Here is a 288358-nt window from a genome sequence, read left to right as displayed (position 1 = left end):
AGGTTAGATTTCGGTCGACTTCTTTTATTTCTTTATTGAGGCTTCGCCGCCATGAGCCTCTGGGTCTGCCTCTGCTGCGATGTCCCGCTGGGTTCCAGTCTAATGATTGTTTACAGATTTTGTTTGCGCCCCTACGTAGAGTGTGGCCGACCCAGCCCCACTTCCGATCCCGAATTTCTGTTGCTATCGGCCTCTGGTAACAACTACGATGGAGCTCGTTGTTTGAGATCCAGTTGTGAGGCCACCAGGCCCGAATTATATACCGCAGGCATCTGTTAATGAACACCTGCAGCCGTTGAGTGTTCTCCACTGATACACACCAGGTTTCGCTAGCATATAACATCACAGATTTCACTTTAGAGTTGAAAATTCGTATTTTGGTGCGTTCACTTATCTGCCTGTTTTTCTAGATATTTCTTAAACTCGCAAAGGCAGCCCTTGCTTTCTTGATCCGTGCGCCTATGTCGATCTTGGTACCGCTGTCTGACGCCATTTGGCTACCAAGATATTGGAAGCTTTCAACATTCTCCACTGGTTGCCCGGCTACTGTGAAACTGGAAGGAGTCACCGTGTTTACATCCAACGGTTTTGGTTTTGTTGACGTTGATGACTAAACCTGCCGAAGAGGAGCGCTCGGCAAGGTCGTTGAGCTTACTCTGCATATCAGAGCGCCGTTGCGCGAGGAGTGCAACGTCATCAGCCAATTCGAATTCGTTTGGGTGCTCCATGGTTTTAGGCTGCCATAACAGCCCGCGGTTTGGTTCACGGTCAATCGCAGCTACCAGAATCTCGTCGATTACGATGAGAAACAGTAACGGTGATAGAATACATCCCAAGTAACAATTTTCATGCTTGTTAGATTTATTTAATTCTTATAGCGGATTTATGACAGCAGTCACCATGGCTAGTTGCTCAGATTTATTGGCGATCTTATTGCTATCAATAAACCTCTAATAAATCTGCTCGAAAAGCTTCAAACGTCAAATGCCGACTGGTCTTGTTAGCAGCTCTACGGTTGTAACGAAGAGCATAATAAGTCCAATTTTCAAAGCTTGATCAAAGCCATAATTTTGGGTCGTAATGTGGTCAAATGAATAACCTCAATAAGAATATTTACATTGCAAAGGGTTTATAACGGTGTTTCATAAGAGTAACATTTTTCTGATCGAAATTTATGATGGCCATATTGGAAATGGAGAACCTTCTTTAAGTCAGTGAAATTTATCACTGGAATTTATGATTAAACGGTGGTTTCGCCGCAAAAGACACGTTTTGGTAAAAGATATAAAAAACAAACATATTTGGGTTTAATATCAATTAATTTAGTGAAGATTTACGTTATTGATGTTAAATAAAATTTAAATTCATTGCCCAAAACTATATTATTTTGCGGGCGCGTAGTGCTTAATCTCATTTTTGCACTAGCTTTCACGATGAAATCGAGCGCGCACCTCATTTCCATGAAAGTACATTGAAAAAAAAACTTGAAAAAGTATTACTTTGTAGTCATCCTCATCATGATTTTCATCAACACTTTAGTTTGTTATTATTTGTTTGCAAGATTTTGTTTCTCTTTTTTTCAAAGCAACATTTTTGACAGCTGCCGCAGCCAAATTCCCTTTTATTGCGGGCGGCTTGAAACGGATTTTTAAAAACTCTTATAAAAGGTTTATAGCGGTAATCTAGAGAGGGCTGTGATAGTAGCGGATTGTGTTAAAATAATAATCGAAGCATATGAAAGCATGAATTATTTGAATGAGATTTGAATTTCTAAATCGAAGCAATCGGCGTTCGAATAGTAGGCACCCATTAGCACACGACTATGAGCTCGATTGACAGAATGAAACAAAGAAAGAGACGATACTAATCCGAATATTAGGTACATCGTCTATGTATCACTAGAGCTACTCGTTCTGTCAGAACATACTTGTGAGTACACAGCCATGATAATTCAGATATTCGACGGATGTCTTAAGGATATTCGCTCGGCCACGACATGGCGCAGTCGGTAGGACCACAGATAACAGATATTGAGGCTGGCATCCGATACGTGTGTAAACATCCGCAACCGTTAATTCAAATGTATTTTAGATTGGGACTGCGTTTGGAAATCGATTGGAGATGGCGCAAGGATCATTGTTATTGAAAACGCAGCCTGAATGCGGCTGTCAAATGCATTGGCTGCGTTCGACGATTGTTAATCAGCTGCATCCTTATGTACTGCCGCAATCAGTTGAGTAGATGACAGTAGTGGGCCAACGTATATCGATTCAAAAGTTTACACAGGATTTTCAATAAAATTTGTTCTAGCTTCAATATCTGTTATCTGTGGTAGAACGCTCGGCCACGACAAGGGCCATTTGGACATATCTTACTCTTATAGTGGTCATCAGAAGGTAATCCTGTAGTATTGGGTTTTATTGACAGCTCTTGTGATTCGATCTTGAAAACCACTTCTAGAATAAAACTTGAAATGTTACTTGGGATCCTTGCCTGACACCAGCTACGACCCGGACAAGACCCCATTGTGCAGCACTCTACACGAAAAGGCCTCGTACTGTGCCTCGATGAGGCCGATGATTTTCTCAGGAACCCCCTTGCGTCTCAGGGCGCCCCACATATTCTCGTGATTGAGACGGTCAAAAGCTTTTTCGTAGTCAATGAATACCAAGTAAAGGGACTCTTGGAATTCGTTGACCTGCTCCAGAATGATGCGGAGCGTGACAATATGGTTCACACAGGATCTTCCGGCACGGAATCCGGCCTGCTGCCGCCGGAGAGTCGCATCGATCTTCTCCTGAATCCGGGCTAGGATAATTTTGCACAGAACTTTGAGAATGGTACACAGCAACATAATGCCTCGCCAGTTATCGCATACAGTCAGGTCACCCTTTTTGGGCACCTTCACTAAGATACCTTGCATCCAGTCGACTGGGAAAGTTGCGGTGTCCCAGATATTACGAAATAAACGATGCAGTAGTTGATCGGATGTCATGGGGTCAGCTTTGAGCATCTCGGCTGATATGCGATCAACCTCTGGGGCTTTATTCTATTTCATGCTTTGGATGGCTGTTTGAATCTCTAGCAGTGATTGAGCTTCGGTATTGACGCGTGTAATACGTCGGATCCTAGGCAGATCATGCCGAGGTGGTGATGGCCTGGCTGGCACTTGAAAAAGTTGTTCGAAGTGCTCGAACCAGCGTTTCAGCTGGTCAGTTGTTTCGGTCAATAACTGATCATTCGTGTCTTTCACGGGGTATCGTTGCATTCATCTTCGCCCCTCTTAAGCGTCGTGAGATATTGTAGAGGAGGCGAATGTCCCCGGTTGCGGTGGCTCTCTCTCCTTCGTCGGCCAGAGAGTCTGCCCACGCTCGCTTGTCCCGTCGACATGAGCGTTTTACTTACTTCTCAAGAGCCGAGTATCGTTGACGGGCTAAGAGTTTGGCTCCTCTGGTTTTTGATCGCTCTATCGCGGCTTTGGCTTCTCTTCGCTCCTCTATCTTCCTCCAGGCCTCATCGGTGATCCATTGTTTTCTCTGGGTACGCAGTTCGCCCAGATTGTTCTCGCTGGTGACGATGAAGGCATTCTTGATGGCGGTCCATTGGTCTTCCACGCTGCCACCTTTCGGAATATCTGCAGCACGGGTCTCCAGTTCTTCAACGAAGGACCGTTTCACCGTGGCATCTTCCAGTCGGCGTGTGTTCAATCGTCGTCCAACTCTTTCCTCCTGCCGACGAATTCGCGCAATGCGCAGGCGTATTTCGCCGATGAGGAGGTGATGATCAGACGCGATATCGGCACTACGTTTATTCCGTACATCAAGAAGGCTCCGTTTCCATTTTCGGCTGATGCAGATGTGGTCGATTTGATTTTCTGTAAAGCCGTCACGGGAGACCAACGTGACCTTGTGAACCGGTCGAGTGATAGATTATACACATTCAAACGTTTCTTCAACTATAGCGTCATCAACGTGCACTATCCACACGAAGGGAGACCCGACGACGAGAAAGAAGCGTTTTATGCACAGCTGGAGCAGACATACGCCCACTGCGGGACGTCAAAATCGTCATCGGCGACATGAACGCTCCGGTAGGAAGGGAGGAAATGTATAAACTGGTAATCGGTCCGGATAGTCTGCATATCGCATCGAACGACAACGGCCAACGATGCATAAACTTTGCAGTCTCCCGCGAAATGGTAGTCCGAATCACTTTCTTACCCCGCAAGAATATCCACAAGGCCACATAGAAATCACTTAATCGAAAAACGGAAGTCCAAATGGATCCAGTTCTAATTAATGATCAATTCTTCTCCAACATTACGAACGTACGCACTTACTGCAGTGCGAATATTGAATCCGACCACTACCTCGTTGCAGTATGTCTGCGCTCGAAACTTTCGACGGTGTACAACATGCGTCGTCCGCCGCGGCCTAACATTGAGCGGCCATAAGACATTAGAATAGCCCAAGACTTCACGCAGCAGTTGAAAGTGGCACTCCCAACGGAAGAGCCTAGGCGCAGCGTCTCTTGAAGATGACTGGAGAGTTATTCGATCCGCCATTGGAAGCACCGCAACCGCTGCACTTGGCACGGTGCCCCCGGATCAGAGAAACGACTGGTATGACGGCGAATGTGAGCAGCTGGTTGAGGAGAAGAATGCAGCATGGGCGAGATTGCCACCGCACGAGGGCGAACGAGGCACGATACAAACGGGCGCGGAACAGACAAAACTCGATTTTTCGGAGGAAAAAGCGCCAGCAGGAAGATCGAAACCGTCAAGAGACGGAGCAACTGTATCGCGCTAATAACGCACGTAAGTTCTATGAGAAGTTAAACCGTTTACGTAAGGGCCACGTGACACAGCCCGATTTGCGTAAGGACATAAACGGGAACCTTCTTACGAATGAGCGTGAGGTGATGCAAAGGTGGCGGCAGCACTACGAAGAGCACGCGAATGGCGATATGGCAGACAACGGTGGCGGTATGGTAATGAACTTAGGAGCACGCGCGCAGGTCATACGATTCCAGGCTCCGAATCTCCAGGAAATCCAGGAGGAGATCGGCCGGCTGAAAACATCAAAGCCCCTGGAGTCTTGCCGAAATACGCGAATACAACGTGCCCACACACTATCTATTTATCGACAAAGCCGCATATGATACAATCGATCGGGACTAGCTATGGCTGCTAATGCAAGAGAACGGATTTCCGGATAAACTGATAAGGTTGATCAAGGCGACGATGGATCGGGTGATGTGCGTAGTTCGAGTTTCAGGGGCATTCTCGAGTCCCTTCGAAACGCGCAGAGAGTTACGGCAAAGTGATGGTCTTTCGTGTCTGCTATTCAACATCGCTCTGGAAGGAGTAATACGAAGGGCAGAAATTGACTCGTGTGGTACGATTATATCAACAAAAACAGAGTACCCCATTAATGGGTACTTAATGGGTTTAGTCATCTAACCGTGTAAGTGTGAGTTTTTTTGGAGCCCTTCAGGAACGTCGTACAAAGTAGGTTAACGTTCTGGAACATAGTTTTCCACGAAATAGGAAAAGTTAAGAAGTTTCAGATATTCACTTTATTGCGTTGCAAAGTTATAACAATTTGAAAGTGGGGTTGTTTTCCAGATTTCTCTCTCTCGGTGGTCTCTCGGAACACACGCTTAATATCAATAACACAGAGATATGTTTGCTTCACACAAAACGGACCTAATGCAGAACAGCACCTAGATGAGCGACAGTTACACAGCCACAAAAATAGCTCGTGTGGTTTTATTGAAGCTTGGATCTCAATATTTTCAACAGCATTTGGTTCCCCATGAAACAGGGAATCTGTACAAACGTTTACATGTTGAAAAGGACCATTATCACGACCGTACGAGGCATTATTGTGTCTGTGTAACTGTCGCTCATCTAGGTGATGTTCTACATTAGGTCCGTTTTGTGTGAAGCAGACACATCTCTGTGTTATTGATTTTAAGCGTGCAAGCGGCAGCAGAAGTTTTGTGATGAGTCTATCTCTTCATTTGTATTCCATCGATAGATCGAATGACAGGGTACGAGAAAGCGTCACAGAGAAGATATGGCTGATTTGTCGTCTTCGGAGTCCGAGCTTGATTTTTATGGATTTGCCGCGGATGCTTTTATTTACGGCGAAGAGGATTAAATGAAAATCAAGTGCTTGAGAGTGAGGCGATACAAGACATCAGGAGATCGAAAATTACGAATATTACTGAGAAAGGATACAAGTTTCTCTTGAGTTCTGAATTCTGAATCGATGTAAGTTAGCTTAAGGAGGAAGGAGTTGTTTAGGTTGCACTACACTACAGTATAGGCACTCACGGCACTCGAGTACGACAACTAATGATCAGATTGTTTGAGATGAATGTTGCATGGGAAAGAAATAAAGATCAATAATAAGACTGTTAAGCCAAGAACACAACACATATTATATGTAACTATGATTGTTTCGATTTTTTTAGTCACCAGCGCATGATTTCAAAACTCATGTAAAAAGTGAAGTAAACTTTCTGCATGAGTTTTGAAACGTTTTTTTTTGCGTATACTCGCTACTGTGTGCAACTAAGATTGCACCTCATTTAAACGAATAAATGTTTAAGATTCGGATGCAATCGCTTGCGGTATGGCTTCTTCACAAACTCTTCTGCCTAATGTACCTACTCTGCCAAGTAGTTTTGGCAATCAGTCAAGCCAAGAAGAACCACCAAAACCAACCAGCTATGCGATAGTAAGTAGGTGTATGTCTAATGACTATGATGAGGCGCGAATGTGATACGCGCGCGGTCGATGAATGCTTTCGTACAGTTGCAAATTATTACCACGAACTGATAGACGATTATTTGCATACATTGTGATGGTACATTGATCCAAATCTACGCGGCAAGGGCGAAGAAGGTGCAGCTCGCGTACCGCCTACCAATTGTGGCGAACGAAGGTATAGGAAGGCCGACAGACACACTACCTCCTACTGGTCGTGAGTCATTGGGCTCTGGCGGTTGTTGGCTTGCCTTCTTCGCTGGTCTTCCCATTGCATTACCTTGGCATTGTTTTGACACCTACTGAATGGATTTTACGGCCGACTGGTTGTGCAGCTTCAGGATGGAGCATTTTGACTCAGGATGGCGTTTACTAATTTCATTAATGTTTCCTTCTGTTGCTAATCTACTTCGTGTGCGTTCATGCGATTCATCACACTTTACGAGGAATCCACCCCACATTTTTGAAAATCCGTACATGTCTAACCGTTTACAGCTGTTTGTTATTGATTCCACAAACCAACACTGCTCTCTCTCTTCCTATATTTTGGTTTTGACCTCCTCCTTTTTATTTTCAATAGTTTCCTATTTTTAGTAATTATCTTTTAAAGTTTGTTTTTTGACCATTGGAATAGGATTTTATGTTTCTACTAGTTTGTTACTAGGAGGAATAATATGTATTTTTCAAATGAATAACTATTAATTGATCACATCATGAAAACCGAACGACAATTAACATGTAGGACTAATCAGGTTGGAGGAAGCTCTTGGACTCTCCGTAGACCGAATGCAACGGTTTTAAACAATTTCTATCTCTATTTGATGACAAATTAATATGTTCACCATATTTAGCTTACTAGCGTATGTTTTGCCACATCAATACAGTCCCACTCTTCCATCGACCTTCGGCAGTATAATCATTCATCATTGAAATTCAGACAAATTCATATTTAAATCGCAGTCAATGTGTATAATGATGAAACGATTTTAGCTGAAATTACTGAGCCGCATTAAATCGAAACTGTAATAACAGGGCTTGGAGTACTCCCAAATTGCTAGCAGCACTCCTTGAATGAACTTAAAAGCTGCTCAGATCACCATACAATATCGCACCTAAATGCATTAATTTGAACAACAATTCCAAAACAATCAACTTCATTCAAAGGAGGCTCCACTTGATGATGGGGTACTACTGAAAAATTGTCTTCCATGCTCGATGCCAAAATCGTGTCGAAGAATCTTCTTTGGGGGTCGTTCTTCATGCGGATCCCCTCGAGAGGATGATTATCGTGTGCATTGATTTTCACTTTCCTGCGCCGAAGTTTCATCTCGAACGTAAACGGCGGTCTTGCTAACAATGTTTATTCAAAAGTATGCGCAGAAATGGGCGTGGGTGGTGTCATTAGTCGGGTCAGATAGCTGAATAGAATGGGCGTACGGTCGCTTGAACAAACTCAAGAAGCATGAAGTCTAATGCTCTGTGCAACTGCAATCTTCAATGCCATCGCACTACTATTTTCGGTAGTGGATCCTGCTCAACAGATTGGCTCTAACGATGACGCTACCCAAACAGCGGTACACGGGTAGCATGAGTGGGTACTTAGAAGGTGTGTTGAATTAGGCTTTGAATGCAGTGTTAACAAATAACACCTAATATGAAGAGGTATTTTTTTATTGTTGGCATAATTTGAATACACAAAACTAAGGTTAGAGCTAGGTTAGATACTAGATAGCCACTAAATAGAAGGTACAGCCAAGAATCAGGTTTCAATCTATTATTGTAAAGAATTATTATGGCTTTTGTTTATTAGGTATCACTTATAGGACGAACAATCATTGCTCAAAGGGGGTACAACGCTGCATGTGAAGAAATCAATTGACAGAAGATCGAAACATGCATCAAATAAGTTGGGATTGCTTTTATGTATTTATTTCAGATATTGGATTTCTTGGTTTGACAAAATATGAAAAGCTAGTGAGATACACTGATGATTGTATTTGAATAGATCCTTAGATTTTTTCAATAGCTTCATTGTTTTTTTCTAGAGATTTATTTTCTCAATAAAGAATTCATGCCTTTCATATTTGAATAATTTATACATATACGATTATGAGCAATATACATTATGGAATAGATCATTATGGAATAGATCCATTACGACCTCATTGAATGAAATTAGCAAATTGTTGCTGCAAAAAATACAACTAGTAGTGCAAACTGTGTTTTTTGTGGTTAACAATTAAAGTTACGTCTGTTCGAACCAAATCTTTAATCTTTTATATCGAAACCTCCAATTATAAATTGCAAATAAACAATGGGCTCGGCCTGGCTAATTGAGATTTGCGTGTTTTGAAAGCGCGTTGCAAACCGAATTATAAATCGCGAAAATCTCGTAACCACATTTGGCTTAGTTAGCACGGTGCAAATCGAATTAAACCATCTGCCTGCCATCGCATCGCTCGGAAGATGAAACCTAGCGCTGCCTCAAATGCCTCTAATCGCATTTTCGCACGATGGATTTTGCCTTTCGATATTGACTTGCGTGTGTTTGCACTTATTGGGAAGCGTTTTTGTGCACACTCCCTGTTGAAATTGGGTTATGACAGTCGAATACAAGTGAAGTGACGCCCTCTGCACGTTTAAAAATCTGCAAGCCGGTTTTGGAGATCTTATTTTTTCGGCATCACTTTCACTTTCGACTGTGACGATCGTAATATCCATATAGCGTCATTTTTCTTCCCTTGAGCGACTGTTTGTCCTCTACCTCAAGCCAAGGTTGATAGCTATCTCTCAATAGGTGGTATGACCGACCATTCACCGATTTTGGATAAGGTGGGTGCGGTATGCAGATGCTGTATTGGCGATGCGATAACGAGGTATGCAGATGTGTGTGGATACCTTCGATATCGGAAATTGCTTTGATGACAAGGTGAAATTGAATCTTTGACCCCCAAGGTATTATGTAATATGTGTTGAATACGGATCGGTTTATTTTTATCACACGACCGTCAATGGGAGGAATATTGACCAATCGTGAGCACAGATTTTTATTTAAATCTTGGATGATGTTCCGCGTCATTGATTGGATTTACTACAGAAGCTTGAACTTAACTTCGGAGCTGATTCTTGCTTAACAAATGGACCGCGTCACATCCGGATGTTAGAAGGAATAAATATTCCCTCCTTGATGATATTTTAGCAACATAGTGTCTTCAGCAAGGTTTTGATTTGTTTAAGTTGTATATTGGTGTTTGTTGCAATGGGGTGTTCCCAGTACACTTCGACATGCACTTTTCAACTTCTGTATTTCTTATTTTAGCATTGTATACGATGTTCTAGAAAGTTATTAAATTTTTAAACACTTTGCTGACAAAACCATTGTTGTATATTGTTTATATCATTTGTTATGATAATTTGTAATAATGATGTCAGGGTGTCTTCAAGAACCAATACAGTGTACTCTCCCTAACTCGATGATCTGAAGTCGAAGTAATTTTCCAATGCATTTTCACCTCGCTAAGTCGATGTTGGCAGAAACGGTTCAGATCCGTAATATAAACTTAGATTGTAAGTAGTGAAAAGTGAGTAATGGGAAGTGGGAAGTTGGAGGGAAAAATTCAAAGTGGAGAGTGAGTAATGAGAAGTGGAAAGTGAGAAGTATGAAGTAACAGGAGATAATTGAATAGTGGGAAGTGAGAATAGAGCAATGGGAAATGAGGAGTGAAAAATGAAAAATAATTAATGAGAAATTTGAAGCGAGAGGTAGAAAGTGAGAATGAGAATTAAGTAGTAAGAAGTGAGAAGTAAGATGTGAAAAGTAAGAATTTAAAAGTGAGAAGTGCTAAGTGAGCATTATTCTCATTACCCCTTCTTTTTACTTCCTTTCTTTTTCATTAACCTTTTCACTTATTTCTTTCTTTCTTCCTTTCTTCTCCTTTCTTGCTTCTTTCTTCTTTTTCCTTCCTTAGAAAGAAGTGATAAGCAGAGATGCATCTGAACACGAGAACGCGTGTTCATGTTCAAAACGTTCTGAACACAGCACACTGTTCAAGAGCACTGACCTAACTTAGCAACTTGTATCCTAGGAAAACAAATTCAAGCGACGGCATGCTACACATTTTTCGGCTAGTAATGGAACACGTGGGCATCTAACGGATAGAAATCAAGCATGCTCGTATGTTTTTGCATAGTTCCAAATCTAAGGAATCTTAGTTACCATGATCGTTTTGCTTGCGTACCAACCCAGTGCACACTGAACTGTGTTCAGAGTTCAAAACTAAGAACACCAAGGCACGCTCTTGGCTCATGTTCTGTTCAGGATGCATCTCTGGTGATAAGTGAAAAGTAAGAAGTAAGAAGTGAAAAGTAAAAATCGAGAATTGAAAAGTGAGAAGTAAGTAATGAACAGTGAGAAAAGAGAAGTGCTGTAACCCGCTAATTTGGTTCCATTGTAGTTTAGCTTTTGTAAATATTATGATTAGCTCCTAGAGTAATTTAAAATAGTAATGAAATGATTCTACCAACTTTGAAACCCAATAACTGAACTGATACCTATAAAGTAATTAGGAAAGCTAAAGCAAAAACAAAGAAAAATCGAATTTGAATTCACCCTGCCCATCCCTACTTTCCCGACAAGACCCGTTACGCATGTGAGCCACAGCTCATTACGGACATCATCATTGTCCATGATGTCTGTCATCATCAAACGTCATCCTCGGAGAGTGAGTGACGACCCGCCGAAGCCCGAAGCGGATAAAACGCCTGTCATCCTGAGATCGGGCGGCTAGAAGGTGAACGTTAGTGATTAGACGCCATAGTGCCGGTTCCTGCTGCTGGTACCAAGGTGACGCGTATTTCCACGTTGCGACGGAAATCTTGAGTGCTATATTCGCCGTTTCGCATCTCGTCAACCGACCGCAGCCGGACAGCCACGATCGTATTGGCCCGGCCGGCAAAAAGAGGAAAAGTGCTAAATTTCGCCATCTTGCGCCTTACTGGTGGATTGCCGAAGAAGGTTCCAACGTGTTTCGGCGGCAACGAGAAGGAAGTTATTACCGGTGCAGTTACCCATCCCGAAGTGCCAGAAGACCGTCATTAAGTTCACCATCTCCACACGTAGACCGGTCATAGTAGGCGTACCGTATACCTTCGCCCTAGCTGCTGAAGAAATCGCCATTTTGTTACCCGATCGTCGGTTGGTGCCGAGTGGGGGAAAAAGCGGTGTCATCCATCTCAGAGGTACGGGAAGCCAAGGTGAGACGAAACCGGTTCTGGCTGACCGACGAATTTCCCGTCGGTATCCGAAGCATCCTTCCGCATGTCTGGCCTCACCGAATCTCGGCCGGCCATCCCACTGCAGAGCGGCGGGACAGGATTTAACATGACGCCACAGAGGGGATCAACGTTGTGGTAAAGTACTCCTTTTTCCTATTCTCCTTTGTATCCATGAAAATTTAACCAGAAGCTGATTAAAATGTAACGGATTTATTAAGAAATGTAATTAACTATTTTATCATTTAAAAAAAAGCAATTCCGAGCTAGCAACTTACTTGTTGGTGAAAAATAACAATTGCTCTTATTCTCTAACAAACCATTACGAAATACAGACGTTATTTTAATTGTTATTACTTCGCGTAACTTATTTAACCAAGAGGTTATGAGCCCAGGATTCCTGTAAGCGCATGAAAGTTAAAGTTGCTTGATCCTTGAAATGGCTGAAACGAAGGTGACTGTGGATAAGCTAGATGGGACGAACTATGCTGTCTGGAAATTCCGTATGGAGCTACTTCTAACGAAGGAGGATTTGTTCTCGATTGTAACGGATGAACCGCCGAAAGAACCTAGTGCAGCTTGGAAAACCAAAGACGGAAAGGCACGAGCATTTATCGGACTCACTCTAGACAATTGCCAATTGGTACATGTTATGCAGTCCACCACGGCCAAGGATATGTGGGATTCATTGAAGAAATACCATGAACGAACAACTTTTGCAACGAAAGTGCATGTTTTACGGAAGTTGATAACTACGAGGTTGACTGAAGGTGGAAACGTTCCGGAGCACCTGGCCAACATGACATCATTGATTCACAAGTTGAGTGCAATGGGTGAGAAGTTCAAAGATCACTGGATTGCTGCTATGATACTGGCAAGTCTACCGAAGTCCTATGATGTACTGGTCACCACACTGGAGGGTCGTCCTGAAGAAGAGTTAACACTTGATTATGTAACTGGTAAGCTTTTGGACGACTGGCGTCGGAGGACAGACGGGGAAGAAGATGTTGAAAAGGTATTTAGAATTGCAGCTGGTCGTAGAGCGAAGTTGTATGAATCGAAGAAAAAAGTTTGTCATTATTGTCACAAAGAGGGCCATTTTAGAAGGGATTGTAAAATGTTTTTTCAAGGAAAGAAGTTTGATCTAAAGGAGAAAAGCAATCACCGGGCAAATATCGCTACAACATCAAGAGAAGCTTGTTTTGGAGTTGAAGTAGCTGAAAATTGTACAGAAGAGAAGCTCTGGTATCTTGATTCTGGTGCAACTTCGCACATGACGCATGACGCCAAGATTCTCGGTCGTCTGGATACAAGGCGCAAGCATAGTATCAGTTTGGCTGATGGAAATCAAATTGAAGCTTGTGGTGTCGGAAACGGACAGTTTTATGCCAAAGATGGAAATGGAAATGCAACGAAAGTTACTTTGAAGGAAGTTTATCATGTTCCAAAGCTGAAGTCAAACCTACTCTCGATTAGCAAGATCACCGACGACAATTATGTTGTGATGTTTGAGAAACACGGCTGTAAGATAATGAAAAACGAAGAAATAATTGTAACTGGCACTCGCAATGGAAATTTGTATCATTTGGATCCGATGACTGTACACCAAACGATGATGTCGAAGGAAGTCCATTCGAAACAATGTCTACACCTTTGGCATAAGAGGCTTGGGCATCGCGATTCGGAGATCATCAAGATGATTGTGCGTGAAAATATTGGTACAGGAATTCAGATGAACGAGTGTGATGATCGAAGTACGTGTGGAGTTTGCTATGAAGGAAAAATGAGCAGATTGAAATTTCCCAAACATTCCGATACCAAAACTCATTCTGTTGGAGACCTAATTCACACTGATCTAGTTGGACCAATGGAAACTGCAACTCCGAGTGGAAATCGTTACTACATGGTTTTGATGGATGACTTCAGCCGTTACTGCACCGTGTATTTGCTGAAACATAAGGAAGAAGCTAAAGGAAGGCTAGAACAATACATCAACTTAATGAAGAATCAACATAACTGCAAGCCAAAAGTAGTTCGTTCGGACGGTGGAGGAGAATTCTGCAATAATAAAATGAAGGAGATGTTTGCTGCAAACGGTATAATTCATCAGATAACTGCGCCATACAGTCCTCAACAGAACGGTAAAGCTGAAAGGAAGAATAGATACCTGAATGAGATGCTAAGATGTTTGCTGGTTGACTCCGGGCTGTCGAAACGATATTGGGGTGAGGCAGTGATGACCGCGAATTATCTGCAGAATTTATTGCCATCGTCAACACTGGATAGGACACCATTTGAAATTTGGACCGGGAACAAGCCAAACTATTCTCATTTGCGCGTTTTTGGGAGTGAAGCCTATGTACATATTCCCAAGGAGAAAAGAAAGAAATTGGACAAAAAGGCAGAGAAACTAATCTTCGTTGGTTATGCTGAAGGAAGAAAGGCTTATCGTTTTCTGGATCTGAATGATAACACCGTACGAATCAGTCGTGATGCCAAGTTTTTGGAGAAGTTAAATGATGGCCAATCAACCTGCGAAAAGCATTTTTTGGAAGAATTCACTGTTAATTTGGAATGTAATGATAAGGAAACAAATCAAATTGAATTAATTTCTGACGACGATGATGATACTGATCAAGGCAACGATAGCTTCAAGAGTTTACCCGAAGTTGTAGAACTAGATGAAATAGACAATCAAGAAGATGGGCAACAAATTCCTAGAAGATCAACACGAGCTACTAAAGGTAAATTACCGTCGAAATTGACACAGGAAGCACTAATTGCAAAAAGTTTTACCGAAATGGACGATCCGTTAAATTTGAAAGAAGCCCTGGAATCGCCTGACGAACCCCAATGGCAGGCCGCTATGAAGGATGAGCTTGAATCCCATAAAGAGAATGGAACGTGGGAATTGACACCGTTACCAAAAGGAAGCAAATGTATTGGATGCAAATGGGTATTTCGGAAGAAATTCAATGCAGCTGGTGAGGTGACCAAATACAAAGCACGTTTGGTTGCACAAGGATTTACTCAGCGATATGGTGAAGATTACCAAGAAATATTTGCCCCTGTCATGAACAATTCCACGTTGAGAACATTTCTGGCTGTGGCAAGCAAACGCAAGCTGATACTTAAACAATTGGATGTCAAGACAGCTTATTTATATGGTGAATTGCAAGAAGAAATGTATATGCGGCAGCCACCAGGACATATTATGAAGGGACAAGAAGAACTGGTATGCAGATTGAGGAGGAGTATATATGGGCTCAAGCAATCTGCAAGATGCTGGAATAAGCGACTTCGAGATGTTCTGTTCAAAATCGGTTTCCAACAAAGTAAAACTGATTCCTGTTTATACAAGAAAGGAACCGGCAAGCAAATTATCTACCTCGTAGTATACGTTGATGACATCTTAGTTGGAGCAGAAACTGAAGATGAAATCCAAGCTGTCCATTCGCATCTAAGAAAGTATTTCAAGCTTACTGATCTTGGAGACCTGACATATTTCCTTGGACTAGAAGTGAAACGACATGAAGGTAACTATAGTTTATCACTCAAGGGATATATCGAGCGGTTAGCAGAAAGATTTGGAATGATAAATGCCAAAGGAGCAAATACCCCTATGGAAAGCGGTTTTATTAAGAATTCAGACGAAACTAAAACTTTGGGAAATAACGTTAGCTTCCGGAGTTTAGTAGGAGCTCTTCTATACGTAGCAACAAGTGCACGACCGGACATCGCTGTATGCGCATCGATCCTTGGAAGAAAGGTTACATCACCTACAGAAGCAGACTGGATTGCCGCTAAGCGAGTTGTGCGATACCTTTTGAAAACGAAAGAATTCAAACTTCATTATGGTGATTCAACGGAATTAGTGATGTATTCAGATGCGGATTTTGCAGGAGACATTCAAACACGCAAATCTACCACTGGTTTTGTTGGCTTGTACGAAGGAGGAGCTATTTTATGGGCAAGCAGATTACAAAATAATATTACTCTTTCATCTATGGAATCTGAATACGTCGCTTTAAGTGAAACTTGTCAAGAAATTATTTGGCTACGAAATTTATTAGAAGATTTTGGAGAAGGTCAAAAATTGCCAACAAAAGTTTTAGAAGATAACCAAAGCTGCTTAAGTTTTATCAACTCGGAGCGAACAAATAGAAGATCAAAACACATTGAAACAAGACAGCATTATGTAAAGGAGTTGTCAGAGCGCAATGTAATCAAGTTGGAATATTGTCCATCCGAAGAAATGGTCGCAGATGCTTTAACAAAGCCTCTAGATGCTGTAAAGTTACGAAAATTCACCACTATGATGGGATTATACTAATTTGAAGATCATTTCGTTGAGGAGGAGTATTGAGCTATAGGAAACAACGATACGATCGAAGATAGCGGCGAACACCCTAGCAACTTACTTGTTGGTGAAAAATAACAATTGCTCTTATTCTCTAACAAACCATTACGAAATACAGACGTTATTTTAATTGTTATTACTTCGCGTAACTTATTTAACCAAGAAAAGTGACATCGTTTCACTTCGTCTGCCACCCATAATGAATGAGAGCATGCGAAATGATCAAGTGGGCTTCGTTGACTGCAGCTTGACTAGAACTTCGCTGTACGGCAAATTCTTCAAAAGTTCCGTGAATATCAGGTCTCAACGCACCATCTGTTAATCGATTTCAAAGCCGCGTAGAACTATGGAAAATTATGGACGATAAAGGAGTCTCTGGTATATTGCTGTTACTGGACTTCTCCAAGGGCTTTGATACCATCCCTCACAACAAACTAGTGGATATACTTCAAACTCAGTTCAACTTCTTCCCTGACGCCGTAAACCTTAATATGGGGTCGTATCTGTATGCCAGAACACGAACGATTTTCTGTGGCCATTGTTGTTCTAGCTGCGTTGAAGTGGCGTCTGGTGTACCGCATGACATGGCCCTTGATCCACTACACTTCAGCTGTCACATCAACGATTTACCAACGGTACTGAAGTATTGCTCAATTCAAATTCTTGCTGATGATATTGAGCTTTACATTACTTGCGCACGAGAATTTGACAGAATGGTGAATGAGGACCATGAACATGTGGCAGATTGGTCACGACGAAACAATCTTGGAGTAAATCGAGCTAAAAGCAAAGCCTTGATCGTCACAAGCCTGTATTGTTGGTGATGGATGGTCAGATCATCAATTGGTCAGAAAGCGAAAAACCTCGGATTTGTTTTTAAAGCGATTTGCAATGGGATGGACTGATCAGCAATGTGGCAATATCTATGCCAGCCTTCGCTTCCCTAGTAGCACACATGTTCTACATAGGTTACTGCAACTCATATGTGACCAGATCCAGTCACAATCAAGTTACTGCAACCATTTGTGTCTGACATGTGCTGCTCGGGTTGCTGTACTGCCTCGTCGTCTATCAAGTGATCCTGCCGCATTTCATGTTAGGCGATAAATTGCATCCATCCATCCGAGTGCAAACTATTTGAACGACTTCGAGGGGCGCTGAACTGTTGTGTACGCTACGTCTATGTATTAAACCGCTACGGGCATGTTAGTCACTTGCAACGTAACCTTATTGGATGCCCTTTAAAATACTTCTATGCGTATCGCTCCTGCATTTTTCTGAGACACCTGGTGACAACCAGGTCTCCTGCGATACTTCATGGGAGGCTTATTAAGTTCCGTGGTCAACGTTTACAGAATCTTGTGGTCCGCTATGCTAATTCGCTGTTCGTTCATGGTCTGGTAAACTGGAATTTATAACCACCCGTTGTAAAACGTTCTTCGTCGGCAACAAGTTTCAAGAGTGGCTACATCGATTTTTGGAACCGCCTTAACTAAACTTATTTGATAATTAATGGCAATAATTTTATAAAGATTTGTATCTCTTTCAAATTGGAGGTAGTAATTAAAAAAAAAAAGATATGCACTACTGGACAATAATAAACAAATAAACAAACAAAACAGCTTTACAGGGAAGCATATAAAACTATTGAATGGACGGTGTGCAAAACTGTGTGAAATTCTCGGGCGATCACTTCAGCTCGTTCGAATCGCGCCAAGGAGTACGATGAGGTGACAAAATTAGGAGAAGGGCCACCACTGAGGCAAAACGCCTATCCGGTATTCCCTCATATTTACCGTGTTTGAAATGTCCGTAACAAAACTAGAGCTGAAGTTATGTAGGTTAGGCGGAAAAAGTGTCAAAGTAATAGATAGGAAGATTTTATGAAACATCTAACATTTCGGCGAGGCAAAACGCCCTAGCGAGACTAACTCATAATGTACACCGCGTCTCCACGCACGGCCCATGCCAGAATGTTGAATCGCCGACGCGAGGTGCGTTGTTCCCAAAGAGAGCTGCCAGTTAGAAGGCGTTTTGCCTCATGAGTTTAGGGGCCGTACACTTATTACGTAAGCAATTTTCCTGGGTTTTTCGACCCCCTCTCCCCCCCATGTAAGATTTTTTCCATACAAAACATTTTTTATTTATATGGCGCGTAAGATATTGACAGACCCCCTCTCTCCCCATAAATGCTTACGTAATATGTGTACGGCCCCTTACCGGCAGCGAAATATCACCGATTTTTTTAAATGTGAATATTACCAATGTAAAGATTTTCTTAAATTTTATGATGGAATCGGCTAGCCATATTGTTTAACTGTTGCATGAGGTAAAAATACCCATACAAATCGTTACAGCTAAGACATTAGAGCAGTCTTTGCTTAGGTAGGGCATATTGATATCCTTTCTTTCCTTACGTGTCCATTGCCACCGGAGGCGTCATACTGAGTAGTAGCCCCCCAGCAGAAGCAGCGACCTCGACGACAGCTGTTGGTAAATATTAATTTGGTAAAGAGGGAAAAGGTAATGAGGTAAAAAATAATACCAAAAACTATAATAAAAATAGCAGTAGTAAAATCCAAGTAGCAGCACCAGGTTTAAAAGGCGGTCTGTAATTTGACCTTCAAATCAATTATTCTGCCGATCTCGGATATATACATGAATAGGGACTCAATATCCGAGCAACACTTAACAGTATACTCTTTGTCGTCAACAAATTTTGTTACTGGCAAACGCGCCTCGCATCAAGCCTTTATCGGCGTGTAGATGCAAGGTGATTAGGGTTCCTTGTCAGTGTTTGAAGACAATGAGCTTTTTTCAAGTTATTTTTATATCTTTTTTTTCTTTGAAAGTATTGGAATACTCAAATTATGCTGGTGATTTTTTATGAGTTTCCTTTAATTCAACCAAAATAATGGTTATTCAATCAAAATTGTAAAAAAAATGTATTAAATATTGTAGATTTTGATTCTATGTACATTTACTTTACTGACAACCCTACTTCTCTAAATACGCGGCAGGCTATCATTGTCCTATTTGGACAAAGTTTTTTGCGATTTGAGTTGGTTCCAATATTTACAAGAGAGGACAATGTTGTTGTCATTGGAAATGTTGTTGTTTTACATTCCTTGATTTGCAGACAAGACAAACGTTGCACCATTTTGACTCAAATTTCGAACATGACTTATATTCCGAACGATCATTTAAACGATCGTTTGAACCATATTCGATTAATTTTCTCTATAGAATCTTGAATTCTTTTGCGATTCTAATCGTCCGTTCGAAAAACCGATGAAATTCTTAGGAAGCTAAAACGCCAGTGTTCGGGATTTGAGTCAAAAACGGTATGTTATGGAGCGTACACACTGGTCAAGAAGTTTGACCGACATTGACTCCACCTCTCGTTTAGTCAAGCATCCACCATGTTCTACCAACAGCGGCACGAACACTCATTTTTTCGACCAACAATATCACACACGAACGACCTAAGCGCCAACTTAAACACCAACCATCAAAAAAATATATGGGGGTTTGTGTGACTTCACTTCGAACGCTCAAACATGTGAACCTTGACTCCGCCTCCGATAGCTCTAACCAAAATCAAAGCGCTTTGTTTTTTTTTTCAATAGAGCCACCAACTGTCAAATGGTTGTTTGAACAACTTCACACACGGTTATGCAACGTACACACCAGTCAAGCAGTTTGACGAACATTGACTCCGCCCCCAAGATAACGCTTCGGTTGCTGCTTTGTTTGAACGTGTGTGAAGTTGTTCGAACAACCATTTGACAGTTGGCGGCTCGGTTGGAAAAAATTAAAACGGTTTGATTTTGGTTTGAGTTGTCGGGGGTGGAGTCAAAGTTCGCCGAACATGTTTGAGCATTTGTAGTGAAGTTGCACAAACCCCCATATATTTTGTGATGGTTGGTGCTCAAGTTGGCGCTTCGGTCGTTCGTGTGTGATATTGTTGGTCGAATAAATTGATTGTTCGTGTCGCTGTTGGTGAAACTTGATGGATGTTTGAATAAACGAGAGGTGGAGTCAATGTTGGTCAAACTGCTTGACCGTGTGTACGTTCCATTAGACAAAGCAGCAACCGAAGCGTTTTCTTGGGGGCAGAGTCAATGATGGTCCATCGTGTTTGAACGTGTGTACGCTACATTATGCATGCTCGTGGCTACTTGATAAGTATACTGAAGATTTTTTTCATGAATTCTTGCTGACCTTTTCATAGTAGTCTGTTGATCGCAACATTCAACTTAAGTAATTAAAGGACGTTTCTTAGGGCCTTTTGAAAAGTTAAGTTGTATTTTGGTCAACGAAAGCAACGTGTGGCAGAAGTGGTTCGAGATTATGGGGGGTTGTGGTGCTTAGAGCAAAGCACTGAAACAAATTTTGTAATGGAATACATATGCTGAGGTTGGCCAAAGTTGTCATTATTACAGGCTTCGTGAATGGCATTGTTTTAATTATGAGTAAAGATACACTGGAAGAAGTTGAAATGATGACAGCGGAAATAATTAGCGTACACTGGGGTCACTTTCTACGCGGTTTTTCATGCTGGTCGCATTTACGCGACGTTTTTCACGCAGATTTTGAGATTGTTGTGGTTTTCAACGCAGGTTCCCCAAAACATTTTTACGCAGTTTTTCAAAAAGGTCGGAAAACACGTGAAAAATTTGATTTTTGAAAAACCCCTTTTTACGCGGATTTTGTTGGCTGACCAGATCATTTCGGTGAAAAAACGGGACAAACGAAAAACGGGACATTTAGTAGGGTTTTGGTCACCGTGAATTTTTATATCTTTGGGTTGTTGATTTTTTTCGGTGAAATTCACCGAAAAAAATCAACAACCCAAAGATATAGAAAAACGGGACATGTCAAAAAACCTTGTGCCAAAATTCAAAAGCTGGGGAAACTTCTAAATGTATGAGCTTAACTTTCATTTTCTGTAAGAAAATTTAGAGAAATTTGTTTGACTGAATCACACACCACAATAAACTTTAATTCTGAATAATTGAAAATAACAAAAAATAGTCAAAGTGAAGGCTGGTTTACAGTTCGGAAAACGTATCAGGAGGTTAGGTCCCCCATGCATTTTTGAAGAGGCGGGATTTAAGGGATTTGTGCATGGAAAACGAATTTCCCGCCCGTTTGAAAATACATGGGAGAACAAATCCCGTGACACGTTTTCCGAACTGTAAACCAGCCTTAAAGGCCGAAATTATCGCTCACACGTATGGAAGCGAAATTTGCAGACAAAATCCGAGCAAATTTACAATCGGTTTGAAACTGTCTTAAACTCGATATTATTCATCTGATATATAAATTATTTTTCAATATCGTCGTTTTTTTACAGTGGACGAATTCGAAATATTAAAAAAAATCAGAAGGACTTTGAATGATTCTTGATGTTTCGAAAAAATCAAACGATTGAAAAATGTGGTAAAGCAGATTTGAAAAAAAAATAGAATTACCTACTTCACAAAATTTAATTCAACTTAATCTGGAAATTAGAATGTCTATCCCTGCGCTTCATTTTGATGACGTTGAAGCTTGACCTGATTTTCAGGATATACTTGCCTACCAAGTTACCGGTTCCGGTCAATCCACTGATGAAATTGGCCAAATTTTAATGCCTTCGGAATAAGCAGAAAATAGTCATTGAAATAAAATTGTATGAAAATATTTCACGGAGAAAAACCTGTTGTCATTAACTGTTAAAAAATCTTAAGAAAGGTTGATCCATGGAAAATACATAACGGCATAGACAGCATTCTTTTAAAAGCAACACTAATAACATCTCACACTTGATTGATGAATTTCGTCCACTTTCTTTGTATTTGGTTTTCGGTTACTGCCTAAAATACTGATTTTTTTTAATATTTTGAAGGATCAATGAAAAAACGGGACAAATCGAGGATTTTTTAGATTACGACAGGACAACACAATAAGGTCTAAAAAACGGGACTGTTCCGTTAAATACGGTACGTATGGTCAGCCTAATTCTTATTGGCTCTATCGGAGCACAATCCCACTCTGCTGAGGTGGTGTGAATGGGAAGGATGCGCGTCGCTATAGAAGCTGACCATGAGAAATTAGGTAATAAATACCTATGGGTCCTAATTCGGGGAATTGGGAAAGAGGATGATGTTTAGGCTAACCGGTTCATTAATGAATTTAATACTCGATTCTTGTTTATTCCCTATGCAAGCAGACTTTCACCACTAGCCTGTTTAGAGCACTATAACACGGATTCACTTGAAATAATAGTTTATGTTGATAACCACTCACCACGAGTTAATATTGGTGTGGACAAAATCGATGTGGGTAAAAAATCATGTACTTGGGCTTACTGGTGACCTCCGAGCAGCGAGCAAGGTGGATCGATCAAACTGCGTGGCTGGCAACGTGCAGACATGGACCGAAGACTTTTATCTACTGCACAAGCCTCTCCGGCCTTCGATTTAGTAAATAATTATAATGTTGGAATTGCGAAGATATTTGAGCAAACTAACGGGACCCTCCTTAGCCGTGCGGTAAGACGCGCGGCTACAAAGCAAGACCATGCTGAGGGTGGCTGGGTTCGATTCCCGGTGCCGGTCTAGGCAATTTTCGGATTGGAAATTGTCTCGACTTCCCTGGGCATAAAAGTATCATCGTGTTAGCCTCATGATATACGAATGCAAAAATGGTAACTTGGCTTAGAAACCTCGCAGTTAATAACTGTGGAAGTGCTTAATGAACACTAAGCTGCGGGGCGGTTCTGTCCCAGTGTGGGGATGTAATGCCAATAAAGAAGAAGAAGAAGAAGAACGTTGTCAACTTAAGCTTGATGCTGAAAACAAAAGGCGAGATGTGGTGTAAGGTGGAGAATTCCTGATAATAAAATGTAAGAGTTTTGCGGTTTAGAGAGCCTGCAAAGAAATTGCAAAACTGTAAGAAATGCACACGGCATGTACCTGATAGGATAATCTTTTCTTCATTAGATTAACCTATCTATATAAAAATAGCTCTGTTGCTTCGTAATAAATAACACGTATTTTTGGTCCAATCGGAATGTTTGACACAACATTTATGCAATTCCACAGATGTAATGAATGTAGTAAGAAGTAAGACTTCCTTAATAGGTAACGATCAATGACGTGATATTCGCGAAATGGGAACAGCAGATCGGCGAAGCTGCACCATAACCACACGCAAACAAGTTACGTTCGGGACCGGTTCTGGGACTTCTCAGCCGGTTACGTAACCCACATTTCGTTCCGAATTACGTCGCCCTACGGCCCGCACACACGCACGCACGCTTTCTCTGAAATGCGGCTCAGATACACCTTACCCATCAAGTGCCTACAAACTATTCCACTTTCATTTCTTAAGTACATGCAACTGGCATGCTGGGCGATTGCTTGCATCATGCCGACGACGACGTAGTGAAACTGCATTTCGCGCACCCCAAAAGAAAAGATAAACAGATTAAACTGGATGCTGCAATACCAATCTCACTCTCTCTCGTGAGCAGTACCTATTTACATTTTTGCCTGTGGCACGAGCAGTGCTTCGAAGTAGCTTACGGCTGAAGTAATAAAGGAGGTTCCAATGAATGAATATCGAAATTCTGGCTACCTCATATTTATTGGAATTTACTAATTTGGCACACTTGGGTAAATAGATGAAAAACGTATGATCAATTCTCGGGTACTTATTCAAAAGGACGTATGTGATTTTGTAAACAAAGATTCAAACGTAATTTTGTCCAATCTGATGGCACTGCCACGCAAACCAAGACCACCAACAGGTAGCCGAAGCCTTCCTCTACCTATCTGTGGTGATGGTTTGCGGCGGAGTACTATCAGATTGGACAAATCGACGTTTGAATCTTTGTTTACAAAATCACATACGTCCTTTTGAATAAGTACCCGAGAATTGTTGGTAATTTGTAATAACTATCCAATTGAAATCAATTAAGCGTAGCTTGGCATAGCAGTAAGGTCATTTTGAACGTCTCGTACTTGACCCGAATCAAGTACGATTCAATCAAGATGGAATTAACTACTAACGCGTTTGCTAATAGGATAAGATATTTCACTAAACAAAATCAAAACCATCGTACCATTTAGTCATAGCTGATGGGCTATGCAATACGAAATGATGCGATTGTGGAAATCACTTTGGGGGACAATGCCGATCTACAAGCTCGATGCCACGCCACTGATGTTTTCAGTTGTCTAAACATGTCCATAAGTAATCTCCTCCAGGCATGATGACGGATTAACTGATGTAACCATCATCATTAGAAAAAACGAATATTCGACTTAAAATAAGATCATTATCAAGTGCCGCGGGTTTAGTTGATGATGTCGGTATTCCACCTGTCTAATGGTTTTATTGGCACGGGCACATTAAATCGAGATTTGAACGTGCGGATACCGTTTTTTACTTTCTTCTGGTACTACATCAGCTGTGTCGGTGTTTTTTTTGTTTATTTACTTAAGATTGAACGCAGGGGAAAAGTGAAACGACTTTATCGTGAATTTAATTAAATTGATTTGATAGTTACACGAAGTGATAGTAGACAGAAACGAGAAACACTCTTCAACTGATCATTAGATATTATGTGACCGTAAACATAGGTTTGCTCAAAATTTGGAAACGGATCTATGGGGAATAAAGTGAGTCTGAAAAATGCATTTGCTTTTGTTGGTTACATTGATAGATAAAGAGGAACGTATTTCTTATTTCATGATAAAAATAATGAAATAAACTAAAATATTTAATAATATGTCAATTAACAGAAAAAATGATAACGAATTTGAAATTCAATCGTAGTAGGCATTTAAAATGCCAGCATACTAAGAAGCTAATGAGAAGAAATATGAAATTAAATCTCAGTAGGGTGAGGAATTCTAGAGGATTCGAACGGTGAAAATTAACGATCATTCAGTGTTTTGTTTTTGATGCGTAAATATGCGAATTATCCTTCGGTGTTCCACGCTTGTTTTCGTTGGTAGAAGGCAAATCGAGAGACGGATTTGCTTGGCTACGACAGGATATAACTAAATTTGAACAAGTTATGTAAAGCGAAGTTTACTCGAACGAAGTATGTACATTGTTCTTGTATCGATATTATGGTCCTGATTTCAGCGATCCGGACCGAAACTTTTGAGCAGGAACTGTGTAGTTAGCTCGAGTTTTTAATAGGGCTGCTAAACTAAGAATATAACATTGAAAAATTAGAATCCAGTCGAATCTCATATCTCATCACATAGGGTAAATATAAAAACCAAATTTGAAATCAATTTAATTCCAATGTCTCACATCGAATGTACAAATAGAAGATGAATCGATAACATTCCAAACTATCATGTGAATTTTTTTTTTTTCAAAGTGACATTTGTTCACCAAATCCAATTGTGACACCATCAACAAATAGATAGCCTTCACATTTCTCAGGAATGCGTACCTATTGTTATGGTACATTCATGTCAAAATTTTAACCAGACTTAGGAATTATTGGCACCGCTTTGAAGTCGCAACTCGTCTCGGTACCCAGCAAACGCAGAAACGTATACGTGATATTCGAAAAACTGTTTGTCCACTCACCGCTTCCTAGCCGGCGCAATGGATTAACTGTAGATCGTGGTTATGAGATTTACGAACCCGTCAACCTTGAGTCTATTGCTAATGACCAATACTTAGCACATGAATCATACCTCGGTGATGCACAACTGCTACCACCTAGTGATTTTTTTTGGTATGTCAAAAATAGGAAGCAAAAGGCCAACCGAACTAGTCACCCGTGTATCCACCACATCGATTGGTATCTTTTGTCACAGGATTCGTCACCGCGAGCCTTGTAATTATTTTAATCTAGTGATGGCCCTGACGGTCCTAGCTACCGCATGTAAAGTAGACCATTCACCAACTTACCTTTTGAATCCAGTTGCCCACAAATAATTTCTCGTAGCACCTGAACGGTTGACTGAATTTCTCGTGCCACAAGCATATTTGCGTCTCACGACAAGGCCGTGGAACCGGCGAGAAAAAGGTGACGATGGTCGGATGTGATTTCTTCGCGAATCCAATCAACCGACAGCGAACAAACCGCAAACCGATCTGCGGGCCCGGGTTCCGCAGTTGCATAATTTTGGTGGAACGAAAAGAGGTGTAAATGTAACACAACATGTGCGTCCATGCGGCATTTTGTCGTCACCGTCCGTATCTCCGCCACACACTGACCGGGAAGTTGTATATGGGGTGAACTGGCTGTAAGGGTCGGCAAATGGTTTTATATTGCATCACACCTAATGACCGAGTTTGAAGATTGAGGTGATTTGAGTGTGCGGTTCGGAAATGGGTTTCTCCGATTTAATCAGTCAATCATGAGGAAAGTGGTGGTATTGCAAAAGATTATGTGAAAAGGCTTACATGGTGCAATATGTAGTGGAAAAGCCTACAATTGATCACAAGTGACAATTATTGATCTCCATGCTTCATTCTAGAGTTATATGCTAGGCAAGGCAGCTATATACTGTATAGGGCGCTGCATGCGCGCGTTGAGAGGGATAATTCTTCCAAGTCTTGACGATCTTGTTGTTTACATGTTACGCGTCCATTTAGCACAATGCATAACGAAGTGCTCGTAGATCCGAGGTCTTGATTGAGGCCTCTCATTAACACTTACGTACATGGCCCCCAATTTAATGGAAAACTAATTTTTCAAAATTATGGTTTATAGCAGTCTTGCATCGGAATGGAGTTATAGAGTAACCTTCCTTATAGGAATGTGCTCTGGGGGTATTTAGTCCATGTGGTCACATTCCGGAACACCCTGGAATCCTGGTTTCCTAGGGTTAGTGGTAGAGGTGTGCGGCATTTTGGCGTCGCGCCGAAAGCCATTTTAGCCGGCGGCGTGAATCGGCGTGGAGGTTTTTACGTTCGTTTCTTAAAGAGTTTTTTTTGTCAAGACTTCAACGCAAGAATCTTCTGAATTTCGACGAAAAAATCTGATGAACTTCTCCTGGAAATTCTTCGCCAAAATATTCATTTAAATATTATTTTCCATGGCTACTACTTTGAAGTTTTGAGAATTCTTTGGAAATTCCAAGGAAGCACTTTGGAATTTCTAAGGAAAATTGTTTTAAGTTTCCACAGGGAAATGTTCGGAAAATCCACGGAAAGTTTCTGTTAAGTGTTCTTCAAAATTTACACAGAAAATTCCTCAAATTGTCCGTGAGAGATTGGTCAAAATGTGGACATTAAATTGAAAATTGGATGTCAACGGCAAATTGGTCGTAATTTTCATAGGAAATTCATTGGAATTTGCATGGGATTTTTTTATATTTTCTATAAAAAAAATCTTTGGAAACGGTTATACAACGGAAAATAGTTTGGCCAAAAATTTCATTTGACCAAAGCGACTGGCGAATACTGGCGAATTGGTTACTTACTTGATACCTGATGGGCTACAGCTCTTTGATGAACCTACGCCTAATGGAGTATCCTTCTCCACTGTACTCGATCCTGGGCCAATCGCTTCCAGTCGCCCTGAACATTGAGCGCCCTCAGGTCCTCTTCAACTGCAAAAAGCCATCGTGTACGCGGCCTTCCACGAAGCCTCGGCCTCTTTCGGGTCCTCTACTAAATATTATCTTCGCTTGACGTTCTTCCGGCATACGAACAACGTGACCAGCCCACCGTAGTCTGCCGTGTTGTATAAGCTTAATAATATCCAGCCCTTTATACACCTGGTACAATTCGTGATTCATGCGACGCCGCCAGATACCGTTCTCCTGTTTACCGCCGAGTATTGTCCGCAGCACCTTACGCTCAAATACTCCGAGAGCTCTCCGATCAGCCTCCTTTAACGTCCATGTCTCATGGCCGTATAAAGCCACCGGAAGAATCAGAGTAGTATACAGCGCGAGTTTTGTTTTCGTTTGCAGACTACGGGACTTAAGCTGGTTACGAAGTCCGTAATAAGCCCTATTTGCAGCTGAAATACGCCTTTTCACCTCGCGGGTAACATCATTATTACACGTCACTAATGTTCCAAGATACACAAATTCTTCAACCACTTCAAATTTTTCACCATCCAGCACCATTTCACTACCACCACCACTACTGAACTCACGTTGATATCCAGCGACCATGTACTTCGTTTTTCTGGTATTGATCTTGAGTCCAATCCTCGCTGTCTCCCTCTTAAAAGGTGCAAAAGCCTCTTCCACGGCACGGCGGTCAATTCCGATAATATCGATATCGTCCGCAAATCCCAGGAGCATATGCGATTTTGTGATAATGGTACCGCTTCTTTGCACACCAGCTCTCCTAATCGCTCCCTCGAGCGCTATATTGAACAGTAGGTTCGAGAGTGCATCACCCTGCTTTAATCCATCTAAGGTAACAAATGACGTCGATATTTCATCCGCAACCCTTACACTTGATTTCGATCCGTCCAACGTTATACGAATCAGCCGTATCAGTTTCGCCGGAAAACCATGTTCAAGCATAATTTGCCATAATTCATTCCGTTTCACTGAATCGTACGCCGCCTTGAAATCAATAAACAGATGATGTGTCTGCTAGTTGTACTCCCGGAATTTATCAAGGATTTGTCTCAGGGTATACATGTGATCCGTCGTTGATCGGCCCTTACGAAAACCTGCTTGGTATTCGCCGACGAAGGACTCTTCAAGCGGTCTCAATCTGTTGAACAGAATACAGGACATAATTTTGTACGCCGAATTAAGGAGGGTTATTCCTCGGTAATTGGAGCACTCCAGTCTGTGCCCTTTCTTAAAGAGAGGGCAAATGAGGCCGTCCAACCAGCTAGCAGGCATTTCCTCGTCTTCCCATATTTTCGACATAATATGATGCAGAACTTCATAAAGCTGCTCACTGCCATGTTTGAAAAGTTCAGCCGGGAGCTGGTCCTTCCCCGCAGCCTTATTGTTTTTCAGCTCTTTGACAGCTTTTTTAACCTCATCTAGTGTAGGTGACTCCACAGCTTGTCCATCGTCGCTAATATTTATTCTGTTCACCGATGCACCGTCACTTCCTCCATTCAACAAAGTCTCGAAGTGTTGCTTCTTCAGTTTTATCTGTCAGCAAATTCCCTTGTTGGTCATTGCACATGACGCGAGATGGTACTGTCTTTCTCCGCGCGCCATTGACAGACTCATAAAACCTCCGCATATCGTTCTGCTCCATTTTTCCCTGCGCCTCACTAATAACTTGTTCTTCGTACTCTTTTTTCTTCCTGCGGTGGATTCGTTTTTCGGCTGATCTTGCTTTCTTGTACCGATCTCTATTCGATCGGGTACCTGACACCAACATCCGGCTTTTGGCAACGTTCTTCTCGTCTGTCACTCTCTGACACTCCACATCGAACCAACCCGTCCTGGGTCGCCTCTGTGCAGTGCCTACCACTTCTCGTGCTGTTGTGCCGCATCACTCGCTTCATCTGCTTGCCCATCACTACGAAACCAACTCCATGCTCTGCTTTTTCACCGCCGCTGTGATAGATGTTATACTTGAATGCAGTATTTGTCGTGGGGTCCACGGCTCGGAATTCACGTTCTCCGGATCTAGGCCATCGGACTTCTTGAATAGCAGCCACGTTCACTCCAACCTTCTGAAGTTCACGAGCCAGAAGGCTCACTCGTCCAGGTTCATTTAGGGTCCTGACATTCCAGGTACCGAGTTTCCAATCATAGTCCTTATTTCGTTGCCGGGTCGGTTGCCAAAAATAACGTTCTCTTTTTCTTCTATCTCCCTTTTCGTGGTATATGAGAGGCTTCAGTAAGCTACCTTACCGGGGTCGCGTTACCTACATCGCGATGATGGGGCTGCCACCTTAGGTATAGCTGACGCGATACAGCATTTCGTTAATCAGCCGCTGGGTACCAGGCAGACGCTGTTTGAGCCGCACCTCCTGGTGAACAGACGCTCGAGGCGTACCTTCTCACTCTAGCTGATGTCAGAAGGACTCCATTGACTCCACCCAAAAGGTGCAAGAGATGGGTAATGTAAAAGCAAATTATAATCGTTCCATACTCTTCCGACCATCACTCATAAGTATTAACCAGAATAGTAAGAACTAGAGCACACTGTGGTAAATCTTACTCTGTTATGTACAACCAAAAAGGTGTCAGCATTACAGGCTCTGTTAACTGCCTGGCTAATTGTTTCACCCCCAGGCCATTCATCCCCTCGGAACGGGTCGCCTGACACCTTGGGGTTCGGTGTTAGGGAGGTCATATTGGACTTTATTGTGTTTGTCAAAACTTTGGGTACACATGCTCTGTTTGGAACTTTGTTTTCAATTTTCGTCTAGATTTCCTCCAAAATTTCTTAAGGAACTTGCTTCTGACGTTGCTCAAGAACTTCCCTCAGGAATTGTCAGGAAAAATCAAATATTCTTCCAAGAATTTCATCTGAAATTTTTCCTAAAACTCTTTCAAAAATTCCTCCATAAGATCCACCGGAAATTCCTTCTGCAATTGCTTCCGAAATTCTAGTCAGAATTTCTTCGAAAGTTTTTCCAGAAATTTCATTGGAAACTCCTCTCGAAATTCCTTGGGAAATACTCCAGGATTTCCATCGGGTGTTCAATTTTGGAATTCTTTCGGAAGTTCATTAAGGAGTTACTTCGAAAATTCCTGTAAAATTTCCTTTTAAATTTATTTCTGGAATTCCTTCGCTAAATTCCGTCAAAAGTCCCTTGGCAAATTTTCAATGGATTCTCTTCAGGAATCCCTCTTATTGGTAATTCTCCTTTTTGGAAATTTCTACATGAATTTGTTTCCATAATTTTTTCAGGAATTGCTTCGTAGATTCCTCTAGGAATTTCTTTGAAAATTGTTCCAGTAATTCCTTTGGGAATTTTTCAAACAATTCGTAAAAATATTTCTCAAATAAATTCATCTGGGATCTGGGAATTCTTTTAAATTTTCCTTCTGCGGATTTTTCAAAGAAATTCTCAGGATTTATTACGAAAATTCGTCTGCATATTCCTTCGGAAAATGGAGTTTCTAGAGGAACATCCGAATCAGTTCATTCATTGTTCGAGTAATTATCAAGTCAAGGCATCGTCAAAACTTATTGAATCCCGGGAAATATTCTAATGCAGCGGTTCTCAACCTGGGGTACATGTACCCCTGGGGGTACCTTTGCTGGCCCCAGGGGGTACCTCGGACAAAAATACGTAATGGCGGATGTATTACAATTCCAATTAAAATATTTTGATAAAGTTTTGATAATTGTGTAATGTTTAGTTTCAAAACTTTGTATTGTACATAATATGCAAGGCGATCATTATATCGAATCCTATTAAATCCTGCCATGATAATCAGCGCAGTGTGAAACAAAACGTTGAGTGACTAAATTATAGAACTAAAGGCTCGGCCGTTACGAAAAAAAATGGAAGCTCGGAAGCCTCCTTTCAAGAGGTTTGGAAGCCTCCTTTCAAGAGGCTCGGAAGCCTCCTTTCAAGAGGCTCGGAAGCCTCCTTTCAAGAGGCTCGGAAGCCTCCTTTCAAGAGGCTCGGAAGCCTCCTTTCAAGAGGCTCGGAAGCCTTCTTTCAAGAGGCTCAAAAGCCTCCTTTCAAGAGGCTCGAAAGCCTCCTTTCAAGAGGCTCGGAAGCCTCCTTTCAAGAGGCTCGGAAGCCTCCTTTCCAAGAGGCTCGGAAGCCTCCTTTCAAGAGGGTCGGAAGCCCCCTCGCCAGAGGCTCGATAGCCTCCTTTCAAGAGGCTCGGAAGCCCCCTCTCAAGAGGCTCGGAAGCCTCCTTTCAAGAGGCTCGGAAGCCTCCTTTCAAGAGGCTCGGAAGCCTCCTTTCAAGAGGCTCAGGAAGCCTCCTTTCAAGAGGCTCAGAAGCCTCCTTTCAAGAGGCTCAGAGCCTCCTTTCAAGAGGCTCAGAGCCTCCTTTCAAGAGGCTCAGAAGCCTCCTTTCAAGAGGCTCAGAAGCCTCCTTTCAAGAGGCTCAGGAAGCCTCCTTTCAAGAGCTCAGGAAGCCTCCTTTCAAGAGGCTCAGAGCCTCCTTTCAAGAGGCTCAGAAGCCTCCTTTCAAGAGGCTCAGAAGCCTCCTTTCAAGAGGCTCAAGCCTCCTTTCAAGAGGCTCAGGAAGCCTCCTTTCAAGAGGCTCAGAAGCCTCCTTTCAAGAGGCTCAGAAGCCTCCTTTCAAGAGGCTCAGGCCTCCTTTCAAGAGGCTCAGAAGCCTCCTTTCAAGAGCTCAGAAGCCTCCTTTCAAGAGGCTCAGAAGCCTCCTTTCAAGAGGCTCAGAAGCCTCCTTTCAAGAGGCTCGGAAGCCTCCTTTCAAGAGGCCTCAGAAGCCTCCTTTCAAGAGGCTCAGAAGCCTCCTTTCAAGAGGCTCAGGAAGCCTCCTTTCAAGAGGCTCAAGCCTCCTTTCAAGAGGCTCAGAAGCCTCCTTTCAAGAGGCTCAAGCCTCCTTTCAAGAGGCTCAGAAGCCTCCTTTCAAGAGGCCTGGAAGCCTCCTTTCAAGAGGCCTCAAGAGCCTCCTTTCAAGAGGCTCAGGCCTCCTTTCCAAGAGGCCTCAGAAGCCTCCTTTCAAGAGGCTCAGAGCCTCCTTTCAAGAGCTCAGAAGCCTCCTTTCAAGAGCTCAGAGCCTCCTTTCAAGAGGCTCAGAAGCCTCCTTTCAAGAGGCTCAGAGCCTCCTTTCAAGAGGCTCAGAAGCCTCCTTTCAAGAGGCCTGGAAGCCTCCTTTCAAGAGGCTCAGAGCCTCCTTTCAAGAGGCCTCAGAAGCCTCCTTTCAAGAGGCCTCAAGCCTCCTTTCAAGAGGCTCGGAAGCCTCCTTTCAAGAGGCTCAGAAGCCTCCTTTCAAGAGGCTCAAAGCCTCCTTTCAAGAGGCCTGGAAGCCTCCTTCAAGAGGCTCAGGCCTCCTTTCAAGAGGCCTCAAGCCTCCTTTCAAGAGGCCTCAGAAGCCTCCTTTCAAGAGGCTCAGAAGCCTCCTTTCAAGAGGCCTCAGAAGCCTCCTTTCAAGAGGCCTGGAAGCCTCCTTCAAGAGGCTCAAGCCTCCTTTCAAGAGGATCAGAAGCCTCCTTTCAAGAGGCTCAGCCTCCTTTCAAGAGGCTCAGAAGCCTCCTTTCAAGAGGCCTCAGAAGCCTCCTTTCAAGAGGCTCAGAGCCTCCTTTCAAGAGGCTCCAGCCTCCTTCAAGAGGCCTGGAAGCCTCCTTTCAAGAGGCTGGAAGCCTCCTTCAAGAGGCTCCGGAAGCCTCCTTTCAAGAGGCTCAGAAGCCTCCTTTCAAGAGGCTCAAGCCTCCTTTCAAGAGGCCTGGAAGCCTCCTTTCAAGAGGCTCAGAGCCTCCTTTCAAGAGGCCTCAAGCCTCCTTTCAAGAGGCTCCAGCCTCCTTTCAAGAGGCTCAGAAGCCTCCTTTCAAGAGGCCTGGAAGCCTCCTTCAAGAGGCTCAAGCCTCCTTTCAAGAGGCCTGGAAGCCTCCTTTCAAGAGGCTCAGAAGCCTCCTTTCAAGAGGCCTGGAAGCCTCCTTTCAAGAGGCTCCAGCCTCCTTTCAAGAGGCTCAAGCCTCCTTTCAAGAGGCTCAGAAGCCTCCTTTCAAGAGGCTCAGCCTCCTTCAAGAGGCCTGGAAGCCTCCTTTCAAGAGGCTCAGAGCCTCCTTTCAAGAGGCTCAGAAGCCTCCCTTCAAGAGGCTCAGGAAGCCTCCTTTCAAGAGCTCAGAAGCCTCCTTTCAAGAGGCTCAGGCCTCCTTTCAAGAGGCTCAGAAGCCTCCTTTCAAGAGGCTCAGAAGCCTCCTTTCAAGAGGCTCAGAAGCCTCCTTTCAAGAGGCTCGGAGAGCCTCCTTTCAAGAGGCTCAGGAAGCCTCCTTTCAAGAGGCTCAAGCCTCCTTTCAAGAGGCTCAAGCCTCCTTTCAAGAGGCTCAGAAGCCTCCTTCAAGAGGCCTCAGAAGCCTCCTTTCAAGAGGCTCAGGCCTCCTTTCAAGAGGCTCAGGCCTCCTTTCAAGAGGCTCAGAAGCCTCCTTTCAAGAGGCTCAGAAGCCTCCTTTCAAGAGGCTCAGAGCCTCCTTTCAAGAGGCTCAGAAGCCTCCTTTCAAGAGGCTCAGAGCCTCCTTTCAAGAGGCTCAGAAGCCTCCTTTCAAGAGGCTCAGGCCTCCTTTCAAGAGGCTCAGAAGCCTCCTTTCAAGAGGCTCAGAAGCCTCCTTTCAAGAGGCTCAAGCCTCCTTTCAAGAGGCTCGGAGAGCCTCCTTTCAAGAGGCTCAGAAGCCTCCTTTCAAGAGGCCTGGAAGCCTCCTTTCAAGAGGCTCTGGAAGCCTCCTTTCAAGAGGCCTGGAAGCCTCCTTTCAAGAGGCTCAGAAGCCTCCTTTCAAGAGGCTCAGAGCCTCCTTTCAAGAGGCTCAAGCCTCCTTTCAAGAGGCTCAGAAGCCTCCTTTCAAGAGGCTCAGGAAGCCTCCTTTCAAGAGGCCTGGAAGCCTCCTTTCAAGAGGCTCAGCCTCCTTTCAAGAGGCTCAGAAGCCTCCTTTCAAGAGGCTCAAGCCTCCTTTCAAGAGCTCAGAGCCTCCTTTCAAGAGGCTCAGAAGCCTCCTTTCAAGAGGCTCAGAAGCCTCCTTTCAAGAGGCCTGGAAGCCTCCTTTCAAGAGGCTCAGAAGCCTCCTTTCAAGAGGCTCAGAAGCCTCCTTTCAAGAGGCTCAGAAGCCTCCTTTCAAGAGGCTCCAGCCTCCTTCAAGAGGCTCAGAAGCCTCCTTTCAAGAGGCTCAGAGCCTCCTTTCAAGAGGCTCGGAAGCCTCCTTTCAAGAGGCTCAGAAGCCTCCTTTCAAGAGGCTCAGGAAGCCTCCTTTCAAGAGGCTCGGAAGCCTCCTTTCAAGAGGCTCAGAAGCCTCCTTTCAAGAGGCTCAGAAGCCTCCTTTCAAGAGGCTCAGAGCCTCCTTTCAAGAGGCTCAGAAGCCTCCTTCAAGAGGCTCCAGCCTCCTTTCAAGAGGCTCAGAAGCCTCCTTTCAAGAGGCTCAGGAAGCCTCCTTTCAAGAGGCCTGGAAGCCTCCTTTCAAGAGGCTCAAGCCTCCTTTCAAGAGGCCTGGAAGCCTCCTTTCAAGAGGCTCAGGAAGCCTCCTTTCAAGAGGCTCGGAAGCCTCCTTTCAAGAGGCTCAAGCCTCCTTTCAAGAGCTCAGAAGCCTCCTTTCAAGAGGCTCAGAAGCCTCCTTTCAAGAGGCTCAGAAGCCTCCTTTCAAGAGGCTCAGAAGCCTCCTTTCAAGAGGCTCGGAAGCCTCCTTTCAAGAGGCTCAAGCCTCCTTTCAAGACTCAGAAGCCTCCTTTCAAGAGGCCTGGAAGCCTCCTTTCAAGAGGCTCAAGCCTCCTTTCAAGAGGCTCAGAGCCTCCTTCAAGAGGCTCAGGAAGCCTCCTTTAAAGAGGCTCGGAAGCCTCCTTTCAAGAGGCTCGGAAGCCTCCTTTCAAGAGGCTCGGAAGCCTCCTTTCAAGAGGCTCGGAAGCCTCCTTTCAAGAGGCTCTGAAGCCTCCTTTCAAGAGGCTTGGAAGCCTCCTTTCAAGAGGCTCGGAAGCCTCCTTTCAAGAGGCTCGGAAGCCTCCTTTCAAAAGGCTTAGAAGCCTTCTTTAAAGTGGCTCGGAAGGCTCCTTTCAAGAGGCTCGGAAGGCTCCTTTCAAGAGCTTTGGAAGAAGGTTGGAAGCCTCCATTCCAGAGGCTTTAAAACAAAATCCCAAGAGGTTCGGAACTTTCCCTTTAAGCTTAAATTATCCAGAATCCAAATAATTTTCGAAGAAGTAACGAATAACTGTAATCTTTTTATTTTAGCTTTGCTAGCGCAGCATATAAAGATGACTACTGACCGTTGCTTCATTATAAAAAGTAGTGTCCTTGAAAACGCGATTGGATCCAGAAAAGTTCGTTCCTAAGAGTCTCGGCAGTTTCCTTTTAAAAGGCGTGGAAGCTTTCAAGAGGTTAGTATGCCTCCTTTTAAAGGCTCGGAAGCCTTCAAAAGTCTTCAAAGACTTATAGGAAGCTTGACGTAAAAAAATAATTTAAATCGAAAGCTTCACGGAATAGCGAAGACTTCAGATTACTTTTTAGTGAGCCATATACCCAGTTGGTTTTCTGGTCATATGCCTTAAGTGATGTTTATTTTCATTTACAGCAAAAATAGGGGTACTTCAATAAAGGTCTATGCTCGAAGGGTACCTCTCAAGGAAAAGGTTGAGAAGCGCTGTTCTAATGAATTGTTTGAAAAATTCTCGGCTAGAGTATTAATTTCCAGCAAATAAATAATTCTTTAGGAGTACCACAAGCAATGCCAGAGTCTGAAGGGGTACCTCTTATCAAAATGGCCTAGAACTGCTGATATAGAGTATGCTTGATAATACTATTCAATAAGTAGGTTAAAATTTAAAGTTTCGATGTAACAGAATGTCGTTTAAGACCAATAAAAAATCATGCTGCAATCTACGCGGTCTACAGTGCACAAACAATAGTTTTGCAATCTATATAAAGTTATAGAGAAAACGCTTATGAAGTTAGTTAAAAAACTTATCGTAACACAGTGTATTCATTGTTAGTCCACTGCCTGCGGTTTACAACGAGCAACATAAATAACAAGCAACAATAAATGTAACCGACAGGGTAAGGTTTAGGCTAGGCCAGCTGAGTAAACGGTTCAACAAAACGAAGTCAGTCGAACACGATCCCTCACTTAGAGCACAATTCATCAATCGCTTCAAATTTACGACTACGAACCACCTTATTTTTTATCTGCGGTTGCCTGTTTGAAACGCATAATCGCGCATCTAAAAGCTATGATCGGCGAAAGCACAGGCCCACAAATCACTGAAATCGCTAATTAAATTGATGTCCATTACGAAAACAATTTGTCCGATACTCGGCGATCAACGCTGTCGGGCTCGCGCCTCCACGGATCGGATCGAATGTGGAAAGTGAAGGAGTTGGGCCGCATAATTGGTAATTTTCAGCGTTCACTTTTACGATGCCCGGCGATGATGTGGGCAGGTACTTCGATCTACCTATTCAAATATACACGACATCTCTAAGAGTCGGAGCTACGCGCGCAGCTGCTGCACGCGAGGACTGAGGAGGCTCATGAAATCGAAACCCATTTCACCCATAGACAGCGTTTGGACGGTGGAAAATATATTTAGCTTAATAAACAGAATCCAATAACGGCAGAGCTGGGTTGATTAATCTATGGCTCAGTCAAACATTCATCTCACGGTTGTCTATTTTTTTTTATTTCGGGGTCTTTTAGAGCCGTATGATCGGCTTTAGGGAAACGACAGGGACGGTGTTACAGTTTTCGCATTCCAGGAAGTAGAAGTTATATAATATGGGGCATGTATGGAGCTGAGGTCGTTGGTGCTGTACAACATCACCAAGCCTTGGGGGTAAGTGGAGATACGTAATTACGAGTGGACAGACAAATGGAAAGTAGTGCGACTTCTTTTGGACACTGCACTGGGTCGCTGGGGTGACAGAAACAATACAAATAGTGGTAGTGGGCTTTCGGTTGCATGTGGGTAAAGCAGTTATCAAAATTTCAACGGTCATGGAAACATTTTAATTGCACAATAGCGTGTTGGTCCAGGGGTCAGAGTTGCCAAGATATCCGGCATGACAACGTCGTTGATCTGTCAGGATGCTCTAGACTCGGGCGTGTGCATCAACGTAGTCATTATTTATTTAACCATTTGATCTATAAGTTATAGTGTGGTAACATCATTACACTCAATTTATCATCAGTAGTCAAGATACTTGAGGGAGTTCGTATATGCATTTTGCTGGTTTATCCTCCAGGGTTTGTTACTTATTTCACATCACTGTTCTACACGCTGTGCACCAACAATATCAGCATGTTAAATTAATCAAAACTGAACCCTGGAAGTTTAATTTTATAACTCTAATAATAATTCACGTAGAGCTTTATTATAATAACACGTCTATCCTAAACATTAAGTGAAATGGTAAATGATAGAAAAATAATTGATTAAAAAATTATTTTGAGCTTTTTAGTGGAATGTTTTCACCTGTCATAAGACGAGTTTAAACAATCCCATTGAATTCCACCACTTAATTGTATCCTGACAGATACGTATTTCGACCTCAACAGTAAGGCCGTCTTCAGTGTCTTGTACTTGACTCGACTTGAAGAAAATGATCGCAGCTTACACTATTTATACTATGCGTAGGTATAATAATTTATCTAGGTACTTATCTTACTACGGTGCTTATTTCTACTCGCTTGATGCGCCTAATGCTTAGGTATAAACTTGAAGAGCCAGGAGCTACCATTTCCTTGATCTTTATTCAACAACCGCGTTTGTACCTGTCGGTAGATTTCCAAGCTCTCAGCAACATCAAGTTTCCACGGAGAAGAGACATTTCTTAAAATTTTAATGTTTGATGTCGTAATTGAATGATTTTCCTGATATACATGTTCAGCTACCTTAGACCTAAACTCATAATTTAATCCCTTATCAGTTTCCCTCTTAGCCTTACTTACTTCTGCAATATGTTCTTTGAACCTTACATCTAACGATCTTTTTTTTTGACCTACATATACTTTATCACACTGTGAACAATTAATTTGATAAACCCCGGCCTTATTTAACATTTCTACTCTATCCTTTGTGGAGCCCAACAGTGTCTTCAGTTGATTGCTTCTGCTGGAGAATACTAAATCGATGCCGAATTTCCTCAGTCGATGGCGTAGCTGGTGGGTGATGTGTCGATCATAGGGGACCGATACCCTCTTCAGCGGTTCATCGATCGGTGTTAGTGTTATTAGTTCGTTTTTCCGTAGGTTCCTCTGCTTCTAGTTGATGATTGTTTGTATTGTTCTTTCCTTGTTCTCCATTGATCCTCGCTGTTTCCAAGATGTGTTGTAGCTCCTTCGTTTTTCCTTCTTCGCTCAGGGGAATCGTCTGCATCCTGTGGATCATGTGATGAAAAGCTGCCATTTTGTGCTGATACGAATGATTTGATGTGTATGGGATGACTCTCATGGTGTTGGTGGGCTTCCTGTAGATTTCGAAGTCTAATGTTGCATTTGTTCCCTTGATAACCAGTAGATCCAAGAAAGGTAATTTACCTTCCTTTTCCTCCTCGTGGGTGAATTTGATGTCTTTATGCACGTTGTTTATCGCTTCCAAAATCCTGGGTAGATCTTTCCGGTTGATGATGCTGAAAATGTCGTCCACGTATCTCCACCACTTCTCAGGTAGTACTCCTTGTTCCTCTAGGTTGTCCTCCAAATTCGCCATGAATAATTCGCACAAAAACGGTGATAGCGGATTTCATAGGTGCACCCTTCGTTTGTTTGTAGCAGCTTCCACGGAATGTAAAGTAGTTCTCATTCATGCATAATCTTGCAAGCTTGAGATACATCTTTACCTTTCCTCGCCATGTTGTATCCGTCCGTTGTCCTAGTAGCCAATCCTCCAAAAGGTTCAGAGCATCCTTCACTGGAACGCTTGGGAACAATGCCGCTACGTCGACACAACAGTTTACGGAGGAACAATTAGCACACCTCAACAAGGGGTTAGGGTATGCGACAACCCAGAAAGCGGATCTAGAGCAGATAATCGTGGATACTGAGACAGCGATTTCACGAAATGTGGATCAACGGGACCAGAATAGTGTGAGAAACATCGTAGCAGACGCCATCAAAGCAGGACATCATGGGACATCGAACAAAGACGAGAGGAGGATTTTAAAGGAGTTAAAGGAGAAACCAGTTTACTACATGAAAGCGGACAAAGGAAACGCAGTGGTGATAATGGACAAAGAGGACTACGATGAACAGATGACGACAAAAATCAACGGAGGACCATACAGGCATTTGAGAGTGGACCCACTACCCGGACTAATCCGACTTACGGATAAAACGATAAAGGAATGCAAGACGATCATCGGAGAAGCCCGGGTTAAAATTACGAACCCTGTGTTACCAAGGATCAAAGGACTACCAAAAATACATAAGCCAGGTACAGAGATGCTAGAAATAGTTTCATCAGTGAGATCCGCTACACAAAACTTGACCAAGTGGTTAGTCAAGGAGTTTCAGGGTATGCCGAAGCCGTTCCCCAGCAGATCAGTTGTCAACACCCAGGAGTTCACCAAGAGGATATTGGAATCAGGAAACATCTGAGAAGAAGACATCATGGTATCATTCGACGTAGCGGCATTGTTCCCAAGCGTTCCAGTGAAGGATGCTCTGAACCTTTTGGAGGATTGGCTACTAGGACAACGGACGGATACAACATGGCGAGGAAAGGTAAAGATGTATCTCAAGCTTGCAAGATTATGCATGAATGAGAACTACTTTACATTCCGTGGAAGCTGCTACAAACAAACGAAGGGTGCACCTATGGGAAATCCGCTATCACCGTTGTTGTGCGAATTATTCATGGCGAATTTGGAGGACAACCTAGAGGAACAAGGAGTACTACCCGAGAAGTGGTGGAGATACGTGGACGACATTTTCAGCATCATCAACCGGAAAGATCTACCCAGGATTTTGGAAGCGATAAACAACGTGCATAAAGACATCAAATTCACCCACGAGGAGGAAAAGGAAGGTAAATTACCTTTCTTGGATCTACTAGTCATCAGGGAAGCAAATACAACATTAGAATTAAAAATCTACAGGAAGCCCACCAACACCATGAGAGTCATCCCATACACATCAAATCATTCGTATCAGCACAAAATGGCAGCTTTTCATCACATGATCCACAGGATGCAGACGATTCCCCTGAGCGAAGAAGGAAAAACGAAGGAGCTACAACACATCTTGGAAACAGCGAGGATCAATGGAGAACAAGGAAAGAACAATACAAACAATCATCAACTAGAAGCAGAGGAACCTACGGAAAAACGAACTAATAACACTAACACCGATCGATGAACCGCTGAAGAGGGTATCGGTCCCCTATGATCGACACATCACCCACCAGCTACGCCATCGACTGAGGAAATTCGGCATCGATTTAGTATTCTCCAGCAGAAGCAATCAACTGAAGACACTGTTGGGCTCCACAAAGGATAGAGTAGAAATGTTAAATAAGGCCGGGGTTTATCAAATTAATTGTTCACAGTGTGATAAAGTATATGTAGGTCAAACAAAAAGATCGTTAGATGTAAGGTTCAAAGAACATATTGCAGAAGTAAGTAAGGCTAAGAGGGAAACTGATAAGGGATTAAATTATGAGTTTAGGTCTAAGGTAGCTGAACATGTATATCAGGAAAATCATTCAATTACGACATCAAACATTAAAATTTTAAGAAATGTCTCTTCTCCGTGGAAACTTGATGTTGCTGAGAGCTTGGAAATCTACCGACAGGTACAAACGCGGTTGTTGAATAAAGATCAAGGAAATGGTAGCTCCTGGCTCTTCAAGTTTATACCTAAGCATTAGGCGCATCAAGCGAGTAGAAATAAGCACCGTAGTAAGATAAGTACCTAGATAAATTATTATACCTACGCATAGTATAAATAGTGTAAGCTGCGATCATTTTCTTCAAGTCGAGTCAAGTACAAGACACTGAAGACGGCCTTACTGTTGAGGTCGAAATACGTATCTGTCAGGATACAATTAAGTGGTGGAATTCAATGGGATTGTTTAAACTCGTCTTATGACAGGAGAAAAATAATTCTTTAGAGCGTGTATTTACACAAGTTTTTTCGATATCTTGGATTTACTACCAATTAGCGCAAATAAATTGATCAAGGCCGATCTGTTTTTAAGTCAAGGACTTAGGGTAAGCTACTTTCATCTATACTTCCTATTGAATAATATTGTTCAACGAACTAATTGTAATCATTTTTTCATACAGAGCAGGATCCGAAACCAGTTTGAAGGTCACATTACTTCATCATTTCATCGGAATTCAGCAAATATTCCACACTGACTGTTTTGAGCCGGCTTCGATCATGTAATATTAGATTCTGGTCGTAAAATTCATATAATTTTATTCAAACATATGATTATCACCATCGGCTCATTTGCATACTGATTCCACAATGAGCAACGACCGAATGATCGCTGAATGCGAGAGAAGCCGGCGACATGGACTTTCTCCGTATTTAATAATAACAACATAAGCCTAGACCAGGCTCCGGAGGGACAGGTTTTTTCTTCCATCCTCGGGTTTTGCAACCAGCAGCAGCAAGAAATCTCATCATCGCAGTCAAAGACGCCGATGACGTCGCTGTCGATGGCTTAGGAGTTTCCAAACATGTCGGAAGCGCGTTCCATTAAGGCTGCATCCATTCATTGCGGCAACGTTATGTCACGAAAAATCAAATCCATGTGAATTTTCCAAGAGTTGTGTTCCTTGATTTGGGAACCTTGCAACCAGTAAGTAGCGAGCGATAATGCCAGCATAATACACATTCAGATGCAGCGACCCCAGCGAGCACGGGCTCTCAGCTCACTCATGGAGCGGATCGGATGCATCGAGTTATTGGTCTTTTATAGGCGGTGGAGTGCTCTACTCTGCTGTCGATAGTTAATTTTGTGCATTGCACTCTATTATCTATTTGCATGGTTCAGCTGTGGCTGGTTTTTATCGCTGCATGCCTTCATACATTTTGTCCCAATAAGATGTTATGCGATAATCGCCGTTCGTTATGGACGCAGTTGGATCATAATCCATTTCGATGCTTCCTGCTGGCTTTAGACAAGTGCTAATACTTCGTTTAATGTGTTTTTTAAACACTTATGCCGAGTGCATCTCAATAATAATGTTATTTAAAAGTGCGAATCTAGAAAAAAATGTATTAGTTATGAATACATCAAGATAAAAATCGGTGATATACTTTATGATGCTATTTCATGGAATCGTAGCTTCGTCTGGCTGGTTGGATAAGTTTCTTGTTTTGTAATGCCCACGTACCTAAGCAGCTCCAAACAGCCGTTATCGACTCTTAATAACAATAATAAGAATTTGATTTTCTTCCCCGGGGACGACAAAGCTAGCCATTGAGATTATTCCAGATTTTCTTCGGGCTCAGAAGCCAAAAGGAACATTGTTAAGCTTAAAATTAAAAACGAAACCAAAAATAATAGAGGATGCTAATGAGACATCCATAGATTATCTAACGCTTAGGGGGGCAAGGTTGGGTTGTCTCATCACACTTGATAATTCTCAGATGGTTCATACAGGATGGTGATGGCTAGGACTAATACCACGCCACCTGAGAAATCTCCGGGAATGTTGGCCAAAATAGTCGATGGGTTGTTTCCGAGGCATGAATCATCGAACTGGCCCGCTACTCCATACGAGTCAGTTGACGTGGTACCGTTAGTGACTAACGAAGAGCTTACCGTAGCAGCAAGAAAACTTAAGCTCAATAAGGCGCCAGGCCCGGATGGTATTCCAAACCTGGCCCTTAAACACGCCATTCTTGCCAATCCAGATATGTTCAGGAGCTGCCTCCAGAGATGCATGGACGAAGGAAACTTCCCAGATCGATGGAAACGGCAGAAATTGGTGCTATTACCGAAGCCTGGCAAACAGCCGGGGATCCTTCGGCATACAGACCAATTGCCTACTCGACACAGCTGGAAAGCTGCTAGAGAGGGTCATTCTGAATAGATTGTCGGCCTATACAGAGTGTGCTGGTGGCTTATCTAGCAACCAGTATGGCTTCCGTAAGGGCCGTTCTACCATCGAAGCAATTCGAGCGGTAACGGATACGGCCAAGATAGCGAGAGGTCTAAACAGAAGAGGTATTAGGTACTGCGCGTTGATTACACTCGATGTAAAAAACGCGTTCAACAATGCTAGCTGGGCAGCAATTGCTGACTCCCTCCACCGATTGAGAGTTCCGGATTACCTGTGCAGGATACTGAAAAGCTATTTTCAGAATAGGGTGCTGTTATACGACACTGATGCCGGTCAAAAGTCGATCGTAGTGTCCGCGGGTGTTCCACAGGGATCGATCCTCGGACCGGTTCTGTGGAATATTATGTACGATGGAGTATTACGACTAAGTCTTCCGGCCGGCGTGAAGATAGAAGGCTTCGCGGATGACGTAATGCTAGAAGTAGCAGGTGACACTCTCGACGAAGTCGAACTGAAGGCTTCATACGCGATTGGCAGAGTGGAGGAATGGCTCAACTCGAGGCGGTTGTCCCTTGCACATCACAAGACAGAAGTCGTGGTAGTGCATAACCGTCATGGGCTGCAACAGGCGAGGATAAGAGTAGGGACCTGCACAGTTAACTCCGTGAGGTCTCTCAAGCATCTGGGCGTGATGATCGATGATAAGCTCAATTTTACGAGCCACGTCGATTATGCATGTCAGCGGGCTTCATTGGCGATAAAATCTTTATCACGAATGATGTCCAACAGATCGGCGGTGCATAGTCAAGTGCGTAGGCTGGTAGCTGGCGTAGCATTGTCTATCATCCGTTATGGCGTGCCGGCATGGGCCGTAGCACTTAAAGCCGAGTACAATGTAAAGAAATTGATCAGAGTACACCGACTGATGTGCTTACGTGTCGCGAGCGCATATCGCACCATATCATATGAGGCGGTGTGCGTTATAGCTGGAATGATGCCGATCGACACACTCCTAGAGGAGGATGTGGAGTGCTACAACGAAAGGGACTCGGTGCAAGTGCGACGTGTCAAGAGAGCAGCTTCGTTGCTCAAATGGCAAAGAGCATGGGACACCGCAGTCAAAGGTCGTTGGACCCACAGACTGATTCCAGATGTGTCCAACTGGGTTGATAGGAAGCATGGTCAAGTCAACTTCCACCTAACACAGGTGTTGTCTGAACATGGGTGCTTTAAGAAATTCCTACACAGGTTTGGCTTCGCAGATTCTGCGGAGTGTCCTGAATGTGTAGGTGAGGTAGAATCGGCAGAGCATGTGATGTTCGCATGCCCGCGATTCGAGGTAGAACGCAATACCATGCTGCTTATTAGTGGTATGGATACAACCCCGGACAACCTCGTCGAGAGGATGTGCCGGGAAGAAGCTATATGGAATGCGGTGAACACAGCATCTCAACAGATTATGTCGAAACTGCAGCGGTGGTGGCGTCTTGAACAAAACCAACGAGTGCAGTAAGGGCACCTGTGATGCAGTGAACACTTTGCTCACCCGACAACCAACATGTCGCGGGTGGGCTGCGGGGACCTCAGTATGTAGATATAGAGGTCATTGCGGTGCGCGCGCGGTGGTTGTTGTCGGGGTGCTCGTCTCCAACGTGAGATTATGATACGGACCGCTAGGTTACTATCATAGCTTGCGATCGACGGGTGGTGAGGTAGCCACCCATGAAGTCGATGTTGTGTGTATTGACGTCAAGTGCGTTAGCATAAGTGTGAGCGTTCTCAATAGTCCCCCTGATGTACTGTTTGGTTGCGGGCCGGGGGATACGGACTGGCGAAAGGGTTTTGGTTTTAGTGGGTCGGGTAAGAGTTACATGACATACCCATCCCCACACTACCTGAGTACCTCCTCAGGTGTCTGGTTGCAGATTTCCGTTTACCCTTGCTCAGGAAAAAAAAAAAAAAAAAAAGATGGTTCATACAAAAAGTGTGAAATTTTTTTGTTGCAAATGGCCAATTTTAGATTTAATGAATTTTTTCCGCAGGATGTCCTTCAGATGCAACAAAAGAAGTCTTGGGGATACTTTCGGTGGTTTTCCTGGGGGGATTTCTTCGGGAATATCTGAGAAAATCTTCGAAAGATTTTTAGGGGAATGTCAGGAGCAATTCCTGAGGTAATTTCCGGAGAAATTCCCGGAGGATCTCCAAGAGGAATATGGACTTTTAGAGAGGGGGAAGCCTCCAGAATGATATGTGGAGAAATTACTGGAAGAGTTCCTGATAGTATTTCCAATGGAATCTACGGAACATCCTGGAGGAATTTCCGGCAGAACTCCCTGATGATCTTTCGGAAAAATCTTGGAGAAATTTCCAGAGGAATTCGTGGGTGAGTTTCTGGAGGAACTAATGAAGAAACCTCCGGAGGAACACATGAGGATTTTTTGAAGAAACATTTGCGAGAATATTCGGGAATTCTTGTATAAGTTTCCGAAGAGTTTTTTTAGGATCTTACAAAGAAATTCCTGTAAAATTTCGAAAAAAATCCTGGAACTTCAGATATTTTTTCTGGTGAACTTCCGAAATAAAAAACCTCGGGGAAATCCAGCGAAAATTTCTGGTAATATTCGAGAGAAAACTCCTGTAGAAATTGTCGAGGTAACTACTAGCGTATCTCATGAATAATTTTCAAACGAGTTGTGGAAGAATTTTTTGAAACATTAACCTACAGAACGTTCTTGGGAAGTTTCAGAGGAAGTTTTAGGGGAATCTCTGGTGGTAGTTATTGTTTATCCTTTTGTCTTCCGAAATATCTGGAGGAATTCTTGGAGGATTCTTTGGAGAAACTTTTGAGGGACTTTTCTGAGAATTCTCTAGAATATAGAGATCTTCAGCCCTTGACAGGTGCGCCTCTGGTAAAAAGATCACCTTTCCAGAGGAATTTCTGCATTTGTTTCTCTTTTTGCAAATATTACCAGAGGGCATTCCAGAGAAAATATATCTACGGCAAATTATCAAAGAAATTCCTGGGAAATTTTTCAGAGAAATTTCTGGGGTACTTCAGGACGAATCCTCATTTTAGTTTCTGGGGAAACTCCTGGTAAATATCCGGAGGAATTCCTAGGGATATCTCCAAAGGAACTTCGGAGGGAGGGGGGATTACCGGAGAGATTCCTTGAAAAATATGGGAGGGATTCCTCAAGGAGTTTCCAGAGTTTGTGAATTTCCAAGGAGATTCCTGTAGAAATTTCGGAGGAGCTCCTGGAGAAATATCATGATTTTTTTGGGTGAATCTCCGAAGCGATTCCTGGGTAATTTCCAAAGGAATTCCCGGGGGAACCTCCACTGCAATCTCTAGGGTAATCTTTGGAGGAATTCCTTGGGAAACCCACTGAGGACTCTTGGGTGAGTCTCTAAAGGAATTTTCAAGGAAATTTTCAGAGGAACACCCGGGGAAAACATCGTAGGTAAACCGGAAAGAACTTTTGGAGGTAATAATTCAAAGCAAACCTCTAGAGGAATTCCTGAGGGAAAAGGTTTGCAGAAATCGCTCTCAATAGAAGAACGATAAATAAAAGCAAAAACTGTTCCGAATCATAACAAGCCATGATAACAAATTTATCAAACTTGTATACAAGTGCGGAGAAACATAATCGGATAGGCAGCACCTATAATCATCACTTCGATGATTCCCGAATCAGTTTTATATCATGACAGATAGCGAAAAAAAGTCTCTCACGGTATTCTACTACTAATCTCTGAAGGAATCCCTGGCGAAACTCCAGCGGAACTTTAGGAGGACTTCTAGAAAATATTAGGAGAAGTTTCCTCAGGAGTTCCCGGAGATTTTTTATTAATGAGCTTCCAGATATATTCCAGAAGCAACCTTGGAGGAGTTTTGGGTGAACTACGAAGATATTTCTGATTGCTGGGGGAATCTTCGGAGGAAGTCCCGAAAGAATTCCTGAACGATGTTTCAGAGGCATTCCTTTAAGACGCGAAGAGTATCGTTTTTTTTTCACTCCGGATAATCGAATCACTAGAAGAAAAAAAACAAATCTGCAATTAAATGACGAAAAATTTATGTTTTATTGTATTTCCAGTGGTGTAGTCAGAAATTATTTTGAAAAACCAAGGGAAAACCCTGATTAATCCGCCTAACGGTATCGGTGACTTTCTGGTGTATAATAGAAAATAGTATTTAGCCATAGCTTTTTAGTCCATATTGCGATCCAGCCAATTTTCAATATGAAGGCAATGTTTCAGTTACTCTTCCACTCCAACGGCGACAGAATCGCATTCGACAAGCGTTAGAATCGCGTCGCGATTGTTCGGTCACGTGTGTTAGGGGGATCCTAAATTGGATTTTCCATTAAATGCAACCAGTCGCAAGCAAATTGGATAAGGAAAAGTGCCAACAAATGGGTTAGATTTTGTCAGGTATCTGGCACCCAAAATCCTACCCACTACGTTTGACAAGAGCCAACATCTTTGAGTTTCCCATTGTTCGGTTGAAATTGGGTAACCCACTGACAATTCTGTTTTGTAAACAGCTAGTCCGAATTGGTTTTTCCCAAATAGACGTAATTATTTTTCATCATTTTTCGAGAACTTGTGCTAAAATATGAATGCGAGATGTATTTCAACATGAACATTGATTCCTTTAAAAAAATTTCTTATTTCAATCTACACCAAGCGCTCTACTTCGCCAAAATATCATGACATTTAAGGCTCTATAAACCGTAATCAATCCAATAATGACGATGATTTTATTCGAATACGCACTAATACTAATAAAGTTTAGAACTAAATTCAATATTTTTGCGCTATTTGCCGACTTACCTCCATCATAATATATTCATGGCATTTCCATATTAGTTTTTCACTTATCCAAATTAACAATTACTGAGGAATTGCAGGAAAAACGATGAAAACTGCCTTTTTTCCTGAGCCGGCATTCGTATTTTTTCGAACGCATACTAACTCCGAACGTTCGGAGCAAACACATACACACGCACTTGATTTTTCACTTGATCTTTTCCCACTGTTTTCTTGATTTAATCACTCCTAAAACATATTCACTAACTGAGTTTCACATTTTTCTTCAATATTGACTACCAATTAATTCACTTGCTTTCCAAAAATCGAAGTGAGAGACAAATTTGACGACCATATTGTGAATGCAATAAAATGCGGAAGACTCAAATTCACTAGCGCAATAAGTGAAATGGTGAGTTCAAAATCTACGCGATGCAACTTCATTCAATCCGAACAATACAACGTATACGCCAGCCAACACGCAAACAAAGATGTGCATACACAAGGAAATAATCATCTCTTCTCCGTTGCCAGATTTGTTTATTGGAAAAAACTCAAAGGTGCAGCCCAATCGGGTTGTACGCAAAGGTGACGTAGGACCACGTAGCTATTCGAAATTGATAGTCTTCTTCTTCTTCTTCATTGGCATTACATCTCCCACTGAGACATTGCCGCCTCGCAGCTGTTCATTAAGCACTTCCACAGTTATTAACAGCGTGGTTTCTAAGCCAAGTTACCATTTTTGCATTCGTATATCATGAGGCTAACACGATGATACTTTTATGCCCAGGGAAGTCGAGACAGTTTCCAATCCGAAAATTGTCTAGACCGGCACCGGGAATCGAACCCAGCCACCCTCAGCATGGTCTTGCTTTATAGCCGCGCATCTTACCGCTAAGGGGGCCCCATCAAAATGATAGTATTTGCCATAATAATTTGTGTCGTTTTATTAACATTGAGCAAACTGCTCGGAGGCCAACTGAATCAAGAAGTCGAATAGTTGTTCCCAGTTGGATGGACTTTGAGTCTCTTACTGTGGAATTAACATGACTCATTGGCCGCTGAAACCACTCTACTGGCTTTCAGTCGGGGACATCACAATCCTTACTTTGCCACGAACGCTTACATCGCGGACGAAAACCAAACGTTACATATAAATATATTTGCGTTTGGTTTCACGCCACTTCTGATTCTGCTTATTTCTCCTTTATTTCGGCCACCATCTCCAGGATGGTGTCCTCCAAAAAGGTCTTTATGCATACAAAAGAAGGTTGATCCGACAATCCGATATGAACTTTCTTTAAAGTGCAAAACTCAATCGTAGCTAGCAAATTTGATAGCGCGGCGGAGGGAGATGATGCAATTAATTTGAACGGGTGGAATCACTAACAGCAACCAAGCTACCACACTAAACCCGATGCCGCCGAAACAATCCATTTTCGCAATTAACTCTTTCTTTCCATAAAATGCTGGTCCTGAGAAGAACCAATTTTCTTTTCCCAATGCGTCTTTCCAATAACTAACTGCATCCAAACGCTTGACATCACCTTGCGTTGAAATTGTCCGACTGCCAACCGCCTTCGTGCTGCTGTGTCCGCTCCGCTGCATCGAATGTCGAACCGCTCTCTGTGGAATCCCGATCAAAATGGCTCGCGCGTGCGCTTTCCGGCTTTCTTGTATTTAATAAATTAAGCTCGTTACCCGGATAAAAATTTACAGTACCTTGTATGGTATGTTCCATTGGAATACAATTGGTTATGTGGTAAATAATACAATCAATTGTACTTTTATTGTAGATTTTCAACGTTTGTAAAAATCTTGTATTGTACTTACTTTAAAAGTACAATACATTTAAATGTGACCGATACATTCTATAATATTTTAGTTGTTCGCTTATGTTTTATATTGCTCATCCAAAAATTAAACAAACTATAAAGGTATTCCATTTCGGTGATCAGATAATCCGTTTTAAAGAAAATGAAAATAAAATTTTAGAATTTTTCATCGATCCATTATGTTGATGAAATAACAATTGAAAACAATAAAATAACAATAACTTTCATTATTACATGAAAAAACGTTCTACCGATTTTCAAATATATATTTTAATTGCAGGTCTTAAAATATTCATGTTCTGATCAATTTAAATTTAAAAAATTCAAAGGAACAAAATCTTTCACTTATAATTTTACTTGGAGAATGACTTGATTTAGATGAGCGTGTACATTTTTTTGTGATATGTGGAAAGACGAATTCGAAAACTTAAGTAAACGAAGTGTTCCTTTTATTTATTTAAATACTGATTCTGCGAGCAAGCGACAGCGGATCATTGGCCGCTGTACCGTGGTGAGTATTTATAGTGTTATTATCATGATACTGGACCACTTTGATGTGGGAGAAATCTTTCAACACTTAAAGAAAAAAAAACTTATAAATTAAAACATTATAAGCAATAACAACATATTCGAAAATATCAATACATTTCATTATGTCATCTAATGAATGATCCCATACCAAAAAGCTAATAACATTCATAAGTTAATGAAAAGTATAAGTTTGGAAAGTTTTTTCTTATACATATCATTAAGCACAAAAAAAGTATTAGAAATCTAAATAACATTAATTTATTTACGTGAAAGACCTTTAGGAAGGGGTCCCTTGATTTACACCGCCGAAGCAATTCGCAAAATTTTTGTTAGCATGTATCCTTGTTCCTTTTCAGAAATTGAGTTAATGATAAAACACTGCAGCTTGCCACCATCACTGATGATTCAATATCGTTCGGCGACTATCATCGAGCTATATCACCAACAGGGATACAATAAAAATTAAACAGGTAACTTTTCTTTTCTACTCGGCTTATACTTTTTGTAAAAACCTGTCATGATTTTATAATTTCCGTCTTCCACAGAAAAACAAATGCGAGCAGCATCAGTTACAGCGTCTTCAGTGAGTATAGCCGGTTGCATCGTCGGCTACCCGAAATCTACGTTTATGCATCCCGGTCTGAATAGCAGTAACGCACTGAACAATACCACTAATAATTCAAATTTAAATTAAATGGAATCTAATTTCAATTCGAACTAAAATCAAATTGAAATCATTTTGAAACAAAAATCAAATTGTATTAAAATTAAATTGAAACTAAATTAAAGTTAAATTGAACTTAATCAAAATTGAAGTAGACTTATCTTAAAAATTAATATATTTTAATATATTAAATGAAACGAAATTTAAATTGACTGATTACAAATAAAGTTTAAAACTTAATTAAAACTATATAAAATAGTACCATTAAAACAAATTGAACAACATTAAATTGAATTGTATTTTTCTTGTAATATTGAAGTCGAGATTGAAGTAAAATGTATTTAAAATCCCATTTTATTTTTACTGTAAAACAATAGAAAAAAATGCGAGAAAAACATTTGAAACACATTGTTTTCTATTGTTTTGGCCTTCGAAATCATCCCATTAAAGAACCGTTAAATCAATTGTTTTGCTCTGAATTTTGCTCGGAATTTTGTATGAAAATTTTTCGATTTTTTTATTGTAAAGATACATAACAACCCCCCTTTTTTATTGTAAAAGTCCCATTTACCATTCACTTTATCGTGGAACACCATTGTCTCTGATGTGATTTAGTTGTTAAAATTTCATTACATTCAATGGTAATTATTATGTTTTAATTGGTGATGTAACAGTAAAATTTATGATATTTTAATCATATTTTTTATCCGGGTAGCCCCGCCCCTTTTTGATCTGATATGGGTGTAAATATAATGTGCACTCATAAAGATTAATGAAGAGGCGGGGCTAATGGAATTATTTCATTAGATATAAGAAAGCTGCTTTTCGGCGCGCGCGAGCTATTTTGATCGAGATTCCGCAGACAACGGACCGTTCGAAGAATGACAAATTCTAAGAATCCTATAAAATTTTCTCGGTTCTGAATTTGGTTATGAGATGTAGTTTATCATAGATGCGTATTGTTGCGAGGAACGACAACAGAAATTTGACTCGAGACGAAGTTTCTTCATATTGCAAAACATTAGCTTTCGGCATCTGTCTGTCCAAGCGACGTTCACCGATGGGTGGTTGCTGTAGATAGTTTCCACTGAGGTGGCGTCTTCATTGATTTTATACAAAAGAAGGTTGATCCGACCCAGGGCTGGCATACTCCTCAGAGTAGTCGAAATGTGCGTGTCTTTCGCACTCCTCAAAAAGACCGGAGAGAGTGTGTTTCGATTATCGCTCATTTTTTCTCTTCCTCAACGCAGTGAGGCCTCTTTGTGTTTTTACTCTGCAGCGAATGCATTTGTCAGACACGAAGAGTTGAGGATAAATGATAAAATAAACACACCGTGTTCCTCAATGAGTTTTGATATAACGGTGAATCGAACAGAATGAAAGTAAACATTGCTAAGTTTAACGTAGCTGTTGATACTTTTTATGCGTAATAAGATATTTTTGTTTTTGCTTGCTTTTGAGATGTCTGTGGGCAAAATATTCCGAAGCTTTTGTGTTACCAACATTATTACGTCACACCTGTCGCTTTAAAATGTGTTACTGATAATTTCTAAATACAATTTCCGTCAGGTAGTCTCAGGTGATGAAATCGAATCAAAAACAGAAAGCATGGAACTTATATAAAGTTCCATTATTTCATTTCAGTGCTCTATTTTTTCTTGATTCATTATGCCCAAAATACTCCTTCTCTAATAACGGGTTTTTGTGTGTTTGCCGTCGAAATATTGATTCACCCTTGTTATTTGAACGTCACCTTAGGTGAACGACCCTAACCGCTTTTATCTAAATTGCTTCTAGAATTATTGAGAAGCGTTTTTAAAATTTCACCGTTTGCTTTCCCGTGCCATTCCTTTCATATATCATATTTTGGCTTCTTCTTCTTCTTCAAGCAACCCTTATTTGCCAATGTTTTAGCATGGAGCGCCAAACTTCATTGAAATCCCGCCGAAATATGTTTGTGTTCCAAATATTTCTGCGAGAATCATGGAAAACAATATCATTTTAAAGAATATTGCACCAAGTGGCAAAACTTTGTGTTGGCCCAACTCTCACCAGAATAATTCTCTCACTCTTCATCTTCGTCCTCACTCATCGTGCTGGCTTTGTTACACGATGAAGATCAGCGGCAATCTCTGAGGTGTGTATTAAAATCTTCTAATTGTGCACAGTGTGTGAGGAAATGCCAGCTCTGGATCCGACAATCCGAAATAAACTTTCTTCAAAGTGCAAAACTCAATCGTAAATAGCGAATTTGATAGCGCGTCGGAGGGAGATGATGTAGTGAATTTTAATGGATGGAATCACTAACAGCAACCAAACTACCACGCCAAACCCGATGCCACCGAAACAGTCCATTTTCGCAATTAACTCTTTTTTTTCGTAAAATTTTGGTCCTGAGAAGAACCAATTTTCTTTTCCCAATGTTCCTTTTCAACTAACTGACACCACAATTTAAAATAAATTTTCAGAATCGGCACTGGCGGTGCGGGATCGCCACACTGCTATTTTTATGGTCAACCTTTTCTTCATATGAAATTCTGGTTCGTTGAGGTTGAATGATCTGCAGCAACACATCGAGCACTACCACCAATGCGATGAATTTCCTTTGAAAATGTTATTAGCGCCTCCGTGATGCTGTATCCGCTCCGCTGCGATCGCTTTGATGCGTCTGCTCTGCGTAAAATCTTGTTCAAACTGAGGATTAGATCCAAACCCGCAAGTGATTGATTTTTGATGTCTGTGATAGTGATGCATGTACGTGATTGGTTGGTTGACCTATTTCGAAACTTTTTATCAATTATCGATAATAAATATTTAAAAATCAGTATTTTCATATAAATACAAAGAAGCGTTGACTCATCCTTGATCGAATGGTCCAAAAAAATTGAAAATCCATCGAGAAACGGCTAAGATATTAAAGTTCAAAGTCTATCATATTTTCGTGACGGTCCCCGATTTTCGCAATCGTAAAGTGTACCCCAATATAGAAAACACAGACGTAGTCCTACATCAAAATCATTGCTGTTTGTCGGATTGAACAAATATACCAGAAATAAATATTTAAACATGTTATGTAAGCTGCTGTTAAATTCCAAGTGGTGAATAAAAAAATTTAAACCGATAAATACCCATATATTTGATACACCGTGAACATGTGTTGTGATATAGAATAAACATTTCGTCAAGTCTGGCAACATTATGCATCAGCTGGCATATTTTTAACACCCTATTTCCACCCACCCCAGTTGTAAACAAAATTTATCTATCGCTGCTGCACTTTTTCGTACCAATTGCCTCACTATTACAGACAAGCGATACAGTCATTAATTCTCAAAACATTGTGATGGAGTCTTGAGCCTTAAGACATCATCGAACGTCCGCACTTACCGCAGTGCGAATATTGAATCCGACCACTACCTCGTTGCAGTATGCATGCGCTCAAAACTCTCGACGGTGTACAACACGCGTCGAAGTCGGACGCCGCGGCTTCACATTGGGCGGGTACAAGATGGTAGACTAGCCCAAAGGTACGCGCAACAGCTGGAAGTGGCACTTCCAACGGAAGAGCAGCTAGGCGCAGCATCTCTTGAAGATGGCTGGAGAGATATTCGATCCGCCATTGGAGACACCGCAACCGCTGCACTTGGCACGGTGCCCTCGGATCAAAGAAACGACTGGTATTACGGCGAATGTGAGCAGTTAGTAGAAGAGAAGAATGCAGCATGGGCGAGATTGCTGCAACACCGCACGAGGGCAAACGAGGCACGATATAAACAGGCGCGGAACAGACAAAACTCGATTTTCCGGAGGAAAAAGCGTCAGCAGGAAGATCGAGACCGTGAAGATACGGAGCAACTGTATCGCGCTAATAACACACGAAAGTTCTATGAGAAGTTGAACCGTTCACGTAAGGGCCATATGCCACAGCCTGATATGTGTAAGGATATAAACGGGAACCTTCTTACGAACGAGCGTGAGGTGATCCAAAGGTGGCGGCAGAACTACGAAGAGCACCTGAATGATGATGTGGCAGACGAAGATGGCGGTATGGTGATGGACCCGGGGGAACGCGCGCAGGACATAATTCTACCGGCTCCGGATATCCAGGAAATCCAGGAGGAGATTGGCCGGCTGAAGAACAACAAAGCCCCTGGGGTTGACCAACTACCAGGAGAGCTATTTCAACACGGTGGTCAGGCACTTGCTAGACCCCTGACTGGGTCATTACCAAGATTTGGGAGGAGGAAGTTTTGCCGCAGGAGTGGATGGAAGGTGTCGTGTGTCCCATCTACAAAAAGAGTGATAAGCTGGATTGTAGCAACTACCGCGCAATCACATTGCTGAACGCCGCCTACAGGGTACTCTCCCAAATTTTATGCCGTCGACTAGCACCAATTGCAAGGGAGTTCGTGGGGCAGTACCAGGCGGGTTTTATGGACGAACGCTCCTCCACGGACCAGGTGTTCGCCATTCGCCAAGTACTGCAGAAATGCCGCGAATACAACGTGCCCACACATCATCTATTCATCGCAGCTAATGCACTAATGCACGAACACGGATTTCCGGATAAACTGACACGGTTGATCTAAGCGACGATGGATCGGGTGATGTACGTAGTTCGAGTTTCAGGGGCATTCTCGAGTCCCTCCGAAACACGCAGAGGGTTACGGCAAGGTGATGGTCTTTCGTGTCTGCTATTCAACATCGCTTTGGAAGGGGTAATACGAAGAGCAGGGATTAACACGAGTGGTACAATTTTCAATAAGTCCGTCCAGCTATTTGGCTTCGCCGACGACATAGATATTATGGCATGTAACTTTGAGAAGATGGAGGAAGCCTACATCAGACTGAAGAGGGAAGCCAAGCGGATCGGACTAGTCATCAACACGTCGAAGACGAAGTACATGATAGGAAGAGGTTCAAGAGAAGACAATGTGAGCCACCCATCGCGAGTTTGCATCGGTGATGACGAAATCGAGGTGGTAGAAGAATTTGTGTACTTGGGCTCACTGGTGACTGCCGAACCTGATACCAGCAGAGAAATTCGGAGACGCATAGTGGCTGGAAATCGTACATACTTTGGACTCCGCTCCGATCGAATAGAGTTCGCCGCCGTGCCAAACTGACAATCTACAAAACGCTTATTAGACCGGTAGTCCTCTACGGACACGAGACCTGGACGATGCTCGTGGAGGACCAACGCGCACTTGGAGTTTTTGAAAGGAAAGTGCTGCGTACCATCTATGGTGGGGTGCAGATGGCGGACGGTACGTGGAGGAGGCGAATGAACCACGAGTTGCATGAGCTGCTGGGAGAACCATCCATCGTTCACACCGCGAAAATCGGACGACTGCGGTGGGGCGGGCACGTAGCCAGAATGTCGGACAGTAACCCGGTGAAAAAGGTTCTCGACAACGATCCGACGGGTACAAGAAGACGAGGTGCGCAGCGGGCAAGGTGGATCGATCAGGTGGAAGATGACTTGCGGACCCTCCGTAGACTGCGTGGTTGGCAACGTGTAGCCATGGATCGAGCCGAATGGAGAAGACTCTTATATACCGCACAGGCCACTTCGGCCTTAGTCTGAATAATTAATAAATAAATAAATAATATTAAATAATAACCTTTAGATTTTAGATTCTGATTGACATCTAGTACCTTCGGGTAAGACGTTATACAACGTCAAAACGAATGTTTTATGCAAGTGAATGTTGCTCCGGGAAGGTTTTAGTATGATTATGATAATATATATGTTCTATATTAGAATCCTCGCACTAAAACCTTCCAGAAGCAACATTTACTTGCATAAAACATTCGTTTTGACGGTGGACAACGTCTTACCCGAAGGAACTGGATGACTGGATGCAAATTAGAATTTAAAATATCACCATCATCACCAAAACATCACCATCAGACCATCACAAAATTTATGATTTAACCCGACTTAGACGTTAATTTACAATGTTATGAAAACTCATATGTGAATATGTACGTTATGTGGAAGATATCGATTGGGAAAATGTTTGGAGGTAACCACTTTCCCTTCGATGGGGATTCGAACCCATGACCCTACAGTACGCTAGACTGGTGCTTTAACCAACTAAACTACGAAGGACCTCCGTCGGCCTTCGCAACCTAGCGGCTACTGAACGAGCTCGAAATGGGTCGGGTGGTTTAATCCCCGGAAATAGGCAATTAACTTTGATTGAACTGAACTTGAGCTGCGTGCTCTTGCCTACGCAATGCGGTCGGGTCTGAGCTTGACGACCGACTGGCAAATAGCTTACACAACCTCACTTGATCAGTACAGTTGTTGATGAAGAATGTGTACAGCCGCCAGACATTCTAAATACTCACGCTACATACACATGTGGAAGTGATGGCTTGAGAAATGGATTGCGAGTGATTTGACTATGCGTCCAATTTGGGAATCTCGAGCTCGTTCAGTAGCCGCTAGGTTGCGAAGGCCGACGGAGGTCCTTCGTAGCTTAGTTGGTTAAAGCACCAGTCTAGCGTACTGTAGGGTCATGGGTTCGAGTCCCATCGAAGGGAAAGTGGTTACCTCCAATACATTTTCCAAATCAATATCTTCCACATAACGTACATATCCACATATGAGTTTTCATAACATTGTAACTATGACTGTTTTTTCAAAATTCTTTATTGCCAATATTTAGCTTCCATTCTATGGTCTGTCGAGCTGTGCAATTTGGCGATAATGTATAAATTGTTTTTTCCGAAACAACGAGTTCAGTGCGTGATCTTTCTTGTTTCGGACAGCAGAACGATCGCGCGGCGGCCGAATTACTGTGTTCTGCATTGCGCGGCCGGTAATAAGAGCAGCCATCGAACAAGTAAGTGCAGTGCGTGTTTTATTCGTCGGGAAAGAAATAAAAAAAAAATACACCCAATATTTTTTTACACGGTTGGTATTCTTTAATTTCCCGGATAACCTGATTTTTCACAGCTTTCTAAATACCACCTGAATTTTCTTTGATTTTTTGTGAATTTTTTCATGGGGTTAACTCATAGTTTCATCAACGCATAAGGTTGTAATCAACTAAAACACACCCGTGTAAAAAAAGAACCGGGTGTATCTATCTTGTGTTCGGTGGCTCATGCGCATGTCGCACGCGGTCGAAAAAAGCGCACTCTTCAATAGTTTGCTGTAGCCATCGAGCAAGTGAGTACAGACCCGAGCAAAAATGAATAACTAATTGATAACAAATTCTATTATCCGGTTATCGAACATATTGATAACTGAACTTGTTATCATTTTGGCTGAATTAAGAGCCAACATAACAAAAATGATACCAGAATTTTGTTCCTGAAATAACTACATGAAAACAAATTAGGTTATCACTGATACCAAATTGATAACACATTTTGTTATACATGTTATTTACTCAAATAACTGATTTAGTTATTATTTAGTTATCAACCATCACTGTTTTATCGACCAAAATAGTTAAATCTTTGCCGACTTCGTTACGCATTGAAAAAAATGTTGGCATTCACTTGGAATCGAACTCGAATCGAGTGATTGTACGGCGTTGTCTCTAGGCATTCACCCAATCGCGCTTTCTTGAGGAGCAGAAGAGAAGAGCGCTACGCTTTCTACAATCTTGCATTTACTGAAGACTATTTATAATCAAATCATGATGCCATGACCAAGGCTTGACACGAGCTGGGTGCAAAGCAGAATAACTTATTAATAACAAACTTAATTATCCAGTTATATTGATAACTAGAATTGTTATCATTTTGGTCGAACTACCAAAATTTAATTCAAAATAGCGAATAGACAATCAATTAGGATAAATACGGTTCATCATCCTTTCATTGAATACATTTTTTTAGTTGTGGCCGATTAAATAATAGGCTTAGGTCAGTTTCTCTCTCTTATTGTCAATCATTAGGTTGCTAGCAATGCCATGCTGTGTAATCGATTTCGGTAATAGGTTTTATTCAAACTAAACCACAACCTTGAATTTCACAGTGGAACGTTTCATGTTTTCATATGCACATATAAACACTGCCGACTAGTTAAAATAATTTTTGGGCTACTCTGTGATGGTCCATTCAAACAGCTTCCAAAGGATTTTCTATTTCACAACTCGATATTCCCATGAGTCGACCGTACTTTCAACATCGACTATTGGAGGTTCGACTCCAGATGGTCTTGCCCGGGTTTATATTTTGCCTTCAAACCTAGGTTTAAATTGTCAATAGTGAATGTTTTCTCCACAACACACTACATCGTTGTAATTTCCTGATTATACGACACTTCCAGTTCCAGTTCCTGAATGAGCTCATGCCCTTGGATCATATGTTCCTGAAGCTGCAGGGCCATTTTAAGTACTACTACAACGCTTGGTGCTCACATACATGTTTCATTATTCAACGACACCTGAAATGAAAGTTATGTCAATAAGCATTGTATAAAACAAATAAGAAAATTTCAACTTTCGTGCAAATTGCTTTGTTGACAGAGAAATAAACAAATCGTTGGTAACGGGGAAAATCACCGTCTGCTTAGACGAAAATTTCATAGCATAGGTCGGGAACATTTAGCAGAAGTTAGTATAGTGCCTTGGAACAAAATGACAACTTTCATAATCATTTTTCAAGGCTTCCGCAGATCTGGAAAATTTATCCGGAGCACGTGCTATCAAAGCATTCATCGCTACAAACCACGACGTGGCGGTAAAATTTTCAAAATTATCAAAGTAGCTTTTTTGCTACAGGTATGTTTTTCTTAGGCGACTATATGGCGCTTATTTTTTATTGCGTCGAAAAATAGGCGGATGAGTAGATTTTTTTATGCGCGGTACAATATGTTTGAAAGAATAGCTTAGCCCGATATCTGAACGATGTGAAATTTATAAGAAAATACCAAATTTGTATTGATAACAAATTTTGTTATTATTCAGTTATCAGTTAATCACATTATTGATAACTAAATATCAAGATGATAATAAGGATAACTAATCGTGTTATCAGTTTGATTTCATTTCAGTTATCTGCCTTTGCTCGGGGAGTGCTGCGCTTCCGTGCGGTCGTCCAAAACGCGAATCTCCTCAGTTTTCATATGCCACCGGGCGTGCATGTTTTAACTTTTAACTCGTATTAATGTTATTTCCCATCCCATAGATCGCATCGCTTACCAAAGTGAATCCAGATAAATTATCCTTTGTAACTAAAACTATATCCTATCCCAAGACAATCGTGGAGATGCAGAGGTATACTCGGTCTCTAGTAGCAACGAGAGTCGGACTAACAATCCTTCCATTCCTATATGACCGTAAGGACGTGGCCGGCGCCGTTATTGACTTTAAATATTTGAGCTCCCGAAACGTGTACATTGAGAATGGGTAGCTAGTCTCAAGCCCCATTTATTGTGTTCTCTGTAAAATTTCGCAAGTTCCAGTCAATCACGGAGTAGCAACTACGAATTGTGCGGTCATAATGCTCATGCTCAAATTGTTTTTTTCCGAAACAACTCTATTTTGTTTTTGGCATAAACGAGCATGTTCCATTTTGGCACTGATTTTTTGCATTTTTTATTATTTCAGAAAAGTGATGTTTACAACACGAGATGTATGTTCATTGTTCATCCAACGAGGCTTGGTGGTTGCAGAAATAACCATGAATAACCATGAAATAACTGTCCTTTTGACGGATATAATCTAATCCAAAAATAAAGCGAAAGTTTTTCGCCATTGTCACTTGAACGATTTTTTTTTCATTTCATAGCACTAGTAGCGATGCAATGGCTCCAGTCATGCAATGGTGGCAATTTTCTTATTGCGCTGACAATGACCTTCACGGTCTGTTTTTCCACTTTCGATCCAAGAGCCAAACAAATAAACCTGGAATGGCGCGCGAGCGCGGACGGATTGCGGCAAACGAAAGGAAAATCAAAACTCATGTTGCTTGCTACACATTAAACGCTTTAATCGCACTTGTTCCAAGTCATGTACTTATATCCGCTTTCTTGTTTATTAGTTTTTTTTCCTCTGAGTTGCTCACATTCATTGGCATATCGTTGGGTTTTTTTTCTGTTGTTGAACCATTGAAACTTCTGTGTCGTTGCCGCTACCATCGTTAAAGTCATCGCAACAGCTTTGCAGCTCATAGTTATAAGAACGGTCAGTGGTGACGAATTTAATCGGTCGTTAAAAGCGGAGCGGAGTTTAATTACTGCCGTCTATGAATTCACCATTTTATGTCTGTGGATCTGGGAAAGATAGATAGATTACGCAGTCGACCGAAACGAGATGTATAAAATTAATATGTATAATTGTTCGCAATATAAACCATAACCGTAAGAAGCAGAGCAAGCATCAACGCCGATTGAGACGTGAGATATGGATCCGCTTATTTTCTGCAGATTTGGCTTATGGATATTTGAATTCATCGTGGATGGTTACTCAAGGCGAGTTTGAGCCAATTTTGCAAAATGTTTGTCCCATAAATTTATTTTTTGAGGTAATACTGCTCAGAATTCAAACTAATAATCACAATATAATTTACATCTCATTAAAGAAGTAATGAATAACAACACACAACGGGTATGGATTTTAAAAAGATATTGAATAAAATCTGTATTGAGTAAAATCCAATTTCTTTGAACTTTTTGCATATTGGTAATTAATGATCTAAAGTGAGGTTAGCTTAAAAAAATTAAACGGTTTTTACGATCTCCTATAATTACTACTGCGTGATAGGGATATAAGGAGTTTCGGAATACATAAAGTTACAGACTGTCTATCGATTTTTTTTTTCGATTGAGTCTTTATTCCGAAAAGAATAAAAACTGAATATGATAACCATGATACTCTTGAAGATTTACGTAGTTTACCAACAACAGTACAATTGCGAAGAAATGATGACAAAATCTTTGACTTGTGTAACTTTGATGATAGTTTAAACGGCTGTCTCGAGTGTTTTTTATGCTGATGAATGTGAATTTACAATAATGACCTTATTAGGCTTTTACAACTCTTTTGAATGACAAAATGATTTATGATCGCAGCGATTGATTGAATGCAATAAGCGAAGGGTGTTGAAATCTAGTCGTCTACTATCACTTGTACCAAATTATGGTACTTTAGTATGTTCCAACGATCGCGGCCCGCTCTCCTCCAGGGCGAAGTATCACTTTCACTGCTTGTGGGCCTGTTACGATCATTGTACATAAACACATAGTAAACTCACTTTGCCCAGCTGTTTCGTCTTTCCCAATTTTATGATTTACCGATGACGATCTAAAACCCCGATCAAGCAGCTTTATATTTTACGATTCTGTTATTCCGATGGTTTGCGTATACAGCATTGCGATCTGTTTTTTTATGAATGGAATGTTTGCGTTACGAACACCCAATGCAGCTTGTATCAGAGATCGAGTCTTTCTTTCTTATGAGCTTGCAATCGTACATAGCTCCTTCTGTCGACCTACCTATTTCAAGAGCAGGTTAGCCATCAATATGAAAAACAAACTCAACGATTTACTTGTTATGAAGATCGGTTTCGATGTCAATGACTGTCATATGGTTTGTTTTTCATGCGCTCGCGGGTTTTTATTATTCTAGCTACTGCCTATCACTTTGTAATTATTGATCAACAGTTACGACCTATCTTGTGATTGACGATGGAACTATATGAGACTCAATGTCGATCTATGGTGGTTAGAAGATATTTACTTGATTGTTGTTGAGAAGAAGGACATTGTACTTCTGTTTCTGTTTTATGAATTAAATCGCACACGATGGAAAATTTTATTTAAATTTAGTTTTTACTGCAATGTACTTGATCAATATTGCGCTAGAAGGTGGCATGCGGAGAGTCAGGACTCGCACTGTAAAAAATACAACACCAGCGAAAAATGCACTCACAACGGAGGCGAGACTGCATAAGTGATTCAGAACAAAGCGAGTACCAGAAGGTTATTTGTTCCGCTGATGATATGGACATTGTCGGCCAAACATTCTAAAGAGTTGCAGACCTGTACACCCGTCTGAAACTAGGGCAACAAAAGTTGGGCTGGTGGTGAATGCGTCGAAGATCGGAGCGTGACAGGCTCCGCCAGGAAGCAGTGTTATGATAGGCGGGGATACCTTCGAGGTGGTCGAAAAATTCTTCTACCTTGAATCCTTGCTAACGGCTGATAATAATGTTAGTCATAAAATACGAAGGCGCATCATTTATGAGAGTTGGACCGCTCCAGAAAAAAACTGCGGTCGAAAAATATTCACACCAAATGCTCATAACACCGTGGTGGTCCTCTACGGAGATGAGACTTGGACCATGCTCGAGGAGGACTTTCAAGCACTCGGAGTATTTGAGAGATGGGTGTTTTGGAGCATCTTTAAGGGTGGTAGAGAACGGTGTGTGACCACAAAGGAGTTTGCCCAACTTAATGGTGAGCAGAGTATCCAGAAGGTAGCTAAAGTTGGAAGAGTACGGTGCGCAGAGCATGATGCAAGAATGGTCAGCTACTGACCAACTCAACTGATCAGCTGAAACGCTGATTCAAGCACTTCGAACAACTGTTTCAAGTGTCAGCTCGACCACCACCACCTTGACATGATCTGCCTAGAATCCGAGGTATAACATGCATCAATACCGAAGCTCCATCACTGCTGGAGATTCAAATGACCAACCAAAGCATGAAATCGAACCAAGTCCCAGGGGTCGATAGCATATCAGCCGAGATGCTTAAAGCTAACATCCGATCAGCTATGCATCGTTTACTTCGTAATATTTGGGACAACGCAAATTTCCCAGTGGAGAACCCTCAACGGCTACACGTGTTCATCAACAGATGCCTACGGTACATAATTCGTTGTCTCCATCGTCATTGTCACCAGGCCAATTGCAACTGAAATTCGAGAACAAATGTGGGCTGGTTCAGCCACACCTTACGTAGGGGCGGAAAGGAAATCTGTAAATAAGCATTAGACTGGAACCCTGCTGGACTTCGCCGTAGAGGCTGGTCCAGAGACTTATGGCGGCCAGCTTCAATAAAGAAATAACAAAAAGTCGACAAAAATCTAACTTGACAACAGGTTAAGACGGTAGCTGGACATCGCCCATCAAGTCGGATCTTTGCACCACTAAGGGTGTACAGGATAAGTTTAGTTATAAAAATACCCGATTAATCCACCTAGCGGCGATGATGCCTTTCTCGTGCATCATAAAATGTTTTGAAAAAATCACATTAGAAAGGTCAAAAAACCACTTTAGAGGTCCAGATCGCATTTTTTCTTTAATTTTGCATTTATTATTATGCATTGCCATATACTTGGAAATGTTTGCCTTTCTCGTTCAACAAAGTTGTACCGAAAGGCTATAGGATCACTTCAAAAATGAACTTTTGATAGAAGGCCCGGAGACCCATTGTGATATATATCGATCGACTCAGCTCGACGAACCGAGGCGATGTCTGGTGGTCCCTAACCCCGCACAGAAGCAAGCTCTTCCGACGCTGCGGATTGGAGGGACATAAGGCACAATGCTGCACGAACCCTCCCAACTGTTTGATTTGTTCCAGCAAAGCTGTGAACAGCAAGCATCCCATGGGGGGTTCGAAGTGCCCGGCGCTTAAGTGTGTTACAAAATCACAGTGCGGGTAATAATATGCAAAAACTTAAACGATTGAAGTTATTCAAGTCAGGCGATTTAGTGGGCCACTTGAATATGTCACAACATTTTCAATATGGGCCAGTGATGAATATGAATGGAGACTGGATGAAACCTGTGGAGAACTATGACATTCCTTACAACATAAAAGAACCATCACTTTTGGTTTGCGATGTCAGAGATCCCACTGTTCAGGACGGTTTCATGAAATTCTACACAGATGGCTCAAAAAAGGAACAAAAACGGGAGCAGGAATATTCTGTCCTGGGATAGCGATCTCAGCAATGGGAAACTATCCAACGGTGTTCCAAGCGGAGATTTTTGCTATTATGAAATGTGCCAATATCTGTGTAGAGAGGAAATATAGATATGCAAATATTTTTATTTTTACAGACAGTCAAGCGGGACTCAAAGAATTGAGTAGCTTTAAATGTACGTCAAAACTTGTCTGGGACTGCATTCTTCAATTGCGAAAGGTGTGCCAACAGAGCTCCGTAAATCTGTACTGGGTTCCAGGACACTGTGTGACATTGGAGGTATTGAAAAGGCAGAGGAGTTTATGAAACGAGGTTCAAACACACAGTTTATTGCGGTATATCATACTGTACCATAAAAATGGAATTGAAATCCTGCGAAGCACAAAGGTTGATGACCAACTGATTGGTTGCCGAAAAGTGTGCTCAATCAAAGAGATTTATAATTCCCAATGTTAAAGTAACCGAAAAGCTCTTGGAACTCAGCAAGAAAGCTCTTTGCATTTTTACTGGCCTAATAACCGGACAGTGCCCGAGCAGATATCACTTGAAAAATATTGGCCAGATTCACGATATCTGTCGTTTCTGTAACATGGAACGAATCCTCGGAACATCTGCTTTGCAGGTTGTGATGCATTGTACAAGGGTAGATCTAAATTTCTAAATAGTGGCTTTATGCAACCAGGAGATATTTGGACTGCAAATCCTGGAAAGGTAGTGGGTTTTATTAACTCAATTATACCGGACTGGGAAAATACGCGTCTTAGGTTGTTTACTTGACAAATGGTGATCAACCCATAAGATGCGAGCACATACTTAGTTAATACCCGGGTAGACGAAAATAGCTCAATAATATCAGATGTTGATAAGATAGCAAAATGAGATATGGACATGATTGATATAAGAGATAAAAGATCAGACGATAATATCAAAATTTTGCACTAAAATATCATCAGGAGATCAAGTTTTGCTATTTGTAATAAGTGATCAATATCATGTGCCATTAGTTTGTTCTTATCCATAGCATATCTTGCCCTCCTTAGCCGTGCGGTAAGACGCGCGGCTACAAAGCAAGACCATGCTGAGGGTGGCTGGGTTCGATTCCCGGTGCCGGGCTAGGCAATTTTCGGATTGGAAATTGTCTCGACTTCCCTGGGCATAAAAGTATCATCGTGTTAGCCTCATGATATACGAATGCAAAAAAATGGTAACCTGGCTTAGAAACCTCGCAGTTAATAATTGTGGAAGTGCTTAATGAACACTAAGCTGCGAGGCGGCTCTGTCCCAGTGTGGGGATGTAATGCCCATAAGAAGAAGAAGAAGCATATCTTGCTATTTAAATGATATTTGGGTGCAAATTTGTGATATTGTTGCCTGTTCTTTTATCTCTTATATCAATCAAGTCCATATCATGTTTTGTTATTCTGTTCATGCAGTGGCGTAGCCAGAAAATTGGTCTGGGGGTAGTTTTCTGAACATTTTTTTAATTTCGAGAAGGTTCGAAAAAAATTTTTCTTCCAAAAACTTTGTCTCTGGGGGGGGGGGTTTATGTCCAAAACCACCCCCGTGGCTACGCCACTGTGTTCATGGCTTCTGCCCGGGTAGTAATCGGGGGTATACCACAAAAGTTCAACTCAATGGACGCAGTGGTTCTACGCCACAACAAAAAAAAGGTCGATCTTAGGTTACGACCTAAAAGATGATGAAATTATCTTTCGAAACAGCCCAAAAAATCCAAAATTGGCCAAAAAGTAAAAAAGTGATAGCAAGTTCAATTTGGGATCAATATGACCCCAGAGCACAGAGATCGTAAGTTTTTTTTAATACAGACAGAAGCTTAAGTAAAACGGTGTCAGGCCATTAGGCCGAAGGTCTATAGGTTGAATGGTCATTAGGCCAAATGGCCATTAGGCTGAATTTGCAAAAAGTGAAAATGAGAAGTTCTTTCTTCACCTTACCACTTCTTCCTTCTCCCTTCTTGCATTTTCCTTCTTCTATCTGCCTATTTTTTTCTACTTCTTCCATCCTTTCCGTTTGCGCTCTTCCTTCTTCTTTCTTCCTTCTTCTTTCTGCATTCTTCTTCCTTCTTTCTACTTTCATTCTTCTTCTTTCTTTTTCCTTCCTTCTTCCTCTTCCTTCTTTCTTTTTTCTTCTTTTCTCTACCCTTGTTTTTTCTTCTTCTTTTTTCCTTCTTCTTTCTCCTTCCTCCCTTATTCTTTCTTCCTTTTTCTTTTATCCTTCTTTCTTTTTCTTTCTTTCTTGTTGCTTCTTTCGTTCTGTTGTTTCTTTCTTTCTTCTTGTTTCTTCCTTTTTTCTTCTTCCTTCTCAATTATTCCTTCTTTCTTCCTTATTCTTCATTCCTTCTTCCTTCTTTCTCCTTCCTTCTTCTTTCTTCCTTCTTCTTACTTATTTCTTCCTTCTTGTTTCTTCCCTCTTCCTCCTTCCCTCAGCCTTCTTCCTTCCACCTTCTTCATTTTTCCTTCTGCCTTCTTTCTTCTTCTTTATTCCTTCCTTTTTCCTTTTTCCATCTTCTTTCTTTTTTATTCCTTCTTCTTTCTTCTTTCTTGCTCCTTCCCTCAGCATTCTTTCTTCTTCCTTTTTCCTTTTTTCTTATTCCTCCTTTTTTTTTCCTTCTTCCTTTTTCATTCTTCCTTCTTCTTTCTTCCTTCTTCCTTCTTCTTTCTTCCTTCTTCCTTCTTCTTTCTTCTTTTTTCTTTCTTTTTCTTCCCTCTTCTTTTATTCTTCTTCCTTCTTCCTTATTCGTCTGTTCTTCTTCCTTCTTCCCCCTTCCCTCATCCTTCTTCCTTCTTTCTTCTTCCTTCTTCTTTCTTGCTTCATTCTTCTTCCTTCTCTCTCTACCTTCTTCCTTGTTCCTTATTTCTTCTTCCTTCTCCCTTCTTCCTTCTTCCTTTTTCCTTCTCTCTTCTTCCTTCTTCCTTTTTCCTGTACCCTTCTTCCGTTTTCTTTCTTCCTTCTTACTTCTTTCTTCTTCCCTCTACCTTCTTCCTTCTTTCTTCTTTTTTCTTTCTCCTTTCTTTGATATCATCCTTTTTTCTCTCGTCTTTCTTCATTCCTCTTCTTTCTCCTTTCTTCCTTCTTCGTTTTTCCTTCTGCCTTCTCCCTTCTTCCTTCTTCTTTCTTCCTTCTTCCTACTTTCTTCTTCCTGTTTCCTTCTTCCCACTTCTTTCTTTTTCCTTCTTCCTTCTACCTTCTTTCTTTTTCCTTATTTCTTCTTTCCTTTCCCTTCTACTTTCTTTCTTTCTACTTATTCCTTCGTCTTCGTTATTTCTTCGACGATTTAAAAAAAAATGTCTTCCATTTACTTCCACTAATTCGACAGTCGATAAACAACACACTGGAGATATCCACAAGGGGTGGATGAAATACGTATCTGTGTAGATACCAAAAAAACGAATTAGTGGAAGACAATTTTTTTTAAACCGTGTAACAATTTCCCCTAAGTCGCTCGCAAATAATTATTAATTACTTATTTCTTCCGTTTTCTTCTTTCTTTCTCCCGTCTTCCTTTTTTCTTCCTGCTTCTTTTTTTCTTCTTCTTGTTTCTTCTTAATCCTTCTTCTTCACTTCGCATTACTCACTTCTCACTCTCCAGTTCTCATTCGGCCTAATGATCATTCGGCCTAATGACCCAGCATCAAGTAAAACACATTATAGAAACATCATGGTAATTTATTATTGAGCCTTGCTTTAGCTTCAAATTTTTATTTTAAAAATAAACCTCGAAAAATTGAATAAATATTTTTTTGTCGTAGCAGTATCTTAATGGACCAATCAAAGTAACTCATTTTGGACTCACCGTATCAAAACAACAGCGGCACTGTATACGCACATTTATATTCATGTGGTTTTGACAGAACATGTCTACGGTGGCGCAATCTACTCATTTCATAGTTTTTGATAATTGATTAATCCATTGAAAAGATGTTAGCAGAAGATGATGAAAATCGGTCGCAACTGCTCAATGAAAACCATTGCTTTTTTAGTCATAGAACATGAATTTTCTTGAGCATCCATTAATTGCCAAACCATGCGCTGAAGGATGCCTTTCAAACAGGCAGCATTCTTCACGCAGATAAAATTATCTCTCGTTCTCTCTGTTTGCTTATAACATGTAAACGTTTGTACAGATTCCTTGTTTCATGAGGAACCAAATACTGTTGAAAATATTGAAATCCAAGCTTCAATAAAACCACACGAGCTATTTTTGTGGCTGAGTAACTGTCGCTCATCTAGGTGCTGTTCTGCATTAGGTCCGTTTTGTGTGAAGCAAACATATCTCTGTGTTATTGATTTTAAGCGTGATACATCGTGTATGCGCTCAAGATGGTCTCACGAGCGGCAGCATATGAAACACGAAGACAGTTATCTCTTATGGGCTTATGGTTTTCCCATGGAAAAACTGTCAAAACGTACGCAAACGTACCAATTGTGTTTGGCCCATTATTCTCTCTGTTTACATCCTGTTTGACAGAACATACTCGATGAGCTAGTACGGCACCATTCGAAATCGTGTACTGCGCATGGATAAAGACGAACGATCGTTTTTGTGGATCGAAAGCGAAAACGTACGAATCGAGAGATTCGATTCGAGATGCGCAATGCCACCCAAGGTTTTCAAATTTTGTATTGTATATAGGGGAACGTTTCGGCACTTCATCTCATAGCTCCCATTTCCATCCCATCAAAAACAAAGCAGGGAAAAGGAATTTGATTTGTTTTTTATTTTTGTGATTTTTTTCAGTAGTGAGCACGCATGTTAGCAAAAAGAAGCGACAATATTGGTGCTGTATTTCTCTATTTTGCGATGAGATGAATATATGTTCAGTGAGATGGAAAATGGAACAGTTCCCCTAGTAGCTAGGTTACCAAATTATTAGTTTTAAGTTAAAATTATGCCTAACAAGGCTAAACAAGGGCCTCCTTAGCCGTGCGGTGAGACGCGCGGCTACAAAGCAAGACCATGCTGAGGGTGGCTAGGTTCGATTCCCGGTACCGGTCTAGGCAATTTTCGGATTGAAAATTGTCTCGACTTCCCTGGGCATAAAAGTATCATCGTGCTAGCCTCATGATATACGAATGCAAAAATGGTAACCTGGCTTAGAAACCTCGCAGTTAATAACTGTGGAAGTGCTCAATGAACACTAAGCTGCGAGGCGACTCTGTCCCAGTGTGGGGATGTAATGCCAATAAGAAGAAGAAGAAGAAGAAGAAGAAGAAGGCTAAACTGTAGGATTTTGCAATACAGTTGTTCCCACCTAGAATATTGTTATTTTGAATTGATACAAAGATGAAAGGCCTAAGAGTGAAAGACTTGACATGAATGGAAAATATGTAAGAACACAAAAATAATGACATGAAGTAGAAGTTTTTTACTACTACTCGTCATTTTCAAGCAAAATACCTTCGAATTTTTGATGGAAGATGCTTTATATTTTACGAAGGAAATTTTCCGAAACTGTCACTAAACGCAAAAAAAGCGTTTGTGAACTAGCAAAAATACACCGTGATTTAATTCATGGATTCGGGAACACCAGTCACGTTTTTCAGAACGTTCCAGAAAACGTGACTTTGTTCCCGAATCCGTGGCTGTTGTTCACGAAAAAATACACCGTGAACTTGTTAGTTCACGAATTGATGAACGCTTTTTTTGCGTGTAGAATTCTATTGAATTCAAAAAAAATTTGGAATTTCCACTGAAATTAAAAATATTGAATATTTGAAAAAACTTAGTAAAGAAACAACAGAGCCTGTATCGAATAGAAATCAAGCGTTTATGGATAGTTCCGAATATAGGAATCATTAGCAACCATGATCGTTATTGCATTGCTTACCAACTTTTTTTCAACTGTATTCAGAGCTCACGATGCGCATCTCTGATCATCAGTGTTTTAAAATTATACCCAAATTCCAATCATCGACCTCAAACGCGTGTATAAACACGTGTGCAATTTCTAACCGAAGCATCACGCCAACCTGTGGGAAAATCTAAAGGTCTGTTCCAAAAATGTCAATTTCCTAAAACAAAATTGGTTTAAATTTAGCATGATATATTGATATAAGGCTGCAGAAAAGCAAAACATGTAGAGGTTGTTGTTTGATTTCTCGCGATACTGCAAATGTGTTGGATTTAGTAGAACAGAATTGCCATACCATGCGCCTCCATCTGTTACTCAATTTTAGAATTTATTTTGTTCCTCAATTATTCTATGATTAGTAATCCCTAGTATCCATAATTCACTTTTTTTCAGAAAATTTCATGCCGAGATCAACCGAAAATTCTACTAAAATGTATTGGTTTTCTGCATCATTTGCTTGTCTACAATAGTGAGGGGAAAATGCAAGCGACGAACCCCAGGTCGCAGATTCCGTATCTCGAAGTTCCTAAAGTGCCGTTAAACGCATAACTGTCCCATGTGCATAGCAACATGGAACAAATATTCGTATGACGGCAGTGAACCATTAGAAAAACGACAGGCACCATTCGAATTCAGCGGTCCTGATAACGATAATCTGGATATATTTAAAACTGTCAAACAGAGTTTTACCTTTTGTTTTCAATAATTTACTAATGTCTGTGAATATAAATACCTGGTTCTCAACAACAATCAACTTTAAACCTATTCTCGACCTACGTAAGCTACAACAACGCTAATGCTCTACCGCGTCATTATTGTATGGTTTCTTAAAGATCTAGATTGGCGTAATTTCGAATCACCCTGAACTTCTTTCTTTCCTATTCTTCTTGGTTTACTATTATGATAGTCAAATGTTTACATAATTTAACACATCTTTATACTCGAACATCAAAACTTAAATAAATATAGTTACCAAGTTGAATACATGATGATGTGATAATGATCCTATCTACTGGTTATGGATGTGCGAGTGAGTGTTTTTATTCTCAATGAACTTACTGATCGTGTACTTTAAAAAAACTCACCGAAAATCAGTTCATTAGTTTTCGATAACAAGTAACCTAGCGTTACGTGATGTTAACAAGAAAGGCAACGCAACCACAAGGTCAACGAGAATGTAGGAATGTGTTTTGATTACCTGTTGCGGTGGTGGTTCGAAGAAAACATTTGCGAAATATGAATAAATATGAAAAGAACTAATATGACTTGCCCTACATTCTTTTTGCTATTTCCGATGCATTCGCTATTTATATTCAGTTTTGCCACGTGCTGATTTCAATCACATATTGTTCGATTCCGTCTTTCGTTTTACCCCTATTACTAATACTCGTACCTCGAATTCGCATACCTAGACAATAAGAAGATTTTTATAAAAAATAGAACCTTTGAGTAATGGTTTCCTTGCATGCGTTTCTAAAAAGTGACAAATACGAAATTGGCTGTGAACGAGTGAATCAAGCTCAAATACTGAATGTTGCACATTAAGCAAAGTGTCTAATCTTATAAAAGCAGTTGTTGATTCGTCGTATGATGCATAAGTCAATATACAGTGCGATGTTTTACAATTAATGCTCATTACAAAATTGAATGTGATGGAGTTTCTGTTCATTGGACGGAATTTGGGGGTGAATTATGAATGAATTGCACCGTTAGGTTAGCTTTTAGTGAAGGAAGCAGAATGTATCGTTTCTAGATTATGCTTTTCAACAAATTCTCAACTGTATACTATATTACTAACTAGTGGAAACATAGTTGTGTATCGTTGCTATGAAGCATACTCAAATAAAAGTGACTTGATTCTAACACTTCTAATTGTTTGCTTGAAAGTTAAATGCGCTCAAACTACAACAGTGATAAAACGATAATTATTAGTATGAATTGAATCGGTTGGTAAAAGTGAATTGACAACTTATAAATGACACTTCAATTTTGATTTATTCTTAAATTAATGTCAAATTTATTAATCACAATTTATTCAATCAATTATAGCTCTTATCTACGCTACGACTACCCTACACTTTGTTGTAAAAGTTTGGAGAGACTGGATTGTTAAAGGTTCAGATGCGAAAAATCGTGTTTTGAACGCGAAGTCACTCACCCTGCCGCTTACCCTAGCTATGATTGGAAAAATTTAATATTACGAGGAAAAACCCGATAAAATAAAAAAACCTAACAATTGATAGTTCAATAACACCACCAGTAAAGGACTAGAATTGTTAAACGTGTTGTAAAAGCATTCCTCTCATCACTATATTTACGATTTAGTTTGTTTGAGTGCGTGATTTAGTTACTTCTACAGAACTGACATGATTTGAAGATGGAAGTACATATTTGAAACAATGTTATGAGTTCAGCTAAGATCAAGGAATTTACAAACAATGAATTTGTCGAGACAGAGAGAGCTCTCATTCGCTCAGAGAGCAGAGCACCTAGTTGTCCTTCTTGCTGATATTCAGAGCCCTCCGCAGGTTTGCCCTAAAGTATCGCTTCAGGGTGATTTGGTAGCATTACGAAGCTTTGTGTTTCTTCCTCGGATCCCGCCGAGCCATTTCGGGTGTCGAATGGAGGGGCAGCTCTCGCCACATTATCTAAAAGAAGGGTTTTTAATCGAAGTTTTGGTGTAGACATGCGTAGTCGAAAGTAACTTACGATTTCCTCATCGTCTGGAACACGAGACAGTAGGTCGAGCACTTCGTTGTTAGGAACACTGTGCGGTCGTACGAGCCGGCGGCTGAACTTCACCAGGCCCCACAATAGGAGCAGCACCCGGATGGGAACGTAGTGTAGCACTACGCAGACAATCAGTAGCAGAAATGCCGTTAGCCAGCTTAATTCCGGGACTGAGAAGTTAAAGGTGCTGTAATGGGAATGTGGATTAGGTTCGTTAGTTTCCAATAAATTCATCTGTATCGAATAAAGAATTATTCAGTGTCTTTAAAAGAATGTCAACAAAAATGGTCAAGCAAATATGGTACTGATATGCAATCATAGGCAATATACTATCCCATTAACTTCTACATCCAACCAGCAGATGGCAGATTTTAATACAGTTCTGCATAAGAACCCTACAGAAACTGTATAATAATTTAGAAAAAGTTGGTGAATTTACCGGGGAAAGGTGAAAAAATCATACAATTATGAGTTGTTGTTGACTCAGTCAACTCGCGTAGGCAAAATATTACGCACGAACTTCATTTGGCTCCACCCTACTACCCCGAATGCCATTGGATCGAAGTGTGCCGTGCTCACGGGTCCGCCCTGCCCCTAAAATAATGCAATTTGGTGCAAATAAATTCGATTCTCCGGATTTTCTTCAATTTTTCTAATCCGCAACACCACCATCAGTGGCACCGAGAGTGATTTAACCACAGGTCGCGTTGCTGACTGACGATCGCAGTGGGAAATAAATTCTCGCGTTGGAGCATCTTCTATACTGCCCATGATCGCATATTTGTAACATTTGCATTTTTTTGCGATTTTGAGTTAAGCTTATCATTTTTCTACAAATTGTTGGTTCTTTCAGTTGGACAGATGAAATCAGAAGGTTTGTTCTGAAAATCTTGAAAAAACTATTAAGTAACATTGAGCAAAGTGACCGCATAACAGTAACACCGGATAATGTTGTCGGCTGTATGGCTTATGTATCGAGCAAAAACTTACGCTATTAATTTCTGCTCAAGTACCAAGTCATGTAAATGTTGCTACCAAAGAAATCAACTGGAAAAGGTTTTTATGTAATTCCGTCGTCGGGGGTGACAATGGGTCAAATGGGGGTGAGAATGGGTCACTGTTACAAGTACTTAGATTGCTTGTAGAATAGATTGAATGTATCTGAGGGCAAGAAGACTAAAATATAAGAGACCTTTTTGAACCATTTTGCTATCCGACCTCCAGGCTGCCGGTGAGAGCGATGACCCATTCTCACCCCCCAGACCCATTGTCACCCCCGATGGCGGTTTTTAACAGTTTTTAGAAAATCGTTTGGATTTCCATACTCATGCGATCTCAAACATTATCCTTCCATTTCTCCCAAGCCTACTTTTGTCGATTGTTACAAATATGCAATCGTGGCGCTACGAAGCCGATTTCCAAAATATAGTTACTGATGCTACAGATTTGGTGAGATCGTTTCAATCTGCACTCTTATTTCATTGAACAAAATACTAAATACACGCCAACCATAGGCGTAACTAGAGTCTCGGTCTAGGGGGGGCCATGGCACCAGCTGGTGGGATGTAATTTTCAAAGGCGATTTAAAGCACTGTGCGCATGGATTGCAATAGAAATTGTTTGACTAAGTTTATCGCTCATTCGTCCTAGAACTAACATAAAAAAAATCGCGAATAATACAATTGATTTCCAATGATGCTGTGATTGCTTCAAAACGCTGTGTCTGTGTCAACTTGTCTTCTCCATGTTACTAAATGTGGATAAGTGTGTAATCTAAGATTCAAGAATCTTCTTCGAATTATCTATAAATGAAATTCGATATGAGTATATTTCTGAAAGTTTTCAAGCATTTCCATGATTACTTAATGCATAAAGATCTCGATTTTTTTGAAACTTGAAATTTTTGTAACTCTTTAGATGTGGAATAAATTCCACGAAATTTTGTCATAATCAATATAAGTATTCATGCAATTCCAAAATGTATGCTATGTGCTGAAATAGTTAAGTACCGATGAACACACATTTGGAATCCTAAAGTGTTTTTTATGAGTCATAAATTCCATGAGTCATAAAATTATGAGTCATAAATCAAATTCCAGAATAACATAGGGTTTTTGTAGTTACTGACGTTAGGAAGAGGCTTTATCATGGTTTTCTGAATAGGTGAGAGATTTCTCTGCAAAAATCAAAGAGACTTGAGAAGCAACCGAATCGATCTGAATTGTGCTCCAAAAGAAATGTTTTCTGATACGAACTGGCTTCTAAATCTTTTTTTTTTTATCCTTAAAGAGCGATTCCAAGCAACAGCATCAAAATTTAAGAAAATTTTTAATTCATGATTTTCTATTGAGTTGAAACTTTGCACAGTTTTTCAATTTCATCTAAATCGTCATTTTCGATATCAAATCTTCATATTGAGTCACGACTAACTTTTCAAAAGGGTGTATGTGAAAATGGTTCAAAAATATTTAAAAGCTGCACAGCAAAAACGGAATGTTCGATTGTTATGATTTTTCAGCAAAGTTAGACAACTAAATGGTGATTCTTAAGAAAATGTGCACAGTAAAAAAAATTTTTTGCCTTTAAAAATATCATTTTGTCACAAAAACTCAAATATCTCAAAACCCTATCTTTTTTCGAACGTAATTTTTAGGGAAAACGGTCCATTATATTAGCTATCTACCATAAAAATTTGGTGATGGTAAACTAATAAACAAAAAGTTATGACATTTCAAACATTTCACAATTTTCACATATAGTAAACAAAAAAAATTTCCGTGTATTTTTTTTTCAAGAATCGCAGTTTGATGCTGATTTTATTGTTAAGGGCCTTGCGTGAGTTAAACAAGTTGTTTGTATGACATTCCATATTTATGTATTCATCGATATTATGTATATTATATGTATAAATAAATAAAATGAATTAATATTATCCTAAGTATTAAATTAAATGTGGCAGTTACACAATGTTGTTATAGAAACTCTAAGAGTTTTGGGTTTGAATTTTGGTATGGGTTATGATATCATGAAAACAGTTTATTAATACTTATTTTTTATTTATTTTTATTCAAATTTTTAAAATATCGAACACTTTTGAATTATTATCAGCACAGTTTGAGTATAGTTTTGCTTAAATTTTATTTTCCGACAATGGAATGAAACAGTGAAATTTTGGGTTCCTTGAATCGTTTTCGCGTTATTAAATTGCTCGCTGAGCTCTGAAGCCTTTATTTCGTACTCTTCAGTAGTAGTAAAACAAAATGATAATTTGGTTAAATCTTTTTCTTTTCTACGATTTGCCCAATCAAAAGTTCTTTCGCAGTTTTAATTGGATGCTCACGTTCTTTGGCTAAACTTGCTCTTGTGGCCATGCGCTTTATTGTTCCTCCAATAGCATCACAAGGACCTTTGCCATGTGATGTAGCAAAAATGCCATTCTGCATCAATTCCGTACATTGATTTAAATTGACATAGGCTCGAAAAATTCTTACGATTTTTGTACTGCGACGCTGCTCCATCAGACATGAAATATATCTTTTGACTTCTTTATGCTTATCAACGCGTAAAAAGTTAATCATTTTTTCAATGAACAAGTTTACGGATACTGAATCGTGTCTTAAATCTTCGGAAATTATAATAAAACTTAAGTGTTCAATTTGCGTACTTCCATTAAAATAAATAACGAATGGATGAATTGTAGCTTGTTGTACGTTCCAGTGATGGGACTGCACTTCATCTTGCAATACAAAGCTGTAATTTTCAGAAAATCACAAATGACTAAAAATTCACCATTTTGTAATGTATTTTTCGTATTTTTTAAAAAGCTGGATTGTTCTGTTTTAATGAAATCGTGAGGATTAAACTTTCTAATTTCAAGCAAAATATGACACAAACTCATCTACAGGTTTTACAATAGTTTCTATGTCACACCTATCCGTGGTCACCCATTGCTCAAATGATAACTGATCAATATATTTTTCTTCAAACTCAGCGAATAAAGTATTTTCCAATGATGAAGAATCTGGACAATCCGAACAAGATCGTAGATAGCAATTTGATGTTGTATTTTCACACAAAAGACTACCAGTTAACATTTTAATATCCTTTGTTAAATTGATTCTTTTCAAACTATGTAAAATAAGATTAATATTCTCATGGGTTGTGCACACACACATTATGTGTTCCTGAATTGGAAAGAAGCTTACATTGCCTTGGCCGAAGGCTTGCAAATGAGGAAAAACTATTTTAATATTATCGTGAATTTCCTTGAAGCGTGTGTACGCTTCTTTCAAAGTCGTCATCATTAATCGTTTTTGGATTGCTTGACGCTTTCCATCTTTTTTTACTGATACATAATCTTTTGACCAGGCATAGCTCGACTTACTTCATCATCTTCAAAATATTGAACTACTATTTCTTTTGTCTCATCTGTTAATGCAGTACTAGACCTGGGATTTTGGTTGAAAGACAGTTAGTCTTCAATTGTTTTGCCTCTGTTACTGTATTTCTATTGGTTTTGAACTCATCAATGGCATCCTGAATAGACCACGAACTTGGCAGCATCGACAAAATCAATAATTTTTCTTTCCTTGTCGTGGCTGCATTCGAGAACCTTTCCTTCATATTTATAATTACCTCATCGTAGTCTGTATTTTCCACATCATCATCACCACCTAATTTGAAGAGGTTTCTTCGTACAGCTTCGTTTATTTCACGGTATTTTTTCTCCGGGTAATAAACGTAGTCCATCTTACTCCATTTAATCGGAGTCACTTTTATCCCAGCTATGCCCTCGTTAAAGCGTTCGATGTTGACCTTTTGGATACACTCATCTTCCGATTGATTTGTTGAAACAGATTTCGCTGATGGTACGGTGGCAAGACTCTCAGCACTTAATACTTCTGGTAATTCCTCAGTTGTTGTCGATACATCTGGCAATTCCTCAGTTGCTGTCGTTTTCGAACTTCCTGCGCTCTGCTCAACCGATGATATACAGATTGCTCTTTTGTCAACGTTTAGACGGCAGGACGTGCAAATGCGTAAATTTGTATTCAATGTGGACATTGGAGCATAACCAGTCGCTTTCAGTTTATCTATGGTGCTTTCGGTGAGATTTCGTAACTCTTTGAACACTTTTTTCCATCAAACGGCCTACAACAGTTGAGAAAGCGGCTACTCATGTTGTTCGTAATATTTCAATAAACAAAATCACTTTTAAGTTTTACTGACTAGTTTGGTGTCATTTGCTTGACTGAAGAAAAAATTACTATAAGATCTTTTAACAACCTTAGTAGTAGTAATTTTTTGCTTTTTCGTGAGCATTGTCATGGTATGTACCTATCATGCATTTGTTGTTGTTGAAGATACCCGTTTCCTTCCGATCATAAAGTCTATTCTCTAAGAGGTATATTTTTTGCAGGTAAACTATAGACGTACACGTGTATATAAATCTATGATTTTGCAGCTTTTGTCTTAAAAATAAAATTTCTGATATGTTTCTATCAACGTTATTATCAACAGGTTTCAACACTATTAAAAGAATTTTTCGCCTGTCACGTGCAATGAAAATTATGACACTATCAATACTTTTGATCACAACACTGGATCGTGTCTAAGTTTCTTATAGATGCTATGAATAATTAAATCAAAATATCATGAAAACAACTTGTTTAAATCACGTCCCTTAACAATAAAATCTGCATCAAACTGCAATTCTCGAAATAACTTACACAGAAAAAAATTTTTTTTACTAAATGTGAAAATTGTGAAATGTTTGAAATGTCATAACTTTTTTGTTTATTAGTTTATCATCACCAAATTTTTATGGTAGATAGCTAATATAATGGACCGTTTTTCCTAAAAAAAATACGTTCGAAAAAAGATAGGGTTTTGAGATATTTGAGTTTTTGTGACAAAAATGATATTTTTAAAGGCAAGAAAAATATTTTTTTTACTGTGCACATTTTCTTAAGAATCACCATTTAGTTGTCTAACTTTGCTGAAAAAATCATAACAATCGAACATTCCGTTTTTGCTGTGCAGCTTTTTAAATATTTTTGAACCATTTTCACATACACCCTTTTGAAAAGTTAGTCGTGACTCAATATGAAGATTTGATATCGAAAAATGACGATTTAGATGAAATTGAAAAACTGTGCAGAGTTTCAAATATTTTCGAAATGGTCGCTCAGGATCGACTGACATGCCCCCGTGGAATGCCTCTAAAACCAAATTCTAACTAAAGCAAGCACAAAAGAGTTTTCCGATGATCCTTATGAAATCGCCAAAAAATTAAATGGAACAAGATCTTTTGAGGATTATAAAAATATTTTTTTAATGCAATCTCTGTTGTGAGTGCGAAGGTTGCCTAAGTTTTGTCCTCATACTTTCAATGGAATGCGTTGTTGATTTTTCTGTCATTGTAACAAAGATTCTTAAGTTTTATAATGTTATATCGTTCTGTGCCAGAATTATATAGCGAGAGTAAAAAGCTCCATAGGAATTTGATCAACTGTTTTGCGGCATACCTTGCGATTAACTCGAAGATTTTCGAAAGAATGGTCGTTCGAAATTTCATTGACCGGATTTGTGTACATGTGCTCATTATGATGTAGTTGCTTCAGTCTTTTTTAAAGCGGATGGTAGTTTAATAGAACAGAAATATTTATATCTTAATACAATTATGTTTTTATGTTTCTGCGACCAGGATACTAGTCAAACAAATGCAGAACAAATTTATTATTTAAGGCTAGCAACTGAATTGATTTTAGCTTAAAAATCGAGAAAATGTTCCCGGGGGCTCAACTTAAATATGTCGATGCTTTGCTGAACAAATGGTCATAGATGTGATAACGCAACAAAAAATATGTTTATAGAATTCTTAATCAAAATTATAAAATATGTAGGAAATATGTAAATGAAATAAAAACTGACTAAGTTGGAATTACTTTTCAAAATTTTCTGGGGGGGCCACAAGTAGTTCTGGAGGGGGCCAGGCCCCCCCCGGCCCCCCCTTATTTACGCCAATGTGGATTTGATAATCCGGAAGTTTGTTTATGGGTCCATTGTCCATTTGATAATGGTAGCATAAACAGTCGGGGCTTATTGCACGCAAAGAGACCTCGGTCCTTGTCATGAAATACCAGGCAGTCTGAAATGGGTCACTGCCAGAAAGTGGGGGTTAGTTTGTACACACACACCCCACTACCCCGAATGCCATACAGTACCACGAAAACCATTACCCCAAATGGGACATTAACCCGAAATCCATTACCACACAAGGCCATAACCTCGAAAACATTTCGAAACTTTAGTATCCCATTATTATGTTCAACAGATATCGATGAATCGCAAAATGACAATCTTTACAAAGAATAAGAAATGGAGATACTTAAAGAAATGCATTAAAGATTCTATTTAACCAATAGCTTTGATTTTCCGTCTGTCATTCTACCCCAACCCGGGAAAGTGCACAGAAAAGAAAGTCACAGAAAGCACGTCAGTCCTTGGTAGGGGAGGAGGTTCGGTTGTGGGCACCGTTCGGTTATGGGCACCGTTCGGTTATGGGCACCGTTCGGTTATGGGCACCCCTATGTATCTTTTGACAGATAAGAGATGCTGTCATTCTGACAACCGTCATTTGTTTGCTATAATAGCATGATGTTTTGTGCTCAATATCAAACCGGACGGGCATCTCTACTTTGAACTAGAAACAAATAAATTTTTCGTACAAGAAAAACAACACGAAAGTCCTTTTTCAAAGTGTCATAAATTAATAGATTTAATTCAAAAAGTGAGTTCTAATGCGTATTTACACAGTAAATTTAATCTATTTTGAGGCCCAATGTCGATTGCCATCAAAATTTTAGAGCGATTTTTTTTCTTCTCGTTCCAAAAAGCCTGTGAACTTCGGTTGTGGGAACCTTTATTGGTTCGGTTATAAGCACCACCATTTTCTTGATAAATCATTCAATATCGTTTTACTTGTCCCTTAACTTATTTTTAATAACGTTTTAAGGCAGTTTTTATAATTAGTTTGACATAATTGTTCGAAGTAATGATTTTATTTAATATTTTTGTTCTTTGGGCATGTCTAGTCATTATACACACACTTTTTGAAACAAAGCGTTGGCCGATTTGCTTGCAACAAGTTGCATTCGACGGGGAATACTTTCCCATTGTTTCCTATTGAAAATTGGTCAGATCGGACTATGGGATCAAAATTTATGGCCAAAAAATGTATTTTTGGAAATGAACGAGAAAGGCACTATTGCCGCTAGGGTGATTAATCAGGATTTTTTTGACTGTGATGCATACCAATAAAACGTAAATCAATGAAAAATTAAAACCCATTTACCTAAAGTGCTATTTTAGACCTTTCTAATGTGATTTTTTTCAACATCCTCCTTAATGCACCGAAGGAGCCATCATCACTGCTAGGTGAATTGATTTGAGTTTTTTTTAGCGTCTCCTGGCTTTTAGAATGAATAAACTACTCCTTGTCTTTAAATCTCGGTGGTTCTTATTCATGCTTCTTTATTTTTAGCTAAGTTTTCAAGGGTGCCCACAACCGAACCACGAAATGAAAAGGTCCAAAAATGTCAAATTTTCTAAATTGTCAATATTTTTTTTCTAAATCGATGAAATCATATTAATTTCTTTGCTAGTAGTAAGGTTATAAGTTTAGCTTTCGATTGCTATGCAAATGTCGACATAAGATCAACCAGGGCCAAAGTTATGGACCAAACACAAAAGGGTGCCCACAACCGAACCTCCTCCCCTACAGTTTATTTTTGAAAACAAGTTTTATTACAACTAAAATTACTGTAAAATTGTCATTGTCACCAATCGGGTGTTTTGTTGATAGTTGGATGGCAACATTTTGTTTCAAATTTGGTAATTTTTTCCTTTTAATTTTTCCAAAAAATCAAAAATCTAAAGTAGCCTCCTGATTCAAAAGAAGCCCCGCACGACGGTACCTATTGTTGTGTTATAAGCAATCTTATTTTCTTGATTAATCCATAGTTTAGAGAAAAAGTTGAATCATTGAAATTTCACACGATGCAGTATAGGAAATGAAGTTTATTTTTGTTATAAAACAAAAATTAAGGACGTTTCTCAAAAAAATCTTGATTTACGGGGTTAGAATTTCAAAAGCACACAAAATAGAAATGATATCTCGATTTTTATATTTTTTTTTTCGAATAAGCAGTTAATGCTTAAGATTGTTGAATTTCTTACCCCACAAACTAAAAATTGTTTGACAAAAAATTTCTATAACGTTCTAGAGACATTTTTATTCTCATTTTCTATATCATGCCATGTCAAATTTCCATGGTTCTACTTTTTCTCTAAACTTTTCCAGGTGGCAGCACTGATGAAGGAACCTCCCCCATAGATAAATGATTGACCAAAGTTACCCCAAATTGAAAAATCAAAAAAACTCGACAAAAAACATTTTCAAAATAGGGACACTAACAAAAGGCGGAAACACGAATGGCGGAATCACAAAAGGCAGAATCTCGAAAGGCAGACGTTCTTATACTTGTAACAAAAGGCGGAAATACGAAAGGCGGAATTTTAAAAGGCAGAATTAAGTAATTTCTTTGTTTTACACAGGCGCCTGCTTGTGGTAAAGGAGGACATATTTTATTCTTTGAACGCTCGCATCTGCCCGGTCTTAGTTGAAGGAGGATATGATTCCTTCTTTAAAAGCACGCCCTCCGTATATTTTTCTACTTTCTGAAGGGGTACGCGGTTTGGCATAAAATAATTTGGCCTAATAGTTTTTGGCATAATTGATTAAAAATAATATATACTCAGAAAAATTACAATTCTTTCAGAATAGTTATTATTGGCATTTATATAAATTATAATTACAATATGGGAAGATCCATTAATTACGTTACGCTTTTTGTATGGATCGTCACACTTCGCTCAACCCCCGTTACGTAATTTACACCCATAATAATTGACTACACTTTAGTAATTGATATTCTTATCAACGATTTAGGTTCTTTTCCATTTCCCAGAAAACTGTCTGCCGAAAAACGTATTCCATTTGAATCTTTTTCCCAGAATATATCTAGGAGACCATTCCAAAGAACGTAAAAAAAGTAAAAGTAATTCTATTTTATTGAATTTTCGTTCGTATTACTTTTTCAAATCAAACGGTCACTCGGGATAAGGCGAAACGCATGACTTGGACTTTCTTTTAAAGCACGCGTTTGCTCGGTGCAATGCAAAAGGGGAGATCATTCCTTCTTTTAATTTACTTGATTGTTCAAGATAATGCAACAGAGTTGATGATGCCTCCTTTTATATTACGCTATTGCTCGGAATAATGCAAAAGAATTGATGCTGCCTTCTTTTAACGCAGGCATTTCTTGCGCTTAGTTTCATAGGGGCGTAACTGTATTGATCGATTTCTCTTAATCGATTTTATATTTTGTTAATAACTCAATTGTTTCAAAAGCTACAACCGTGCTTATTGATTCTGGTGCAAGATACAATAATCCTTTATCACACCAAACCATTAAATCATCGACAAACTAGCGCAATTCGGTACAATAATAGAAAGAAAACATCGACGAAGAGAAATCGATCTATACAGTTACGCCCCTATGAAACTAAGCGCAAGATTTGTTCGGTGGAATGCAAAAAGGGAGGAGATCATTCCTTCTTTAAATATACGCGATAGCTCTGGATAATGGAAAAGAGTTGATTATGCCTTTTTTGAAAGCATGCATCTTGCCTTCTTCATTGTAAATATCATGTTAAAATCCAGTTTAAAGTTGCGTAAAAAAAATGATTATTGAAAATAAGATCATTTTCATTGCGTTATGCCAAATGACCATTATGACAAACGGCTTAATATCAAATGATTTTATGCCAAACGGGGTAGCCCCTTTCTATCTATTGAAATCTCATCTCACAACTGAAACACTAACAGTCTCTTAGTTTAGTATCTATTGACCACATCCAGCGTTATTAAGTGTACGATTTGCATGCTTCGGAAAGAAAAAAATTGCAACCCAAAAACAGACCGTATAGAGATTCGATTTCATTCACCTTCAGCATGGTATGCTTCGTACAAAGCCATATGCCTTATCGATGAGCTACGGAAGGTCTCCAAACTAAACAACACGAAAACATGCATCTGGCCGATCAACGGCCAAAGTATATCCCAAGTAACACACGCAACATCTTCCAAAAAGCACCTTGTTTCTATTCAGTTTCGTTAAAGGCATTGGAAGAACATCAAATCACGAAAAAGTTGCATCAAGATGTCAAAAACGTTCGAGTTGTGATCAATGTTTCATTGATATTACAATGCAGTACGTGTTTGACATTTGCAAACAAACAACTAAAGAATACTGCACTTTATGTTACAAACACGAAACAAAGTCATCAAGTTGCCTATTTTTTGCCATGTAACTTCAATGCGTCTTTCAAAATTTATTTGTTTGTTTAAATTAAGTTACAGATAAGTTGAGTGTGTCTTCATGTTTAATTTAGCATCGTTCAACGTTTTGACAACTCACATTTTTTTTCGGTGATGATGCAATCCAGTAACAGAAAACCCGAATACAACTTCATAATCGTATGGTTTTTATGGTGAGTCAACAAGCAGTCCCTTCGAAGTGTTGAATGGTGCTGTGGTAGAGTGAAGAACTATCAATCACAAGATCCATAAATCGAATCCCGTTTTATATTTTTGTTTATTTTTTTCACTGTAGTGTTTTGCAACATTATTGCAATTTCACTACAATCGAAGGATGTTTCCGTAGGCTCCACATCTTGCGCTTTTTAGATTGCAAGAGTGTTATATTTCATGGCACATACGCAAAGATTGTTTTTCCTAATAGTTGCAACACAGTGCAATGTTCAGTAGTGAAACAAGTTGTGCTGCTTGGGATATTTTTAAAGCGAAGGTAGAATCACGGCATTTGATCTGTTAGTTCAAAATGTCCGCATAAGTTAAAACAGCCTAATGTAATTCTGCCTTTTGTGATTCCGCCTTTCGTGTTTCTGCCTTTTGTATCGTTCCGCCTTTTGTTCATTCTGCCTTTCGTATTCCGCCTTATGTGCTTTCCGCCTTTCGTAGGGCACCCGAAGGAACCTCCCCCATAGATAAATGATTGACCAAAGTTACCCCAAATTGAAAAATCAAAAAAAATCGACAAAAAACATTTTTAAAATAAGTTTAAAATTATCAAATGATCAAGAACAACAACCTTATACGTCCTATACTCGTTTTAAAAATATGAAACAAGCTATAATTTTACTTACGGGGGAAATATTTACAAAACAATAAAAAAAATGATCAATGTTCCCCCGAATTACGGTACTTCAAATTGCTTTAGAGTTATGGACATGACATTGCACTTAAAAAGCATGACTATCGAGCAAGTTACCAATAGATCTTTCATTACGCGTATTGACCTTAAGGCCCGTTCTCTAAATCTTGAAATTCTTGGATGGTCTGGAGCCGAACATGCATTCAGATCATATCCAATTTGGTTCAAATAATCTTTAAGAGTATGTTGCATTTCGAAAAGAAACAAGCAGATCTTTCAATACACGTATTGACCTCGAGACCTGTACTCAAGTTATTCAGGGTGTCTACTCATTTGTAAAAACAAAATTCCCTGATTTTTCCAGATTTTTTCCAGCGCTTTCCGGAGTTCCTATAAGTGTCAAAGCGACTAAATATGCACAACATGATGGACGCTGATTGTTTATCGGCGAACAAAGCCTGTTTGCCACGGAGAAAGTGACACATCGTTTGGCTACGTACGAAACGAGATTTTTTTTATTTCCTTGGGATTTTTTTAGGAATTCATTCGGAAATTTCTTTAGTCAAACTTTTGAAAACATATCAAGAATTTGTTCCGGGTGTTCCTACGAAAGTTCCTTTAGAGATTCCTTCGGGAATTCCTTGATGATTTATTTTAGGAAATTTTAATCAATTCCTTCAGGAATTTCTTTGTAAATTTATCTGGAATTATTAAAGGAAATTAATCCAGGCAGATTCCTCTAGTAACTCCCTCAGAAATTCTTTCGAACATTCCCAGAGAATTTTTTTTAGAAAATTCCTTTCAGAAATTTTGAACCTTCGGAAATTCCTTCGCAAATTCCTTTAAAATTTGCATAGCCCTTGCTTTCGAAATTGCTTCGGGAATCTATTCAAAAAATAAGTCGGGAATTTGGTTTGCAATCCTTTTGAGCAATTCTCCGAAGAATTCTTCTAGAAATTTGTTCGAGAATATCTTGAATGAATATTTTAAAAATTCTTCTTGGATTTCGTTTCAAAAATCCGTTCATCCGAGATATTTTTTTAATTCCTTTGGATTTCTTTCCCGGTGATTGTTTTTAGAAAATCACTTCAGGTACTTCTTCGGAAATCCTTTAAAGAATCCATTCGGAAATTCGTCCTGAAATCCCTTTTGGAATTTCTCCAGGAATTCTTTGGAAGACTAATCTTGGAAATTGGAAATGCTAATAAAAAACTAAGTTGAAAAAAGTAGGCAAAGTTCCAGTTGGAATGTAAGCCATTGAAGGAGGCAAGGGATCATTTTTATCTTTTAAATGAGTTCCAGTCATGATGTATTGATCACCGAGCTAATTATCAAGAAAAATGTATAAATTAGTGTTCAAAGTAAGGAATCATCAATTACCCCAGGAATTCTGTAATTTTTAAAAATTGAAGCAAAATGTCATTTGTAAACACTTCTTCGAAAGACCTGTCATTTGAAAACGTCTAAATCAATAAATTCTTCAACATACACATAGATTACAATCCCAGCATACACAAAAGATAGAAACTTACTTTTTAACGCTTTCCCCCAGCGACGCCAGATAGCCGATGGTGTTCTGTACACTCTGCGACACTTCCTGTATCGCTTGCAGTCTTTCCTTTATCGTTTTCTTTTCTTCCTACAACAAGAGAAAATTTGATTAACGGGGAGCGGAAAGAAATCTTCTTTAGTGTTTCCTACTGGAGAAACTTTTAACTTTTCCAAAACTTTTTCGACACTTCCTCGCTCTCGCTGACCATTCAAAGCGATGGAAATGCTGCTAATCCTTTTTTCAAGTTTAGCTTACCTTCTCCTTATCATCGTCGTCTTCGTCATCACTCGCCACGTCGTATTCGTCTGCAGTGGAGGGCGAAGCTGACCCCGTCAGCCATCGTATCAACCAGTTTCTATTCGCGAGAATAGTTCAAAAATAAAGTTGAAGGGAATGTTGAATTAGTGCTAATTTGACATTTCGCCGGAATGGAGGTTATGAATAAATAACATTTGAAAACGATAACTCACTTCAGCAAATAGAGTAACGCTGCTGCCGGGATGGTGGAAATATCGAACCATATGCATCCGCAAATCCATAGAACTAGAGCTATGAACGACCTGAACGGCGATTCCCATTCGAAGCAACTCCTATGGGGAAAACAAGCTCAATGACTCTGATCCATAATCCCCGTATCAAAACCCCCTGCACTTACTGAACAAATTGTCCTACTTCTATAAAATACATAATCACGGCTTTCAGTCTCGTAACGTTCCTCAGGAACAGCTGACGTTTGAACTTCGCCTCCTGCTGGACGAGTTTTTCCTCCTTTGGTTCCAGGACTCGCAGCGCCGCTCGCACCTTGCTCCACACCACGGTCATTTCCAACAGAATCTGAAGTGCGATGCAATGAGGAATAAAATTAAATGAATGCCATTAAATGATGGGGTAGCTATGTGTATATGGGGAAGGAATGTAAAAATGTGAAACGAAGATGAAAATTCAGTTGGACAATGAGCATTCGATGCGGGGGTTATTCCTGTTTGCTATTTCTGCCGCTGCATACTGAATAGAGCAAATTTCTTGTCGGAAACGGAGAGGGTAAATAGATGAATGAATAGGGGCTTTATCGAGGCTGCTTGCTAATGCAATGCATTGATTTTATAGTGAGCTCGTGGCTTAGAAAAAATCCAACAAAGCTTTTAGAAACCGTGATGCTTTCAATCATAATACGAGTTCACTTCGTTAATGAGTAAGTTATTAGGAATCCAATGCATTAGTAATCGGCATGGTATAATTTAAACGTTAATCCAAAGTACAAAAATTTACCTTTCCATGAGATAATATCATAAAAGAGAAAATTTGAATAAATATGCTCGCAAAATTAAGGTAGGTTTTTTTAATGCTATCAAACAATACATTCTTCAATTTGTTTATTGCTTCGACAAATTTTGTCAAGGGAATCTTAGCAACTTAAAATCAAATTTATGTCTATCATACATACATAATTGATTTAAGTAAACCGTAACGCTTGCCCGATCCCCTTCCCTACAGCTTTACGTAGTTTGTGAACAACTTCTCAGCGACTGCACTTGTTACTCGCTCGTTGATCCCAGGTGTACCCCGCTCGATTTGCTTCCGATCATCGTTATTGAATTCATATTTACAATCCAATGGTCATGAAAATAAATATTCATTAGCCCCTTCCCATTGCTGTAAAGGGCCTGCAGCGGCGAAGAATAACTTTCATCTTCTTTCGCAGCGCACGAGAGTTCACTAACAAGATTACATGACTTTCACCCACCTGCGGTTGCGTCCCTTTCGCCCGGGAGTACATTTTCTTATCCTTCAGTGCGTACCATCGTTTCTCGCCGTTTCGTATCCGCAGCAGCGGAATCATCACCCGCCCCAGAAACTCCACCTTGTGGTCCCGGTCTTCATCGAAGACGGTTATATCCAGCACCGAGGACATGTCTTTTACATTACTGTGTTGATTCCGGAGAGAGATGGCATTTGGAAGAGGGAGTAAACAAGCAAAGGAAGGATTTAGTCATTAAAGAAAATTGACGACAATGTTGAAGTATTCAATCTGTTTCCTTTATCGCACAAACTAAACGACATTTAGTGTTGCCTGCAACGACGATGGGAACAGATACTACAGATAGTGAGTGTGAGAAACAGACTATTCGTGGGAAGTGAAAGATTGCCATGCGACACTTACAAAGTGAAGATTTTGTTCCAATTGGGTGTTAACGTTTTATACTCGGTTTGGGTTTGCAATCTAGCGTTGATTAGCTCTAGCACTACGAATGGATCTGACTTGCCTCCGATATCGGCCGCCGCGAGGCCCGTCGCGCCGAACACCTTCACCGTCAGGTGGCCCACGTCCCGCAAGTTCTGCAGCGAACGGTGCCACGTCTGTGGGGGGAAAATGGTTCCAATTAGCTCAGGTGGTGGTGTGTACAAACTAATAAAAGAAGCAAATTATTACATATCGTTTTTGCTGCTGGGTTCGCTCCTTGGGGTCTTCTCGGTACGACGTTAGGTCCGTTATCGTTTCGGACGCTGTGGTCCCGCTGATGGTCAGCATCAGGTGCACCTCGCCGGTGCACTCCTCCAGTGGTTGCCACATGCCGTGTGTGCGTTCCCGTGGAAGACTTCGTAGATCTATTGTGCATTTGCCGTATGTGTTGTACTTCCCGCATACTATCAGCTCCAGCAGCTGGTCATCGTCGAACAGGTGCAGGTCGAACTGTTCCAGCCATCGGGCCCGGTAGGAAGTTTTGCTTTTGTATTTTTCATTACCTAACCTGAGGAATAGAGCAGCATAGAAAACACATTTGACGATAAATCTGACTCTAGGTTTGGTAAACAATGCTCAAATAATATTGAGCGGATTGAATCGATAGAAATCAACCAGCTAATTGAAAATATGTAATTGAGGTAAATGGGGGCAATAATGCTCTAGTTAAGCAAATCCTTGAAAAGCGAATTTTTGGGAAAGAATCGTTTGGCCGAAATCTATTCGGCCAAAAACCATTGGGCCAAATGCCACTAGGCCGAACAGGTCATTTGGCCGAATAGTTCATTTGGCCGAAAAGGTCATTTGGTCGAACAGATCATTTGGAGGAATGGGTCAATTGGCCCAATAGTTTATTTTGGTGTATAAGTCATTTGGCCGAACAGGTCATTCGGTCGAACAAGTCATTTGGCCGAATAGGTAATTTGGCCGAACAGGTCATTTGGTCGAACAGGTAATTTGGAGGAATGGGTCATTTAGCCGAATAGTTTATTTTGGTGTATAAGTTATTTGGCCGAACAGGTCATTCGGTCGAACAAGTCATTTGGCCGAATGGGTTATTTTGCCGTATAGGTCATTTGGCCGAAATGGTCATTTGGCCGAAAAGATCATTTGACCGAATAGGTTCATTTGGCCAAAGAAAAGAGAAATTAGGACTTAGAAGGAGATGTCTCTTTTCTCTCTTCGCACTAATTATTTCTCACTTCTCACTGTAAAAAAAGAGTTGTGCGAAGTAAGAAGTGAGACGTTTCACTACTTATTTTGCACTTCTCACAGTGAGAAGTTAGAAGTGAGAAATTATTAGTGAGAAGTGAGAAAAGAGACATCTTCACTTGATTAGTGAGATTAGTGATTAGTTCACAGTGAGAAGCGGGAAGAACCTGTTCGGCCTGATGGTCTGTTCGGCCAATGGTATATTCGACCAAACAACTTTCGGCCTAGTGGCATTCAGCCGAATGGTTTTCGGCCAAACGGCCCTTACCCTACAGAAATAGAACTTTTATATAGGCATTTGATAATGATATTTTATTGAAAGTAGGGTTACCAACTTGATTTGGACCCTCCTGACGACATTTCTGGAAAATAATATTGTTCTGCATCTGTTTCACTAGTTTCCCGCGCGAAAATAATGATCTTTATATGAAATTTCAGTGAAATCAGTTTTTTAAACAAGACTACATCACTGAAAATCGCAGAACGCACACAATTATTTTCATGTCGAAATTGTGAATTAAAAACGCAGCAATCTTTTCATTGATACCAATCGAAAGATAAGACTTTGCTTCGGTTCAAAATATGTTGCACTGTCCAACGTAACAATTTATTTCAGATAAATATCCGTGTAACGAGTGTTCAGAATATAAGTCTTTTCGAGATTCGAGTCAAAGCGGTATGAACCGTTCTTATTTCTTGTTTTAGTATATGGAGATGCGATGTACATCACATTATAGAGCCGCTAGGGCGTTACGCCTTGCTCATCCAAATGTGGGAAATTTCAGATTTTCACACCTGGCTGTTTGCTATTTCAATATTTTTGACGTAAACTACGTCTAAGGGGAAGATAGGGAGTAAAATAAAAATTTCAAAGTTGGGGACCTTCGCCAAAATAGGAATTTAAGATTTTGAACGTCTTTATCTTCCGATATATCGGAAGCTCTCTACTAATGTGCACATTTTATTGAAACTTTCAATTATCAACGTTAAGCTATCCAACATTTACATGAAACGCTTTAAAGAATTTAAACGCCAAACTATAGGCAAATAAATTTGGGATGCATTAAACACACTAAGTCGATAGAATCGAGAAAGACATAATCATCACAGAGGAAAAAATATGGTTTTCAAGTGATTTTTTTTAATTGTTATTGTCAATTTAGATATTTTGAGTTACGCCTGTTTTGTTCGAAACCAGCGACATAGCATTCAAATAAATTATCATATAATATTCAAGAATGATAGCATTACATTCCTCAGTTTGGTGCAAACTGTTTTACGTAGTTTTCGTCGAGCGGTCGTGTCTTGTACATAACCCTTCTGGTTTTTTCTCCTTTTGGCCGGCTTTTGTTACATCTACCGCAAACACTGTGTCCAGGGGAGTGAGGTGGTTGTGGCTTTATGTGGCCTCTTCCCAATTCATTAAGCGGATTTTAGTTGAGTCATCACTAACCACGAATTTTAGGTTTTTGAAAAGTTTGTTTTCAAATCTGCCGATAAAATGGTGTAGGTTTCATTTTATTCCCGTTATTTTTTCTTCACATTCCCGTTTAACCTTTCTGTCAGGCATATGAAGAAGAAAGGCACAAATCTCCCAAATGAAGGGAAACGCGTCATATTCATGCGGTTGTCTGAATGAAAGTTTTCTATGATGTTTTACTGTATTCGCTTGTTGCTGTGTGAGTTATGATTTGGATCACCACATGAGTCCTACAGTTTCTCAGAAGCGAGAGTATACATTTCCTGTGTTTTTCTATTTCAAGAAGAATACGAGAGGAACTATTCTTCTACTATCCCCATTGTCAACGGCGCTGTTTTTTTTGGGGAAAGCTGTCCATCACTTATGTTTCTTAATTCCTGGAGAATAACGAATTCTTCTTTAATCTCTGCTACTCTTGAACAACTACTTGCTCTTGCTTTTTAAATAGCAAGCTGTTGTACCAGTAGCGTAGATTCACTTGTTGCCTCGCGAACTATTTTTGAAGAAATATCGTTAGTATCTTTGGCGCGTCTTTTCAAGCCGGTCCGATAGCATTTATCCAAATTATCTACTGGATTCGGTTGATGAGTATAATTCCCGGCGGGCAGCCTTTTATATTAGCCATTTTTTGCCTTTCTCGTATACTAAGTATACGTAAAGGCTATAATTTCACTCCATTATTCACCTTTACTGTCTCGCAACTAGAGAATGTTATGAGCTTGCTTTAGATTGCTTTAGAAGCTTCTTTCCAAAATTATTGCTGTTAAATATTGTCTTAATAATCATGAACATAAAATTAAAGACTTTTAAATATTGTTCATTGGAACTATTCTCCCTTCTACCTTCTATCCATTCGGCATCTTGTCGTCGACTTTTTGTCCTCTTTTTGGTCCCATATCCCATCTTTTTTTGTCCTACAGCCCACGAATAATGGTTTCAAGAAATGATTACTAACTTCTTGGACGTTTTATTGGCTCTAGATTTTTTTTGGACCGTAGTGATCTTCCAAGAAATCGTATGATTATCAAAGAACCAAATGATTATCCAGAACTTCTTGCGCAAACTAGATTTTTGTAAATTTTGAAATGTTTCTTCAGGATGCCAGAAACCTCTATTATTACTGTAACTTACTCTAATTAACTTATAGGGGTAACGGCTCAAACCTTGGCCCATTATGCTACGGTTGAGCACATTTATCGTTATAAATCTTCATATATTGCATTTCCAACCAGAATTATTCCACCAGTCAGCTTGCTTACATTTGGTTTTGACGCCAAATAGCAAAAGACGACGATAAATGTCCGCAATATCTCATTTAAACCAGCGAAAGTCTCGAGAGAAATGGACAAAAGGTCGGCATCCTTGTCCCTATCAGGTGGATAATTTTTCAGCCCACTTGGGACGAGTGAGTGTTGATTTCAAACATACGAGAGATAAAGATGGGTTGCTGTTTATAGTACCAGTCATTTTGCTTGCGTTAAATAAAGGCAGCATGCAAACAAAAAGAAAAAATCAAATCATCTTATTCAGCGTGAATTCTAATTGGTTGCATGTAAAATACTACCACACTGACTGTGAGAGTGCGTTTCAGAGGTTTCAGATTCCCCCAATAGCACGCTTACCAAGGACATGCTAACGAAAATACTATTATAAGAATCGTTTATTTCCCAAATATTTACCATATTTGCAAGTGTAGAAGTTTAAAAAAATGAAAACTGTATTAAAAACTGCATTTGCAAAGGCTACATGTTCTAGCCCTCATGTTGTACCTTCAACCAAATTGCATACGTTAATTATTGACTGCCGCATAATTTAGAGATTTACTGCTAGTTGAAACCATGGCAGTTGTGTTGCTCTCGCTCTTGCGATACTCTCAAAAATTTTTTTTTCCAAAACGTAAACAATGCTTTAGGTGGGATGATGCATAACGCACTACTAAAGAATGCCAATTGTAAAACTTATTCTAGACAATTCCTTGCTTTGTACTGTGCATAAACAGTTATAACTGTGCCAACTACCTGATATTATTACACAATTATTCATAAATAAAATTATGTGATGCTTGTTTTTAACTCTGCCTGCATTGAAGTTTTATGATTGGTACGTGCGTTTGATTCCACTCCTTTCTATATCTATCATCTGTTGTGAATCCTTTCTACACTATCAAGTGTTTCAAATTCCAGAGTTGAATGAATATTTTTTCGGTATCATTTTACAGATCAAAATACTTTTTGCAAGCAATAATAAATCTAAATTATGATGAAGGTATTTGTCAAGTAATTTGATTTGAAATTAGTCACATGAAATGACGTTGAAAGTTTATCTAATGAAACATACGATCCATTGTATCTTTCCATTATGATTTGAGAAAATGTTTGTAGGATTCGTGCGAAAGATGATAAAACTAAATATTCTTACACTAATTTAATCATTTATTTGCGAAATTATGAAGAAAATGGTGTATCGAACCACGAAAGGTTGATGCTTGAATCGCTTTTGCTTGAATCGTGTTTGGAAGCCGTAAGGTAGGCAATTATTTTTGGTATGTTCTGCGAATGAAAGCGATTATATCGTGATTCGAGAAAAGTATCATGAGGGCCCATTTACAAACTACATGATGTTTCAGGTTGTGGGAGGGTACTTGTCTGAGCGTTAAGGACTTTATAAATTTCAGAATCCTACCATACATATGAAGCATTACTAGAGGCTTGGTGTGGGTTGAGTTTAGCGTTATGTAATTTGCGAATGAAACTTAACCGCTGAGTGGATTAACCTGTTTTAACAAAAAATCTTAGCAACCTAATCGCAAGCATCGGATATTCTATCTGCAGCTTTCGGTTATTTTCTCCAGTACGGGTTATTGGTGAGAATGTTTTGATTTTAGAGTTTCACCTATACTAACGTAGTGCTACAAATCGAAAGCACATGCCACCATTTGGCTACGGGTGCCCCCAGTATTGTCCAAAAAAGTTTTGGTTAATTATGTCGCTATACTAATGGATATTGTGAAATAAAAATGATATCTGACATAGTGTGGTTGTTATCCATTCATCTGATGTGCGAAAGCAGGTATGTTCATTCAGAAAACTCTTTTATTGGGCAAAAGAAAAACTCTAGTACAGCCAGCCTGCATAAGTCCACGAAACATGGCTGCTAAAAAACCGAGTCAAAGTGATTTTTCACGCAAGATAAATGCTTGTAATAGTTTAAGAAGTGTATAAATCTAGAGTTATGAAGCAGATATATGTTTGATATACTTTTCTATAGAAGCAGTGGTTAATATCTCCCTACAAATCGACGTATTATCGCTGAAATATTGATTAATTTGCATGAAGAGCCAATGTTACATCCAGGGCCAACATTACCGCCGGTTACCCTATAAGGCTTGTACGCGACAAAATCTGGACACCTTTAAACACGTATAACTTTTGAAATAGAACATCAACGAGTGAAATATTTCGTAGATTGATGAATGTATGTGTACTTTCTGAAAATATATTTCTTATAAGTGTTACAAGTTCGTAGTGAATAATGGCGTCGAAGAAATTGTAGGTTCAGAAAGAATTGTGTGCAATCGCCATTGAAATTCGGGTCTCTCGATCCAGAAACTGACTAAAAACATTTTGTTTTCATGTGAACACTGCTCAAAGCGTTTTAAAATATGTCGATGCTTGTTTGACAATATCTAAAACATCAGAGAGTGGATCAAAAACGGATTTTATGAGCCACCAGAAGGATACGAGCTCGAAACAGATTCTACTGAGGATGTCAAATCATTCGGCACGTATTATTTCATAGAAAATTCAAATGTCACCTAGTTTCGTGCATACATCGAAGCATCCATAAGGATGAAGCCATTTGAAGTGAAAAACGTACCGAAATAAACCAACAGCAGTTTATTTTTATTCTTAAAGTTATGTGTCCAGATTTTGTCGCGAACAAGCCTTATCCTTTGGTAGCACACTGATCTAGCCAGACAATGACTTCGCACAAAACTACACAGTCAAGCTGCAAAATAATTGATAATATTTTTGGACATAAACCTAGAAATCTAGAAATGAAACCTATCAGACAGTATTGCAAATAAAACAACTGTCTAGATGATGTTCTTACCATAATCATGCATAATTAATTTTTTTCGCCAAGATCTCAGCATTTTTTGTTTATTTTCCCGAGTTGGGCGCCGCCGAGTTTTAGCAAACATGATTTTTGCCGAGATCTCAGTAAAAGTGACGTTTCAGTTGCTGAGATACGGTCAATATAGTACACCGCGTACTACGTACTACACCGCGCTGCTGCCACGACCGTAACAGACGCCAGAAACGAAACAGGCAACCAATAGAGTAAGGGAGGTATTTTGGACCACCAATTCGACGGCTCATATTTTGGACCACTGAGTGCAAATTCCTCTTGGTGGTCCAAAATAAGAGCCTCCGTAAGGGTGGTCCAAAATACATCCTTTACCCTAGTCCAGCGGTTCTCAACCTGGGGTACATGTACCCCTGGGGATACCTTCGATGGCCCTAGGGGGTACCTCGGACAAAAATGCGTAATGGCGGACATATAACAATTTCGATCAAAACTTATTGATAATGTTTTGATAATTGTGTATTTTCTATTTCAAAAATGAATTTTGTACATAATATGTAATGTGATCAATAAATCCCAATTGACACAACCAGCACAATGTATGAAGGGCTGTGGAACAAAAGATCAAACGAATAAAACGTCGAATGAACAAAATGATTGTTTTTTTTCACTGAAAATCGATTGCTTCGTTGCAAGAGGATTAGAAGCATCTTTTTACGCCTCCCGGAAGCCTTCTTCCAAGCAGCTCGGAGGCTTTCTTTCGAGAGGCTCGGAAGCCTCCTTTCTAGTGGTTAGGCTGCCTTCTTTCAAGTGGTTCGAAAGCTCGGAAGCCTCCTCTCAAGAGGCTCAGAAGCCTCCTCTCAAGAGGCTTGGAAGCCTCCTCTCAAGAGGCTTGGAAGCCTCCTCTCAAGAGGCTTGGAAGCCTCCTCTCAAGAGGCTCGAAAGCCTCCTCTCAAGAGGCTCGGAAGCCTCCTCTCAAGAGGCTCGGAAGCCTCCTCTCAAGAGGCTCGGAAGCCTCCTCTCAAGAGGCTCGAAGCCTCCTCTCAAGAGGCCTGGAAGCCTCCTCTCAAGAGGCCTCAAGCCTCCTCTCAAGAGGCTCGAAGCCTCCTCTCACAGGCTCAGGCCTCCTCTCAAGAGGCTCAGGCCTCCTCTCAAGAGGCTCAGGAGCCTCCTCTCAAGAGGCCTGGAAGCCTCCTCTCAAGAGGCTGGAAGCCTCCTCTCAAGAGGCTCAGGAAGCCTCCTCTCAAGAGGCTCAGGAAGCCTCCTCTCAAGAGGCCTGGAAGCCTCCTTTCAAGAGGCCTCAAGTCTCCTCTCAAAGGCTCAGAAGCCTCCTCTCAAGAGGCCTGAAGCCTCCTCTCAAGAGGCCTGGAAGCCTCCTCTCAAGAGGCCTGGAAGCCTCCTCTCAAGAGGCTCAGGAAGCCTCCTCTCAAGAGGCCTGAAGCCTCCTCTCAAAAGGCCTGGAAGCCTCCTCTCAAGAGGCCTCAAGCCTCCTCTCAAGAGGCTCGGAAGCCTCCCCTCATAAGGCCTGGAAGCCTCCTCTCAAGAGGCCTGGAAGCCTCCTTTCAAGAGGCCCAGCCCTCCTCAAGAGGCCCGGAAGCCTCCTCTCAAGAGGCCCGGAAGCCTTCTCAAGAGGCTCTGGAAGCCTCCTCTCAAGAGGCCTGGAAGCCCTCCTCTCAATAGGCCTGGAAGCCTCCTCTCAAGAGGCCTGATAGCCTTCTCTCAAGAGGCCTGGAAGCCTCCTTTCAAGAGGCCTGAAGTCTCCTCTCAAGAGGCTCGAAGCCTCCTCTCAAAAGGCTCGGAAGCCTCCTCTCAAAGGCCTGGAAGCCTCCTCTAAAGAGGCTCAGGAAGCCTCCTCTCAAGAGGCTCAGGAAGCCTCCTCTCAAGAGGCCTGGAAGCCTCCTCTCAAGAGGCTCGGAAGCCTCCTCTCAAGAGGCTCAGAAGCCTCCTCTCAAGAGGCTCTGGAAGCCTCCTCTCAAGAGGCCCGGAAGCCTCCTCTCAAGAGGCCTGGAAGCCTCCTCAAGAGGCCTGGAAGCCTCCTCAAGAGGCTGGAAGCCTCCTCTCAAGAGGCTCGGAAGCCTCCTCTCAAGAGGCTCAGCCTCCTCTCAAGAGGCCTGGAAATCTCCTCTCAAGAGGCCTGGAAGCCTCCTCTCAAGAGGCCTCAAGCCTCCTCAAGAGGCCTGATAGCCTTTTCTCAAAGGCTTGGAAGCCTCTTCTCAAGAGGCTTGAAGCCTCTTCTCAAAGGCCTGGAAGCCTCCACTCAAGAGGCTCAGGAAGCCTCTTCTCAAGAGGCCTGGAAGCCTCCTTTCAAGAGGCCTGAAGTCTCCTCTCAAGAGGCCCGGAAGCCTCCTTTCAAGAGGCCTGGAAGCCTCCTCTCAAAAGGCCTGGAAGCCTCCTCTCAAGAGGCTCAGAAGCCTCCTCTCACAGGGCTCGGAAGCCTCCTCTCAATAGGCCTCAGAAGCCTCCTCTCAAGAGGCCTGATAGCCTTCTCTCAAAAGGCTTGGAAGCCTCTTCTCAAGAGGCCTGGAAGCCTCCACTCAAGAGGCTCGGAAGCCTCTTCTCAAGAGGCCTGGAAGTCTCCTCTCAAAGGCCTGGAAGCCTCCCTTCAAGAGGCTCGGAAGCCTCCCTCTCAAGAGGCCTGGAAGCCTCCTCTCAAGAAGCCTGAAGCCTCCTCTCAAGAGGCCTGGAAGCCTCCTCTCAAAGGCCTGGAAGCCTCCTCTCAAGAAGCTCAGGAAGCCTCCTCTCAAGAAGCTCAGGAAGCCTCCTCCTCAAGAAGCTCGGAAGCCTCCTCTCAAGAGGCCTGAAGCCTCCTCTCAAGAGGCCTGAAGCCTCCTCTCAAGAGGCCTGGAAGCCTCCTTTCAAGAGGCCTGGAAGCCTCCTCTCAAAAGGCCTGGAAGCCTCCTCTCAAAAGGCTCGAAGCCTCCTCTCAAAAGGCTCAGGCCTTCTCTCAAGAGGCTCGGAAGCCTCCTCTCAAGAGGCTCGGAAGCCTCCTCTCAAGAGGCTCGGAAGCCTCCTCTCAAGAGGCTCGATAGCCTTTTCTCAAAAGGCTTGGAAGCCTCTTCTCAAGAGGCTTGGAAGCCTCTTCTCAAGAGGCTCGGAAGCCTCCACTCAAGAGGCTCGGAAGCCTCTTCTCAAGAGGCTCGGAAGCCTCCTTTCAAGAGGCTCGGAAGTCTCCTCTCAAGAGGCTCGGAAGCCTCCTTTCAAGAAGCTCGGAAGCCTCCTCTCAAAAGGCTTGGAAGCCTCCTCTCAAGAGGCTCGGAAGCCTCCTCTCAAGAGGCTCGGAAGCCTCCTCAAGAGGCTCAGAAGCCTCCTCTCAAGAGGCCTGAAGCCTCCTCTCAAGAGGCCTCGAAGCCTCCTCAAGAGGCTCAAGCCTCCTCTCAAGAGGCCTCAGAAGCCTCCTCAAGAGGCCTGAAGCCTCCTCTCAAGAGGCCTGGAAGCCTCCTCTCAAGAGGCCTGGAAGCCTCCTCTCAATAGGCCTGGAAGCCTCCTCTCAATAGGCTCAGGCTTCCTCTCAAGAGGCCTGATAGCCTTCTCTCAAAGGCTTGGAAGCCTCCTCTCAAGAGGCCTGGAAGCCTCACTCAAGAGGCCTGGAAGCCTCCTTTCAAGAGGCCTGGAAGTCTCCTCTCAAGAGGCTCAGAGCCTCCTTTCAAGAGGCCTGGAAGCCTCCTCTCAAAGGCCTGGAAGCCTCCTCTCAAGAGGCCTCGAAGCCTCCTCTCAAGAAGCCTCGAAGCCTCCTCTCAAAGGCCTGGAAGCCTCCTCAAGAGGCTCAGAAGCCTCCTCTCAAGGCCTGGAAGCCTCCTCTCAAGAGGCCTGATAGCCTTCTCTCAAAGGCTTGAAGCCTCCTCTCAAGAGGCTCGGAAGCCTCCACTCAAGAGGGCCTGGAAGCCTCTTCTCAAGAGGCTCAGGCCTCCTTTCAAGAGGCTGGAAGTCCTCCTCAAGAGGCCTGAAGCCTCCTTTCAAGAGGCTCAGAAGCCTCCTCCTCAAAAGGCTCAGAAGCCTCCTCTCAAGAGGCTCGAAGCCTCCTCTCAAGAGGCTCGGAAGCCTCCTCTCAAGAGGCCTGGAAGCCTCCTCTCAAGAGGCTCGGAAGCCTCCTGTCAAGAGGCTCAAGCCTCCTCTCAAGAGGCTCAGGAAGCCTCTCAAGAGGCCTGGAAGCCTCCTCTCAAGAGGCTCGAAGCCTCCTCTCAAGAGGCTCTGGAAGCCTCCTCTCAAGAGGCTCAAGGCCTCCTCTCAAGAGGCTCGGAAGCCTCCTCTCAAGAGGCTCGGAAGCCTCCTCTCAAGAGGCTCGGAAGCCTCCTCTCAAGAGGCAATATTATGGTGTGGGGATGTTTACCAGCTAACGACGAAGTATAAATCGTAATAGAGCCAGAAACAAGGAACAACTATCTAAAAAGATTAGGAAGAGATTCCAGATATCTTCATTAATAACCTGAGCGAGTCTTTGTCACAAAACTATAATGAGGGGGAGGGTGGGCGTCCAAAATCACCAAATTCAGCGTTACGTAATTTTAGAAAGAACCCTAAGATAAAGCTACTTTTAGTACTTGATATGCAATGTTGAATCTGATTTATCCAGGAGGAAAATGCACCCCTAGAAGTTTCAATGATTCAATGTAAATGTTTGATGTTATTTGTTCTTCATTGTTCTTTGTTTTTTGTTGTTCTTTGTTCTTGGTAATGTATTCCATCCCATCAATTTCATCCATCTGTGATTTACAGCCTTTTGATAATTTTATCCATTTAATATTTCAGCTTTTCGAGTTCAGCTTTATGCGTTTAAGCTTTTTGTAGGACACCCGTCCAAGAAGAAAAGAATGTTTCTCACCTGAAAACATCTTAAATCTGACCAAGAATCGAACTAGCTATCATCGTATTGGCAAACTTACGCCTTTGTTCGCAAAGCTAACTGTAGATCCTGGCAGGAGAAATATTTCTTTTACTATCACCAGTATCAACCTCTCGTAGGCACCTCCTTCGTCACCAGGTTCTTTTCCTAATCAATTGTAATGCAGAATGTTCTGAAGAACATGCAATTATTTGTAAGAACTATTTATAATCTATAGCGATATTTTTTATTGTTCACTAAAAAGACATTATTTGGAAAACCATCTCTGAATTATTATACCAATGTCAAATTGAAGTTCAACAAGTGGATGTAAACTGCGACAGCCGTGTGTAATATTGATCTTAGGGAATCAATCAACTAGCTTACGAATAGTTATCAGAGCGGTAGACTATTAAATATTAAATGATTTGTCATCACATTCTAATATTATTTCTTTTAATAAAAAGCTTACTCACCTAAACCTAACGTACACATCGTTGAGCGCATTCTCCGCGTCCGGTGGGAGCCCCTTGGCTTCGATCAGCACTATCGTCACGACCGAGGACCAAATCTGCGACTTCAGCCTCCGGGATGCGTCTGCCAGTTTCGGGTTGCGCTGAAAGTACTACCGGGTTAAAGCAAAAAAAGCGACGGAGGGGCCAAGAAAATGGAAGTGGTGACGATTAAAAAAGATTCAGAAAGAAACATTGCTAGCTTGTAGTTGATTTTGTTATTTGGGGGGAGGTGGTTTACTGGGAGGGATGGGAAGGATGAACCGATTGTGGCGTTACAGTTGATGAAACTGATAAAAGATGATGATGAGTAGATGGAAGTGCATCTATCGTGCATTCATTTGTAGACTATCAAATTGGTCGAAGCTGATGCATGGTAAAAATAGTGTTTCATTTTTAGATACACGCCAGTAGAGAATCAAATAAGAGATGAATGGTTGACTCGTCAAACTGCAATTTGATTTGATTTTAAATCTTTTCAGTACATAGAGAAATCAAAGACGGAGACACTTTATCATTTTTCACCTAAAAAATTACTTCCCGCACAAGCCTTAATAAGTAATCTATTTCACTGTAATAACTTCCTCATTGCAATAACTGGTGCATGTTCCTATTGGTGATATAGGTGTCAAATGAGTTTAAGAAGCGGAAACGGTGGTGGAAAGTGAAAAAGGAATATCGAAGGGAAAAATTAACAAACGTGACTGGATTTGATCTTACTTGTTCTTTGTCTTCTTGCGTTTTCGGCCATAACGTCACCCCAAGTTTGATTTCGCCCAAGTCTTTGTTGGCCCGTTGTGCATCCTCCAGTTTGATTAGCAGCTCCTCAGCCCGGTTCAGCTCCAGCGAAGTTAGATTCAATTTGGCCGATCCCATAAAATCGTCCTGTAAGCCCCAGTCATAATCGAAGACCTAAATAATGAAAAGAACAAAGCAGATTGCTGAGCGAATTTAGCGTTCCGAGAAAAGTAGCCGTCTCCATTACTTTGATGTTGATTGGTTGGAAAGGGTCCTCCACTGGAACGACGAACGTTTCGTCCCACACGGGATTTAGGTCCTTGTGTACGGTTTTCGATTTGTACAACAGTCTACCGCCTACCTTGAACTTAACATACGGATCGCTGGTACCTGACGAAAGGAAGGAAACATTCTCCGATTATGATTGATTGATGTATCGAGTTGAGAAATAAAACCGTAGTTTGCAACGAACCGCTCTTATCCATCGCCACCAAGTTGTGGCCACTGACGAGGTGTATTCGCAGTTGGAAGAACGAATGCTGACGCAGCTGAGTTTCTCGCCTTCGTTGTACATCGTCCCCGCTGAGACTGGTGGAGGCAGGTGCAGCCACGGTTCCAGTGGCCGTGCTTCCGCTTGAGGTGGGTCCATCGTTGCTGCTGATTAGTTTGGCTACCGCTGCCGTCACTATGTTACCGGTAGTACTAGTGCTAGGTTGTTCTACATCTACTTTGGTCGTTAGCTTCAGCGCGTTTCCGTCCGAGCTCATTGAGGCAGTCCTTTCGTTTGGTCGCGCCAGCGGTGAATCTCCTATCGTCAACGCTCGGTGCCGTGGGGATTGTGTCTGCGGGGTAGCCGAACTGCTGTGCTCCGAGCTGTTGTCGGCGGCGTAGTCGCTTTGGCTGTCACGTCGTTCCAGGTCCTGCCCACTGGAGGCTCGTATCCGTTCTTTACTGCGCCCGCGGGACCATCGATTCTGTGGGTGAAGATTTAAAGCGATTCGTCATGGGATTTCTGTAACTACTTTGATTGTTTACGATGTTTAAGTGTCAATATTTCTTTTTCAAAACTACGATTTCTAAGTTCCAATGTCAATATTTCAAGTCAAAATATGGTTCTCGGATATTAAAATAACAAAACTTGGGAATAGTAATTTAAATGCTTCTCAATTAGGAATGTTTAGAAACATGATGAGTTTTTCATTTCTTGATTTTCTCTAGTTTTCCTGATTTATTACTTAAATTGTCATAATTCTTTCGATTTCTCAATCTCATACTTCTCGTTACAGTCAATTCTTTCGATTTAGTAGATGTTGCTAAATATCCTCATTTTATCTTTTTTGTTGATTCTATGTGTTTGAATTATTTGGTTCAATTGATTCACTGGCTTTTTCTGGTTTTCCTGATGCTCTTGATTTTCTCGAATCTGCTGTCTTGATCTGTACAATGTTATATAAGTATTAGACAACACCAAATCACTCACCCTTAACGTGTTGAAGAAACCATGCGTCCGCTGGATGACCCCCGGAACGCTTGGGTTGACGGCACTGCGCGCCCTCACCGGCGATGACTGCGGTGAATCGCCCGAACCGCCGCAATCGTTACAGCTGAGCTCCGAGGCCGACTTGCTCAGATGCTTCCGCAGCGAGGAACATTTGGATTCTAGATTCAGTCGAGAACGTTCTACAGGTTTAGTAAGGCCCGTCGCACATACATACACACATATACGGAGAAGTGGCACATAAACACACGCCCACCCGTACGTGACGCGGGTCAATTAGCCAAGCGGTAATGTCGGGTTGATGGTTATTGGTTGTAGTTGATGTAGGTCGGACAGTTGTTGTGAAAAGCACAGCAACAAAAGAGAGACAACGAGACCGGTAATGGTGTTATTGAGATACGTGAATCGTTGTCGTTCTGATGTTAGGACATTGGGAATGAATATTCGAACGTGTACTACGGAGGAATAATCGAGTTTGATTGGACCGACTCCCGTAAATTGGAAAAGTTTCCATCAACCGTGCCAGTGTCTAATCAAAACAAAGATACTTCATTGTATCAAGATCAATCTCCCACAGTAGGCGGCATCGTCTTCGTCGTTGGCGCCTGCCGCGATAAATCGCACAAGATCAAACTTCGACGTCGCCGCCTGCTGTGAGATAATCGAATCATTGTCGTTCGATCTAACTCTAAAGACAGAGCGAAGGTGATGGCGGATGGAAGCATCTTACAATTTTCCAGAAATTCTTTTCATTCTTATTCAAATCAATCACGATTGTTTGTGCAGGTGCTTTTGGGTATTTATGTGCATTTGTTTGTGTTCGCTGGTTGGATGAAGCGTTGTTTATTTATCTAATCGGTTTGAGCTGTTGAGTTGTAGTTCGTTATCATGGCCAAGGTGGTTGTGAATTAAATAGGTTATTTGCTGCCCGGATTCAAGGTCCGCAGCTAAATGGTGCATCTTTAAACGATTGTGTTGGTTCGCTACCGGTTGAGTCGGTTCGTATGCAGATGGGAATGGAAATAATGACGGTAATTTATCGCCTTCAAGCATTCTGGGTTTTCTATTGTGGAGTAGCACCGTGCAAATGGTTCCGGAATAACCATGCACCCTATACAAAGTTAATGGCCTGGTTATTGGGGATGATAAATATACAGAGCTATGAAAGTACTTTGAATGAATAATCAAGGAATTAATATAAAACGACTTCTTCGGAATAGAAGAGAAAATTCTATATTCTGATACATAGTTGATTGGCATAATATTATATTTTATTAGCGTCTCCCCCTGTTTTAATGTTGTCAGCAATGAAAAACAGCGTTCAGAATTACATAGCACTTGGCGCTGCTTAATTATATAAATCAGATTTTTTTTTTAAAATGCTTCTGTAAACATTTTTATAATTAATGAGATGAGTGGATTTTACTTCTGCGTGAAGTTAAACGCTTTTTACAATGATATAGAAACCATCTTCCAAACTTAGATGTACACGAGAGTTCCGTTAGGATACGGTTAGAATAGAAGTGGGTTTGAAAGCGAGCGAAGGACAATATTTGTGATGATATAAATCCCACGACCTTCATTCTACCATACTCCCATATGAAGAGGAAGTGAAGATAATCAGTGTAGATGCTGAGTTTTAGAAGCATTCGGGGTAATTTTCCATTTTTACAAGTAAGTGGAAAACATATCCAATTTTTGCCTTTCTCGTATACGTAAAGGCTATATGTTCGCTCCAACTACGATTTTTTTTAAAGAGACCCAGAGACCCATAGTGTTACATCGACTCAGCTCGACGAATTGAAGTGATGTCTGTGTGTGTGTGTGTTTTTTTTTCTTCCTGAGCAATGGAGGGGGAATCTGCTCAACAGACATCCTGGGTTGTCCAGGAAGTGCGGGGTTGGGGACCACCTCCAACAGCAAACGAGGGAGGCAGGACTACATCCCCGACCCGCAAAACCGTTTCCGTTGCCGCCAAGCCCATCGTCCCTTCGGTATAACCAGAAAGTAATGCTTCAAAGGGGGGGCAGTGCACAACGCACCCTCGAGGTTAGCTGCGTGTCCTTGCAGCATCGTGACTCGCGTTTTTAGAAGAACACCATGGTATCATGCCAGCGCATTGCCGGCTATCCATATGTCATTACCACGCTCTATGTCCTCGGAAGATAGGAAGGGTCGACTTCGCGCCTGCTTCCCTCTGCACGACTAGTATCAAGAATGATGATGCCGCGTGCACCCCAAATTGACCTCTCTGCGATAGGGCCTATTCGCCAACACACAGAGGGACTTACCAACGCGGTGCCTACACCTGCCCCAGCCTTGACGAGGACCTCTTTCCATCCTCGGGCTTGGAACCCGCCCGGTTGACCGACACCGTGAAAGCGACGATACCATGTTGTTCTTCGCGCGGCCACTTGTTCGATACAAGGATCGAGTTCGACTACAGGGCACCGGTATGACCCATGAAGGCGACTTCGAACCCTTGGACCACCTCTTAATTGCGCCTGAACTAGCCATGAACCTCGACTCCACGCACCACCTTCTGTGTAGCTCCGAGATAATTTGGACGATAGCCGATAAAATGGCGTTCCAGCCAGGGTTCCAGGGGTAGTATCCAGAGCACATGTGGTCACGCATTGCGCAAAAACGTGGGCACACGAACAACACGTGTTCCACCGTTTTCTCTAAACCTGTGAACACCGGACACTCGGGCGAGGCCGATTGTCCGAACCAGTGTAGATGCTGTTTGAAGCAACCATGGCCTGTGGGACCTGGGTCAGGTGGAGGTGATTTCCCATGGCGCCTCTTGACCCACGTACCTATCTCCGGTATCAATCAATGTGTCCATCTACCCTTAGTGGAACTGTCCCACGCACGCTGCCATTTGACAATTGAGGCCAACCTGACAGTCCTACGGATGCCTCTCGTGCCGCGCATTTCGAAGGACTCTATGTATTCACCGATCACGATGTCAGTAGGCATCATACCGGTGATGACACACAGTCGAGCACACACACACATCGAGCGGCACAGCACGGTACGCGCTCGCAACTCTTAGCCACATGAGCCTATACGTACTTTCTAACTTCTTTCTGTAGCAGTTAATACGCAGGGCCGTGCCCCAAGCCCCCCATACCTCAGTATGGACAGAGCGACACTAGCCAGAAGTTTGCGCTTGCTGGCATAAACCGTAGAGCTATTGGACATCATCCGGTACAATGCCACTATAGCTGTGGAGGGATGCTTGCAGGCGTAATTGACGTGGCTACCAAAGGTGAGCTAAATGTCGATCATTACTCCCAAAAGTTTGATGAAGCGTTCAGAGGTGTCCGCGCATTAGCCCGCGCTTATCGCCGCTGGTTGCTCCGAATTTCGGTTGTTAACAACAACCTTCTCTAGCCTTGTGGTGAGCCAGTTCTAACTTCCTGGAACTCACCCACTCCTCCACAATTGCGATCGAGTGGGCTGCAGTCAACTCCACCTCTTCGATGATTCGCCGTAGACCCCCAGCGTAATATCGTCAGCGAAGCCGATGATTACCACGCCCACAGGGCACTCCAACCTCAAGACGCTAAGGAACTGTGCAATCCCCGCAAGTTCCACCACGGTTACCCTTCCCTCGTCGGCCACCCTGCTCCTGGCAGCTCCACAAAGTGAAGCCAGGGACTTGGGTCATGACGTGGGAGGAGACACGCGATGATCCTCTCCAACATCTCTGGAGACCGCTCTGTGGAGGCCATCGCTCCACGTGTTTTGGCCATTACGACCCTATATGCGTCACCCCTTGGATTCACGTTTGCACTTGGCCGAAAGGGTCGTTTGGCCTAAAGGGTCATTAGGCCGAAAGGGTCATTTGGCCGAATGGGTCGTTTGGCCGAATAGGACATTCGACCGAAAGGGTCATTTGCCTGAATAGGACATTTGGCCGAATAGGTCATTTGAAAAGTGAAAAATCAGGAATAAGAAGAGAGACGTTTCAATTTTCTTTTCTCATTTCTCACTTCTCACTGGAAAAAATGAGGAGCGCAAAGTGAGTAGACGTATCAGAGGCGTATCACTACTCACTTCGCGCTTCTCACTTTTTATAGCGAGAAGTGATAAATGAGGAAAGAGAAGTGAGACGTTTCAATTCTTAGACGTCTCACCGACTGAGATTAGATCTATTCAAAAGGCCTGCTTCGAGGGCCTGTGTCAAAGTGCCTCCATCCTCCATCCATGGGGTGAGACGTCTCACTTCACACTCCACATTTATCACAGTAATATTTTAGCAGTGAAAAGTGAGAACCGCGAAGTGAGACGTTTCACTACTCAATTCGCGCTCCATATTTTTTACAGCGAGGAGTGAGAAATGAAGAATGAGAATTGAAACGTCTCTCTTCTTACTCCTAATTTCTCACTTGCAAATGACCTATTCGGCCAGATGACCTATTAGGCCAAATGTCCTATTCGGCCAAATGAACCATTCGTCCTAATGACCCTTTTGGCCGAATAACCCTTTCGGCAAAATGACCCTTTCGGCCAAACGACCCTTTCGGCCAAATGACCATTTCGGCCAAACGACCATTTCGGCCAAACGACCCTTTGAGCCAAATAACCCTTTCGGCCAAACGACTCTTTCGGCCAAATGACCCTTTCGGTCAAACGACCCTTTCAGCCAAATGACCCTTTCAGCCAAATGACCTTTTCGGCCAAATGACCCTTTCGGCCCAATGACATTTTCGGCCAAATGACCCTTTCGGCCAAATGACATTTTCGGCCAAACGATCCTTTCGGCCAAATGACTTTCGGCCTAATGGTCTGTTCGGTCAAACAACTTTCGGCCTAGTGGCATTTCAGCCAAATGATCCTTCCCCGTCTTCGCCTCACATTTTTTTAAGGACAATCCTCACCGAATCTAAATTTAAAAGTACTCGTTGCGCACACAGCTCAGCGTGACGCAGCAAAGCTGAAATATTAAAAATGTCATGCTTCCGTAATGAGTCGTGTACCGTTGAAAATGCGAGTACTTTAAAATTTTTCGCGTGTAGACATGAAAGCCTTCACTTCAGGTATTTCTTGCATAACCGCAAATATCTTCCATACGTAGATTCTATCATATGTACCACAACGGGTACATCACATTTACAAAACAGGCCTGTAGATCATTGGTTGGGCATAGACCTGATGGGCTTCACTTAAGAGATTTCTCAGATAACCACGAAGATTTTCCTTATGCAAATTCTGTTATTTGTACCACAATTGGTTCATTACATTTACAAAACAGGCCTGTAGATCATTGGTTACGCGTAAAGATCTGAATGCCTCCACTTCAGGTGTTCCTTGGATAACCGCGAACATGCTCAATATACATTACACATATTCTAATCTATGTTTCATAATGTACACATTAGCCTGGGACGTGGATATATGATCAAAATAAATTTTCGTTCCCTCATATTTTTCAGAAGCCTTTTGGGTCTTACAATGCTTGTGCGAAATTTCAGATCAATCGGTGGAACTATATTTTTCCCCATAGGATTTACTATGGGAAATTTACCTTACAAAAAAATTCTCAAGGTGTCCGATTATTCTCTAACGATAAATCGATCCAACTACATCATAGGAAATTTTACCAGCAAACTTTAATTGGAAGACCGCAAAGTGATCCGACGCTCGTAAAAAATGTTATTTACATAAAACTAATTGCTGTATGAAAGCAAGGCTCATTGTACTTTTCGTTCCAGCATCACTGCCGTCTGCTGCTTGCTGTTGTTTGTACGAGGCACCACTTTGCGTGGAGGATTAGCTTATGGGCCAAACACAATGAGTACGTTTGCGTGCGTTTTGACAGTTTTCCCATGGGAAAACTGTCAAAACGCACGCAAACGTATCCATTGTACCGTCTAAGACGAATTAAGTACTGTCCATTTAATTCCACTAGTTAATTTTCGTTATCTTTGCAGATACGTATTTCGACCACAACTGTGTGGTCGTATTCAATGTCTTGTACTCGACTCGACTTGGTCGAGTCGAGTACAAGACACTGAAGACGACCACACAGTTGTGGTCGAAATACGTATCTGCAAAGATAACGAAAATTAACTAGTGGAATTAAATGGACAGTACTTAATTCGTCTTAGACGGTTTAATACATTCCACTAAAAGAGCTTAATATATTTTTCTGTATCTATTGTGTTTGACCCTTTAGTATGAATGAAAAGCGGGTTACTAGGGATACGTTTATTGGCCTTGCTGTTTGAGTTTTCGTCCTTCTAGGTAGAAGAAACTCAACCAAATTTCAATGTAGGTGTGATTAACAAAAAGAGGCATGTAACACACACTTTCCACACACAATGCAACGAAACAACTATAGATGCGAGGTATAGGTTGGGGCCTCTCTTTCTCGACGTCAATAGTTCGAAGCTGGTCTGAGCGGGATTTTTTTTTCGATACTGGTATTCTTTAGGAAATTCTTTATATTTCCATATTCTTACTTTAGATTATCCATTTATCCAATATTATCCATTTCTATACGATCGTTATAATTTAATTTTTTAGTTTATTTATTTATTTATTCTTTTCCATCAACAGGCTTAAAATAGCCCCAATGATGTTGGTAATAGTTGCAGAATTATATAATTGATTTCTTTGCTAAATTTGTTTAATTGAATATCCATGATGTGACGTTGATTTAAAATGGGATGTGATGTAAATTTTGATGTGAAAATCATCTCTCATACAATCTAGATTTTTTCTATAATCTGTATTAAAGATATTTTCAACTCGAGGCAAAACAAATCTAGGAATCTCCTAAACTATTTCACAATTTAGAAGTCTTCGATTTGAAAAATCGGCATGTCAATCAAGTATCAATGAAGCAGAGCAAGTTCATTAATGATTATTTATTTTAGAGCGTCTTAGGGGAAATGCTACAAGGTTAAAATACTATTATTCTTCCATTTACTTCCACTATTAACTTTTTTATGTATCAACAAGCAGATACATATTTCGTTTCCTACTTGGAAACTTCTTCAGTGTTTGTTATCGACGATACTATTAACTTTTTTATGTATCAACAAGCAGATACATATTTCGTTTCCTACTTGGAAACTTCTTCAGTGTTTGTTATCGTCGATATATAAAGAATTTCCTAAAGAATACCAGTATCGAAAAAAAAATCCCGCTCAGACCAGCTTCGAACTATTGACGTCGAGAAAGAGAGGCCCCAACCTATACCTCGCATCTATAGTTGTTTCGTTGCATTGTGTGTGGAAAGTGTGTGTTACATGCCTCTTTTTGTTAATCACACCTACATTGAAATTTGGTTGAGTTTCTTCTACCTAGAAGGACGAAAACTCAAACAGCAAGGCCAATAAACGTATCCCTAGTAACCCGCTTTTCATTCATACTGAAGGGTCAAACACAATGGATACAGAAAAATATATTAAGCTCTTTAGTGGAATATTAAATCTAAGACGAATTAGTACTGTCCATTTAATTCCACTAGTTAATTTTCGTTATCTTTGCAGATGCGTATTTCGACCACAACTGTGAACGTCTTCAGTGTCTTGTACTCGACTCGACCAAGTCGAGTCGAGTACAAGACACTGAAGACGACCACACAGTTGTGGTCGAAATACGTATCTGCAAAGATAACGAAAATTAACTAGTGGAATTAAATGGACAGTACTTAATTGTCTTAGACGGTATTGATATAGCCAGGTAGTGTTTTGACCGTTTTCCCATGGGAAAACTGTCAAAACGCACGCAAACGTACTCATTGTGTTTGGCCCATAAGCTAATCCTCCACGCAAAGTGGTGCCTCGTACAAACAACAGCAAGCAGCAGACGGCAGTGATGCTGGAACGAAAAGTACAATGAGCCTTGCTTTCATACAGCAATTAGTTTTATGTAAATAACATTTTTTACGAGCGTCGGATCACTTTGCGGTCTTCCAATTAAAGTTTGCTGGTAAAATTTCCTATGATGTAGTTGGATCGATTTATCGTTAGAGAATAATCGGACACCTTGAGGATTTTTTATTTGTAAAGGTATATTTCCCCTTAGTAAATCCTATGGGGAAAAAATATAGTTCCACCGATTGATCTGAAATTTCGCACAAGCATTGTAAGACCCAAAAGGCTTCTGAAAAATATGAGGGAACGAAAATTTATTTTGATCATATATCCATGTCCCAGGCTAATGTGTACATTGTGAAACATAGATTAGAATATGTGTAATGTGTATGGAGCATGTTCGCGGTTATCCAAGGAACACCTGAAGTGGAGGCATTCAGATCTTTACGCGTAACCAATGATCTACAGGCCTGTTTTGTAAATGTAATGTACCAATTGTGGTACAAATAACAGAATCTGCATATGGAAAATCTTCGTGGTTATCCAAGAAATCTCTGAAGTGAAGCCCATCAGGTCTATAGGCATAATCAATGATCTACAGGCCTGTTTTGAAAATGTGATGTACCCGTTGTGGTACATATGATAGAATTTGCGAATGGAAGATATTTGCGGTTATGCAAGAAATACCTGAAGTGAAGGCTTTCACGTTTACACGCGAAAAATTTTAAAGTACTCGCATTTTCAACGGTACACGACTCATTACGGAAGCATGACATTTTTAATATTTCAGCTTTACTGCGTCACGCTGAGCTGTGTGCGCGACGAGTACTTTTAAATTTAGATTCGGTGAGGATTGTCCTTAAAAAAATGTGAGGCGAAGACGGGGAAGGGTCATTTGGCTGAAATGCCACTGGGCCGAAAGTTGTTTGACCGAACAGACCATTAGGCCGAAAGTCATTTGGCCGAAAGGATCGTTTGGCCGAAAATGTCATTTGGCCGAAAGGGTCATTTGGCCGAAAGGGTCATTTGGCCGAAAGAGTCATTTGGCCGAAAAGGTCATTTGGCTGAAAGGGTCATTTGGCCGAAAGGGTCGTTTGGCCGAAAGGGTCATTAGGCCGACAGAGTCATTTGGCCGAAAGGGTTATTTGGCTCAAAGGGTCGTTTGGCCGAAATGGTCATTAGGCCGAAAGGGTCGTTTGGCCGAAAGGGTCATTTGGCCGAAAGGGTCGTTTGGCCGAAAGGGTCATTTTGCTGAAAGGGTTATTCGGCCAAAATGGTCATTAGGACGAATGGCTCATTTGGCCGAATAGGACATTTGGCCTAATAGGTCATCTGGCCGAATAGGTCATTTGCAAGTGAGAAATTAGGAGTAAGAAGAGAGACGTTTCAATTCTCATTCTTCATTTCTCACTCCTCGCTGTAAAAAATATGGAGCGCGAATTGAGTAGTGAAACGTCTCACTTCGCGGTTCTCACTTTTCACTGCTAAAATATTACTGTGATAAATGTGGAGTGTGAAGTGAGACGTCTCACCCCATGGATGGAGGATGGAGGCACTTTGACACAGGCCCTCGAAGCAGGCCTTTTGAATAGATCTAATCTCAGTCGGTGAGACGTCTAAGAATTGAAACGTCTCACTTCTCTTTCCTCATTTATCACTTCTCGCTATAAAAAGTGAGAAGCGCGAAGTGAGTAGTGATACGCCTCTGATACGTCTACTCACTTTGCGCTCCTCATTTTTTCCAGTGAGAAGTGAGAAATGAGAAATCCGAATTGAAACGTCTCTCTTCTTCTTCCTGATTTTTCACTTTTCAAATGACCTATTCGGCCAAATGTCCTATTCAGGCAAATGACCCTTTCGGTCGAATGTCCTATTCGGCCAAACGACCCATTCGGCCAAATGACCCTTTCGGCCTAATGACCCTTTAGGCCAAACGACCCTTTCGGCCAAGTGCAAACGTGAATCCAAGGGGTGACGCATATAGGGTCGTAATGGCCAAAACACGTGGAGCGATGGCCTCCGCAGAGCGGTCTCCAGAGATGTTGGAGAGGATCATCGCGTGTCTCCTCCCACGTCATGACCCAAGTCCCTGGCTTCACTTTGTGGAGCTGCCAGGAGCAGGGTGGCCGACGAGGGAAGGGTAACCGTGGTGGAACTTGCGGGGATTGCACAGTTCCTTAGCGTCTTGAGGTTGGAGTGCCCTGTGGGCGTGGTAATCATCGGCTTCGCTGACGATATTACGCTGGGGGTCTACGGCGAATCATCGAAGAGGTGGAGTTGACTGCAGCCCACTCGATCGCAATTGTGGAGGAGTGGGTGAGTTCCAGGAAGTTAGAACTGGCTCACCACAAGGCTAGAGAAGGTTGTTGTTAACAACCGAAATTCGGAGCAACCAGCGGCGATAAGCGCGGGCAACTGCGCGGACACCTCTGAACGCTTCATCAAACTCTTGGGAGTAATGATCGACATTTAGCTCACCTTTGGTAGCCACGTCAATTACGCCTGCAAGCGTCCCTCCACAGCTATAGTGGCATTGTACCGGATGATGTCCAATAGCTCTACGGTTTATGCCAGCAAGCGCAAACTTCTGGCTAGTGTCGCTCTGTCCATACTGAGGTATGGGGGGCTTGGGGCACGGCCCTGCGTATTAACTGCTACAGAACGAAGTTAGAAAGTACGTATACGCTCATGTGCCTAAGAGTTGCGTGCGCGTACCGTGCTGTGCCGCTCGATGTGTGTGTGTGCTCGACTGTGTGTCATCACCGGTATGATGCCTACTGACATCGTGATCGGTGAATACATAGAGTCCTTCGAAATGCGCGGCACGAGAGGCATCCGTAGGACTGTCAGGTTGGCCTCAATTGTCAAATGGCAGCGTGCGTGGGACAGTTCCACTAAGGGTAGATGGACACATTGATTGATACCGGAGATAGGTACGTGGGTCAAGAGGCGCCATGGGGAAATCACCCTCCACCTGACCCAGGTCCTTACAGGCCATGGTTGCTTCAAACAGCATCTACACTGGTTCGGACAATCGGCCTCGCATGAGTGTCCGGTGTTCACAGGTTTAGAGGAAACGGTGGAACACGTGTTGTTCGTGTGCCCACGTTTTTGCGCAATGCGTGACCACATGTGCTCTGGATACTACCCCTGGAACCCTGGCTGGAACGCCATTTTATCGGCTATCGTCCAAATTATCTCGGAGCTACACAGAAGGTAGTGCGTGGAGTCGAGGAATGGCTAGTTCAGGCGCAATTAAGAGGTGCTCCAAGGGTTCGAAGTCGCCTTCATGGGTCATACCGGTGCCCTGTGGTCGAACTCGATCCTTGTATCGAACAAGTGGCCGCGCGAAGAACAACATGGTATCGTCGCTTTCACGGTGTCGGTCAACCGGGCGGGTTCCAAGCCCGAGGATGGAAAGAGGTCCTCGTCAAGGCTGGGGCAGGTGTAGGCACCGCGTTGGTAAGTCCCTCTGTGTGTTGGCGAATAGGCCCTATCGCAGAGAGGTCAATTTGGGGTGCACGTGGCATCATCATTCTTGATACTAGTCGTGCAGAGGGAAGCCGGCACGAAGTCGACCCTTCCCATCTTCCGAGGACATAGAGCGTGGTAATGACATCTGGATAGCCGGCAATGCGCTGGCATGATACCATGGTGTTCTTCTAAAAACGCGAGTCACGATGCTGCAAGGACACGCAGCTAACCTCGAGGGTGCTTTGTGCACTGGCCCCCCTTGGAAGCATTACTTTCTGGTTATACCGAAGGGACGATGGGCTTGGCGGCAATGTATCAATGAAGCAGAGCAAGTTCATTAATGATTATTTATTTTAGAGCGTCTTAGGGGAAATGCTACAAGGTTAAAATACTATTATTCTTCCATTTACTTCCACTATTAACTTTTTTATGTATCAACAAGCAGATACATATTTCGTTTCCTACTTGGAAACTTCTTCAGTGTTTGTTATCGACGATACTATTAACTTTTTTATGTATCAACAAGCAGATACATATTTCGTTTCCTACTTGGAAACTTCTTCAGTGTTTGTTATCGACGATAACAAACACTGAAGAAGTTTCCAAGTAGGAAACGAAATATGTATCTGCTTGTTGATACATAAAAAAGTTAATAGTGGAAGTAAATGGAAGAAGTTCATTAAATTATTCTCTACGGAAATTAGTATCACAAGTACACAGCAAATAGTTTTGAAAATTCAACGACTTGTGTGTTGTGTGTAAAATTGCTGCTAATTCAATCAACCGAATTAACATTTGATATTCAATTAAATTTGACTGAGTTTTACAAGCAGGCACAGTTTGAATTTAATTCGATTTTAAGGAACAATAAGATCGATTAGATATTGCGTCGATTTGCATGCTCCAAATATGTGCATAAAATAGTAGTTTGTGCAACTAGTTGCAAAAAGATGATTTTTTCAGCACGAGTTGTACGTTTATCCAACGAGGCTTGCCGAGTTGGATAAATACTACGAGTGCTGAAAAAATCGAGTTTTGCAACGAGTTGCACACGCTATTTTTTGCAATAACGAAAAATGAGCTTAAATATGATAAATCTGTACCAAAATGCTAGGACAATTTTATTTACTTAACATGACCAATCTTGCCAAAAAATCATGTTGCTTCAGAAATCAAACAGATTCCATGTTATCGTGCCCCATGGTGTGTTCGACAGACCATAAGGCGATAGATAAACCTGCCTTTGGAGAATTTGATGTCGTGCCCATCAAATGATTTCATTTATTACGTAACACAGAGAGCACACTGTTTGAACACTCACCCAAGCCAATTTAGCTAAATGTGGTCACACAGAAAAAAATAATAAAAAGTAATGGACGCGTAAATAATAAAGACGTGGAAACTTACACTATTCTGGGCGTACATGGATCTTTTCCAACAAGTTCGCCCTAAATTTATGCAATTTACATAGCATTATGACACTTTTTCGTATAAAAAGTGACATAATGCAATACAAATTGCATACATTCAGGTGAGAATATCGTTTAAATTTACGCTCTTTTTTGCATTCCCTTTATGTAGAGTCCTATAAGAAGAGTAACGTCATGTGCCACGTTTGACAGGTCTCCTGCTCGTTTGGAACGCGCATTTGTATGGAACTGACAGACGATTCTGTTCCAATTCTGACACTTGACGACACTGTTATTATATTCACTGTACCTTTATGTGTATTAATTTCGTGTAAATTTCAACAACTTTTTCTATCTGTGCATGTAACTAATGTTCTAATACTGGTTTTCTATTATAGCACCCAAATGAGTGCTTTAATGGATTTTATGCAACCCATTTGAGTTGCATAATGTTCATTAAAGCACCCATGTCATTGGTATGGAAAAGTAGGCCGTTTTATCACTCAAACGCCAACTGTAAACCAAGTATTATGACCAGGAATTGCAAAAATACATTTAAAATCCCAACATATTTGTATCTGTGTATCTTATCTAATTCTTTTAGAAATACTGGAAATCTTCTCGAAAATTAGAATTTGGGAATATAAATTAAAATATCAAAAAGATTACCAGTACCAAAAAAAATCCCCGCTCAGACCAGCTTCGAACTATTGACGTCGCGATTCAGAGGCCCCAACTAATACATCGCATCTATTATCGCTTCGTTGCTTGATGTGTGGAAAGTGTTCGTTACATGCCTCTTTTTGTTAATCACACCTTCATTGAAATTTGGTTGAATTTCTCAAACAGCAAGGCCAATAAACGTATCCCTAGTAACCCGCTTTTCATTCATGCTAAGCGAATTCTCCACGCAAAGTGGTGCCTCGTACAAACAACAGTAAGCAACAGAAGGCAGTGATGCTGGAACAAAAAGTACAATGAGCCTTGCGTTCATATAGCAATTTGTTTTATGTAAATAACATTTTTCACGAGCGTCGGATCACTTTGCGGTCTTCCAATGAAAGTTTGCTGGTAAAATTTCCTATGATGTAGTTGGATCGATTTATCGTTAGAGAATAATGGGACATATTGGTTATTTTTTTGTAAAGGTATATTTCCCCGTAGTGAATCCTATGGAAAATTAAAATCGCCGGCGCTAAAATATAGTTTCACCGATTGATCTGAAATTTCGCACAAGCATTATAGGACCCAAGAGGCGTGCAAAAAACATGCAGGAAGTGAAAATAAAATTTTGTCCCACCCTAGTACACATATCATATTCAGAACAGGCCTATATTAATTGAATTTATGTTATTTTTATTTAACACGGTATGATAACGGAAAAAAAACTAATTTGGTGTACAGTGACTATAATAACAGTGTCGTCAAGTGTCAGAATTGGAACAGAATCGTCTGTCAGTTCCATACAAATGCGCGTTCCAAACGAGCAGGAGACCTGTCAAACGTGGCACATGACGTTACTCTTCTTATAGGACTCTAATTTGGTGTACTTGTAGTAATCGCACACCAATACCAACAGATTTATTTGACAGCAATCCATCGAATTTTATGTCGAATTCGTTTTTAAGCCTGGGTCAGTGCCAACCCTAACCCTGAATAAAAAAACATTTTCAGTTCCATCCGTCATTGGATATGTTGGTGTGCGTAGCATCGTGTTTGTTTTGATTCGAAACATGTGATCCAGGATATCCAGTGCACTGGCAGTTCGTTGGCCTTGACTTATCAGATCATGATAAATAAATTAGTGCTTAGGGGAAGTGGGGGTAGCACGCCCATAGGGGTTAAAACGCGCCACCCCTGAATAAGGTTAAATATCCCCATTTTGATTATTTTCAATAGTCTATACGATAAAGCAATGAAAATATTGCCATTGGATACATATATTTCATGATTTTTCTCTAGTTATACATGAAAAACTCGAAAAACGATTTTTGCGTGTTTTGATGCAATTCTAGCTCGGTGGAATTTAGTCTTTCTGTCGCTGTTATACATTGATAAATTAATAATTGAGCCATGAGCCATGCTGCTTACTCGTGTTCTTTATGTTCCACACGAAATCGTCGTCAAAAATGGTTTTAAAACGATTTTATTGGCCTTCAAACTTCTGAGGTCGGTGTGGGGCATTACGCCCATGCTCATTTCGTATGACCGAAACAGCTGAAACATTCGGTTAATTGCCTTAATGTAGGCAATTAAAATGAAAATCAGTACGATAAGCACATGCGCGTTTTAACCCATCCACTGGCGCATCTCACCCCGCATGGTTTCAAAATCATTTTTTTCGGGTGCTTTTCAAAAATCAAATTTCTGTGCAATAAAATGAACAATTAGATATCTGTTATCGGTAGTCAGTCGCAGATATGCTGTTCTTCAGTATGCGCTGATGAAAACTGGCTGAAATGGTGGTTTTCATTGATAAAATGGCATTTTCCTTAACGTGGGCCTCCTACCCCCAGTTCCCCTAAGTGCGTGAACTGATTTTGGCGGATAGTGGAATTTACTTTTGGGTGGATATAAATAGGGGAACTGCCCCTGGAATTCATCTCATGGCTCCGATATTCATCTTTTGATGGGATGAAACAAAACAATGGAAACAAAACAATGGGAAGGAATTTGGATTGTTTATTATTTTTGTGATTTTTTTCAGTAGTGAGCACGCATGTTGACAAAAAGAGGCGACGAAATTGGTGCTGTATTTCTTTGTTTCCCGATAAGATGAATATATGTTCAGTGAGATGGAGATCGGAACAGTTCCCCTATTTAATTATATTCAATAATCCCGTGCACATTTTTGTACCAAGAATTCCATATAGAATTCATGTAAAAGAGATTTTCTATTCTACGAAAATTCATCTCATCATCAAGAAGTGTAATAAAAATTCTCCAGGATTCACTAATTTGTTTTTTCCTCGCTACCTCTCGTGATAAAGGTAGTCTCACACCCCGGGAAAATTATCCGCCGGATTTTGGGCCCCGTGCATTTTCAATTTTCAAGAATCTCTCGGAGGAATTGCTCAAAGTACTTCCGGGGGAATTTATGTACGAAACTCGCGCAGCAATTCCTGAAGGAAACTTTGAGTAATTTCCTGTATTCCAGAAGAATTTCCTGAAGGAATTATTGTAGGAATTTCCAAATTAATTCCTGGAACAATTGCCAGAGAAAATCCTGGAACAGTATTCAAAGATATTCCTAGATAAATTTCCAAATTAATGCATCTCGAAAGGATCCCTTGGAAATAATATGGAGGAATGCCTGAAAGATATCGCCAAAAACTCAAGAAAGAATTACTGAAATAATTTCTGAAGTAATTTCTGGCAGAATTCCCGAACAAAATTCTGAAACGCACTAAAGAGTTTTTGGAAGAATTTCAAAAGAAATTCCACATAAGAAAGAATTCTATTCGGTATTCATCAAATATATTTTTCTGATCATTCTTAGCGGATTTTTAAACGGGTTTCAAGGGGAATTCCCAAACTACATAATTGCATCCACCGACCTAATTTAGGACACAATCAGTAAGGAAAACCTGAATGAACTTATGAATACATAACTTCCCTAACAATTATTTTTAAAACTGAATCTAGACAACAGTACCGGTTTAATTTCATTTAAAACTACAATAACAAATATCACAAAATTCCCGGAAAAAAAGATTTTCAACGCGCATTTTATTTTAATAAACAGACAGTTTCGTTTCTCCCTTCTGCTTGTTTATTCCGCCCTGTCCCACCCACCCACGTGGTTTTGACAGTTGAAGTACAGTTGTATTGGTGAACCCAGTGCGAAACCGTGAAACAACACAGTGCGAACCCGACAGCTTTGGGGTTGGAACTAGTGCGAACCTAGTTCCAACCTGAGCGAATAAAAAACACTTTGATGGCACTTAGGTTGGAACTGGTTCCAACCTAGGTTGGAACTTTTTAAAAACGAATTCGACATTAAGACTGGACGAATGAAAATTCTCATGGACGTAAACAGATTTTCATAAGACAAATTTAAAAATTTTGATGGGTGTTTTTGATTGCCGATTCTCAATAAACTATGATTTGTTCAATGCGCCAATAGTACACAATGAAAACTAGGAACTCTAAAATACGTGTTACCTACAACTTAGTTAGAGTAAGTAGTTGGGATAGCTTATAAATTAGATTTGAAAACCAAGCACTACCTACTACGACGGGAATTAGCTCACTACCCTATGGAAAATTTGGATTAGTTGCGAGTTTGACTTTGAAGATCAACAAATTTCTTTGCTGCCCATTGCAATGAATTGAAAAGGCAAGTAGGCAGCAATAAAAGAGAATTGATTGACGTGGGGTTTATTTTTTCGAATGACTATCGTACACGCTCCCATCATCAGAATCACTCTATTCGGTGTCTGAAGAAACAATTGCCAATTGCCGAGCTAATCTGCACTAACTTTGGCAATGATAATTATTTGTATATTATCCCATGCAAACATTTTCAACAATCTTGATGATATTCAATATTGATTCACTTGATGTTTGGTGACGCAACTGATACTTTTATGATTACCGATGGGACGCGTTAATAGATAGCTGAATAAAAGAACATCATAAAAGTATATTTTGCACTACAATGTATTTTGCTTCCACCACCTTAAATTATTCCCCGGACGAAAGATTATGCATGAATTTTTAATTATCTGGAAGGGAAAATGCCACGGCACTTCGCTTCGTTGCGTTTAACCGTGATTGCATTTTAATAATCCCTTATCGTGCGGCAAACATCATAACTTGGCGGATTCTATGAATAATAGAATATTTCCCTTCCTACGTTTTTCCAATCCTTCGTGTGTGGTGGTGAATTCGTTGATCTTATGTGCTGTGGTGGCGGTGCAATGTTGTCCGCAACAAACTCTCATTGGAGGTCCCGCAGTGCACTAATGTGCACACAGTGACTGAACATAGTTGAAAAACGTGGTAGATTACGTTACGTACCATGTCTTGTGCATGCACACAATCATTGCATTTTCATCATGCAAATTCCAATCTCTCGCTAGGATTATCACGCTCTGTGTTCTGCATGATAGCGCGCTGATGGGCATATCTAATCCGGGAACCAACATCACACGCTCGAAAGGGTTTATTGTAAATCTTTGACGGTGGTTGTCAGTCCCCTATGTTTATTTGTATGGGCAATAAGGTGATAAGCATATCTATTTATTGCACTTAAATAATGCAACCAAAGATCCGATACTCATTCGTTCATGGTAAAGTGTGCTCATGTTGGGCTTACTTGTGCGTTGATAATCCATTTGCGGTGCAGTTTGATGAATTGTTTACTACGCACTGGTAGAATTAATTTATTGTTGCGAGGTTAACCGGCCCAGGGCCGAAAACCTCACTAATAAAGATAATAATAATAATAATTTATTGAAGAATTTTCCTTCCGAATGTATACATTTTGTATATTTTCGTAGTGTGGACTAGGAGGCTTTTCTGTTCGAGTTGATTTTTGGAACCATTTTCTAACATAAAATTTGTATTTGTAGCAGTCCTGAATAAAAAATCTCTTACAGAGATTCTCCTTGCTTTTATGAAAGGAATTTTCATCTTGAATCGTCGAGTCATGTACAAGGCAATGAAGACGGCCTTACTGTTAAGCAGAGGCGCGACCACGTCCCGAGACGTGGGTAGGACAAAAACTCAAATTTACGACAAATGTTCAGCTTCTGATTTTTAAGAATTTAACGGTAAATCGCACATTGGCAATAATATTACTCAAATTTGCAAGGAAAAAAGAGGAATAATAATATAATAAATAAGCAATCATTTGTCATAAATTCAAAAATTTTGTAGAACAACGACGTTTGGGGGAAACAGTAATTTTATGCACTTAAAAGCTTGAAAATCGCTTTAACATGGACAAAACGTGAACGGAACGAATCGACATGTTCACAAGACTTGTAGAGCACACCAAAAGCTTCCGTATAGAGGTTGTTGCGATAGTTTTCGACGTTTATATCTCTTGTTAGATTTTTTCCAAAACTGAAAATAGCCCAAAAACACTAAATCGACTTGAGCCACTTCGAAATTTTATCCGAATTAGCTGAAAATTTGACAGGAGACTTATTTTAGCATAAGAATTGTGATTCTGGGCTGGCCGGTTGAATTTTTGATATTTTTTGAAAACATGAAGAGGTCTAATATACAGTCAGCCTGTCAATTCTTATAAAATTTCATAAATTCTCTGAGCCTCCCTAAACTACCAGAAATAATTACGTACTTCCAAAAAGTTTTCAACATTTTCATGGAAGAAACTATTAGAAACTTCAAGACTTCTTGGAAAATTTCAATACATCATTGGACATTTTTTATAATGAAAAGAATTTCTCATAGACTCTAAGAAACCTTCTGGAATAGTTTTCTCCTTTACAATCCCAACCTCCACGATTGTCAGTTTAACCTCTGATTAACTTGGACACGTTTTAATGTTATGTATTGTTATAGATCTTGAAATTTAAATAGTATTGATGATATTAGATTTTTTAGTTATCCATATGGTATGTTCTTACCATAATCATGGGTAGGACAATGCTTGGACTGTCCTACCCAGGCATTTTCATGCGTAGGACATGTCCTACTTGTCCCACCCACTCCCGGCGCCACTGCTGTTAAGGTTACTGTAAAGCTACAATCAAGTAGTGGTAATACAAAAATGAGATAGTACCAATTCGTCTTATGGTAAGATTCATAAGTTGTTGAACGAAAATCCATCAAAAATGATAACTTATTGCTACGTCTACTGAATAATGTTTTAACACTTAGGTATGAAGTGGCGAAAATTAATTAATCCATCATACTGCAGAAAATTGTAGAAATTTTATTCTAACCCAGAAAAAAATGGTCCTTAAACTTCCTAAGGTCCTAAGGATTGCACTGAACTGGGTTACTTTTCAATATTTATCTAGTTCACCTTAATATTTTTGGGATTACACGCTATTGCAGTTTCAATACTTCTCTATTCCATCAGCTTCTGAAATCACCGAAATGATAACATTTTTAACGAATATGAATAACCTAATAGAACAAATTAGGAATAAAAATAAAATAAGCCTGAGAAAATCAACGTTGAATCCTAACTGTTATTAAGAATCGTGGCTTTGATTATGCAGCTATTATCCACTATTGTTGAATTGTTCAACGAATCGCACTTCCTTTCCTTTCACGCAAACTTTTTGCCACTTCCGAAACTGCATTCCTGTTTTCAATCACGCGGGCACCTACCGACAACCGGCTGGAGCACGTTCCTTATCCAGCGCCTAATTGTGAGGCCCGCACACAGATTTCAACTGTTTTCCCAATTCAGAATTATTTCACGAACGCACTTTAAACGGATAGCAAAGCACCACTCGAAGAATCAGCCCCAAAAACATTATTCACCGAAACGGAAAAATTGCCACTCCGCACCGGGATGCTGATGCACCGCCGTACGACCGTCCGTCTGTGTAGTTTAACTTTGATTGTTGTCGTGTTTGAAACACAGAACTAGAACTATGCGGTGAGCTTCCGAGTTATCTTCCGTACCGTTTGGAGGCCAGCCGGTAACTGGAACGGACGAATTTCTGCACAAGCAGTGAAAGTGCGCGCTCGCTTATTCAGAGATGTTTTCCCACTCGGAGAGCCGCCCACGTTCTGTCGCTTTCCACGGTAGTACCCCTTTCGACCATATGGGTTATAGGTAGGTAGGTGTAGTGAATGTGGATGCAAAAACCGGGATGAGAGAAGAACAGCTGTGCATATGATTATGTGGTATTGTGTCGATGGCTTGAAGTTTTCCTTTGCCATGCTTCTGCCGTACAGTAGTCGATTTGTTGTCGGTGGTTTTATTGTGATAGGCAAAGTACAATTGCTAAATGTGGAAAGTTAAAAGGAAGAAAAGCGTGGGAAATGTTTTCAGCAAGTCGGAAAGGGGGGACGCGATGATTTAAGGAGGTATTCGTTTTTGGCAGAAGGCATTTCAAGAATTGAATATTAGTCGTGACGTAACACTTCCGGTGCAAAAGCGCCACTCGTGGAATGAGCAATTAGTTCGGTGTGAAATGCGGAATAAACTTGGAATCTCAATAATCAGACAAAAAGCAAAACAAGAATAAGTTTTCACTAATTGGGAGGGCTGAGAGGTTCAGGGTCAAAGTCAAACTTTCATCTGACACTTGGTAATTTGTGTCGACTGTTGTTTGAACAACTATTCTGCTGGTTGAAGTTCTGCATTGTTTGAAATGACTATGATACCATGACACTGTGATACCATTGCAATGCATTCTAGGATGTTTGGTTCACTATATTTTACCAGCAAGCATTGAAGTATAGACAAATATGTTAAAGCTTATTAATGGCAAATTATCATTAATTCGTTTTCGCGGTGGAGCATTTCGTGCAGTCTAATTCAACAAAACATAACTATTCATGGTACGACATTGGGTGGATTGGACCACTTCGTGGAATTCAATTTTGCAGAACATACAATTCCGCAGATTGGTACTTTCCTATGTAAGAATGGTGCTGAATAGCAATTCTAATGAATAGGATAAAATATAAAAAAAGGCAATAGATTTCTGTGAGCTATGAAGACGTTATTGCGTCTCTCCAAGTTTCAAAAGCCAAATATTTGAATTTTACCCAATTTACAAACTATATTGGATGGCCACCTTTGGGAGTGGGCGTTTTTCATGTTACGAACAGCAGAACGATCACGCGCGTTCGGAATAAATAAATAAATAGTCGCTTACCAAGGCGACTTCCTACAGATTACCTGATCATCTAACCAAATATCCCTTTCCCGTGGCACTCACGGAGATACAGAGGATTCCTCGGTCTCTTGTAGCAATGAGTGTTGGAATAATTTTCCTCTCCTATTCCTATATTGGGGGCCCTCCTTAGCCGTGCGGTAAGACGCGCGGCTACAAAGCAATACCATGCTGAGGGTGGCTGGGTTCGATTCCCGGTGCCGGTCTAGGCAATTTTTCGGATTGGAAATTGTCTCGACTTCCCTGGGCATAAAAGTATCATCGTGTTAGCCTCATGATATACGAATGCAAAAATGGTAACTTGGCTTAGAAACCTCGCAGTTAATAACTGTGGAAGTGCTTAAGGTCTGAGGGAAGGGTTTTCCGTTAAAAAAGCACGTGGTAGCACTCTCTGAGAGAGAAAATTGCCCAATTCAGCCCGCCAGAATGATGCTGTCAGTGTCGCCAAAATTATTTCATCATTATGCAGTTTACAATTGCTTGAGAATTTGCCGTAAACGGAGAACAAAAGGAATTGGCAACAATGGGGAAGAAATTTATCACTCATGCAGTGGTTCGGCGAGAGAACAGCAGCAGCGCCGACCAATCACGCAAAGAGGAAATCAAAATAAACAAACTCCAGCTGGTTTTGGAAAATGAAAACATGAGTCGTTTCTAGAACAACATTAGAAAATATCGTAGGAGGATTTCTGAACAAGGTTTCCACACAAGCTTTGAAAAGTATTTGGGTAATAACAGTGGTGCTGGTGTAAGTAAGACAAATAAGACAAATAAGACAAATAAGACAAATAAGACAAATAAGACAAATAAGACAAATAAGACAAATAAGATAAATAAGATAAATAAGACAAATAAGACAAATAAGACAAATAAGACAAATAAGACAAATAAGACAAATAAGACAAATAAGACAAATAAGACAAATAAGACAAATAAGACAAATAAGACAAATAAGTCAAATAAGACAAATAAGACAAATAAGACAAATAAGACAAATAAGACAAATAAGACAAATAAGACAAATAAGACAAACAAAACAAATAAGACAAATAAGACAAATAAGACAAATAAGACAAATAAGACAAATAAGACAAATAAGACAAATAAGACAAATAAGACAAATAAGACAAATAAGACAAATAAGACAAATAAGACAAATAAGACAAATAAGACAAATAAGACAAATTAGACAAATTAGACAAATAAGACAAATAAGACAAATAAGACAAATAAGACAAATAAGACAAATAAGACAAATAAGACAAATAAGACAAATAAGACAAATAAGACAAATAAGACAAATAAGACAAATAAGACAAATAAGACAAATAAGACAAATAAGACAAATAAGACAAATAAGACAAATAAGACAAATAAGACAAATAAGACAAATAAGACAAATAAGACAAATAAGACAAGACAAATTAGACGAATAAGACAAATAAGACAAATAAGACAAATAAGACAAATAAGACAAATAAGACAAATAAGACAAATAAGACAAATAAGACAAATAAGACAAATAAGACAAATAAGACAAATAAGACAAATAAGACAAATAAGACAAATAAGACAAATAAGACAAATAAGACAAATAAGACAAATAAGACAAATAAGACAAATAAGACAAATAAGACAAATAAGACAAATAAGACAAATAAGACAAATAAGACAAATAAGACAAATAAGACAAATAAGACAAATAAGACAAATAAGACAAATAAGACAAATAAGACAAATAAGACAAATAAGACAAATAAGACAAATAAGACAAATAAGACAAATAAGACAAATAAGACAAATTAGACGAATAAGACAAATAAGACAAATAAGACAAATAAGACAAATAAGACAAATAAGACAAATAAGACAAATAAGACAAATAAGACAAATAAGACAAGTAAGACAAATAAAACAAATAAGACAAGTAAGACAAGACTAAGAAGAAAAATAAAGAAAGTTCATCCAGCAATTCCTTCGGAAGTTCTTCCAGGAATTGCCTACGGAATTGTCCTCCGGAAGTTCCTCCAGGAATTCCTCCGGAAGTTCCTCCAGGAATTCCTCCGGAAGTTCCTCCAGGAATTCCTCCAGAAGTTCCTCCAGGAATTCCTCCGGAAGTTCCTCCAGGAATTCCTCCGGAAGTTCCTCCAGGAATTCCTCCGGAAGTTCCTCCAGGAATTCCTCCGGAAGTTCCTCCAGGAATTCCTCCGGAAGTTCCTCCAGGAATTCCTCCGGAAGTTCCTCCAGGAATTCCTCCGGAAGCTCTTCCAGGAATTCCTCCGAAGTTCCTTCAGGAATTCCTCCGGAAGTTCTCCAGGAATTCCTCCGGAAGTTCCTCCAGAATTCCTCGGAAGTTCCTCCAGGAATTCCTCCGGAAGTTCCTCCAGTAAGTTCTGGAAGTTCCTCCAGAATTCCTCCAGGAATTCCTCCTGAAGTTCCTCCAGAAATTCCTCGTGAAGTTTCTCCAGGAAGTTCTCCTGAAGCCCCTCCAGGAATTCCTCCTGAAGTTCCTCCAGGAATTCCTCCTGAAGTTCTTCAGGAATTCCGAAGGAACTTCCGGAGGAGTTGCCGAAGGAACTTCCGAGGAATTCTGAAAGGAACTTCCGGAGGAATTCCGAAGGAACTTCCGAGGAATTCAAAGGAACTTCCGGAGGAATTCTGAAGGAACTTCCGGAGGAATTCCCGAAGGAACTTCCGGAGGAATTCGAAGGAACTTCCGGAGGAATTTCTGGAGGAACTTTCGGAGGAATTTCGAAAGGAACTTCCGGAGGAATTCTGAAGGAACTTCCGGAGGAATTCGAAGGAACTTCCGGAGGAATTCTGAAGGAACTTCCGAGGAATTTGAAGGAACTTCCGGAGGAAATTCTGAAGGAACTTCCGGAGGAATTGAAGGAACTTCGGAGGAATTCGAAGGAACTTCCGGAGGAATTCAGAAGGAACTTCCGGAGGAATTCTGAAGGAACTTCCGGAGGAATTGAAGGAACTTCCGGAGGAATTCGAAGGAACTTCCGGAGGAATTCCCGAAGGAACTTCGGAGGAATTCTGAAGGAACTTCCGGAGGAATTCGAAGGAACTTCCGGAGGAATTCGAAGGAACTTCCGGAGGAATTCCAGAAGGAACTTCCGGAGGAATTCGAAGGAACTTCGGAGGAATTCTGAAGGAACTTCCGGAGGAATTCCTGAAGGAACTTCGGAGGAATTCCCGAAGGAACTTCCGGAGGAATTGAAGGAACTTCCGGAGGAATTCGAAGGAACTTCCGGAGGAATTGAAGGAACTTCCGGAGGAATTCCCGAAGGAACTTCCGGAGGAATTCGAAGGAACTTCCGGAGGAATTCGAAGGAACTTCGGAGGAATTCCTGAAGGAACTTCCGGAGGAATTCGAAGGAACTTCCGGAGGAATTCGAAGGAACTTCCGGAGGAATTAATTCCTGAAGGAACTTCCGGAAGAATTGAAGAACTTACGGAGGAATTCGAAGGAACTTCCGGAGGAATTCCCGAAGGAACTTCCGAGGAATTCCCGAAGGAACTTCGGAGGAATTCGAAGGAACTTCCGGAGAAATTCGAAGGAACTTCCGGAGGAATTTCGAAGGAACTTCCGGAGGAATTCCTGAAGTAACTTCCGGAGGAATTCACGAAGGAACTTCCGGAGGAATTCGAAGGATCCTCGGACTAATTCTGAAGGAACTTCCGGAGGAATTCCAGAAGGAACTTCCGGAGGAATTCTGAAGGAACTTCCGGAGGAATTCCCGAAGGAACTTCGGAGGAATTCCAGAAGGAACTTCGGGAGGAATTCGAAGGAACTTCCGGAGGAATTCCGAAGGAACTTCCGGAGGAATTCCGAAGGAACTTCGGAGGAATTCTGAAGGAACTTCGGAGGAATTGGAAGGAACTTCCGGAGGAATTCTGAAGGAACTTCGGAGGAATTCGCGAAGGAACTTCCGGAGGAATTCGAAGGAACTTCCGGAGGAATTCTCGAAGGAACTTCCGGAGGAATTTGAAGGAACTTCGGAGGAATTCCAGAAGGAACTTCCGGAGGAATTTCGAAGGAACTTCCGGAGGAATTCCCGAAGGAACTTCCGGAGGAATTCGAAGGAACTTCCGGAGGAATTCTGAAGGAACTTCCGGAGGAATTCGAAGGAACTTCCGGAGGAATTCCCGAAGGAACTTCCGGAGGAATTCCCGAAGGAACTTCCGGAGGAATTCGAAGGAACTTCCGGAGGAATTCTGAAGGAACTTCGGAGGAATTCCGAAGGAACTTCCGGAGGAATTCGAAGGAACTTCCGGAGGAATTCCTGAAGGAACTTCCGGAGGAATTCCCGAAGGAACTTCGGAGGAATTCGAAGGAACTTCCGGAGGAATTCGAAGGAACTTCCGGAGGAATTCCTGAAGGAACTTCCGGAGGAATTTGAAGGAACTTCCGGAGGAATTCCCGAAGGAACTTCCGGAGGAATTCTGAAGGAACTTCGGAGGAATTCCTGAAGGAACTTCCGGAGGAATTCGAAGGAACTTCCGGAGGAATTCGAAGGAACTTCCGGAGGAATTCCTCGAAGGAACTTCCGGAGGAATTCCCGAAGGAACTTCGGAGGAATTCCCGAAGGAACTTCGGAGGAATTCCCGAAGGAACTTCCGGAGGAATTCGAAGGAACTTCCGGAGGAATTCGAAGGAACTTCCGGAGGAATTCGAAGGAACTTCCGGAGGAATTCGAAGGAACTTCCGGAGGAATTCCCGAAGGAACTTCGGAGGAATTCTGAAGGAACTTCCGGAGGAATTCCGAAGGAACTTCCGGAGGAATTTGAAGGAACTTCCGGAGGAATTTGAAGGAACTTCCGGAGGAATTCGAAGGAACTTCGGAGGAATTCTCGAAGGAACTTCCGGAGGAATTCCCGAAGGAACTTCGGAGGAATTCGAAGGAACTTCCGGAGGAATTCGAAGGAACTTCGGAGGAATTCGAAGGAACTTCGGAGGAATTCTCGAAGGAACTTCCGGAGGAATTCGAAGGAACTTCCGGAGGAATTCCCGAAGGAACTTCCGGAGGAATTCGAAGGAACTTCCGGAGGAATTCGAAGGAACTTCCGGAGGAATTCCGAAGGAACTTCCGGAGGAATTGAAGGAACTTCCGGAGGAATTCGAAGGAACTTCCGGAGGAATTGAAGGAACTTCCGGAGGAATTGAAGGAACTTCCGGAGGAATTCCCGAAGGAACTTCGGAGGAATTCTGAAGGAACTTCCGGAGGAATTCGAAGGAACTTCCGGAGGAATTCTGAAGGACCTTCCGGTGGAATTACCGAAGGAACTTCCGGAGAAATTCCCATAGGAACTTCGGGAGGAATTCGCGAAGGAACATCCGGAGGAATTCCCGAAGAAACTTACGGAGGAATTCTCGAAGGAACTTCCGGAGGAATTCCCGAAGGAACTTCCGGAGGAATTCCCGAAGGAACTTCCGGAGGAATTCCCGAAGGAACTTCCGGATGAATTTCCGAAGGAACTTCCGGAGGAATTCCCGAAGGATCTTCCGGAGGATTTCCCGAAGGAACTTCCGGGGGAACTCCCGAAGGAACTTCCGGAGGAATTCCTGAAAGAACTTCCGGAGGAATTCCCGAACGAACTTCCGGAGGAATTCACGAAGGAACTTCCGGAGGAATTCCCGCAGGAACTTCCGGAGGAATTCCCGAAGGAACTTCCGGAAAAATTCTCATAGGAACTTTCGGAGGAATTCCCGCAGGAACTTCCGGAGGAATTCCCGAAGGAACTTCCGGAGAAATTCTCATAGGAACTTCCGGAGGAATTCGCGAAGGAACATCCGGAGGAATTCCCGAAGGAACTTCCGGAGGAATTCCCGAAGGAACTTCCGGAGGAATTCCCGAAGGAACTTCCGGAGGAATTCCCGAATGAACTTCCGGAGGAACTCCCGAAGGCACTTCCGGAGGAATTCCCATAGGAACCCCTGAAGGAACTACCGAAGTAACTCCTGGAAGAACTTCCGAAGAAATTCCTGGATGAACTTCCGAATGAAGTCCTGGAAAATCTTCCGGGTAATTCCTTGAGGAACTTCCGAAGGAATTCCTGGAGGAACTTTCGAAGGAATTCCTGGAGGAACTTCCGAAGGAATTCCTGGAGGAACTTCCGAAGGAATTCCTGGAGGAACTTCCGAAAAAAATCCTGGAACAACTTCCGAAGAAATTCCTGGAGGAACTTCCGAAGGAACTCTTGTCGGATTTTTCGAAGGAATTCCTGGCGGAACTTCCGAAGAAATTCCTGGAGGAACTTCCGAAGGAATTCCAGGAGGAACTCCCGAAGGAATTCCTGAAGGATCTTCCGAAGGAATTCCTGGAGGAACATCTGAAGGAATTTCTTAGAGGTACTTCCGGAGGAATTCCTGGAGATACTTCCGGAAGAATTCCTGGAGAAACTTCCGAAGGAATTTCTGGAGAAACTTCCGAAGGAATTCCTGGAGAAACTTTCGAAGGAATTACTGGAGAAACTTCCGAAGGAATTCCTGGAGAAACTTCCGAGGGAATTCCTGGAGAAACTTCCGAAGGAATTCCTGGAGAAACTTCTAAAGGAATTTCTGGATAAACTTCCAAAGGAATTTCTGCAGTAACTTCCGAAAGAATTTCTGGAAGATCTTCCGAAAGAATTCCTGGATAAATTTGGGAGAAATTCCTGGAGAAACTTCCGAAGAAATTCCTGGAAGAACTTCTGAAGGAATTCCTGGAGAAACTTCCGAAAGAATTTCTGGAGGAACTTCCGAAGGAATTCCAGAAGGAACTTCCGGAGGAATTACTGGAGGAACTTCCGGAGGAATTCCAGGAGGAACTTCCGGAGGAATTACTGGAGTAACTTCTGGAGTAGTTCCTTGAGAAACTTCCGAAGGAACTCCTGGAGGAACTTCCAGAGGAATTTTTGTAGAAACTTCTGGAGGAATTACTTGAGGAACTTCCGGAGGAATTACTGAAGGAACTTCAGAAAAAATTCCTGGAGGAACTTCTGGAGGATTTCCTTGAGGAACTTCTGGAAGATTTCCTGGAGGAATTTACGGAGGAACTTCCGGAGGAATTCCCGGAGGTACTTCCGGAGGTACTTCCGGAGGAACTTCTGGAGGAATACCTGGAGGGACTTCCGTAGGAATTTGTCTTGATTATCTTATTTGTACTGTTTGTCTTAGTTGCTTTATTTGTCTCTTTTATTTTGCGTATTTGTTCTATTTGTCTTATTTGTTTTTTTATTTTCGATTATTTATCTCATCAAATTCCAATATTTGATTTCAATTTATATATTTGGTATCCTCGTGTTCCCAAATAGGAATACGCTTTTTCTAGTGTCACGCTAGATACAAAGTTGACGGACTTTCTACCGCTCTCATCGCTCCTTTCCTGCCGTGCGCCACAAGAAAATGTGCTGTTGGCTGCTCTCCCGAAATGGTAACTTTTGTATGGAATTTAAAAAACTTGGTTGAAGTAAAAAGAGCTTCCTGCAAAATTTATTGCGGTGACATATACTATTTATTACATCAAAATGATCGTTGGAAAAATTCAAAACTTTTGTCAGTTGGGTTTTGCGAAATTCGGTTCCTTTGTGCCTCAAATCATCGGAGAGAGGTACTGAGAAGCGAAAATTTCAGTTGTACAATAGCTCAGTATTGAGACATTCATTCAAATTTTGGAAATAGTAGGTCCATGAAATTTTGTAGGAACATTCCTTGATAAATTTCAAAGAGATTGTCAGTTGGGATAAGCGAAATTCGTTCCCAATTCCGAGTTATAGACATTTTAGTACGAAAATAGCGCTCTACCGCGAGAGAGCTTCCCTCAGACCTTAATGAACACTAAGCTGCGAGGCGGCTCTGTCCCAGTGTGGGGATGTAATGCCAATAAGAAGAAGAAGAAGAAGAATCCTAAATTGACTGTGAGGACATGTCCAGCATTGTTGTTGGTCTTGAAATAATGAAACTCCAAATCATGTACAGTGAGAATGGTTTTCTAATCCTAGGAAAGCTATTCATTTGGTGAGCTGTGTAAATTTTTTGTTTCTCGGCTAATCACGACTAGCAACTACGATGTGTATAATCAATCAAGCTAAGCTATTATCTTTTCTTGCCTCTTTGGTGCTGGGGGGGGGGGGGGGTTGTTCAATATTTACGTAAGCATTTTTTCATGGTTTTTCATACCCCCTCCCCCTTGTAAGTTTTTTCCACTATAAATTATTTTTTGTTTATATTTAGAGTGAGAAAATAACAGTCCTCCCCCCCCTCAACGAATCCTACGTACTTCGGCTGGGTGGGTTCATTACTGCACTTCACTTCTTCTCAAAGTGCATTGAAAAAAACAAATTTTCACAAATTTATCCACACAGGAGTAGCTAGAAATGTTGATCGGATGTAGCTCAATCCTAATTCTTCACTTTTTAAAATCAAACACTTGTTTGATGCAAAAACTTAAAAAAATATAACCTGATATTTTGCAAGAAAAAAAAAACTATTAAAAAACTGAACGCGGAGCGAATGTATACACCAGCACCCGTAGCAGCAAAATAATAATTAGGGTGGTTTAAAAAATTGATTTTGCTTTGCCCTTCCACGCTTAGACGATTATGTTTCATGTTTTGAGTGTCGTCCGATGGTTTGGGCTAGTTTGAATAGAGGCTTACCGTACTTGGGACATTTCAGACTTCATGATTTTGCAAAACAAAATCAATGGAGCTCATTTAGAGGGTTTATGGACAAGTTGGGCCTGTTTCGGAATCTTCCTGAACAGTGAATCCTGAATCCTGAATAGTGAAAATGGCCAGTTTCGATTATTTACGAAACTTCGCTTGCGACATCTCAAAATTCATGATTTTGTAAAAGAAAATCAATGGAGTTACTTTTGAGTTTCGGGACAAGTTGGACATGTTCCGGAATTTTCTCTGGAATGATGCAATTCCGGGGAAAGTGACTAGTTTGCGACATCTCAAATTCCATGATTTTACACAATAAATGCAGTTAATTTTAAGGGGACAGGTTGAACATGTTCCGAAATCTCCCTAACTGATGCTGCCGGAGGAAATAGCTGTTTTTGATCAGTTATAGGGCCTTGCTTAGGATATTGTTAGTTATTCGACATATTTAACATGTTCCGAAACATTCCAGATTACAGTTCCTCTGGGGAAAATACCTATTTTTATTAGATTCAAACCTCAGCCTACGGTATGTCAAACTGTATGTTTTCTACCTATTCAAAATTACATTAATAAAATCCAAATTGAGAATTATTGCTTGCCCCTGAGTCGAAAAAAAATTTGATCATGTTCTGCAAAGTCAAGAAGTTTGAGCTGTCGCAAGCGAGACTTTATAAATGGTTAAAAATAGCCATTTTCCCCGCGGAAAATTCCGGAACATGTCTAAGCTGTCTAAGCTGAAACCCTCAAAACAACCACTATTGGTCTTGTTTTAAAGAAAATCATGATGTTTGAGATGCCGCAAGTGATGCTTCATAAATAATCAAAACTGGACATTATCCCCATGGGCAATTTTCCGGAAGATTCAGGGACATGTCTAACTTGTCCAGAATCCCTCAAAATTAGCTCAATTTATTTTGCTTTGTCGCAAGCGAGGCTACATAAATGATCAAAAATGGCAATTTTCCTCAGAGGCACTTTTCAGGAAGATACTCGACCGGAACTTGTCCAACTTGTCCAGAAACCCTCAAAATTAGATTCATTGGTCTTGTTTTACAAAACCATGAAGTTTGACATGTCGGAAGCTAGGGTTTATAAGTTATAGAAAATTGCCATTTTTACCGGCGATAACATATCAGGAGGGTCTCAATTGATCTTATTTGGCAAAATCATGAAGTTTGATATGTCGTTTGATATGTTTGATATGTTATTATTTTTAGTGATTATATGACTGCGTGAGTCGTACGTTCATACTTAGCGGGTTCACATTGGAACACATTTATTATTTATTTATTCAGACTGAAGCCGAAGTGGCCTGTGAGGTATATAGGAGTCGTCTCCATTCGACTCGGTCCATGGCTATGGCTACACGTCGCCAACCACGCAGTCTACGGAGGGTCCGCAAGTCATCTTCCACATGATCGATCCACCTAGCCCGCTGCGCACCTCGCCCTCTTGTGTCCGTCGGGTCTTTGTCGAGAACCATTTTAAACGGGGTACTGTACGACGTTCTGGCTACGTGCCCATCGCAGTTGTCCGATTTTCATGAACGATGGATGGATCTTCCAGCAGCTGATGCAACTCGTGGTTCATTTGCCTCCTCCACGTACCGTCCGACATCTGCACCCCACCATAGATGGCACGCAGCACTTTCCTTTCGAGAACTTCAAGTGCGCGTTTGTTCTCCACGAGCATCGCCCAAGTAACAATTTCCATGCTTCTTGGATTTATCTAATTCTTATTGCGGACTTATGACAGCAATCACGAAGCTGATTGCTCAGTTTTATTGGCGCTCTTATTGCTATCAATAAACCTCCCATAAGTCTGCTGAAAAATGCTTCAAACGTCAAATGCCTATTGCCCATATGAACAGATCTTTGGTAGTGATGAAGAGCATAATAAATCCAATTTTCAACGCTCGAATAAAGCTACAATTTTTGGTCATAATGTGGTCAAATGAATTACCCCCATAAAAATGTTTGTATTGCGAAGAGTTTATGACGGTGTTTTATAAAAGCAAAATTTTTCTGATCAAATTCCATGATGGCCATGTTGAAAACAGAAAAGCATTTCGCAGTCTGTGAAATATATCACTGAAATGCATGATTTAACGAAATTTTCACCGCTTATCTTACTTTTTCCGATAAATAATTTTATTAATTCATAGTTTGGGCAAAAATACTAATCGATTTAGTGGACATCCTAGATGTTGTGGTAATCAATATTTTCGATTTATTTCCCTGAACTACGTTATATGGCCGGCGCGTGGTGTTCAACCTTATTTTTTTCACAACATTTGACCATAAAATCGGAAGCGCACTTCTTTTCAATGGTACTGAATCGAAAAAACAACCTGAAATAAAATATTATTTTGTTGTCATCATCATAATTTTCATCAACAAACCATTTTGTTATTATTTTTCTGCAAAGATTTGTTTCTCTTTTTTTAATGCAACATTTTGACAGCTGCCGCAGCCAAATTCCCTTTTTTGCGGGTGGTTTAAAAAGGGTTTCTAAATGCTCTTATAATAGGTTTATAGCGGTTATCTGGAGAGGGCCACTTGGCAATATCTTACTCTTATAGTGGTCATCAGAAGGTTGCCGTGTATAACTCGGTTTTATTGTTAGATCTAATAAATTGATCTTGAAAACCATTCTTAGAGCGGAATAAAACTTAAAATGTTACTTGGGCGTCCAGGTCTCGTGTCAGTAGAAGAATTCCAGTCTAATGAGCGTTTTGTAGATTGTCAGTTTGGTGCGACGGCGAACTCTATCGTATCCGAATTTCTCTGCTGGTATCATTTTCGGCAGTCACAAAGCCCAAGTACACAAATTCTTCTACCACCCCGATTTTGTCACCACCGGTGCGAGTCACATTGAAGCCACTTTCCAGTTTCAGAAACATATAATGTTTCATTTCCGTTTAAATGGCGTTGCAATACGCCACGTATCTGACTTCATCGGTGATTTGGAATTCAATGCGTTTCATATCAGAAACAAAACAGATAAGTTGCAGAATTAATATCACTTCGGTTCGTTTTTGTCACAACAATGTTCCTGATATGTTGCAATACACTTTGAGCTCAGCTGAGCAGTATTTTATTTTGACAGTCTTTTGCATGTTTCCTATAAAGTACAATGAAGTTACAAATGACTTTGTGGTTTATATAGAGCACTTGTAGCGGAGTTTTCAAATTGAATTGATTGTGTGATGGTTATAGTAAAAGATAACAAATCTCAAGGTCCATGGTTCGATTTCCGGTTGGTTTTTGTGTTTTTATTTTCATTGTAGCCGCAAGATGTTGCAATTAGGCTCCACCTCTTACGTTTTTTGTGTCACAAAAGTGTTCCAAATACGACACGTTGTACATAATTCAGACCTTTAGTAAGTCACACCTTATTGGTACTCACTGAGAAACAAGTGGTGTTGGTTGGGATATCTGCCCCAGCTGTGCGTAGAACGTCGGGTTTCCCTTCGTGTGGGCAGTGCACGTTGATGATGTTATAGTTGAAGAAACGGCCTTTTATTCTCAGCTTGCACATACTTTCGTTGATTAGCTGCTACCCAATCACACGTTGTTGCATTTTACCCACCACTATGAAGCCGGTAACCAGCTCGTTGGTGGTGCCACAGCTTTGATAGAAGGTAGCCGCTCGATGCCCGCTTTTCCACACTTTCTGTCCTGTCCAGCAAATCTCCTGCAGCGCCACGATGTCGAAATTGCGGGGATGTAATTCATCGTAGATCATCTTATGTATAGATCATTCTGACCAATATTATAAATTAGTACGTGATGCACTTGTGACATCACAAGACATTATAGATACTTAAACGATGTAATGATAGTTAGTGCAACAAGTTGCGAAAAGATGATTTTTTTCAGCACGAGTCGAGTTCTACGAGTGCTGATAAAATCAAATTTTGCAACGAGTTGCACACGCTAGTTTTTGCAATGACGAAAAGTGGGCTTTAATCAGTACTGGAAAAGGTCGTGATCGTCATAAGACAGAGAGCAAAGCGCCTTTTTCTATATTAGACGATCAAATGAAAGAATAGTGGGTTCTTTGATCAATTTCGCATGAAAGGCAGCTATGAAAGGATGTTGTGCTTTATTTTAAAAATTAAATTATAAAAATAAGTTATTTTAAGAGATACATGCGAAGAATAGTGACTAGTAGATAAATTAATCATACCTCTTTAAGGTCACTCCTGACGGAATCCAAGATTGAAAGTGTTCGCGTTTTCGGGGGCACACCATTCGATACGGAAGCAACGCACAACTGTCATTTTTATTATTTCACGCATGCTGCGACGCAGCAAAGCCAAAACAACAAAAATGACAGTTGTGCGCGGCCTCTAAATCGAGTGGTGTGCCCCCGAAAACGCGAGCACTTTTAATCTTGGATTCTGTCAGGAGTGACCTTAATTTACCGAGTTAAAAGTGTTAATAAACACAAATTTAAAATTGCACACTTTCATGCCCTGTCACCGGGCAAATATTTTTTGAGATTTTTGTAGCATGCCATTCATCCTTCGCGTTTCTATAGATATTGAAAGGAGCATATATGTAAACATCGCGTGACATCTCTCATTGAAAATGAGAAATTCCAGTACTGGCTTTGATATGATAAATTTGTACCAAAAGGGTACAGTCCAAGTCACTTCACGTGAAAATTCTTGCCAGTAAATTATGTTGCTGCAGACTTTATGTTTTCGTGCCACATTGCATAGGTCGACATACCATGAAACGGTAGATGTCATGTCTATCAAATTATTTCATTCATTACGCAGTGTAGACAATACAGTATTTGAGCAATTACCCAAGCTAATTCAGCAAAATGTAGTCCTGTAACTAGGGGAAACTGGGGAGGGTTGATCCCTTTTTTAATTTCCGTGTATCACAGCCAAAACTAAATAAACATACGCGATTTCCACACAGACAGCCCACAGATTTTTTAAACATTTTTCTTTCAAAATACGCGGAATTTTCGGATTGCTTTGCGAATACATGAACGATTTTTGTTATTCAATTTGACAGCACATGCAACTTTAAAAATTTTAAAATTTGTGGGGACTTGATCCCCTTTCTATGATATCTACGCAATAAATAATTTTCCCTGCCAACCCTTCATCAAATCTGTCAAATCTTCAAAAATTGTGAATAATATTTTTTTGAATTTTTTCGCCAAATTTTTGTATGGGTGACTAATGGGGGATCAAGTGTCCCCATATTGAGGCAATAACTTCAATTCCAATTATCCTAAAACTTTGATGGAATGTTGACATTTTCATCAGTACAGATCATGAGGCATATTTATGGCTTTGTGGTGTGAAAAAAAAAACGAAATGATGTGGTCATTGTTATGAAAAGTTGTTCGAATTTTGCTTGGCCAATATATTTTTTTTTAGGGAGCTCAAAACATACAAACCACCCTGCAGAATTAATAAGGTTGTCAATTCGAAAAACAACTCACCACATAAAGGTCATTTGTCTAGAGGATCTATACTAAAAAATACGCTAGAACAAAACTACTTTAGTTCTCGATTAAACAGGGGGTGGTGAAGTCTCCCCACCTTCTCCTACTGTTCGGATGTTGGGTTTTTATATAGCACCCAAAAGATAGCACTGATCGTGTTTCTCCAGTAAGCGGATCGGCCGGACGTCGAAATTTAGTTTTGCTTCGTGCGATTGGCCGGTCGCCGTAAGTTTGCTTTGCGCGGGTGAGTAAATAAAACAGAATGTGAGAGCTGGTTTCTTGTCCAGTCGTGTTTCTCTAGTAAGCAGAGCAATCAGCCGGTAATCGAAATCCAGTTCTGCTTTGTGCGGAAACCAAAACAATCGGCCGGTCACCGAAATTTTGTTCTGCATTGTGCGGGAGAGTAAATTAATCAGAAAGAGAAAATTTAATTCGCATCCAGTTGTGTAGTGCGGTCAATAATTAAAATAATTAGCATTCGTTCGACTGTTTTTGTTTGAAAACAAACTACACACTATACACGGCAGACCGTTTACCAAAACAAGTCATGCCACACTCCCTACCCCATATCAACATCCCAGTGATTTCTCGTGGAAGTGCAGATGACTCGTCGGCTTCGATCAAAGCGAGTATCACGTCAACACTTTTCTACCCTTTCCTTAATTGACCTGCATTCGGACACGGCCGCCGCTGGTATTGCTTATTTTTGGGTCACCAGTTCTTACACATTGAAGATGATGTTAGTCCCAAACTTCATCTTTGGTTCTCTGTGTAATTACAGCTGACCTGGCAATAACGGAGTAGCAACCGTGGGCGGTCAATCATGCTCATACTCATAGCACCCAAATGATAGCACTCATTGGATGGATTTTATGCAACTCATTTCAGTTGCATAATGTTCATTAAAGAACCCATTTCGTTGGTGTGGAAAAGTAGGCCGTTTCATCACTCAAAGACGAACTGTAAACCAGGTATTATCATAGATATAATTGAATCATTTGTTTGAGAAACTGCATAAGTCCATTTTACACAATTTCGAGAAAACAACAAAAAACTGTTTTTGAACATATTGGCACCGAAACTTTCGATTTTTTCGATAAAGATCAATAGTGTTTGGCAAAACTCAACACCCTGGGGCACTTCTGGTGCAAAAACTGTAAGCAGTTAGTTCCATAATTGCTCTTCAAAGTGCGTGGACATATGTACTTTCTCAAACAGAGGAAAAATTTTCATACATTCCTGAACAAAACAATTTTTTTTGTATTTTTTGCCAGAATACGTATTTTTGGAAGAGGATTCAGAACATATAAAAATTTCATTTTGGCCAAAAATGTTACATATGCAGTTTCTCAAACAAACGGTTCAATTGGTATTATGATCAGGAATAATAAAAAAAAATATTTTAAGCAAGCAGTGCGTGCGTCGATGCAAAAATGTTAGCGAATCCGTGATGACGAAAATCTTTGGTGGCGGAGGCACACACCTATACAAAATATAGCTTTTAAATCACTTCAATTTGCATTGCCAGTGGACTTGAAGGTGTACATTTTCACATATCCATCGAGATGAGGTAGTTTGTTGGTTTCTTAGAACCGAATAACGAAAAATGCTGAATCAGCATCTACCTACAGTCACTCTCAAAATTGAGCGTACAGTATGGATTAGTTGATTACATTCGAAAATTTCAAAGGAAATTAAATGGTTGGCTCGGTTATTTTTAATGCATTTCAATATTCATCCCTTCCTTCAATGTATGCGTACATAAAATTGTTGAATTTTTTTCTCTAAAGTTCATTTATTTGAAAATAATCTCAAAATACGCCTATTAGATGTTACAAAATTGAGCGTACAGCGAACTTTTTTCTATAAAATTTCTTATTATAAACACGATTAATGTATTTTAATATTGTTTTTTCATGATTACACTTATAATAATAAACATCCGCTACTTAAACATTCAATGTTTTGAAATTTAACCATGTTTTAATCAAAATGGCGAACAAGTAAGATGCATAAACAATGCTATTTAACAATTCAATGCTGCTGGGCAAAATAGATACTTCAAGATATGAATTTCACCGGTATCGTGTCTTATATATGATAGATAATCGAAATCGAGCGAGACATACGATTAATTTGGGAAAATTCAGTCGGAAAATGATGAAAACAGATGTAAACATACAGAGAAAACGACAAATGTTGGGAATGGCATATTTCAAATTAAGTATAACTTTATTTAAAAGTCGATGTATGGGTAGCTTATAAGCTCAGGACACTCATTAATAATGATATTAATAAAAGAGCAGCACACGGATACATTATAAGATGTAATTTTATATTTGAAGACTCAGTCATCGTAGGAACAAATTTGGTTGAATCATTTAAATTCACTAAGATATCATTAAATAAGCTGCCGAACTCTTAAAAAAGTTTATTTTTTCTCGCCACATGGAAATCATCCAATTGTATCCCTTATGGTAACAGATCGTGGAGATTAATCCAAATTCAATTATGAAATTACGATTTTAAGCTATCTTTTCAATATTAAATCAAAAGTGCTCTACGGGGTAGAAAAGCTGTATTTATGTTCGGTACCTTAAGATACACCTTGTACTTTTATAATTTGACTTTGAATGATTGGATTCAATAATATTACTCTTAATGATTGACCTGAGACAAAAATCGAGCTTTAAAACAAATTAAAGTAAAAGACATACTAAATTTGAATTATGTCATTCCTAACATTTATCGTTTTCTCTGTATGTTTACATCTGTTTTCATCATTTTCCGACTGAATTTTCCCAAATTAATCGTATGTCCCGCTCGATTTCGATTATCTATCATATATTAGACACGATACCGGCGAAATTCATATCTTAAAGCATCTATTTTGCCCAGCAGCATTGAATTGTTAAATAGCATTGTTTATACATCTTACTTGTTCGCCATTTTGATTGAAACATGGTTTTATTTCAAAACATTGAATGTTTAAGTAGCGGATGTTTATTACTATAAGTATAATCATGAAAAACAATATTAAAATACATGAATCGTGTTTATAATAAGAAATTTTTAGAAAAAATTCGCTGTACGCTCAATTTTGTAACATCTAATAGGCGTATTTTGAGATTATTTTCAAATAAATGAACTTTAGAGAAAAAAATTCAACAATTTTATGTACGCATGCATTGAAGGAAGGGATGAATATTGAAATGCATTAAAAATTTAATTTCCTTTGAAATTTTCGAATGTAATCAACTAATCCATGCTGTACGCTCAATTTTGAGAATGACTGTATGCCGGTTTGGCTTTAGAACTTTGACGTATGGTACATGATGACGGTGTTGGATATTAATAAAACGGCAAACGCCACTCGATTAGAGTGGAAAGTCCGTTGCATACGTGAAAGGAAATCTTGAAATCAAAATGGATTTCCTAAGATGGTTCAAAAAAAAAAATAAAAAACTTAGAGCAGTGTGATGAAAACTATCCTTGACAAAGTGTAATATTCAAAAGGGTTTGATACTGGGGGAAACACATATTATGCTTAGCCCATAAAACATGATTTTCAGAATTTGTTTTGGTTAGATCAAAGTGTTTTGTTTTTAGCTGACGAAACATGTGTTTGTTGATAAACATGTTCTCCTAAAATTGTCATTTCCTTTTTTCCTATAGAAAAATTAATAGGTTTATGTTCGTATCGAAAAAAAAACTTGAAAACGGCAGCTGGATGGAGTTTTCTTCACGCTTTCTGGAAATCTGTTCCTGGTAATCTTCGACGGGTTTCTAGGGTGCTTTCACATACTTATACCATGAGTAAAATTGAGAAAATCATGAACAACTAAATTTAAGATTTGTAAGGGAGTTTTGTATACGCTCTGTAGAACAACGTCTGCCGGGTCGTTCATCCAGTGATGAATATAAATGGAACCAAAACGAGAGAATTACCACATCTTTTTTTCTGGAATGCTCAACGCTAGACTTGGAAGTGTTATGAGATCATTATCTTTAAGTGGGTGAAATTACGACATTGCATCGTACGCTACCCTGAACACCCTTTCTCGCCAGACTTTTCCAATCTGAGAACGACCGGCTGTGCACCATCGATGGAAGAATAACGCAGAATGGGAAATCATTTTTCATCACGACGCGGTTGATGTGTGCTTTTTGCTCGTCATACGTAGATGGTGTAGTTTATATGCTGTTCTGTTATGGCCAGACGCAGAAAATGCTCTTGTCGCTTTTCACAATACTTACTCCTCTTCTGATCGATCCTTGACACAATTGAGAAAAAGTGGCTTTCGTCACACCCCTTCACAATAGAAAATGAGCTGCTCGCGGTCAGGACAAATTTATCAAGATTTTAGTTTGCGACTGTTGAAATTGGTCGATTTAAATTGGGTGAGCTTTTTTAAATAGTGCACTTAAAAAACTTAAACACCCCTCATTTTGCAGCTGTCTGCATAAGAATTGTTGCCAGTATTTTGTTATTGCTATCTACTAATCAGTTGTCAAAACAGCCTAAACGGACGCACCAATAAGTTTCCCACCCCTATTTGAGGTCGGTCACTGGCTATGTAACTGCTGAAGGGACGAAACAGCAGCACGAACACATCACCCGAGAAATCCACCATCATTAGTTTAGTTATAAAACGATCGCCGAACCGAATAGCCAAAACTCTAAATGTTAGTCTGTAAGATGCAATAAATGTTAAGTGTTAAATGTCAAAAATGTGTAGTGTAATGTAGAAGAATAAATGTAATGTATTGTTAGAAAATAAATGTAGTTTTGGCAGTGTAAAAATGCGTTTGGATCATTTGGCAAAGGCATGAAAACCGAAGAACCATCCAAGGAAACCAAAACCCCACCAACCGAAACCCAAAATAAACCGGAACCAGTTCCAATCGAAGGTAAGGGCCCAACATCCCTACAGCGTCAAATTAAGAGAAACAGGGTATTAAAATTTTGTCCACGCATTAGCAATTATCCAACAAATTCCGATCGTAACGTATTGTTACATGCTTAAGATTTAAAGTAGGGTGAGAGAATTATACCAATTTAACCAACTTTAGTAATACCAGAGTAAATATTAAAACGTTAGTGCAGCCATGAAAAAAAAAGTTAAATTTATATAATTCTTATGAAGATCCAGAATCTCATTTAAATTTATCCATATTATCTTATTACTTCATCATCAGTTTGCATCTTCCGAGCTTGATGTAGTTTAGATCTGGGCTCGACATAGCTGTGCTGTCCTCAACACAAAATGAGGGAGAACAAAGCGAGAATCATCATTTCTTTGTGGGGGGCTATCCGATTCTGTTTTTTCGCGCTTGTATACAAGATTCATATATTTGTTATCATGGCTTGTTATGATTAGGAACAGTTTTTGCCTTTCTTTTATTGATGTTTGTTATCTATTGATAGCAGTGTCTGTAAACCCTAATATTTGAAAAGGGTGTAACCGTTAAAATTTAGTAATACTCGTTCATTATCCACACACACTCCCGGCCAAAAGTTTGGGTTCACCCTCGAAAAATATAGGCAAAAGTTTTTGGCCGTATTTTCGCCGTCTTACATCCGATTTCGGGTATTGTAACCTCAATACAAAGAATATGAGTAGATCTTGCATCGTAGGTATTTTAACAGTTTTCATTTTTTTATGTGCTAAAACATTACATTAAGATACACATTTTTCTTATATTTATGCTTCAAAAATATGGAACCCAATTTTAATCATCTTTGAAATGCATTGATGAAATTTCGACGAAAAAATCTTGTTTTATTTTTTTCAAAATGTTTACTCAAGTGCATGGTATGCATCGGCCAAAATTTTGGGTTCATCCACTATATGGTAAACCGGTCATAAGTTTGGGTTCACTCTCCGGATATGCTAGTCCTTTATAAATGAAGTGGCACAACATATCATTTCAAAATATATTCTGATCAGTGATCCATATTCATATGGCACGATAACATTTTTGATCTTGAGCTTGAGCTTGAGCTTGATTGACTGCTCGTAGATGCTACTCCATTATGACCAGATCAGCTGTTCTTGCACAGGGAATCAACAGATGTTTGCTTGGGACTAGCACACATCTTCAATGTACAAGTACTGGTGATCTTATTTGTTAGGTCATACTGGCGCCTGCCACATCAGAATGCAAGTCAATGTAGGGAAGGGGGAGGAAATGATGATGCAATCACTTGCCACGAGTTCATGCGGAATTTGTTGGAATTTCTGGGTTAGGTTCGAGAGGCAGAGGTCCGTCTTGGTTAACGAGCTGCAAATGTGATAGATAGGAGAAGGTAACTGATGGAATTTCTAATTGGATGTAGGAAACGAGCTCTATAGTTCATTTCCAATTCTAGCAGATTACTGTTAGAATACTCAAGTTGAAGGTACATGAATAGTAATGGTAGTCCATATCCAGTTCTAGCGATTGCTAGAACATGAGAAATAAAGAGAAAGATACAAAGTAGGAGAATGGAACGGACCTGGGATTGAAATGGCACGATAACATTTTTGATCTCCCCAAAAACAAACAAAACATAATTGTACAAACTGATTTTGCTTAATTTTTGGCGTCCTTTGCACCAGTTGTCGCACTAGTGGTCCCATTTTGGCCAATTCCATAAGAAAACGGGGTAGGGTCGTTTGGCCAAAACCCATTCGGCTGAAAGCCATTTGGTCGAATGCCACTAGGTCGAAAGTTGTTTGACCGAATATACCATTTGGCCGAACAGACCATTAGGCCTAAAGTCATTTGGCCGAATGGGTCGTTTGGCCGAAAGGGTCATTTGGCCGAAAGGCTCATTTGGCCGAAAGGGTCGTTTGGCTGGAAGGATCGTTTGGCCGAAAGGGTCATTTGCCCGAAAGGGCCATTTGGCCCAAAGGGTCATTTGGCCGAAAGGGTCATTTGGCATAATAGGACATTTGAAAAAAAGGAGCACTGTGAAAAGTGAGTAGTGCGAGAAGTGGGAAATGAGGAGTGAGAAGGGAGACGTCTCACTTCTCACTCCTAATTTCTCACTTCTCACTGTGTAAAGTGAGTAGTGCGAAGTGGGTCGTGAAACGTCTCACTACTCATTTCGCGTTTCTCACTTTTTACAGTGAGACGCGAAAAAGAAGAGTCAAAAGTGTGACGCCTGTCTTCTTATTACTAATTTCTAAATTTTCAAATATTCTATTCGGACAAATTGCCCTTTCGGCGAAACGACCCTTTCGGCCAAATGATTCTTTCGGCCAAATGATCCTTTCGGCCAAAATAGAAAGGTGTGGGCATGTTATATCTTTATATTTGACATGTCACCGCCTTCTGTTGTCATTGTCATACTAAACAACATTCCATGCAATGTGCACGCAAGAAGGTGACTAACTGGGAGAGAGAAATAGATTCAAAAAATGTGATTGTCAAGCCGAGCCAAAATCTAGCTGTCAGAAAGTGCCAAAAACAAAACTGTCGGCAGGCAAATTTCGTAAGGCAATATAACAACAATAACACGCAAAACAAAATTTGGTCCTATCATGTGGCACCTACGTTGATTGTATTTTGGTTGTTGCCTGACGACAGTATTTATTCAATTTGATGTGTAATATCGAGAACCTCTTCTCAGGTGACAAAGTAACTGAGCGAAGAATGTTTCCAAAATTTGTTCCAGCTGTTACGTCTATTTGTCTGTGCTCAAATTGATAAATTTACAGATTGGCTGTACGGGAACCGTGCGTAAGATATTTATTTTTAACTGTGATGTATTATAAATTGGAAAAGGGAATCAAGTTTTCCCTTCTGTACACTTCAAGCCCAAACAAATAGACGTTCCAGCTCAAACAATTTCATGGAAAATCCATGGTTCAGCTTTCTTACCTTTAAAATATTGTTTAGTATGACAATGTCAACAGAAAGCACTAGTGTGAGTTGTCAAATATAAAGGTATACGATCCCTGTGTGACACGTAATCATTTGAATTAAAAACGACATTTGAGTTGATGGACATTTGGAATTCAATCCGTGTTACGTCTGTTTGTCTGTGGTCTATGTCTCAGTTTTCGGATATAATTATCGAATCTGACTGTTTTTCGTTGTAATTAAGGTAACCAAAATTAAAAAAGTAAAGTAAAAAGTAAACGATGATGCTTCAATCTAGTTATAGATTAATCTGTTCCAAAATTTTGAATACAATACAAATTTTGGAATTATACGAGCTTCAAAATAATTTTTCTCTTAACTTTTTTTTTTCAAAATTGAATTGTATTTAAATTAAGATGAATTGTTGGTTTGGGTGAACATGAATCATTTGGTTTTGGTTCATACGAAACGTAACTATTTTTTTTTAATGCAATATTTTTTCTAGGTCTTTGTAAACACTACTAAGTCTGCTTCCTTTTATATTTCTACCAGCTAGGGCTGATAAATTTCGTTTCATTCAGTACAATACTGAAAAGTCAGGCATTTTCTGCTCCTGTTGTCTTCACACCGTCTCATTAGAGTAATTTAAGAAACCAATCAAATATGTTAAACTTTTTTTTAGTTCAGGTTAGTTGAACGAAGGTGTTTTGACATTCAATTTACGATCAAGTCAAGCGACTTGCTCAACCCATTCAATGGTCTTATCAAAACTTAACAGAAAACTCAATCGAAGAAAAGCGCTTTCTTGTATAAAATCCATTTCATAACGTCAAAAGGACAATAAGACAAAAGCATTAAATTTGGTGAAATTGATAAAACATACAGTCCAGAGAAGTCTTTCGGGAAATATTATGGGTTAAATTTGGTTTTAGATGTATGTTTCCAAATATATTGTTAAGCAGTTTGTCTCACAGGCATTCTGTCAATTGAATAGATGGGAGCTCCTCAATTGACTTCTCAGTTCACCTGTTCCATGTGAAAAAAAATGTTCAGTTTATATAATAGTTCAAAATACTGTAAAAAATATATTTCTCGCCGAATCATGGAAAATGGAGCCACTTTGTAAAAGTTTTTTTGTAGTTTTTCCCCACGATCGTGTAAAAAATTCATTAAGATTTATGTGGTCTAAGCTCACATTTGGGTCAAAAAGCGCAATTAATATTGGTTTCTCTTAACTGGTTCATCTTCCTAGACGGGATTACTTATCTCTAGATCTAAAAGGATTTAAAATCGTAACCATCAAATTTGTTTATATTATCACATTTTGACTTTGTTATTCAAATTAACGCTTACCATACAAATGAAGGCCCAATCTATGGGTCAAGTTACTGTTGCGCTTCTGTAGCAATGCATAAATCATTGGGCGGTGTGCTAAAATGCGTAAAATCGCACCAAGGCTTAATGGTCATGGATAGCTGTTGATTTTCGAGCGAATTGCACGCACGTACTTTGCATGCATGGTTTGTGGAACAAATCCTATTCCTCGGTGAGCTCGGGTCGGGTAGCTTTGGTGAATAATGAATGAGGTTCGTTTCACGGCACGGTTCGAAAAATTTACCATCAACAGCTTATGGTTGGGTGGCTCAAGATGTTTTGAGTTATGTCATCTTAAGAATCAGAACCAAGGATAATAAAACCCGGATTCACCTACCTTGCAGTGATACAGCTTTTCTCATAGTAGGCAAAATTATCGAACGTTTGTGATTTGAAGCAAATTTTTTGCACTAACAGTTAAACTGTGCTAACAATTGAAATCAAGCTCATCTCATAATAAAACAAAAAAATTTCACCGTCGAATATAATTGTGACACTAACATCGGTTAGAAATAGGTACGTAAACATTGTGTTTTCAAATACCTACAAGGCACATTCGCGCAAGTCTGATTCATTGATGTTTCTTCAAAAAGCTGTTTTTTTTTAAATAAAAATATCGCCTATCAGTACGACTTTGTATTACGATGAGAGTGGCATTATTTATGGAATCCGATGGGGATTTCAACTGCCGGGGCCAACTTGTTAGGATGAATTCCGAAGCATGTGGAAGGTTTCCCGACTTAAGATGGTTGAAAATCCTGGTAAAGTAGACAATACGAACGATGCAAAACGGAGAGAATGGCGGTGACTTTTCTACGTGACTGACCCGCTTTCATTTGAAGAGGATTGTAAAGACAGTCAAGTTCAAGAGGAAATCTTATTTTTTGTGCTCGTATTGAGACGAACAAAACGCATAATAGAAAAGACGGAGATTACATTCCATTACCTGATTGAACGGCATATATAAAACATAAAGTAGAGGAACTGACGGAAGGCTGTTGAAATTTGTATGCCTCGTGAAATTTTCGTCAGAACAGTTGGTATTTCGGATAAATTCAAGTTACTTATTGTTATCAATTTTGAACAAGTGTCAGTGTCGACGGTAAACTTCGACAACCAGCGCACCATCTTAAATGAATCGTTTGACGAACACAATAAGTGTTCTTCTTTAATTCGGTCGTTGCTCTAATTTTGATTGGATGCTCATGTCTACTGGATATTGATTGCCAAAAAATGACCACGGTCAAGCTGGAAAATGGAAGCACGTAATGACCCCCCTCGCTGATTAACGAGGTGATGATTCGGTTTCGCCATTATTCGCTATCGTTTCTGAACGTGAATAGTAAGTCAAAGTTTCTGTTGATTCGACGGGTCGTCGGCAACGATAGCAATGAGGTGGTAGAACAAGGTCCTTCTCGCGAGGAACTATTTTGCACAAGCTCGACGAGTTTGACAAAAGCAAACTCAGAGAAAACAATGAGAAATAAGAACTAGTTGTTGATTGCTTTATGATCTACGTGTCGGTTTTATTAATTCAACGCGATGAACTTTATTCGATATTGTTATGTAATCAGCGGAAGCTCTTTTCATCTGTGTTTTCATAATTTCTCATTTTCAGGTGAAATAGAAACGATTGAATAAATGTTTTGTTTTGCTTTCTTGTACACCATGGTGAAAGGATAAGTCTAAAAACGAGCTTTTTATAAGATACCAAAAGGGCCATCTGTCATATGTATACAAATCGGTTCAGTTCGACGAATTTGTTTATATTAGGCAAACTTGATTGAGATTAGTAGATAATGAAAACAATCTTTACAAGCACTGAATAAATAACAGCTTGTCGGGTCAAAATCAAGGAACTGAACACTTCCAGGATGTTAGGAAAATTATGTTGAGCTTTTTAGTGGAATGTCTTCACTTGTCATAAGACGAGTTTGTACAATCCCATTTAATTCCACTACTTAATTGTATCTTGACAGATACGTATTTCGACCTCAACAGTAAGGCCGTCTTCAGTGTCTCGTACGAGTCGAGTCGAGTCAAGTACGAGACACTGAAGACGGCCTTACTGTTGAGGTCGAAATACGTATCTGTCAAGATACAATTAAGTAGTGGAATTAAATGGGATTGTACAAACTCGTCTTATGACAAGGGAGCACTTTCAGGAGCCTTCATCATTATAATTATTTCAAATGCCTATTTAAAACTGCTCTTTGGTAACACTGAAAGTATATAATCTTCTATGAACTACATCCAATAATAATGAACGATGAAAAATATTGTAAGAGCCGTTTATCTTATCTATGTGTAACATAGAACTATACATCAATTAAGTACCCTGTATCCCACAATAAATTTGGTTATAATTATCCATCATGGCACTTTCCCAAAGCGACAGCTGCAAAGTAGAACGTGACTCTGCACTAAAATGTGCCATTTATCTTACCCTCATCCGACTGTCATCAGGCAGACACCAGTTGCATCACTTCATACTCACTCCCATGGATCGAAATTTGTTCGTCGACCGGAAAACAATAGCAAGCATCATAATCCCGCCACATCAACCTTTCAATACCGGTTCCGCTGTCGCAGAGATCATGGCAACAATGCCGGCGATGATGGTCTATACCTATGCGCAAAGTGGTTCGTCAATGAATTTTCAATTTTCCTGCATTGTACATCGTCTGTATTGGACCCATTCTGGACAATATGAACGTTGCATTGAATTTTTTTATCAGACTTAGAATGTCCCTGACCCGTGTCACCTTCCACAGCCAGCACAATCGCAAGGTGATAAGGTTCATTGATTTGCAGATCTACATTTTCCGCAGTTTCAATGCTTTCTGATACTAAATTATTCACCGGGTGAACCAGATTCGTTTATACTGCTTCCACTCAGTTCAAGTTCCACCCGCATTTGGACTTAGAACGTATCGACAAGAATAAAACTGGAGGCGGAATATCGTCGTGATACATACATATGCTGGCAAGATTCGATTACCGTGGGTTCACGGTAATTTCATTTAGACCAATATGTGCCAAAAAGGAATGCTTCAAGTCTAGTCGTTTGCGATTGATAAAATAAGGTCATTATTATGATCGTACAGGTAAAACAAGGTGTTGGGGTTCATTGTAGTCGAAGGATATCACAGGAGGATACCATTACTTCTTCATGAAGTTTGATTCACTTTAACACCAAGATCACATTGTCCTGCATGAGCACGGTCCGGGGTTCTTGTTGTTTCAACCTACTAGTCCTCAGTGGAAAAAAATCGTGTTTTCAGCGCATTTATTTAATAGTAATTTTATATTATGCAATTTAGAGTAAAGAGGTCTTCCAGACATTTTATTATTAAGTTTATGCACTTTTTTGGTGGTTTGGCCCAAAAATGAGATGAAAAATTGTTTGTTTTTTGCACTTTGCATCATACAAGGTTTGAGTCTTCACAAGAGTTGAAGCAAAAGTTCTCCTCGAAAACTTCGTTGAAAACCTGTTCAATCAAAGGTAATTGCCTACTTTCCTGTTATTCATCAACCGTATTGGAAATTAATAGCTATGTTTGGGAACTCGATTTGTGTAATTGCAAACATGTGAAAGATTTAGCTCGGAAAATGTATTGGAGGGTAACAACTTCTTTCGGTGAAGTATGAAGCCACGACTGAATGGACCTCCAGCTAAGCGGGTACTAATGAGCCCAATTTCCAAACACCAGGCACCTAGCCTAACTCTGTCAATTTATACTCTGAACAAACTCTTCCTTGTGAATTGTTTTTCACACTACCAGGAGAAAAACTCATTGGGGAAAAGGACGTTTTTTCCCTTTCCCTCATCCAGGAGCGCCAGTGAGCTTTCCTTCAGTCAGTGCCAAAAAGTACTGTGACCGATTGATTTTTACACATCGACAAGCTGTCATTACAGAGCGTGGAAAGGTGGATATACAATTTATGCATGTTCTTGAAGGGGCCCTCCTTAGCCGTGCGGTAAGACGCGCGGCTACAAAGCAAGACCATGCTGAGGGTGGCTGGGTTCGATTCCCGGTGCCGGTCTAGGCAATTTTCGGATTGGAAATTGTTTCGACTTCCCTGGGCATAAAAGTGACTCTACGACACTACCCATAATTCCATTACACATAATGCCATTACCCCGAAGGCCACTACCCCGAATGCCACAACCCCGAATGAGTCACTACCCCGAATGCCATTACCCCTAATGGGACACTACCCCGAATGAGCCAGTACCCCGAATTAGTCATTATTTCAAGTTAATACTTCATTTCAATGAAAAAAATGTTACTCAGAAAAAGTTTATTCAAATTTCATAAGAATGAACAATAATTAGAACTTATACTGTTTTTATGCAGTTTGGAACTTCGTATGGCACTCTTCAAGATTCCTGAATGGCAGGGGGAGATTATGCAGCACGTTTTCATGCACAATGCAGAGAGTTGGACGCAATTGCGGTCCACGTCAGCATGGCTACTAGGGCAACAAGGTAGAAGTTGTTCCTTGGTCACTTTAGTAAAAGCAATGGATTCTGGATGAAGCGTGGTCTAAATCTCAATATCGACGAGGGGGTGAATGGGTGAGTAAGAGTGAGTGAGTAAGAGTGAGTGTGTGAGTGAGCGAGTAAGAGTAAACGAGTAAGAGTGAGTGAGTAAGAGTGAGCGAGAAAGAGAAAACGAATGATTGAAAGTAAATGAATGAGTAAAAGTGGATGAGTGAGTAAGAGTGGTTAAGTGAGTAAAAGTGGGTGAATGAATGAGAGTGGGTGAATGAGTAATAATTAGTGAGACAGAGGAAGTGAGTGAGTGAGAGTTTGTGTATGAGAGTGAGAGAGAGGGAGATCTTGTTCGTCTTCGGGAAGTTGCGTTGGCTTAAAGAAGGCATCATCTCGTTTCCCCTTCTATCGAGCAGACGTTCCTTTTAAAAAGCAGTATTTCCTCTGTGTGCCTTATCGAGGTATAAGCACGTTCATTAAAAGGTGGTATCATCTCCTCTGTCTGCCTTATACCGGGCAAACACGTCCATTTAAAGAAGGCATCCTCTCCTCTGTCTGTCTTATACCGGGCAAACCAGTCCATTTAAAGAAGGCCTCATCTCCTCTGTCTGCCTTATACCAGGCAAACGCGTCTATTTAAAGAAGGCATCATTTCTTCTGTCTGCCTTATGCCGGGCAAACGTGTTCATTTAAACATGCCATTATTTCCTCTGTTTGCCTTATACCGGGCAAACGCGTCCATTTAAAAAAGGTATCATCTCCTCTGACTGCCTTATACCGGGCAAACGCGTCCGTTTAAAGAAGGTATCATATCCTCTGTCTACCTTATTCCGAGCAAACGCATTCATTTAAACGAGGAATACTTTCCTCTGTATGCCTTATACCGAGCAAACCCGTAATGGATTTCGGGGTAGTGTCCCATTCGGGGTAATGACTTTCGGGGCACTGTCCCATTCGGGGTAGTGGCCTTCGGGGTAATGGCATTCGGGGTACTGGGATTCGGGGTACTGGGGTGGAGCCCATAAAAGTATCATCGTGTTAGCCTCGATTGTACGACAATTCCCCGAATAACAATTCCCCGAATGCAATTTTCCCGAATGCAATTTCCCCGAATAACAATTCCCCGAATGTACCAATTCCCCGAATGTAACATTTCCCCGAATGTAACAAATCCCCGAATGTAACATTTCCCCGAATTCTTTTTGAGTGCGGCAAAGGCAATGGGTATGATTGCCGATCCGGAGGTTGCGAGTTCGATTCTCGGTTCGGCCTAAGATGCTTCAGGGTAGGAAGATACGGGAAAGCTTTCAATAACTGTGTAATTAATAATAGAACACTAAGTTGAAAAACAGGCTAAGTTTCAGGTAGAATTTAGAGCCATTTAAGATGAAGACAATGCACTGAAAGAAGACAATGCTTTCTATGAATGAACGCATTTGGTCTGTATAATTTGGTCTGTATAATAACGAATTGAAATTCTATAAATTAATAAGTTTGCTCGGTATGATGAACGCATCTGCCCGGTTTGAAGCCAAGGGAATGTCTTCTTAAATAACGCGTCTGTCCAGTATAAGACGGTAGGAGATAATGCCTTCTTTAGATGATAGCATCACCCGGTATTAGGTGAAAGAAAGTGATAATGTCTTCCTCAAATGAACACATTTGCCCGGTATAAGGCAAAGATGATGGATTGCCCCTTCTTTAAATGAATTCGTTTGTCTGGAATAAAGTGAAAGAATGATATAATGCCTTCTTTAAATAAACTCGTCTATCCGGTATAAGGTCTCTCGAGACAGAAATTCTGTCTGCAATAAAGCAAGAAGAGGAAATAATTCAGAAAAATATATTAAGCTCTTTTAGTGGAATGTATTAAACCGTCTAAGACGAATTAAGTACTGTCCATTTAATTCCACTAGTTAATTTTCGTAATCTTTGCAGATACGTATTTCGACCACAACTGTGTGGTCGTCTTCAGTGTCTTGTACTTGACTCGAGTCGAGTCGGGAAATAATTCGTTTATTTAGCAAGTAGCTCGCTTACCAGGTATAAAAAATGAATGATATGGAGCAATTATATGCTTCAAACCTGCTGCTATACTACACCACACTTATCTAAGATATGCCAATTTGTTTAATATAGCATTCTGAAAAACGGGATTCTTCCAAAGGTCATTCTGAAAAAGGTATAATCCATCAAAAGTCATACCGCGAAACACTATATTGAGAAAATGAATTCGGCAAAATGTTTTTCGGTGAAATATAATACATTCAATACGAATTCGCCTGCATCCAAATAAGAGATCAGATTAGCCCTTATTCTCATGCTCAATTTATTCATCTTTGCATTATTTCGAGCTAACGCCTATTTTTGAAGGACCACATCCACCATTTCCTTACTTCGTAAAAATGCCTTTTTTTAAAAGAACATCCCCAACTATCATATTCAGGGCAGATATATGTTATTAAATAACGAATAACATTCATTATCTGGTGTAACACCCACTGAAGAAGGGACACATATACCATTGCATTATTCCGAGCAGATACATTTTTTTCAAAGAAGGAATCACATTCACCATTGCCTCATTCTGGGCAAACGCATTTTTTTTTTGTTTACGAGGATTAACATCTACCATTACCTTATATCTTTGAAGAAGGTTTATTCAGGACAGAAGAATTCCGAAGATAGGAAAAATATTTACCAAAAGGCTTTCAATCGGAATTGCAGTTTGATACTATTTTAGGAAAAAAAAACTACCCTAGAAACCACTAAACTCTGACATCTTTATAACTCAACAACACATCTTGGAGGATCTAGTACATCAAATACTACCAAAGGCTATTCAGCTGATAATCTCCAATGAAACATCCTTGAACGTATCTTTGAACACTGCTTTGAACACAATGGATTGCGAAGATGTGTTTGCAAGAGGTATTTTATTTTCGGGGAATTGTTCCATTCGGGGAAATGTTACATTCGGGGAATTGTTACATTCGGGGAAATTGCATTCGGGGAATTGTTACATTCGGGAAAATTACATTCGGGGAAATTGCATTCGGGGAATTGGTTTTCGGGGAATTGTCGTACAATCGTTAGCCTCATGATATACGAATACAAAAATGGTTACCTGGCTTAGAAACCTCCCAGTTAATAACTGTGGAAGTGCTTAATGAACACTAAGCTGCGAGGCGGCTCTGTCCCAGTGTGGGGATGTAATGCCAATAAGAAGAAGAAGAAGAAGCATGTTCCTGAAAAATAGATAATATTAAATGCTTCGTTTGGTGAATGATATTGAATTTGGTAAATCGAAATCTTCTACATTTTAAATCACGGTATCCATACTTCAGCAGACCTAGCAAAAAAAACTAGATAAGGTAGATAAAACAACCGTGAAAGAATTGTGAAAATTGCGTAGAAAACGCTCGGGAACCTGCTGTTTGATTCTAATGATTTCTTAATCGCAGTATCCGACAAGTTAAAAACCAAGGGCGTGTAGGTCCCAATATGCAATTAGGTTCAAGTTTCCCATAATACAAATTTCATGCATATGCTTGCACACTTGTTCGTTTATTTAATAAAACGAATGAGATGAAGTTTGCGAAAAAGTTTAGTCACAAGATGAATCATGGCACAAATGTACCATGCGTCTCCATATGCATTTATGATTATAAGCTGCTGAACAGTTCTCACAATCCCTACCTATCTTTTCCCCTAAGAGGCACATTTTTGCCTGAAAAACACTAATGGGGATATTCAGATATCGTAATATTGCAAGTGACTTCAACGCCGTTAAAGCGATGACCCCCTTCGTAATTTGTGACCAAATAATCTCGGATTTTCCCAATCAACGCCAGTAACCAGTCGATTTTAGAGGTCGAGTACTACAAATGCAACACGTGAGCATCGCGAATACAAAATTTTTTTTCAGATTTGGTCATTCAGTGAAATTACTATTTTGCTTTCCAAGATCGATCTGAATACGTTTTGAGCAACTGAAAACTTTAGCTCGCGATCTTATCAGAGGAGCCAAAGTCTTAGCCCGTCAACGATACTCAGCTCTTGAGAAGGAAGTTAAACGCTCATGTCGACGGGACAAGCGAGAGTGGGCAGACTCTCTGGCCGACAACGGAGAGAGAGCCGCAGCAACCGGGGACATTCGCCTCCTCTACGATATCTCACGACGCTTAAGCGGGGCGAAGATGATTGTAACGCTGCCTGTGAATGACGCGAATGATCAGTTATTGACCGACCCAACTGACCTGCTGAAACGCTGTTTCGAGCACTTCAAATAACCTTTTCAAGTACCAGCCAGGCCACCACCACCTTGGCATGATCTGCTTAGGATCCGACGTATAACACGCGTCAATACTGAAGCTCCATCACTGCTAGAGATTCAAACAGCCATCCAAAGCATGAAATCGAATAAAGCCCCAGGGGTCGATCGCATATCAGCCGAGATGCCCAAAGCTGGCCCCATGACATCCGCTCAACTACTGCATCGTTTATTTTGTAATATCTGGGACACCGCAACTTTCCCGGTCGACTAGATGCAAGGTATTTTAGTTAAGGTGCCCAAAAAGGGTAACCTTACTGTATGCGATAACTGGCGAGGCATTATGTTGCTGTGTACCGTTCTCAAAGTGCTATGCAAAGTTATCCTAGGCCGCATTCAGGAGATGCGACTCTCCGAAGACAGCAGGCCGAATTCCGTCCCGGACGATCTTGTGTGGATCATATTGTCACGCTTCGTATCATACTGGAGCAGGTCAACGAATTCCAAGAGTCCCTTTACTTGGTATTCATTTACTACGAAAAAGCTTTCGACCGTCTCAATCACGAGAATATGTGGGGCGCCCTGAGACGCAAGGGGGTTTCTGAGAAAATTATCGGCTTCATCGAGGCACAGTACAAGGCCTTCTGGTGTGGAGTGCTGCACAATGGGGTCTTGTCCGACCCTATCCGGGTCGTAGCTGGTGTGAGGCAAGGATGTATTCTATCACCGTTACTGTTCCTCGTCGTAATCGACGAGATTCTGGTAGATGCGATTGACCGTGAACCAAACCGCGGGCTGTTATGGCAGCCTATAACCATGGAGCACCTAAACGACTTCGAATTGGCCGATGACGTTGCACTCCTCGCTCAACGGCGCTCTGATATGCACAGTAAGCTCAAAGACCTTGCCGAGCGCTCCTTTTCGGCAGGCTTAGTCATCAACCTCAACAAAACCAAATCGTTGGATGTAAAGACGGTGGCCTGACTGACGATGACGGTGACCGAAATCTAACCTGGCAACAGGTTAAAGCGATAGCTGGACAACGCTCAGGATGGAGATCTTTCAAGTCAGCCCTTTGCACCACCGGTAGTTTACAGGATGCATAAGGAAGTAAGTTATTCGAGGGAATCAATTTAAACTCACTGAAACTTATTAGAGTTCACAGGCTCTTATTGGCTCTAACGGGAACGCATTAATGCTTTAAGACATTCAAAGTAAGTCTTTGGTACTCATTGAAACTCTGAAGGATTACTAACAACTGGAACTCATTGGCACTTATTGCTTTGAGTGCTTAGTGTTAGTCATTAATCGCTACTTACGGGAGGCGCACGATTATTTCATAGCCTTTGCATAGCTTTAAGCTTAAAAGTTTGCGCAAAGAATAACCTATAGATCAACGCTTAAAACCGCATTAGAAAGCTGTGTAACTTAAAAATAATGAATTTATTATTTTCGCTATGTTTCTGTGACTTCTTATGCAAAATTGCTCAACCAAGTCATATCCAGGGCAAATGTATCTAAATGCTAAAATGTTATTTTGCATTTGTTATTTGAACTCTGATAATATCGCGGTGTCTCTATGGGGAAATATTATTTTTCAAAAATCAGTATCTCTGAAACACCCACCACGTGAACGTATATGGCTAAGCTAAAGTGTTCTATCGGGGGATCTGGAACAATTTTTTTTTTTCACCATTTTTGGTGCAAACTCCATAAAAATTTCAAATTATAGCCGATTTGCCCCGATTACAAAATGTACGGGTTAATAACCCCCGAAAGAACATTTTAAAAATGCACCTACGTGAAAGAGGAAAACCTATACTTTTGTATTGTGGGTGTTTTAGAGTTACTTATGTTTTGAAAGCAAGCCCCTTCGGACAAAGACACCGTATAGTATCTTCTATTTAACTTGTGTTACAAATCTATGATATATGTTGATATGCCGTAAGCTGGATCACATATTAACAAACACTCAACAGCATTTCTGCTTCTCCGATAGAGATTCTAGAACAAACATTAACCATGCGCCTCCACCTATCAGATGAGTGCCACTGCCGATTCATCAACCATTATTTATAAATGCCGTTGCATCTGTACAAAGTAGTAAACCTTTCAAAGTCAAAAACATTGAAATGATTATTAAATGATAAAATTAGTCAAAACACAAAGCTATTTAAAGACCACTGATTTAAGAAACGAATGCTCAATCTTTATGCTATCAGAGTGCATTGCACGGAAGCCCTTTTGAAATCCATAAAGAAGAAAAATGCTGCAAAGTGCATAGAATAGAATAAGCTTAGCGTAGAGAAATGTCAGTAAGGATAATTCTTGTCGACTGTCGTTGCCAGATTACGTAACTCGTGTTGGTGCTCTGAAGCCATGAGATAACTTTGACTTCATATATTTTCCATGCACTACTAAAACTCCAACAACGCTTGCCTGGTCCATGCACTCACGACCCACAAGCACGTGTTAGCGACAAGACAACCCTTGTGGTGGCGAGAATATCCCAACATGATTCCCAAAGTTGTCCAAACCTTTTATGCATCACGCGGGAAGATCAAAATTCAATTAGGTATTATCAACAACAAACGGTCATTGCGTGGGACAGTATTGTCGCCGGTAGCACATTGTTGAAACACTTCCCGGAACGAAATGGGACACACGTGTGTAGTAAAAAAGTTGATTGTTTTTCTTCCGTACGAATCCAAGCCAATTGCGTCCACATCCTTTGAAACGGAAGCGTGTCACTTTGCTGCATGGCATGATTGTCGTCCTACGGGTCAGTCAGAATGGTCTGATATTGATGGACGGAGATGGCAGAACGGTACAGTGCAGATCAAAACATGATGCCTAAACGCAAACATACACGATACGGTAATGTTTGCTGAAATTAGATCCTACGTCTGCTTTTCAAATTGCATCCTCGTGTGCAAATTTACCTTGAACGGTAAATGGATTGAAACTTGATGTAATGTTGACCAGCTATAAACAATCGTGTGTGTTTGGGGTAAGTGAGGAATTCCCTGGATAAATTGCACAAATGCAAAAGTTGATGTAACGGTTATACGGAATATGGAACCGCCTCTGAATAAGTGCTAAATCAAAATAGCCTGATGAATATTCCATATGTGTTTGCAACTAGCACAAATCGATAAGTAACTGAATATGTTTGATTAAACACAACTGAAACAGCTATACAAAGAATGTTTTGATTTAGTTTTTCATGGAAATTGTACAATTTCAAGCTGAAATAAGCTTCCCCGAAAATATACTTTTAACACAATCAGGTACAATTAAAAGACATAGATTTGGTGTCAATATGTCAAAATTAATGAGAGTAATCTTTAAGATAAAAACAAATTGTACCACTTTGTAGTGTTGCTGTTTTCCGTTGTAAATCAGATAAATATGAGTAAAAAAATGCCATTTTTACGAAGCAGTAGGTCAAGATTCTGTTGCTAGCACATAAGTTACAGATTATAATCTGCAAAATTATTGTGTTTTCTTTGTTCAAATGATGTCTATTATCACTTGAATCGTTCGACACTAAAAATTGTTGGTTAGTATTTAAAAATAACTAATAGTCAATTGATATGCCTTTACCATAATAGCCAAATAGGCGAAGCAACCATTGCATTGGATGTATCTGTTTGTCACGACTGACTTACACCATGATGTTTTGCCTACTTCGTTTCTGTTCCCGTTTACGCCTCCATCTCTGTGAACAATATCATCAGCTCTCTGGTCCTTAGAAAGCAACAAAGTATTCAATTTATTCCAAGCAACAATTTTTGAGCTGTTACCGCTCGTCCTCTATTCACCTTGCAAAGGAAATGGTTTTCGTTCTTTATATCAGCTACGAACATGATACCGTATGCATCATAATGATTGCTCCACGAAAATTCGCTAAAATTCATTCACAAATTTGGTTCGACACATCTTAATTTTTTATAAACGAGAGGTGCGTGGCGTGTACAAATATCAAAAAATGAGTCGAGAATTCGAACAAAAATAATCCACAGATTTTTAAGAAATTCTTGTGAATTGAAATAGGAAGGGAATAATAGCAAATTTTAAAAAGTTGGGTAAAATAAGCACGTTGATAGCGAAAAGATTCCGCATGATTCCTTTCTCATTCCCTATAGAACCCTGAGGAAAAAAAACTAGAAAACTAGAGCTCTCGTACTATTCACATAGAGATTGAAGAGCAAATCTCATGTTACATCCATTGGTTCCCTGTGTAATTACGATCGTTCTGGTCAATCACGGACGGGGACTATTGAGCGTTGTGCTCCCACTTGACGCTTTGCGAGATCCTTATGGGCCACGTTGCACATAACATTCCGGCATCTTTCAGCTTCATATTTCAGCACCTTTTTGCCTTTCTCGTACAACAAAGTTGTACCGAAAGGCTATCATTTCACTCCAAAATCGAACTTTTTATAGAAGTCTCGGAGGCCCATGATGTTATATACCAATCGACTCAGCTCGTCGAGCTGAACAAATGTCTGTCTGTCCGTGTGTATGTGTGTGTGTGTGTGTGTGTGTGTGTGTGTGTGTGTGTGTGCACACGAAAACCGAAAAACATTAGCCACTTTTTCATATAGTAATTCTTAACCGATTTTCTCGCAACAAGTTGCATTCGACGGGGGACAAACCACACAGTTCGAACGAATCATGTACATTTACATCAAATATCATGCACATAATTGGAGCATGATAAACAATAGAAATTTACATTTCATTTTATTTTTACATCTCTTAACATCCCAAATTTTTGTGTTGTTTTAAATTTACATGTTCTATTTTATCCTATATAAATAAAAAATGGTTAACATGAGAATCGAACTCAGGTCCGCAGAGTGATAGCCCGTTCTGATACCACTCTACCATCTTCACTTCTTGAATCCAATGTTGCCCAAAGAGTAACAGGTTCTGAGTTATGGCGATTCGAATATACCAGTATCGAACCCGTCGGGATCGGGTGCTGTCTAGGTAATGTAAATTTACATGTTCTGAGTAAACGCATACGCATCGTCAGGGGGAAAAATCTGACTGGATGAAGTGCAAGAATTCGAAGTTTTTCCAACGATTTTAGTAAACGCCTGATGAAGTACACCGATGAAATGCAGCATAATGGATGTTGCTTTGTAGTCGTGATGGAAAATCTTCACTTTAGTATATGACTGTGGTCGAAAACGAAGGTTTCCCGCTGCATTTACAGCTGCTGCGATGGAATTGTTTGTTTTGTTTACATTCTACCGAGATCGTTGCAAGCGTGGCCATCTTTTGTTTCGGTTCACATAATATCATGTAAACTTAATGGTTTATAAATGAATTTCCATGGTGAATAAAGTATTGTTGTCAACAGAGTGCAGTAATAATGGTAAGGTAATGTATTTATACGGTTTAAATCATGCTCTGTTTATGAGCATGATGTTCAACGCATAATTACATTAAGAAAACGATTACATGATCTGCATCATTGATTACATTACCAGTAGAAGTCAAATTTTTTTGCAGTGCAGTGCTGCAAAGTGTCACCGTACAAGTCACGCAAAGCGTGACAATAACAAAATCCAGGTCATGTGTCAAGTACTCAATTGTGATGCTCAATGTGGATCTCACATGCTTGGTGTAACGATCACCATGAAAGTGACATATTAGCAACTAGCGCTTGGTCACTCACCATGTCTTCACTTCTTCTGCCTGTGATCACCAGCATGAATGATAGGAAAACTTTCCTGATGTTGTGGTTGTCATAGGGGAAGGGGGGGCAATATGCCCTAGCTAAGCAAACACTGCTCTATTGTCTTATTTGTAACGCTATTCATGGGTATTTTTACATTATGCATCAGTTAAACAAGATAGCTAGTTGATCCCATTCAAAAATTGTCAAAAATCTCAATCATATTGATAATATTCACATTTCAAAAAGTGGTGATATTCTGTTGCCGGAAAACTCATGAGGCAAAACGCCTTTTAGCTAGCAGCTCCTAGGGAACAAAGTACCACGCGTCGGCGAATCAGCATTCTAGTATGGATAGTCCGTGGAGACGCAAGTACTTTGTAGGTTATTGTCACTAGGGCGTTTTGCCTCGCCAAAATGTTAGATGTTTCTTCAAAATGTGGAAATTTTCGGTTTTTCCGACCTTCCCATGCACTAATTTGGAACTTTTTTCGCCTATCCTACATAATTTTAGATCTAGTTTTGTTACGGACATCTTAATGACGGTAAATATGAGGGAAACCACAAAAGGCGTTTTGCATCGGGGGGGCGTTTTGGGGCCTCTTCCCCTATCCATGTCATCTTGACTATCGTTATGATCACTTCAAGACAAAATTTTCAAAACGACTTATCTGCTTTTGTAAACAAAGATTCAAACGACGATTTGGCGAATCTGATAGCTTTCCCACGCAAACCAACACCATCAACAGGTAGCGGAATCCTTCACCTACATATTGATGGTGTTGGTTTGCGTGGGAGAGCTATCAGATTCGTCAAATCGTCGTTTGAATCTTTGTTTACAAAAGCAGATAAGTCGTTTTGAAAATTTTGTCTTGACTTGACCTATGCGGTGTTTGGTTCGAAATCAACGCTCGACAGCAATGGAATAATCCACTTAGCGGAATTAATGGATTTTTGCTGTGATAAAAATGCATGAAGCCAAAATAGAATTTTTGGGAACATTTAAGTGTTCTTATTGTTTATATTGACTTTTTGTGCAATATTTTAAGAGGTGCTATTAAAAGAAAAGTACATACATAGTTTTTCCAAATTTGATCCAGACTATCTTTTGAAAAAGGCCAAATTTTTTAGTGATTTTTCAAATGGATACAATTAAAAACGACGCATCCTACAAAAAATGTTGTATGGGTGACTATTGCAAAATCAGTCAAAGTTTCTAATAAAGATATCGGAAACAATTCAAATTGAGCCCTACACTGAAAAAATCAGTTTCAACAGTTTCAAAAATTAAAACTCGATTTGCGAAAAAACGCTTTTTTCGATTTGTATGAAATTGTGTCTCAAGATAGGTGATTATGTTCCCTACCAACCGTCCATACATCGCAAGCTTGACACTTTTAAGGGAAAAAAGTTTTTCTAACAAAAAATTTTTCTTGTCGGAATTGATTTTTTTTCTCAGTGTCAAGGAGTGCCAGTGGATTTAACATATACATACATATATTTAAATATTCCTGTACAGTCAAGCATAGTACAATATTTAGGTCGTAACTAATCGCAACGGAATTAATTTCGAAAATAATTTCGACAAGAAAAAGTTTTTGTTAGAAAAACTTTTTTTCCTTCAAAGTGCCCAGCTTGCGATGTATGGACGGTTGGTAGGGAACATAATCACCTATCTTGAGACACAATTTCATACAAATCAAAAAAAGCGTTTTTTCGCAAATCGAGTTTTAATTTTTGAAACTGTTGAAACTGATTTTTTTTCAGTGTAGGGCTCAATTTGAATTGTTTCCGATATCTTTATTAGAAACTTTGACTGATTTTGCGATAGTGACCCATATAACATTTTTTGTAGGATGCGTCGTTTTTGATTGTATCCATTTGAAAAATCAATAAAAAATTTGGCCTTTTTCAAAAGATAGTCTGGATCAAATTGGTAAAAACTTAGTTAGAGCCCATGGATGCCAGATATACAGACATGTCTGTATTTATACAGACATTTGGTCTTGCATACAGACATCATACAGATTACAGACATTATACAGACTTTTGATTGAAGTTACAGACTTTTACAGACATTCAGTTTTCGAAAACTTTGGGCGGCCAAAGAGAATCCTGTTGGGCTATCCAATTAAACCATTTTGGGTTTCCAAACAAAATTGCTATGGGGATTTCGTAAGGATTTCTATAAAGTTTCCAAACGGTAACATTTTGAAATTCCAAGCGGAGCCTTTTAGGCTTCTGAACGGGATTCCTTTTGGGTTTTAAACAGAATCCTTTTAGCTTTTAGAATTTCAAACGGATAAATTCTTTGATTCCTTTCCGAAATCTAAAAAGATTCCATTCAGAAGTCCAAAATTTATCCATTCTGAAGCCCAAAATGATCCCGTTCGAAAGTCCAAAAAAATTCCATTAGGGTGCCCAAAAGATATTCGTTTGTACGGATTTCCGTACAGAATAATGTGAACTTCCGAACGTAATCCTCCTGGGTTTACTAACGGAATCCCTTCGAGTTTTTGAACGAAATTCTATTGGGCTAACGAAAGGAATCACTCTGGGCTTCTCAAAGAAATCCATTAGGACTTTCAAACGGAATTCTGAACATAATCTTTCTTGAATCCCGAACGGAATACTTTTGGTCTTCCGAACGGAATCCTTTTGGACTTTCCAAAGAAATATTGTACGTGGATTTCCCTATTGGACCCGACCGTTCGAAATAGTCGCTCCTTGAACGGTCGTTGAAATCGCCGTTTTCACCTTCACACCCATCTTCATAGTAAAATCTGTCAAAACTGGCAAGTCTGCCACGTGCTTTTTGCTGTTTCCCTCGGACTTCTCTTTCTTTTTCCAATGTTTTGACATCTGTTTTGATAGACAAGGAGCAAAAAACAAGGTAATCTACCAAACATTTATTGAGTTTGGCAAACCTTGCTGGAAAGGGGAACGTTTGAAATAGGCAAGTGAACTGACCTTCGAATCCATTGGTCAAGTAAATCTACAATACTTCTAGACTTTCAATTGGAGCGTTCTGGACTCTTGTACGGAATCTTTTTCTGCTTCTGGACAAGGGATTCCCATTAGAATACTTAAGGGGTTTCCTACCGAAGCCCTGAAAAGATTTTGTTTGGAACTGCAAAAGGAATCGATTCGAAAAACCCAGAAGAGTTCTTTCCGAAAGCCAAGAAGAGCTCCGTTCAGTTCTTCTTTAAGTGATGAACTTTGTACTGAACTTAAAAATCATTCTAATTGTTTATGATGGACCCTTCCTAATAACGCCCCTAATCCAAATAGTTCCTTTCTCTGGGTTTCCGAACGAAATTATTTGGGATTCTGGAAGGAATTCTTCTATATTTCTGAACGAAATTCTTACAGGCTTCCAAAACAGAATTCTTTTATGGGTTTCCTAATGGAACCTTGTTGAGCTGTTGAATGAAATTATTCTGGACTTTACTTTCAAACGGATTCCTTCTAGACTTTCAAAAGGAATACTATTGGAATTCCGAGTGGAGTCGAGTTTTTTTTTCTCATGCTGTACAAGGGATATCCTTTTGGGATTCCAAAGTCTTAAAAGATTCCGTTTGGAAGCCAAAAGTATTTTGTTCGAAAGCGCAAAGCTTACTTGTCGTCAGTATCTCGTACTTGACTCGACTAAGTATTACAATGACTTTTTGATTATTGAAACTTCGATATTCTACGTTTTCAAAAGTGCATGGTTTTCGAATAATTTTCTAATACAGTATACCCCCGCTGATCCGACAAATGTATGGCCGGACTATCGGGGTTTCTCTCGTTAATCCGACTGTCAAATCCATACAAATGAACCAAAACAAAATCACAGCACAAATATGAAAACTGACAGCATAATGTGTTTAAATGGGTGTTGATACTTTTTAATCCGGAAAATTCCGAATTAGCGAGATCCGGACTAACGAGTCGTCGGACTAGCGAGGTCCGGATAAGCGGGGGGATACTGTACTTGTATCTTATAAACAGCATACAGACAAATACAGACATTTTGCTGAGATTGATACAGACTTATAAAAATCGTATCTGGCATCCCTGTAGAGCCATTCACAAATACGGCCCATACAAATTTCAGAACCCTCCCATACAAAATACGTTACGAGAGGGTGGGTGGGGGCTTTCAGCCCCCAGGTCCATTTTAGCGTTATGTAATTTGTGAATGAACCCTTAATTTAACTATTGATTTATCCAATTTATCAATTAAAAACGACGTCAGTCCAATCAAACGACAACAAAATCAATCAATAACGGTGCTCACCTGCACTTTTGACAGCTGACCGACCTGATGCTCTTTATGGCTCTCAGCTTGTGGTTGTCAATCTGGGTGTCACGCTTACCGAAGGTACTCACGTGTCAGCTTCTACATGTCACGATGCGCTTGCAGTGATTGTCAGTAAAGAACATCGTTTAAAAGCGTGGTGGTTTTTGTTTTCATATCTGATCATCTGGTGATGGTCACGACATTTTGCAAGACTGGGACAAACCTTAGTTGATCACTATTGAATTTGATAACGATCGACCATTGTGTTTAAAAGTTATTAAGAAAATGGAATCAAACTATGTAAGCGCCATATAAGGTTGGTGTCTTGGATAAATGCGAGAAAGGCAGTGTCACCATTCGGTGAATTAAGTTAAGTTTTTTTTGGTAGAGACACTTGCTCCCGCCGTTCCTCAGGGTCAGCCGTTTTCCTGACCTTTTCCCGACGTTTCGCCGTATCTTTCCTCTCTGGTGGTACTGGCTTCCCGTTACGATGGGATATAGATACTCTGTAGTAGTGTGTAACTGTGTGAATCTGGTCATATCGTCAGGCTCGGTGTAATACTGAAGCTGACAATATGATTTCTCACGCAAGGAGCGCGGAAAAGTGCATTGAGACTGATGACAGTTATGGTTGTAGCAGTGCGCGTTAATGGACTTTGGTTATTGCTATATTTTGGATGCTAAGGCTTGCATTCGAGACATTCTAATCTCTTAGTAAGGGCGAGTGACACCAACCTGAAACAGCGAGTGGGCTAATTGCTAGGCTGTCTTCCGTCGCATAAAAGATAACAATGGTCCACAAAGGCAACTACTTCAGTGGGATTCGACAACAGCTGCAAGGGGGAACCAATCGCTATGAAGTCTTATCACTACAAAAAATCAAGTGAAGCGTCTGACAACAAGATGGATCTTTTTGCCAGACGAAGTGACCTTAATCCGTCGCTCCATAGATTTCCAAAGGCAGGCGACAGAGAGGAGCTTGATAAGGTAGAGGAAGCGCCAGTTGAGATTAAAAATGATGGCGCAACTCTGACCAAGGTCATTATCGAGGCTATGATCAGCCACCAATGGGGCGGAGGCCAGAAAATGGAGCTGATCACGAACATCTCGGACGTGATCATGTCCTTCATGAATAACCGCGGGAAATACAGCAGGGATCTAAAGATGACTGTAATGACCCTGTGTAACATCGTTGTAGAGGCAAAGCAGGAATACAGGTTTCCGCTGGATGCCATTAAGTAGGCGGAACGAAAGATCCGCCTACTTACTGAGGAGAAGGAGTTGGCAGTTAACCAGGATACGGCGGCCTGGGAGGAGGCCAAATTGAAGATTCGACTCTTTACTGAGGAAAACAGATGGCAGAGCGCCAGACTGCAGAACTCCTTAGACGCATGGCCGTCACCGGTGCAACTACTAAGCTCAATAAGGTTGGTTTGGACAGAAAGGAGCTAGTGCCAAGAACCTCTCACTCTGTCTGACTCATCCGACAATCAAGAAGTAGCAATTACAAAGTGTACGAAATTCTGAAAAAAATTTTTTTTCTGAAAATCGCCTCTGGAATTGCCTAAAAATGTTTCTAAATTTTCATAGAAAATTCTTCCGTTAGATTTCTGTATCAAGCCTATCCAGATTTACAAACTACTCTAATAGGAAAAGTTTTTGGCTGAAATTCTTTCGACCGAAACCATTTAAGTGAAGACCACTTGGCCGAATCAAGGATGTTAACGATCATTCAGTAATTTGCGTTCGATCATTTAGTAGTTTGTCAATAACACATTCCAGAAGCTGAATTTCAAAATATGTTGTATGGTGGACTTCTAGTGCGAAGATTTTTCTACAACTTTGCCTAATGGTTCGTTATTAGAATTCAACTAATAACGGAGTTAGAGCGCTAGTTTCAGTAACTTAAACTAAATGATTGGAATTTTGTTATCATTTAGTCTAAGTTACTGAAACTATAGCTATAACTCCGTTACTAATGGAATTCAAACAATGAACCATTAGGCAGAGTTGTAGAAAAACCTTCCCACTAGAAGTCCACCATACAACATAATTTGAAATTCAGCTTCTGGAATGTGTTATTGACAAAGTACTAAATGATCGAACGCAAATTACTAAATGATCGTTAACATCCTTGGGCCGAATTACGCGTTATGCCATAAGTCGTATGTGAGATACTAGAAGAGAAAAGCCCGACGCGGATCTAATGAACGCAAGATTTGCAATATGGAGAAGTTTTCTTCGATGGCTGGTACGCGAGACCCTGGGAAGTTTTCACACAGGATGCACCTAGATGACGCAGCATGTGTTAGATAATTGCTTTGTAAGTTAGGCATGGCTTTGTCCAACAAGTACGTAAATATCATTCCTTAAGAACTACATCCTGAACAATACCTTGGCAAACTTGAGGAAATTGTTCGGGCGACAGAAATTGGTTCTTATGTTCCCGATAACAATGACTTCATCGAAGACCACCCTGGATCAATTCAAAGCATTCCGTTTCATCTGTAGACTTCAAATCACAACATAATGGGGTTATCCCAGACATATTAATCTCGAAGCTTAAAGCCGTAGTCAACAAACAAGTAGAGCGTATAAGGATGTCATCGCATGGCCAACCAAAACACAATAATGGTGAAAAACGATGAAGCAAGCAACGTCAACCTTGTCTCCGCCAACCTTGTCAACACCATGCTGAAAGTGACCAGCACTAGGGTTGTGAGACTCCGTTTGCTTCTTACACCTGTTCTAGTTGTAAGCAACACGAACGTAACGAAAAGCCCACAGTAGGACATCCAATAATTCAACGTTATGACGAAGAATATTTATATGGTTCACAACATCGGAGCCTAACGGAGGCTTATTAATTCCAGCCAAGCTGTGGAATGGCATCGGACAGCTGCCCACTCAACGAACGGGGTAATCTACGATCCCTGCTTCTGGCTAAAACCTCAATCTTCTACTCGAGCTCCAGACAGAAATAACCATCAGGAACCATTCTCATTTCGGACTCTTCTGGTATGGTCTTGCTTTGTACCCGCGCGTCTTACCGCTAGGCTAAGGAGGGCCCCTTCGTCATTTCGGACAGTAATCGGCGAACTTAAGGCTGTTGGAATGGAAAACTGCAAAATAGTTCACGTTGCATATCATTGTTGAGAACTAATATTCAGGATTTTCGGCTTTCAGTCACATTAAAATGTTGATAATATCAAATCATTGCCAACGTTACGATCCGGGGGTTTGGTTTGTTGGGAACATTATGTCAGTAAGTTCAAACACCATTTTCTGGGGGTATTTCAAAGCACACTGAGTAAGTGCACAGAACTGTAAGTGACTTGAAGCCCAACGATCATTTTATCTATTGCCCAAGGGACCAGTGGTAAACACTACACCTTTAAAGGTAGACGCAGATATCGAAAGCCTCCATAATGGTACAATTTTTCTGAATCGATTTTTGGACTGGGTAGTTCCAACAGCCGTCAAGCGTAAGGTACACAACACATCAGTCCGCTTATGTGGTTGTCATCCACTCATCCCGACGTCCTCTTCGCGGAACTGGCAGAGGCGCGCTACTTTACACGCCATGACTTGACTGACACATACTTTCAGAACGTGGTGGAAGAGGAGCCACGAAAGCTGCCCACGGTCAACACCAACCGCGGAATGCTGCCTTACAATCGATTGCGTATTATCGACAATATAGTGGCTGGCATATCGGGAGTCAAGCCGTACTTGGAAGGCATCTTTAACCGATTCAACCCGGATGGGTCATATATGACCCAAGACGAAAATCAGTTGTCAAAAATCAGTTTTAAGAGATAGAGCCTTGCTTTCTTCAGCAAAAATGTTCAAAATTAACTGTTCCATCCAGGAAAAATATTGCCCAGGTCAGGTTATGGTCACTAGGATGATCTAGAGCATCCAAACTATCCTTGAGTTCTAATTTTGATGTTCTAAGGAATCAACACCATTTTTCACCACATTCTGATTAAATAATTGAAATTGAAATGCTTTATGATAATATCCCGAACCTGTCCTGCAGTATAACAGATCTTTTTCAATACCTAAGATACTCCAAACAGTTCTTGAACTCAGATCTTAATATTCAAATCGGTCAACAAAAAGATCTACGATGTCCCCACTATTTTTATGAGTTGGGACAGCTCCACGGTTCTTCATTACACCATTACAGACACGCCACAGAATTCGTTCGGCATCTACGGCACTCCAAACTATCCTTGAGTACAGATCCTAATATTCAAATCGATCAACATGCAGATCATTGATGTCCCCACTAGTTTTATGAGTTGGAATAGCTCCAGGATACCTCGTAACACCATAACAAACACTCCACAGAATTCGTTCGACACCTACGACACTCCAAACTCTCCTTGAGTACAGATCCTAATGTTCAAATCGATCAACATGCAGATCTTCGATGTCCCCACTAGTTTTATGAGTTGGAATAGCTCCAGGATACCTCGTAACACCATAACAAACACTCCACAGAATTCGTTCGACACCTACGACACTCCAAACTCTCCTTGAGTACAGATCCTAATGTTCAAATCGATCAACATGCAGGTCTTCGATGTCCCCACTAGTTTTGTGAGTTGGAATAGCTCCTGGATACCTCGAAACACCATAACAGACACTCCACAGAATTCGTTCGACACCTTCGACACTCCAAACTATCCTTGAGTACAGATCCTAATATTCAAATCGATCAACATGCAGATCTTCGATGTCCCCACTAGTTTTATGAGTTGGAATAGCTCCAGGATACCTCGTAACACCATAACAGACACTCCACAGAATTCGTTCGACACCTACGACACTCCAAACTATCTTTGAGTACAGATCCTAATATTCAAATCGATCAACATGCAGATCTTCGATGTTCCCACTAGTTTTATGAGTTGGAATAGCTCCAGGATACCTCGTAACATCATTACAGACACACCACAGAATTCTTTCGATATCTACGACACTCCAAACTCTCCTTGAGTACAGATCCTAATGTTAAAATCGATCAACATGCAGCTCTTCGATGACTCCACTAGTTTTATGAGTTGGAATAGCTCCAGGATACCTTGTAACACCATTACACACTCCACAGAATTCGTTCGACACCTACGACACTCCAAACTATCCTTGAGTACAGATCCTAATATTCAAATCGATCAACATGCAGATCTTCGATGTCCCCACTAGTTTTGTGAGGTGGAATAGCTCCAGGATACCTCGTAACACCATTACACACTCCACAGAATTCGTTCAACACTTACGACACTCCAAACTATCCTTGAGTACAGATCCTAATGTTCAAATCGATCAACATGCAGGTCTTCGATGTCCCCACTAGTTTTGTGAGTTGGAATAGCTCCAGGATACCTCGTAACACCATAACAGACACTCCACAGAATTCGTTCGACACCTACGACACTCCAAACTATCCTTGAGTACAGATCCTAATATTCAAATCGATCAACATGCAGATCTTCGATGACCCCACTAGTTTTGTGAGTTGGAATAACTCCAGGATACCTCGTAACATAATTACAGACACACCACAGAATTCTTTCGATAGCTACGACACTCCAAACTCTCCTTGAGATCAGATTCTAATATTCAAATCGATCAACATAGAGATCCTCGATGTCCCCACTAGTTTTATGAGGTGGAATAGCTCCGCGATACCTCGTAACACCATTACAGGCACACCAGAGTTCATTCGACATCTATGGCACTCCAAACTATCCTTGAGTACAGGTCTTAATATTCAAATCGATCAACATGAAGATCTTCGATGTCCCCACTAGTTTTATGAGTTGGAATAGCTCCACGGGATTTCGTGACACCATTATAGACACATCACAGAATTCGTTTGACATCTACGACAAACTGTCTTTGAGTGCAGATCCTAATATTCAAAACGATCAACATGAAGATCTCTGATGTCTAAACTATTTTTACGAGATGGAATAGCTCCACGGAACTTCGGTACACAGTAAGGTATACACCACAGAATTCGTTGAACATGTACGACACTCCAAACTCCAAACAAGCTCAGATCCCTATTTACAAATCGATCAACTAGAAGATCTTTGATGTCCCCACTATTTTTATGAGTTGGAATAGCTCCATGAGACTTCATTCATAACAGAATTCGTTGAACATCTATTATACTCCAAACTATCTATGAGTACAGATCAGAATATTCAAAACGACCCACATAGAGATCTTCGATGTCTCAACTATTTTTATGAGTTGTAATAGCTCCACGGGATTTGGTTACACTATTAGAGACACGCCACAGAATTCGCTCGACATCTACGACACTCCAAACTGTCTTTGAGCTCAGATCCCAATATTCAAATCGATCAACACGAAGATCTTTGAGGTCTCCACTATTTCTATGAGTGGAAATAGCTCCACGGGACTTCGATACACCATTATAGATACATTACAGAACTCGTTGAACATCGACGACACTCCAAACTGTCCATGAGTACAGATCTAAATACTCAAATCGATCAACATGAAGATCTACGTCATCCCATCTATTTTCATGAGTTGGAATAGCTCTACTGGACTTCGTTACACCATTGTAGAATTCGTTGAACATGTACGACAATACAAATGAGTTCAATTCTTTATATTCAAATCGATCAACAAGAAGATGTACGATGGTCTAGCATGAATTTACCGCCAAAAAAGGACATCTAGGGAAGATCGATATAGTACGTACAATTCTTGTAATGAACCTCTAGTTTTTTTATTATTCGTCACGCACTTTGTGAATAACCACCTTACACAAATTTCATCAATAATGAGATTATTTCTCGAAAAAAAACACAATGACCTGTTATCTGTTAGTCTACTAAATATTTTTTTCGATGAAGAAGATTATTATTGAGAAACTTAACTATTGATTCCTTTTGGTACACTGCTTTCAAAAAGTTTACTCCTAGTGTGCTGCATGTTTGCAGCAGTGCACCAGAGCTTAACATGTCGATTCGAAAGTTTTACTGAAACGCCTTCTGTTGACGATCTCGCAGAATCACATCAAATGGTTGCAGAGGAACTGAGAGAGAGATTTTTTAGCAACATGATTTAGCTATTACATTTAATTCATTTTGGGATAAGTATGGAGAAAAGCATTTGAAATGAAATTTTGTAATATTATTCATACGTAAATTACTTTACTCTTACATATGAATGTTAGTCTTAGTAACATCCAATTCCGTGCAATACTGAAACCAATTATATTGTCGATTGAATGTATTGCGAGCTTTATTCAGTTCTTGGTACGCAATCCTCATTTATTGGTTAGACTGTCATCTAATGATACCCCTTGGTGGTTTCAATACGTATAGAAATGGTAAACACTTGGGTAAACATATCGTATAAAATATATAATATGTATAATAAGTATGAAACAAGTAAGTATGAGAGTACCAACGCCTTCAGGGTGCAACTTACTCTAATTCTGATCGATTATGGAGTAGCAATAATTCACATGTATAGCCCAGCCGGTCATCAAGAGACGCCGTGGTACCAAGCTTTATTCTATAACACTTCTTCTTCTTATTGGCATCACATCCCCACACTGGGACAGAGCCGTCTCGCAGCTTAGTGTTCATTAAGCACTTCCACAGTTATTAACTGCGAGGTTTCTAAGCCAGGTTACCATTTTTGCATTTGTATATCATGAGGCTAGCACGATGATACTTTTATGCCCAGGGAAGTCGAGACAATTTCCAATCCGAAAATTGTCTAGACCGGCACCGGGAATCGAACCCAGCCACCCTCAGCATGGTCATGCTTTGTAGCCGCTCGTCTTACCGCACGGCTAAGGAGGGACCCTCTATAACACTATAGATGATAAAAGGAACGAAAAAAATGTGGATGCGATGTTTGTGATCACAATAACACGTTTTTTTTCGTACTTACGTATTGTGTACGTAATGATGTCCATTTGAGCAATTCCAACTAACAAACAAGCTTCAGAATCCATGAATCACTATGTTGGTCTTTTATCTAATATCTGAACTCATGTATGGCGCCGTAAATATTCCGGGAATGTTATGATTTGTATATACTGGTATATTGATGTCCCATGGGGTTTCTACAACTGACACACACGCTCAGGATCCTATGATTCACTCTGTTGGCCTCGTAGACCTCCAATATCTGAACTCAAAAATCGTTTGGAGTACCGTAGATATTCTTGGAATGTTTCAATTTTCATATACTGGTGTAATGATGTCTCATGGGCTTTTTGCAACTAACACATAAGCTGAGTTGCCTTTGAATCACTCTGTTGGTCTTGTAGACCCCCAAGATCTGAATTCAAGAATGATTTGGAGTACCGTAGATACTCTGGGAATATTGTATTTTGTATATACTGGTGTAATGATGGTCCATGAGGCTTCTCCAGCTAACACACAAGCTCGGAAATCAATGAATCACTCTGTTGGTCTTGAAGACCTCCAGTATCTGAACTCAAGAATGACTTGGATTACCCCAGGAACTCAGGGAATGCTGTGATTTGCATATTCTGGTGTAATGATGCCCCAATGGGTTGCTCCAACTAACGTACAAGCTCAGGACCCTATGAATCACTCTGTTGGTGTTGTAGAACTTCAAGATCTGAACTCAAGAAAGGTTTGGAGTATTTTGTATATACTACTGTAATAATGTTCCATGGGGCTCCTCCAACTATTACACAAGCTCGGGAACCTATGAATTGCTTTGTTGATCTTATAGACCTCCAAGATCTGAACTTAAGAATAGTTTGGAGTACCGTTTATGTTTTGGTAACACTGCGATTTGATAAAAATAGTTTAATTATGTCTCAAGTAGCAATGCCAACTTCAAATAAGGATTGAGGCCCCGTAAAACGCTTTGTTGTTTATGTAGATCATCAAGATCTGAACTCAAGGAAGGTTTGGAAGCCCTAGAAGATCTCAAAAAAATATTTTACCCCATATTTTTACTTTTCTATGGTTTGCATACGTTTTTGAAGCAGAATATCCAAAATTTATGTTGAAATACGACGAAAAAAAAATCCGGATTGAATCGGTTAAATACGATTATATCGCCATGTGGAAAAAGAAGCATAAGTTCTAATTTTTGCTGTCACCCGTTTCTATAAGGTGCTAAGATGTTGTACGGACAAGTTTCATCTTAACAAAGGTTGACCTGTACATACGGAGCAAATCAAAAATCTAGACAACAGGAAATACTTCGCTAGAAGAATAGGATTTCAAGTGCTCGATAATTGTGCCATGTTCGGCGACCAAATCGAGAAGAATTGGTGAAAGCATAGAGGTTCCTAGACTCTGGTGCCACGGATCACATGGTGAACGACAGAAGCTATTTGAAAAGGATGTGACGTCTTGAACGACCAGTGGAAGTGATAGTGGCGAACGGAGAAAAATGCTGGCAGAGTAATGTGGGAATGTGGATTTGTATGCGGCTGTTGAAAAAAAGAAAAGAAAATTTGAATTACCGCCGTCGGGGGTGACAATGGGTCAAATGGGGGTGAGAATGAGTCATTGTTTCAGCTACATAGAATGCTTGTAGGATAGATTTGATGTATCTGAGGACAAGAAAAGTAAATTATAAGAGACCTTTTTGAGCAATTTAGTAATCCGACCTCCATACTGTCGGTGAGGGCGCTGATCCATTCTCACCCCCAGACCCATTGTCACCCTGACGACGGTAGGCCAGGAAAAAATCCCCAAGTTGGTGAATTAGAAGATAACGGAAATGTGTTGTATGTATAGAAGATCAAAAAAGCAACTAGTGCAAAAGGAGAATTCGTTTAAGAAGGCGAATTTTGCTGATAAGTCTTCCCAAGCAACACAATTTGTTATAAATCAGAATTAGCATTACAATTATGACTTCTCTACCATCTTTAATTTCGTTGCTGGATTCTTATATACATCTTGTTTACAACGAAAAAAGCGCAAGAGGTGGAATCAATATAAAACATTTCTTTGGTTTCATATGCAATACTTTTGTATCTCAATTATGATTTAACTATAACATAGATGGAAATCGAGCTGTCAACTCATTCCGATCGGGATTTATTTTGAAAAAGAAAATATTATGGAGTTGGAATGATACAAGTAATATAAATAAATAAGAAATTTCATGTCTAATGACCTTAGTACCGTAAATATGTGATGTAATTCTACCGGCGGGTTAGAATTTGTGGTGAAATATACTATTGTAGCTTTATTTTTTCGGTGCGCCATGTGAAACCGGCGATATTATTGATCAGAATGTTGATAAATAGATCCATTTCCAAAAGTGCATCTCCGATTTTCTTAATTCTGATCTCCATTTTCATCGCACACTGACGGTCGAACTTTTTGCCACTTTTGTAAATGAAACATATATATAGGAAAAATATTCCACATTTTATAAATAACTTTATGAGAAGGCCAGCACCCCTGTTCCCGTCCGCAATGTTTATTTTGCTGGCGTATTGCAATGGCCTTATTTGATGTTATTCGGGAGAGAGTACATATCCAATTTTTGAATAAAATTCCAAATAGCATGTGCCAATACTATTAGACCGTTTTGAAAATCCAATTGATTCATTAAAAATTTTGAGTTAATCGAATAGACAAATTTAATTTAACGAAAACTATTTTCATTCGACATCATTGCAATTCTAGTATTATTATGGGATATCCTTTCATGTTTGTCCGGTACTGTTTTAGATACGTCAAAAATATTGCATCCTACAAGAAAAAATAAATGTGTCCCAAAAGCTTGTATATAACACGAATATGACCTTTAATAATAACCCTTAGATTAACTAGTTATAACACAATCGTAAATCGGTTCTGATATAAACCTAAAGTTATAAACAACACTTTCAAGTTGTAACTCAAAACAATAATAAGGTAAAATTCTAATTCTGATTTGATGATTGTTGGGACTTTTTCGTGAAAACAAGTGACGAACATATTACTGGAACGTATAAAATAATGAAAGTAGGACGAAATAATGTCAGCAAAAACACTAACTAAAAGAATCATTCCAATCTACAAAATTATCCGTTCCCAATTTGGAACGTCATGCAGATTGTTACAAAACGGTTTTTAACGGACGCAATTAAAACAATCGTTCCTTTTTCTATGTGTAGTTGTAATAGTCAAGTTATACATAAGTTACATATGGAATAATTTGAGAGAGATCACTTTCCTGAACACAAAACTTAGAAGACTTAAGTACATATAACTGAATCTCAACTACATAGGTGTAACAGTTGTAACATATATACAATTGAAATAAAACATTTGTATTTATTTTTTTATAAGGAATAAGTTGCAGGTGCTACTTGGGAGCTTTTAATTGACGAAGCTTGCTCCCTAATAGCACAATCTGGCTGATTTGTGACTCCAATGTGACTTAACAAGGTCTCATACAAGTCACTGAAACTTGTTGACAAGGATATTACTCGGGCAGCTAGGAGGGGCTGAAGTAAAAGAAAGTAAGATGTTATGAAACTCAGATGTGAATATGTAAATTATGTGGAAGATTTTGATTTCAAAAATGTATTGGAGGTAACCACTATCCTTCAATTGGAACTCTCGACTATGAGGGCTTCGTGCCGCGAGCCGAAATGTGTAGGGATGAGGATGGGAGCATCTTGACGGACGAATGTGTGATGATCGAAAGGTGGAAGCAGCTTTACGAGGTATATTTAAATGGCGCTGAGAGTATGGGCAGTGAAAGTTAAGGCAGCGGAGGAGATGACTACGTCAGCAGCGCACCAAATGTGTCATGTACAAGTACAAGACGCTGATAAGACCTCTACGGACATGAAACATGGACAATGCTCGAGCTTGCAAGCACTCGGAGTATTCGAGAGACGGGTGCTTAGGGCCATTTTTGGCAAGAAGACGGTGTGTGGCGGCGAAGAATGAACCACGAACACAAGCTCTACGGCGAACCCAGTATCCGGAAGGTAACTAAAGCCGGAAGGGTACGATGGGCAGGTACAGGACTTGGCGAGCGAGGGGCGCATTCGAGGATGGACAGATGCGGCTTCGAACTGTGTATTGTGGCGTCAAATTGTTTAGTCAGTGTTATATGCTTAGATGTCGGGGCCCTCCTTAGCCGTGCGGTGAGACGCGCGGCTACAAAGCAAGACCATGCTGAGGGTGGGTGGGTTCGATTTCCGGTGCCGGTCTAGGCAATTTTCGACTGTCTTGACTTCCCTGGGCATATGTAAGAGTTTCATCGTGTTAGCCTCATGATATACGAGTGCAAAAATGATAATTCGACTTCGAAACCTCGCAGTTGATAACTGTGGAAGTGCTTAGTGAACACTAAACTGCGAGGCGGCTCTGTCCCAGTGTGGGGATGTAATTCCAATAAGAAGAAGAAGATGTTTAGATGTAAACTAAACGACTGAAATAAATTTCAAAGTCCAATGACAGCTATCCGGTACGACTTTGTTAATCTAGGAAGGGAAATGTGATTCTCAGTTGATTCCGGCTTTAGCACTAAAATATTTTTCACCAAATATATTCTTCAGTGCAACCATTATCACGCTTACGGTAAACTCAACCCTAATCGTACCCATCCCACGCTCAGTAAAACGTCAGAAAAGACCAGATGGAGATGCAACTTTTCCAATTTCCACCGAATTTGCCGTCTACTGCGAATACCAGTACCAGTGTTCTCTTCTTGGAAGCTCAAAAACTGGTAGATGCCAAACAGTACATAAAGTCTCATCGTTGATGGCAACATACACTTATCGTTTTAATGAAGTTCAGGCTCATTCAGGTCAGAAATCACCTGGCACCTACACAGGAACCGGAAAAGGTCAAACTACGGAAACCATTACATTGGTTTGTAACCGACATCCTCCAACTGGTGAAACGATTCTCGAAAAGTTCTTGTGAAGGAGCCAAAGAAGAAATTATAAAGTCAAGCGCAAAAGCTCATCCGACTGACTGACTTTTTAATAGCATTAACATTTACCGTCGAGGGGACAAATCCACTTGAACCACAGGAGACATGTTTTCATGGGATTTTATTTACTCATATCCTTTCGAATGGCGAACCCAACCGGAGTGTAACATTTAAGAAACTTTCTAACGAGACGGTACTAGAAGTAATCTGCTTCAGCGTTCCATGTCTGCCGGTCGCACACGAGTGCCCACGCTGGTGACGATCATCACACCGACGTTCTTCAACAACCGCTTTGGCTCGAGTGTTTCCGTTGAATGTAGTAGAAGAAATAAGTTAAACTTTCCTTTGCATAGGGATGCCGATGTTACAAGTTGAGCAATTTACGAGATGAAAATTGGCTCCCGTACGATGATGGGAAGATTATTGCTGTACAAATGCCTTCATATCCAGGAAAAAGCGAAGTTTGTAAAACTAATAACATATTGTTAAAGTGGTGTGTTTGCCACATAACATGAACAGTCCTTACCAGAAAAAGTCATTATCAACGACCAGAAACCGTGACAGGAATATCGCACTTTCCATTCCCACATTTCACATTATGGGCATTGGACATTGCGGTGTATTCCAAGAACTGGTCACGAGATGAAATGCTAAGAATGAACAGGAAAATTGTCCTGTTCTTGCCGTACCTTCCTATTTATAGCGGTGCGGTGTTGTACCAACGGAAAAACAGCTTCCAACGAAGCGGGGAAAATTAAAGAATAAATTATTTACGGCTGTACATGGTTTCGTGATTGCATCCTACCAGCAAGAAGTGTGCTTTCTGTGTCAGACAGGAGCAGGAATGACAATCGAGGAGACAAAAAAAAAAAAGATAAAAGTTTTTAGATGGTCTCCTTTTGAAGTGTGAGATTATGACATAGAAATGCAGATTTAAAGGGAATTCTGTATCAAGGTCTAGCCTTCGTTAGAGTTGTTTTTGTCGGGAGTTCACTAATTAGACAAGCTCGGTTGTTTCTTTACCAGACATTACAATTATATTAGACCCTGACTTGCTGGAAATATTTTTTACAAAGCGTCTTAGAACATTAATACATGTCATTGCAATGTCCTTTTGTTTTATTATTAATTGTTTTGTAGACAGGATTATACATCGTGTAAATTAACTTGTCATAAGACGAATTAGCACTTATGGTAGCTAAGTACAATCCACAAAAACAGTTGTATTCATCGTGTAAGTTGTTTATTTGTCAACTTGAAATAATCAAATATCTGGAAAAACAGGCAGATAAGTGAACGTACCAAAATACGAATTTTCAACTCTAACGTGAAATCTGTGCTGTTCTAACTCTTTGTATGTATAAACACAGCTCAGCCCAACACGAGTCGATTGGTCAGAATAAAAACACTACATAAACGCTTTGATAGACGTGAAGATAAGTTCTCTGCGTTTTATTTCCAAACAAAGTTATCAAGTGTTTAACCTTTAAGGAATCAAATCAACTTCACCTAAGCATGAATTGTTTTTTTTTTGACAATACTGAACGAGGAAAAGGGAAATGGAAAGAGGAAAAACAAAAAGATGAAATAATTGATATAAAAACCAATGCAGGAAACTCAAAAGTAGAAAAAAAACACACGGATGTCATAAAAAGTCGTTTGGAAATGCGTTAGTCGTCATGCGAATGTCCTTGACGTGGACGTCTGATCTCCAATTCCCTTCGATATGTGCGAGCACAACCACTATTTTCCTCTGTTCCCAAGCGAGCAACAGCGGCCCATAAATCGATGTTCACGCTTTCCCACCTACCGTGTAATCCATACGTTCCCCGCGTAGAGGCTTGTTATTTTCTCGCAAGCTCGGCGCTTCCCTTCCCGAGGAGTCACCCAGTCAATTACTTAGTGACTCTTCCCGCTCCCCTCATGTACAGGATTTAATGAATTTATGGCACCGCAGCATAGTGCTTTAGCTTGCACGCACTCTGGCCCCACATATGGCTCGCGTGTGTGATACCGATTTCACCATATGCTTACAGTGGGTTATTGCATACTTTATGGATTTGCCTCCAATCCTTTCGCCGGCAAACAGCAAACAGCATCGACAACGAACTACAACTCGCTCCATCGTGACACGAAGCATTCATCAAATATGTAGACCATTTGAGCCTTCTTAAGTGTCAGGGTTACCATGTCCAGAGTGATGAAATGATCTTTTGTTACCGGGTATTGTGTATTGCGTCCGTAATAAAAGAATATATGTTTGCGCAAAAAGTGAAAAAAAATACGAATACTCACTGCCACTGCTACCGCTGGGGGTCGCCACTGTCGAGTCCGCCATAATATTCACAAGTGCAGGAAGCGCACGTTTCCGCCGCTGTTACGGTGATGTTCCACGAATTAAACGCAGGCCGCGTCCGCAAATATGTCCCACAGAGCAGCAGTCGACAGCTGGATGGCGTCACTACTTTCTGTTACGTCGTTATGGAATTCACATGGGCTAGAGGTATCCTACGACGATGATGGGAATATGCCTCGGCGGATGTCGACTTCAACCGGTGCAAGGTACCTTGCTGCTTGTTGCTGCCGGCGGCGGTGTTGCTTCTTATGATGGTTCATTGAAAGCGACACGAACCCCAACTACAGCACCATGATAATGATATATAGGCCCATTCTGAAGCTACTTTTTGTAACTTTTTCTCTTGACGCCAGGGGGCCCAGACGATGTCTCCAAACGTGAATGGCAGTAGGCGGTTCAAACTTGTAGCTCGTAGCAGGGTCGATGAATGGTTGGCCTACTGCAACTAGTTGTTGGGGTTTGCGTTCATGTTCTGAAAGTGAAGACAAGATGAATCCTCGTATGAAAACAAGATATGTTTCTTATGTGTCTTTTGGGTGGAGTTAATATGACAAAACAACTTTCGTGATCATTTTTCAAGGCTTCCAAAGGTCTGAAAACATTATCTGCAGTACAATTGGCACGTGCTATCAAAGCATTCACCGCTACAAACCACCACGTGGTGGTGAAATTTTCAAAATTGTCACAGTAGCTTTTTTGCTGCAGGTATGTTTTTCCTAAGCGACTATTTGGCGCTTATTTTTGGTTGCGACGAAAAATAAGAGGATGAGTAGATTTTTTTTATGCGCGGTACAATACATAATTATAAACAGTGTTTTACATTTTTTTTGCGAAAATTACAAATCGATTGAAAAATGTACGACTTGCTAGCTACTAAATCCTGTCATCATTTCGTGAGGCGATCATTTTTCCAACTTGCGAAATATACCCTTGAATATGAAACCGTAAAACAATGATGTATTCTTCGGCAAAAAGCTTTAAACGTCGAACAGATTCTTCTATATTACGAAACATTAAAATAAATACCGAGTACAAGAAACTCTACGACCATTTCGAAGCCGACTCTTCTAATATTATTGTAGACATGCTTTGTTTACAATATAGCAACGTTTTCAACAAATAGCAGTTCAGCTTACAAGATGTATTCACTCACCGCTACAGTGTAATCTTTTTTCTCTCTTTATTTCTGTGAATTTCGAAATGAATTCAGTTCTTCACTTGTCATGGTATCGCTAGTGCTAAGAGGGGACTGAAAGTAACGTAACAACTCTCAGGTCTAACCTAGGGACCTTCCAGAAGCCAAAGGAAATAAAAAATACAAAACAGAACAATTAACAAAGCAAATTAGAACCACATATTAAAAAATTACATTAAAATTTATTGAACGTAAAAGCTGGACAAAAAGCAACACTTCAATAAAGTTAAAAAAAATGGTCGAAAAATCGAGACAAAGACTGAGATCACGGTTATCTACCACGGTGGGGAGTCCCTATCAACAAACTTCGGCCGGGTGGTCTTCTGTGGCTGATCGGTTATACAGGAATCCGATGGTGAAAGCCCGCTGTTATCCGAAGTTGAATCGCTGCAGCCAGATATAAACCTCAACTTAGCGCATTACATCAATCCATAAAACCGACCAAAAATGGGACCAAGGAAAAACTATTCGGAGCGAAGAGTTTCCGCAAAAAAAAAACTGATCAGAACGTCAGTTGGGCGAAGACAATATCCAGATCGCAGTTCAACAAAAGGTAAAATATCGCAGAAAGCATGGCTCACTCTGAGAGCGACAGTTTTCGTGTTCCTGCACAGGAGTTGGTCGGTTGATGTCAATATGAGGAAACAATATTATCGAAGTCGATGAGGAAAACTTCTCCAGCTGAAATTTTGACACAAATCATAAAAAAACGAGGCCTAACAGCTCCATGCAGTGAACATAACTATTCTTGCACGATTTCCCAGAAAGTTCTACGATTTGTGTCAAAATTTCAGCGCAATGCACCCGTACCGACCCGAGATATTCAACTTATTCGCGTTATGGACATTTTTTCACATTGGGCGATGGTTTAGGAGCAGAGGACTTACGACCCAGGTTGGGGTGCCCGGGTAATCTGGTCACTGGGAGGAGGGACTTACAACCTTAGAATGACCAGGGAGGCCCGCATACCTCCGTGGGTGGGACTTACTCCCGGGTTGGAGTGCCCGAGAGGCCCAAGCTGGATCTGGATCTGGTACTACAGCCCTCCATATTTGAGGAAGCAGATGAGGGCTGACAGATTTGCAGTATTTGGCAATCCGGTACAAGATAAACAGCGCGGCAAGAAAACAATGCCGTGGAGCAACTCCTGGCTCTAAACAAGGCCGTCAAAGAGAACAAGAATGACTGTTACAATAGACTGTTCCAGAACAAGACAAGAGGTGCACTATCTCCTCCCGCGATGTCCAACTAGGCTGAAGACGATAATCGAAGAACTATTCCCGCACCACGGCCCAACCCATTGGCCGCCAGCAGAGAGAGTAGGGGCAGATGACGAAGAGGTGGCGAGGGTGACGGTAGAGGAGCTAATGGCGGTGGCAAAATTCCTCGACCCGAGTAAAGCACCTAGGTTCGGACGGGATCCCGAACATCAGCCATGCAGAGGTGCCTGCCCGAGCGGACATTCCCGGATATATGAAAGTTACAGCGTTTGGTCCTGTTACAGAGACCTGGCAAGCCACCAGGAGACCCCTCAGGGTACAGACCAATTTGTCTAATAGTCACAATACTACTGAAGATGTTGACCCAAAATAGGCTGTTGCCGTACGTTGATGAGGCGGGAGGATTATCGAGCGAACAATTCGGCTTTCGGAATTGCCATTGAATCGGTGGTTCCCACTGCAGAGGTTGCCATAGAATGCAAGTCATGGAATATACGTTACTGGGCAGTAATTCAACAGTGCGTCCTGGATGGAGATCGCGAAATCGTTGCTTTGACTTGGAGTACCGATAGGGCTGACAAGATTCTGGGAGCTACTTTCAGAATCAAGTAATGATCTACGAGACAGATCTCGGCAGGTGTCCCGCCTGAGCAGCACAACTTCATTGTGACTAAATCTGGTCACTTATCAGTTGAAGTAACCTTTGTGGAATATGTGTGCTACTAGGGCGCAGGGATCAACTTTGAGTCCATTGCTGTGGAACGTGATGTACGATGGCGTCCCTAGTAGCACAGTTCAGATCGATTTGGCTACCACAACTTTAGTGTAACTGGATTTTGTCGCATATGAATAATAGTGACTGATATGTGACAAGTTTGCTACTCGGGGTGCTGAGGTTGAAGCTCCCGCCAGGAGTCAAGTTAGTGGGATTCGCAGATTGTAGATGTTACCATGACGTGTAAGGAGAGTCCATCGAGGAGGCCGAATTTACTGCAACCTATTCAATCAGTCTAGTAGAGGAATGGTTGCGCAGTAAGAAGCTACAGTTGGTGCACCATAAAACGAAGATGATAGTCGTTAATATTCGAAAATCGGTGCAGGAGGCGACAATTACTGTCGCTAGCTGTGAAATCACCTCCAAGTGATCTCTGGAATAATTGAGGGTGATGCTCAACGATAAGTTGAGCTTCAAAAGTCATATCGACTACGTCTGCAAGCGCGCGGCGACGGCGAGAGCGACACAATCGCGGATGATGACGAACGGCTCGACGTGGCGTTTTCAATAGTGGAGGTTCAGTGGAGCAGCAGTATAGCAGTGGTCCAGTTTAATAGTGAAGGTACTCATAGGCTGATGTGCCTCAGAGTCATCAGCGCATATTGCCCTGTATCTTGCAATGCGGCATGTGTACTTGCGGGCATGATGCCTATCAAACTGGTGGTGGAGCTAGCGCACGGATAGCGGAGCATGAGCATTCCGCCGCGGAATATATATGTCGATAATGAATAGGAACGCTAGTACCAGCCACCAACGTTGTCAGCTTGCGGCGATCGCGTAGCCCCAGAACGTGGCGAATTGGACTGTTTCGGGGGAGCCTCCCACTTTCAGAGAACTTCTCGTCGCAGTAGGTTAGATCCGCCGTCGTGGACTATCCGAGTCGTTCGCGATCGCGGGAGCTATATGGCTCAACGAATAAGGTGGGAGCTGAATGGCTCAAGGGCATCAAAACTCGGTTATCGGGGTAGGCATGACCTACCGCCGGGGACCAGCTAAGTAGATCATGGGGTGCCAATGCACCGGCTTCGGGTCGTCTGAATCTTTGGATCGACCTTTGAATGCGTCCGGTCAACCGTAGATACGGGTCGTCGGTTATGGGGGGCTTCCGATGTCGGGGAACGGGTTGAGGCGGGATTTGAATGGCCAACGTAAGCGCGAATGCGCGAAAGCATCGACTACGGGTCGTCGGACCACGCCACAGAACCGGAAGCTATCTGTACCTGGAATCTTTGGTCTGACCTCGGCACTCGTCCGGTCACATGTTGAAGTGAGAAAGCGCGTAAGACTTAAACTGATCTATGAATATGCTGACCAGATGAAAGCGTAGTGTTGGTAATGTAATAATCTTCCACGGATGCAGGTCGGTGCTATCGGGGGAGCTCCTCCTCCCCACTGGAGTAGGATAGACCCGCGGCCGGTGACTTTCTTAGTAGCTTGCGAGTACGTAGAGAGCTAAATAGCTAAAAACTAAGAAAAAAAAGGATGTGGTGCTGAATGGGACAAGGAAAAGACAAAGGGCTTAAAGGTTCAAAACTTTTGTGTGCTTACTGGCACAAACAAGAGACCCAAAGGGCCCAGAAGTGTCGTTTTGGGAGAAGTAGGTTCAGTACTGCCTGTCCTCAAGAAGTAATATTGGAAGGTAGTCCCGGGGGATCAGGGCATTAGAAGAGAGGATAACCCAAGTAACCTTTCGTTACTTCGATCTTCCATCAACCCCACTCCCTGAGCATGACGTCACGATTTCAATGGAAACCTTTAAGGCTTGGACGTCATATGCGCGCGTGCACGGTCAAACAAATCGACTCAGCCATGCTTTCGCTCATCTATAGATTCTACTATCTATAGTCTCCCCTCGCCATGGCCCAATGACGAAGCGCCACAATCAGAATAATGTAAAATTAAACCTCGCCATATCAACTGTCATACAAACCTAAAACGACCTGTGCACTGTAAGCCCCTATTCAAACCAGCCCAAACCATCTGAAGACACCCAGAATATGGAACATATTCGACTGAGCGTGGCGGAGCAAAATAACTTTTGAGCCACCCTAAATATTAGTTTGCTGCTGCCGCTGCCGGTGTTTACATTCGCTCCGTGATCAGTTTTTAGTCGGTTTTTTCGATCAAAAATAGCAGTTTATATTAAGTTTTCGCTTCAAACAAGTGACTGATTTCAAAAAGTGATGTTTAATTGGCATTCCATCAACATTTCGGGCTGCTCATGTGCGGAGAAGTGTGTGAAAACTTGATTTTTTCAATGCCCCTTGAAGGAAGTGAAGTGTAGTGATAAGCCCACCAAATCGCGAACGGCTATTAAATTGGCACGAAGCTGCTGATTTATTCTATAATTCGAACCGAAATGCTTAGGACTCTTTGAAGAAACATGTTAATTATCACGGGAAGTAAATAAATATGCTGTGAGCAGGTTAGTAATTTGAATATTAAACTTTTGTTCGATGCTGTTCGATGCATTCGAATGTTGGTGGGAGAGGAGTGCGGGAGGTGTGGTAACGACCCGTGGAAGGTCCGGTGCCATATTGACGGCCATCGTGGTACTCTTCCAACTATGTCCTTAAGCAGAGAAGATGTTATAGGTGATATTCTCAATACGGCCGTTCAGAATGGTTCAGCGGATGCAAATTATGGATCATTATTAGGTCTTGTAATTTTGAACAAAACATTCTGAATACACGCGATAAACTATGAATATTATTATATCGGAGTTTTCAATTAGGATCGCGAATCAAATAAAAATACTGATAAGTATAAGTTTGTAATTACTACCGACATTGTATTTGTGATCGAAACTGACATTGTGTTTTTAGTTAAAACTCAAGTATACTAAATACGTAACGGAATACAGTAGTGTTATAATAATTTACATTATAAATTCTGATTAATATCAAGATACTGATCCAACATCACATCTTCAAGGGCTCCTCACAAGCTACACATTTCATTCAGGCACTTTAGAACGTCCATGTAGTAACTTGTTCACACTTGAAATCTGCCTCGACCAAGTTGGCAGAACGCGCCCTTACCCTTTCTGAACCAAAGGGCAGGGAATCTTTATTTAAGTGATTTTTTAATTTTAAACTTAAATTCGTCACTATGTTGTCCCTTCTTTTAAAGCGCATTGTAATGGAGTGGTTCATGTTAGCTGTGAAGGAGTGCCAGCTCCTTGCTCCATGGCAGCGGACCCTAGCCACTGGGGGTTAGGCCGACGCCGGCCATCCTGTGCAGGATCCGATCCCCATGAATAAAAAGTGGCCGATTTTTAGATGTTGCGGAAGCGTATCCCTAGTAACATTTTGGTTTTAAACTGATTTTATAACACTTTTGTAGAGTAAATTACGCTCTTCAAAGCCGTTATAAAACTAAAATTGTTACTTGAGTATGCTGCGGCTTTTTGGTAAATAACCGCCTGCGTTCGATGGTAAAATGGGAGGACACCCGCTTCGGCGCAGGCAGCCTCAACAGGTGTGGAGAGAAGAAGTCCGGAAGCTATGCGGAGCTAGTGGTTGAAGCCATGGGAGAGTATGCTGACAAGCTCCCGACGTGCTACACAAGCCAACTTTAGCCCGTATAGCAATCCGCTGTCAATCAACGCTTGCCCGATACGATAACGAGTGACCCTGTTGTTTGTCCTATGCGATCTTGATCCGGATTTGCTGCCGATTTTGACCGCTTGAAAATGAGGGACGAGAGACAGTTCTCGGTTGATGGAGACTCTGAAGACCTTGGGATCGATTGCCCACTAATCTTGCAGTTTGTTTAATAATGCCTATCTGTTTTGTGGACTGGGGTTGGAGAGACGGTACCGTCCGCAGCATACATGTCCGCGGACACTTTTCCCGGCCGTAGTGTCTCCGACGTCCACAAGCAGTATGTCGTCCGCGTAGATATAGATGTAGAAGTTTTTTGGTAGACCATTGGAGACCCCGTTCACTGCAAACAGAAACAGGGTCACCGCCAGAACAGACCCCTATGGGACTCCTGTTTCCACCAAGTATGCCCTGGAGGCAGATTGGCCGATAAGGATCCGGAAGGATCGGCGAGAGAGAAAGTCGTAAACCAAAAAAAATGTTACCACTGAAATCCCTGTCCACCAGCTGCTTCTGTGGGGTCCAAGTGCGGAACTTTGGAGTACGTCTCCTTTTTCGGTGAAGCATGAATTGGCCCCGTACTTCTGGCGAAAGGTGTGTTGGCGAAGGTCAAATCTCAATTCTTCTGTCAGCTTCAAGCTCCAGATGTAAGCAACTTACCAACAACCAAGCAACTTCTCGACGACCTTTGATCCACAGGAGCTCATTAAGATGAGCCGCCAATCAGCGGTGTCGCGGGAGAAGCTACATTTTTTTGGAATCGGAATTACGTGGCTGAGACGACAAAGCTCGGCGAATAGACCAGTGTATGATGACGTAGGTTGACAGTTCACAGAGCTTGTTTACAGGGACTTAGTCTCTGGAGCAGCTCCCGGAAAAACTGTTTTGTGATTAATTTAGAATATTGATGTCTGCTGTGGTTGATATATGGTAGGTATCAAACTTGGAATCAAAGCATATCACTAGAATATTCGGATCAAAATGATTTTGAACGAAAATTACGGATTTTTATTTCCAGCTGATCGATTTTAATTCTAACACCTTGTAAACAAGCTCTGTGAACTGTCAAATAATTGAGGTTAAGTCAAGATCTTGCATTGGTCTATGAAAATGGCTGGTTTATTGAAAACTTAGTAGGTCAGGCGATAGTTGAAAGTTCTGGAGCATCAGAGCCGTGGTGAGTATGAGCCTTTGAAAATCAGCTGAGTAGCCACTTACTGATGCGAGTGATGCAAAATATTCCCCGAGTGCATTTACCACCTCCGACGATTCAGAGATAGCACGGTCTTGTGAATCGATGTGGATAAAGGAAAATCCACGCTTACCACTTAGTGCATTGACTTTCCCCTGTAGCTCGGTGGGGGATTGGGCCTAATTGATGGAAGTCCTCCCAATGCTTTATTTTGGCGTCTTTGATGATCGTATGACATTCGTAGGTTTTCTGCTTTTCTGTAGTTCTTCAATGCATTTACCTTATTTGGGTGTCCATGGGGAAGCCTCCTAAGCGCTCGTGCGCTCGACGCTTCTCATGTGACCACCATCGTAGAGCTATTTTTCCAGGTCGAATACTGGTTTAAGGGATTGAAGAACCAGCGGCGTCAAGAATCACCTCTGAGAACTCGGAAAGCGTTTCTTTCTAACGCACGTCGAATGTTGCTATCGAATGATTCCCAGTTCGCAGCATCATAACGCCATCGAGACCTCTTAGTGACAGCGGAGGAAGAGGCATTCATTGTGACCTAGGTTGGGTAATGGTTGCTTCCGTAGAGATCAGGGGCAACCTCCCATTTTAGCACGGGAATAAAAGACCGGCTAGCAGTGATCACATCAATGGCGGTGGCCGAGTGTCCGTTGTTAAAGGTAGGTGACTATCATTGAGCGGAACGAGATCGACCTCATTGAAAGTCGCGAGTTAGGCAACACCACGGGGATTAGACATTCTACCACCCCACGTCGGATGGCGGGCACTCATGTCTACCACAAGTAGAAAAGATCTCGCAGACGATATTTTACTGACCTTTTTCATAATGCCGGAGATTGCTCCGCAGGGGAGGTAAACATCCACCACACTGATGAGAAAGCTTTCTCCTACGACTGGGAGATCTTCGCTAATCTGGAGGACATCAATGGGGATTTTCCGAAGGATGCCTATGACAACTGTGTGCCGGATATTAAAACCTACCTTACACAGCGTCATCTGCGGCATTTGTTTACAGAAATGACCTTTCCTGACAAAAATTGTATCTCGTTAAACTGAAAAAGTTTTGCATTGCGAAAATTTCGCCGCGTTTTTCGAATTTGTTTTAATTTTTTTTTAAGTTAGAGGCTTGATACATATGTGTTCTTTTGAAAGTTAACCTTAAATAAGGGGGAAATCGATTGTGTATAAAACATGCTTTACGGGACCTTAGAGTTGAGCCCGCCTATGGCTGAAAATCTCTATAAATAAAGACAAATAATAATAATAATGTTTTACGGGACATGAAAATTCTGAGTAGCTGATTGCTATCGCAACTCAATACTTATCAGCAGAAGCTTTTAACCCAAAACAAAAATCAAGTGCTGAAGCAAATGTAATTCGAAATCCTTCACCACCAATCGGTTAAAAGCTTGCGTGCACAGTCAAAAATGGAAACCCAACATAGCTAAACAGTGGTGTCGGCGAACTCCTCAACTATCAACCTCTATGTACCCAACATGGGTGAGCATAATTGCAGTATTTCAATCAGACAGTTCAAATCGATCTATCAATAGAACGCAGTCACGCAATCATTGGGTATCAGTGTGAAAGCACGACGACGAGCTGGTAAAGTCAAAAGGAAGGAAATCATTTGGATTGACTTCCATCCAATCGATTACGACTGCTGAGGGATTTGCTGAGAGTGGCTGCAAACACATGTCGGCAAACATCGGCAGTTGTCACAACTGTATAAACATAAACACTGATAAAGACAATAACCATTCAAACGATTTTAATGGAGAAAGGTCAAATGGGAATGGCATGGCTTTTTCCTAGTTTTCTTTTGGCATTACAACCTCAATCAAAAAGTATTTAGGTATTTAAAATGAATCAAGTTTTACTGAACCTAGTTTGATATATTTGTAATTTTTCTAATATTCCATCACATGAATTTATGTTCTTCTAATATGTTATAATTTGTACCGCTGAACCTGTCGTTTTGGCGCACGCTCGCTAACAAATGCTTCATAAGTTTTTTTTCCACTCGCGAATACACAACCGGTTATAGATCGATTCATTCAGGAAAACCCCCTAGAACCAGTAACCAGCTTTAGTTCGACATCGTTTATCAAACTGTCAAGCTCTATCTAGAGAGAAGTAGAACTTCTCCTCAAACAAAAGAATCATTTGTTCACCGAGAATGTATAGCAAACCACTTAAAATTTTCAAGTTCCAAAATTTGCAATTTAAATTAATTCGAGTACACAGCAGACAGCATGTAGCCGCCGCAACAGTTTTCCCCGACGGCTTCCCCAAAGTGGAAGCGACAGGCGCGCGTCCATTCGTATCATCGTCACCGCTGGCGCTGCTGTCACGTGCAACAGCGAAGCGTTTCGATTTCAAAGAGCAGACACCTGACCGCGCAATTTGGCCGAGCGAGACAATTGACGCTACCACACCGAAAAGTGATCCGAATTGGCAGTGGGCCCGCATCTGGACCTACTTAAAAAGAACCATTTTGCTAGAAACGATTGCTGATCTGGTCGTATTCAAACGATTGAGTTTGGTTTTAACTGCATCATTCTGACCGCAAGTGGTGAGGAAAATGTCGATTAAAAATACCAAAACCGATTGTTTCGAGATGAAAGCGTGCATTCATCGGATCAGTTTGCCCAGTATGTACGTTGGTAATTAAAACTCGTTGTGTTTTTTCCTTTTGATGACCTTTTTTGGTTTCCCTACGGTAGCATAAAAGTATCGTCGTACCGAAAGGCGACAACGATGAGCCGCCGATGTCACACATTCATAGCATGGGGCAATTTCTCATTTTTCAATTTGTTTTTCCCGTCCCATCAGTTGATTGACATTGAAGATGTCATATGAAGAAGATGGATACTCCTATAAAATCATTGCTTCGCATAGAGGGGGTTTGATATTTGCTTTGCATAAAAATCTGGACGATATTCTTCCTGATTGGTAATCTTCGAAAAAGCGCAACAACGAAACCCATTCTGTATTAAGCGTACTCGCAATGATACAAGCGGAACGTTGATGTATCTGATAGGTTGTTATACGATGTAGCGATTACTAATTGCCCTCATGACACCAAAAGATTGAAATTGGTACAAAGTAAGATCATTGTCAAATTGCAAATACCACGGAAAAGATCAATATGTTCATGTTAGTGGATCCCATCTTTTGTTTGCTGGGTTACATTCACTTTCTTTGCATTTCCTTTTGATTTATGATTGAGATTTTAGGTTCGCTTGAATAAGATTTTCGGGCATTTTGAAGCATCAATGAAAAATGGGACAAATTAAGGATTTATTACATTACAAAAGGACTGTACATTAATGCTTGAAAAACGGTGCTATCCGATCCAATACGGTCCGTATTATCTGCATGCATTTGTGGAATGAGATGCTAGGAAAGAGAGAGTTTCTCAATGTTTTGTTACCATGGTATGCATACTAACATAAATTTCTAAGCTTTATGTGCAATTATATTTTTACAATCTCATTCAATTCCGGAAATTCTTCCCTCAAATGGCTAAAATTAAACACGATAAGCTCAACAACACGTACAGGTGCAAATTACATACAAGAGAAAATTTTATCCTTTCATGCCATTTATTGCTGTTTACTAGCAAAAGTTCAGATCACGTCCTTTTGCATCGAGTCACGCACGGCCTCACAACGTTACCCACATACTATTTGCAGTCGACATCTAATAAATTATGAGTATCCCAATAAAGAGTTTTCCTGATTCCCTTTTATGCACCCAACCCACACAACTCGCCGGAATGTTCGGAGCAAAACAAACAGGATGAGGAAAATCAATGACATGCTGCACGGAGCAAGTATTAAGGTAATTATGCAAACCTCGCCCAACAACGTTGGACGACACTAATGGGAACCGAGTTGCATGTCAGTCACGCACTTAGACCGCTTACATTAGCAAAATTAGCTATTCTGAAGCAGACGGCTCAACTGTTTGAAACATTAATCCTTTCGAAGAGGAAGCGGTCTCATTTAAAAATTTCCATCAGGCTTGGTTTAACATGTTTCTGTAAGAATCGCGTCATGGGTGGCGTGATTTCATGCACAGAGGACGGTTGCCTTTTGTCGCCGCCGAAGTAATTGTCCTCGGCGCCACTAGGATCCGTCGGTCACTGGTGCGGTACATCGCTCCCCAGCACTACTAGGATTTGAAAAAAAAAACAACAACAACAATCGAGAGTAAAAATCACCCCGAAGCGGCTATTAGTCGAACGGGGCTACAGGGGATGAGTGTTTTGCTTCCAGATGACTTCACCATTTAGCAGCCGGGGTGTCTCGCGACGAACCTATTTTTGCGCATCCGAAAGCGAGGAAAATATTGATCTGTTGCCCTGCTCGTCATGTTGTTACTTCTGTGCTATCCCGTTCTCCAGGCCGCAACAGTATTTGACCTCGATTGCGCGTTGATAATTCAGTGTACGAATGCTCTGGGGCAGTGTTTCCCAAAGCAAGGGTTGCCAATCAAGGGTAGTTGATTGACAAACTAAAGTCTGCTCACATTATTTTTGTTCCCCTAGTGCACATTGTATATTTGATAAAAAAGGTATAAGCGTCATATACTTCCGAGCAGGCTTGTAAAATGTCATCTGCATGTCATTTGACTAATTTGTTCATAACTTTCTTTAGAAACCAAATTTATTCCATAATTTTAAATGTACTCATAACGCTTGAGTAGGGCTATATTTTTGTCCAAAGGTACATTGCTCTAAATATAACATCTGAGGCTGGAGAGTGAAAACTCTCCAAAATGTCACGTGTCATTTGACATAATGTCATTTGAATGACATTTTGCCTCCCACGCCTCAGATTACATATTTACACCAATGTCCTGTTAGACAAAGTGGTAGCCACATTTAAGCGCTATAAGTTCGTCATGCATCATGAATTGATAGCTAACTTCTGAAAAAAGTTCGGGGAAGATTATACAAACAAATGCAAATGACATTTTACAACACTGCTTCCGAGCATTACTACGGTTAATAAGTGCATAATGAATTCAATTTTCATGACCAAACAATGCCAAATTTTCTATAATATGGTCAAATAGCTAACTCCAATATGTTTTTCTTTTTTTCAAAGTATGGGAATAGGTGGTACAATTAACACGTTAAGGACTTGCGTAGAATTCAAACATAGAGCGAGGCAAATTATCCTCGAGTTTTACCACTTAGTCCAACAATTTAACCTATATTCATATTGCACTGAACATTTTTTTGCCTATAAATATTTTTTCCATATACTTATTCTTTGAAATAAGAAACATCGAAATTTCGTTTGTACAAAAATAGTTCGGGTAAAATAAACACTGCCTGGTGATAAAATTAACATCTCTTTTATAACCCTTTTGAAATATTTAATTATTATTTTTTAAATACCTGCACCGTAAATATAACTAATTGAGATTACGATAGCCTTTCAAAAAATCTGGTATATCTTTTGAAAAACTCTTAATTATCAGAATAATAAAAAGAAGAAAAAAGTTTTGGAATATCAGCTATTTCGAAATGTAATTTAGATATTCAAACTTTTATCTTGGTTATTTGATATGGTTTGTTTCTTGAACTTCAGCTCCACAATTGGTACAAGTGTTCATTCCACCTGCGTACATGTCATATGATAAATAACTCTTCTTATAACGATGCAAACCAAAAATTTTACTATTTACCCCTGCAATATCTTTGTGAAGGTTGTCCTATTTGCCGCTGCAGTTTTAACCATTGTTATGATGAATTTATTAAGAATTTAAGCTTACGGAAAAATGGTTGAAAATTACATCGGACAAAATATTAGCTCAGGTACCATATTTTCCCCAAGCAGGCCCTATCAAAGCGACCGTGTGCCGCTCAAAGCGCACTAGCCTAGTCATGGTGTTGGGTGGGACTTTAAACAAATTTGACCCGACTGATCGAGCGTCTGTTCACCAAGGAGGTGCGGCTCCAACAGCGTCTGTTCTGGCATCCAGTGGCTGAGTATGAAATGCTATTCCCCGGAAGCTATACCTAAGATGGAAGCCCCATCCCGGTGGATAGGGAACCTTGGGCCAACAACCTACTGTTCCCGAAACATCAATTTGTTCGGGAATCCGATAATGAAAGAATACGGACTGATTTTACGGCGACGACTCTTAGCGCGAAACAACGGATCCGCACAACTTCTGCATCGTTTATTTCATAATATCTGGGACACCGCAACTTTCCCGGTCGACTGGATGCAAGGTATCTTAGTGAAGGTGCCCAAAAAGGGTGACTTGACTGTATGCGATAACTGGCGAGGCATTATGTTACTGTGTACCGTTCTCAAAGTTCTGTGCAAAATTATCCTAGCCCGGATTCAGGAGAAGATCGATGCGACTCTCCGTCGGCAGCAGGCCAGATTCCGTGCCGGAAGATCCTGTGTGGACCATATTGTCACGCTCCGCATAATTCTGGAGCAGGTCAACGAGTTCCAAGAGTCCCTTTACTTGGTATTCATTGACTACGAAAAAGCTTTCGACCGTCTCAATCACGAGAATATGTGGGGCGCCCTGAGACGCAAGGGGGTACCTGAGAAAATCATCGGCCTCATCGAAGCACAGTACGAGGCCTTTTCGTGTAGAGTGCTGCACAATGGGGTCCTGTCCGACCCTATCCGGGTCGTAGCTGGTGTGAGGCAAGGATGTATTCTATCACCGTTACTGTTCCTCATCGTAATCGATGAGATTCTGGTAGATGCGATTGACCGTGAACCAAACCGCGGGCTGTTATGGCAGCCTAAACAGCCTAAAGCACCTAAACGACTTTGAATTGGCTGATGACGTTGCACTCCTCGCGCAACGGCGCTCGCGCTCTGATATGCAGAGTAAGCTCAACGACCTTGCCGAGCGCTCCTCCTCGGCAGGTTTAGTCATCAACGTCAACAAAACCAAATCGTTGGATGTAAACACGGTGACTCCTTCCAGTTTCACAGTAGCCGGGCAACCAGTGGAGAATGTTGAAAGCTGCCAATATCTTGGTAGCCAAATGGCGTCAGACGGCGGTACCAAGATCGACATAGGCGCACGGATCAAGAAAGCAAGGGCTGCCTTTGCGAGTTTAAGAAATGTCTGGAAAAACAGGCAGATAAGTGAACGCACCAAAATACGAATTTTCAACTCTAACGTGAAATCTGTGCTGTTATACGCTAGCGAAACATGGTGTGTATCAGTGGAGAACACTCAACGGCTGCAGGTGTTCATTAACAGATGCCTGCGGTATATAATTCGGGCCTGGTGGCCTCACAACTGGATCTCAAACAACGAGCTCCATCGTCGTTGTCACCAGAGGCCGATAGCAACAGAAATTCGGGATCGGAAGTGGGGCTGGGTCGGCCACACTCTACGTAGGGGCGGAAACGAAATCTGTAAACAAGCATTAGACTGGAACCCAGCGGGACATCGCAGCAGAGGCAGACCCAGAGGCTCATGGCGGCGAAGCCTCAATAAAGAAATAAAAGAAGTCGACCGAAACCTAACCTGGCAACAGGTTAAAGCGATAGCCGGGCAACGCTCAGGATGGAGATCTTTCAAGTCGGCCCTTTGCACCACCGGAGGTGTACAGGATCCATAAGTAAGTAAGTAAGTACCATATTTTATTTCGAGGAAGACTTGTGCATGATTAACATACGCTTAAATAGAGTTTTAATCTAAATATATCCAACTGTTCACCTCTTCCCCTATTTATAACGGTGGATCACAAGAGCAACAATTGTTTTTTGTTTTCAAAATGATGGCCTGACCATGTTGTATACAAATCCGTGAATTGTCTGAAGCCAAACCATCTGATGATAAATTCAGCCTTTGTGAGAAAAAAGTTTCTGACCTTTTGAGGATTCCGACAGAACTACATACAGATAGAAATAAAGTCCAAGTACCGCTCCTATCGATATCTCCACAGTTAGCCGTCGACTAATCGAAATCTGGACGCAGCCAAGGAATATCAGAACCAAGAATCCATCAAAAAAAGTAAAAAGGTCATCCGCAGATTTGTGGTACACAGATAGAAAAAGATGTTGAGATTTACACGAAAGTAATGCACATAAAAGGAATGCCAATAGAGTGTAAATTTAATCGATATTATCACCTGAATGTATGTATTCCTATTGCATTATGTCACTATTTATACGATTTAGTGTCATATCCGGGCAGAAGCCATGAACAGAATAACAAAACATGATATGGACTTGATTGATATAAGAGATAAAAGAACAGGCAACAATATCAAAAATCGGTAGTAAATATAAAAACACGGTGGCTCCGTAAAGTATTATACACGCCTTGGCCTACCTAACAAGCAAACTTGAAAAAAATGAAACAACGAAATAGTTTTATCCAAGTACATTACAACTCCTCAAATGTAATTCTCATCCGACTGTTAGTAGTCGAACAACACCAGCCAGTAACTCCCAAGTCCCAAGAACCTTCACAGAAAACATCTCTGGTCCCCAGTTTACATCAAATAGAGCACCCATAATAAATTCATATACTGCAGAATTGTAACCACCTTCCGCTTCAATAACTGCAGGGAGTCCTCAGAACAGCACATCTGGACCCTTCTTCAAAAGGCTAATTGGACCATCGAGAAGTGCGAAAACTAACACTTTTTAGAGCTTGGTTAATCGAGTCAAACCTATCCAGGCCTCACTTTACGCAAAGCCTGCCCTCTCGTCTGTTTACCTAATCCACGAATAAGCCCACGATGCTACATCGACAGTGAAAATGCTGAATAATGCGTACCATTATTAATACTTCGTGAACTTGAAGAAATAAAATAGACCCCATTAAATTGTCCTAAGTTTAAAGTCCTAAGTGGTACCGAACGAGATACGAGCAATCTCAGGGAAAACTAAATAACCAACCCCGGTTTAAGCTTTGGTAGAATGCTGACAGTGAAGGGATGATCATCGCCAAATAGGGACTCTACGCAGAACTGTGCACACTGTTTTGGGTCAGCATCTATAGATTTACAGATACGATGAAGGTAACGCAACTCTGCTAAGGCAACCTGCCAAGTGTCGAAGTTTCTACAGTTAAGTGATTCAAAAACGCAAACGGGTGGATTCCACGGAAACAAATCTGGCAACGAATAAAGGACAACTATTAGAAAGTGGTAGCATTGGTCGTAAGAACTCCCAATGAATTCGTGTTTCAAAAGGTCGGCATAAGCGTAGCAGCAATCCAGGAAATACGCTAACTATAGAACAGAATAATTATGGTCATATTCACAAGATCAGTTCAACACTGAAGCTAACAGTATGACGCAAACCAACACCATCAACATATAGATGAAGACTTCGGCTACCTGTTGATGGTGTTGGTTTGCGTGGGAGTGCCTTCAGATTCGATAAATCGACGTTTGAATCTTTGTTTACAAAAGCGGATAAGTCGTTTTGAAAATTTGGTATTGAAATGTTGTATTTGAACAAGATGGGGCTTTTGACGTAGGACTACGTCTGTCTTTTCTATCGGAGACCGTCACGAAAATACGATAGACTTTGACTTTAATATTTCAGCCATTTATCGAAAATTTTCCAATTTTCTTGGACCATTCAATTAAGGAAGGGTCAATGCTTCTTTGGATTTTCCTGAAAATACTTATAATCATCGATAATTAATGGAAACCTTGGAAATTGGTAAACCAATTTCGGACATGCTTCGCACGCACAGACATCAAAATCAAGCAACTTGCGGGTTTGGATCTAATTCTCAGCTCAAACAAGATTTCACGCAGAGCAGAGGCAATGAAGCGGACACAGCAGCACGAAGGCACTGGTAGCAGTCTCAACGGAAATCTTCGCATCGGTGGTGGTCGTCGTGGTGGTTGCTGCAAATCATTCAACCTCAGTGATGAAAGCAATAGCTCTTTGGTCATCAGCAGCGTAGTCGACCAGCAGCAGCGACGAGTGGCCGTCGTCGACAGTAGCACTCATCACTCGCAACGATGACACCGCTAGCAGCGATCCCAGCAGAAGGTAAGTCATCGAGTGGTCGTCGCCGGCAGTAGCAGCATGGAGTGAATTTTCAACGCAGGGTTCGTAGGGGAGAATGGTCCAAAATGCACCCCTGGGGCAAAATGGCCTCACTCATAAAATCACTCATATAATCTGTTGTAGTACATTTATGAACGAATATTACCATTACAATTCATAATTAGTTATCCATAATTGAGCTCCATTGGAAAAAATAAGCAAAATCCCTTCATATTCACTCAAATTTAACGATTTGCTATTCTCCCACCACATCCGTAAGATTTTAGTTCAATGCATTAAGAAAAACAAACAACCATGCGTTCACCATCATTTTACATGCAATTGAGTCATTTTAGACCACCATTCGAGCGTTTTGCCCCAGGTCTTTGAAAACATTTTTTAAATGCGTTAGAAAGTCATGAAAACCTTATTGTTTTGAAAAGGAGATCATTGTGAAATGTAGCTGGGTTTGTACATTTTGCACCTATACCTTGAAATGGTTGGGTATTTTTGTTTATATGGGTGAAAACATCGAAAAAGCTTAAGGGGTGCATTTTGGACCGTTCTCCCCTACTAACGTTTGGTTGCTATTAATGATTAGAAAGGCGCATTGTGAATAGAAAATCAGTTCTTTTCAGAACCAGAATTTTATGTGAAGAAAAGGTTGAAAACAAAAATGGCGTCTGTTGCGGTCTAGTGCCACCAGTGGTGTACTGAAAAATGTATTCTAAATGATGGCGTTACTGTGTTAGTTATAAGAAAGGCACATTTGAGGAAAGAAAATCGGTTCTTCTCAGGACCAGCATTTTGTGGAAAGAAATTGAAGCTCTTATTAATGTTTTTGATAGTTTAGGGGTCCAACTACATAGTGTGAAAGTCATTTATAAAACAAGCAAAGCCGGACTGTACTATTTACATTTCAAATCCGGGTGAGATGCCACACATCAGGGGGAGATGCCGCACGTGGGAAATTTTAGAGAAATGGGATTATAAGATTGTTTTGGCTATGAACAATATTTTTCAGAAAAGCATAATCATTAATATTTGTATTTCAACCCAAAAAACTAACAAATGCAACGCATGAACAATTTCTCATTTCTACTGTGTAATAATACACAGTCAAGGATATAAGTTATTAATTGGCTTTTATTTCATTGGTTTTCTCCCACAATCAGAGCTTAAAATACTCATCTTCATGAAGCAACTTCGGTTCGAATTTTGACAAACATCGCATGAATATTCAAAACATAGAATGACATAGTCAGACGATTACTCCACAAACTCATTCATTGTGTTTACTATGTGCAGAAAAAACATAATTAGCATTGTTTATGTTGATGTTTCCCGTTGACAGTGCCTCGCGGATGAAAATCGGATTCAGTCCTATGTGATAAATCACTTTACTCATTTGAAACGTGTTCAGATTTCAGATAATTTATCAATTTGTAAAATGTGCATAAATATTCAATGACTAATATTCAACTGAATATTGACTGTCCAGAGCCGACTATGAATGTGTCGGAAGTGAACTGACAAATGAAGAAAAATGGACTTCACCAAAAGTTTTCGATTATTTTACACTCTGCCCACAATCAATCACATAAAGCATCAAAAATTGCATATACCGCCTTTTTCTATATCTACGATGAGTTTTCAACTTGTCTAACATTATAAGATGGCCTAACATTCTTCGAAGCAATGTTCTTCCATTCCTGGTTTTATTTCGTAGTGAATCTGCTCTTTAATTTCATAACATGTACCCATATTAATAACAATCGAAATCTAAGGATTGAGCGCAAATCGATCTGTTCCTCATGATGTTTTCAGTAGCATGTAGCAGTAGATAGCAATAAAAAAAACGACAGAGATTAAATCGAAATCGTTCCTTGTGCAAATATCATTAATTTTGGAGCATGGCTCTAAGAAAAGATATATGTTCCTAGGACGTCTGGATTTTCTGGGCAGGATTCTTTTCTCAATCCCTTGCAAAATTTTGGTCTTCGCGTTTTACATGATTTTCTGACTTAAAAATAATATCTCATTGAAGTGCTGGTAGTAAGTAGGTGCGGCATATCACCCTGATTTTTAGTGGCGTCTATACCGAGTGTAAGGGATAGACGCCACATCACTATATTTTTTTCTCAAAATTTAAACTACTTACCTAACATAACCTACAAGCTTTTTAGAGGATTCACATAATGAAATAAACATCTGGATTCATAATAATTTTCGCAAAACCGTGCAAAAAATCTTCATTAAAAATAGGTTATAAATGTAAAGGCCTCTGCCACATAAATAAAAGTGTATAGCCATAATATTATTTTTTTGACTGATAAGAATGAGCAGTTACTACTTACGTTATTGTTTTTGCTACAAAAGACACACTCTCACGTACATTCGTGCCAATAAATCAAGTTCCTTCTGCCAGATCTCTGAAGTACGGCATCTATACCGACGCGGCATCTCACCCGGATTTACACTATACCGGGCAGACGCATCCATTTAAACAAGGCATTGCCCCTCCCTTAGCCTTGTCCCGAGCAGACGCGTCCATTTGAAGAATGCGTTTCCCCTCCCTTCGCCTTATACCCGGCAGACGCGTTCTTCGAAAGAAAGCACTGTCAACTCCTTTCGTCTCATATCGAGTAGATGCATCCATTTAAAGAAAGCTTTACCCCACCCTTTGCCTTATACCGGGCAGTCGCGTTCTTTTAAAGAAGGCGTTATCAACTCCTTTCGCCTCATATCGAGTAGACGCATTAATTTGAAGAAGGCGTTACCCCTCCCTTCGCCTTATACCGGGCAGAGGTGGAAGAGGTTTCAAGAAGGCATTATCAAGTCCTATCGCCTTATACCGGACAGACGCATCCATTTAAAGAATCCGTTACCCCACCCTTTGCCTTATACCGGGCAGTCGCGTTCTTTTAAAGAAGGCGTTATCAACTCCATTCGCCTCATATCGAGTAGACGCATTAATTTGAAGAAGGCGTTACCCCACCCTTCGCCTTATACCGGACAGAGGCGCTCTTTTCAAGAAGGCGTTATCAAGTCGTTTCGCTTTATACCGGGCAGACGCATCCATTCAAAGAAAGCGTTACCCATCTCTTCGCCTCATACCGGGCAGACGCATCCATTCAAAGAAGGCGTTTCCTCTCCCTTCGCCTTATACCGGGTAGAGGCGTTCTTTTGATGAAGGCATTATCAACTTATTTCGCCTTGTCCCGGGCAGACGCATCCATTTAAAGAAGGCATTATCCCTCTTTTCACCTTGTCCCGAGCAGACGCATCCATTTAAAGAAGACGTTTCCCCTCCTTCCACCTTATACCCGGCATAGGCGCTATCTTTAAAGGATGCGTCCTCTCGGTATAATGCGGTATAATTTTCGCATTATACCGGGCAGACGCATCCATTTGAAGAAAGTGTTACCCCTCCCTTCGCCTTATACCAGGCAGACGGGTTCTTTTAAAAAAGGCGTTAACAACTCTTTTCGCCTCATACCGGGCAGACGTATCTATTCAAAGAAGGCGTTTCCCCTCCCTTTGCCTTATACCGGGCAGAGGCATTCATTGAATGAAGGCATTATCAACTTTATTCGCCTTGTTCCGGGGAGACGCATCCATTTAAAGAAGACATTATCCTTCTTTCACCTTGCCCCGGGCAGACGAGTACTTTAAAAGATGACATTATTAACTCCTTTCGCCTTATATAGGGCAGACGCATTCATTCAAAGAGAGCGTTACCCCTCCCTTCGCCTTATACCGAACAGAGACGTTCTTTTAAAGAAGGCATTATCAACTCCTTTCGCCTTATACCGGGCCGACGCATCCATTCAAAAAGGCAGTATCTTTCCCCTTTGCTTTATACCGGGCAGATGCGTTAATTCATAGAAGGTGATACCTCCTTGCTTTTCTTTATACCAAGCATACGTGTTCATTTCAAGAAGGCATTCTTTTCTCACTTTGCCTTATACCGACCGGGTTCTGTTATTCAAAAAAAAGCATTATTTTCTTTCATTTCTTTACATCACAATCCAAAAGAATTTAGACCAGATTGCATGTAATTAAGCAGAATTCAAAAAAAAGTTTCATTCCGCGGAATGTGTATCGGAATTTAATACATTCTGCGGAATTTCGTAAAGCGAAAAAAAATCCGCTCATGTTATTCGGCGAAATAGTATACAACCTGGTTTTCTACTTCGAAGTAAATTCATCTCTGACCAACTTTGTCTTAAACAAACAGTAATTCTTTAACCCTTAAAGGCGCAAAGCGATTTTTTTAGAAATCGTCGAAAGTATTTTTAGCGTAAACTACCATTAAAATTATTGACATTAAACTAATTTTCGGTTTGTTGTTTTAAAACAACATTGCGCATTTAAGGGTTAAGGAACCGATTTGTGTATTTTCAACAATGCGTGTTTTGAACCACTCATAGCAACAAAATCAAAAAAAATATTTTAAGCTCTTTTTAGTGGACGTCTTAGACGGTTGAACAAAATCAAAGTTAGAATCTAGGAAAAAAAAATTCTCTTTACGCCGAATTTACCGGCGGACCTATACTGATGCTTCAGTCAATATGCGAATAAATCAAATGCCACCTCTCCCTCCGAGCACGCTTCTGATTCCTCTATCTACACCAACTTTCCGTCGTAGCCAAGCGATTATATTTTGTACTTTGAATAAAATTAGTCTAGGATCAACTTTATCTTGTATGAAATTCTGAAAATATTCTATTTATATGTACACTAGCAGACCCGACGAACTTTGTTTCGCCTAAAATTGATTTACTGTATGATTACCTCTTGAGTTATGCAGAAATTTATGTTTAATTTGTATGGGAGCCCCCCTTTCCAAAGGAGGGAGGGGTCTCGAACCATTTTAAGAACCTTCTCCGGCCCCAAAAACCTCTACATACAAATTTTCACGCCGATCGGTTCAGTAGTTTCGGAGTCTATAAGGTTCAGACAGACAGAAATTCATTTTTATGTATATGGATATATAGATTTACAATTAATAAAAGCAATAAATAAAAGGTTATAATCTTGCGAGAAAATTTAACTTTATATCGTTGATTGGCTTTAGAAGTAGCCGCGGTGAGCACATTTTCTGCAGCAAATACCATCGCCACTGAATAGAGGGCTTGGTAGTCATATGGCTACTGCTTCTGCCTCATACGCAGGAGGTTGTGGGTTCAATCCCAGGTCCGTTCCATTCTCCTACTTTGTATCTTTCTCTGTATTTCTCATGTTCTAGCAATCGCTAGAACTGGAAATGGACTTCCATACCGTTTCCATTACTATTCCTATACCTTCAACTTGAGTATTCTAACAGTAATCTGCTAGAATTGGAAATGAACTATGCAGCTCGTTTCCTACATCCAATTAGAAATTCCATCAGTTACCTTCTCCTATCTATCACATTGGCAGCTCGTTAACCAAGACGGACCTGTGCCTCTCCAACCTAACCCAAAAATTCCAACTAATTCCGCATGAACTCGTGGCAAGTGCAGAGGTATATTCGGCTTGCAGTGGGCGAGTGATTGCATCATCATTTCCTCCCCTTCCCTACATTGACTTGCATTCTGACGTGGCAGGCGCCAGTATGACCTATCAAATGAGATCACCAGTACTTGCACATTGAAGATGTGTGCTAGTCCCAAGCAAACATCTGTTGGTTCCTTGTGCAAGAACAGCTGATCTGGTCATAATGGAGTAGCAACTACGAGCAGTCAATCAAGCTCAAGCTCAAGCTCAAGCAAATACCATCGCCACTGACGCCATCATAGCCATTTAAATTTTCTGTAACTGTGAAGAAATTCTTCACGAATCCACTCTCTTCCGTTGAAAATGGTGGTCCTGAAAAGGACCGATTTACGCTAGATGCGCCTTTACAACCACTATCGGTAACCAAACGATTGTCCGAGAAAGGTTCACTTGCTGCTGACAACGGACATCCTTTGGAATGAGTTCTCAGCAGTAACAACGCCGACGACCTCCACCGGTGCCGATACTGAGGGTAGCGCCCGCGTTCTGCAAGATGATTGATGCAAGAGAATTTAACCTCAGCGTGGGCGTATGTTGCGGTTTTCCTGAAAATCATCGTGTGGCCATTGTTGGCAGCAAGAGAAATACTCTTTTTTGGTTGCTGTTAATGATTGTAAAAGCGTATGAAGAGACTTAAATATGATCTAGTTAGGACCATCATAATAAACGAAAAAGAGTTGATTTGTAATTTTTTTCACAGCAAAAATTATTAGCAATGATGCCATCGGTAGCGCTCCAAACGACCGTCGTGATGTCATAATGTGATAGCGTCTTTGGCCATTCATCAACAGACAGTGAAATTTTCTCGCGAGATTCGTACAATCGTTTGGTTGTTTTTAATTAGCAGGGAAAGAATAACTTTCAAACTTCTGGTATTCTGAATTTAATTTAAATACAGTAAAACCACTCAAAATCAGATTATTTTTCAGCTGTTTTGGTGTTTGCTAAAATAAATTATTTTTAAAAGTATGCAAACGTCAAAAAACCCAAGTTTGAAAAAAATTTACATGATGTTTAAATATTTTGGATAGAGAATGTGTAAATCCAATACAAACATATAAAAATCGATTCAAAGTTCCGCGATTAAAACAATTGACATACCGTAACACTTACTGCCAGCCCCTAAGCAATACTGGGTCCGTTTTGCTCCTACGTATAAAATCTAATACACAAGGCTACGTAGTCCTACGTCACCTTTGTGTAAAACCCAATTGGGCTGCACCTTTGAGTTTTTCATTTATGAAATTTTAAGCTGACGCTCCACTAAGTATAGCAAACTTAAGGAAAATTGAAAAGTTAAACCCTGACGCCTGCAAGTTCCAAGAATTCAGTTTCGCATCTCTTCAAAGCAATAATTTTAAATGATTTAGGCGTTACAAGTCACCAAGGGGGAAATCATGCAAAGAGAAAACATATATAAAAGCGATGAAAAGAAATGAGTGTTGCAGGTTCCGCAGGCTGATATTTTAAGCTGGCTCCAGACATTTGATTATCGATTCAACCACTGTAACCACAGACAAACATACATAGCTCGTTGAACAACCTCACAAGAAAAACGCCAAATGCGAACCAGGTAACGGTATTAATAATTAACAAACCTCAAAGGCGAACAAAATCGAAAAAAGCGCCGCAAGTGGTCGTTTGGCAATCTAAGGTATATTGAACAAAGAAAATACTATGAATTATATGTCTGTTTGTTCGTGCTATAACGATTGCTTTTTTTAAATCCTCATAAAAACCTTTTTGTATGTGGACTTCAATATACGAGTGAAATGTTCAGCAAGAAAGTCTATAACCATAGGTTTCTAATCCACATTGAAAACCACTGTCCATGATATTGTTTTTGCTCTCACATTGGTGCGTCTCTCCATTGATTGTTTCTGTTATCATTTTATTTGGTTCGTAAACAGCACTCGTTTCGTATACATTTTTCTTCAAAAATCATCTCTCTGTTTATATATCTAGGCAAAAATATCGCCATGCAGTACATAGATATTGTAGCATTTTCATTGAATACCCACCCATGGGGGCGGACGAACCAACCACCCACTGACCCACCTTCATATAACTAAACTTGTGACTTGAACTTTTCATTCATACCTTTTGGTTTCCAATCACAAGACGATCGGTAGGGTGTGTTTTGCTTTTCACTTTTGTGTTTTCATCCAAAATAGATCTGCCTCCAATATGGCAGAAGGGCTTTAATTCACTGAAAGAACCGACTGTGAGAAGACGATTTTCTTCGAGCTTTACTCTTCACTTCACTGAAAATTTTGCTTCAATTTCTTCCTAGCAATCACTTGAAACCCCATTCAGGCGGAAAACTTTTTTATTTTGGCTCTCACGTGAATATCACCAGCCGAGAAAATTCGACATGCTTCACTTCTTCGAATCTGCACCGCTCAATAAGCACTTTTTCTGCCGAATGGAAACCTTTGAATATTTTTTCCTATGCATCAAGGAACGCACTGTGGACTGTCAAACGCAGACGGAACACATTTTCGCGTGGATGAAGTGGGAGGCTGACTGGCGAGGGAACACGCGACGTCTAGAACTAGAACTATACAGAACTACATCCACCACAAATGCCTCCCTGCCCGTCCACGGTTTTGGTTCGGTCATAAAAGTGTGTCTATGCTGGCTGTCGTATTCGAGCTGCTAACCGGGGTCCGCACGTCTCTCTCCGGGACGCTCGCGATCTCAACTGAATGAGTTTGGCTTCAAAAAGTACACCACACGGCGTACTCTGGCGGGAGCCACAACGACAACAACCTGCGCCAGCAGCAGCACCATTCATTGGGCTCTTCTCTGGATTGTGTGGAGATGCTCCACCGCACACGGTTGGTGATGCGTCGCACAGTGGATGACTTCCAGGCTGACGGCTGATAAAGTGAAACTGATTGATATTAGAATGGAGATTTTTAGAATTCCGAAACTGCTCATATTTAGTTGTTTAGTATAAAATATTTGAACGCATGTGTTTATCTAATTGCCGAAGATTCAACTGGCAATTATCGACTGGTACAAAATAATAAAGATGATTTGAAAGCTTATGTTGATATTTGCGTTCTGCGTATGCTACATTTGTGAACATTCCGATCCACCTCGAATCGGAAGCCATCCACTATGCGACGCGGTACCGCTCTCAGTTGTTCATTATTACGGGAGCCCGCTCTCGCTGATGCGGGTTTATGCTTGTGTAGGAGCTTAAACCGGGGTGGCAAGCTTTTTGTCACAGAAAAGATGCTACATGTGGTGCTTAGATGTTGTCAGATGTGGGCCAATCAATGTGGGGATACAAAATACTGAAACTTGGACACAGTAAATAAATGTATAGGTAAACGATAGAAGCGTGCGGCATGTTGTAAGTTGCAAGGAACGTTAGGGTGGTTAGATAAGCTATATATTGTGAATATTTTTTATAATAAGGGATGGTCATTGTGGAAATGGGAAGGTTTGGCGGGATATCTTAAAAAAACGAGCAAATCAGTGTAACTTTCAAACTCCAGAACGTAGTTCAATCAAATTTGGTGCACACAGCGATTATCAGGCAAGTACGCTTTCAATACGTTCGGTCCATCCTCCAAAAAGCCACCTGTTTCCAGCCCACGCTCAGCGACGTCTCTCTCATCTGAATATCCTCTCGATCGGACACCGGGACGCACACTTGCCCCCAGCCTTGTGGAAGGTCCCTATCCGCTCATCACAGTCGAGCCCATCCAGCCTACGATCATCAGCCGTCCCGGCCCTGTGTTTGAGGCAGGTGATGGGACCTTCCAACAGCGATTATCAGGCAAGTACGCTCTCAATACGTTCGGTCCATCTTCCAAAAAGAGTCCTGCTTCCAGCCCACGCGCAGCAACGCCTCACTCACCTGAATATCCTCTCGATCGTACACCGGTACGCACATTTGCCCCCAACCTTGTGGAAGGTCTGGCAGGTGAAGGGACCTACCAACAACGAGCATCAAGCAACGAAAACAGTGGTCTGCGTATCTACTATCAGAACGTTCGCGGGCTTCGTACCAAAATCGATGACTTCTTTTTGGCGGTATGCGAAGAAGATTACGATGTCGTTGTATTAACCGAAACTTGGCTGGATGACGTCATACATTCAGCACAGCTTTTTGGAAACCACTACTCGGTGTTCAGAACTGATCGCAATCCTCGGAATAGCCGTAAAACCCGTGGTGGTGGTGTACTCATTGCAGTTTTGGCAAAGTTCAATTGTGTTCGTGAATCTGCTGTCGTCAGTGATACCCTTGAACAGTTGTGGGTTCGTGTCAATATGACCGGTTTCATTATCAGCATTGGGGTTGTGTACTTGCCACCTGATCGTATGAACAATCTTGATGATATTCAACGCCATCTAGATTCTATCGAAACGGTTACTTCTACTCTCAGAGCTAGCGACAAGGTCTTGCTTCTCGGTGACTACAATCAATCTGCTATTCGGTGGTGTTCGGGTGAAAATTCCTACCCATCAGTAGACTTGATACGCTCTCGTCTATCAGAATCCAGTTGCGTATTGTTGGACGGATTCAACTTTCATGGATTGACCCAGATCAATCCCATTGTTAACTCAAATGGTCGTGTACTTGATCTGGTACTGGTTAATGATGCAGTGTTGCCAAGTTGCACAATACACCCTGCTGTTGAGCCGCTGACACCTGTAGATGTCAACCATCCTCCGCTTACCTTGGAGGTGTCGTACGTGACGCCCATTACCTTTGAGTCTGGACATGATTCGAGCAGTTATAGCTTCCGAAAAGCCCCAAGCAGCACAACTTGTTTCACTACTGAACATTTCACTGTGTTGCAACTATTCGGAAAGAAACAATCTCTGCGTATGTGCCATCAAATATAACTCTCTTGCAATCTAAAAAGCGCAAGAGGTGGAGCCTACGGAAACATCCTTCGATTGCAATAAAATTTCAATAATGTTGCAAAATACTACAGCGGAAAAAAATAAAATAAAAATATAAAACTGGATTCGATTTATGAATCTTGTGATTGATAGTCCTTCACTCTACCACAGCACCATTCAACACTTCGAAGGGACTGCATGTTGACTCACCATAAAAACCATACGATTATGAAGTTTTGTACTCGGGTTTTCTGTTACTTGATTGCATCATCACCGGAAAAAAATGTGAGTTGTCAAAACGTTGAACGATGCTAAATTAAACATGAAGACACACTCAACTTATCTGCAACTTAATTTAAACAAACAAATAAATTTTGAAAGACGCATTGATGTTACATGGTAAAAAATATGCAACTTGATGATTTTGTTTCGTGTTTGCAACATAAAGTGCAGTATTCTTTGGTTGTTTGTTTCCAAATGTCAAACACGTACTGCATTGCAATGGTAATGAAACATTGATCACAACTCGAACGTTTTTGACATCTTGATGCAACTTTTTTGTGCTTTAATGTTTTTCCAATGCCTTTAATGAAACTGAATAGAAACAAGGTGCTTTTTGGAAGATGTTGCGTGTGCTACTTGGGGCAGATTACTCTGCACTGAATGAAATGCTACTTGCAGTTGATTGGGATTGCATCAATTCTTTCGATAACGTCGACGATGCCGTGGACTTTTTCACCGACAGTATCGTTCGTGCATTTGCTATTCATGTTCCGATTGTAGGACCTGCACGGAAGCCTGCGTGGTCCAACCACAGATTACGAATACTTAAACGTCGCCGTTCTTCTGCACTTCGTAGATACTGCAATTATCGTTCCACGTACAACAAGCAGCAGTTCAATAGTGCCAGCAGTGTATACAGAAGTTATAATCAGTTTTGTATTCCCGATACATCAGCCGCACACAACGAAATCTGCGTCTAAATCCCAAGCAATTCTGGAAATTTGTTAGGTCCAAACGGAACGAAGATGGTCTTCCTACGTCAATGCAACTGCATGGTGTCTCTGCTGACACTCCCGCTGACAAATGCGAGCTCTTTGCTACACAGTTCAAGACCTCCTTCAACGATTTCGCAGCTCCGCTCTCTCATGCCGTTGAGGCTTCTCGCGACGCTCCTCGTGATGTACTGGATTTAGACATCTTTCCCATCAGTGATGAAAATGTGTGCCGGGCGATTCGGAAACTGAAATTTTCTTTCCGTGCTGGGCCGGACGGGATACCCGCTGCTTTGCTGCGCCGGTGTTCATGTGCTTTTATCAAACCGTTAGCAAAAATCTTCAATCTCTCGCTTCGAACCAGAAAGTTTCCCATGCGCTGGAAATCGTCATACCTTTTCCCAGTACACAAGAAAGGGAACAAATGCGATGTGAGCAACTATCGTGGAATAACCACTCTCTCCGCTTGTTCGAAAGTTTTCGAAATCATAGTGAACGACACGCTCTTCGCTTGCTGCAAGCAGTACATCTCTACGGACCAGCATGGATTTTCCCTAAGAGATCGGTCGCGACCAACTTGACAGAATTCACAACAACTTGCATTGAGGCTCTTGATAACGGGCGGCAAGTGGATGCTGTATATATAGATCTCAAAGCTGCTTTTGACCGTGTTGATCATGGTATTCTACTTAGTAAACTGGAGAAGTTGGGCGTTTCCTCTGCGTGCGTGGATTGGTTTAGATCCTACCTGACGGATAGAAAATTGCGTGTGAAAGTCGGATCATCTTTTCGGATCCTTTCGTTACTCCATCTGGGGTACCACAAGGAGTAATCTGGGACCATTATTGTTTTCAATATTCGTCAACGATGTGACATTGGTGCTACCACCTGGAGTGAGGCTACTCTATGCTGACGATGCAAAGATATACATTGTCGTCAATAGTCTTGAGGACTGCATTAAACTACAAATGCTTTTTAACCCGTTTAGAGGGGTGGTGCGAGCGAAACCATTTGTCACTCAGTATCCATAAATGTCAGACAATAACGTTCAGCAGAAAACGAAAACCTATTATTTACAATTACATGCTGGCTGGGAAAGCTCTTGAGCGAAGTGCAACAAATCAGGGATCTTGGAGTTATACTTGACGACGCACTAACCTTCCGTTTCCACTACGATTACGTGATTTCTAAGGCAAACCGACAACTTGGCTTCATAATGAAAATCGCCAAAGGATTTCGTGACCCATACTGCCTGCGATCGCTCTATTGTGCGCTTGTACGATCAACACTGGAGTTTGCTGTCATTGTGTGGTGCCCTTATCAAGCCACCTGGATCTCGAGGATCGAATCTGTGCAAAAAAGTTCGTGCGCTTTGCTTTGCGCAATCTTCCTGGCGTGATGGCCAACATTTCACTCCATATGAAAACCGCTGTCGGCTGCTTGGGCTGGATACTTTAAATGTTCGACGCCGTGTGGCACAGGCCATGTTCGTAGCGAAAATCCTCAATGGTGCTTTTGACTCTCCAGCAATACTTAGTAAGATGAATTTTTACGCTCCTATGCGTCCGCTGAGGAGAAGGGACTTCATTCAGCTTGATGCTCGAAACAGTCGATATGGTCAGCATGATCCAGTTCGATATATGTCATCCAATTTCAACGCAGTGTTCCACCTCTTTGATTTTAATCTATCGCCAGCAAATCTACAGCGAGTTTTCACAACACACTTTCGAGACACCGTTTGACACAAACGTAGTTTGTTAAGTTCTGTTTTACTGTAGTGATTAATTCTTGTGTATTATGATTATGTATTATGTGTATGCTTGTTAGATTCAGTGATAAGTTTTACCCTTGTAGTCATTGAGACATCAGATGTCAGATGACAATTACTACTAAATAAATAAATATTCTCTATACTATAAGGCGTCGAATATATTGGAGTAGGGTTGGGAATGCCTCCCCCTATTCCCTACCCTCCTCCAATATATTCGACGCCTTATAGTATAGAGAATATTTGCACCAAATTTGGTATTGTTTGGAAAATGAACAATTTGCCGTAAGTTCTAAACCGATGGCCGATTTCAACCAAATTTGGTACACAATTATCTCTATCATAAAAGGAAGATCATAGATAGGGTGCGAGTGTCATTGAGAAAGAGGGAAGGGGATTTATATTTGAAAACAGAACAATTCTCGCTCAACTTTTCAAAAGGACCTAAGTAACATTTTTCACATGAATTGATTTGAATATTGCAATGAACAGACCAATATGAAAGCAGTACTCAAATTAATTCATGAAAAAATGTTACTTAGGTCCTTTCGAAAAGTTAAGCGAGAATTCATCGTAACCTTCATCTCCCAGGAACGATTTTAACCAGATTTGGAATTCACACTCTCTACAATGAGGAGTCGATCGTATTGAAGGGAGGGTTCCTGGCAAAATTGAGAGGAAAATGACCCGAAACGCACTTTCAAATTGCAATAACTTTTTAACGCAACAATTTGAAGGTTTGAAACTTCTTGACTTTTCCTAATTCGTGAAAATCTTTGTTCCCAAAAACTCCCACACTTACGGTGTTCGGGTCATATTGACTCGGATTTGACTTTGCAATATCTTTCTTAGCCAAAATGTGGTATGCTCCAAGTAAATGTTACAAAGTTCTAGTAGTTAATATTGGAATCAAGTTTTAATTAGTTTGGTACAAGCTTGAATAATAAATTTACCACTGTGTGGAGAAAAAATAGTAAATGAGGGAAATTATTCAAAGTTCTATGTTGTTTAAAATTGGCCCATTCTCGCCCCTCACAGGGGTTGACTTTGGGCCAAATGCAATAAAGTTCAGCGCTGACGATGTAACGATTCAATCGTTCATTAAAAATAATTTTCTACATTACGGCTCTTACCAGCTATGTAAGTCAAATCAACCAAAGGGTTGGCCCAATCTCACCCCTTTTTAGCGTGCATTGCTCGTTGCTACGAAAAACCAGAACCGCTATATAAATATTCATAAAATTCGATAAAACAACAACAGATTATCGTAACATGATAACCAGGTATCCATCGATCTAAAAACTAGTTATATAATAGATTTGTGGGGCTATACTGATACTATTTTAATACGGGTTCATTCGATCAATAGTTTTACATTCAAATTCCAAGCTTTATGGTACAAGCACAATTAGTTCTTGGAATTTATTTTGTGATTTCCTAGACTTGAATTTTATTATAATTTCGAACCGTTTAAAGTTTTCATCAAAATTCGTAACAGTTTCTGAGATATTAGGAGTTGAAACATTTTTCGTTTTTGGCCCAATCTTACCCCTAGGCCCAATGTCACCCCGAACGACGGTACCCTAAATAATCGTCAGCTCATATTTTTTCGAAAATGTCCTCCTAAAAATCATTCACTTGAATCCACTTGAATGAAGGCTTCCGAACCTCTTAAAAAAGGGATCAGAGCCTCTTGAAATGAGGCTTCCGAGCTTCTTGAAAAAAGGCTTCAGAGCCTCTTGAAAGGAGGCTCTCGAGCCTCTTGGAAAGAGACTTCAGAGCCTCTTGAAAGGAGGTTTCTGAGCCTCTTGAAAGGAGGCTTACGAGCCTCTTGAAAGGAGGCAACCTAACCACGTGAAAGGAGTCTTCTGAACTTCTTGAAAAGAGGCTTCCAAGCCTCTTGACAGGAGCCTTCCGAGCCTCTTGAAAGGAAGCTTTTGAGCCTCTTGAAAGGAGGGTTCTGAGCCCTTGAAAGGAGGCTTCTAAGCCTCTTTAAATGAGGTATCTGAGCCTCTTGAGATGAGGCTTCTGAGCCTCTTGAAAGGAGGCGTCTGAGGCTCTTGAATGGAGGCTTCTGAGGCTCTTGAATGGAGGCTTCTGAGCCTCTTGAAAGGAGGCTTCTGTTCCTCTTGAAATGGGGCTTCTGAGCCTCTTGAAAGGAGGCTTCTGAGCCACTTGAGATGAGGCTTCTGAGCCTCTTGAAAGGAGGCTTCTGAGCCTCTTGAAAGGAGGTTTCTGAGCCTCTTAAAAGGAGGCTTCTGAGCCTCGTGAAATGAGGCTTCTGAGCCTCTTGAAAGGAGGCTTCCGAGCCTCTTGAATGGAGGCTTCTGAGCCTCTTGAAATGAGGCTTCTAAGCCTCTTGAATGGAAGCTTCTGAACCTCTTGAATGGAAGCTTCTGAGCCTCTTGAAAGAAGGCTTCTGAGCCTCTTGAAAGGAGGCTTCTGAGCCTCTTGAAATGAGGCTTTTGAGCCTCTTGTAATAAGGCTTCTGAGCCTCTTGAAATGAGGCTTCTGAGCCTCTTGAAATGAGGCTTCTGAGCCTCTTGAAAGGAGGCGTCTGAGCCTCTTGAAAGGAGGCGTCTGAGCCTCTTGAAAGGAGGCTTCTGAGCCTCTTGAAAGGAGGCTTCTGAGCCTCTTGAAAGGAGGCTTTTGAGCCTCTTGTAATGAGGCTTCTGAGCCTCTTGAAATGAGGCTTCTGAGCCTCTTGAAAGGAGGCTTTTGAGCCTCTTGAAAGGAGGCTTTTGAGCCTCTTGAATGGAAGCTTCTGAGCCTCTTGAAAGGAGGCTTCTGAGCCTCTTGAATGGAGGCTTCTGAGCCTCTTGAATGGAAGCTTCTGAGCCTCTTGAATGGAAGCTTCTGAGCCTCTTGAATGGAGGCTTCTGAGCCTCTTGAAATGAGGCTTCTGAGCCTCTTGAAAGGAGGCTTCTGAGCCTCTTGAAATGAGGCTTGAGCCTCTTGAAAGGAGGCTTGAGCCTCTTGAAAGGAGGCTTCTGAGCCTTTTGAAACAAGGCTTCTGAGCCTCTTGAAATGAGGCTTCTGAGCCTCTTGAATGGAGGCTTCTGAGCCTCTTGAATGGAAGCTTCTGAGCCTCTTGAATGGAGGCTTCTGAGCCTCTTGAAAGGAGGCTTCTGAGCCTCTTGAATGGAGGCTTCTGAGCCTCTTGAAATGAGGCTTCTGAGCATCTTGAGATGAGGCTTCTGAGCCTCTTGAGATTAGGCTTCTGAGCCTCTTAAAAGGAGGCTTCTGAGCCTCTTGAAAGGAGGCTTCTGAGCCTCTTTAAAGGAGGCTTCCTTCCATGTCTCTCAAACTAAGGATTTCGAACCATTAGATTCTCGTTTTTAGTTCAGATGCATATTCTTAGCATATTATTCATCCTTTTGTTTCGAACAGGTATATAGATTGCATTAATAAAAAGTTTATTCGACGTTTTGTTCCGCAGCCCTTTATTCATTGTACTGGTTGTGGAAGGCAGGAATCAATTGGCTTTGAATTATTGATCGCATTGAATATTATGTACAAGACAAAATTTTGAAATGAAGAATACACAATTATTGAAATTTTATCAATGAGTTTTGATTGGAATTGTTATACGTCCGCCATTACGCATTTTTGTCCGAGGTACCCCCTAGGGTCAGCGAAGGTACCCCCAGGGGTACATGTACCCCAGGTTGAGAACTGCTGTTCTAGGTTCTCCAAATCATTCTGGAGCTCAGACCTAAAGAGTCTACCACGTCAACAACCAATGGTACAATGCGATTTACCATCCATAGAGGCCATGCGTATGATACACGATATCTCGCGCTTAGTTTCATAGGGGCGTAACTCTGTATATCGATTTCTCTTCGACGATGTTTTCTTTTTATTCTTGTACCGAATTGCGCTAGTTTGTCGATGATTTAATGTTTTGGTGTGATAAAGGATGATTGTATCTTACACCAAAATCAATAATCACGGTTGTAGCTTTTGAAACAATTGAGTTATTAACAAAACATAGAATCGATTAAGAGAAATCGATCAATACAGTTACGCCCCTATGAAACTAAGCCCGAGATATGTCAAAATCAAATATTCTAAGCTCTCAAAATCGTTCTGGAGCTCAGACTTAGTTGTCTACCACGTCAACTACCATCGGTACAAAACCAATAGCACCGCATTGTGTCCATATAGGTCTTTAGAGGCCATGCGTATGATTTACGACTTACATAGATATGTTAAAATCAAATGTGCTTAGTTTTCCAAATCATTCTGGAGTTCAGACCTACATACCTACCCTCGGTATAAACTGTTGGAGGCTATTCGTGGGATTTACGATTTAGATATGATAAAACCGGTTACAATATTTTCTCCTTGTCATTCACCATGCAATTCTTTATGAATGGTCCCTAGAAGCTAATATAAACATGATGGGGTGCCATCGATTTTGTACCATACGTGATTGAACTGGCAGACCCAATACGGCGGTACTTCGTAGTTTAGTAAGGACAACAGTTGTCAAGCATACTTAGGTCATTTGATCAAATCCCACCGAGGGAATTGGTTACCCTCCAATACATTTTTTGAACTAAATTTCCCATTTGTTGTGCATTAATTACCTGCCTGGTTGGTCAATACCCGGAATAATGGCAATTAATTTTGAATGAACTGAGACCTATTGATTCGAACTCCTGAATGATTTGGAGTTCTAAAAAAACCGATTTGGAGGTAGATGAATCGTAAATCATGCGCATGACCCAAGGAGCTATATGGACATAATAATTTGAAACCAAGCTTAGTTGACACGGTAGACGTCTAGGTCTGAACTACAAAAGGACTTGAAGCGTTAAGAACATTCGTTTTGAACATACCTACATCGTAAACCATATGCTTGGTCTCTATATGGGCACAATGGATTGCTATTGATTTTGAACCAAGCGGGATTGATGTGGCAGACGACGTTTCAGTTCTCACCTCTAGAATGATTCAGAGAACTTAGAACACTCGATTTGGACATATCTAAAACGTAGGATTGCTAATATGGATGATGAATTAAATTCTCGTTCCGGATGTTTTCGGGTGGGAAACATTTCCGACACCATTAACATATTGTATCCATTGTACTTGCCACAATAGATACATACTCATACATGTCGAGAAAAGCTTTCACTGATACCTGGCAGGTCAAGTTCATGTTGAAATATGTTGAGCCATAAAAGAAGACGAATAAGTCGTAAATCATACAAATAGCCTCCAAGGATCTATACGTAAACAATGGATTGTTCACCTGTCATAAGACGAGTTTAAACAATCCCATTGAATTCCACCACTTAATTGTATCCTGACAGATACGTATTTCGACCTCAACAGTAAGGCCGTCTTCAGTGTCTTGTACTTGACTCGACTTACTCGACGAAGTCGAGTCAAGTACAAGACACTGAAGACGGCCTTACTGTTGAGGTCGAAATACGTATCTGTCAGGATACAATTAAGTGGTGGAATTCAATGGGATTGTTTAAACTCGTCTTATGACAGGTGAAAGCATTCCACTAAAAAGCTCAAAATAATTTTCTTATCAAAATGGATTGCTATTGATTTTTTACCTAGCGTAGTTGACGTGGCAGTTCTATACGTCTGAACTTCAAGATAATTTGGAATACTTATTAAATCAAACGCATGGTCACTAAGGATCTATATGGACACAATGCGGTACGATTGGTTTTGTATCGAGGGTAGTTGAAGGGGTAGATCCTCTAGGTTTGAACTCCAGAGCGATTTGGACATTCGATTTTGACATATCAATATCGTAAATCATACGGATGGTCATCTCCCAGTGGAACAGCCTCGCAGCTTAGTGTTCATTTAGCACTTACACAGTTATTAACTGCGAGGTTTCTAAGCCAAATTACCATTTTTTCATCAGTATATCGTGAGGCTAACACGATAATACTTCTTGCCACGGGAAGTCGAGAGAATTTCCAGCCCAAAAATTTCCTAGACCGGACAGGGAACCGAACCCAGCCACCTTCACCATGGTCTTGTTTTGTAGTTGCACATCTTACCGCACGGCTAAAGAAGGCCATTAAGGGCCTATATGCTTTGTACCAAGAGTAGTTGACTTGGCCTTTAGGTCAGAACTCCAGAATGATTTGAAGAACTTAGAACATCGGGTTTGGGGCCCTCCTTAGCCGTGCGGTAAGACGCGCGGCTACAAAGCAAGACCATGCTGAGGGTGGCTGGGTTCGATTCCCGGTGCGGTCTATGCAATTTTTGGATTGGAAATTGTCTCGACTTTTCTGGGCATAAAAGTATCATCGTGTAAGCCTCATGATATACGAATGCAGAAATGGTAACTTGGCTTAGAAACCTCGCAGTTAATAACTGTGGAAGTGCTTAATGAACACTAAGCTGCGAGGCGGCTCTGTCCCAGTGTGGGGATGTAATGCCAATAAGAAGAAGAACATCGGGTTTGGACATAAATCGTAAATCATACGCATGGCCTCTGTTGGATAATTAATTCATTTTCTTTGCGAACCACTGTATCAATACGCACTAGATGCGAATTGGTCAATGGCCAGTGGTTTGTTTCTCATCGTTTGCCACACGATAGCCTCTCTCGACCAAAGGCCTACAGAGATGATGCTCGCAGCATCCCGGTAGTAGGTAGATGTAGGGAGTAGTTAGTTCTATCTCGACCGCCGGTGATACCGATCGTCGGCAGTGCGCCGCGTGTTATATCAATAATAAATACAGTCCACTCTAAAGCAATAAACGGTTGTAGTTTGTACGAAGTGCGTCAATAAATTTATTCATTTGTGACCGTATCACATCGGTGGTTTCGCGCTTGATCCGAAAGGTTGATTCGCGGGTGCTTTCGCTGAAGTGCGAACCGGGAGTATCCCACAGCCTCTAAGGACCTATACGGGCAAAATGTGATACTATTGGTTTTGTACCGAGGCTAGTTGAAGTGGTAGGCCTTTTAGGCCTGAACTCCAGAATGATTGGGAGAACTTACAGCATCCGATTTGGACATATCTAATTCGGTAAACATACGTATGGCCTCTAAGGACCCTTATTGACGCAATGTTGTGCTATTGGGTTTGTACCGATGGTAGATGACGTGCACACTTAACTCATTTTACAGTATTCGGTAAATTTTACCGAAATCTCAACAGCAGAACTGGTAATTTTTTTTACAGACTTTTTGTAATTTTTTCCATTGCTCAACTGTCAAAATCACCGAAAATCGGTAACATTATTTACCGAACAGTTCTGCTGTTGAGATTTCGGTAAAATTTTACCGAATTCGGCGATTTATTTTAAGTGTGTGGTAGACCTTTTAGGTCTGAGCTCCAGAACGATTTGGATAGCTTAGAATATTTGATTTAGAAAATCATAAATCATACGCACGGCCATATGGAGACAATGCGGTGCTATTGGTTTGGATGGTTGTTGACGTGGTAGCCTCTTTAGGTCTGAACTCTAGAATGATTTGGAGAACCTAGATCATCTGCAGAAATATTCACAGCATCACGTTCCCCATCTTTGAAATAATTTTCAGGACATTTTCGTGAAAAAACAATGATAAAATCGATGATGCGCGGTATTATTGTGAAATTTTTGTCTATATAAAAGTGGCCAACTGTTGATCCTTCCACGGCGATCACCAATCTCAGGCCAGATTGAAAAATTTATGAGCAGACGATTATTTTGGGTATATAAACATGTAAATTGGCTGAGAAATGAAGGAGATACAGGTCGGACTCGATTATCCGGAGTATCGATTTTTTTTCACTCCGGATAATCGAATCACTAGAAAAAAAATCAAATCTGCAATTAAATGACGAAAATCTTATGTTTCATTGTATTTGCAGTGGAGTAGTCAGAAATTATTTTGAAAAATTCCTGATTAATCCGCCCAATGGTATCGGTGACTTTCTGGTGTATAATAGAAAATAGTATTTTTCTCATAACTTTTGAATCCATAGTCCGATCCAGCCAATTTTAATATGAAATGATGAGACAGGATTCCCATTCGAATCGAGCTTGTTGGTTGAGAATAGGTGCCAAAATAATAACTAGACTATTTGTGCATTTTTTGTACAAAAAATAGTGTTTTGGCCATTATTTCTGAACCTAAAGTTTGTTCTAGTCAATTTTCAACAAAAAGCTATGAAAGTTTTGAGTCAATTTACCCATCTATCCATTTTTCAATAGGAAACATTGTGAAGGCTCCCGCAACGGCGAAAATTAGTCGCCGCGATTTTATCGTTGGATCACTCTAGGCAATGTTCCAGTTACTCTTTCACTCCAACGGCGACAGAATCGCAATCGCCAAGCGTTAGAATCGCGTCGCGATTTTTCCGTCACGTGTGTTAGTGGGGGCCTTGAAAGGATTTTCCATCAAATGCAATCAGTCGCAAGCAAATTGGATGAGGATAATTACCAAAAAATGGGTTACGTTGTGAGCACTCAAACCCACATACAGTGCCCCAAATTCGCCGACCATCGGTATATAATACTATGGATCTCCGAGCCATCTAAAATATGTTTGTTTTTGGAGCGAACATATAGCCTTTCGGTACACTTCGTATCCGAGGGAGACAAAAAGGGGTCTTCAGAATAAAAAAAATTAGGCAACGATCCGCACATAAATAACCATTTACAGGACCTTGCAAGATTTTCCTGTGGAAATTTGCGATTTTTGCGTTACGAAATTAATGGATTATTCCTCAAAGGGTGATATTCTGCAAGATAAATTCCCTTAGAAAAACTCCAATTGTAAGGACATTGGTGCTGATGGAGCACATTTACACATGAACCGTTTTACGTTTTACACATGAACCTCAGTGACAATTGTACTAGAACGAAGCGTTTTATCACAACGTCGGTAGGGGAAATAGTTCTCTGCCCCTTTTTTCGCATTTGTATCAGGTGACGAGCAATTTGTTTTCATGTCTTGTTATGGTAAAAAAGCCCCATGCTTTATGTCCATCGTTGTTAATTTTAAATTGAGAGCGAATTCTGCAACCCATGTTATGGACCCAAACACATCGTTTTATGGTGGCGAGGTTGCGTTTTAATCTGTCGAATTAGCGACAGTTTTGTCTCAAATGCAATAGCTTAATTGGCAATCGATTAAGTAATTGCCTAAACAAAAGAGGAAACGGACTTCCACGGAAAAGTTCTTGAAGCGAGAAGTTTGTGGACATATTCTAAAAAAATAATTGATTCATGAAAATAAAATTAAATATGTAGAACACCCCTATTTCAGTACCTCCCATGCAAGCTACGTTCATACTTCCTCAAATAATCCTATTTTGTAGGAATATAACAATAATATATTCATTTGAGTTCATGAAGTTGATATACAAGCCTATAGTCAAATTTCAATACACAAAACAACCCTTTTTCAACCCCCTCCTACAACCTAGATACGTCTCATTGTTAAAATAATCATATTGCATGTTATATTATTGAAAATAAGAATTTAGAATAAAAAACATTCAAAAAAAAAATACTCCGGATAATCGAGTCTAAAATTCCGGATAATCGAATCTCGGATAATCGAGTCCCCGGATAATCGAGTTTCCGGATAATCGAGTCCGACCTGTATTGCTAAGTCAAATTCGGGTAAATATGACCGGAACACCGTAAGCGTGAGTTTTTTTGAGTAAAAAAATCAACGAAAACAAATATTTTTGTGAAACCTAAAATCCGTTAATCCCAAAGTAAACTAAATATAAAGAAAAAAGGATATAGTAAAAGAAAGTATGAAGGAAGAAGGTTGAAGGCAAAAAAGAAGGGAAGGAACAGGGTAGACATTGAAGGAAGAAAACAATTCTCGGATTTTTTTTTTCTTCAAGTTTCAAAAAACCAAACGGTTCAACAACGACTTCACTTATTAACTGTATAGAGTTTCAAAATTAATGTTTACTCAAATTCAATTTTATTGGCTGCTCCCTTCCTCTATAAATTGAATTTGATCACTTGTCATAAGACGAGTTTGTACAATCCCAATTAGTTTCACCACTTAATTTGATACTGATCATGGTCATACGACTTCTGTCTATTAATTTTTACTTCAGATATGATTTTTTTTAATTACAGTGATCGTTTGCTTATTGAGTTTTCCTAGTTGGGGCACTTTTTAGTTGGGACGAAATCCAATTAGAAAGTAGCTAAACGTCAAAATGTGATTTTTATCTTTTATCTTAGTTGTTGTTGCATCAACAGGCTACATTTGGCACCAATGATGTAGAGTATTTAAAACCAGGGATGTTATCGATCATTTAGTAATCTGCGTTCCATAATTTAGTAGTTTGTCAATAACACATTCCAGAGGCTAGATTTCAAAATGTGTAGTATGGTGGACTGCTAATTCAAAGGTTTATCTACAACTCTGCCTAACAGTTCGATGTTTGAATTTGACCGATAATAGAGCTATAGAGCTAGTAGCAGTAGCTTATACTGAATGATTGGAATTTTGCTATCATTTAGTATAAGTTACTGCAACTAGCACTGTAACTCCTTCAATGGTGGAATTTAAATATCAATATATCCAGTAGAAGTCCACCATACAACACATTTTGGAATTCAGCCTCTGGAATGAGTTATAAACAAATTACTAAATGATCAAACGCAGATTACTAAATGATCGATAACATCCTTGTTTGAAACAAAATGTGTACATGGAAAGCTGTTGTCAAGAGATACTAAAAAGTAGGTATAAAACATTTAAACAAGTATTGTCATTGTCTTCGTCTGTTTATGTCTGCGAAGAACGATGAAAATCGAAGAGTGGTGCGATTCTGTTGAAGACACGCTGTAGGGCACAAATAGCTCCATGCATGCCATAATTTGTACGATGAAAGGGCAGCCTCAACATATAGCTGTTACGGGGCATGCGTGGCTGGACGTTCAGGTCTACTTGTTCAAGCATAGCTCCACAGTCGATTCGCCCCTGCAGGGTATCGGTGATCATAATGGCTTTGTCGACATCTCTCCTTGAGCGAAGTAGCTCCAAGTTGGTCAACTGACATTGGCTTTCTTAACTCGGTAGGCGAAACGGATCTTGCCAAGGTAGTCTACGAAGCGCGAATCGAAGGAAACGGCGATGAACAGATTCGAATCTCTCAGCACCATTGTTGTAAGACGGACCCTAGACAACAGAACAGTACTCAAGAGTCGAGCGCACCAGAGAGCAATAGAGAGCTTTTAAACACACAGATAGAAAAATCCACTGAAATTTACGCTAAAGATGATGCACATAAATGGAACGCCATTATTAGCTTAATTCCACGCGTGATATAGCCTAAATGTATACAATATTTGACGTGAATCGTCAATATTGCTTGCAAGTTGTAAGCAAACTTGTTAGAAAGAGGTCCATTTCCGCGTAGAATAGTGTAAATATCCGCATCTCAAGTTTTACGCGCTGTTTACTTTTCATTATTTTATTCTGTGCAGTGTATGTCGGTGAAATTCTTTGCAACTTTGAAAATGTACCCCATACTTCTGGATGCTTTGTCGACGATGAATGAGATGTGTTGCTTGAATACTAGTTACGAGTCTAGGATCACGCCGAGGTCCTTCACATGGCTCACTCGCTCTATTTCTGTACCAAGAAGGCTGTAGTTGCAAACGATGGGCTGTTTTTTTTCGTGAAAACGTAATGACAGAACACTTGGCCGGGTTTACCACCATTCGGTTCAGAGAGCACCAATCAGCGAAGCGATCTAGTTGAAGTTGTAAGAGCTGACAATCGGCGATGCGATGTATTTCCAAAAAGATTTTAAGGTCATCTGCGTAAGACAACCGAGGACATTTGATAACGAGGTGTACATCGTTGAAAAAGATCAGGAAGATCAGTGGTCCTAGATGACTCCCTTGTGGTATACCGGATGGTGCATGAAAACTTTTAGAGGTGCATTCCCGAAAAGCTACGGCCAGATGGTGATCAGAAAGATACGAGTGAAATCAGTTCAGCAGACTGCCGCTGACTCTAAACCGGTCCAGTTTTGCAATGGCTAATGAATGATTAATCTTATCGAAAGCTGCAGAAAGGTCAATATAAATAACATTCGTTTGAGCCAGTTCTGTTAGACTGTTTGTGACGTAGGACGTGAGGCACAGTAAATTGGAAGTTGAGCGACCGATGGTGATGTCAAAACCGCGTTAACGTTTTGTATCCGTTTTTGGCGGGATGGATATTTTTTGGCGCGTAAAGCTTTCTTTTGTTGAATGCAAAAAATAAACAACATTGACGCCAGTCAAAACGCCACAATTAGCACAACGGCATTCGTTAGTTGGGGCGAAGTAATGAAAAATGCAGTGAGACGCATCACTTCTCACTTTCCACTCCTCATTTCTAATTTCTCACTGTAAAAAATGAGTAGTACGAAGTGGGATGTCTCACTACTCAATTCGCGCTTCTAACTTTTTACAATGACAAGTTAAAAATGAGGAATAAGAAGTGAGACGTCTTACTTCTCAATCCCCAATTATCACTACTCACTGTAAAAAGTGAGTATTTAGTGCGTAGTGAGTAGTGAGACGTCCCACTATCCACTTCGCACTACTCACTTTTCACAGTAAGAAGTGAGAAATGAGGTGCGATAAGTGAAACGTATCATTCACACACACCTATTTGGCCAAAAAACCTATTCGGCCAAATGCCGTATTCGTCTAAATGACCTATTTGCCCAAATGACCTATTGGGTCAAACGACCTATTTCGTAAAAAAACGTTTTCGGCCAAATGTCCTATCCGGCCAAATGTCCTGTTCGACCAAATGACCTATTCGACCCCAATGACTTTCAGCCTAATTGTCTGTTCGGCCAAATGGTATTTTCGGCCAAATGACTCTTCCTCTTTCAGTAACGTAAAGTTAAAGATAAAGCGCCCCCATTGCAACATTTTAATTGCCTTACACAAGTGCCACCTACAAAAAAAAACATCAAATTTGTACAAAACATATAACAAATACACATAATCCAAATCTATTTTTGGATTAGAATGACAAGAAATGGTCGGGGTTCAGCCAAACCGCATCAAGCGGCTTTTCGGCTGACTTGCGATATTTTGTTCGTACAAGGACAACGGAAATAGTTTCTTATCAATTTAAGCATACATTAGCAGTAGGATATCCTCAGTTATGGGTTTGAGGGATATTCGATGCGATTTGCGATCAATTAAATCTGCTAAACGAAAGATTGAGCAGAAAAATCGGTAATTTTTCGTTGGTGCTTGGTGTGATTTGGTTGAACCCCGACCAAATCTATCAAGAATTTGAATGTTGGGGACAAAAAAGCGGATACAATGGTTCTAATAATAGGGATGCCTAAAATTTGTTATAATGTTCCAGGCAATTTCTTTGAGGTATTATTTTTTTGGAAACCCGTTGCTTTACTCCCATACCTCTAGCGAAAAATTCAACACCCGGTATTTTGTAGTTTCCAGAAACAAGAAAAGGTGGCTAAGAGGTTGGTGAAAGATCTGAGAAAAACAGTTGAAAAAACACTAGGATATAGCTTTTTGATAAACTAGTGACATCGATATTCTGAACAAATGAATCCTAGTGTTAAATAAGTTGGACGCATGTGTTAAACATATCAGTATCTCAAACATTTAATTGGTAGAAGAAATGATTGATCATTGACTCATTTTGAGCAGCAATAAAAAAATATCGGCGATAGTGAGGTTCAAGAAATATTCGGGGATGGTGGCGCACATATATTATCGCATCTCACAACTAAAAAAAATACCATTGCAAAGCTTAATATGGCACTAGCATAGTTAAAACAACTTGTAACTGCAAGGCTTCTCAGAAAAATGCTCCTAATACAAATTTAAATGTATTTTAAGCCGGGTTAAAATTCAGCTGCCTTTACAGCATAATCTACTTTGTAGCCGCGCATTTTATCAATGAACTACAACGGAACAGTTTCCATAGCAGTTCACAACACATTTTCCGGTTACTTGCTTTACTAACAGTTCGTTTGTTGTTCACCCAAATATTTGCTGTCACAACACGAGCTGTTGAATCCTTAGTTGTGCTACAAAAAGTACGCAACAAGAGACCCTGTCACTGTCACAGCCTCGGAGCAATAATCCGATAGCTTTTATAACACCATTTAGGATTTTGTTGCCACTTACGGGATTATAATTATCCAATGAACGGACTTGCTCTGGGATTCTAATTGATGTTACCCATAAGCATCATTTGGACGAACACTACACGTACATTAGTTAATTACATGCTTTTTACATTTCCACACCCACCCGCTGTATGGTTTTCACTTCAACAAGTTTCAGCTGTTACTTCACTATTGCTCTGAATCAAGTAATGTGAACTGGTGGAGTCCAACTTTTGCGTATTCTAACGACAACATTCGCAGTGAGAACCTTTTTTCGCCTACAAAACTAGTTGATTCCGAATCGAATCGGTGGGTGGTTTTCTAGTAGGTAAGTATCACAAGAACTGGGTGGTGCGGGTTTCCCAAATTTTCATTTTCACGATAGCGACCAACTGCAGAAGCCGTACCGCGACGAACCTTTTACGCTGCAGTACTAACCGACGGCGATGAGGAACTGTCATCTCGCAAATTAGAGCCAGGCCAGTTTGTCAGTAAGTCAATGGGTCTCAAGCACCAACACCAACCAAAATAGTTGGAACGTTCGTTCCACGAGGGTAGTTTGTGGAGAGTGCATGTAGGGAAATGCGTGCGCAAGTTCTCCCGCGGTGTGGTGGCCGATGTCACATAGGGTTTTCGTCGTGACATAACTTATCGTGCCGGTGTTTCGTCGTCGTGAGCGGAAAAGTTCTTTGTTTGGAAACGTGCTTGCTGAGAACCAGTGCGGTAGGAAACGTAGAAAATTATTACACAGTACAAAGTGTTGCTATTTTACTTCATTAGAGCCAAATATTGCAGTAATTGACGGCCACAGAAATTAAACTCATTTTTTCGATGCATGAATTAAAATTATAATGCCAAACTTTTGTTCTTATTCTCGGCTGAGAAGACTTTAATTTAAAAGGGACGTATCGCATCATTATGTCCCGTAACACGGTTAATCCAACGACTAATTGTTAATCACTTTGACGTAGTGTGTTACGGTGTAAGGTCTATCAAACATAGCTCTAGTTTAATCCATTTTTTCGAGCTAGAGCAATAAGTTGTGGTAATTAATGATTCATCGTATTTAGTTCTCGCTACGAACACCAGTGTTTGAAGTATAACAACTCTGCAGATAGTTGAAAGACTTGAATTTCCACCGTTTGAGGCCAAATAGTATGTATGGGGTACAAGTGAGGACGAACACATGAAAACAAGCGGTTCTATTATAGGGTTTAATGACAATGACCACTTATTCAACCAAAGACTAGATTCAACTGCATGTATATAAGGACTACTGCGATCGTACATCACAATTAGAAATAGTCATCCTCCGTTCTTGAATAATCAATACATCTCAGCAGGACCACTTTTATAATCTTCACATGTGAGCCTACTCGATTCACGTTAAGCTTCAATTTAATGATCTCTGCAATAGATTGATAGTTAGATTAAAATTGATTACAATATTTCTACCTCAATGTTCTGATCCCTGAATGATTGCTAACCCCTGGTTTCCGTCCATAATATCTGAGTATTCTTGATTATCCTTCCTTTTCAAATATGTACATTCCTTATGTCACCTGTCATAAGACGAGTTTAAACAATCCCATTGAATTCCACCACTTAATTGTATCCTGACAGATACGTATTTCGACCTCAACAGTAAGGCCGTCTTTGAGCCGTTGAGGTCGAAATACGTATCTGTCAGGATACAATTAAGTGGTGGAATTCAATGGGATTGTTTAAACTCGTCTTATGACAGGTGAAAACATTCCACTAAAAAGCTCAAAATAATTTTCTTATCATTCCTTATGTATTTATTTTTATTTTCGCCATATAGCTCCTAAGGTTTACTATTAAGTATTAATGTGGAAAATACGAATTAATTATCCGAAAACAGCATAGAGCCTGCTTGGTGCATATTATCCCCAAAATCTTCCCGATTTAATTAGAGTCATTCTAACGTTCACCTCAAATCAACCATATCATTACTGATTCATTTGGGATTCTCAAATGAGAAACAGTGTACTTTATCCTAACAACAGGGGTCAGTAAGTGTTGAGAATAATTGTTAAACAGACTAATCTTAGAGGATCACCTTCAAGGCTCTTCTGTGTACTCCTTCCCTTTGTCTGGGTTCCACTGTTCTGTTACAGCAGTGTGCTTCATCTCAACAACAGGGTACCACTATTACGGGAACTGTTCCGTTTTCCATCTCAATATTCAACCATATTGGAATATAAGTAAAACCTTCATATTTGTCGTCCTTCACCTACTCACGTGTTCGATTTATATACCATTTTGTTATTCTTTTTTGAATAATTTGTAAGTCAACATAACAATGCTTCGTGAGCATGTTTGACTTTCTTCAAGAATTTGTAATTTGTTTTTCAAGTCTTCAACGAAGCGTTTTTTTTTTGAAAATTGTTTCTCGTCGCCATTTTGTAGGGTACAATTGAGGACGAAAACACGAAAACAAGCTGTTCTAACGGGTGGCCACTAAAAAGGGGAATCTCAATACTTCAATACTTTTCTATGAGAACATTAATACTTTCAAAGAAATATTTCCTTATATGTATAAATCCTTAGAATGTTCAGAAAATGTCGCCCACAAACTTTTACTCCAACATGTTCTGTAGTATAAAATATATCGTCAAAGCAGGAAGTTCTCCGCATTGTACAATTCTTTCAAGCGTACAAAGATCGTGGCGATGTACGATGTACTTTTCATCGTGGACAATTATAAGCATGAAAATGTTTCGAAAACTGTTAAAGGGTTTTTGGTCTACTGAGCTCCGTTCTATACAAAGTCCAAAGGCACGAAGCAACTCATCAATAGGATCAAAAGCATCAACCGGAAATGGCAGCCTTCCAGCGCACAATGCACAGTGGCTAAAATCGTGTTTTAAACGAGTTTAATTAATAGTACCTTTATTATGCAATTTAGCGTAATGGAGTCCTCGAGACATTTTATTAGTAAGTCAACGCGCTTCTTTGGAGGTATTCAGCCTTATGATCAATCCCCCTAAAAGTGAGGTGAATAATTATTTTTTCCACTTTTCCACTTTTTTCCAACATGGAAGGTATATGTCTTCGCAAGAGTTGTAGCAAAAGTTCTCCTGAAAAACTTTGTCGAAGACACCAAGTTCGTAATTTCATTACTTTTGGAGATTTATTGCATTTTATGCCAACAAGTTTTGAACATGTTCGATGTATAAGCATACAATCATATGGAGACGCATGGTGCATTGGTTCATCAACTCCTTGTGGTGGGTGATTGATTTCTACCTTGCAAAGTAGGAAATGGTTTTTGATGAAACATTACTTACATTCGCTTACAACAGCGGTTCTCAACCTGGGGTACATGTACCCCTGGGGGTGCCTTTGCTGGCTCTAGGGGGTACCTCGGACAAAAACACGTAATGGCGGACGTAGTACAATTCCAATCGAAACTCATTGATACAGTTTTGATAATTGTGTATTTTTAATTAAAAAAAAAAATATATTGTCCTTAATATGCAATGCGATCAATAAATTCCAATTGTATTCTGCCTTCCACAACCAGTACAATGTATGAAAGGCTGCGGAACAAAAGATCGAACGTGCAAAACGTCGAATGAACAAAATGATTTTTTTTTTCACTAATGCTCGGTTGCTTTGTTGCAAGATGATTAGAAGCATCCTTCTACGCTTCTCGAAAGCCTTCTTCCAAGCAGCTCGGAGGCCTCCTTTCAAGAGGCTCGGAAGCCTCCTCCTTTCAAGTGGATAGGTTGCCTCCTTTCAAGAGGATCGTAAGCCTCCTTTTAAGAGGCTCGGAAACCTCCTTTTAAGAGACTCGGAATCCTCATTTCAAGAGACGCAGTAGCCTCCTTTCAAAGAGGCTCGGAAGCCTCCTCTCAAGAGGCTTAAGAGCCTATATTCGGAGCCTATGCTCGGAAGACTCCTTTTATAGAGGCTCAAAAGCCTCCTTTCAAAAGGCTCGGAGGCCTCCTTTCAAGAGGCTGGGAAGCTTCTTTTCAAGAGACTCAGAAGTCTCCTTCCAAGAGGCTCAAAAACCTCCTTCCAGGCTCAGAAGCCTCCTTTCAAGAGGCTCAAAAGCCTCCTTCCAAGAGGGTCAAAAGCCTCCTTCCAAGAGGCTCGGAAGGCCCCCTTTCTAAAGGCTTGGAAGGCTCCTTTTCAAGAAGCTTGGAAGCCTCCTTTCAAGAGGCTTGGAAGCATCCTTTCAAGAGGCTCAAAAGCCTCCTTCTAAGAGGCTCGGAAGCGTCCTTTCAAGAGGCTCGGAAGCCTATTTTCAAGAGGCTCGGAAGCCTCCTTTCAAAAAGCTTGAAATCATCCTTTCAAGAGGCTCAAAAGCCGCCTTCTAAGAGGCTCAAAAGCCGCCTTCTAAAAGCCTCAAAAGCCTCCTTTCTAGAGGCCCAAAATCCTCCTTTCAAGAGACTCAGAAGCCTCCTTTCAAGAGGCTCAAAAACCTCCTTCCAGGCTCAGAAGCCCCCTTTCAAGAGGCTCAAAAGCCTCCTTCCAAGAGGTTCAAAAGCCTTCTTCCAAGAGGCTCGGAAGGTTCCTTTTCAAGAGGCTTGGAAGGCTCCTTTTCAAGAGGCTTGAAAGCCTCCTTTCAAGAGGCTCAAAAGCCTCCTTCTAAGAGGCTCGGAAGCGTCCTTTCAAGAGGTTTGGAAGCCTATTTTCAAGAGGCTCGGAAGCCTCCTTTCAAAAGGCTTGAAATCATCCTTTAAAGAGGCTCAAAAGCCGCCTTCTAAGAGGCTCAAAAGCCTCCTTTTCTAGAGGCCCAAAATCCTCCTTTCAAGAGGGTCAAAAACCTCTTTTCAAGAGGCTCGGAAGCCTCCTTTCAAGAGGCTCGGAAGCCTCCTTTCAAGAGGCTCGGAAGCCTCCTTTCAAGAGGCTCGGAAGCCTCCTTTCAAGAGGCCTGGAAGCCTCCTTTCAAGAGGCCTGGAAGCCTCCTTTCAAGAGGCCTGGAAGCCTCCTTTCAAGAGGCTCGGAAGCCTCCTTTCAAGAGGCTCGGAAGCCTCCTTTCAAGAGGCTCGGAAGCCTCCTTTCAAGAGGCTCGGAAGCCTCCTTTCAAGAGGCTCGGAAGCCTCCTTTCAAGAGGCTCCATTCAAGAGGCTGCTGAAGCCTCCTTTCAAGAGGCTGCTAAAGCCTCCTTTCAAGAGGCTGCTAAAGCCTCCTTTCAAGAGGCTGCTAAAGCCTCCTTTCAAGAGGCTGCTAAAGCCTGCTTTCAAGAGGCCTGGAAGCTTCCTTCAAGAGGCTCAGAAGCCTCCTGTCAAGGGGCTCGGAAGCCTCCCTTCAACAGGCTCGGAAGCCTCCTTTCAAGAGGCGCGGAAGCCTCCTTTCAAGAGGCTCGGAAGCCTCCTTTCAAGAGGTCGGGAAGCCTCCTTTCAAGAGGTTCAGAAGCCTCCTTTCAAGAGGCTGGAAGCCTCCTTTCAAGAGGCTCAGAGCCTCCTTTCAAGAGGCTCAGGAAGCCTCCTTTCAAGAGGCTCAGAAGCCTCCTTTCAAGAGGCTCAGGAAGCCTCCTTTCAAGAGGCTCAGAAGCCTCCTTTCAAGAGGCTCAGGAAGCCTCCTTTCAAGAGGCTCAGGAAGCCTCCTTTCAAGAGGCTCAGAAGCCTCCTTTCAAGAGGCTCAGAAGCCTCCTTTCAAGAGGCTCAGGAAGCCTCCTTTCAAGAGGCTCAGAAGCCTCCTTTCAAGAGGCTCAAGCCTCCTTTCAAGAGGCTCAGAAGCCTCCTTTCAAGAGGCTCAGAAGCCTCCTTTCAAGAGGCCTGAAAGCCTCCTTTCAAGAGGCCTCGAAGCCTCCTTTCAAGAGGCTCGGAAGCCTCCTTTCACGAGGCTCGGACGCCTCCTTTCAAGAGGCTCGGAAGCCTCCTTTCAAGAGGCTCAGAAGCATCCTTTCAAGAGGCTCGGAAGCCTCCTTTCAAGAGGCTCGGAAGCCTCCTTTCAAGAGGCTCGGAAGCCTCCTTTCAAGAGGCTCGGAAGCCTCCTTTCAAGAAGCTCGGGAGCCTCCTTTCAAGATGCAAAGGAAGACTCTTTTCAAGTGGCTTGAAAACCGCCTTCAAGAGGCTCGGAAGCCTCTCAACAAGAGGCGCGGAAGCCTACTTTAAAGGAATGCAAAAGCTGAAAAGAGCTTCCTCCTTTCAAAGGGCTCGGAATTATTCTCTCAAGAGGATTGAAAGCTTAATTTTGAGAGGGGGTACCTCAATTAATGCAAAAGTTCGAAGGGGTACCTAACAAAAAAAAGGTTGAGAACCGCTGGCTTACAACTCTACAGTTCAGGTATTAATTTAAAGAAGAAATATTTAAACCTCTTTCTAGTGGAATGTATTCAACCGTCTAAGACGAGTTTGAACTCTCCATTTAATTCCACTACGTTTTGTTATCTTTGCAGATACGTATTTCGACCTCAACTGTGGTCGTGTGTGTGTGTGATTACACTATTTGCTGCGATTGTTTTCTTTAAGTCGAGTCAAGTACAAGACACTGATTCACCACCAGTCCAACTTTTATTGCTTCACATTTCAGGCGGATATACAGTTCTGCCACCTTTGCAAATGTTCGGCCGACAATGCCCATGTCATCCGCGAAACTAATAAATTTTCTGGACCTGTTGAAAATCGTACCCTGGCTGTTACACCAGGCTCTCCGCATGACACATTCTAGCGCAATGTTGAACAACCGGCACGAAAGTCCATCACCTTGTCTTAGTCCCCGGCGCGATTCGAACGAACTGGAGTGTTCGCCCGAAATCTTCACACGGTTTTGCACACCATCCATCGTTGCTTTGATCAGTCTGGTAAGCTTCCCAGGGAAGCTGTTCTCGTCAGTTCTCCATGTTAGGATCGGCTCACAACAGAGTCTGTTCTCCATGTTAGGGGCGGCTGATCGTCGTCCGAGTGCCAGCGAGGGACTCTAAGTGAAATTGTGCACCATGGTACATAGGAAATAAGGAGGAATGGTCCTCCGGAAATTTAGGGGGTGCAAGCCAGCCAAAAAAACTCACGCGACGAACAATCAACAAGAGAGTACGGACCGGAACCATCGGCGAAGACCAGTACGACGAAGAGTAACTAGCGATTGGAAACTCGGTTCGTGGAGCTGCATATCTCTCAACTTCATCGGGAGCACACGCATACTCGCCGATGTGCTCAAGGACCGTGGATTCAGCATCGTAGCGGTGCAGGAGGTTTGTTGGAAGGGATCAATTGTGCGAACGTTTAGAGGTAATCATAGCATCTACCAGAGCTGCGGCAACACACACGAGCTGGGAACAGCTTTCATAGTGATGGGCGATATGCAAAGGCGCGTGATCGGGTGGTGGTCGATTAATGAAAGAATGTGCAGGTTGAAGATCAAAGGCAGGTTTTTCAACTTCAGCATAATCAACGTCCATAGCCCACACTCTGGAAGCACTGATGATAATAAGGACGCATTCTAGACGCAGCTGGAACGTGAATACGACAGCTGCCCAAGCCACGACGTCAAAATCATCATAGGAGATTTTAACGCTCAGGTTGGTCATGAGGAGGAGTTTAGACTGACTATTGGAAAGTTCAGCGCTCACCGGCTGACGAACGAAAACGGCCTACGACTAATTGATTTCGCCGCCTCCAAGAATATGGCCATTCGCAGAACCTACTTCCAACACAGCCTCCCGTATCGGTACACCTGGAGATCACCACTGCAGACAGAATCACAAATCGACCATTCGATGTTCTGATTGATAGACGGCACCTCTCCGACATTATCGACGTAAGGACATATCGTGGCGTTAACATCGACTCTGACCACTATATGGTGATGGTGAGACTGCGCCCAAAACTATCCGTCATCAACAATGTTCGGTACCGACGACCACCGCGGTACGACCTAGAGCGACTGAAGCAACCTGAAGTCGCCACTGCATACGCGCAGTATCTCGAGGCAGCGTTGCCGGAAGAGGGTGAGCTCGATGGGGCCCCTCTTGAGGACTGCTGGAATACAGTCAAAGCAGCCATTAACGACGCAGCGGAGAACAACGTCGGGTATATGGGACGAAGTCGAACGATTGGTTCGACGAAGAGTGCAGACAGATTCTGGAGGAGAAGGACGCAGCGTGGGCGGTGGCGCTGCAGCAAAGGTACCCGGCAGAACGTGGAATGTTATAGACGGAAGCGGAGACAGCAGACCCGCCTTTTTCAGGAGAAGAAACGCCGCCTGGAAGAAGCGGAGTGCGAGGAGATGGAACAGCTATGCCGTTCTCAAAAAACACGCAAGTTCTACCAGAAGCTCAACGCATCCCGCAAAGGCTTCGTGCTGCGAGCCGAAACGTGCCGGGATAAGGATGTGAGCATCTTGACGGACGAACGTGTGATGATCGAAAGGTAGCACTACGAGGAACATTTGAATGGCGCTGAGAGTACAGGCAATGAAAGTCAAGGCAGCGGAGGAGATGACTACGTCAGTTCAGCGGACGATGGAAGCCAACCAGCCCCCACCTTGAGGGAAGTTAAGAATGCCATCCAACAGCTAAAGACCAATAAAGCAGCTGGTAAGAACGATATCGGAGCTGAGCTCATCAAGATGGGCCCGGAAAAGCTAGCCACTTGCCTGCACAAATTGATTGTCAGAATCTGGGAAACTGAACAGCTACCGGAGGAGTGGAAGGAAGGGGTTATGTGCCCTATCTACAAGAAAGGCAACAAGCTGGAGTGTGAGAACTTTCGAGCAATCACCATCCTTTATGCCGCATACAAAGTGATATCCCAGATCATCTTCCGTCGTCTGTCACCATTAGTGATTGAGTTCGTAGGAAGTTATCAAGTCGGCTTCGTTGACGGCCGCTCGACAACGGACCAGATCTTTACTGTACGGCAAATCCTTCAAAAATGCCGTGAATACCAGTTTCAAACGCACCATCTGTTCGTTGAGTTCAAGGCGGCATACGACAGTATAGACCGCGTAGAGCTATGGAAAATTATGGACGAAAAAATCCAATAAAACTGTTTTTATTTTTGCTTTTCTCGTATACAAAATATACGTATAGGCTATATGTTCGCTCCAAAAACGAATTTTTATAGGATGCCTGGAGACCCATAGTGTTATATACCGATCTGTGTGTGTAGGTGTGTGCGCAAACTAATCTCACTCATTTTTTAGGCACTTATCCTTTACCGATTTGCTCGCAACAAGTTGCATTCGACGCAGAAGCCTGTCCCATTATTTCCTATTGGGCTCAGAAGTTCTGGTCAAAATACTATTTTTTAAACACACGAGAAAGGCTTTATCACCGCTAGGTGGATTAATCTGGGTTTTAAAGTTTTTAAGTCACAATAGCCACCCAACGGCGTATTTTAATATTATCTAAAACTTTCTAGAACATGTAAAAAATATGGAATTGAAATTGAAGAAGAATGAAAAACCCATTTTTAATAGTACCCTTTTTATGCAATTTATCGTAATGGTGTGTTCGAGACATTTTATCAGTAGGTTTATGAGCTTCTTTGGAGGTATTCAGTTTACTGATCAATCCCCCTAAAAGTGAGATGAAAAATTTATTTTTTCCTCTTCACAACATATAAGGTTTGATTTTTCATAAAAGTTGTAGTAAAAATTCTCCTGAAAAACTTTGTCGAAGACACCAAGTTCGTAATTTCATTACTTTTAGAGAAGGCGTATATCTTCCATGTTGTAAAGTGGAAAAAATAATTTTTTCATCTCACTTTTAGGGGGTTTGATCATAAGGCTGAATACCTTCAAAGAAGCACGCTGGCTTACTGATAAAATGTCTCGAAGACGCCATTAAGCTAAACCACATAATAAAGATACTATTAAATAAACGCGCTAAAAACACGAATTTAGCCACTGTGGAATGGTGGTGTAAAATGACTCTATTGCATGTAAAATAATGGTGAACGCATGGTAGTTCGATTTTTCTTAATGTATTGAACTGCAATCTTATGGATGAGGTGGGAAAAACGCAAATCGCAAAATTTGAGTGAATATGAAGGGATTTTCCTCACTTTTTCCAATGTAGCTCAATAATAGATAACTACTTATGAATTGTAATGGTAATATTAGTTCATAAATATCCTACAACAGATTATATGAGTGAGGCCATTTTGCCTCACTGGTGCATTATGCACCGTTCTCCCCTGCTTTGATGCGTCCGCTGCAACTATGATCTCTTTGGACGACGGGTCGTAGTGGGTAAGCAGTAGCTCAGAGAGTAGAATGGTCGTGAACTGCTCAAAAGGCTTTTGGCATTCAGGGGTCTAGTTCCATGCGGTGTCTTTTTTGAGCAGGTTATCGAGAGGAGCCTTTGATTGATTCATCTGCTTGACGAATCGATCATAATAGATGACTGCGCTGAAATAGGACTGGAGCTGCTTGACATCGTTCGGAGGCTGCATCTTGGAACGCACATGTTCGATAACAGCGTTAAGCTTGTGATCGTGTTCCTCTTTGGTGCGATCAGCGATAAAGTTATCGTCCAAATACGGCTCGATACCAGGAATACTAGCCACCATGCTGTCGATGATGCGCTTGAAAGCGTCGATTGTACTGATATAAGCCACGGTGAGTGTTGACCGTGAGCAGATTTCGTGAATCCTTCTCGACCTCGACCTGCAAGTATGCCTCAGCCAATTTTAGGTGTGTGAAGTAGCGCGCTCCAACCAATTCCGCGTCGTTTCTGAACATTTCCAGGTTTTGAGTTGTGTCTGTATTGCACGAAACTGTCGATATATTTAGTAGTGATCTTGTTGGACATAAACATTATGTCAGGCATTATGCGTCGGTCAAATTATTTTAATGAATTAGGCTTCTTTAAGTTTTGGACCAATTCGTCAGGCAAATGACACTTTACAACACCTTTTGGCTGTAACACGACTTATCTCATCGGGGGTTGTGAAAATTGAAAAGTAAATAGACCTGCGAAACTTTGCTACATTAAATAAAAATCAAGATATAATTCTTCGACCAGGTGATACAACACAACGTTACCATTACAAAAGTATATATTATCAAAAAAGAAACAAAACAAATTAATCACACTCATCCAGGCGCATCCATCGATCAGGTGTTCCACACAGTTAAACATCACACTTAAGCACTAGTATCAAGCAATAAGGAATAAAGTATGCAAAAGTGAAATCCAGACCCTCGGTTAGGTCACATGTTAAGCCGCCACATTATCGGACGAACAGTCGCGTCTACTTCAATGATGCTGCTTCTTTTGTTTCCTGCCACCGCCTCCGCCACCATTGACTGCCGTGGATTGGTTCTGCTGTTGTTGGTTGTGTTGATTCTGGTTTGACTGTGGCTTGGTTGGCGGATCTGCAGAACACGAGACAAACATATGAAAGCTATTTAGATTACATTATCTACCATGATGTAAACCTACTTGTATTAGTATTTTTATGGCCGTCTGTTGATGGTTGATCTTTAGCTGAGTTGCCTTGATTTGCGGTTTTGCTATCAGCGCTCGCACTTGTGTCAGTTGCGGTTTTGACCAGTTTCTGAGGAGCTGTACCAATAAGATAATGAAGTTATAACTTATTAATTGCCAGAAGTAAGAATTTACCATTGGGTTCCTTTCTTGATTGAGAATTTCCATTTTCGGCAATTGGTTCGGCAGGTGCCGATGGCTTCGGATTGTCATTATTTTCGGCGGCATTCAGCGAAGACTTCTCGAACTGTTCATCTAGCTTGCCTTTCTGGTTGGTGTACTTATCCAGCAGCTTCTGCACAGAGGCTGCCTCGAACGTGATGTTTTCTACCGACACAATATCCTTCAGACGACCGGCCAGCTCTTCACCTGCTTTCTCTAGAGATGCTCCAACTGCCTTGGCTGGTGGAGTAGTGTGTCCATTTGTTTCCTTTTTGACTTTCTTCGGTCCATTCCGTTTGGCGGGATCCGTTGTTTCCGTGAGCGATTTGTCACTCTCCGATACGTAGCTGTCCGATTCCGACGAAACCGATTCACTTGGCTGTAAATTGAGAGAATGGAAATAAAGTAACCATTTTCCATTGCAAGCTAACTCAGGGAGAAACTACAACATTACTTCTTCATGGGGGTGAAAAAGAAGAAATTTGAATTGGAATTGGGACAAAGTGAACCCGTACGTTGACATTCGATATCAAAAAACATATAAGACGAGCTGATTCGACAACCTTCACCCAAGATGGTTTATTTAACTTTTTTTTGCCACACTAAAAAGTTGTACAGAATGGCTGTTACTCTAATTTACTATTTTCTGTTGTAATTTAAACGCCTGCTCCAACAACATCTGGACTGGTCTACTTCTTCCATACCATTACATCTCCCACTGGGATATTGCCGTTTTGCAATAATTATTATGCACCTTACAGTTATATATTTTTATATTATGCACTTCATATTACGATCGTATGTTCAGGAATGTCACCCAGTAATGTCAGGAAAATTTCCTAGGTTGGGGCTAGGTCGGCAAGTTGTTGTTTTGTAGCCGCGTATCTTACTACTAGGCTAGTGAAGGCTAATGATCTATGACGGTGGAAGTATTCAAAACTTAGATCCCCGTTGAACGTTCACAAAAGAATCCAAATATACTGCCGATAGTACCATTTTTGTCATGAGTGTCCGCGTTCAAAGATCAGATAAAATACTATACTATATAAATAGGGATTCACGATTTATTATATTCTCCTTGGCTTACAACAAAAATTAATTAACTTAATTCGAACCAGCACAGGACACTTTAATCACGTCAATTTTCGTGAAAGGGGACCCGTTGGACCTTTCTAAACTGATCACCCGGGGCCTGAAGTGCACCTTTCGACTGTGCGTCGAAGGTGTGAAACTAATGACCAAGGGAAGGTCTCACTTCGACAAGGTACTGGAGTTTTTTTTATTTAATTTTTTCGCTATATTGGCTTTTCTCGGTGATAATGAACAGAAACAGCATTATTTTCCGTGACACGTTTCGACTTACTGACCTTCAGCCATCATCAGACGTCTATAAAAAGACTCAAACTAACAATTTTCACAAACATTTTTTCACAGACATTTTGTTAACAAACATGGATATTACAAACAAACTCACAACGTGCTAGATGTAACCTGTCAGCTTGGCCAGTCAAATTACACTAAATAGAATTACCCTTCCAAGATGGGGTGTAGACCATATGCAGAGTAGGCTAAGCTTGGGAAGGAAATTCTATTTAGTGTAATTTGACTGGCCAAGTTTCTGTTCATTATCACCGAGAAAAGCCAATATAGCGGAAAAACTAAATGAAATCCCGCGGTGATTAAATCAAACAATAAAAGGTACTGGAGTACCTGAATGCGAAATGGTTCCAATTTTACACACACAACGTCACCGGCAGCAAGCCCCTCAAAGTCGTCCTACGTGGCCTCAACAGAGTGGACGAAAAGGAGCTGTAGGAAGCTCTGGAGGAAAGTGATCTGAAGCCGACCAGCATATACAAAATCCGCCGGCATGACACTTTCCGGACCTACGGTGATCAGCTGTATCTGGTGCACCTGGAGCACTGTACTACCACGCTGAAGGACCTCAAGCAAATTAAGGCCATCAACAGCACCGTCGTCGAGTGGACGAAGTACAAGCCCGTGCATCGTGACGTGACGCAGTGCAGGAACTGGCTTCGCTTCGGCCATGGCACGCGGAACTGCTTTATGAACGCACGATGCACGTGGTGCGGCATCGACAAGTGCGAGCAAATGGAAGAGGCTGACCCCAAGTGCGCCAACTGTGGAGAAAAGCACCGGGTCACAACGAAGGCCTGCCCTAAACGCGCGAAATTCTGAGAAATCCACAAGAAATCTTCCAGCCCGAAGCTCGCCCCCATTGCTCAACGAATCCCGCCCCGCGGCATCCGATTTCGGTCCTTGCAACCTCAAAGAAGATTCGCAGCTGCTGCTGCCTCGGTCACATTAGAAGTCAAGCCAAACAAAGCAACATCTAGTCCGTCGACTAGCGATTGGCCGTCGCTCCCTCCCACAGGATTCCCCCCTGCAGCAAGATGAGCTTGAGCATCCTCTACCCCCGGAGGATTCCACTCCTCTCCACATCCCGGAGCAGCTGGCTTCGATATTCAGTCAACTTGCGGCTCGGCTTCGAAGCTGCAAATCCCGGTTTGACCAGATCTACACTCTGAGCCTTTTCGTCATTGAAAATGGCTTCTAGGTTGGGTCTGGTTAACTGGAACGCTTGCTCGCTCATAAGCAAAATCGTCGAGCTCAGCGATTTCCTGCAGGAGAAGGAGATTGACGCGGCTTTCATCACCGAAACCCATCTGAAGCCCGAGGTAAGCGCAACAATTCCGGGTTTTAGGCTGGTGAGGTTCGATCGAACTCATCGAAGTTCATTATAGCTGGAGACCTGAACCCAAAGCACCAATCGTGGAAACACCATCTCAAACCGAAACGAAGTCGTCTGGTCCAACGATGACCTGGAGGGCCACTACACCATCCTGAGCCCTGCCAGCCCTACCCTGTTGACACGGTCCAGGGCCCATGCAACACTCGACATCTTCATCACGAACATGAACTCCCAGTCGGTCGTCTTCCAGGGGCTAACCCGGCTAACTATCACCACAGGGTTTGCAGAAATCGCTCTCAATGGATAACGAACAACGATAGAAGAGAGGGAAAATTCTCTTCGAATCATAACAAGCCATGAAAACAAAACTATCGCACTTGTATACAAGTTGAAAAAAAATACTGATTGGGATAGGCGGCCCCCACCTAGGGGGATTGATAAAACGCTTTGTCCTCGCCCATTATATGTTGGGGACCATATTTTTTTCGACCAGTTGTGTAAAACAAGTTGAAAGGCATCATTAGAACCGGTGCCCCCCGCAATTGGGGCTTATTAAAAGAAATTTATCATGGGTTGTAGCCCCCCGAATCTGTTCATTATCGTAGCAGCTACCGAAAAACGTCTCTCACGGTGTACTACCTATCGAGAGTGTATACAGACAGACGTGATAAGTGAGTCATTCTCCTTTGGATTCAAACCCTGTATCACCAAGTCGACTGGGGTCGGTTTCAACAGTGCGTGGACGAGATCATCGACTACCAGCGGCATCCGGTGTCATCTGAAGACGTCGACGAGCAGCTGCACGCCAACCTAGCCCTCGAGCAGCATGTTCCAAAGGCCCGGCGGGTAAACAACATCCTAACCATTGATACACTCACCGAAGATTTGATCCGTTTGTGAAATGTCACTTGCAGGCAGAACCAACGTACTGGGCTGCATGCGCTTAAGACCCGGTGCAATCGCATGATAGGAATTATCCAGTCTAGAATGGTCGACCTCAGAAATAGTGATTTTTCCAATAAGATCCGCGCTCTAGCAGACTGTGATAACCGTTCTGGAAGCTAACCAAAATTCTGAAACTCAAGCTTCGGCCCATTCCACCTTTGATCTCACTAGACTACAATGACTCTAAAGATCGGAATTAATTTATTGGCTTTTTTTTGGTAATAATTATACTGCTCAAAGCGAAATGGAGTAGATGAAAGTAATGAAGATACAGATTCGATTGACACCGCAAGCGAGCGGCAGCGATTTCAACAATGCTTGTTCTCTCATATGGCCCTCTGCTAATCTTCAGTTTCTATTCATTTCACACTTGCCGCTCGTTTCCGGTGTAAATCGAATCTGTATCTTCATTACTTTCATCTACTCTCTTTCGCTTTGAGTTGTATAATTATTAATAAGATAAAGTCACGTGGTGATCTAAGCTTTCCTGAATCTAAAGATCGCTTGATAACTCCTGCGGAGAAGGCAGCCGAAATAGGTTACCATTTTGTCAGCTCACACAATCTTGAACAGAACATCAACAGCCCACATGAAGCAGCCGCCAGTGAGTTGCGAATAACATCCATCTGACTCTAAACGACTTCTCGGTGGAGGAACTTCTTGAAGATCGCAGCTGACGAATTGACGGCCTATACCAAATCATCAAAAGACACGAAGGCCCAAGGCTTCGACAGCATCCTAAATCTCGAGCTCAAACACATGAGTGTTCCATTCTTTGAGTAACTTTCACTGATCTTCAATCAGTGTCTGTCCAATCGTCCTGGAAGTCTGCGAAAGTCATTCCCATCCGGAAGCCTGGGGAGGATTCTTCCTCTCCAAAAATCTATCGTCCCATCAGCCTTCTCTCAGCGTCATCCAAGCTGTTTGAAAAAGCAATTTACCACCATCTACTCGAGTCTTTCGACGCGGTCGATCAACCGAACACCCACCGACCCGAGGGTCCGGATATGCTGACTGCCTTACCAGTGGTGTTCTGAAGTTACGGGAGCGAGACGTCATTAATCTGCTCCGCAAAATCAGTATATCAATAGTGCTGTCCAATGAGAGCTTGAAGTAGCTCGAAGTTTCTCCTTGTCCTGCTCATGCCCATTTGTTGACAAAAAAGAAAGAGCAGGACGGTAACAACTTCGAGCTACTTCGAGCTGCTCATTGGGCAGCACTATCATTTGCGCCTTAGAGAAGAAGACAAGCGTTTACAATGGTGGTAGGTCTTTTGGCATAAGGCTGTTTGGCATAATGTCGTTTGCCATAATGGCCGTTTGGCATAATTTCCGTTTGGCATAATGGTCATTTGGCATAAAAGTTGTTTAATTATCAATTTCGAAACTTATGCATGTTCAATTATTCAATTGTTCAATTATTTATAATGCTTGTCATTTGAACATTATAAGAGAGATGTTCTAAATTGATTATTTCGAATTAAAGATCAGATTCTATCACTGGTCGAAGGAACTTTTTATTATCTGCCTATTCCACTTAAAATATTTTTACCTTTGGGTCAGCAGCAAGATCGTCGTTGAGCAAAATAAACTACAAAACTCAAATAGCAAAATTGTAAGTGCTCAAGAGAAAAACTATTTTTACACAAAAAAGGCAATAATAAACAAAGGAAGTTTTTTTCTGCATGAGAAATATTCATCTCTTTAAAAGCATTGTTTGTCAGTACATTCAAAGCTAGTTGCCTATATGCCGGGTATTAAGCCACCCGGAGTGGAAATTAATTACTATGTCTGAAACTCGATTATGCATATGCACAACATGTAATAGATTTAGTTTGGAAAAGGTATTGGAGGGTAACCGCCCCTTCGGTGGACTTTGATCCCACGACCCCAGTACGCTAGACAGGTGCTTTTCCTACTAAGCTACGAAGGACCTCCGTTGCCCTCCGCAGCTTAGCGGGTACTGATGAAACCAAATTCCCAGCACCGAGCCACCAGCCTAACTCTCGCAATACAATATTTAGTATTATCCGGCTCCTACACACTTGCTTCATCAGCAACGGCGCTCAATGAAGTAGGGTTGTGTGAGGTTGTGACAGTTGGTCGTCAGATCCCGACCCGACCACATAAGCGAAGAGAGATCGCCACTCGAGTTCAGTACATTCAAAGATACATTTTTAAATCAAAACTTTTTGAAATCTGATCAATTGAAAATTACAAAAAATAATCAAAATACCCCGTCTAAAGGCGGTCTTGAGCACTAGAGGGTTAAATTAACGCTTTTGCTCGGTTTAATGCGAACAGAGATGAAAATGCTTGTTATTAAAAAACGCGTTTGCCCGGTATGAGGCGAACAGAAGAGATAACACCTCCTTTAAATGATCACGTTTGCAAGGTATAACGAAACTATGCCTGTTTCTTGCCACGGGAGGAGCAAGCGTTTTCCACGACAAGAAGAGATCCTCTTATGCTAGGGTCTTGCCGCCATGCCCTTTTTGTCACAGTAAGGTTTATCGCCAGCAAACTTCATTACACAACCTGAGTCGCCTAACAAGTAATAATCATTCACATGAATTATAAATAATTTTCTATTGATTATTATTTTTTTATTGAAATAAACTATAAACTTGAAACCAGGACTGATTCGGGGTACTGACTCATTCGGGGTAGTGCCCCACTTGGGGTGATGCCATTCGGGGTAGGGACTCATTCGGGATAATGACGTCTGGGGTGGTGGCCTTCGGGGTAATGACATTATGGGTAGTGTCATAGAGTCGAAATGCTTCCTTCTTCCAATTCAGCAATTTGCTTGGTTTAGGACACGGGAAGATATTTCCCTTCTTTCAAATGATGCATTTGCCCGGCAGACGGCAAGAGACGATATGATTTCGTCCTTCAATTCAGGCATTTGCTCGGCTTGAGGAAAAGGAATTAATGATCCCTTCTTCCAAAGGATGCATTTGCCCAGCAGAAGCCAGAGAAGATATGACTCCTTCTTCCAATTCAAGCATTTGGTTCGCTCGGTTCAATGCAAGGGGAAATAGAAACCGTTTGCTAATAAAAGGGTGAAATGGGCAAGTTTTCTTGCTTGTCCTGACATGAAAAACAAAAAAAGCCACCAATGTCAATTTATTTTAAAGCTGATCTATCTTGCTACTAGTTGAGTCAACATTTGAAATGGTTTTGACAGGGAGCTTCTTTATTCTGTATTTGTCACACCGTACAATTCCGTTTCCAATTATCATGTATTGCCCATATAAAGGAAACCACGTAACTGAATGGCCCAACAAATGCCAAACGGCCGTTATGCCAAACGGCTTTATGCCAAACGGGGGACAATCGTTTACAATTATTCCTGTTCCGTAAAGATCCGTCAGAGAAGTTAACCGTGTTTGGCGCAGTTCGTCAAAAACCTGAATGCGAATAAGTTTGCTGGACAGATTCCGTCGGTGGCGGTGACCATAGTCGAAAACCACTTCGACGAATACTTCGATAGAGCGGATACGATCGAGGAAGATGTTAAGCGAGCAAAAGAGGTATGATTTGTCCCCTCCATGGGGCGGTAGCTGCAAGTCCGGATCCGAGCGAGTTCTGAAAATCGCATGGAGTCTGGTAAGTGACGTGTTTTAATTTTCCACCAAACCAATTGACGATCTGGAGCCATTCTTGTCCGACGAGAATCGGCCAATGGAAAGGATCGTTATGGGCTGCTTGATGAGCTTTATCAACCCGTTAGGACTGCCGTTCATGTTCGCGTTCTACGGATCCTAAATCTGTTGGATGGCGAGTGTGAGTGGGGCCTGCAGATTGACAAAAAGTGCGAGGAGAAATGGAGTAGCTGGATCCAAAGGCTCCTGAAAATAGAGTTCTTCGCTACTGTTTCCGCTGCGGACGTTCGCTGCTCGTGTTTGCAGAAGCAAGCCAAGATGCGTACGGCGCCGAAGCGTACATCCGCACGGAGACAGCCACCGGACAGTTGCGTTCGTTCATGATGTCGTGGTAAGTCGTTTTGGATCAGCGAAATCCATAGCCTGACGCAGAATAGAAATGAGTTCCTATGAAGCCCAACGTGGCCGACGCGTTAACAAAATGGGAGAAAGCCCACAGCCTGTTACCCGACGGACCATGGTTCCACGATCCATAGTTCCTGTTTCAGCCAGAGAGCTATTAGTCGGTGCAAGAAAGAGTTACATCGGATACCAACGAAACGACCAGTCCAGTGGGTGCCTGCACTTCCATGAGATCTTAGTAACCGAGCCGATAGTAGATACGGTATTCAGCGGTATTCTAAGAGGAAGCTTTGCTTTTCCGGATAGTGACGTGTGGTAAACAACAAATTACAGAATAAAAATGGATGGGCAGAAAATCGAGACCGTTTCGGTCCGTTCAAGAATTAGGAGCATATTGAAAAAAAGAACGTGCGATCAAAAATAGTGTCACTGAAGCGAAACGAGTTACAGATGGCGGAGGTGTATCTCTAGAGATCAAGGACGAGATTCGCATGCTCAAGAAGAAACAGTAGCTACCGTACCAGCAGCGTCAGGCGAGGAGTACATCTGCAGGAGCATTACTATAGATGTTGAAGCCCGGGGAGTCGCAAGCTTTTTTAAGGCGACCAATTTAATCGTGTATATTAGGGCAAAAGATATGAGACAGTGATGAGTGAAGGAAGAAGCTCCCTTGGTTAGGACTTTTAGTTCAACTTGTACATACATAGAGAACCGAGTATGGCCGCTCCGCTACCTCAAAATAATTTAATGTTCTTAGGTTTAACAAATCGCCGGTCCACGAAGCGGTGGTACCTTTAACTTTCCATGTTGTGTTGCGCTGAGCCTCATCCACTGAGATCTCAAAATCAATTAAACGACTTTCTAAATTCATTTTTTGGCATCCACTAGGGGCATGGAGTTGGTAAAGGCTCGAACCTGGTACCCAGTCTCTGCCAGTAGATCAATGGCCGTGTTCCCCGGAACTCTACATTGCCCTGGGGGTTATAGTGTACACATTGGCAGGAATACTTGATTTTGAATCCAGGAGTATTTCGAGTGATCGCTTTGCAAGGCCGAAAGGATTGATATGGGTTTAACGGAAGTAGAATTAGCGGCGATAAAGATTGACGCATTCTCAGCGGAAAAGACGCTGCACTGAGAGGGCAAGCTGTCCGAACACATTTATCTAGCACCAGGATGCAATACGGACCCGTTGGTGTATCGATGATTGAACCTGGCGAAGTTTTTGTTTAAAAACTCCGTTATTGACTTACTTAGAACTTCAGTGTTTTCTCCTATTTGAAAACGTTGCGAGATGGGGTTACTTTAATTGGTATTGGAGGAGTGCCAGCTCCTAAGTAACAGGTTTTAATTGGATGATATACTGCCGACATACGCATATTTGTCCCATGTTTGCTGGGATTCCCCATGTACATGGGACAGTTATGCGTACAACTGCAGTATAGTAATCAACACCTCCACCTCGAATTTTGTTTACTGTTAAGAGGAGATTTATCAGTCCTAAATATGTATACGTATAGTGGTTCGAAAAGCTGATTCACGTGTACGCAATCGTCCAACAAAGTGTCTGTCAGGATGTAGTCGAAGGGCAAGTTGACTCGAGGGGTAAGATTTTTACTGGCACGTAGTTTTGAGAGGGGGAGGAAGCTTGTAAAAGAAGCTTGAAATGCTAAGCTATGCGAACCAACCGAAAACGAAATAATCCTATCCATCTACCACAAGTTTGGATTCACCAGTAATCGTCGGAAACGATACCCGCAGGGAGATTCGGAGATGCATCGTGGTAAAAAATCATACTTACTTTGGACGATCGAATAGAGTTTGCAGCCGTACTAAGCTGACTATCTACAAAACCCTCATCAGACCGGTTATCCCTTACGGACGTGAGTCCTGGACAATGCTCGTGGAAGACCAACGTGCACTTGGAGTATTTGAAGGAAAAATGCTGCGAACCATCTATGATGGGGTGCAAATGAAATGCGGTACGTGGAGGAGGTGGATTAACCATGAATTGCAGCAGATGCTTAGAGAACCATCCGATCCATCGTTCACACCGCGTAAAACGCACGATTGTGGTGGGCCAGGCACTATGCCAGAACGTCGAATGACAACCCGGTGAAAACGTTTCCTGGACAGGAATACTGTTCGTCAACTGGAAGAGGAAAGGTGACAGAGTTTTTCAAGCACATTATATGCACATTGAAGTTTGCAAAGAAATGTATCGTTTGGCAGGTCAATTGCTTCCGTGGCTTGAAAAGCGACATTTACATCGCGAATGGGACCATCAATCAGGAAATTTATGTGCAGTGGTCCCTGGAAAAACATTTCTCGCTTAACTTTTCAAAAGGTCCTAAGTAACATTTTTTTCATGATTTAATTTGAATACTGCAATCAATAGCTTTCATGTTGTTCTGTTGATTGCGCTATTTAAATTAATTCACGAAAAAATGTTACTTAGGACCTTTTGAAAAGTTAAGCAAGATTTGTTGCCTTCCTTCTCTAAAAGCAACACAATTCTAGCATGATGATTTAGAAACGTTGTCTCCAAAAGAGAAACTCTCTTTGTTTAGTCTATTTTTCGCCAATTGCTAAGGCTACTTATGCTTTTTTTTCCCTACATCTTTACTTTAGTGCTAGTCTCTAGATCTGATAAAAAATCCGAAGTAAACCTTAGCATGACTTTGCAACAATCGAAAGAGAAAGCTAACAAAGAGAGCCATTCTCTTGGACATATGACGGTTTCTGAAATCATTCCAGCATTGTTCTGTTCTGGCCGGATTCGGCATCCTTTTATAATAGAAAAATTCCATGGAGTGGAAGACCGCATACAACGACTAGGTAGTGCCCCAAAGTATGAACCCTTTCAACGCGCCGGTGCTCCACCCAATTGGATGTCGTTGGGCCAGAGTTTCGCGAAGGTTAGTGACTAAGAAGTCTGTGAAAAACATGATGGAAGGAGTCAAACGAAAGGCCCAAAAATTCGTGTTTATTGTAAAGGAAGCTTAAATGATTTTTATTATTCTGAATTAAAATAATTTAGAAAGGATGGGTATTGTAACCGTACCAGTTTTGGCCATGTTCCTAATTTGGCAAGTTTCTCGCATAACTCCAAAAATAAAGAAATTTTCTGGGGTTTTATTAGCTCTAACAGGAGATATATCCCTTATGCTTCTTCGCTGTTGAAGCTGATCGACAGTTTTTGGGAAATATGCATTTTTAGGGTATGCCAAATTGGGAACTAAGAAGGCCAAAACCGGTACACTTCCCCTACTTGATTTGATTTTTCAATAGAAAGTTTTTTGTGTCTTTATTAGAAAGAATTGCAGCCCTCGGATGGCTCATCTCTGAATAGAAAGTTTGATCAATTTACACACATTCTTGTTTTATCATTTTGATCGACACAGTTCCGTTTTGAATCTCATTTCGAAAGATGATTAAAGTAAATGATGACTAAAAGTCAACGGAACAGGAAATCGTCTGCAACGCATTGTTATAACACTTTTTCCAGCAATTATTGCGCCCTGAAATTTACATTTTCTTACCGAACCAATTGGATCGAAAGAAGAGACGTAATTTTTAACTCAAGTATTTTTTTCCAGACTTAGATTGAGAATATAAAAGCTATATGCACTTAAAAATAACATTCTCACTTCAGCATGCCAATGTCCAATATTTAGAGTTAGTATTCTGATTTTATTGACTAATTTGTACAATAATTGTCCTCACTTAGTCACTTCCATATTAGCTGAAACACATTAAAGTTGGGTTATTTTGTCCAATAAAACTTTGTTTATGATTATTTGATTACACTGAGATCGCTTCTAATGTGATTTGTTTTTGCTTGTTTCTGGCATTTACATTTAATAAAACTAATCCAAGGAGAAAAGTCACTCAAAATCAAAGAAAATCAAATGGTATTCAAGAATATGACGCGTTTCAAAAATTGTAATTCTGAACATTACATTTGTACGTGGAACAAAGCACAAGACCTTCACAGACGGTTTTGGTGGGATTGAAGGTTGAAATCACACAATCGGAATATCCTCTTTTTAATGATATTCCGGTAGAGATTGAAAAGCACGCCTTTATCAAAGTATCCTGACATAAAATACAATAATACAATCTTGATTTTACGCTTATGGTTGCGTGAACGAAATCCAAAATAAATTTTATTAAGCAATTTCTCCATAAAGCTATGTCCATTTAGAATCCGGAATAATAAAATCATCTGTATCTCGGTAACGGCTTGACGTACAAATAAGGTTATAAATAATTTCTTCTTGTTTCTAGTGAAAATTCGCACCTTCTTCTTTATTCCTTTCATCAAAAGTTGCACACCTCCGGAGTCAACTTCCTTGACACATTTGTTCCACATTTTGGTCATCTGAGTCGCGTCCCGAGCTGTTTTTCCACTTTTTCCACTTTTCTTAAGCTTCCGCTTCATTACTGCCCAAAATGTCCTGATGGGCTGGAGCTGTGGGTAGTTGCGTGGATTTATGTTTTTATCGATGAAATCTTCGTTATTATCGCGGTACCACTGGATGACTTCCTGGATGTAGTGGCAACTCGTTAAATCTGGCCAAACTTCACGGGACCTTTATGGGATTTATGGAAGGTCGACCGCGGTTTTTGAGACATTCCTCCTTGTACAGCTTCGAGTCCATCGTCTTATTCGTCACAAACACTTGAGTCTTTGCCCCACAGTTGCATATCCCTTGCCACAATCATCCGTTTTTTGCAAGTTTGTCCAAAAAGCAAACTTAAACTTCGCAGGAACTACTCCTCGTGCCGTCGCCATGTAGAATTTTTGGCTAGGAAGCTGTCCGAAATTCATTTTGACGTAGGTTCCATCGTCGATGACAGGATTATCAACGTGGGTGTGCAGACTTTTTTCTCTCTTTTCGGCTTCCATCTGGAATAATTTTTAACACGCTGCACGAAACTTCGTGAAATTTATACCACAGCAAGTGTTCGCCTAGGTAGACAAACCGCTGTAAAAGAATTCTTGCAGCGGTCACTTTCCGTGCCACTGCAATACAATAAATGGTTCCGGATTCTAAATGGACATAGCTCTATTTGGTAAAAGTTCAAATTTTAGAAGGCATTTTTATGTGGTGTTCAGGATTTCAGTTCATGCTGATTCTGAGATTTATACAGTTTCAAATTACGCAGTATATATTTCCCGCAAAACACCTGACTCCAATGTAGAGATAAAAAATGTAGGTACTTCAAACCAGCGGCACAATAACTCAGAACACAGGATTGGTTATAATTTGGTCTGGACTCTGGAATGCCACAAAGAGGTTTTTTTAAGTGTGAATATTTGTTTCAATTGTATTGCCATCGTTCCAAATTTTGAGTAATTCCTAAATCTATTCATTCATAGCAACATTTACCAAAAGCTTCTGTCATACCAAAATACAAATACTGAACTATTGCATAACAGTGATATGTGGACCAAAGTTGGGATAAACTCAAAATTATAAAAATCATGGATGATTCAGTTCTCGTTTGAGTCATCGTAGGATTAATTGTTTTCTATATTGCTAAAAACGGTGGTTTGACGTTCCCCCATAGAAAAATATGTCTTTGAAAATGTTAACATTAAGATGTATTCAGATCTTTTACTTCATACGAAAAGGGACGAGCCACCATCGGGCTGAAAGTCTATAATAAAGCTTATAAAAAAGGCCTACGATCTTGGCACCAAATAATTTCGGAAGCTATTTGATTTTCGAGCAAGAGTAAAGCGATGCCATTTAGCATGAACAATCCAAGCCTGATGCTTTTAATTAAAATCATAAAAAGAGTTTGGTCGCGCATCATTAAGATTTAGAATGATTCAACCAACACTTTGGGGACTAGTTGAACTTACCAATAAGATCTGACTTTCCAAAAGACATCTAAAACTGCACAGAAAGAGGCCCAAAATGCGCAAAGTATGCTGCTTTCAAGGTACCAAACCATTTTACATTTTAACACTACTCACATGATAGCTGGAATCTCCCTCATCGTTGCAATATTTTTCCAAAAGCTCCTGAACGGTAGGTTCCTCGAATGAGCCCTCACTATCGTCGGCATCTCTTTCCGTGGCATTGCGCTTTCTGCAACCGGCTTGCTCCTCATCACGTGGTTTCGCCCGTGACGATCCATCCTTACCGGTTGCATCATCTTTAATCTCGCTCGAATCTTCCTGCTGGCTCTGGAAAGCAAAACATTTGAATTATTGCTGCGAAATTGGTTGATTAATTCGTCGATCTGTTACCAACGATCCATGACGGACGGCCTTCAGACATACGATGTGACGGAGCGGCAGGGCGATCCTTTGAAGCCAAGAAATTTGCGTCTCGTCGTTGTCCTCCGCTTGTCGTTCTGCTTGTTTGATACGCTGCAGCTTCTGGCCAACATGTTTGAGCGCCCGAAGCTTACGTCGCCGTGATTGCAGGAAGGATACCAACGTGCTTGGATAAACTGGCTGCTTCCCGACGAGTAGGGCAACGAAGGACAGAAATGCGCGGATCAACCTCAACGCGATCAGTGCTGGAAGAAAGAATATCCACGGCAGCGGCCGGATCAATGGGGGCGCCGAAATGTTGATTTTATTTGTATCTTCTTCGCTGGGCAAAGTCTGCGGTAAGCTCCATTTGGCCGTTTTCTCCACGACTGCCAGACAGGCGTCGAATCTACGGTACGCATAGCTGCCGACCCTAGTCGTCATCGCCAAGGCCGTATTGTCATACAGCAGGTCGACGAAAGCATTCTTAGATTGCACTGTCTCCTGAAAAACGAAATCATCCATTAGCAATGCATTGAACGCTTCGTGTTCACAGTAAACAACTGCGGTATCATCACATTCTTACCAGTTCTACATTAGACGAAGGCTGACGATTGCTCATCCTGGCGCGTGCACTTTCCACGGCGTTCCAATCTGAAATGAGGAGACATGCACGAATCGGGATTCAATTAATCACCTACTCAACTCGTGATGGATTTAACCCATCCGATCCTCGTCGCTATCGAAAGTGAGCCGCCCCAGCGGGACTGCACTTTGCTACCGGAGATTCTGAGCAATCTAATGAGTGATCATATCTGCCCAGACTAGTGGATGGACCCCGGTTCTACTCGAGTGTGGAGGAGGGATGCCCTTTCGAGCCAATTGATAACGACGCCGGGTGATTTGATTTTCTGAGCGGGTTCAGTTCAAAGTGTAAACAAGATGATTCGCGACTGGAGAGACGGCATTTCAGCCGTTGCACTGCTATACGTTTTTGTTGTGTGGGATGTAAGCTAATGAGGCTTTGGGAAGCTGATAAAGAGCGGAGATGGAACTAGCATTTTTTTATTGCCTTTCTGAAATCATTTGGAAAAGGTGCAGCTCGAGGAGCGTGTTTTAATATTGAGGAGAGTTTCGTACTGATAAGATTTGACATGTTTTCAGTGGTTTGACTCCGGTAAGATTGAGAATTATGTTTTCGTTTAATACACCTACAGGTAATCATCAGTTCTGGTTCAAACACTTACAGTTCACATGATTTCTACGTTAATTGAATAAATTGTTGTACTTCTATTACGTCATAAACGCATTTAAATATGCTTTCTTGGACATAAAATATGATGAAATACTACATTAGTTCGGGTAACATGGATTAGAGTTCATTTATTGAGATGGACCAACAAACTCGTAATTAAATATTTTTTAGACTTTGGAATTTTTATTTTGAGCCCTATTAATCTACAGGTTATGCTAAAAATATATCAAACTAGCTTGCGAAATCAAAACAAAAACAATTTTTTTATTTAAACGTAACGTAACCATATTTTTGAATGCAGATTTGCGCATCTGAAAGCGCAATGTATGCAAAAATCGCAATTTATGAAGACTTACACCCGATTCTTTTTTTACACGGGGGATGCGTTCCGTGTAAAAAAAGTTTTCAGTTCAAAATTTGAAAATCCGTGTAAAAAAAGTTTTATGATTTCTCGACGAATCATGGAAAATGGAGCAACTTTGCAAAAATTTTGTATGGTATTTTTTTTACACGGCCGTGTAAAAAAAATCCGTGTAAAAACAGAATCGGGTGTACATTCAAGAAAAACAGTTGCGGGGCGCATATACATCAGCATCGGGGAAAAGGATTTCGAAAGTGCTTATGTGTTTTGAAAAGGTTTAGGGGAAGAGCACCGGTTTCGGCCAACTTAGTGCCTAATTTCACCAACCCTGAAAAATACATATTTTTCCAAAATAATCGATCAGTTAAAAGCAGCGTTGAATCGCGAGGGATATATCTCTTGTTGAAACTAATAAAACCCCCCCTCCCAAATATTTTAAATATTTTTCAACCTTTTATTTCATTCCTAATTGATTAAATTATTGAAAATAGAAATGTAGATTCCGAACATTCGCCCTTCGTTGCTAAACCACTGAGCCGGAGTGAGTCTTTCCACTTTTACAAAACGTATCATCATATATACACCTACCTGAAAATCGTCACAGTTCACGATACAATCATTGCTTGAAGCTGTTAATCACCACACAACAATTCTAAACTCACGCACTTCAGTCCCACCTATTTGTTCGTTTCACCAGAACTTAAAAAAAAAACATTAGAAAACATTTAGAAATGTATCCTCAGATCGAACAAAACCTCGACCTAAGAACTCCTAGCCGCACCGGGCTGCCAAAAGGCCAGGAGCCTTCATCGTTAATAGGTAAACTGTCTATTATGTTGACGCTATCATGTAATTTATAATTCTCTGGATTTCAAAAAGTGGAAAAATATAGTTTTTAAGTGTTTGGAAGGATTTTGGATGAGTGAATATATCTTTTCAACCAAATAAAAATTATTGCGAATAATACTATCTGGCATCATGTTGCCGTAGAATGAGCATATTTTTGTTTACGTCGCATTTTCTACTGTCCGAGAGAGAATAGGAGTAAGATATTGAGAGATTGAGTAACATTTTGCTTAGGCCGGGAACAGGTTTGAAGTGTGCCGGAAATACAATCGCTATCACTGAAATGAATGCTGCACCTCGTTAGTTTGAATTAAATAAAAGATTCTTCAATCGATGTTTAGAAAGAATAGCTATTTTTTAAGCACAAGTGAACCCCATTGCAGTAGGGCCCACAAAATTCAGGAAAAGTTGCTTCCTGTCATAAATATGCATTAAATATAAGGGTATGCGATAACACACTTTTTCATAACGAAACAAAATTTAAAATTTCTATGTTGATTTGAAACGAAATAAAGATTTACTTTCGGGACTTCGAAACGATACGAAATCAAGGTCCGTTTAATTCGAAATTTTACGAAACGAAACGAAATTTTAATTTTTTTTCCGCGGAATTTTTATAGAATTGGTTTTACATTATTTACGTTGATGTCAAATAACTGCTTTGCGACCACTAGAGTAATAGTAACAAAAGAAACAGTCTGCGATAAATTGCCGCATTCCCGTTTATATACCATTTGCGATAAGGTAATACCCCAGCATTTGTGCCACATTCAAAGGAATTCATCGTGGAGTGTGCTGTGGAGATTTTATTTTTCATCTAGGTAGTGCGATACCTATTTATACACCCTTAAATGAATATTTTCATCTCGGTAAAATAAATTGACGAACATGGTCGTAAAAGCTTATTTCAACTGATATCTCGTCAATAAATATGACGTTTACATAAGCTACTGAAACTTGGCAATCAAGTTTGCCATCGTCGTCGGTAGTTCGGAGTTTGACTGAGTTTCGGCAAACCCATCTGTCAAACATTGGAGCTCTAGCGTGCTCTGTAAAAAACACGGACATGACTTTGATTATTTCCAATGTTAAAATCGACGTAAAATGTGTGAATTTTGAACAGATTATAGTGTCCCGCCCGTACAGAAAAAAAATTAAATCAGAATGAATACTTACCAAAAAAATAAATATGAAAATTCTATTTTTCCATTGCTTTTGCTTTGCTTCACGTGTTTTTTACAGAGCTTCAATGTTGGCAGATGGGTTTGCCGAAACTCAGTCAAACTCCGCACGGTGTGTCAATGGGGAAACATTATTTTTCAAAAATCAGTATCTCTGAAACACCCACCACGTGAAAGTAGATGATCTTCTCTTTCATATAGTGGGTAAACTAAAATGTTCTATCGGAGGATCTAGAACAATTTTCATTTTATTCACTATTTTTGGTGCAAATTCCACAGAAATCTCAAATGATAGATTTAACCCCCCCCCTTTTGAATGGAAAAATGACGCCCGGTAAAACATTTTAAAAATGCACCTACGTGAAAGAGAAAAACCTATACTTTCGTGTAGTGAGTGTTTTAGAGGTACTGATTTTTTGAAAATAAGCCTCTTCGGACAAACACACCGTGACCGAACTACCGATGATGATGGCAAACTTTACTGCCGAGTTTCAGTAACTTATGTAAACGTCATATTTTTTGACGAGATATTAGTTAAAATAAGCTTTTACGACCATGTTCTTTCAAGATATAAGCTTTTAAGTGTGATGGCTGCCTTTCTCTCTGGAAATTCTGTTCACTTTGGTAGGCAAATCAGGTTTGATTTATATAATATATAGCATAGCATTTCATATAATTTTTCAAACTAAAATTACCAAAAATCAAATCTACGTTCGTATTGATTATGGCTTTTTATTTCTGTTCTGATTCATCTGAAAATAAATAAAAATAATTATTCACTGAATTTCGGCAAATCCCTTTACCGAATTGATCGGCAACGCACTACCGAACATCACGGTAAATTTTGACAGCTGGGTGGTGTCGAACAATCGGTTATTCGAACTTTCACCGAGATATCAGCTGTTGGATTCTCGGCAATTTATTTTGCCGGCCTCGGCGAAAGAAATTAAGTGTGTGACCGACTAGGAAGGCAAAACAAGATTATAACATAATTGTAACAACATTAGTTATTTATAACAACCGTTGATATAATCGAGTTGTGATAAATTGTTATCTCATTTTTTCTTAACAAAATTATAACAGAATTAGTTATGTTTCTTTTGTTAGAAAATTTGTTAGAAAATTTAGTTATTTTTGCAACATCCTGAACCAAGTTTATAACAGCCTTTGTCAGAAAAACTGTTGAACGCAGTAAAACAATATGATATAAATTTGTTATTCTCTCCTGATTGGGATATCTACATCTGCCAGGCGTATACGCAGGTAAAGAGTTGTAAAAAGCATACATTCGTTCACTAAAAGAACCCTCTGCATTTTTCTAAAATGCACAAAGATATGTATTTCAGATTTTATTTCGGAAATGTGATTGCGAATTTTTTACGTCAACAGTTTTCCAGGTATGAAGAAATTATTTCTTTCTCATACAAAAAGTTGCACCAAAAGGCTAGCATTTCCTTTCCAATTCTACCTTTTTATAGCAAGCTCGGAGACCCACAGTATATACATTCAGCTCGACGATCTGCTATTCGAAGCAGACATTAATTTTTTAACTTCGTGTTCTCCAGCTAGCATCAACAGCGTGACCAGCATAAACACGATCGATCGCGCACTGATAACATAAATTTACTGCTCTGCGAGGCAGAATTGTTTTAATTCGCGTTTTCCCGGAATAGCTGCACGAGCATGACTAGCATGATCGATATTGTGCAAATAGTCAAAACATATCACAAAATTTGAATTTATTTATATATTGACTGTTGTGTGTGGTATCTTCAAACCTCTTAACTTTTTATACTTACTTTTTGTTCTTACGTGTGGCCTTCTCAACTTTTAAGCGGCGCACACCCATGCGCTTAAACCTGGTTTGAGGCCTAAGCGGCATTGAAGAAATCGGCCTTACATAAGAAACAGGCGCTCTAAAAAATACTCCATAAGGGCCCTAAATCCGCACCATGGCTTTGCCTTTTTGTCAAAATCATACTGATCTGATTCATATCTGATTACATTTACATTATGAGCCTGTCATCTTAAATATTGTGTCGGATCACTTTTGAAAAAATAGGATAGAATAGTTAAAGATGATTTTTGTTTTTTGTTAGACATTTCTAACAATACACTGAAGACGTTTTATAGAAGAAAACTAAATACGTATTTATCGACTCAGAATGGGATTATGTAGTAAGCGTTAATAGATAAATTTGTATAACATTATGTTGTGAAAACAGCTTTATGATTTTGTTCAGCGGCGCAGCCAATTTTTTTTTATGATAAACGACCATTCGAGGCAGTATGGTTTAAGTTTAAATTTGTTTCGAAATTCCGCGGAATTCCGTTAAATTTCGTTAAAAGCTAGTTTTTTCTAGCGAAATTTTTGTAATTTTACGAAACGAAACGAAATCAAGAAATCAAATTTCGCCATGCTCAAATTTCGCGAAATTCCGCGGAATTTCGTTTCGAACCACCGCTCCATATAAATAAAAAATCTTTTGTATGAAAAAATCTTACAAGGGGGAAGGGGGTTTCGAAAAAACCCAGAAAAATTGCTTACGTAATAAGTGTACGATCCCTATCCAGATGGAGAATACCAGACATTTTGTACGCGTACCCAAGAGAATTAGATTGAGCATTAGCCAGCGCATGACCACTAAAAAATCAGTTCGCGAGAAGTGCGATGTGGATGAATTTTCAGTATTTGTTCGTATATATAAAAGAAGACATTTTGCAAATTTTCAGATTTTTTCATTGAGGGGAAATGTGGTAAAACGACGCTTCAAAAATAATGTAAAAAAGCTAAACTTAAGCGGTGACTAAACCAATTTTGTTTAAATTTTGCACGCTTTTTCTACTCAATTAGTACTTTATACCAAGTGGTTAATATGGTTATGCAATTGTTTACTTTAGGAGAAAATGAGCTTTGCTAAATACTAAACTGAGCCAACAAATCGAAGTAGTTGCATACGCTGCCTGATTTTATATGAAGTTAATATGGGGTTTGTGGAGTTTATTCTGACTGTAGGCACGCGGGAGCCACTTTGGACACCTTCTGCTATTTGATGGTTCACTGCATGTGGCTATCGACACATTATCCGATTGCGGTGATTGTTAATAATGGGACTGTCAGTTTTGGTTCACATTGGGCCTACTTCGATGGTTTCGAAGTAATTAAATATTTACTTTAGAAAACGGCAGATGCTGTTTCACTGCCACACAGAGTTTTCTGCCCAAATGCATACAAAAATACACCTCCTTCACTATTTCGTTCTGTGAATTGATTTGAAAAGTCCGATTGGCAACAGATTGGCTGGGCATGCAGTTGGCATATCAAAGAACTATTTCACAAAGCACTATGCATTGGCGGCGCCAACAATAGTAATTTATCGCAAGAACGTTACACTTTCAGATCTGTAGCGCACTTGCGACGTTTGATGGTCCATCTCCGGCTACACCAGTGACACTATGCGATGATTAAATGAAATTTTGTTTACCCACCTAGTTATCGGCTGATTTATTAGAAGTTAGGTTGTGTACTTTGGAGTTTTGTAGATTACCATGAAAACGTGCGCATGTTATCAAAGGCGGCTGCGATATGTGTTGTGGTGCGCGTATGTTTACATACTTTTAAACGCCCGCAAAATCACACTCCGCTGGAATCTTTAATTGCATGCGCGTGTTTTTTTGACAGATTTTGTTATTTTATAGAGTGTTGCTTATAGAAATGGTTTTAAATCCTTATTTATTGCAAGCCTAGCCACTTCTAGCTAATTTTAGTAGTGAACCCGACCGGGTAAAAGGATCTTTATTCAAAGTGACATCACTGTGATCTACCAACATCCACCACGTGGGCAGTACAATTTTATATGTTAAGCATGAGACATGATGTGTCGATCATAGTAGTCATTAACAGAATCAATTACTCAGCGGGACTACTATGCGTAGGAATCCGCAAGCAAGTGTTATATTTCTCGGCATAACTGTCCCACTGAACTATTTAAATATAATAAGGTCGCATATTATGTTTCTGATCTGAAACCTTGAATGAAATCATTAGAATGGAGGTCACCCAAAAGTATAGTGATGTAATCTTCTCGAATTATATACTCGTATGAGGTCCGGAGCAAAAATTGTAGTTTTGTTTCAAATGCGTTTTCCTCACTTACATTTTTTTAAATTTGGTACAAGTATGCGCAGAACGGCAGTGCAACTGTTCATCAGACCCCTCAACAGACAACTGATTTCAGACAAGGAATCTTCTGTTTGGACAAGCAAGGAAGAAGAGAAGTTTTTGCGTGTCAAGTCTTTGGTAGCAGATACTTGTTCCTTGCAGTATTAAGGCTCCCCCAGACCTAAGCGATTTCATCGTCGCGACGGCGACAACTAGTCGCCGCTATTCTATCGTTGGGTCGCTGCAGGCAATGTTCTATTTATTTACGCTTCCATATTAAAGGCGACAGAATCGCTGTCGCCAAGCGATAGAATCGCGTCGTGACTGTCGCATCGCGTGTGTTTGGGGGAACCTTTATGATGTTACTCAACTCCTGATAAACGAGTGTGATGCAAGTTCTTTTGGCTTGGGCACAGCTATTTTACAATCTCTCGGAGTAACAAGACGGCTATGCGTCTTGTACCTTAACGTCAACAGGGAAGAATTCCGTACAAATAGAAAAAGAACTTCTTGCCATTCTCTCCTTGTCGTTCGATTCGATCAACTTATTGGGAGTAACTCGGGGACGATCGTGAGGACAGACCATAAACCGTTTGTGAACGTGTTTAGAAAACCTACGTCGTTACAAATGGGAGATTCAGTTTGTTAAAGGAAAACAAAACGGGGTAGCTGATGCCATCTCCCAAGCTCCACTAGATGATTCATTTCCAGGGTTTGCAGAAATCGCTCTCAATAGATCTGCAAGAAAAACCTTCCTCGTCATGGAAAGCCACAGCTGGTGATCACAGACAATGGAACCAATTTTGTGAATGAGGAATGGAGACAGTTTGCGTTTGAATGGAAGTTTCAGCATTCCAAGTCAGACATCCATCACCAGCAAGCTAATGGAAAATCCGATGCGGCGGTCAAAATTGTGGAGAGATTGTTAAAGAAGTCAGTATAATCGGCCGTTGATATTTGATACAGTCAAACCTCCATGAGTCGATGTTCTATGACTCGATATCGACTCATGGAAGCAAATTATGCCATAGTAAAAAATATTTTTTAGGTTGCTGTGATGGTTTCTTCAAACAGCTTTCCAAGAATTTTCTATTCCACATCTCGATATTTCCATGAGTCGATGGTCCCTTCAGTATCGACTCATGGAGGTTTTACTGTATGGTCTGTTACACTGGCGTTACAATTCGAATCCAGCCCTGCAGCCCGCTTATTCTCACGTAGTACACGATGAGGACTGCCAACATATTTTGATAATCTGAAGCCGAATCCTGTTCAAAATGTACCCAACAGTATCGAAGAAACGTGGCGTAGTCAAATATCATTATTTATAAATGTATCAGTGCTGGAAACAAGATCACCGGTCTATGTGCTGTTACATCCCGAATTGAGCAAAAAAACACTTGACTTCAGGTACGGTTACCAATAAGATAAACGAGCGCTCTTATCTGGTTAAAAGAGATGTCCTACACAATTGGCAAAAATCTGCTTTTCTATTTATTACAATTTTCTTCAATTAAATTTAATTCATTCAATGAGTGAAACTAATGGATGGATATTTGAGTTTTCGAATACGCACTAACGCGCGCACAGCAAATACGCTGACGTGTATTACACGCTTTACTGTGCGCGCGCCCGCGTGCTACAGGCGTGTATTATTTTGACAGATCGAGGTGACATTTAGAGCAGATTTTTTTGTCAACTTTGTAAGATATCTCTGCTGGTGAACGTGGAGGGAACCAGGGGGGAGTAAGCCTGTCATCCACGAACAAATCAAGCCTACCTAAAGATGTATTATCCGGGCCTCGCCGCTTGGGAAAGGCGGGCCACCCTGGGCCACCCCGCTTGGCAAGTGTAACATTTTTCGAACTGGAATCTTGTAGGATATTGGTCAACCTACACTACTGCTGACTAACAAAAAAAATGTGGGATTGTTTATTTACATTTGCTTCATACTCGTATCTCGCCGTCGTCTGAACAATGTACATCATCTCCAGCAAAAGAATCAAACATTCCACCGGAAATACCAAAAGAGGCAATAGTTAAAGTTAAGCCATCTGTACTAGACGAAATCGTTTTAAATCAGCTTTCCACTGGAGGAGCGAGTTACCAGTCGGATTGAATATCATGGAGACTCCAACTTGCTGGACTCCAATAAAAACATCAACTAGACCAGAATGGTAAGAAAATTATTTTGATAAGAAAATTATTTTGAGCTTTTTAGTGGAATGTTTTCACCTGTCATAAGACGAGTTTATACAATCCCATTGAATTCCACCACTTAATTGTATCTTGATTTTGAGCTTTTTGGTGGAATGTATTCACTTGTCATAAGACGAGTTTGTACAATCCCCTTTAATTCCACCACTTAATTGTATCTTGACAGATACGTATTTCGACCTCGACCTGGTCTACACTAGAAATACTAGAATAAGAGATCGGCAAAGACGCCATCTTGTTTCCAATCGAACCATCAAAAGCGGTTCCATTTCGACTTGTTTACTTTTTGCTCCCATAAGAAGCAAGCAAAAAGTTCAAGTGCTGCCAGTATTATTTTCACGATTTCATGCATTTTCATACGTTGCCATTTCGTCAGTTTTTCACTCCGCCGGTCTCTGGTTATAGGGTTGCTAGTCTACACTTGTCATGAGACAAGTTGTGGTCGAAATACGTATCTTCAAAGATAACAAAACGTAGTGGAATTAAATGGAGAGTACTAAACTCGTTTTAGACGGTTGAATACATTCCACTAAAAAGAGCTTAAAATTTTTTTTCTGAAGTCTTTTCAGTTTTCTCATACAATTCTGTGCAATTTATGATGTCGGATGAGCGATATCATGCACTATTCGACGTAAGTCTTTACTAGCAAATGTTCCTTGTTCTATGACCACCAGATGACTCATCATAATCAAGCGTTTTGGAGCCTTTTTCGATTATATCGAATAACTAGTTTTCATTTTTTCATTTTTCGTCTTATCTAACGAAAAATCCCGAACAATTAATTACTTGAAAAACATTTTATGCCACCCTTGAAAACGCCTACAAAAAAGTGAGAGGATCATTGCTATATTTTATCTCTCCATCATCTAATATTGTTTGTTTGTTTTTCGTTTTATTTATTGTTTTTTACATCTCGAAGTTCTATATTTCGATATTTCTCTCTATGTCGATATCTCTATCTCTATGTGTTTTGATCATATTTTGTTCTAGATTCACTCTCTTGTAGATATGTTCAAATGTTTTAGGCTACTAGACCATCTTTGGACGAACACATCAACAACAAGAATGACATTTGTTTTATTGTCTTTTTTCATAGCAATGAGCTTTTTTGAATCCAAAATTTAACTCAATAGTAGGTAGTTTTGTCACTCTCTCTTTTGAATGTAATTTTGAACAAAGAGAGCTCCATCGACTCAACGTGTGCTGTTCCGTGGAAGAAGCCAAATTTGAGTTGTTTTCACCAGTGAGTGAAAATAACATCTATTTGAATTGGTGAAACCTCATAGTGGGTGAAAATTCAACACGGGAGTAAAGGTACTCAACGATTTTTTTCGCATTGTACTTATTTTTTAAGCATATGCGGTATTTCGAAAAATTTCGTTTCAGGTGGTTCGAAACGAAATTCCGCGGAATTTGGGCATGGCGAAATCTGATTTCTTGATTTCGTTTCGTTTCGTAAAATTACAAAAATTTCGCTAGAAAAAACTAGCTTCTAACGAAATTTAACGGAATTTCGCGGAATTTCGAAACAAATTCAAACTTGAACCATCAGGTATCAGGTATCAGAACGTCGGATCCAGGGGCATGTTCACCTCAATTCTCATCACGCACCTGACGGAAAAGGAAGTGAACAAAAAGGAAAGGAATATGGATGGGAGAGAAATGGGAAGTTTGGGAAGGGTACCCTTGAAGAGGGCATACAACGTATACAACACGTACAAAAGCTCATAGCTGCTTACCACAACGGGTTATGAACAACAGAATACTTTGAAGGTTCAGGTTTCTGTAGTCAATTTCACTTAGTAAGTGTTTACCAAATATTTGGAAACGCAGTTGCGCATTAACTGGGCAGTTACATATCAGATGATAAGAAGTTCCATAATCGGATTCACAACCATCACAGACAAAAGATTCAACACGTTGAATATTTGCCATGTGATAGTCGAGTCGGCAGTGACCTGTCAAGGCCTGAACTAAGACACTGCAATTCTGTTTAGACAGATTAGCTAAATAGTTAGCTACTACCGGAGATGGCTCTCGGATATACAATTTTGTTTGTCGACATGAATCCAAACTACTCCAATACCGTTTGTGCTGAGTGGAAGCCCAAGAGCTAAACAAACGCTTCACCCAACACTTAGATATTGGAATAGCTGGCTCAGGACCAAAAAAGTCTTGTGATGCTCCAGTGCGAGCTAACTCGTCAGCCAATTCGTTTCCAGCTATGGAAGAATGGCCAGGTACCCATATAAGGTGTAAAGTATTAACTGAATTCAGTTCCTCTATTTGAGTTCGACATGCGATTACTAACTTCGCCCTTGAGTTGGCCGAAGCGAGGGCTTTGATAGCTACTCGACTATCTGAACAGAAGTATATTACTTTGCCCATTATGTGTTTCTGCAGTGCGGATTGCACTCCACACATAATGGCAAATATTTCCGCTTGAAAGACAGTGCAGTGTCTACCCAGTGAGTGGGACTGTTCCAATCTTAGCTCACGCGAGTAGACACCTGCACCCGCTCTACCTTCGAAGAGGGAGCCGTCAGTATAACAAACAATGCTGTCCGACATACTTCTCTCCAAATAGCCAGATGTCCACTCATCCCGCGAGGGGAATTGTGTTGAAAATGTCCTATAAGGAAAACTACTAGCAAGCGTGAGATCACTTGGAGCGATGACTGTTCTGTCCCAATCAACCATGAGTTGTATCAACGATGTGTGTGTAGAACTGCGGTTTACAGGATTCTCTTCCATGAAACCGAGAACCCATAATCGATAAGTATAAGAAAGTGCTTCTTGTTTGAGATGTATGTGTAGTGGGACAACGTCGAAGAGAACCTCGAGAGCAGCCGTGGGAGTCGAAGAGAACGCACCAGTCATTGCCATTAGGCACATTCTTTGAAGATGGCCTAATTTAGACTGAATTGTCCTCACTTCACCCTTTTGCCACCACACAAGACATCCATAAGCCAAAATTGGTCGTACAACTGTTGTGTAAATCCATTTGATATATTTAGGTTTAAGACCCCAAGTTTTACCAAAAGTTCGTCGGCATTGGCTGAAAGCCATACACGCCTTTTTGACTCTGAACTCAATGTTAGGAGTCCAGGAGAGCTTGGAATCAAGAATTAGTCCCGAATACTTTACCTGATCCGTTACATTGATTTCAGAGTCAAAAAGATGTAATGGGCCATACCATACTTTATATTATCAAAAAATTTGGCTGCGCCGCTGAACAAAATCATAAAAAACAGTCTGTCTCTTATAGCAATGAGTGTCAACCCTAGCAGCTCCAAATTGAGCCGATTAAATCTTTACTGCAATCAATAGCTTTCATGTCGTTCTGTTGATTGCACTATTCAAATTAATTCATGAAAAAAATGTAGGTCCTTTTGAAAAGTAAACCGAGATTTGGTAATGCAGCTACTCAAATGGGATCAAATTCAAAAATGTGATTACTATAAGGACGTGACCAGCATCGTTATTGGTCATGAATTGGACACTTCGAAGCAAGTAGGGAGTGAGTGCTAGTAATGGACCCCTTAACGACGGAAACTTACTTCAATCGCTTCGCTAGAGTAAGACTCATGACAAATTGCCATTCTGTAGCACTAGATGACAAGCAACAGGTATCAGCATCGCGTTGCGTACATAACACATGGTAAAACATTAATTTTTACTACTGAAATATGTATTTTAAAATTATGTAGCCAGGTTGCCTATTATGCCCACTCCGGGTTTATAATACGCTACATAGAGTTTGTTTACATACGTATTATGGTCCCCCCATTTGATTTACATGTTTCATGTCCACATGTTCCTGTTGCCTATTATGGAACCCCCTTCTAGTGCTAGTAATGGACCTTTTGGTGCGTTTAAATTCATAAATTAGTTAATATAATCAAATTTCAGTCTTCCAATTGTATCGAACTACTACCCTGACAAGTGAAGCAACTTTATCCTATGGAAGTTTGCAGGAAATTGTAGATTCAAGTGTAAACTCTCGGCTTTTGTTCATGGGGTCCATTATACGCACGGGGTCCATTACTAGCTCTCACTCCCTACAATGAGATTTTTTTTATGCCAAGAAGATTATTCAATTGGTAAGCTCTGCATATTCGCTGTTTCTCGGCCAACCATGATTAGCAACTACGATGTGTACAATTAATCAAGCTAAGCTTAGCTATTTTTTACTATTTGCACAATATGTAAGGAACATTGCGGAGTCGTGGGCTTTTTGCATGCCTCATATGCACACACATATACAAGGACAAACATACAACAATTTCTATATTTTTACATACTTACTGATATAAAACTGAACTGATAAAAAAATGATCAAATTCAGGACCACTCGCTCCACGATGAATTAATTTGAAAGCGACAAAAATGCTGGGGTATCGCCTTATCGCCAATAGTATATAAACGGGAACGCGGCAATTTATCACATACTGCTTCTTCTGTAATTATAGCTCTATTGGTTGCAAAACAGATATTTAGCTTCGAAATTGCGTATATATGATGTAAAACCAACTCAAAAAAAATTCCGCGGAAAGAAATTAAAATTTCGTTTCGTTCCGTAAGATTTCGAATTTAATGGACCTTGATTTCGTATCGTTTCGAAATCTCGGAAGTAAATCTATATTTCGTTTCGATTCGTTTCGAATCAACATAGACATTTTAAATTTCGTTTCGTTTCGTTTCGTTATGAAAAAGTGTGTTATCGCATACCCTTATTATTTTTGGCTTCTTCAACGCAAGGGCGGATTTGAGTGAAAGGAACCGTAAATTGAGTTGTTTCTCGGTAACGTGCACACGGTTAGAAAAAAGTACTTAATTTTAGGTACTTTTTTCTCTTGCATCTCTCTCCCTCTTCCCTTTGTTGTCATAAAATGAAGAGCAAAACCACTCAACAGTAAAGTGTGGGAACTCAACGTTAAGTAATCCATGTTTACAAAAGTTGAATAAAATTTACCTAACTTTTGGTTAGTTTCTATTTAAAATTGAGTCTACTTACTTTACTTAATATTAAGTGAATTTTCACTAATTTCAAGAAGAAATGACTTAATTTTGAGTTCCCACACTAAACCCCCGAGAAAAGTACCTAATATAAGGTACTTTTTTCTAACCGTGCACATCAAAAATGCCCCTTCAACCTTTATTACTACTACTAGTATTGAGTACACTTCTGTTTTTTGTGACCTATTGTTGCCAGAGCTTGAAATAATCGAATATTTTTGGTAAAGCCAATCGGCCTTCTTTGTCACCCTCACTTCGTACATATTCATATTCTGCTGAACATTGACAATTTCCGATTAAATTTCAGTCAGTGAGTATTTATTTAGATTTCGTAAACTAATAAATTACTGTAAAACTAAACACTTAAATGGTGATTTCAACAACTACGCACATAGATCTGACCCCGATGTTGAACTGAGGGACAATTTTAGTGCGAAAAGTCAACATAATCAAGGCCAATTATGTTTTCTTTAAACGCAGTGACAATTCTAAGTACCAATCAAATGAATGAATATGTGAAGAAGAAAACTGATGTCGAATTCGTTTTTAAACCTGGGTCAGTGCCAACCTGAACCCTGAATAAAAAAAACATTTTCAGTTCCATTTGTCATTGGATAGGTTTGTGCGTAGCATCGTGTTTGTTTTGATTTGAAACATATGACATCCAGTGCAGTAGTAGTGCGTTGGCCTTGACTAATCAGATCATGATAAATAAAAAAAGTGCGTGAACAGTTTTTGCGGATAATGGAATTTACTTTTGGGCGGCGTATATATGTATTTAATTATTTATATTCTATAATGCTGTGCACATTTTTATACAAAGAATTCCGTATAGAATTCATGTAAAGGAGTTCCTTGTGGATTTTTTTCCGGAAGTTCCATGAAGGATTCCTAAGAAAGTTCCTTGAAGGATTCATCCGAATGTTGCTTCAGGAATTCATCCGAAAGTTCATTAGGAATTCCTCCACTAATTCATCCAGGAATTTCTTCGAAAAATTTCCTGCTTCCTGGAGGAGCTTTCGTAAGAATTTCTGTTTTAGCTTCCGGTGAAACTCCTGAAGGACTTCCGGGGGAATTCCTGGAGGATTTTGCGGAAGATTTCTTGGAAGAACTTCCGGCAGAACTCCTCCAAGAACTTCCAGAAGAGCTCCTTCCCTTCCAGAGGAATTCCTCAAGGAACTTCCGGAGGAATTCCTCAATAAACTTCCAGAGGAGTTCCTAAAGGATCTTCCGGAGGAATCCATCAAGGAACTTCCGGGGGAATTCCTTAAAGACCTTCAGGAGGAATTCCTCACTTAACTTTCAGAGGCGTTCATAAATGATCTTCCGGAGGAATCCCTCAAAAAACTTCCGGAGGAATTCCTCAAGGAACTTCCGGAGGAATTCCTCAAAAAACTTTCAGAGGAGTTCCTCCAAATTAATTCCTGGAGCAACTTTCAAAGAAAACCCTGGAACAGTATTCAAAGATATTCCTAGAAGATTTTCAAAGGAATTCATCTCGAAGGGATCTCTTGGAAAAAAATATGGAGGAATGCCTGAAAGATATCGCCAATGAATGCATACAAGAATTCAAAAAAGAATTACTGGAATTAAATTCTGAAACGCACGAAAGAGTTTTTGGAATAATTTCAAAAGAAATTCTGCATATTATTTAAGAAAGAATTCTATTCGGTATTCCTCAAATATATTTGTCTGACAATTCTTAGCGGATTTTGTGAACGGGTTTCAAGGGGAATTCCCAAAATAATTCCATCCACCGACCTAATTTAGGATACAATCTGTGAGGAAAACCCTGAATGAACGTAAGAATAACTTCCCTAACAATTGTTTTTAAAACTGAATCTAGACAACAGTACCGGATTAATTTCATTTAAAACTACAATAACATATATAACGAAATTCCTGAAAAAAATTTCAACGCACATTTTATTTGAATAACAGACAGTTTCGTTTTTCCCTTCTGCTTGTTTATTCCGCCCAGTCCCACCCACTGATATGGTTTTGACAGTTGAAGTACATTTGGTGAACCCGGTGCGAAGTATTGGTGAACCCGGTGCGAAACCATGAAACAACACAGTGCGAACCCGACAGCTTTGGGGTTGGAACTAGTGCGAACCTAGTTCCAACCTGAGCGAATAAAAAAACACTTTGACAGCACTTAGGTTGGAACTGGTTCCAACGTAGGTTGGAACTTTTCAAAAACGAATTCGACATGAGTAAGTCATTCTATGTTTTGAATAGTCATGCGACGTTTGTCAATATTCGTCCCGAAGTTGCTTCGTGAAGGTGATTATTTTATGTTGTGATTGTTGCTAATAATTCCCTTTGATGTAATTGTCTGTAATTACCTGAGATCGAGCCATTTGAAGTTGTTAAGATTCGTCTCTGCAGTTTAATGGTTAAGAGAAAATCGCTTGTAATAGGGTTTAAGTTCCGATAGTCGTGGGTATTCCTATACATAGTTGTGGTAGCATAGATTTTAGAGAATTAGCCAATTAATCGCAACAACCCACCGTACGGTCAGTTAGTTGACCTGTCAAAATACAATAGAGACAAAAACTACACTGGAATTCCTCCTAAATTGGTAAATTATCTTAAAAGAAGCTTATCTATTTTCCTCCCTTGCGCCTATAGTTGCGGTAGTGTTTCAATACTTGCGAATCTCATATAAGACCTATGGAATTCGCAAATATAGGAACACGAATATCTAAATACCTCAACTATTAGAATACTGCACCAATAATTGGAGGAATGATTTCAGGAAACAATAATGAAATTTGTTGTAGTTACGATACGTTCCATATGGAACAGAGTTATTGATCTTTTGAATGCACTCTCAAGGTAAGGAACATGAAGTATACACAGCTACTTTATTTTACCGAAATCGGTAAAATTTTACTGAGTTTTTGGACTACGGTTCGCCCAGTAATTTCAACAGCAATATTTTACATTACCGAGATGTCAGCATAAACGAGAAATGTCAAATAAACATTACAATCGGTAATAAAGGTAGTTTGTTTATGTGAACATAACTGAGTTAGTCAGTAAATGAGGAATTATTTTTTGGAAAATATTTTACTGATTGGACAGTATATCTAATCAATACGCCTTCGCATAAAATATAAGTATGGAGAAATTTCAAATATTTTGTAATAAATTCTGCTAGATTGGGTACATTGATAGATCGATACATTGTAAAGTTGAGCGTTTCTGCCGTTTCTGATCATCACCTTTCTGATCGGAATCATCTGCCACTACTTTTTGATATTGATTTCATCCCCGAAAAAGGTTGAATTGACACAGATTCAAGACAGTCAGGTAATGATCCGCACGCGGCTTCTCCGTGAGAACGGCAAATTCCTCATCCGGCAGTCGTTCGCTATGAGACGGAATTACATCAATAATAAGGAAACGGGTTATTTCAAGACACAGGTTCGTGACGACGAAGGTTCCATTCCCGCGGGCGCTGCGCTCCAACCCGATGCTGCAGCGGGGTATCGAATTGGTCTGAGTATCATCCGCGTCATGGTACTTTTTTAACGTGTTCGGCCTGAAAAGCATCTATACATTCTACACACTGGTTCTGGGAGAGAACAATAGCACTGTTCAGACGCAAACCATGCAAAACTATAGATGTCCAGAGCAGCAGTAGCCATGCCGCAGGATCTCAAAGCCGCCTTCAAAGCAGAGTGAGAAGCGCTCGAAATCACCGAGCATCAGAATGCTCTGACGAATATTGAAACGGAGATACTGATGGCGGCCCGTGGCGTGTCCCCGTCGTATGCTGTCTACCACAGCCGAGAGGAGGCTGCTCTTACAAACTATAGAATCGATTATAGATTCTTTTTCACTTTAGATATCGTCAAATTAAAGTAAGTAAGTAAATATCGTCAGATTAAACTTGTGTCTGACGAAATATTTTACGAAGTGGTAAATAACCAAAACAACAACAAAGGGCTCTACAATTTTTGTTCAGTATTTTGCTAATGACTAGTCGGTAAATTTCCATTTTTCACCGGTGATGCTGTTTTGATTTGTACCGACTTTTTGTGCAGTTCAGCAATTTACGAATTTAATGATTTGTTCAGTAAAATAAGCAAACGTCAGAACAATAAACATAATGTTTTACCGAAACTCGGGAACTAATTACTGACAACCATTGGAGGTCCACTAAAATACTAGTAGTTCAGTAAAAAATAAATTTTGCAGTTCAAACTCAGTAAACAAAATACCGAACATCGAAATGCTGGTTAAGTGTGTAGATAAAGTGTAATTGAGCAATCAGTGAAGGAAGGTGCTAAGTTCCTCCACTATAGGGTACTTTACCCTAGCACACTATGATTTCCAATAATAAAGATGAAAAAAATTCCTCTACCGTTAAAACCCGAGTGCATTTACCATGGAACACCCGCAACACCATGGAATACCCGAATTCGTTCAGGAATGTTTTGTTGATTGGCTTTGAAACCCATTTTTAAACATGTTAAACTGAGGACGTTTAGATTGTTCGTAATCGAATCACCTACCAAAGAATTCCGGAGCTTGTTTATTCGGGGGGTATGGTAACTACTCGTACTATCTTGCAACATTATAAAACATATTACAGAATAAGTACATTGAAGGCCATTTGAACGATTTCTTACACAGATAGAAAAATCCACTGAAATTTACACTAAAAATCATGCACATAAATGGAACACCATTATTAGCGTAATTCCACGCAGGATATAACCTAAATGTATACAATATTTGACGTGAATCGTCATTATTGCATACAAGTTGTAAGCAATATTGTTAGGAAGAGGGCCATTTCAGCGTAGAATAGCGTAAATTTCCGCATGTCAAGTTTTACGTGCTGTTTATTTTTCATTTTTTTTTCTGTGTATATTATCGCTTTCGTTCTAAATAATCTTTCCGATATTCCCAGAAATAAATTACTTTTTGTTCAACCTTGGCACTCATTTTGTGATTTTTCTACAATGTCCATCATGCTTTACAAAATATAAATACATATATAGATTCACAAACTTAGTACAACAGACGATATTTCAACAATTTTCAACGGAATTGGCTATTCTTCAGGTATTTCCAAAAAGCGGTTCCCATGAAAATTAGCCACTGGGGCCCTCCTTAGCCGTGCGGTAAGACGCGCGGCTACAAAACAAGACCATGCTGAAGGCGGCTGGGTTCGATTCCCATTGCCGGTCTAGGCAATTTGCGGACTGGAAATTGTCTCGACTTCCCCGGGCATAAAAGTATCATCGTGTTAGCCTCATGATACCTATACGAATGCAAAAATGGTAACCTGGCTTAGAAACCTCGCAGTTAATAACTGTGGAAGTACTTAATGAACACTAAGCTGCGAGGCGGCTCTGTCCCAGTGTGGGGATGTAATGCCAATAAGAAGAAAAAGAAGAATAAAAAGAAGAAGAAGAAGAAGAAGGAGAAGAATTAGCCACTGACGGTTCATGTCAATGATCGAAACTATGTGATTGTTTAGAACTGGTATAAATTACACTACCTTCTGATTGTTTGTGCATTTTGCAGTGTACATTTATGCAGTACTTAAATGTAGATCTATAGCAGTACCAGACAAGTCCTTAAGTCAGTTGGAAGAGTAGCGGAGTGTTGGTGCGCATTTATTACTAGGGGAGAATGGTCCAAAATGCACCCTTGGGGCAAAATGGCCTCACTCTTAAAATCACTCATATAATCTGTTATAGTACATTTATGAGCGAATATTACCATTACAATTCATAATGATTCGATGATGGATAACATTTAGCTCCATTGGAAAAATTTAGCAAAATCCCTTCATATTCACTCAAATTTAACGATTTGCTATTTTTCCACCACATCCGTAAGATTGTAGTTCAATCCATTAAGAAATAACAAACAACCATGCGTTCATCATCATTTTACATGCAATTGAGTCATTTTAGACCACCATTCGGGCGTTTTGCCCCAGACCTATTTTTAAAACATTTTTAAATGCGTTAGAAAGTCATGAAAACCTTATTGTTTTGAATAGGAGATCATTGTGAAATGTAGCTGGGTTTGTAAATTTTGCACCTATACGTTGAAATGACTGGGTATTTTTGTTTATATGGGCGAAAACATCGAAAAAGCTTAAGTGGTGCCTTTTGGACCGTTCTCCCCTACTATTATTGTAGTCTTTTTTTAATGACGAGCGTCGATCTGAACCCACAATCATTTCATTGGAACATGAAACCCATTTTGTACAGTGTCAAACCTAATCATTGTACAAAACAAACATATAGATGCACATTTTGAAAATATTTGATGAAATTAGTTACTTGGGTTACCGGGAACACGGAAGTTAGTTTCACTGAGGGTGTTCATCTTGAAACACATCTTACGGCATGTCAAATTTGATGGTTTTGCAAAATAAGGTGTACCAGTCGTGACCATAGGCCATATGGCCAAACAATCATCTTGATCAAATTGAAATATTGCAAAAATAGTCAGCAAAACAGCCTAAAAAACAATATCGATGGCACCATATTAAAATCAAAGTAGAATGTGTGGTCTTCCTTAGCCTTGCGTTTGACACTTGACAAAATTATTTGTGTTATCCCTAACAAAGAAAAAAAAATACCAAAGATTTGAAGTCACAAATTGGCTGTGGCAGCAACAAACTTGTGTGACCAGTTATTTTATGGGTCTAAACAGTTCTTCGCGGAAATTTCCACTCCTTAGCTTCGTCCTCTTTGGAACAGTGCATGGGGACGAATAACCTAACCAAAAGAAACATTTATTCAGACGCTTACCATCCTGCATGACAATGCCACTTTTCATCGTCTAATGTAGCGACGATAGCGATATTTTACATTTGCACGCAAAGTAATCTCGAATTCAATAGTATTTGCTGATAATTTTTGTTCAACACTATCGAAAAATCACAAAAACCGAAAAACATCTGCATATTGCACTCTCCACATCATCCGTCAATCGTTGCACTCGGAGATCATTGCTGCTATCACAACGTGAAGCACGGGTGCAAAGGGCAGCGATTAATTACCACAAAGCATGTACAGCGGTAGATGAAGTGCATCGCTCGATGTTTCCTCCCAAGATTTACTTTATTCTGATCCATTTTTTTTCTATTTTTATGCCATCTTACCTTCAACGATTAGATTTCCTATCCAAACGATAATCCTCAATTTCACTGAATGCGTAAAGCGGCGACAGTTCTTCGCTCCAAATTCACACTTCAAACACCATCGGAATCTTCATGATCTATTATTCTTCAACTAGCGCACAGTCCAACAACGGATCGTTACAACGAAACACACAACCAATACCAACTGTTGAAACCCCACAAATTAAACTCGATCAATTGTCGTGCAACGATTCACCTATTGTTCTCATCACTGATCACGCAGCCAACAATTCAAACAAGCCGTTAAGATAAGTACTTGCAATCAATTAGCAGCAAACAGATAATAAGTATGAAATTGAAATGGAGGAAATTTATTAAGTTTTTTTTCTTCCTATCAGTAGCAGTAAAAACAATTTGCGTGCATTATGCACGACGGTGATCTTGACACTGAAGCATCAGACTACGAGAGAGCCGCATTTCACCAAAGTATTCAACGATCACGAATGATTCATTTTCAGCGAAATCTCTCGAAATTTGTCACTCTCTCGTTTCCATTTAATTACCATTATTGAAATAAATAACTGCATTGTTATTTTAAGAAACAATAACACTTATAAATTGGAAAATAATTATTTAATGTTGGAATCGACTGAACTTAAAACGAGATATCTACTAGGGACACGGCAGGTATTTTCGTCTGTTCGTCATAGTCTCGAATACCAATAAAAGAGACGCTTTTTTGTAAAACTCATACGTACCAAATCGTAAGCTCAGGAGAAACGTTCTGCTATAGTGGAGTTCTAGCAAATGTACGTTGCTTTCGTTGGTTTTAGGCCCTACGACGATGGACGGAAATACCTGCCGTGTCCCTATGTAGATATAGTCTTCTCCGAACGTATTTATTGCGCCCGGTCGTCCACGTGTTGTCTTGTGGCGGGAGCGTTACCCATGCATTCAATTTTATAGCAAAGCTCGTTCGTTCTCAATTTTATCTCAAAAGCTTTAGTGCGCAAGACTCACCGCAATTCCATCAGGGGTGTCATGAATGATGAAGCTTTTGATGTGCTTTTGCTCGTTTTTCAATACGGTAGTAGTAATTCACCTACTTTTATATTATTTATTATAGGCCAACAGGCTAGAGTGCTCTGGACGTTATGATGTTTGTAACCTGGCACAATATCAGCTTGTTATATCACGTGATTTAAACGCAGTGGAGTATTCAATAAGCATATCAACAAGTAGAATATCATTCATACACATCAGTGTAAATTGAATGTTTATTTGAAGGTACATATCAAACTTACTGTTTGAACAAAAAATGGTGTTTCAAAGTATACAGCTTTAATCTACTTGACTTTTGAAATTCTTTTTGATCTTTTAACAACAGCAGTAGATTTTAGCGCTTCAGACCCCATTAGACTTTTGGCAACACGTTCGGAACGTTTTAACAATTTCCATGCGGATTTCGGTATTCATGTCACTTTTTACGCGATTTATGAACGCTGAAAAGTATTTTCAAAAATTCAAAAAAAAAAACAATGACTTCCCAAGATCTAATATTGCTTAATCTGAATGTTATCACAATCGAATAGAGTTTGTATACATAAAAGGCGATAAAAATGTGCTACACCCGGAGTGATGTGGAAATTATTATTGGTTTAAGCATTGCACAGTGGATAAACTCGAGTTTATTTAGTAGGAGGAAGTAATTAGCTTAATCCGTAAGGGCCCAAGTGAAGAAAATCAAATTCAAAAGTTATCCCGGAGGTCACTGGGTCAAATGCGATCAAATTGGACATTTTTTGGGACCAGATGAGATTTGTTTTCAATTCAACTGGCCTTTTTGTAGCTTGTCCCAGAAGTCCCTGGGGATCTGGGATAGCGGACAAAAATGGAATTAGTCTGGACCAGGCAATATTGGTACCTCCATGGACTGAGTGAGTAATTGAACGTGTTTCATAACGGACGCGGATCCGGATGTTTAGTCTTTTCGTGCATTCGGAAAATATAAATCAATTTTTTGAATGAATGTGTTTCGAAACGGTCCGGGTTGATTTCATCTAGCTACTATTTCACATCCCCTGCGACTTCCAGAGTCACCAAAAATAATACCAAACCATCATATTCGCAATTCATGAAGTATGAATCAAACATTGCCTGGTCCTGACTGATTCTATTATTGGTCGCTATCATGGGTCCCAGGGTTTCTCGAAGTTGGCTAAAAAGTAGCCAGGTGAGTTGAAACTTAGAACAAAAATGGCATATTCGCAAAGTCTTTTGAAATGTATTGCCATATACCCATATTGTCTGGTCCGGACTAATTCCATTAATGACCCCAGTGTCTTCCGGAATCGGCTAAAAAGTGACCAGATGAGTTCAAACTAAACACAAAAATAGCATATTCACAAAGTACTTTGAAATTTATGAAGTTTGATACTCATTGTCGTATCCTTAGGAGACGGCTGCATCTGAATCAGCCGTCTCCAGCTGCTGCTCGATCCACAGCAGCTCCGAAGCACTACTGCTTCCCGCGAAATACATCACAAAACTGAACTGAATGCTCACTTCGTTCAACTGTCCCCCTCGCATCATGACTCCTCTCAATCCCTCCACTCATGTTGCACGAATCAGAATGGTTCTATTTTTGGCCACTTCCCTCGGCGGCTTGCTCCGTAATCAATCGGTTGGCCACAATCCAAACCTGCCGAAACACTATTTGCTCCAATACATGATGCATGGTAATAGGGACAATCATTTTGTGTGAAATTGAGGAAAGTTTTCTCATTTCCGGCCACAAGGACATTTCCGATTCTAACAACATGTTTCCGGAAACTAAAAACCTGTACGGATCCAATGCTGAAAAATTCAAGCATGAACAGTGGCATTTTTAATTTGACTTTCTTCGCTTGGGCCTACACGAGTTAATGATCAATCCCCTTAAAAGTGAGATATATTTAGGCTCAATGTCGAGGCATAATATGCTTCAATACTACCTACACGGGGAAGGGTCGTTTTGCCAAAACTCATTTGTCAGAATGCCACTGACAACAATCGATATTTTTCAGAACACCATAATCATTCATGGAACAATTTCTTATTTATACTGTGTAACAATACGGCAGCCCTTACTTTGCACCGTTCAATGTGGAAAAACGATCCATAAAAGAATGAAAAACGATCCATAAATAACATCTGAATGTTCCATAAAACGCTACCATAAATCCATAAAATAGTTCGAGAGATTCCATAAAGAATATTTTTATGATCCATAAAACTTTGAAAAATGATACATAAAAACTATATATTGATCCATAAAATTCCAAATTTGCGCAATTTATATCCTGATGATGATCCATAATTTCAGCCATATGATCCATAATTTTGGTCATATGATCCAAAATTTTGATAATGTGATCCATAATGCTTGGAAAGAAGGCCAATGAAATTGATCCACACATTTTATAAAATCTATAGATTATTTATCAAATTTTATGGATCATATCATCAAAACTATGGATCATTTGAACAAAGTTATGGCCAGAATTATGGATCATATGACTAAAATTATGGATCATATTACTGAAATTATGGATCGTCATCACGATAAAAAAATGCGCAAATTTGAAGTTTTATGGATCAAAATATAGTTTTTTATGAATCATTTTCCAAAGATTTGTGGATCATTTGTCATGTTTTCATGGGAAAATAGCAAGAATTGTATTGTTTTTCTTGACCATGTTAATGGAACATATTTCCCAATTAATTGCTAAATTTTAGCTTAGTTATGGATCGACAAATTATTCTTTATGGAATCTCATTAACTATTTTATGGATTTATGGTAGCTTTTTAAGGAACATTCAGATGTTATTTATGGATCGTTTTCAGTTTTTTATGGATCCGTCTTTATCGTTTATATGCAAAAGTATGTTTTGCCGTAACAATACACAGTCGAGGAATTTAGTCATTTATAGGCTTCTATTCTATTGTTTTTCTCCCACAATCATTTACACAAATCGTCAAAAATTGCACATATATCCTTTTTCTATATCCACGACTTTTTTTCAACTTGTTCAACATTCTTAGATGGCTTTATATTCTTGGAAGCATTGTTCTTACATTCTTGGTTTTCTTTAGTAGAGTATCTGCTCTTTTACTTCATAACATGTGCCCATATTAACAACAATCAAAAACGAAGGATTGGGGATCAAATTGATCTGTTTCTTATTATTGTGATGTTTTCGGTAGTGAGCACGCACGATAACAAAATAAAACGACAGAGATTAAGTCAAAATCGTTTCTTGTGCAAATATCTTTTTTTTTTGGAGCGTGTTATTAAGAAAGGAACAAATATGTCAGGACGTCTGGATTTTATGAGCAGCATTCCCTCCTAATCCCATGCAATATCTTGCTCTTCGTAATTCACATGATTTCCCCGCTTAAAATTAATATCTAATTGAAATGCTGATAGTATGTAGGTGCGGCATATCACCCCGATTTTTTTTATTGCGGCATCTATACCGATTGTAAGGGATAGATGCCACATCACTCTAATTTTTATTCAAAACGTAAGCTGCTTCCAAACATAACCTACAAGCTTTTTAGAGGATTCACATATTGAAATAAACATGTGGATTCGTAAGAATTTTCGCAAAACCGTACGAAAAATCTTTATTAAAAATTGTGTTAGAAATTTTACGGCCTCTGCCGCATAAATAAAAGTGTATAACTGTCATATTACTTTTTTGACTGATAAGAATGAAAAGTAACTAATTACGTTATTGTTTTCGCTACAAAAGACACAGTCTTACGTACATTTGTGCCAATGAATAAAGTTTAAAATTCAGGACTCTTGATCCGGAAACTGGCTTCAAACCTTTTGTTTTCATATGAACACTGCTCATGGCATTTTTTAATTTATCGATGCTTGCTAGAAAACATCCAGCACGTCGGAAAGTGGAACAAAAACGGATTTTACGAACCACCAGAAGGATGCACAGATGGATGCCAGATCTTCTGGCACATATTATTTCTCGGGTATTTCAAATGTCACTAACTTTCGTGCATTCATCGAAGCATCGAAAATGAATGATGTCATTTGAAGTGAAAGCCGTGCCTGATTAAATAAACTACAGTTTATTTCTATTCTTTGAATTATGTGTCCAAATTTTGGCGCAAACAAGCCTTACGCTTACTTTCTTCCCAATTACACTTAATCACCTTGCACTTCTGTTCCAGATCCCATTCGATTTTGTCAGCATTCAGTTTTGGCAACATTCGATTTTGGGAATATTCGATTTTAGTAACACAGCTATTCGATTTTGATGTGACGATTGGGCAGATCAAGCATCCGAAAGATATTCAATTTGCAAAAAAGAGCTAATACCGCAGTGGAGGTTGGTACTCGGATGCTGGTGGCTTTTCCGCAAACGTGACCTTGAGGTGGTCTTCTTGTGTAGGGGTCATTACGCCTATCTACCCGAGCAAAGGCAGATAACTGAAATGATATCAAACTGATAACACGATTAGTTATCCTTATTATTATATATCCTTAATATCATCTTGATATTTAGTTATCAATCATGTGATTACCTGATAACTGAATAATAACAAAATTTATTATCAATACAAATTTGGTATTTTCTTCTAAATTTCACGTCGTTCAGATATCGGGCTAAGCATTCTATTCTTTCAAACATATTGTACCGCACATAAAAAAATCTACTCATCCGCTTATTTTTCGACGCAACCAAAAATAAGCGCCAAATAGTCTCCTAAGAAAAACATACCTGTAGCAAAAAAGCTACTTTGATAATTTTGAAAATTTTACCGCAACGTGGTGGTTTGAAGCACCTGCTGATAGCATTGATAGCACGTGCTGCGGATAAATTTTTCAGATCTGTGGAAGCCTTGAAAAATGATCACGAAAGTTTTCATTTTGTTCCAAGGCACAATACTAACTTCTGCTAAATGTACCCGGCCTATGCTATGAATATGCGTGACAAGAACTGTTTCCAAACACTGTTAACCGATTTGCTCACAACAAATTGCATTCGACGTAGAATCCTGTCCCGTTGTTTCCTATTGAAAATTTGCCATATCGGACTGTGGGATCGAAAGTTATACCATTTTTTTTTCTGGAAAAATCGCTAAAAAAAAATGTCACTCGTTTTTCAGGCACTTTTTCTCAACCGATTTGCTCGCATTAAGGGCCGATGCCCACGTAGCGTTTTTTTGAGCTGCGTGCACGCCGGGTCCACGCAAGGCACCCAGCATCAAATGTAGTCGTGCACACGTTTACGTTACACGTTTATGTTACACGCTGTCAAATCGTGATGAATTCAAATAAACATCCCCAACCTCCCTTTTTGAAATCTATATAAATGAGACCTCCGGATAACACATTAGTTATGAGTGGATTGAACGGTTCTATTGACAGTGTGAATATGGGATAAATGGCTAAAATGGTGTGATTAGCCTCAACGTAGCAGTGGAAATAAAAATCAAAATTTATGAGTTACCCACTGGTTGAGCTCAAATAGATCCAAAAAATGGAGGTTGGGGATGTTTATTTGAATTCATCGCGATTTAAGAGTTGTAGGGGGATTTGAATAAATTTTAAGTTTTTCCTATACAAATTTCCATATAAACATAAATTGACTTCGCGCCACCCCTAAAAGGCCACCGAATTGCCTGAAATTTTGCCAGGACTCCTATATTATCAAAATGATGCTAATAAACATATGGGAGTTGGAATTTTCGAACATTTTTGAAATTTGAACTGCCCTAATGTACATATATAAGTCTATAGACTTCATCTATTCCCAAGCAACACAAGTTCAACAAATCTGATTGCAGTAACCATATTGTGACTGAATCCGGTCATATATAAGTTACTGTGATTGATGTGCAATATGTGTGCTTCTCAGGTCGCTCGCAACAGATTGCATTCGACGCAGGATCTTGTCCCATTGTTTCCTATAGAAACTTGGCCGGATCTTACAATTGGGTCAAAAGTTATGGCGAAAATACTAATTTTAAAACTACAAAATAAAATGCCATTTTTTGCTCTTATGCTCATCCGATTTGTTTGCAACAAATTGCGTTTGGCGAGAATTTTTTTATGCATATAAACAAATATGAAAAATAAGACCAATTCACATATTGGTGTTATTTTAGATTTTTCCAAACCTTTTGAACGAACGAGAAAGGCACCATCACCGCTAGGTGGATTAATCTGGGTTTTTTAATTACTTTATTTACGTGATTTCGGATGAACCAGTTTATCGACCAAATGTGTTAACTCTTTATGAACTGGTGAACAATGGTAGTGAGAAGAACACACGGCAATTCTTGTTACAAAACAAAATTTTTAGCAAGAAATGGTGTTGTAGATAGAAATAAATCCCGAATTTGTAGCTTTACTGGTGATACCCTAGAAGCAAGGCAAGGATGTGGCTAGGGCTCCGATGCATGGCCAAATAACAGTATTACTGTTCTGTTTTCTCAAGAAGGAATTGATAAGGGCGAGCCTTCAATGAGATTGTTCTCTGTGAAGGGTCTAAATAGCGGGACCTTGTCATGATACTCTTAAAAAAGAAAACAAAAACTGTTTCGAAACCGATACTGCATTGCTTCTCAAAAGTAATGGAGTAATTCGACATGCACTTAATACTAAGAATACGGGTAATGGGTTTCAGGCCATTTAGCCGAATGTCGTTTAGCCGAATGAAGTTTGGCCGAACGCCATTTGGACGAATGCCGTTTGGCCGAAAGTTAAAAAAATTACCTCAGATTACGAGTAGTGAATAGTGAGTAATGAGAAGTAGGAAGTGAGAAGTGAGAAAAAGTGAGCTGTGAACTGAGAACAGAGAACTTCTTCCTTCGTCCTTCTCCCTTCTTCCTTCCATGGTGCCCCGGTAGACCGTTATTATAAAATAAAAATGTTCATCAAAACCAAGTACAGGGCTCGATTCCTGTGGTAATTCTGCACCTTTGGACCAATTTTTAAAAAAATCCCTAGGAGGAATATCGAGAAATCTTGATTTGAAGTTTTGTATTGAGAAATTTCAAAAGAATCTATATTTTAATTCAATAATATGCCCAAAATACCTTCAAAGCCGTCCAAAAAGTGGTCCAAGTTGTTTTTAACCAGTTTGCATTTGTTTCCTTTATTTCAATTATAAATTTTTACAACTGATTAAGCTCACCAAACTGACTTAGGTATGTTTTTTGTATGGCTTGAAGCCGGCTATCTTCAAAACTGTTCAAAACCATTCATGAATTCACGTGCAGACTGCAGATTCTTTGTTGAATGCCATTATTAAAGTTTGTATTTTTTTATTGTATTCACAAATGTATTCGAGCATCAGAAGTAAAGATTGGAGTATGGAAAAAATTGATGAAAAGACCTACAGCTTAAATATTTGTTTAAAGAAGTGTAGTTGTTTAGCATTATATAACAGGTTAGATCTTCGGCAGATGCTGTAACAATTGAATTGATAAAGCTCCATCATATTCTGAGATTTCCCCGCAAAAGGATCATCGGACTGGTAATGACTCCAAAGATGGCGGTAAGGAAAAGCTACGAGTGAGCTCGGCATATAGAATGAGATCTCGAGAACCAAGGAAACATCAGGAAAAATGCACAAGAGAAAGAAAAAAAATTACAAGCTTTGTGCATATTTTTTGGGTTTTCGGTTACGACGAAGAAATATCGGGACTGATTTGCGATTTGGGCGTAACTTATTTTGTAAACAAACACTGCTGCATGAATTCCGGAGAATGCAAGCGTTTTCATTCCAAACTATTTCCCTTATCTGGTAGAGGAAAGCTTAATCTGTTGTATCCATACCGTGGTTTCCTCATGAAATACTTGTTTTAGCAGCAATTCGCCTCCCAATGTTTGTTTACAAAATAAGTTACGCCCAAATCGTAAATCGGTCTTTTAAAAACACTTTAAAAAAGAAACAAAATGAACCTTTGCTTATCTCCGTCACTACACATCTAGTTCGGAATTGTTAATACGATTTTGATGTTGCTCGAGAAGCGCCATGTTGAGTAAATTTATGGATGAACCAAGTACAGATGAGGTATCAACAAATTGCATAGAGTTCACTAGAATCCCGATCTTTCGGATAACGGCAATAGTCTGCTTAAACATTAACAATTTTCTAATTAATATTCTAATCTGCAGTCGAAACACGAGCATGGTTTTGAGGAAGCAATTGATGGCTTTGCTAGCAGCTGGAAAAAGCCGCAGCTTCCATTCACGACAAAGTACCATATCTTGAATTATCATGTTTCTGAGTTCTGTTGAGGTACCTAAATAGGTTTTGGCTTACACATCAAACATGCTTTTTCTAGTCCGTTGATTAGAACTTTGACGAGATTTGGCAGCAAAGATCGGTTAATAAGTGCTGTGATCGAGTATAACAGCTTCTAACTACTATTATTCTACACGAGCTCTGGTGTTACTTCTCTCCATTATGATCATAAACACTAAATTAAAATGAATTTTTACCTTTCATTCTATTAAACATTGAAAGGAACACTTATACTAAACTCGAGCAAGTTAGCCATATAAAAACATACTTAAGTCAGTTTGGTAAGATAAGTCAGTTGTAAATATTTATAGTTCTAATAACTGCAAGGCGTGCTTAGGGCCATCTTTGGCGTTGTGCAAGAGAATGGTGTGTGGCGGCGAAGCTTGAAACAAGAGCTCGCCCAGCTCTACGGCGAACCCAGAAGGTAGCTAAAGCTGAAAGGGTACGATGGGCAGGGCATATTTCAAGAATGCCGGACAGCATCCCTGCAAAGCTGGTGGTTACTTCCGACTGGCAGGTTCAAGAAGAATTGAAAGACATCTATCTAGGTGGATTAAGCAGGATTTTTGGTGATATTTTTGGATTCTTATATAGATTCTTTTGAAATTCCTTAGATAAAAACTTCAAATCAAGATTTCTCGAGATTCCTCCTAGAGATTATTTTAAAAATTGGTCCAGAGGTGCAGAATTACCACAGGAATCGAGCCCTGTACTTGGTTTTGATGGACATTTTTATTTTATAATAACGGTCTACCGGGGCACCGTGCCTTCGTGTTCTTCCTTCTTCCTCCGTCCTTCGTCTTTCCTCCCTTCTCCATCCTCCCTTCTTCCTTATTCATCCTATCTTATTTATTCTTCCTTCTTTCTTTCTTCTTCCTTCTCCCTTCTTCCTTCGCCCCTTTTCCTTTTTCTCTTTTCCTTCTTTCTTCTTCTTTCTTCATTATTTCTATTTCCTTCTTCCTTATTCATTTCTTATTATGCATTCTTTCTTCTTCCTTTTTACTTCTTTCTTCTTCTTTCTTCCTTCTTTCTTCTACTTTCTTCCTTCTTCCTTTTTTCTTTCTTCTATCTTCCATCTTCCTTCGTCCTTCTTCCCTTTTCCGTCTTTCTCATTTTTCATTTTTTTCTACTTTCTTCCTTCCACCATCTTTTTCTACCTTCTTCCTTCATCCTTCTTCACTCCTTTTTTTTCTTCCTTCATCCTTCTTCCTTTACCCTCCTTTCTTCTTCCTTCTTCTTTCTCCTTCCTTCCTTCTCCCTTCATCCTTCTTTCTTTTTCCTTCTTCCTTATTTTTTCTTCCTTCTTCTTAATTCCATCTTCCTTTTTTCTTCTTCCTTCTTCCTTCTTTCTTCTTCCTTCTTTCTTCTACCTTCTTCCTTCTTTCTTCTTCCTTCTTCCTTCTTCTTTCTTCCTTATTTCTTCTTACTTCTTCCTTCTTCCTTCTTCCTTCTTCTTTCTTCCTTCTTCCTTCTTCCTTTTTCCTTCTTCCTTCTTCCTTCTTCCTTCTTCCTTCTTCCTTCTTCCTTCTTCCTTCTTCCTTCTTCCTTCTTCCTTCTTCCTTCTTCCTTCTTCCTTCTTCCTTCTTCCTTCTTCGTCCTTCCTTCTTCCTTCTTCCTTCTTCCTTTTTCCTTCTTTTTTCTTCCTTCTTCCTTTGCTATTCAACATACTAATAAATGATTTGAGTGTATTACTTTTACGTGAAGTTAAACGATTTACAATGAAATGGAAATGTTAATATCATCTTCCAAACTTAGACGTACATGTTCATGTTAGAATTAGAGGCGAAAGTGTAGAATAGATAGAAACGCATGAAGAAAACAGAACTGTGCAATAAAAATCCTATTCGACTAGATGCTGATGTCATATTAGAAATTTGGAGACAGTACTCGTCGATAGAAAATCCTTCCGCACGCGATGGCATATGAGCAAATCAAACCACCTTCCTTTTGCCAGTGGAAATATATCAGCTTCCACACTGATATTCTTCCCTCCCCCTTCATACGGGAGTTTGGCAGAAGGAAGATCGTGCGATATATGACATCACAAATATTGCCCTCCGCTCGCTTTCAAATCGACTTCTATAAAAACATTCTTCATGCCAACCGTATCCTAACGGAACTATCAATTCTATACTTTCGCCTCTAATTCTATCATGAACATGTACGTCTAAGTTTGGAAGATGATATTAGCATTTTCATATCATTATTCAACATAGTTCTCGAAGCTGCAATTCGAAAGATCTAGTGGTTTTACTTCTTGGTTTACGGATGACATCGACGTCATTGATGAAGATCGGATAAGGCCTTCATGCGTTCCAAATGCCTCAATAAGTTTTTTCAAAACTAACAACGCAG

General features: G+C 40.5%; 2 protein-coding genes and 1 pseudogene across 6 annotated transcripts; 1 reads left to right on the top strand and 2 right to left on the bottom strand.

Annotated features, from left to right (window-relative positions):
- Positions 1 to 70939: 70939 nt before the first annotated feature.
- LOC134218294 (multiple C2 and transmembrane domain-containing protein) lies at positions 70940 to 229427 on the bottom strand. Of its 5 annotated transcripts, none has more exons than XM_062697229.1 (16): positions 229148 to 229427; positions 183646 to 184178; positions 104730 to 104929; positions 103722 to 104223; positions 103497 to 103639; positions 103232 to 103423; positions 102476 to 102624; positions 90589 to 90907; positions 90319 to 90515; positions 89902 to 90082; positions 88813 to 88991; positions 88628 to 88747; positions 88413 to 88512; positions 88138 to 88244; positions 74286 to 74493; positions 70940 to 74224 (listed from the first exon to the last, which is right to left on the bottom strand). In XM_062697229.1, exons 2-16 carry the CDS (start codon positions 183686 to 183688, stop codon positions 74144 to 74146), a joined length of 2721 nt encoding a protein of 906 aa, XP_062553213.1. In that variant the 5' UTR covers positions 183689 to 184178; positions 229148 to 229427; the 3' UTR covers positions 70940 to 74143. The 5 variants fall into 5 exon arrangements, with proteins under 5 accessions (XP_062553213.1, XP_062553214.1, XP_062553212.1 ...); XM_062697230.1 differs by lacking the exon at positions 229148 to 229427 and adding an exon at positions 229022 to 229117; XM_062697228.1 differs by lacking the exon at positions 229148 to 229427 and adding an exon at positions 209363 to 209953.
- Positions 229428 to 239904: 10477 nt separating this feature from the next.
- Positions 239905 to 277123, bottom strand: LOC134218291 (uncharacterized). The gene is made up of 7 exons (XM_062697226.1): positions 276701 to 277123; positions 255102 to 255169; positions 254507 to 255019; positions 254231 to 254443; positions 240548 to 240953; positions 240368 to 240490; positions 239905 to 240300 (listed from the first exon to the last, which is right to left on the bottom strand). The coding sequence occupies exons 2-7, from the start codon at positions 255135 to 255137 to the stop codon at positions 240182 to 240184; spliced, it is 1410 nt and encodes a 469-aa protein (XP_062553210.1). The 5' UTR covers positions 255138 to 255169; positions 276701 to 277123; the 3' UTR covers positions 239905 to 240181.
- LOC134208875 (ER membrane protein complex subunit 3-like) lies at positions 256863 to 273432 on the top strand (annotated as a pseudogene).
- Positions 277124 to 288358: the final 11235 nt, after the last annotated feature.

Source organism: Armigeres subalbatus, chromosome 2 (genome assembly GCF_024139115.2).
Source record: "Armigeres subalbatus isolate Guangzhou_Male chromosome 2, GZ_Asu_2, whole genome shotgun sequence".
Classification (NCBI taxonomy): domain Eukaryota; kingdom Metazoa; phylum Arthropoda; class Insecta; order Diptera; family Culicidae; genus Armigeres; species Armigeres subalbatus.
This window is presented reverse-complemented; position numbering and strand designations above follow the sequence as displayed.

Bases quoted from the DNA above. Each gene is read 5' to 3' on its own strand.
- LOC134218291 (XM_062697226.1), bottom strand. From the start codon at position 255,137: ATGAGCAATCGTCAGCCTTCGTCTAATGTAGAACTG. The intron at 240,954-254,230 runs GTGAGTAGTGTT...CTCAATTTACAG, and splicing joins AGGGAGATTCCAGCTATCAT to CCAAGTGAATCGGTTTCGTC. The intron at 240,491-240,547 runs GTAAATTCTTAC...TTATTGGTACAG, and splicing joins ATCAAGAAAGGAACCCAATG to CTCCTCAGAAACTGGTCAAA.
- LOC134218294 (XM_062697229.1), bottom strand. From the start codon at position 183,688: ATGGCGGACTCGACAGTGGCGACCCCCAGCGGTAGCAGTGGCA. The intron at 90,516-90,588 runs GTAATAATTTGC...TTCCCCCCACAG, and splicing joins CCCAGCAGCAAAAACGATAT to ACGTGGCACCGTTCGCTGCA. The intron at 88,748-88,812 runs GTAAGTGCAGGG...TTTTCCCCATAG, and splicing joins GAAGTAGGACAATTTGTTCA to GAGTTGCTTCGAATGGGAAT.